The sequence below is a fragment of the Nymphalis io genome, chromosome 11 (assembly GCF_905147045.1).
Source record: "Nymphalis io chromosome 11, ilAglIoxx1.1, whole genome shotgun sequence".
NCBI lineage: Eukaryota > Metazoa > Arthropoda > Insecta > Lepidoptera > Nymphalidae > Nymphalis > Nymphalis io.
This window is the reverse complement of record NC_065898.1, coordinates 1,435,488-1,642,071: the sequence shown is the minus strand read 5'-3', so window position 1 is coordinate 1,642,071 and position 206,584 is coordinate 1,435,488. Positions and strand designations below refer to the sequence as shown.

Genomic DNA, 206,584 nt, shown 5'->3' with positions numbered 1-206,584 from the left:
TCATTCGATAGGATAAGCTTTTAATTTTCTAATCGATACGAAAACAAAACGTATAATACGAATGAATACGACCCACCACAAGAGCATTAGCGTTGCGATTGAATTATTGCCATCAGAAATGTCAATAAGCGAAAGATAACCGAAGTTCAGAAATAAATACCAATAGCTGAAAGAGTTTGTTTTGAACTCATTTGTAGTCTAAGAGCTATAATTTCATAATTCAAATCGATTTAATTAATGTACTATTTTTGATAAAGCATAACTGTTTTTATGGTATAACCATAGTGCATAGCCCATATTGTATAAAAAAAAACTCAATAAATAAGGTATTTTATTAATCTATACAAGATTATGTAAATTTTAAAAAGAGTGAAGTTAGAATTTGTTCATTCTAACTCTTTTCTGCATCGTTGGTCTAGTGGCTAGACATTTTTGTCAAAAGATTTTCAGTAGCTACCCGCGTCTTGGAAGCACGTAAGGCCGTTTCCTGCACCTGTACCGGTCGTGTCGAATTTACCGTCCCATCGGATTATTAGAGTGAAGATGTAGATAGTGCACCTATGTTCGCGCACACACTTGTGCAACGTAATATGTCCTAAACAGTTGGTTAGTTTCCCTTGAAAAGAGCCGTTGAGGCCGAAATCAGTCACCGACTTTTCGCATTTATTTCGCAGTAATTTTTGAGAAAATTATACAAATTAAGCATATGAGAATTCGTTGGTTGCCCTGATTTGAACTCGCTTGCATCGGTTAAGTCTCACGCTTTCTATTCAATCGCCATATCGGTTCTTACATAACAGCTACAAGTTATTTAGCAATCGGGTGTCGTATTCATTATTTCTCACTCTTATTAACAACAATTACGCATCGTAAAGCCGCAACTAATTGTTTCTGCAAAACAATTTAATGTTCGTGCATTCGATCGTATGTGCTATTTGTGTACTTGAAAAAAGAGCTTTAAGCTATTGAATTAAATAATCTACTTTTTTTTAAAGAAAACTCATAGAAAAAAATATATCCCATAAAAATGAATCTTTATAGGAGAAGAAAATAACACGAATTTTTCCAGTTTTAAATTAAAACTTAATTTTCACATATGTCCAGACGCAGTAGACATTAAATAGTTTATAATTTTACGACCATTATATGGAAATAGGTCTTATATACTGAGCACATATTTTTCCGCAGTTTTTCTAAAAGACTATAATAAAAAGTTTATACCATTGTATCAGCAGCCAAATCTACCGAGGAATTCGTGCTGTTATCCGGGTACCTAGGACTTGTATGCTTGATAATAATTCAATTTGTGTAAGAAAGAAAAACATCGTGAGGCAACCTGCATGTGTCAGATACAATTTCACCACATTGGTATCTACATACCACTGGAGCTGTATTTTGGTATGGTAGATAAGGCCGATACTTTATTTCTATAAAAGTATATAATAATGCAATTCGTTCCAACTTCCTAAGTACCTATAATATAGAGTTGATAAGAGATTCCTTCATCTCTACATCAGCGTTGTATAAAATACGTGCTCTAATTTCAAACCGCCATTTTGTTGGTGGACAGGACCGTAAAGTCATTTATTATTGGCGCGACTTTTGATTTGTTGAATGTGTTAAAATGTGTTATTTGGATTTTTAAGCGTAATTAGTGTGTACATTTACATAAATTTAATAAAAATTATTCTAACAATATATGTATTTAGTATTCAGATTCGATTCTGAATGTTAAATATATGTATAAATAAGTGTTGTTAGATGTTTTTTTCTCATTCATTTATTAGTGAAATTAGTATTGCGCAATTTTACCTTTGTCTGCATTTTATTACCTTCATTACCATTATAAAATAAAAAAATCTCGGGGGATAATTATCATTATTTAATTTATAAAATAATTCAATTTGTTTTATTAGCGTTAATCTAGGCTCTCATCTCCTGGCTTACATCGGCGATACAAAGCGTCCGGTCATAATCGAATGATTCTTTAATTACTCGCTTTTATCTCCGGCAACCATTAGCGGCCGATCGTCCCACGCATTCTTAATTGCTATCAATTCGATTACCATTCGCTTCTCAATATAATTCCGAACTCGGTTTTAGAATCGGTTTAATGGTTGTTTTATGTTAGGAGTTAAAACGAGTAATGTTGTGCACTAATCGAACTGTAAGAGCGTTGATAGACAAGGAGAAGAACATTCCTTTTAAATTACTAACATCTCTATTAATTGGCCTTATTAAATAAAATAAATTAAAAACATTTTAAAAATGTTCGATTATACGCGTGACTTATGAACTCTTTTAAGACATGATTCTCTTTAATTGCCGACGTTAGAATTTTCAATTATAAATAAAATAATTTAAAGCGTTCATATTAACGGTTAATAAGTTTGGAAGATTCATATTTTGGAAGGAACAACTTTGATGGGTCGGTATTCGGAACTCAAGATACACACAGTAACAGCCTGTTAATGTCCCACTGCTGGGCAAATGCCTCCTCTCCCTTTTTGAGGAGAAGGTTTGGAGCCTATTTCCTTCCACCTCGCTGCTCCAATGCTGGTTGGTGGAATGCATGTGGCAGAATTTCAGTGAAATTCGACACCTGCAGGTTTCCTCACGATGTTTTCCTTCATCGTCAAGCACGAGATGAATTATAATAACAAATTAAGCACATGAAAATTCATTGGTTTGAACTCACGATCATCGGTTAAGATTCACGCGTTCTTACCACTGGGCCATCTCGGCTTTTTAATATACAATAACGATTCGTTAAATATAGGAACAAGGCCAATAATAATGTTGTAAATATTTTGTAAAAACTTAGGTTTTTATAAAAAAATAATAATAATAATTCGTTTTCAAATTTGTGTAGCTCTCGTTCACTTGTTATTTTCTCTTTTTGCAATAATTCTACCGAATTATCTATATGTATATATATATATATATATATATATATATATATATACATAATATATATATAATACAATTATATATATATATATACATATATATATATATATATATTATTGTTTATAACTATATGTATATATATATATATTATTATTGTTAAAAGTTACGATTTATATTTATACAATTTTAATGTTCATTTGTGATTATTTGCTTTTAAATCGTCGTCTTTCGTTCGTTATTTGCGTTTAATCGTCAATCTTTCCATCGCAAATGGAAAGATTGACGCGCAAATTCGAAGCTATACTTTAACACGATTCATATAGGCGATAAACTGTAAATATTGAAGCAGCGTGGAGGAATAAACTCCTAACCTTCTCCTCTGGGAAGGCCCAACTGTGGAACATTCACAGGCTGTTACTTTTACAGATACGTTGTTGTTCAATTTCAAATATCAATTTATGTATATATATATACATAGAAGAAGAATCAGATCATATATTAGTATGTTATATTCTCATGACAGTAAGACTAAAGATAAACAATTAAAGCGTACATATACCATATGCACTACAAACAGTTCTTGCTTAATACATCTTCAATTATATTGCAGCACTATTTCACGTCATTACTAAAATTAATTTCAATTTTACTTCCAAAGTTCCGATACAATCGCCGATACGACGCCATTTTTTCTCGAATTCATAATAAATATCATAGAGTATTCAATATCTCGAATAAATATCAATTCAATGTCGAAGTTGGGTTTTTGGCTAAAATAATATTTTTATTCCTCCATGTGAAGTGATGGGAACCTCAGATGGCTATGGAGTTGTTGCGTCTGTGTGTGTTTGTGCTATTGTATTATATAAATATACACAAATACCGTTGTGATAACAACTGGAACTAAATCTATGTAGAAAAGTAACTAACTTGTATTTGCCTGAGTTGTATTCGCTCGTGAAACCAAATTTCAATTCCATGTGATTTTATTTATACTAACTAACACGATTTTACTTTGTTTTGCTTTTGATATCTTACAAAAGAACATTAAAATATTTGAATATAACCGTTATTTTATTGGCTGGTATTTATTGGCTTTTATATTACTGAGCTAATATATTATAAGGGTGCTAACATTACAGATATATAAACATAAATATAGTAACGCTTATAAGTGAAGATAAAAAAAAAAACAAAGAAACACTTCGAACACAAAGCGGCACTTCAAAGCAACTTCCCATCTGTCTATCCGAAGATTCACTTAATTAGCTTTAAGCCCCCTCCACCCAATGCCGCGTCTCGCGTGCGCGGGCGCAGCGGCGTGCGTGGCAAATTGCAGCCTTCGTGAATACCCTTAATGATAGCTTAATTGCTTGTAATTCCTTTCTACTGGTAGCTCATTTCCAGTGTTACAAAACCGATTCCACCGCTTTTTGAGCCGCCGGAAACTCGAGGAGCGGATTAATCGCGGTTCATGCAATGATGGTCAAAAATATACGTACGAGAATGCCGTCGGAGATAAACGCGCCTTCTCGATGGCTTGTTTTTATTAAATATTTAATTATAAAAGTCCCTTCGCAAATTAAGCAGGCTACGCTGAAATATGTATATGTAAGTTCATTTACTTTTTAGGGTGGGAGTTATAGCGGATCTCGGCCATTGCGTTGCAATTTGTAATTATTTTTTATATGCCGTAATTGAATGAAATTATTATAATTGTTATAATGTCGATAATACCATTCAGTGGCGTACAGCTTAATGAAGCAGACATTAATTTAAATCAACTTCTTAGATTGACACAATCGTAACAAAAAAAAAAAAAACAACAAATAATCTTACACTTTCACGTCTAAACTAATCAACCGATCACCGTACAGAGATAGGACATTCTAACTCTTAAAAGTCAAAACACGCAAGCGAAGCTGCGATCGAAAACTAGTACGCAATATAATGTTAATAAATATCTTATGTTAAATACTGACATCTTACGTTGCTACCTTATCCAAGTATGTTGAACAAGTAACGATAAAAAAAAAACGTCCGTTGATTGAGCGAATAATTGCTTGAATGTTTTACAATAAATGGTAAGTAATTGATATCTAGGAGTAGATAAGTTTCCTTATGAGCGAGTTTTCCGTATATGCGTTCAGTATCATGCTAATATTATAAAGAAGAATAAAAAAAGAAAGATAATCTCGCTTATAGAAATTACACTTCTGTACATATATTAATTCAAATTTACCACAGCATAGTAGCTACGTAGAAGTAAAAAAGAAAACAACATCTATTGGCACTCCAAATAATAATTTTTTATTATATAGATTTTTAATCATCAAAATACACAATATGTCGCAAATTCGGTACAAAATATTAATACAGCTTAATTTAAATAAACTGTTAGTATTAACATAAATTTCAATCATTATTATTTCCACAATGCTTAAATTATTTGTACTTTAAATGATTTTGTTATATTAACATTAGCATGTCGGTGACGCGCCGCCACGAGTCTGTCTCTTCAAAAATAATTACGTGCAATAAAATATTAATAAATAACGATATAATTCAACAAGTAAGCATATCTCAAAACTGATTGTCAGTAGCTAGTTACCGTGCAGCTTCTAACTGACAGCACGAGTATATGACATCTTTAAAAGGTATTTTTTTTTCGGTTTCACGGAAAACCCAATAATCCGATTGAAATGGAACTTTCATATAAGTTTATAGTTTCATGTCGGACTCAGAATATATAGTGATATATAGATATGTCTATATGTTGCACATGCTTTGTCATATGACTTAATATGCTGGCGTAGTAATAAAACTATAACCGATAAAAAATGTAGTTATACAAGAGATTTGTAAGTCGTTTTAATCATAAGTAGTTTTAATCGCGTGAAAAATACGACAGGCGTGTTGTACATTAAGGCGTACGGGCGAATATATCGGCCTAATGTTTATGTTCATTTCATTGGTTAAAAACAGCACCGAAAAGACCCTTATTTTCCCTTATCGGGTCGGGCAGCTAGATTCAATTATTAACTAAAGATGAGTGTAAAAATATATAAACCTTCTGTTCAAGGCGTGTAACCTAAAACATTATAGTGGGGTCACAAAGACGGTGTAAAATTAGTCGGTAACTTCAAACGCGCCGGTAACCCTTTGACCGCGCCGCCATTGTCTCCCACATGTTGTTTTAATACTCATAATTTTCTTTTGTCATGTTATTTTGCTACAATAATTTGAACATTATTTCTATTGTGGTTAAGGTTTAATTTGTCTCTTTTATCCGTTGGTGTTGTTCGTTACGCAATAACCGTCTTTATAATTTAAGTGTTAATGGGTAAAGTTGTATGGGATACTTTTTGTAATCAATTTTATTTATGCAACTTTTGTAGGGTTGTCAATTTATCAACCAGATGTATAAATAATATGTAATTATATATATTAAGAAATATTAAGTAAAAATATTAACTCCTTTGTGATATATACAAACTACCTATATACTGGAATTACTAATATATATTTACCCTTCCAATTAAGCGTACAGCTTGTGCTAGGTGTGGAGACGACAATAGTTCAAGGGATCAGGGTTGAACTTGCGCCTTTTACATCGCTAGGAGGACCGTTAACCATTGCGCAATTGACGCTTGACGCCATTATAAAACATTTTAATAAGTATCAATAATCCGCTCTACCGCTTTTCTCCCAATTTCACACTACTGTCTTTACTTCTCACCCCAATACATTGTTGTCGGTTCTTCTTGGTGGGAGTCCATTTTCAAAAATAATGACAACACTTGCCGGATCAGTAGTTATGTATATTTATGGTCTTTGGACAATGATCACCAACAGATGACCCATTTGCAAGGCTGACTGCCTTTTCTACTAAAAAAAACTATAGGTATACCTATCTATTGGTTAGTTTTTTTTATTCCCTCGTTGAATTAGTTACAGCATTTTCAAGATTCAGAAGGACTCAAGAATATTTTTATTCGACATAACCGAGTTGACAGCCCTTATTTAAGCTGTTCACAAATATAAGAGCTTAAAAGAGTTGTGAAATGAAATTTGAGCGATATCTTTGATGTCGGGGTTATTGCTAGCGGTAGTGTCACCCGCGTCGACGTATTCGTTACATGAACAAAAACGAACGCCGTTTCCGGTGTTATAATAAATTTTTACTTTGATGTATGCACCTATAACTATTGCGGGCACTGTAACCGACACTTCACGTTGTTTATTATATTTTATGGCTCTATATAACATACATACATAAATAATTGTATCTTTTACAATAGTTACACTTATAGGTCTGCTTAGGCTTAAATCGATTTAGCAAAAACTTTATGAAAAGTAATATTTTTATTTAAAATCCTCTTTCGACTCTACAATTATCACAAGCGCTCCATGTGAATCATGTACTTTCGGGACGTAGTCATAAGCCAGTTGCCTGAATTTGGAGTTGTAAGATTTTAGTCTTGATAAATAATAAACGCTTCGATAGATAGAGATAGTTGATCGCGGGGCCGGAAGGCAATCATAGGAATTGCGCTCTGGTGAACCGTGAACTTCAACCGACTAAGAGTTCTAGGCCTGGTCAAATTGATTCTGATGAGAAATAATTTATTAAATTAACTGTTATAAAATATGCAAGAGTTCAATGGATATTTATAAATGTATTTGTATTTGTGGTGAATTGGTTTGACAAATGAAAATATCAATTATATCAGTAATTTAACCTGTCGGCCTTATTATTATTTCTTATGGCTCGGACACGGGCTGGCTGGTAAGAAACGACATAAATGAAATAAAACAGCAAGATAATGTAGTGTGTTATTATAACACATTGAAATATTAAATAAATCCAAAAATATATATAAAATTAAACAGCAAATCATATTTCATGTATTTGAAAATATTTATTTTTGTTTTGAAGATATTGTTATATCTTTGATGGTATAATTAAATAAATATATGCATATAGTATGATAACAAAATAATTAATACTATGTATTAACATACCTATTTTATTTAATCGGTGAAAAAAACAAACCACTGAGTTTCTTGTCGGTTATTTTCAGTAGTCGGCAGATTCAGTAGAATCTACTTTCGGAACCGCTGATAGCTGCTAATCTTCAATCAATCAATCAACAGCCAATCGTTGTCCACTGCTGAACATAGGCCTCTCCCAAGGTGCGCCAAAGCTCCCTGTCCTCCGCCTTCCGCATCCAGTTGGTGCCCGCCACCTTCTTAAGGTCGTCGGTCCACCTGGCTGGAGGGCGACCTACGCTGCGCTTGCCGATTCGCGGTCTCCACTCTAGAACTCGTCTGCTCCAACGGCCATCGGTCCTACGACATACGTGACCAGCCCAATGCCACTTCAGCCTGCTAATTTTGCAAGCTATGTCGGTGACTCCGGTTTTTTTCCGGATAATCTCATTTCTGATCTTATCCTTCAAAGATACTCCGAGCATAGCTCGCTCCATAGCACGCTGAGCGACTTTGAATTTGTGGACTAGTCCCGCAGTTAGTGTCCACGTTTCGGCACCGTATGTCATGGCAGGTAAGACGCATTGGTTGAAGACTTTCGTCTTCAACCAATGCTAATCTTATAAAAAGACAATTTATAAGTTCTTTTAAGAGACGAATTAAATAAAAAATACTATGATATGAACATTATGATTTTTTTAATGTTCAAGAAAAGAATAACATAATAAAAAAAATTAAACGTATTTTATAATTCTTTAAAATAAACTGATTAAATAATTTTATCTTTAACTAGCTACGTCACGGCCTCGTACGGGTCAAATTAGAGTATAAAAAAGTTTATATATCATTTATAAGGTTTATACATAATATAAATATTGGTTTATGCAACGCACGCCAGTAAAGCTGCCAGACGTTATGATTTTTTCTGACACTTTCAACAATCATCACCATATCTCGCCGAATTTACATAAAACCTTAATGAATTATACTCCAAAATGTTTTTCATGAACCACTCCATCCATTGGTGAAACCTTATGAAAATCTATTTGGTAGTTTTTGAGTTTATCGCGTTCAAAATGTCTGATAGACGCGGCGTAGACTTTGTTTCATAATACATGATGTACTATAATTACATTAAATACATTTATAGGAGCAATTTGAAAATTAGCAGAGCTTGTATCGCGTTGCTAAAGAGCTGCAATAAACTATTATATAACTTAATATTTTTGTATCAATTATGACTTAACGTTGTAAAAGTTTGGCGAAAGGCCGTTCACCTTATATTTTATACCTTATTGTATGAAGTTTTTATCTAAGAGCAAATAGCCCAAATAGTTCTGTTTAGCGTTTCAGAAACTAGCCTGTATCATTTTTAATCGTATTCTGTTCTAAGTGACATTATTCATGAACAGGAGCCTGACAGAAGCCTCATTTGAATACACTTGGCTGTGAATCTGTGGCCCATGACACCGGTTCCATTGTTAATCGTTACGCCTTCCAATTGGATGTATCGTGTCAGCTGACTGTGGTGTCAAATATGTCTGTAATAAATAAACGTGCAACTTTATATTTTATTCCCACTTGCTCAATTTTTATTTATTCCTATGGTGTTGGTATCTATTGATTTCTTGGAAGCCTTGACATTATGGAGGCTGGAGCCCTAATTATGTGCAATTGCCTGATAATGTTACTTATTTCTTACAGGCTTGGTGGTAAGGCTTTGTTCAAACCTGCCCGTTTCTACCGCCAAACTGCAATACTTAGTATTGTTGCGTTCCGGTTTGAAGGATGAATGAGCCAGTGTAACTACAGGCATAATAGACATAATAACGTCGTTCCCAATATGCCATTGGCGATGCTAGGAATGGTTAATGCTTCTTACATCGCCAACATCTATGGGCGGTAGTGACCACTTAACGACAGCTATCCATTTGCCCGCCTGCCTACCTATAACATAAAAAAAACTGAATTCCCTAAATATCTTTTAAATGACAACGTCTCGTCAAATAACAGGAAGTGTCTCGAGTATAATAGTATCATATCACTAGTAATCTGATATGGCGGACAATAGTTGCCATATTAAGAAATCTTTTACGTGGATAAGTAAGTTTGTAACTTTATTCAATAGCAATCGAACCCCATTTTCTTAAGACATAATGGCAATCTCTTCCGATTCGTAGGGGAATAACAATAGATATCAAAACATGTCACATGAAACACGATAATATTCTAAATGGTACAGTTTCCAAAATAAATTATTTACAAAATTAGTTGTAACAAATGTATACTATATACTACACAAAGGTGCCCAAAGCCCAAGTTTAAATACAGCATACAAAAATTCTGCTTTTTTTTTTTTTATTGAATAGGAAGGCGGACGAGCATATGGGCCACCTGATGGTAAGTGGTCACCAACGCTCTTAGACATTGGCATTGTAAGAAATGTCAACCATCGCTTACATATCCAATGCGCCACCAACCTTGGGAACTAAGATTTTATGTCCCTTGTGCCTGTAATTACACTGGCTCACTCACCCTTCAAACCGGAACACAACAACATCAAGTATTGCTGTTTTGCGGTAGAATATCTGATGAGTGGGTGGTACCTACCCAGACGAGCTTGCACAAAGCCCTACCACCAGTATAGCTTCTTAGTGTTTGCGTCACTGTTTTAAACACAAGTTAAGAAATAATAGTTCCAATTCGTATAACAATTTCATTGTTAAAAGTTTTTACTTGAATCAAAAGTTTAGGAGAATAATTTATAAATGTTTTAAATTTTTTTTGGAAATAAAATTATTCATTCATTGAGAAAAAAGATCAACAGATTCACCGGCCAGTATATTTTTTTGCGTCATTGTAATTAAGCCGAAAATGTAATCTCGCAATATCATACATTCGGCATGAATATTAAAAGGCTCATGTCGACGCTGCGCATGCGCAGCGGGAGCCTGTATTAACACCTACTCGCCCACCATGACGCCTCGCGTGATGCTGACAACAAAAAAAACCGCCTGTTTTTATACGTTGTCAATAGTTTTCATAACTTTAAAAGGTTTTATATTACAAAAGGTACATTTATAGTTGTTTTTTTTATGTTTATGTATATTTTATCTCACATTTTGTATTTTGTAGGCTTTATACTAAATTAGGGCATTTATATGCATGTCAGCCCTATATATATCTTCAAGTATGTAGTATATATGTATCTATTATAGCTAAAAACAGATATCATTTGCAGTCTTATAGCTGGTCACCAGGGAATTGAATCTAAACAAAAAAATAAAATTGGATTAAGTATTATGCAAAATGTGATGACAAAGTTGTGGAGTTTTATTTTTATTTTATACGTTGATTTCCATGCGAGATAAATAATAATTTAACTTTATTTAATTAATCTATGAAACTTGATTGTCAAAAAAAGAGTAACTACTCAGTTTCTTGCCCGTTCTTCTCGGTAGAATCTACATTCCGAACCGGTGGTAGCTATGAATTTAATTTTGTAAAATGACGATTCGAACGTGCTTGATTGTGTGATTCAAAATGGTTAATACGTTAAAAAAGCCCTTTATAACAGAAATATATATATCTATATACGTATTATTCTTATAAATGACAGGAAAACAAAAAATGTTTATAGCTTTAAAAAGTTAAACGTAATAAGTATATAATAATTTGCGAGAAAAATTTTCGTTTCATTATCTTTCGAATGTTTACTAAACTCCACTTATATTCGCGACAAAAATTTCGACTTGTTTCGATGTTACAGTTTTTACTTAAACAGAGTCGGCATTCCGACCAAATTGTACTGACGATGGTAGATGACCACGGTTTCAAAATATTGTTGTTTGCTCACAAACAATTAAAAAAACTAAGTTAATAATTAAATTAAACTTACGTTACAATTCATGAAATAGACGCATAATAATATTTTTTTTTGTAAATATTAAATACATACATAATAAACACATACACATATGAATTATATACATTAAAGCTTTAAATATAAACAAAAACATTAAAAATAGCTACTACCCAAATAATTATTTTAATTATAAACAGAAAATCCCATTAATTTTATGAAATAATAATAAAAGAAATTTGTGAAATTCTATTACTTAAATGTTTTTCAATTTTAAACGAAGATTACGTTTATTATATAGTAATTACATTAATATTTGAATTTAACCTTTAATAAAAATCAGTTATGTTTTTTCAATTATAAGCATAAAATAATTTTAAGTAATAGTAATAATAACAGCCTGTGAATGTCCTACTGCTGGGCTGAGGCCTCCTTTAACTTTTTGAGAAGAAGGTTTGAGCTTATTCCACACGCTACTCCAATGCGGGTTGGTGTAATACACATGTGGCAGAATTTCAGTGAAATTAGACACATGCAGGTTTCCTCACGATATTTTCCTTCACCGTCAAGCACGAGATGAATTATATAATATTACCACAAATTAAGCACATGAAAATTCAGTGGTACTTGCCCGGGTTTGAACCTAAGATCATCAATTAAGATTCACGCGTTCTTACCACTGGGCCATCTCATGCAATTTAGTAATAGTAATAATAATTATTAAATTAGATTTTAAGTTTACGTGAAATTCTATTAGAAGCATGATTGTAAACTGCTTAGTGTATCTCCGTTTATTGTAACGTGTGGTCTCTGTATACGTCCAGAGCGTCCTTGTTTTTGCCACTCACTGGCAATTCACTTAATTGTGTCTACGACCCTGGGCTACGTCAGACGCGCCGTAATTGTGCCAATCTCGTCATCAGCTCTTTGACCAATTCCCGCTAATTCTAATACCGCCGGAATAACTTCTATGGTATGATAATAAGGGGTTTATTGCTTCTGTTTAAATTTTAAACCATTTCAAGTGCCTTAACTGTTTCGCTCTAAAACTATCTAAATTGTTCAACACCCAAAATTAACGTTGTTTGGCGTGTGTTTGGCTAATTACTGATTTCTCTTTCTGTCATCATTGATTTGAAATTCGCAAGAAAGAGACACAGCAATGTTTAATTATTTACGTAGACTCGTAACTTTTAATCACGTTTTAAAGGAATAATATCTATTGTAGACATTAATCGCCGACATTAATAGCCCGAAATTACACTCCATTCCTAAGCAGTTAGAATAAAATTTTATATTATTTTTGGCTCCTCGGCTCCTTGGCTAGCAGGGCCCTTAGGCCGGTGCCTTGTAGGCCTAGGCATAAATCTGGGACTAATTATAGGATTTTGGTACCCAACAAGAGGCTCTATTGAATATTATTTTGTTTATTGTACTGGGTATCTTTGTTTTAAATCAAAATATACTTTATTCAAGAAGCACTTACGAGCACTTTTTAATCGTCGTGTTACAAGATTAAATTGAATGTAAAGCTGGCTAAAATATCATCGTTTCATCGTAGATTTTGCTGAGGAGAACCGGCAAGAAAAATAATAGTTAGTCTTTATAATTAATCAAAACTTTGGATCTGCGAATTACGCAAGCACTTAAGTCGTTGCTCTCAGTCTTATTCATCATATTGTTATATTTATTGTGTATACGTGTATTTATTCCATTTTTATTAATTTTTTTTAAATCTAAAGATTACGTAAATATTTAAATTGAAGTCTTAAATAAATACAAATGAACATTAAAAATAGTTACTGTACAAATAAATGATAATAAAATAATCTAAAGATAATTTATCCCACACATTATCAATGTCGACTGGAAGAGATCCCTTATTGGGATAAAAGGGGTATTTCTTTGTAAACGTTTAAATCGAAATAGCATTAAGTGATTTTTTGTGTATGTTTCCATGTTTTTCTATGTACAATAAAGAGATCAAAACAACTTAAATTATTATGGTGTAATATATATTCCTTTGGATTTCAAATACGGCGTATGGCTTCTACCAGTAAAATGTTGTTGATGGAAGAGTTTAGTAAAAGTAAAAAACAGCCTCTAAACATAACATAGCTCGGGAAAGGCTTCCTATTCTTTTGATGGTTTAGAGCGTAATCCACAGAGCTGCTCCAAAGAGGGTTAATGAAAACACATGTTTTCTATCACCGCGTAGCGCAAGATGAATTAGAAATAGATTCATGTGTACCAGCCACGGGGTCTACCCGATTCGTCCTTCATCTCGCTTTAAAGAGTTTGAATATGAGTACTTAGAACAAACAGTACCAGGGGCCGAATTCTACTAATTTATAACGATTACGATACGTTCCCGATTCAATTCCGATGCAACTATGAATCATCAGTATTTATTCGAATCGGAACCGAACCAATAATATGTTAACATATACCGTTATGTCAATATCAAACGTAATTGTTAACTTTTATGGCAATAGTCGATAATTAAATTAAAGAATAGGAAAGCGGAAAAAACAGCAACGATTCATATCGATTCGATTGCGATAAAGTAACGATTTGTTAGTAGAAGTGGCCCCCAGTATAAATTGTAAGCTTAACATCAAAAATATCAAAAAGAAGGTTTGAGTATCAATAAATCGTTTTTCAAATATTCTTCAACTTTTAAATGTCCTTGCTGGACATCCCTAATTGGCACCGGACCTGTGTCCTCTGTATCCAGCGGTTTCCCGTCGTCTTCTTTATGCTGTCAGTCTACCTTGCCGTTTTTGCAACTTTGTGTGGGGACTTCACACATCACAGGACTTCAGCATGCTAACTCGTCTATCTATATCGGTTATCTTCGGTTGACTACGAATTTCAACGTTATTAAGAAATGATTACATTGTAGAACTTCGATCGAAGAAAGTTATTGAACCAAATGTCAGATATAATTTCAGCGGTATAAACTTGAACGCATGGAATATAAAGTCTAGTGAAATTTGTATGACTCAGCTGAATCAGAGTCGCGTTATAAAAACGTCGTAAATATTAATTAATTTGGCGCAAGTCGATAGCGGTCGGCGCTCGGTAGTTGTTCGGCGATCGCTTCCTGCACATTTGCATGTGCTGTCAATCGAGCCGCCGGCCGAGCCATATCTGACGTATTAATTACGATACTCGGCCGACTGTACTTTGTCGTTGGCACAAGTTTGTAACTTTAGCGTTTTATAAGAGAGCTGCTCCGCCACCGCAGGCCGAAGCGTGATAATGAATTGCCTTGGGATATCAAATGCAATTAAAAAATATTCAAAACCGACCAGCGGTTTCAGAGATAAGAGCGATTAAACAAATAAACAAACTAGTTATTGAGGCGAATGGATAGAAAAATTCTTGCTTGAAAATTCATGTTAAGAAGGAATATAACTAAAACTATTAAAGTGATAGTGTGACTGTTATCATAATAGTAAAGAATCGGGTTCTTGTAAATGCAACACATAAAATAAAATAACTAAAAATCTTCAACATGTTTTCCTTTTGCCAAAAGTCCCACTGCTCGGCATAGATTTCTTTTATATAATATACGGAACTTGTTCTACCACGCTGCTCCAATGCGCCAAATTTTTATCCGACACATGCAGGTGTCACGATGTTTTCCTTCACCGCTGAGCACGGCGAATAAAGACAAATGAAACACTGAAAAATTCAGCGATTTGAACCCACTCTTCTTACTTCTTGACTTCCATCTTCGGTTAAGATCGTATCCACTGCTATTTCGGTTTTAAATATGTTACTAACATTAATTAAATATCAATTTATTGTCTGTGAGAAATTCAAAATTAATTTATTATTTAATATCCTTTTCTAAAAATACGATTAAAGTTATAAATTAAAATGTGCGATCGAAACCAGGAAGTAATAATTATTTATGATATAATCTAAATATGTCTGATAATATCACAATATTGCTCAATTATTCACGATAACGTTGACGAATAATTCTTAGGACTTACTTGCCACTTACCAAAGCGTTACTGAATTCTTTATCAGTGAATTCTTGCGATAATTTCTGCAGACATCATTTGTCAATTATAGTAACGTAAATACTACCTAATTCCTTGGACTATAAGTTTGTATCATTACATTTTTTTCCATGATATTTATTTATTATTTATCATTTATTAATTGTTTATTTATATATCACAATTTATGTATTCTGTTTAAAACAAGAAATTTTATAAACTATAATACGGATGAGCGCTGACGTCTGGAATATAGATTTTTATTTATCTACTCCAGACACATGCCTTTAAGATTTGTTAGTACGTTTTATATTGTTATTGTTTGTCTTTTAATTGTGATATGGAAATAAATAAATATTTTTATTCGTATGAAATTTAACAAATTCAGAAGGAAGCAAAGCGCGTAATGCTTCGGGCTTGTCTGTATTTCCACAGACAATAATCTCCCCATGGAGCGTCAGTGCGGGCTGGTCCACTTTCGCCCGTAACATCACGGACCGGGACCTTTAATTATTTTTATGTTGAAATTTAGGCGTGGCCAAGAAATTATTATTAATAAATTTTACTGACATTCTCTTGGGTAATTTTGCGCTAAAAATTTTGTATCTATTAATATTAAGAACTTTATCTAAATGTCACAGCTTGTCACACATTGCTAGATTAACCTCTACTTTCTTTGGTAAGAAGGCTTGGAGCTTATTCCACCACACTGCTCCTTTAAAAATAAACGTTGTATAAAAGCTAAATAAGCTACAAACATTTCTCTCTTTCTGACGTTAGAAATTTGACTTTTGAAAGAAGAAAACAAATATATACGATAAGAAATATATACAAAATTGAAATAGCTGAAACTGTTTAATATGTATACATAGCTCGATATGTTAAATATGAATATATATAATAAGTCAAATCAGTATAACTAGTTTTGTTGTTTCAAAAACCTTTTGCAAATTAGTATACTAAAAAATTATACACAAAAATAATAATCTAAATTAACTTTTTTTTTTCATAACTCGGACCACAATCATCACCCAACAGTCCACGCATGCGTCCTTAATTAGGCATTCCGCTCTCGTCCGGGCTGCGTACGCGCTGCTCGGCGGCGCCTTTGACTCTCGATCAGGCGTCCCGCTCACACAATGCAACTATTCATACAAACAACCACTATAAAAACAACCTTCCTTGTCTTTCAACATGAAACGATGTCCCTACGATTTGCAGGTCCACTTACAGTGGTGAAGACAACGAACCGAGATATGTAGATTGTTGTGCGGTTTTTGATCTTAACAGTTTGAAATAGAGTCGGAATTGCATTATATTGTTTACATATTAAAGGTGTTATTGGAGTGATGTAATGAAGGGGCCTAATTGTGTATTCTACTTGGGATGCCTGGGAGATAAAAGAATATGCGATAAAAGCCATAGGTTGGCTCTTTTGCAGGTCTTCCGGTATTGTGATCTAGGGGTTGTGGTCAATAATCTATATACTTTTTTTAAATATACCTTCCATTCTTAATTTGTCGTTATATAAGAAAATTATATCCAGATAGCTTTGTGATGTGTAGTGTAAGTTCAACGACCTGTCTTAAGAGTAAAAAAGCTAATTATAACTGAATAAATTAATTCGATTGTTCTAATCCCCTATCGATCCGTAATAAAATTCCCAAACTTCTCAATTGTCCAACACTTTTATTGTAGCAATTTAAAAAAATATAATCCATCCCTATGGGCATATACACTTAATTTAATCTGTGCATCATTGTCTCGCTCATCTCCCTCGGTTATAGCGATGCTACAAAATTACTCCCACTGATTGCGTTGAGTTGCACGAATTAGGCACCTTTCCTTTTTTTTTACTTCGTAATGCCATGTTCATGCGTTCAAAGTTTTATCGAAACATATGTGCGTTTAGAACGCACCGGCCGCGGCCGACCGGTTCCAAGTTTGCCTCTGCCTTTGAGCCGCGCCGCGTTCGAAATTTGAATCAGTCCGCTACGAACTTCGTTTGAGGAAAGACGTGCGCTCATTTGAAAGACGTTCCGTAAACTTTATACGATAGTGTTGTGTTTTTATGACTGAATAGTTTTAATATGACTAAAAATATATACATTATATTGTATTTATTAACTGTGAAACAATGATGGGTCGGTTTTTGTGTATATTTCTCCTGGTTTGGATGGTTGCCGCTGACCAGGAGGAGGTCGAAGGTGGAAAATGCGAGAGGATTAAGCTGTCTCAGTGCCAGGACCTTGGTTATAACTGGACAGCTATGCCTAATCTTATGGGACACAGGGATCAGAAAGAAGCTGAGGAAGCGGTAAGTTAAAGCAATATTTTATTACAATTACTTTTTTTCTCATCTCTATTTACTAACAAGTAAATTATAAGTACATATAATAATAGAGTAACGTCAAAGTGTTGAATTTTGAATAGTTAGAATAAAGTTTGATACAATTGGAGGTGCTCTACATATTTAACGCGAACTCTACCTAGACTCTTATGAAACATATTACGAGTTATGCGAATCTAAGAATTAATTAGTACAAACTAATCATTACATGCAAACAGCGACCTAACACAACACAATTACCAGAGGAAAATATTAGTACGCGAAAAATAAATTATTTATTTTGACGATAATTTTAGTCTGTTTACGTTTGATACAAACATCGAAACGAGTCAAATTAATATAATGTAAACAGTAAATTATTTATAATAATACTTATTAAATATGTTATTTAAAACATGTATTTGTTTATTAGATTAAAAAAAGGAGAACTTAAAAAAATCATTCTATTATTGTCATATAATAATTAGTATAGTTAAACAAAAATATATTTAATTAAATCAGCATGCAAGCCTTTCGGTACACGCAATAAACCGTGCAAATATTTTTATCTCCAACCAAAATGTTTTTCTATTAATATCGGTTCATAAGCTTTATGGTAGGGGAGGCAATTTATTGCTTAGTAAGGGTTACGAGTGACAGATGAATAGATTTAACGACTTGTTAATATTATCTGTTACAATGCACGGTTTGAGGGGTTACTGTTTGATTTCGCTACTGTGTATGTTCAACAGGGTATTTCGAGATAAGGTCCGGTCTATTCACACGAGAATTTCATGCTAATGTTTATAATTAATTGATAAGATATTAAAAAGCGGATATATTAAGCAGAACACGTTGCATCTTTGCTTTATCTTTGACTTATTAAGTATATTAAAGTAAAAAAATTAACACCAATTAAAACTCTTTTATCTCGGTATCATTAAAAGTAATTTAAGTTCTTATATGTGCTTATTTTTTGCACCGTCTTTTTTATTATTTTGAATAAATTATAAATTTAAATTGAAGTCCGCATCAAAGCGGCCGCGTTGACTGACATTTTACTTCCAACTGAATATGAAATGTGTGTGCGTTTTAGCGTTTATAAACATTTTTCACGTAATCATGTTACACATATAAACATGCGGCATTACGATCGAACGGAACATCAAAGATTCCTTTTTGTTAGCGATATATTAGTAATGCGAAAAGTTAGTTTACACCATGAGAATTTGGTATACTAATGGTGTCGTATAAACAGAATTCAGCTTAGTAATAATACGTACCTACGTTCTCAGTATTATATATTATTACACCTAAAATAATAATGTTCGTTTAGTGTTCTCTATCTGCATTTGTAATATTTAATACTTATTTAACTTAGAAATTAAAGCGAAAATAATATAAATGTATATTATAATGACTTGTGCTATGTAAAACTTCTCTTTACCATTCAATATTAAGTATGTTAGTTATTTGTCAACGTAAGACCAAATTTCGCGCGTTATGACAATTAGGCAATTCGTTTTTTTTTAAATTATATATGAACAAGGAACCTATGATTTCATTTGTAGCTAATTAGCTTTAAAGTTGTGATATTTATTTAGTTTTTTACTATCTGTAATATTAAAATATGCAAATGTTGTGAAATAAAAAAAAACTTAGTTTTTAGCATTTAATTATGACCGCAAATTTAAATAAGACTAAGCTCTGTTTTGTAGCACGCTGTCAAATTTGTAGATAGCTAAGTCTGTTTCACAATTTAACTTTTATAAGAGACATAAAATAAAGAATTTAGTCTTAGACACAAAAAACTGTGCGATGTTTTTATATTTTTCAAAATCATATATTCTTCATCTGGATTCAGCAGTGTAAGCGACGCGGGGCCCTTGTCAATGCACACTTACCTTAAGGCTTGCGGTCTCAGTCGCATGTCTGATCGTTTTGATTGAGTCCGAGTATCCGAGTTCAAATGCGCCGCATCTCAGCTTCGAACAGGTTACTCGATCACGAATCCATTATTAAGGGCTTTTAAGAGTCGATTCAATAACGTTCTTCTATAGTAACACATTTGAGTTGTTTTAATTTCGTGAAACGATAGCGTTAATTTAAAATTATATTTTTTATGATTCGATTTAAGCAATTAAAAATGATATTTACGATCAAAGAAGATACTTAATAATATTTTATTGGACTCAAATTGGAATTGATGCGAAATCAATCACTTCTTAGAATTTTATAATTAATAAATATTTGACAGCTTTTTTTTTCGGTTAAAACTCTAGTTAATGTTGGAAGCTGTAATTTTGGAAACTGTGACGTTCAATAGCTTGAGATGAACGTCCAAATTAAACACGTTAAGACTCAGCGGTGCTTTTTTTTTAAATAGTTGTAATGGAATAGGCGTTTGTCTTCCATCTCACCTGATGGAAAGTGTAGATGAAGACGAAGGCGGTACACGCCCATCCAAAAGAAATGAATGATTGAAGGAATTTATTTATTTGTCCATATTACAAAAGCAAATCTTATCAGCTATGTACAGTAGCATATGTCTGCAGCGACTGGTGACTAAAAAAGGACCTGGTCAGGTCACCAGGCCCTCATTCATCTATTGAAAAGATTTATTTGTACGTTCATAGAAAATAAATACTGGAATTTATAATGTTAAATTGCTTAAATTAAGATATAGATAAGTGAGCTAAATGAATATAATTTTATAAATCAAATAAATATATTTACATATTGCTTAATATAAAAAAGTTGTGTGTGTGTATGTGTGCTTGTTGAATTTTAACCTCCGGTCTTAAGCCAAGATCCGCTTATTCCACTCTTAGTTGACTTCAAAAAATGCTTCAATGCTTTCAATAAAAACTAAACCATGACCGCCCCTGATGAAATCCGACCGATGATCGTGGGTTCAAACCCGGGCAAGCACCACTGAATTTTCATGTGCTTAATTTGTGTTTATAATTCATCTCGTGCTTAACGGTGAAGGAAAACATCGTGAGGAAACCTGCATGTGTCTAATTTCATTGAAATTCTGCCACATGTGTATTCTACCAACCCGCATTGGAGCAGCGTGGTGGAATAAGCTCCAAACCTTCTCCTCAAAAGGGAGAGGAGGCCTTAGCCCAGCAGTGGGACATTAACAGGCTGTTACTATATTATAGCCTATAATATATCACAGGGCATCCGCAGACATCGTAAATAATTTTACTTGAGGGTTAGTTAGGCACTAATAATTAATAATTATAATGCCAAATAAGTAAATAAATATAATCTCTATGTAATCTGTTGAAACAATAAGATCTATATGTCTAAATGAAACAGTTAACGTTCTATATTTTATAAGTCAAGAATAAACGAAACTACCGATATATCGTACACAGCCGATAGCGGTATCTTGAACACGGGCAACCATTTATTTTTATTTATATTCCTTATCAGACTTAAGTGTCGATGTGTATCGCTAATGCCAGATAACGCAGGCATCACAGGCGCCGAAAGATACAAGCATATAAAAGATAAAATTAAGGTTTGTTCAGTTTCACTAAGCTGTAGCATCAGTTGACACTGAACTGCAACTTACTTTACGTGCTTTTCGAGACACGGGAGTGTCTTCTAACTTCCAGACTCCCAAAAACCCAGTAACTATTTATCGGCCCGACCTGGGGTTCGATGTCGAGATCTGAGGCCTTATATCTAGTCACTAGACGAGCTGCATAGAAACTGCATACAGGTGGGATGTGATAAGGTAATGAGATGTTTTTTGATAATAAATAATTGTTGGTAACAAAGATGTTGATAAGATAATATGATGAGGCATCTTGGGCAAGGTATTATAGTGCATAAGCGTCTGCGCCAACTCCAGTGCACTCTATATCACTCTTATAATCCGATGGGACGGAAAACGATTGCATAGACTAACCATAACCACTGGTTTTATCCCATAACTTAAAACATGGATTAAGGTATAATTTTCTTATTCAAGTTACAAGTATTCATGATACTTGTAAAACAAAAACTAGTTTACCCGTGAGTGTAAATTCGAGTTAATTATTAAAAATATTTCATATACTCGTTAATTACTTAATATCTTACGAATATTAAATATCAAAAGCCGGTTTTATTTTAAATTATTCAATAAAGAATAATAGTATGCAAATATACGAAAGGCAAACTTAATACCGAGTCATCGCGAAAGATACATAATTATTATAGAATAGCAATGTGTAATTATAAATATTTCTTATAACTGGATTAAAATATACTTTATAATTCATCTAGAATGTAAGTAAGAAAGGTAACGTCGTCGTCGGTTTGACGAGCCGGTTGGCGTGGTTGGGAGAACACTTGCCTTTCACGCCGAAGGTTGTGGGTTCGATTCCCACCCAGGACAGACATTTGTGGTCATGAACATATCTGTTTGTCCTGAGTCTGGGTGTAATTATCTATATAAGTATGTATTTACAAAAAGAAAAGTAGTATATCAGTTGTCTGGTTTCCATAGCACAAGCTTTGTACAAGCTTAATTTGGGATCAGATGGCCGTGTGTGAAAAATGTCCCAGGATATTATTATTATTATTATAACGTCACTTTCCCGTTGAATCCTTCAATAAAGACAGTTATAAGGAGTCTAAAAACAATATACCTAGTTACCCTACTCTCAAAGACAGTATCCGTTATTTAAAATACACACGAAAATGGGATCGTATAATATTAGAAAGAGATGTGCGACATTTACTTCAATAATTATAATATTTACAGGATATCTAACAGCGTATTACTGTGAGTTTGTTTTCATCGTAATTACACGAACGAGTTGAGTATCAGATTCGTTCTAATTTTAAAGACTGCAGACTTTTCTTATGACTACATTTGAAACCGTTAATAGAAATAGTTTTTAAACTGTCAGCGAACGACTTCCTAGTATCGTGTATGAATCTACTCATATATTATCTGTAGGACGGGCATAGGCTAGCTTTTACTTAATTCGCGCCCCTCTTCCCTTATCACGGGGATGAAACCGATGAAATCACTTAAACGATTTGACTTTTTTTGTTGTGTTCGTAATTTTCTAGACAAGTTTTGTATGAGAAAATTAATTTGGAAAATCCACCGTTAACTAAATCTGGTTGGTATTTTTGTATGAAATTGCCAATAAAAAACATGTGACTTTCAGCTTGACAGTTCTGCTGTCAAGTTTTTTTTTAGGATTATAAGACCATACTAAGACCCACGAGGGCAAAGTTAAACTCGGGTGAACCACGCCAAACAGCCAGTACCTTCTATAAATTATCTCTATTGTTATGAATAACAAATTAATTATAGATCTATATAACTTTTTTAAATATAGATAAAGTAACTGATGTGACGACAACGCCCTCAATACGTTTCATTACGTTATAAATATTTATCTATTATTATATTGAAGTTGAGATATTTAAAAATTCAATGATGACATCGATTTTATTTTATATCACAGTTTATCGAACGCGTTCGATAAATTAGGTTGAAAACGCCATGTGGTTCTTTATTATCTAACGTTTTGAAGTTCATCGTTGGTGGTACTTTCGTTGCATCTATCGGATGAAAATTTGCCACATGTGTACTCGACCCCAGAGATAAGCCCAGCTGTGGGACATTTACAGACATTTGCCTATACCCTATTCCAATCGGAGTAGGAGTAAAGGTAAACAAATCGTATATTTACAAATTGCATGCGATTTTCTAATTGTCCTGCTTATCACGCACTATAAACAGTTCTTGATTAATTTATATTTATTTATAATACAACACTTAACTAGTTATAACCACGTTAATTTAACTTTCTAAGTTTCGATTACAAACTTCGCGGACATTGAAAACGCCATTTTTCGCGAATCCATAGTGAATATTAGTTGTTTATTTGAGTATACACTTCTTGTGGTTGGAATAGGCTATGCGTTTATTTATTATTTATAAAGTCAAATGTTAAAGAACAGTTAATATCTTTTTTGCGCAAAAAATTCAATTTGTTACCGTTGTTGAGATCTAGAACAACCACGTTTTGTTGCCGCAACAACAAATTTTTAAACACGACTTCATGTAGGGTTACCAGTCATGAAAATTCGAGAATTATTTAGAGATTTAAGTAAGATTCGACGAGGAAAATTATAATAAAAAATAAATAATATTTAGATATGTATATTTTATAATGTTGTTTAATCAAAAAAAAAACTAAGCTTATTGTAGTGGTTTTTTACCTGAATATTCATTTTATAAATTTGAACATGTTAATTAAACAAATTTCTAATCTCTCTCCGGTTTGATAACATTTAGGAGTCTATAATTAAAAGATGTATGCAGATAAATGTTATGGAAATCAATTAGTCCATGTTTCAACGCATAATATATTTACATATATATTTCATACTTTTAAAAGTGACGACCCTAGCGTATAGGATACACATACGTACGTCATAAGCAATTTTATTTTCATATAATTACGGCTTAAAATCGCTTGTAAGCTTGGCTAGGAAAAAAAATCATGAAATCTTCGTAGACGGTACAAAATCGACCTTTATCTCCGATCATACTAGTGGGCCGGTCCATTCACGAGTAAAAATCTGATGATGAGAGGTCATTGAACTTGAAACAAAAATGTATATATACCGAAGTTTTTACAGATTATAAAAACATAAATACAATAAAAGGACTTAAGAATTGTTGTTAATTCGTGAGTTCATAAATTCAATAGCACCTCCGGAATGAAACGATTGCTTCCTGATTCTTCTTATATCAAAATAAAAATTGTAAACAATTACAAAATTAAACAAACAAAATACCAGCTGAGTTTGTTTCGCCAGATATTCTCAGATGAGAATGACGTGTGGTAGTTTTTACTTTGACCATATATTTGATCATTAACCTTTTACTTTGAATAAATGTATTTGAATGGAAAAGGATAGGAATTGAATAGTATGAAATTGGTAATTTTTTCGGAAATTATTTTGATAAGTGAATGCTGGCAACCTGTTTGCTTCGTACTTTATGTATCGATTGCGAATATCGAGTGTTGCGTTCCTTTTCAGTTTCATTATCTTTCATAATAATGATAAGAACACACAGCTGATTCAAATTGAAAAAAAAAACATATTCAGTTTAAAAGTATTTCTATGATATCTTCAGAGAGGTTTATTCGTGCGTTTTATATATCTATTGTTTTTAGTGTGTGTGTGTGTGTGTTTTTTAACGTAAATCGTGTTTTTTTTTTGTGTGTGACTTATTTATTATTGAGCGCAGATTGTCTTCCTTGAAAGGATGTTATTGATATTTAGTTTAACATTCATTAAAGCGCTGAATAATTTCGTTTTTAAAGCTAATATTAACAAAATACAAACTCAATTTTTTAATATTTTTATAAGTAAATGTAACTTATCTATAAAACAAATATAAAATAAATATAGTACAAGGTTCAACATAATAAACAAATTATCAAGTCCACTGTAATTTTAGATATTATCGTAAACTGTTGAATTAAGGCATATAAAAACATATAATAAACAGATAATTTAAAATATGAATAACGAAATCTTTAAATGTTCACTTGGTGGTCGGAACTGGCGAATGGGCCACCTGGTGATACGTGGCCACCAGTGCCTATAGACAAGTGAGAAATATTAACCATTATTCACATCGCCAACGCGCCACCAACTATGGGCACTAAGAAGTTACACCCTTAAAAGTATTGCTGTTCAGCGATAGAGTAAGTGATAAGTAGGTGGTACCAGACGGCCTTGCACAAATATCTACCACCAGGGAAATATGGACTAACGTACGTTAAAAGATTGATTTACTTCAATGACAGTGATATGATCTGTATTAGTTATCAATCCATTAATTGATACTATGATAACGATAAAAGTAGATATCAATAACGTAGGAATCTGATAAACATACGAATTCGGGCCTTTTATTCAATCTAGATGAGATAATTGTTAATCATTATTGATCTGATAAACCGGAGGGGATAGGACTATAACTCTTTGGATTTTCGTATCGAATATACGTTTTTTTTAAATATATATAGCGTTATTTGTTTTCTTGTATCTTTCTGAAGATACGAGAAAAAAAAGAAGCTGCATTTTTTTCGGGCGTAAACAGAACAACCCACTAAATTACTACCTTTCTAATAAACAATTATATGATTATAATTATAACTGTTACAATTCTAAAATACGGAAAAAAAAACTTAAAACATTACACGTTATTGCATTAAATCTTAATAGTATTTATGTAAACCTTTTTCTTGTGCTAAAATCGGAGTCAACTGCGTTATATAACCCATTCAATAACAACACTCCCAAGGCAATAAACTAATTCAATCCTTTGACTCTGTTCCAATTGTATAACACACCTTAACTTTTGCGCAAAATCGTTTTCTTATATTGTTATTAATATTAGCTACGAACAATAGATTTTATATGCAACAATAAAACAATATAATTCGAAAACATAACACGATAACCCATTTCTCGTTGCGATGGCGGCGTCTTTGTTACGCTTAGAGGTGTTATTTTGTCTTGGAACCCTATCATTAAGACGGGTATGAGATAATAAGGAACAAAGGGCCCCATTGTGGAAGTTTTTAACATTCGAATCCTACAGGGATGTATAAAAATTACTTTGAAATTTATTCATTGAAAAGTTTTTTTTAATTTGTTAAGTTCGTTGTATATCATTGATAGTGTTTTAAATGCAGTATCAAAATATATCGTATTTTAAATCGGCATAGTCTGACAAGATTTTTATACTTATTTAATATTTAACGTAACGATCAAAAATATGTCTATAAATATATGTACATATATAAAATAAAGCTTACATCGGACTTAATATTGTTTTAAAATACAAACTACGTCTTTTAGCAAATTATTTTTAGTAAATAATATTAATAAATATTCTATTTTTATCTAATGAATATTATATTTCTATTATTTTATAGTACTGATATATAAATCCTATAACGATAATACTCGATAATTATAAATAATGTCTCGCTTCCTGCTCTCGCGCACGTAAAAGTATAATTTCAAATCCATTTCTGACGATTTCGGGCCTAGCCCGCGGCGCCTGCGCAGACGAAACGGCAAAAAGGACAAGGAAAGAGCTACAAATTGCCCGTCTAATTACAGCAGGTAGGCGGACGGACAAAGCCGATGGTTTTTTTACTTAAAAAAAGTGCTAAGTTATTTAAAAACTGGTTCCATCGACCATAAAATACACCGACATGTTCGCCGCCATGAATTAAAGGTGTTCAAATTTATATTAAGCTATTTTCATACGTAGGTGTTAGTTGATGCCTTATCGGGGTATCGTATTCCGTTTTTGTACAATAATTGCACATCCAGCTGTAACTTTTTGTATAATGTAATTATCGCCTTTCTATGTAAGTACTGAATCGTTACGTAACGGACAATAAATTCATTACAGTATTTTTTCTTTATTCAATTTACGTGACTCAAATATTGATGGTTGATTTTCCGTAAATGCTTAGTACTTAGAATTAAATTATTAGTTTTATTATAAAGTAATATAGCCAGCAAATGTCCTATTGTTGGCCACCTTTTGGAAATTGCTTCGAGATTATTCTACCATGCTGTTCTAATACGGATTAGTGGATGGCAGATTTCCATGCGACACGTGCTGGTGTTGCACTGTTTTCCTTCATCGTGGAAATAAATTGCTTGCCTTAGTTTGAACCCGCAATCGTCGATTAACATGATCTAACCGTTGAGCCGTCTCCACTATATTTGTTGTTTGTACATAATGTACATAAGTATTATAGTTAGGTACTTCGTAGAAAGAAATACCTACATTGTTAATGTTATCGTTATCGAAACTCTACTGTCATTTAAAAATAAACATCAAACGAATTAAACCATTTATAACGTGTACGTTTAATGAATACACGTATAAATACTTTATACGATAATTGCAATGATATGTTATAAAGTCTCGGTAGGAGCGAGGGGGGCCGGGCGGCGCGATCAAAGGCGGCGATACCGCCCGATGCGCGCGCGCAGTTTTTATTTTATCTGCGGTCCAACGACCCGGCGATGTAGTATGGCGATTACGTTTTTGCATTGTTGAGAATCAAGTATTTTGTTAAGTATATTATATCTAACCTTTATCGGTTTATCGATTGTATTGAAACGTGAGTTATATTTTGAAAACTTCGACGATGAAATGTTTAACATACAAATTAAAGAAATATTAATATATATATAAGAAACACATATGTTATAAGAGTAATAAGCAGTCGCATATCAACGTTGTTTAGACAAACAATGATTTATCTCTTTCTGTCGTCATTGATTTGACATTCGAAAGAAGAAGACAGCATTGTTTCTATTGATTCGAAATATCTAAACAATACTTATATTTTAATTATAGCTGTTCGTCTCTAATACGCTAAAAATCAAATACCGATTTAAATGTTATTTTGTGCATTCGATATTTTTGTGTTAAATAAAATTATTTACTCAATTTATACGGAAACACGTGTGTGATCAAAGAATGTTTTGTACGCGTTAACAACATGTAATTCTCGAGTTCCTATCGGTCGTTAAAGCAATAAATTCTAAATGAAACCTCAAAATCTTGTCTAATTGCTACCAACGTAATGCTCTCACTAATCGACCAAAAATGACTTCGCTATTAAGGCGAGGCTACACGGTCAATTAATTTTAATAATATGCTTTTTTTACATAATATTATAAAAGATAATTGGGTTTTATAATGTTATAAGTGTTTTGTAAATCGTTAATTTACTTTTTAATGTAATTTATTCACATTTCTTGCATTGAAATGTTAAATGATTTAATTTTTTTTTTTTAATTGGTAGTAATGTTTTTTTTTTAGTTGTGGCAATAAAATTGTTAATTAACATGGCTGAATGTTTTGCGTAAATTGTTGACGCTGACCGTTACTAAAAAAAAAAAATGCTTATGCTGCAAAACAATGACATTAGTCTATAATTACTCTTACATTTAACAAGCATGAAATAACACACTACAAGAAAAACAAATTGATTGTTTTAATTTATCATTTTAGTTTAACGTATAAAAACAACAAAGAAATAATAGCTAGAAATTACTATGAATTAACATTTAAGTGTGTTTACTACTGAAAATGTCAGTAAATATATGTGTACGTGTGCAAATGTCCAGACTCCGTAATATAGTTTATAATGTTATTAATTCAAATTAGTCACGTGACTTGCTTATGAAAAGTGATCAATCGATTTGTCTCTTTCTGTTATTATCGTTTTGACATTCGAAAGAAGAAGTCAGAGCATTGTTTCGTTAATCACCCGCTAAAAAACGTTAACAAGGCCGTTAGGTTCCATTGTCTTTTTTATTTTATTTAACTTTATCATATTACATTATATAACACTCATAAGATATTCTACCGCAAAACAGCAGTACTTGGTATTGTTGTGTTTCGGTTTGAAGGGTGAGTGAGCCAGTGTAATTACAGGCACAAGGGACGTTATTTCTTGGTTCCCAAGGTTGGTGGGGCATTAGTGATGTAACCGATGGTTAACATTTCTAACAATGCCAATATCTATGGGCGTTGGTGACCACTTACCATATGCTCGCCCGCCTTCCTATTCTATAAAAAAACCCTCTGAAGCGGTTAGAGTAAAATTAAACATATTGTCTAGCTAGGCCGATGGCTTGTAGGTCGACATAAATACGGGTCTGATTACAAACTGACGCATGAGAAATGATTTGTACCTCTTTCTCCGCCTTCTTATATAAATATAAAGCATAAGTTTTTATTTACTTGTATATATAATCTTAATCCGTAATCAACAAATGAAATCTGATTATTAATAAAAAAATTCTTACAAACATATTAAAAATAAGCGATAACACCAAAACGTAGCTTCGCCTTAAACATCTGTCTTACGGGCGTTCGGTTCGAGGAATGCTGACCAATTATACATTATCCCGGGTTCGATTCCCAGATCCGACACGCTCGCTGTGGGCTCACCGTGGATAATGCGATACATTGTGCCCCAGACTACAGACCACTGTCCATAAAACCTCTGTCGTAACGAAAGCGTGTTATATGCGGTTCTGAGAACTGAATAAATTTTATCTCATTGTTTATTATTACCATACTATATAAATATATATAACCGATGAACGTGGGTTCAAACCTGGGCAAGCACATGTAGCATTATCATGTGCTTAATTTCTGTTTATAATTCATCTCGTGCTTTTCGGTGAAGGAAAACATCGTGAGGAAACCTGCATGTGTCTAATTTCATCGAAATTCTGCCACATGTGTATTCCACCAACCCGCATTGGAGCAGCGTGGTGGAATAAGCTCCAAACCTTCTCCCCAAAAAGGGAGAGGAGGCCTTAGCCCAGCAGTGGGACATTAACAGGCTGTTACTGGTTACGGGTATATAAATATATGCTATACTTGAATTTATTTCATGTTCAAATTGTTGAGACGGAAACGAAAGCGCAGAGAATGCTATTTGCAAAAACTCTGTTTTAAAACTTAACCAATAATTATATCATCTAAAACTTTGTATTGCTGGTGGTGGGGCTTCGTGTAACACTATTTGAGTAGGTACCACCCACATATCACATATTTTAATACCAAATATCAATTCAAAGTATTCTTGTTGTTGTTCTGGTATGAAATGTGAATGAGTCAGTAAAAATGGGCCTGATGGTAAGTGGTATCCTTACACCGTCAATGCGCTACCGTCTTGGGAACTTCAGCGGTAGAAGTTATGAATGGTGCTACCGCCAAATGGATTAGCGCTTAAACCTGCGACCACAAAACGTATCGTATATATACGTAACCTTTTCTATCACCTAAAGAAACAAAAACGAAATTCCTATATCAAACACATACATACGTAAGGTATATAATAACAATATATATTATAAAGAAGTTTATCTCCATTGCTGTCAACATGCTCACGGCAGTCAGGCATGAATGGCCGGTCTCTTTGTCGACTCGTCTGTTGATAAATTACCTTTTTGTGTTTCGACCTTATTCAACTGTAACTTGATGCAAGTTGATGTTCGATTTTTAAACTAAAGTAAAATTTAAATGGCATTATAATTTACATTCAAGCCAGCTTTAAGAGAAGATTTAAATATTTATATACATATAATTAATATGGTGATATACATGTATCACATTTGGTGACTTAAGAGCTGGCGCTTATTTAGCCCAAAGGCTGAGTCTAGCGATGCAGAGGGCAACAGTGCCAGCGTCTTGGGTACAATGCCTTTTTTTTTAATTTTATTTATTATTAAAATTGCTGTACATAACTATGAATAATTAATAACTTCCTATATCTTGTTATTAATATAGTAGTAACTTGAAATGTAGGTTTTGTTCTTGTATTGTAAAACATTTTATCTATAATACTATTTATCAATATTAACTTGAAAAACTAGTATCGTGTTTACGGGATAGTTAAATGTAAATTGTATCGAGACAAACCCGCTAGGACTCAAAGTTTACTCTTTTTCTCGTATTAAATACATTCATTAACAATGTCCTGTATGTAAATCAATATTTTTTTAACGTCTATATATATTTGTTTTGTATAATAATAATATTTTATTTAATAAATTAATAAAACGTCGTTACGCCGTCAAAGAAGAAATGTTGATCTTCGTTTGGCTTGGATGTCGGATACATTATCTCAAGTTTTCGTAAATTATACCTAATATTAACAAAAAAGAAATAGATCAGTTGATTCAGTTCAGTCAATTTAAAAAAAAAAACTATCCTTCATGCATACCACTTATTTTCTAGTCTGTCGATATCAACGCATATATATAACTAACGCTTTTCCCGCGGGCTAAATACTAATTTCCATAGTTCTTTATTGAACGAACAATTTTAAATGAACGATTTTCATACAAACGTTCATTCTCTTTATATCTTAGGGTTTTAATTTAAAAAATCATTCCTTAGTGCTGATATATAGAATATTATATAGCATAAGGAACGCAGTACGCAAATTTTCATGGCGATCCCCGTAGGGCTATGCGTTGATATATCTGTCAGTCAGTTATAAATGTAAGAGGCTGAATTCTTTTATCAAAAGGTTCGTCGTATTTGTGACTTTCATTTTGTTATCTTTAATAAAAGTTAATGAAGATTTGGATGGAATAGAAACTCATTATCTCACGCGTGACGTCGGGACGAGATGTTATCATAGTATAACATCAACCCTCTTACAAATGCATAGCGTTTGTATTGTTACACGATGTTTTGTCTCCTTCATTTATACGTCAAATTACGAATGATAGAGAGAGGTGGAAATCGAGTTTTATTTTTACTTTTTGATTTTATCGTCGTCGTACTTTCTTTTTATATCATTTGCAAAGATCACTTCCGCATTGGAATGGTATTTCACTGAATGATTTCAAAGCCGTAATTACTTTACTTTTTATACCTTGCTAGTTGCTCAGCCCGACTTCGTACGTATGAAATAAGAATTTGAATGAAACTGTTAAATATATTTGTCCAATCGCCACATCTATTGGCACTTCAAGTAATAATTCTATCCCTTTTTATTATATAGCTTTTTGTTCATAAAATACACAGAATGTCGCAAACTCTGTACAAAATATTAATACAGCTTAATTGAAATAAATAATAGTAAAATACACTTATATTATTTGTATATATACTGTTAGTACTTACATAAATTTCAATCCTTATTATCATCATTAATTTCCACAATACTTAAATTGTTTGTATTTCATTATATTAACATTAGCATGTCGGTGAGGTGAAGCCACGAGTCTATCCCGTTCGATAAACCAGCGCAACGCTAAAAAAGTTTTCATTTCAAAAAACTTGCAAGTCGATCACAGCGCCACTTCCCGGGTCCAATTTAAGCCTCAGTATTTAAATATATATGTTTAAATAATGGGACTGAATATGATGATATACACACTGTACCTTGATAATGCTTTTATATTATATGATGTGGCCGTCTTGTAGAGTCGCGCACCTTATGTTAAGTCTGAATGTGTTTTTATTATTACAAGTGTAGTGACTGTTAATGATCCTTAATGAAATCCTGTCTAAATTCAGGATTTGACACAAATGCAGTGACATATACACGTACAGACCAATTATATATATAACACGAAACTATAACAACGTATGTATTTTATCTGTCTTGTGGCTCGGTATGCGGAATTTGGTGTCACTAATTTTGCGCAAGCGACGAAAATATCTATCATGGAGTACAGACGCACGAATATCAATTATTATTAAAACTAGCAAAACCCACGACTTCGCAAGTATGGAATTCAGTTTGTGATGAAAAACCTTCAACATCAGCTATTTTAACGTACATGCCTATTTGTTTTATATAATATATACATTATTAAGTAGCAGTGGCAGTATACAATAAAAAATAAATTGGTTGTTTCGGTTCTTGTAACTCGCAAATAGTCATATTACATAGAGCCGGAGAAAGTTTGAAAACCAATCCAATGCGGAAGTGGATACACACGCGTATTTTCATCCGACTCATCCTCACGATGTTATGTATGTAGATAATATATATATGTCATTAACCGCCAAACACGAGATGAATAATAAACTTGATGCTTGCCCGGATTTGAACTCGTAATCTTTTATTAAGATTCACGCAATGCAATGCCGAAGGAATTACTAATATGCCTAAGTGGGAAACATATCTAATTACCTTAGCGTCAAGTTTGTGTTACGACGTAAGAGTAGGGACGAAAATAGGCGACGTACATCATTGTATACCATTACTGATTGTGGCTTCCTTACTTTAATATAGTGCACATATTTGACTGCTGCGTTAATCTAGTAGCTAGATCACGAGGTTCGGGGTTCAAATCCTAGGCCAGGCCAATAAAAAAGCTTTTCTGTTGATAATTCTGAGTGGAGTTCTGGAAGTTAGAAGTGTACACTTATTCCTCGGGAAGCACGTAAAGTAGTTGCCGTTGGCGTCTCATTGAATTATGAGAGTGCGGGGATAGAGAGTTTACTTGTGTTTGCGACTAGACTTGCACACTGTAGTATCTATAGTCTATATGGCTAAACAATCTTGAGATTGGCTGCCGTGGCCGATATTTGTCTCTCTGATCATCATACTCTTGTTGCACAACGACTGTTAAACTCGTATTATTTATATAGTTCTGTTTATAGCTTATTTGTATGTTAATAAAGTCGCGGTCGGCCCGGTGCCTTTCGGAAAAAGGTGTAGGGAAATAAATGGGTTCCTAAGATGCCTTAGAAATTCTTCCACGTGAATAATTTCACGAATACTTTATTTAAATCTATAATACATTTTGTTTGTTACATTATGAGAACAAAAAAATAAATACACATAACATTAAATTTTTATATTTATTGCTAGTGTGTTTTTAGGTAATTTTTGTACTTTATATTGTATTATATTTTATAAAAAATATATACTTTAAAGCACTTTACAATACACATTTATAACTATTAAATTTTATTTTATGCAATATAATATTATGACGATATATTGAATACAAAATGAATTAATAAATATTCCTTAAATAAATAATAATAATAAACCATTAATGGTTTATGTAACTCCAAAGATCCGTTCTACAAATAATTTTAAAGCTGTTAAATGTTTCAAGTTATATTGCAGTTCAAATGTACATTCCTACACAAGTGTTGCTCTCGACAATTTCCAATATGATACTAATTACTGTGTAAACTAAAAATGACTCGCACGTAAGTCATAAACAATCCAATGTGAAATGTGTAGCAATGCTAATTTATATGTGCTCGAAGTCATGTGAAGATTTAATAGCTATGGCCTAGTAATGTGAAAGCGGGTTCGATCCTGACCACTTGGACAATAAGGATATTATATTCTTTATAAAAAACTTAACGAAGTTCTGGCTTCTCTTGATACGACGGTCATTTGCAACTGCAGCCAACGGCACGGGTATTATAGTATACAAATTTTTAACAAAGACAGATGCACTCTTTATTCTTTACTCTCTACAATCTGATGAGACGGTTTACGACTGTAGAGTTCAGGCTCAAGATTTACGTGCTCTCCGAGGCACTGGAGTGTAAATACAACTTCGGGAATACTCTGCAATCTGAGCAAATATACAATGCAAATTTAGCATTAATCATAACGTAAATTACATTGGTTTCTTGTAATGTTTATGATATTTTTTTTATAATTTATAATAATAAAGACGTAGGCTCATCTCTCTTATATTATGAAATAAGAATTCCTAAAATGCCTTCATGTTTGTTGTTCTTAATTTGTTATCATTTGATAATGACTGGCGCCGTATCCCGCCTCGCAGCCTCCGTTACTTCCTGCTCTTAAAAGCAATCTTTTTTAATTTCATGAGATCAAAATTTAATATTAAATTAATAGAAAAAGTACAGTAATTATCTTAATCAACGTTATGTTAACGTATGTGTTAAATGTCAGGATTAATTTAATTATATTTAATAAAAAAAGGTGATCGAAGTATATATTTAAATTAATTAAAAAAATATATTTGTAACTTCGTCTTGATATAATATACCACTCAATAAAAGATGGGACTTTTAAGAGAAACGACAATGAAAACAAATTAAGTACATGAAAAACTAATATTGAGGATTCAAATAATGAATGAGGTGTTTGTCTATGGTTAAAATGACGCGTCTTACATCGCAGATCTTTGTTCTATAATTATTTAAAAAAAGAAACATATGAAATTAATTGGATTTTAAATTTATCCTGACAGATTAAAAAAAAATCTCGAAGGTCAGTACAAAATTGACAGACAAACATTCGCACATATATATTAACGCGACATTTACGACGTGCTAAGTAAAATACTTGAAATTTATTGCACATTACATCAACGCTGCTCTTTTAAAATTTTTATGAACACATTAAAGCAATATTAACTCGGTTTATTTTCTGGCCCGAGGTCAGTACACAGACAGACATATGTGCTGTTGATATATACGAAACTTTAATAAAGCTTAGAATGCAGATATGATTATTTCTGGAATAGTTTAAAACTACGAATGATAATACCTATTGTTATCGAACAGTCTTAATTTTTTTACTACAATTATTCAGCCAGTTCTTCGTTTCTTAAAGTATATAAATAGTTCATAACACGAATGAAACAAAAATAAGTTTAATTAATATGGCAGTTGATATAATTTTGATTCTTCTACTTTTCCAATTAATACTAAAAATTATACTAACAATTTCGGAATTCATATTATAATATATAATATATCACACAGTGTTTTCAGAAAAAAAAGATATATCATATCAATATCATATCAACAGCCAATCATTGTCCACTGCTGAACATAGGCCTCTCCCAAGGTGTGCCAAAGCTCCCTGTCCTCCGCCTTCCGCATCCAGTTGGTTGGTGCCCGCCACCTTCTTAAGGTCATCATATATTTATACAATATCGATTCTAAAAACTCGATATTCATGCATCTCGCACTTGACTAAGCTACAAAGGATCGCCGGCGTTCAGCCTAGCGTAACTAATTCACAATCTGACGAACCTTGTGACCATCTCCGAATACATATCATACTTATCAGCCTTATACCCATAACAATAGAATTCAAATTAGCTTACGTTGACACTGTTAAGTTGTATGCAATTATGATTGTTTCTTAAATGATACCTTATAACAATTGAATAGAGTTCAGTTTTGCATAGTGTTTTACAAGCGTATCTTATAAAGATACGACGATTGCAGCCGCTGCTATAATGCGTTTTAATTCCTAATAACAGAGTATGAAATAAAAATGTTAATGATCTCAATCTTGAAGATTTGAAGCGATTACATTGGTCGGGCATAAACTTTCCTTGTAGTCGAATAATACCTTTTTATTTTTAATCTTAAATGATTTATTTCACTTAATTCATCTCGTGCTTTATGGTGAAGGAAAAAGATCGTGAGGAAACCTGCATGTGTCTAATTTCACTGAAATTCTGCCACATGTTTATTCCATCATTCCGCACTGGAGCAGCGTGGTGGAATAAGCTCGAAATCTTCTCCTTAAAAAGGGAGAGGAGGACTTTACCCAGCAGTGGGACATTCACAGGCTGTTACGGTACGGTTATTTCACTTTATCATACAATATCTAAATGTCTATACTATGTTTAATATTCTAACCCTTAGCGTAAGCATTGTTGGCGAAATATTACGAATAATATTTTACTAATATCTTTACGATATATTTCAACTTCAAACAATATAATTTTATACTGAAAAATTTTTGGAGCTCTATTTGTTAACTGACCATTATTTTTTTAATCGGTGCTCACGAATAAAATCCGATTTCGTTTTAATTTTTGTTTCCGATTTAATTTTCAAAACGAATCTAATAAGACCATCTAATTAACTTCCAAAGTTCCCAAACGTTGATTACTGAACTATAAAACGAAGTTTATGTTCAGACCGCTCTAATTAACAGAAATCTCACATTCAATGGAAACTTGTTTTTATATCAATCTCAGTTACGTTTGATCTGACTAGCTTCTGGGAATAACAACTGAATGTTATGTCGTGGTACCCTCAAGTGACATTATTTTGTTAAATTATTTCTTTGATTATAAAATGTGATAAGGTATTTTTTATAAGATACTTAGCTTCTTAAAAAATAATTACGAAACAAGAATGTTGCCATATCGCGCTAGTTTTATTTTTTATTTTTCGTATACTTTTTTTAAAGAGACCCATAATAATTTTTTGATGTTTATGCTTTTATATAATTTTAATGTATATTATCAACCTGATCTGAAATAACTAACAATATAATGATGAGAATTGACCTTATTACAAAAATAATATCTATAAGAAGCGAGAAACAACCTTAAAAGTGGTGGGGAGTGCAGATGATTACCAACTATACAAACCCCTAACCATGATATCTGTATTACCTTGTTACGGTTTGAAAGATTGAAGTGAGCCAGTGTAATAATAGGGTCAAAAGACATAAAATCTTACCCATGTTGTAGTAAAGTTACTACATATAAATCCCACCGCTGGGCTTATCGTATAAACAATGTGGAGCACAGTTTATGATATCAGTGCAGAATTTCATAGCATTTCTCTTCCGAATCGGTTCTTCGACAATATGTAAAACGTTTTTTTTATAAAAGCATTCATCGATGGGTTTAGTCCCGTACTCGGACGTAGCAGAGTTTATTGCCGACTGTTCGGAATAGATCGGGTTGAATGAATCCAGCTGGTTCAACCATAATCGGGTTTCAAACTTGGCGTTGTTCCAATTTGAACGAAACTTAACAAAAGTGCTCTTTTTTTAAACAAAACAAAAAATGTTGCAACCACGATTGTAATTTGGCATGTTTTTGTTACTTGAGTTTGGTTATAAATATATAAATATGTAATTATATAAAAGTTTATTTTCATTGCGTGCTTAACAAAATATAATATACATAAAATGAAAAATAGCTACTAAATACAATAATCGCGATTGGAATTCTCTAGACTAGAATTACTGAAATAATTATATCATATTTAAAACGATTATATAATATAATTAATATAGTTATCTCACACTGCCCTAATATTACCCTGTTCAATAATCGCTAAAATAACCGCTAACAAAACATAATAAAAAATAAAAAAAAGTTTTTCATGACAGCTACGATATGTATGCTGCCAACCCTATTGTCCATAGATCGCTAACAATAGCAAATTGACTACCAATCTAAAATATTACGTACATGAACAAAACTCTATCATTAAACTACTGTAATCCACAAATAAAAAAATATATATACATATATGTTATTGGATTTATGCGTCATACATTAATTAGTTACTTTTACTACTAAGATACTATCATTTTTATATAACGAACGATATTTTTGAAATCAGTCGATGTAGACAGCAGACGTCAAACTCGGGGTCAACGAACGATGCATCTTTTAATGAAACGTTTAATCGCCAACCCTAATTGCGAGAACATCAAAGAACCGCTGAGATAAACATTTCAGCAGACGGCCATCTTTGTAAGAATTACGATGACCGTAGGAAATGACGGCGTGGACATAGAACGATGATAATTCAGAATAGGCATTATTGTTTTTTTTTTATTTTACTATAGGCAAACAAGCGGATTTTTTATATACACATATACATTATAATTTTAAAGAAAATTACGTATCAAATAATAATTAGATAAACAAAAATTAAATTAGTATTATATTAAATTTATTTTTGAATTGAATATTGATTACGGTAACAAATACGAGTGCCTTAATCTAGTTGATACCAGATTAAACTGGTTTATACATTTTTACTCGTGTCAATCTTATATAAAATTTCTCTGAAACAGTTTATCTATAGGCTGATGAGTTTTCCATTGTATCTGCATGTTCTCTGTCCTCAGGTTTCTAATGACGCTATAGCTAACATTTATTCCGTTACTAGAAGCGCAAATGAAGACATACTTTGTCATACGCTGCAACAAAAACAGGAATAGAACGTGTTTACCTCGGTGTTGTTGATGTATTAAATGTATTCTTGAAAAATTAAGTGAGGCGACAAACATTAGAAAATCTTCTATCGTGTACTTTACTTAATTTAAATGTTTATATGTTTCTATAATAAGAAGGCAGCTGGGGGACTGTGGGACGGGCAAATGGGCCACTTGATGGTAAATGGTCACCGTCGCCCATAGTTATTGGCGCTGTAAGAAAAATTAATCGTTCCTTAGTTACCGTAGTGCTGTAGTTGCATTGGCTCATTCCACTTTAACTCTGAACACAAAAATAAAGTATTGCTGTTTTGCGATAGAATATTTGATGAGTACATGGTACCTACTCAGACGGGCTTGCTCAGAACCCTACCACAAAGAGTGTATTTATATTTGTAAAAGCGAAATTTAAGAGTACTATATATCTCATGTATACGTAAACACAACACATGCGATAAATACATAACATTCGTCGTATGCATTGTAGTAGTATAAGAAATGTACAAGTAACGTATTAAGTAAAGGCATTATTAACAACAAAAACATTTTTAAATTGCGTTATTCGTTAAACGCAATGAAGTTATAAATTATATTTATATCTTTATAGTTCGTTCGTACTTGGTTATTTCTCAGATGTACTCTATACATCGGACGTGAAACGGCGCGTAACTTCAAAGGCTGATAGGCGATCAAAGGCAACCGCCGAGTGCTCTGTAAATAATTGACATGTGGAGTAAATATTATATCGAGGCCTCCTGAAAGTACGCGTTTATAAATTGCGAAACGTAAACATTTGATTAAATTATCTGAGCTGTAAATGGTCATTGAGTTTTATGATTTTATCCTTTGCGTTATGCGTTCTTTAAAACGTAGGTGCCAATCCTTTTTAGGTCACCTGATGGTAAATGGTCACTACCGCTAATAGACAACAGCACGGTAAATATTCACCATTCCTTAAATCGCTAATGCACCAGCAACCTTCGGAACTAATCGTGAGATGATATGTTCCATATGCCTGAAGTTACACTGGCTTACTCATATTTCAACCTGGAACACAACAATACTAATTATTTCTGCTCGCATTATTTATATATTAATTATTTCTTTAATTCAATAAAAAAATAGAACTTTTTCCTTCATATGGCTAATATAAATATATTATGACTTATGTAATAGTACCGCTAGATCTTTATAAATTAATATTCTTTTCACGGATCGATAAAATATTTGACCTAAAAATATGTTAGTTAATTACTTGCTACGGCTCATTGCATCGTTGCTGGAGATTATTTTCAGTATGTTTTGAAACATCAAAGCCGCGCGGTCGCATTCAGCTATTTTCGGATTGTGTTGGTAATTAATTTTTTTGTCGTCTCCCGGCCTTTGTAACAATGCAACGTGTTTGAGTGCTTTTTAAATTAACAAATATTAAGTTTACATTGAAAGGGTATAGCTTGTTTTGTTAATTTTTGATGATTTTATTATATGTACAAATACTTTTTAATCGTAAATTAATGTTTATGCTTTTTTCATATTTCAAATTAAAAAAAAGTAATTTGATTTGAAATAAACATTTTTCTTGTCTTAATTTGAATGTTGTAATCACTAACATGTTTTTAAGTATATTTTTGTTTATCCTATATATTCACGTACATTATTAAACGTTCTGTTTGTAATGGATAGACATAACCTAAAGCCTTTGATTTCGACCAGAGTGCCTATTGCGAGTATTTTTACTTATTCGATACCGTTGTGGTTAACCGTTTGTATGGAATGAAAACAGCGCCGTCTAGTGACAATAATCGGAATTCCATACAAACCGTAGATGCTTACATAGAATTTTATCGAGAACTAATTATTAATTTCATTACATGACTTAGTTAAGTTCATATTTCAAGCGGCACAATCATGCAAAACTACTGCTCAAACGATTTTTCAAGGGTTAGTTACGTCATTATGTTATTTAGACAGAATAAAAGCAGTTCCCGCTAAAGTGGCTGACAAAAACCCGCCGCGAATGACTGACTGCTGACGAATAGGGCTATCACTACGCATTATAGTTGTATTTTATGATTAGTTTATTATTTCATTTGTAATCAATCGAATGTTTTTAATTTATTAATACAAAATGTAGTATTTCATTCAAGCCAAGTTGAGCCCGTGTTGCAAAAGTATTTACGAAAGAGGTCTATTATATGCATTTCGTAATGGGGATGGCGAATAATTTTTTTTTGTTTTTTATATAAATTGAACTTGTCTATATCAACATAATACACTAGGTGGCGCTAGTAGTCTCAACTTTAAATATATTTTTTTAATCTATATAGTATATTTATTATCTATATTAATAAGAAATTAATAACTGTATATACTGTCCAAGATTTATAAATTACTGTATAATATAAAAATGAATGTTGTTTGCCCTATATGCGTTCTTAAACCATTCTTATTGTGATGTGAAAAATTATATTTGTATGTTTGTCCTTTCTACTTAAAACGTTTATGTACGTATGATGGAATGCCACTTAATTATTTTTTTTGTAAACAATTATCGGGCTTTTCTCGCGCGCCATCTATTGCACGACAAACAACTTGAACAATTCGAAATTCAATTAAAAATCGAACGAATAGATTACGAACAAAAACAAGCATTATTCCTTATGTATAAGACACAATTATTTAATTATTAGTCTTTGAAATACGACATTTTGTCAATTGTGAGAACCCTAAATAAGACAAAGGCAAGGCCACTGGTTTTTTTTTAAAACTGGCCTCCAAATGAAAAGACCGAACATAACGTGCGTTTCAAGTTTTTAGGTAATTGAACGGTTGTTCCTTTTAGGATCGTCACAATGATTAGATGATGTGATCAAGATCGCCATAACGAGAGTATTTCTTACGCAATTTCGACAGAAGCGCTTTAAGAAGCGAATTAAATATTATTAACGAACTATTTTTGGTAACTTTATAATTGAAATCTAAAATGCATGGTCGCGTATTTAAACTGCGTACAATTTTAAATTTTTTGTTTGTTTTAGTAAAGATTTTAGAACAGTTTGTATTCAGTTGTAATTTTTAGGTTATATTTCGAGACATGAAATTAATATATGTAGATAATAAAATGGATAGATTATAAAAAGAGGTTTATTTGCAAATAATGTTTATAAAAAATAAAAAAATTCAGTGTAAAAAAAAACCGATAATCAATCTATAAATTAAAATCTTAAAAAAATATTTGTAAATCCACGAAGAGGCAAAAGATCCTTTGCCAAGTCAAGCGATATTTTTCAACGAGAATTCGTCATTCTACGTCGCAAATACGAACAACAAAAACTATTCACAGAATGATCCCTTTGGGCAATTATGTATTGTGAAAGGAGAAGATTATTCGTGCCATTCAAAAAACACATTATTTGAAACTAAAATAGAATAACCGTTTGTAGAATCTAAACTGTTGAGCGGAGGACATAGTGCCCGAAAATAAGAAATAGTCTTAATTAAAAAAAAACACATACACACACAAGATAAATATTATTATTACAATATGTTACTATTGTCATTTGAAAAATAATGATAGTAAGATAGAACATAAGTCTTCTTTGCATCATTCTTTGTCTATTATGACACATACACAGATACAAAAGTAAAAACGAATCCTTTATCATAAATGGATTGTTTTTTTTTTTAAATATATGATACATTTAAAAACACATTACCTATAAAATATTATTTTATAAAAAGATACAGGAAAATTTTAAATTAAGAACATATTATTTAGTAACTATGAAAAAAAAGTCATTGTTTTTTTTTCTAAATTTGAAATGTACACCCTACTTAAAATAACAAAAAATTACTCAGATACAGATTAAAATCCCAAACAATCCTTCCGATTCTTCCCATACAATCCTATTACAGAACGGTAGGCTGGTCACAAACTGAGGCATCATCAGTTTTTTCACCAAAACGTTTCGTTTTAAGCCAACAATTGTGAGCAAACACGGCTGTTTGCCTTCGAAAGAGGTTTAGTGTGTCGGCACCACTTAAAATATTTCTGTTAAAGGGACATGCCTATTTTATTTTACTAAAAAGTTTTCTTGGTAATTTATTTTTCTATAATTTAGTATCGAAAAAGCATTACAGACGAAATCTTGTCATTATTAAAAACAGTAGATGAATCATTCGATATGATCTAAGTTAACCTTTTGTGCTAAATCATTTAAAAATAACATAAGACTTATTATTGTTGACTTATTATTTCAATTTGTCAATTTCTCCATTATTCTGTTATACTTTAGTGCCTATGGAAGTGATACTTCGCCTTAACAAACATTTGCTCACGCGCACTTCGTTTTAGATGTCTTTGGATCACATACAAGGGTTTCTATTGATACAAATACCTCGCTGCAGCTTTTATACAAAAAAATACCTTAAGCCTTAGTAACAAAGATTCAAATGCAATTTCCTAAATTTCAAAGCACTTATAAGCTATAGCCGAGTTTGTTTACTTTAGGTAATCCATTGAGTCTCCGATTCTTGGTAGGTACTTAGCTGTATTATTTATTTACTCGAATAAACTTAAACATTTGATATTTGAGCCTTGAGTGGTATTGAAGATTTATATATAAACGTACGTAGCGATTATTTAGAAAATCGTTTCCTTGCGTGTGTACGTGTTCGATGGTCTTATTTTAAATAAATTATCGCAAGATATTTTTAATGATTTTAATGGGGTTATATTTACTTGTTTCAGATGACAGCATTCACGGGTATCCTGGCCAGTGAATGTTCCCTGCACGCACGTTTCCTTCTCTGCTCAGCGTTCGCACCGTTGTGCTCTGAGCAAGTCTCCGGTTCCGTGAGCGCGTGCCGAGCCCTCTGCGAAAAGGTCGTCGAAGACTGCAAGGAGCAAATCAAGTTATTGCCGCCCAGTATCAAGCTAGACTGTTCCGCGTTCCCACTCCGACCTGATAGACGACTATGCATGCGGCCACCTAACGCTAGTGAGTTGGAATCGGAACCGCCACCAATCCCACGTTGGCCATTCCACGATCAGGAGCTTAGAGAGCACGGCTGCCCGCCAGCTTACACGAGGGCACCGACCGGCGAATGTTGGCCTGCGTGTGGGCAACACGCTCGCTACACGCAAACCGACAAGCGAACTGCCGAAATCTGGATGATCACCCTCGCTTGGTTCTCTTTATTATCAACTTCATTTGCACTGCTAACATTTTGCGCCGAGCCATCGCGGTATCGGTATCCCGAGAGACCAGTAGTGTGGATGGCGACATGTCATGCTCTTGTTGCATTAGCGCATGTCACGCGAGGTTGGCTCGGAGCGAAGATGGTTTCCTGTAGCGGCGTCACACTGGCGGTCGACGGACTAGCGTCACCTACTTGTGTGGCTTTCTTCTCTCTTACTTATTACTTCACGCTAGCCGCAGATGCTTGGTTCGCGAACGCATGTGTAGCGTGGTACTTGACAGCGGCCAGTGAATGGTCTACCGAGGCGTTGGAGCGTGCGGCAGCGTATCTACATGCCGTGGCTTGGGGCTGGGCTGGTGCGTGGACTGCAGCGGCTTTAGCACTTCGAAGGGTGACAGCCGAAGAACTAACGGGCACGTGTGGTGTATCGGATACGGCTGCTGCAGCGCTCATAGGAGTTCCAAGAGGAGCATTACTAATAACCTCCATAGCGCTGGCGATCGGTGCCTGTCCGGGAATAATGAGAGTTCGCCGAGCACTTGACTCGAGAGGTGCAAAGCGAGTTGGAAGGTTGGCGGCACGAGCAGCGGCCGGTGGATTGCTCTATTTGCTACTAGCAGCTTTTGCAACCGGCACACGAGTCATCGAAGCCCGAAAGAGGGAAGCTCAGACTAACCTAGCACTGTTAGCCGCTTTGGAAGCCGGTAATGTTGAAAACACAGTCGGCTCGAGTGGTGTGTCCATTTGTTTGTGGTTGTCGTGTGGCATCGCGGCGGGGGCTTGGGCATGGTCAAGGAAAACCGCCGTCGTGTGGAAAAAGGCTCTCTGCCCCCCTCGCAAGGCACCATGTTGTGCCCCTCCACTTCTCAGACCTCAGCACCCTTATTATAAAAGACCTCTTCACGTGTCTAGAGTGTGATGAATGTGTGGATATTATAGACTGTGTACTGAAGTGTTGTGTGTCTCAAAGACTCAATCATAGTTTTAAGCTAAGTGCCTAAGTATATGCCTTCTGTGAAGGCGCTCTCGATATTTGTACAAATCTGTAAAAAGTGTAAATTTTACTTTATATTATACTGTTGAATTTCTATAAAAAGTTTTTTTATTTCCGTATCTACATTTTGTGAATAATTTGGCAAATAATATAAGATGATATCCTTACTTACTATTAATATCAAATAAATGCGAACGTCAAGTTTGTATGTTAAGCTTTCACGTCTGAATGACTCAACCGATCGTCTTGAAATTTTTCATACACGTTGTTAGGGATACAAAAAAGGACATAGAGTACGTAGCACCTCTTTCTGCCAGCTCATAAGCAAAGTCACGTGTGAACTAAAAAAATAGAAATTCTTAGAAACAATTATTTCGTTCGATTTAAGATGAAAGTTCCCGGGTTTTGAAAACAATAATGTATCATTAAATACGATTTTAATATCGTACTACTGAATGATCTTTATAACGTTATTTGTAATCTTAATTATTAAGAGACACAATTATGGGAAAGTAGTTCTTGTCTAGCGATCTCCTTTACTAGTTAACTAGTTTCTTTCTTAATGAGATCAAATTTTATACAAGTAATTACTGTCTAAGGTTATAAACTTTGATTTAAAAAAATATCTTTAAAAATAGAAAAATATGACCCGTTAAAGGGTTTTTTTTTGATCAAGTACTACTATGTGTTCGTAAAAGGTTTATGCTTAAATATGTTACCATACAAAATAACGATCATAGAATATAAATTGTACTATACTTATACAGATTCCTTGGTCTAACAGCATTGTTAAAAAAAAACACGCGCGCTAATTTAAAACCGCCATTTTATTGGTGGACAGAAAAGTAATTAATTCATATAAGCGCGACTTGTGATTTGTTGAATGTGTTCAAAAGTGTTTTTGGTTTTTTAAGAGTAATTGAGTGAGTTATTTACCTATTCGAGGTTTTTATAAAATCAGTTTCGCTTCTGGATGCTAAATATGTCATATTAGATAGGCATCAACTATAATATAATAGTATTGAAAATTTCCGTGATATTTATATATAACTCCTACTCCTTTTATGATCAAACATAAGAAAAAATAATCCACCCCTCTTAACCTGCTTGAAACATACAAAAAAAAAACGCTCTAATTTTGTCATATATTAATTATTCTGGTAATTTACAAAAGGGAATTGAACCTAAACTCCTACTTTCAACACCACCAACTAAGTTACGTAATCTGGGCCCATTTTGTGTGTCTTCGGTCATCCTATTTATACGTCTTCTATAGGTCAGGTCACGTCGAACACACTTATATATATTATGATAGAACTCTCAGAGGACACAAGAGTAGTTTTTTATACGAGAGCGTAAAATATCTATCGGTCAGTTCGAATATCCATAATAAGAAAATAGTTCAACGCATGTGGCGCTGTAGTCGCGCGTCTTATCTATGGGAACGTTATTCGGTTTCCTCTATTACGAATGAAGAAACTACTCAAAGGTTATTCTCAAAAAAGAAATAAAAATCTAGATAAATCTTCTATTAAATCTTATATCTTTTCGTTTCTAAAGATTGTGTTGACATAAATAAAAATAAATAATTAAAATTGTAGTATATATTCTGATAAGAAATTAATTAGATGTTTATTCCGATTAGGAGCAATCCTTAATAAAGAACAATAATTAACATAATTTAAATTTTAGGATATTTTTATTTGCTTATTGTACAGTTTTTTATGTTATAAATTAATTCTCAAAATATAGATATATATAGTTTTAATTAAAACCATTAAAATGAGCTCAAACGGGTACAGCGATATCACCTCTGCTGTTTATCCTGCTGATAGCAGACGATTTTGCAGTTTTGAAGTCAACAGCTAGTGAAGTTTTGGGTGCGTTCCGAAAGGTAACATAATATCTATTATTTTATACAGACAAATGGCGGCAAAGCCTATTTAAGGGTTAAGAAGGTACTTCTAAATAATAAGATTCTTATTTCGAGGCACGGGAGTGTACACACTTCTACCTTCCAGACTCCAGCTGCTACTGAGAATTTTATGAAAGAAAAACCCAATAACTTTTTACTGGCCCGACCTGGGAATTAAGCCCGGGGCATCCGGGTCTGCGGCCTTACATCTTACCACTAGACCAACGAGGTACTCATACAAGTTCAATGTAAAGAAAGATAAGAAAACTATAATATGTTAAACACTTTTTATTAATATACTTCTAAACATTACATTGATAATATATAACTCTCTATACAAAAACGAAATATTATAATTACACAATTTACACAACTCTAGACCCAATTTCTGTAAAACCCCGAAGAAAACATTATATTAATAAATATTATATAAATCAAATCGTGAAAATAATACTATATAAAAAAAATACAAGAAAAATTCAAAAAAGGAAAATTAACTAAAAAAAGATAAAACTAAATGGAATGTATACTGAATATCTCTATTAATGATTTATTATGAAAAAAGAAACAATAAACGTTCGATAACGTTCGCAAAATATACAATTCCTAAATCGCGCTAACGTTGCCTTCAATTAAAGAGTATATATAGAGGCATGTTACGGTTAATACTCGTCCCCCTTCAATGTGTCTCGTGCGTAAGAAAGTCTTACAATTAAAAGAAAACTTATAATTATTATAAACTTTATGTTAATAAAATAAGTTATTTTTAATATGATTAAATAATGTGACGTTGGTGTTTTTGTTTGCATGATGAATATTGGTCCTTCGAGCCGGATAAATTGATCACTGAAAGGCGATTTATACCCATCTATTAATCGCAACAATAGTGTGATTCAGAAAACATGTGATAATTAAATTTCACGAACATGGCATTTAAATGACAATTTTAAAAACTGGAGAAGAGTTTGATTCAATTACAAAAACAAAGTAACAGCAAAAGCTCAACATTTAAAATCCAATTATTAACAGTCCCTGTATATTTATTTGTTAGTATATACAGTAATATTTGATTATTCTTTTGTTACAATCAATCTCAAGAATTGCAAAACACGGATGTATCAAGTATTTCATCATTTAATAAATTTTATTTTAAGACGTATGATGAATTTGTAGCGAAGTGAAAATTTTACACTTATACCATTTTTATGGTGGTTTATACGATATAATATAAAAATTATATTATTTAGTTGTATTATGTATATTTATATGTATAAATCACTAATAGAGATATAAAAAATATAATAACAAGTATCAAAACGTAAAGACTACAGATAGTATAAAACTTCTATGTTTATTTCACATCAATTCATTAAAAAAGAACATTTAACAGTCAAGACATAATAACTATAATGCCAGACAATTATTTATATAAAAAAATACTAAAAAATTGCGTCTATATACCGCATTAATGTTTAAAATTTAACAATTTAAAAAAATGTAAAAAAATAAACATAAAAATGTTTTTGTTTCGTTCGTTCCATTCATTTAAGATAGGCAAAGGTATGTCTATTCAGCTTACGTCCTCGTTTCTTATATGTACGATTAAAGACATTTTAAAAAAAGGTATTTGTTTTTTACGAAAATAGTATCTTCGTAGGATCATTTGGTTGCACGTATACATATAGCCAAGCCCTTTAGGCTTGAGTTATCAAGTTAAAAGCAGAGTCGTGTATTAATTTTGCAGCGCTGGTGAAAACGGTACGAAACTCGTTCTGGAATCTTACTCGTACTTGCCGGTTTTTTGAACTTAGAACAGATAATGAGTTAATTATTATTGAGATACCACTTTTCTTGTAAATGTTTAAAGTGTTGTTATTGAAACAATGCTGTCTTCTTCTTTCAATGGTCAAATCAATGATGACAGAAGGGGATAAATCATTGTTCAACAAAACACCCGTGAAAAAATATTTATAAGTAAAGCCGATTGTCATTATAATTTTTTTTTAATTATACATTTTTTCTGTTTAATTTTTTTTTTACACATCATATTAAAAATATATGTCTTTGAAAATGCTTATAAAATAGTAAATGAAAATATAAATTCTATTTAAGGTTATATTTTACAAAATCATATCTACTATTAGGCCAGATTACTATTATATAGAATGTTTATATAAAAAAAATAACAATGACCTTTTAAGAAAATACTTCATAAATACATTTATTTACATGCAGAGAGAACTTTAAGTTAGATTTTTTTACAAATGAAATGGCTCTCAGAAGTTTTGCTTTATATACGTAACCGTATGTAAGATATAATCTGTTCCGAGGTCTGTTATTTTCGTGCGAGTTTAAAATCAGCTAGAAGCGCTGCACGTTCTTTTATTCAAATTTAAAACTAGTACTAGATGCGCTGATATATATAATGATATATGAAAGAACAAGGTAATCTGTTTCGAGATCAGCGCTTCAAGTGCTTGACTAAATTAAGATGACGCTTATGTTCTACCATAAAATCTAGCACTAGAAGCGCTGATATACATAATAAAAATTTTAAATAATTGCCAAAGTAAGTTGTGACTTTAAAAGCAACAATTTATTATTCTTTTGTTACAATCGTTATTTATTATTCGTTGTTGTTTTGTGAATTCCATTATATTAGACTGTGTTAAGGTGATAAAGTCGTAACACAAATTATAAGTTTTTTTCATTGGTAGGCAGAACGGAAAAGATACCATCTGATGGTAAGTGGTAACCAACTATAGACATTGGAATTGTAAGATTTACGATATATATATTATGAACTAAGATTTTATGTCCCTTGTGCCTGTATTTACTGGCTCACTCACCGTTCAAACCGAAACACAACAATACTAAGTACTGCTGATTGGCAACGCATTGTGTTAAGTTTTTTTTTTAATTCAATGAATGTTCATTCCTTGATCACTTTTATAATCTGTCCTGTAGATTGCAATAAACTTTGAAATATGTAACATATAACAAATATCAGCGCTTCAAGCTGATATTTAAAGAACGAATTTATCTTTTGGGAAAAATGTCCGCTAAAAGCGCTATAGTTTGCATTAAACTTCGAAACATGTAGCACTTGAAGCGCTTTACAAGACCCAAGTAATCTGTTCCAAGATCAGTAATTCAGCGAAGTGTTAGTGTCAATATCGCTATCGACGTCAGCCATCTCCGTTATATAGATACGAGTCAACAGGATTCGTGTTATGTTTGACGATAAACGAGACTCAAATACGGCAGAAAACCTTTGTAAACTGCCGCTGATCTCAAAAACTATCTTAGATAGAATTTTCTAGAAATATTACAGATTATGTTAAATCTTTTGCAGAATAAGAGCAGGTTTGTCATGAGTTTATTTCATTTTAGGATCTATCCTAGCGAATGGGTCACGTGATAAGATCTTATGTAAAGCTTTCGTCAATCATTCTTCAATGTCAAATGAGCAATTCTTGTACATATTTTTGTATATCTCGGAAACGGCTCTAACGAGAATTTGTATTTAGATAAGGTTTTGCTTTTCATTATATTATATTATTTCATTATATTATATTATTATATATATATATATATATATATATATATATATATATATAATATAATATATACAATATAAATAAATATATAACAAAAAGTCAATCTGGAATGAATATAATACCCATACCAAGTCCAAAACGTGATAAAATTTGACCTGAAAACAATTAACAATTGACAAATTAAATGAATAACAATCGAAAAATATTTGTCTGACAAAAAAATATATAAAAACGTAGAAAGTATTATTTAATTTATACACATTTAAAATGTATCTGAACTTGGTTTTAAATCGGATTTCGCAACTATATCTTGAAAGAATAAGGTAGCCATTGGTATAGGCTATAGAGAGTAGAAGATTTTATGTCCTTTTTGCCTGTTACACTGGCTCACTCACCTTCAAACTTGAACACAACAATACTAAGTATTACTGTTTGGCGGTAAAATATCTAATGAGTGGGTGGTACCCAGATAGGGCTTAATGCTTGCCCGCACGAAGCCCTATTTACCACCCTAGGATAAATGAGTTTAAACATGTCACGTTGCAACAGCTCTATGTTATATATTCCCTAATTTTAGGAAAAGAGTTACAAATAGTTTCATTCAAATTTAATAATTTTATTTAAATAGACTTTTACAAGTGTTTTAAAATATGTATGATATAGAAAAACGAACACTGAAAATTCATTTCCTATATAAAATGTCATATTCAATATAGCTCTATATTGAATATGCCGTATGCTATATAGCCGAATATTACAAGAATAAAGTGAATAAATGTCTATCTTATGTATGTATGTTTGATATTATATATCTAACTCATGCGTATTATATTTTATATAATATACAGTTGAGAAATCCAATAAAACCAAATCAATCTATTTTAGGTCCATTTCTGCCTACAGCCACGTCCCCCTGTAGATTTCAAAATCTAGCTATCCTTCTTGCGTCGACATTAAAGTATCAAAGACTTCGGAACCACTAACTTTCTCGTTCACTGAACCGAAGTAATTGGTGAAGTTGAAAATACTCGATTCCTGTCTCACGTTGTCCGTCGAACCGAATTGAGCCTTATTCTTAGCGTGCATTGGTGTTACATTCGCACTTAACGATTTCTGCGATAAAAGTCGTTCCGAGCTCGGTACGATTTCGTCGTTGCTTATTAGTAAGTGGCGATTTTCTTCCGGATCGTAAATTGTTGCCTCTTTGGCGGAGAGTTCTTTGATCTCTGTGTACGGGTTCGTGAGGTACTCCGCGTACAGCTCGCTCTGATGCGTTTCCTTTAGTTCAATTTTGGGTTCTATTGCTTCGGTATTGGGACTATTTTCGCTCACTGGAGGGTCATCAGCTGGCCTCGGACAGAGGATCGGTGGTCGAGACTGTATCGATATTCCGATTGGCGTCGAAATCATCTGAAGTCGGAAACATATTACAATCAATATATGGAATTTGAAAAGATCAAAGATCATTTTATTGCCATAAAAGTTAAGTCTGGTAACTTGTCAAGTCGGTGTCGAATGCTAATTCGCAAAAACTTGTTAAATAACGTACTTTCCGTTATGAGGAGAAAGACATTGTTAAACCTACCTCATTCAAAGGATGCAGGAGGACGGACGACGTCAATCCTGTCTGATCGTACAGCGGATTTCTTATGGGCACCATCCCGCTGACGGGCTGCGAGCTGAAGGTGCTCTGCGGCGGAGACTGCCCGGAGCCCACCAAAATGTTCGGAGATTGAGCGGACGATCTCTGTATCTGTATCGGAACGGAGGGGGGCGCGGCGGGCGGCGGGGGGCGGCCGCCGTCAGGAGTTGCGACGGGCATGATGGTGGGGATGAGTGGCAGGGACGGCTGCATATGGCTCGGGACGCTCTGCGCCGGCTTCGTATTATCGTTCGCTGAAATGAGAAATATAAAAAATTAATTTTTTTTGCTAAGCATCTCTATTGTACTTGAATTGTTGCGATAATTAAAGTATTTGATAATAATTACTTATATATACATGTATAAGAATGTCTATCTTTTTGTCTTTGATTAATAATAAATATTATAAATGTGAAATCGAGTTATATAATTATAAAAAAAAGTAAAACGTATTTATCATATTATTTAACCATTTTTTTGATGGTTTTGTACCCTAATTTTGTCTTTTTTTGGTGAATAAAGTTCCTTATGATTTTTATTTGTTACGCTTTCACGCCTTAACTATTTATGCGATCATGATAATTTTTTGCATACACGTTGTCAGGGGTATATAAAATAACATAGGGTACATAACACCCTCACGCGGGCGGAAACTAATTTGTAAACAAGTATAAAACGATTCATAATTCTTCTAACATGATTACATACGATTTCTTCTTTAATATATAAGTCATTTCTTAATAATTATTTACATATTGATTTTATTTTAAATATTCATCCGTAACAAAAAACATTGTGCCACCAAACATTGATTTAGGATGTTATGTCCCTTGTGCCTGTTATTACACTGGGTCACTTTAGGGTCCTTGAAATCAGAACAGAAATACATAGCTTTGATATTTAGCGGTACAATAGGAATGGCTGTACGCATTATTTATTTAAAATATTATATTATCTGCTGTTACGTCAATTCAGATAAAGATATAGAATAAAAAAGAAAAAAGTCTATATATTATTATAACTATCAAAAATGACGTTACTATTTTAAGCATTCCGTAATTCCGTAACAGCCTGTGAATGTCCCACTGCTGGGCTAAAGGCCTCCTCTCCTCTTTTTGAGGAGAAGGTTTGGAGCTTATTCCACCACGCTGCTCCAATGCGAGTTGATGGAATACACATGTGGCAGAATTTCAGTGAAATTAGACACATGCAGGTTTCCTCACGATGTTTTCCTTCACCGTAAAGCACGAGATGAATTATAAACACAAATTAAGCACATGAAAATTCAGTGGTGCTTGCCCGGGTTTGAACTCACGATCATCGGTTAAGATTCACGCGTTCTTACCACAGGGCCATCTCGGCTTCTTTATTAGCATTCTTTACAAGCATTGTATTAATTATATTAGTATGTTTATAGTAATTAAAGATCATTAAATAATTCTATACTTGTAGTATTTAAGAAATAAATAATGTAAAACGTGTTATTACTCAGACACGAATTAAAGTTAAAAAACACAATTTAAAATAATTTCTTTCTAAAATCAAAATATACTTTTAAATAATGATCCCATTACAAATACCATACACTAGCTGTTCCCCGTGAATCCGTTTGACGTATATTCACATAATTTCGATTTCAGACATTGTTCGGATTCGTGATTTATTCGTAATGAAGCAACAAACATACAAACTTACGTACAATACAAACACTCTTTATCTTACTGGTGGTAGGGCTTTGTGCAAGCTAGTCTGGGTAGGTTGCCCACCCACTCATCAGATATTCTACCGCAAAACAGCAGTACTTGGTATTGCTGTGTTCCGGTTTGAAGGGTGCGTGAGCCAGTGTAATTACAGGAACAAGGGACATAAAATCTTAGTTCCCAAGGTTGACATTTCTTACAATGCATGTCTATGGGCGTTGGTGACCACTTACCATCAGGTGGCCATATGCTTGTCCACCTTCCTATTCTATATAAAAAAACTTTAATAACCGAAGGTAGCGCTTGAAAATTCCTAAGTACTTGTAAAAGTTTATTTGAATAAAAAATATTTTGATTTGTTTTGAACAGCCTGTGAATGTCCCACAGCTGGGCTAAAGCCTCCTTTTCTTTTTTTAGGAGAAGGTTTGGAGCTTATTCCAACACGCTGCTCCAATGCGTTTTGGTGAAATACACACGTGGCAGAATTTCTGTTAAATTAGACACATGCAGGTTTCCTCAAAATGTTTTCCTTAAGCGTCAAACACGAGATGAATTATAAGCACAGTGGTACATGCCCGAATTTGAACCCACGATCATCGGTTAAGACTCACGCACGTATTCAATTTATTGTCCTCATACTTAACAATATAATAAAACAGTCTCCTAAACGAAGAAAAAAATATTAAGAAGCGTTCGCGTAGACAGATTGTGTCAGCATTATAGCAGAAATTAAGACAACGAAATGGTAATGGGGATAAAAAACCTCGTGCAGTCAACTGTGGGGGACGCGGTTAGTCAGCTCGTGGGCGCATCTATATCAAATCCGTCCAAATAATAGAAAATAGTTATGAAATGGATAACGGACACCTTTGATGCCAGGTTTGGTGGCACATTGGAAATGTCCATGGGCTATGATCACCAATTACCAGTATATCTACCTACTATTAATTTAAAAAAAATCTGATACCATAAAGTTAAAATTAAACTATTTAATAGAGGATAAACAAAAGAAAAGAAAACAGTATTTTTCTTAAAAGATAACTATATTCTATATTTATTAACAATCACACGTATCATTGTCGCGTTTGATACAAATCAATGGGTATATAAGAATTGAGTTCTACCTTCGGGAAACAGTTCATCCTTGAGGTCGGGTAGGAACTCCCTGATGATATCCCACGTTATGTACCAGAGGTCGTTGTAGCCATCGCCGTTACTGAATATCTGAAACAGGTGATGAATTTAATGTCCCACAGCTGGGATAAGACCCTTTACCATTGAGGACATAGTTTGGAGAATATTCCAAAAGCCACCTTAATAAACGTAGGTATATTTCCAGATTCAGTTATATATCAATTTAATGCTATATCCATAATATCATATTTTGATTGATAAACAACGTAAAATATATTAAGGATATATAACTTTAATTGTATTTTATTAAAAAAATGTTATTTAATTCGTGGATAGGAGTATCCAACGAGTTCCTTGTCGGGTCTTCTCCGTAGAATCTATATTCCAAACTAGTCGTGGTATTACAAGCGTTTAAATAATATCCTGGACATTATTCACACACGGACATCTGATCCCAAACAAAGCAGAGCTTGTGCTATGGAAACCAGACAACTGATATACTACATATACTACTTTGCTTTTGTAAATACATACTTATATAGATATTTACATCCGGACTCAGGACAAACAGACATGTTTGTGCACACAAATGTCTGTCCTGGGTAAGAATCGAACCCACAACCTTCGGGGTGAAAGGCAAGTATCTACCGGACTGCTGTTTGAAGCATGAGGTTTATTTTAATGATCATAAACACTATTCATTTATATTTTCTTCATCAGAATTACATAAGAGTACTTATTTGTATATATATAACTACCCCCATATAATTAATTATTTATATAAATGCCAATATATGTGTATACCCCTCGAATGTAAGTTCTCGTGACAAACATAGATACATTTTAAGCAGCGTGTCCGCTACGAAACAGCATCACGATTGTCAAATATCATATATGATGTGACATAGATTATAACAATTAAAATTAACGGCTTTATTACATATAAACGTTTTTTAGCGGGTGATTTGTTAAAAAATGCTGAGTCTTCTTCTTTCGAATGTCAAATCAATAATGAGAGAAAGAGATAAAACAGTGTTTTACTAAACAGTCGCTAAGTCACTCAACATTTTACGAGTGATACGAAGTGAGTTTTACATAAAGCACTTTACAGCGATTGATTTAAAGTCTCACAATTTAGTCACAGAGACAAGGGGCATAACATCTTAGAGAAGAGTGGTTTATTACATTTATAGGGACTATCTTGTATCAGTCACAGGGGTAGTACTGGTGGGAGGGCTTTGTGCAAGTTCGTCTGGGTAGGTTGGTACCTACTTATCAGATATTCTATTGCCAAATAACAGGTATTTGGTATTGTTGTGTTCCGGTTTGAGGGGTGAGTGAGCCACTGTAATTACAGGCGTAAGGGACATAATATCTTAGTTCCCAAGATTGGTGGCGTATTGGCAATGTAAACGATTGTTAAAATTTCTTAAAATGTCAATGTCTGTGGGCGTTGGTGACCACTTACTATCAGGTGGCCTATATGCTCGTCCAACCTATATTATAAAACAAAAAGGAAGAACCTCGGCAATGGCTGATTTTTCTGTACTAATACAGTAGAAGTAAGTAAGTTACAGTCTGTGAATGTTCTCCTTTGGAGGAGAAGGTTTAGAGCTTATTCCACCACGCTGCTTCATTGCGGATTGGTGGAATACACACGTGGCAAAATTTCAGTGAAATTAGACACGTGCAGGTTTCCTCACGATGTTTTCTTTTACCGTCGAGCACGAGATGAATTAAAAATACAAATAACAAACTAAGCACATGAAAATTCAGCGGTGCCTGCCCGGGTTCGAACCCACGACCATCGGCCGAGATTCACGCGTTCGAACCACTTGGCCATCGATTTACTAATAAGCGCCTGGAAAAACTGAGGAGCAACGAATATTTAACTCGTCACCATTATAATTCGATACAACTAATCGACTAACTACTAACAATAATATAATACCAATAATCGAATAGATACCTTGACGGAGTGCATGACGAGCAGCATGTTCTTGAGCGACTCGAGCGCGGCCTCGCGCAGCGGCTCGGCGGGCGCGCGCAGCAGGCCGCGCTGCACGCGCAGCACGCGCGCCCACAGCGCCGCGAACGCCGCGCGCGCGCCCAGCGCCGGCAGGTGCTGCAGGAACACCTGCGCGCGCGCGCATTTACGGAAATGGCTTCTCTCGCCGCTACGATCCGATGCGCGGGATAGTACAAGTTTCGGAGGATATTTTTTATCGAGCGGGACCCCAAAATCACGTAACTATAATATCGGCGTTTTTTTGGACAGTAGTAAAATAATATTAGGTCGACTCCGATGCGGCGGGCCAAACCGCCCTCGGAGAGTTTACCGATTCTCGCCCCCGTGGTTTTTTTAGGAAAGGGATCGATGAGCTACCTATGAGCCGGCAAAGGTGCATAGATAACGGCGGTGCATACTTTGATCGATTAAATATATTTTACAAAAAGAAAATTGACTTTATATTCCTCCCGCACGAAACGCTAATTTCATACGTAAGGACCTAGTATAATATTTGAAATATCTTACCTTGCACATGACGGTGTCGGCGCGGGCCGCGGCGTCGGGTCGCCTCGGGGGGTCGTGCAGCAGGGGCAGCAGCACGTGCTCGAAGCACGCCTCCCAGCCGGCGCCGCCTAGCGCCGACAGCGCTGGAGCCAGCAGCGCCCGTTGCAGATACGCTATCGCACTGTTCGCCACCTGGAATCAGAATCGAGATAATTTGTACACTAAATCAGTTATCGAGGTAGTACTGTGGACAGATGAGTATTATTTTAAACGGATATAAACAGGAAACAGTTCCACTGACGTTCATCTTAACACATTCAGCTCGAACGATATAATAAATGCCGATGCAAAGTGTTTACATTCTGAGACATAATTTATAACGTCATATTAACCAAACAAGATGTTGTTTCTCTGAAATAGTAACATCTCAAACTAACATATTTGTGTTTCCATGTTTATTTATAAATAAAATACCTGTTTCCGTCTGTCTGTGCAAAATTCTGCTATGCCTTGCAGGAGTGGTTTCCACGCGACCTCCCATAGATCATATTCTTCAGCACCTGTGGATAGTAAAAAAAGCAAAAAAAAGTAAAACAGTCTCTAAATGTCCCAATGCTAGGATAGGGTTCCTTTCTTTTTTTGAGACTCGAAGTTTTGGATATAAGCCACTAATAAAGGTCAAACTGGTATAGTAGTTGATTTAGATGAAAATATAAAGATCCCTTCTATAAAAATAATTCGGAATTTATATGAGCATACATATGTTGATTGTTGAATAATTATGGTAAATATAGAATAATAAGAAAATAAGATAGAATTTACATTCAAAACTGGAGTCGATCCTGCTAAACATAACATATTCTTCAAGGAGTATAAAAGCCCTGTGGGCGCCGGCGCCACATCCTATTTATCACATCCTGATTTGAAGATTCCTTCAAAATGGACGTCAATTGGGGCATAGGGACGACTCAAAGCGAAGTTTCCTAAGGCAAGTAGGGCAGCAATACTCAATCAGAAAAAAGGCAGCCAGTCTCGTCTCTGAACTGGCACCATGAACATTTCACTCGTGAAATGTTGACAACCGATTTATGGCGATAAACTATTTTGATCGTGTATTCTTGAAATGTTATAATTATTATTGTCTGCGGTGACTTTCGAGTTTGTTCTAACAGAAGCCCTATAGGGCTTCTAAATGCTGTAGCACATGACTCCGTCGTATAAAAGCAAAGAAACTAACACCTTGTAACTATTCTGCTGCATCAGCAAATCATTAAGATTTTAAAAATACCATATAATTATTAATTTTCTAAAGGTATTATACGAATCATATATATCTTTTAATAAACACATGAGTTGAAAACAAGTACTAATCATTGTTTATCATTACGGAATCAGGAATTGAGTTAATAAAACGATCAAGAAATATTATCAATCTTTCTTATCTTAATTTGTGTAAGCAAACGAATTTATAATAATAATAATATCCTGAGACATTATTCACACACGGCCATCTAATCCCAAACTAAGCAGAGCTTGTAAATACATATTTATATAGATAATTACACCCAGACTCGGGACAAGCAGACATGTTCATTTGACATGAAAAGTTAATGAAAAGGTGATAAATAACGTAATAATAAATTACAACAAATCTAATCGTCAACTCAGTTCTAACAGCAATAAGTAATTTGAAGAACCTTGAATAAAAATTAATTAATAAAACAAAATGAAAATTTTAAAACAAGGCCAGATTTAAGTTCCAGCGTAAGTCGATAATCTTAATTACAATATTTATCATTGTTACTATCGTATCGATGTTTTTATTAATTGATTAATAACAACAATGTCTACGAAAAACTTGGGTATTAAAGATTGATTATAATTTTGCCTCGAGTCGCTGTGTAACTGCGCGATGAATACATTAGTAGGTTTTATGTCCTTACCACCAGCCACAACTTATATAATGCGAAATTTCTTTTTTTTAGTATTGGCAGGACGCGTATATGGGCCACCTAAGTGGTCACCAACGCCCATAGACATTGGCATCTTAAGAAATGTTAACCATCGCTTACATAGTCAATGCGCCACTAACCTTGGGAACTAAGATGATATGTCCCTTGTGCCTGTAATTACACTGGCTCACTCACCCTTCAAATCGGAACAGAACAATACCAAGTACTGTTGTTTTGCGGCAGAATTTCTGATGAGTGGGTGGTACCTACCCAGACGAGCTTGCACAAAGCCCTACCACCAGTAGTAGTAGTATGACCATTATTAACATGAGTCCTAGTTTCCGTGTGAAGCGACCATAAATAGCTTGTAATTTTTTTGATGGTTATTTCCTCTTAAGTACGAGGTTTTTCAAGGTGTCCTTCTAAGCTTATTTAAGCACGCTCTATTATGGATACCAGAGCAGTATTATAGTATTTCGACGAGTCGGTTGGCGTGGTTGGTAGATACTTGACTTTCACGCCGAAGGTTGTGGGTTCGATTCCCACCCAGGACAGACATTTGTGTGCATGAACATGTCTGTTTGTCATGAGTCTATTTACAAAAGAAAAGTAGTATATGTAGTATATCAGTTGTCTGGTTTGGGATCAGAGGTGTGTGAAAAATGTCCCAGGATATGATTATTATTATTGATACATAGTGAATAAAATTTAATCGGACAGACGCAGATTTTCTCATAAGGTTTTCCTTCACACCTGGTTTTGAAACCGAGGTGAAAATTTTATTCAAATAAAAACACATTCGTGCTCATTTGAATTAAATAAGTACATTTTTATTGAATAGCTTATAATTCGAGGGTTGACCTAATAAATTATGAAGAGATAAATTCGTCTCCTGGAGTAAGAGTGGAAAACTAAGGGTAATAAAAATTAATATTTATTTACCACAATGTAATAAGCAAAAACAAAACGACTAAAAATTAACTAAGTACAACATATCGTGTATACATATTTTATAGAATAAGTAAACGAACGAGCATATTGCATTTGTTTTGACTTATGTCAAAAACGTATTGAGTTGCCTTTTATATCAAGAGTTATATTTTTTAAAATATAAAAAAAAATGTGAATATATCTGCTGGAGATTACGATGAAATATGGTACATGTAGGTGTGTATTTTTATGTGATAAAGGTTTTCCTGTTATCCACTATATTGTAATTCGCCGCTAGATGGCGCTGTAGCACATAAACCGTTCAAATAATAATCACCATGACAATTCGAATAACTCCGTACATATGTCACCGCCATACAAGAATACTTAGTATTATTGTTTTCCGGTTTGAAGGGTGAATGAGCCAGTGTATATACAGGCACAAGGGAATATTTTAGTTCCCAAGGTTGGTGAAACGTTGGCGTGGATGTTGGCGACCAAATACAATCAGGTGGCCTATTTGACTTCGTATTTTATAAAAAGAAAGCTACATAATAGCTGTCACGCGTTGCGCGAATGATATTTAAAAATAACGAGCGTTGGGTAAAACCGTGAAAATGGATTAGTGCATTTAATCTGTAAGCTACTTGTCACTATCATATTTTTTGGGGTACAGTCGTTGCGGGAATTCCGAAAACGATATTACAGAAGCTATAGTTATAAATTATAATTACAGATATGCGACTTATATTAGATAAAATTAATCGCCAAACTTCTCTAAATAAACGCGAGGTTTTTTCTAGAATTATTTATAGCGAATACTCTTATCTATATACTCTTTATTTAGAAGATAAATCTCTTTGGGAGTGCGTATGTTTGTGGGTTGGTTTCCATTACCATACTAAGGCCCTTTCGCTGCTGAAAGAGACCGCGGAGCTACCGCTCCGCCGAAGAACACCGGAGATTAGGCGTCGACGCTATGTGCACCTCCCCATATAAGACGAGGGTTCTTTACCCCGGGTTCCTTTAAATGGGTAACTCTATTACACTGAATACATATATTATTAAAAGAATGTTTAGAACGTATGACTTTATACTGAGAAGTGTTTTCGAAAGGGTTTAACCGATTAAGAATGATACGAAAACTGCTAATATATAAAATATCGTCTAGAAGAGTCCCTTATATTTATTGATCTTAATCTAAAACATTTCATATTTTGATGGAATCTATCATGGAACATGTTAAATATTGTCGCTATTGTGATGAGCACATCAAAAGTTTCAATATATTCTATGTTACTTAAATGTTTTTCAACTTTCCTATCATACCTAGACACATAATATAATAGAAAACGTAATTGTTTATACAAACAATAAATAACCATCGTAGCGAATTAATTAATTGATAAGTACCGCCTCGCGTAAAACCCCAGCGGATAATCGACTTTATCGGCCAAGATAGCGTATTGTGATTTTTTCATCGATAATATTATTATACCTAAAATAGCTAAAACAAATTTAATTACAATATAATTGGTAACGATGTCGACATCGAATTACAATACTGACAATATGACGTCACGATATTATATTAAACGTCTGAAGGGTCAAGAGCGCAATGGTTTACGGGCCTAGCGATGCAGAACTATATTTGAGCCCTTTGGCTATTGTCGTCTCCGCTCCTAATACCAGCTTTACTCTCAGTTGGTACATAAGCAATTCCTTAAATATTGCGTATTGCTATAATTCTTTTTTTAAATATTTGATTTTGACCTTTGATGATTATAATAAGAATTTGAGCATAAGTTACAATATTTTTTTTATATTCGCCGGGAGGCCAAATGACTCCACCTGATGGTAAGTGGTAGTAGAGTCCAAACGCGACGACGGCCAGTACAAACGGGAAGAATGTTCTGCACTAGCCGCCTTCGCATTAAATTAAAGATAATCTTACATTGGCTTCACGCTCATCTCACTCATCAGATATTCTACCGCAAAACAGCAATACTTGATATTGTTGTGTTCCGGTTTGAAAGGTGAGTGAGCCAGTGTAATTACAGGCACAAGGGACATAAAATCTTAGTTCCCAAGGTTGGTGGCGCATTGGCTATAAGCGATGGTTGACATTTTTTACAATGCCAATGTCTAAGGGCGTTTGGTGACCACTTACCATCAGGTGGCCCATATGCTCGTCCACCTTCCTATTCTATAATAAAAAAAAAACGCTCACCTTTATCTCGATAACTATTTTTATTACCTATTCGATCACTTCTGTTTCAGAACCAAGTCTTAACCCTCAAAGTTCACAATTGCAATACACGAACACTAATTGCCAACGTCCTAATATAACTTCAGTAGATTATACAAAGGTGTAGTTATAATCATAAATTAAAATCTCAACTTCGAAGAACATATTAATCTAATTACAGAACGAGTAGACAAATTAATATATATATTTAAAACCCTGAAAAGTATTGCAATTCAAACCAATATATTATTTCTTAGTATTTCTATTGTTAAATATGGCATAATTTACTGGGGTGGGGCTGCAAAAACATATAAACCCGCTTGAAGTCAAGCCATACTCAAAGTAGCTATGCCTTGCATATACCATACCTTCCGTCCAATCAATTTTTACAGATGTATAATAAGTATAATGCGACAATTTTTTTCTACAAAACGATTCATTTACGGCACCGCAATATCCCCAGCAAAAACTCTAACAAACGTCGAAAGCACAAAATCTGCGTAGTTCCACGAGCGCGTACTACTACTTTCAGTAAAAGGTTTTTCTGACCAGGACCATCTACTTACAATATTTAATAGTAAAAAAAAAATTAATATTCGACTTATCTTATAATAATTGCGAGATAAGTGCACATACATTCGTTAAACAAGAGTTATAACGAAACGGAATGATACCTAGCCTAAATAATTAAGCAAAGAAACACACACATAACCTAGCTAGGAGCACAGTACTACACCCACCTCATTCGAATTAAATTAGATAGTACAAGCCTTTGTTAAATCTCTATTGTGAATAAAGATTTTAATTATTTATTAAGTCTTTATTGCACACAATTTACAATTAGTGTGTAAAGAACAGGCAGATCATGAAGTATAACAAGAAATATTAATAAAGATTTCATATTATTAATATTAATTTTCATTGCGAACACAGGAACCTACCTTTATTCGTAATTTAAAATTTTTTGAATACAAGGTAACCTGTTATATGGTAGGCTGATTTTTTTATAGAATAGGAAGCGGTCGAGCATATGGGCCACCTGATGGTAAGTGGTCACCAACGCCCGTAGGCATTGTAAGAAGTGTTAACTATCGTTCTTATAGCCAATGCGCTATCAACCTTGGGAACTAAGATGTTATGTCCCTTGTGCCTGTAATTATACCAGCTCACTCACCCTTCAACCGGAACACAACAATACCAAGTACAGTTGTTTTGCGGTAGAATATCTGATGTGTGGGTGGTAGCTACCCAGACGAGCTTGCACAAAGTCCTACCACCAGTAAAGCCCTTGCTTCCATGACTATTCGGATCGAGTTTATTTAAATATAAAGCCTGAAGAATTAACATAAATATCAATTAATCAAGCTGATGGCACGTGTCCGCGTCAGTCAGTCAGCGGGTACAGAGCAAAAACGTATTCGTAAAAATCGAATTATAGCTCATTATTTTTTAAATGATTCGTCTTTCATTTATACGACAAGTATAGCAAAACTATCCCGAAACCTGTAAACCCTCCATAACTAATTAGCAGCTATTGAACACCCCAATAGATATGTAGTTGATTTTATTTTAAGTCTATATAAGCTACTACCAAAACATACAATGGTCATGGTGTTATAATAATATCCTGGGACATTATTCACACACGGCCATCTGATCCCAAACTAATCAGAGCTCGTACTATGGAAACAGACAACTGATATACTACATATACTACTTTTCTTTTGTAAATACATACTTATATAGATAATTACACCCAGACTCAGAACAAACAGTTCATACACACAAATGTCTGTCCTGGGTGGAAATCGAACCCACAACCTTCAACGTGATAGGCAAGTATCAACCACGCCAACCGGACTACCAGTCAAACGATTAATAGTTTAGAATCTCTAATCGCTAACATGTGATGACGATATTAGTTCTATAATCAATGTTGGCATTCATTTATTTATTTCAGTCTGATAATATACAAACTTTTAGACTTAAGACCGATAATATACGTCATGTACACATAACAATAATCATAATAGGATTACGAGATTTGGTGTTTGCCTGTATTAATTATAAGCTTATTAATACGATACTCGGATATTCAGGTGTTCGTGACATAAAATAAAAAAATTAAAAATGGAAATACCCAACAAGATTAGGTGGATTTTCCAATGACGAATATTTTAATTACGAATATATTTTTCGTCGTACCAATTACCTTGCAAGATAAATAATATTTTATTTATTGTGTCATAAATTCTTTGGCTCAATGAACACGGTTTGATTATGAATGATAATTTATATTTAGGCATTCTAATTGTATTCCTCTTCGCTATTATTGAACTGACTTAAAACAACTTCAAAATTTTACCTATTATCTTCAAAACACTTTCGTCATTGAGGCCTATTATTTATTTATCATATATCATACAGATTTTCGCGATTAGCAATATTATTACTTATAACTATCATATAGATATTAAATACATTTTTGAAAGAAATATAATTATAAATGTTTTCAAATGAGTATCTAATTATTTTATTGGTACAATACCACGGTATGGGTATAGGACGTTTAGCGACACTCAATGCAACGATAAGGTTTGCGAAACAAAGTTAACAAGTTAACAATATGAAAAAATAGAATCGATGAGAACCGTACTTTGAACTAAAAACATCGTATTTAAAAAAAAAACTATTAAATTAACTACTGTCACATCAATAGTCTATCTACTTATATAATAATATTATATAGTAAAACCTTCCGGAAACTTGCTGCATCTTTTGGTATAAGTTTTATGTATATTGGTTTAGTAGCTTTTTTTCATTAGGCATTGTATAAAAAGTCTCCCAATTTTTTAGTATAGATTCAAAAATAACGAATAGGAATCGTAAGCTTATTAGCTTCTACAGTACCTACACTGGTTATCGGTAATATGATGGACGGTGGTGGTAATATTTATTAGTGGGAGTAGTTTGAGTAGAATGATCCGAATTGGAATCTGTTTAAATTGAAATGTTTTTTGTTTTATACGAAATTATACGTTTAGTTTAGCTTAGAAAAACTAAACCTTTTGTTTGTTGATTTTTTTTAAATTTTAGATTGACTAAAGACTGCTTCGAAGCTTCGAAGCATTATACTCGTTATCTATGATCTACTACAAGTTCGTAAAGAGTTAACCCGGTTCTGAGAAAAGTCGGCGTAAACTCAGCTGATTTATATAAGCTTCTCACGAATGCGTTATTCGTTGGCTTAGTAAGTTTGTACTTATCGAAGCGAGTATGTTGATTGTAAAAAAATTAAAATAATTTATTAATATGAAAAGCATTACACGAAGAAAGTTCACATTGATTGTCAAAATTTAGACAGACAACTACTGCTCCGGAAAAGTAAAAATTCCGGACGTGAGAAATAACGAATAAAATATGTTAGATGATCAATATTAAAAAATAAAAATTATTTAAATATTCACCTTGTCCATGGTCTGATTCGTCTCGCCACCATTTAAATATCTGCGCGGTACGACTGTGTAGAGTGTGCATTAAATCCAGTAGCTGAAAATATTAAAAAAATATTACTCTTGTGTAAATGATCTATGATTGAATTATTTAAAATTATTTACGGTTAATGCTAAGCCGCGGCATTAATTAAGCTGTTATGACATAATATGTTGTTGTTGGTGAAACGTGGTAAAGAGCATATAATGAATGTCATACAGCATTGAGTGCATTTCTATATTATTCTTATTGTTGGGAATACATACAAGATTGAAAATTGAGATTGGCCTATGGATAGAAAACGTGAGATTGAGGGTTCGAACTCGAGCAAGTTCCACTGAGAGTTAATTTGATTCATTCGTATTTATAATTCGTATCGTGTTCAGCAGGAGTTTATCGTGAGAAAACCTGCATACCTCGGATGAAATTATGCGAGATGTGTATCGATCAACACGCATTGGAGAGCCGTGATGAAGCTCTAACACTTCTTTGTCATGTGAACGGAAAGCCTTTTCTCAGCATTGGAACATTATCTGCTATTTATTTCTTTTAGTTATATTAGTACCTTTAGTAATAGTTTAGTGTAGATGATTATTTTCTTTGTAAATAAAGTAAACTAAATTATATATAATATATAATTATTTTAGTTAGTTAAATTAATTTAGTTTACTTTATTTAAAAAGAAAATAATCATCTACACCCATAGATAAGAATCTAAAGTAATTCTTGCACCGTTAATACGCCAAACCTATGGAATTTAAGATGTTAAATCAGGTGTACCATCAAACCGGAACATAGCCGGTGTGGTACCTCATGGTACATATATAATTCTTCTATCACCGAAAAGAAAAACTTAGCGAATGTCCATAATAAAATATTTAAAGAAGATTTCGAGGTCTGGATAAGATAGAATCTTCTAGACTGTGCATAGCGTGTATGGAATTATAAGCATGATATTTACAAGGCTAAGCGATATACCTGAATGCTGACCATGTGGTAATGGTCGAGCGTGTCGAGCTCCTCGTCGCTGGAGTCGCTGCGCGCGCGCCGACGGCCACGCGTACCTTCTTCCGTTGACCATTTGGACTTACCTGTTAATTTGTAATATATTATCTATTGATTGAGAATGAAATTGAAGAATAACCCCATTTCCCTTTTATTTAAGCTTAAGCTTAATTAATTAATAGTGTGAAAAAAATAGTCCAAGTGATAAATATCGAAACTGTATCAATCACATCGCTAGGCGTTGTATACATTTTGACTGATCTTTTATTTTTTATAGTATAGGTTGGCGGACGAGCATGGGTCACCTTATGGTAAGTGGTTACTAACGCCCATAGACATTGGCATTGTAAGAAATGTTAACCATCGCTTACATCGCCGATGCGCCGCCAACTTTGGGAACTAAGATGTTATTTCCCTTGAGCCTGTAATTACACGGGCTCACTCAACCTTCAAACCGGAACAGATCAATACTAAGTACTGCTTTTTTGCGGTTGAGTAACTGATGAGTGGGTGGTGCCTACTCAGACGGGCTTGCACAAAGCCCTACCACCGGGAAAAATTTCTAAAATAATGTGAAGATTCTTAAAATAATGTACAAAACTTTTAGTAGAAATGTTATAACATTACTGTACAATTAATCTTACGATGAGTTTAATTACATTATGAAGTATTACAATTATATAATACTGCGTCATTATTAATATTTATATATAAAAATAGATATTACGATATACGCAGAACAATATCGTTATATAATAAAATACTTCGATAACGATTTGTTCCTTATGTTTTCGTTATATTCGCTTATATAACTGTTATACAATTCACTATGAATAATAAAACAATTGCATTTAATTATTATATACGTAGCTTGAGTGTCGAAAAAGAGTAACTACATTTCGAATCGATGATTCGCTTTAAGATTTAATCTTGTGAAATGACAACTCAAAAGTGCTCAGATTATAGCTAAAACTAGCACTAAATACTCGTGCAACATTATTCAATAGAATTAAGCTCAAGCAGCCTTTTATAAAAAAAACTAGCTTTCATTCATTCTCGTTCACTAGTTTTAAATTTAAAATCAAGTAAAATTGACGTTTTAAATTTGATGTTTCATTAAAAAACCTTCATCATAGAAAGAACATATTATATATAAAATAATAATGTCCTCCAGACCGATTTCGGATAATCTTAAGAAAGATTAGCCAACTACGCAGGAGATATTATAGTGCACAAGTGTGTGCGCAAACACAGGTGCACTCTCTATTCCCTAACTCTCATAATCCGATTGGACGGCAATCCGACACGACCGGAAAGAGTTCAGGCGCAGGACCAACGGCTTTACGTGCTTTCCGAGGCACGGGAGTGAACACACTTCCAATTTCCAGACTCCGGGCTGCTACTGAGAATTTTCTGACAGAAAAACCCAATAACTTTTTATTGGCCCGACCTGGGAATCGAACCCAGGACCTCCGAGTCTGCGGCCTTCCATCAAGCCACTAGACCAATGAGGCAGCCAGTATATACAGTCACATATATATCCAATATATTTAATATATTATATATATACATATATATATATATATTATATTTATTTTCTTTTTTTTTTTTTTATAAAATAGGAAGACGGACGAGCATATGGGCCACCTGATGGTAAGTGGTCACCAAACGCCCTTAGACATTGGCATTGTAAGAAATGTCAACCATCGCTTACATAGCCAATGCGCCACCAACCTTGGGAGCTAAGATTTTATGTCCCTTGTGCCTGTAATTACACTGGCTCACTCAACCTTCAAACCGGAACACAACAATAATAAGTACTGCTGTTTTGCGGTAGAATATCTGATGAGTGGGTGGTACCTACCCAGACGAGCTTGCACAAAGCTCTACCACCAGTTATGACATTTAGGAGTTTTTATAGATAGTTACCTACATCAATATCTTTTATTAACCAAATTACTCACACGCTAGAGCGACTGGAAGAAATATCTTATATAGATAAGCAGTATGTTAATTAATTTTAATAAAATGTTTTATAATAAACCTTCTCCACAAAAACAGGAGAGGAGGCCTTTAGCCCAGCAGTGGAACATTCACAGGTTGTTACGGACAAAAATGTTTTATATAACTAGTAAATAGTAGTGATATAAAATATAATAAAAAAACTCAAATCAATAAACAAAAAACTAGATATATGAATATATTCATACTAGAGTGCAGTGTAGCTCTGGCCAGCAGCCTGACGCAACGCACCGCAGCGCGGCAGTTGTGCGGCGTCACGTGCGCCACGTCCCTGATCACAAGCGCCAACGCCTCGACGCATCTCGCCAGGGCCGAGCTTCGGTGCGGTTGGAGTGTCACTTGGTCGATCTCAAGTTCGACTGTGTCTATTATCGGAGCTGATTCGTTCTTTACCTGTTAAAATATAAATTATGGGTTAATCAACTATTATTTAAGCATGTAAGTTAGTCCACGCCTGCCCGATAAAATGGGTGTATTGGGTTCATGTATTTATGTGTGTGTTTCTTTATTCTGCTAGTATATTTATAAATGCCTTTACAACATCCCGAGTGACGCTGGCTATTTTTCTATTTACTTCAAAAAACTATAAAAGAATTGGAAGATAAATTCATTTATTATTATTGAATTTATTCATTTTTATAGTTTTTTAGACTATATTAATTATTGCGTCATTCCACGAATACTTCACGAGAAAACCTGCACGTTTTGAATACAATTTACTTGGTCGTAAGGTTTTGTTGAAGCTTGTATGGGTTGGTAGCAACCACTTATCACATATTCTACCGCCACGCAAAAATACCTGGTATTCTTGTGTTCTGGTTTCTTCCAATTTCTAATGTCTTTGGGCGGTGGTGGCTTAACATTAGGTACACTTGCCAGTCTACCTCGATCAATCAATCAACAGCCAATCGTTGTCCACTGTTAAACATAGGCCTCTCCCAAGGTGCGCCAAAGCTCTCTGTCCTCCGCCTTCCGCATCCAGTTGGTGCCCGCCACCTTCTTAAGGTCGTCGGTCCACCTGGCTGGAGGGCGCCCTACGCTGCGCTTGCCGATTCCCGGTCTCCACTCTAGGACTCGTCTGCTCCAACGGCCATCGGTCCTACGACATACGTGACCAGCCCACTGCCACTTGAGCCTGCTAATTTTGCAAGCTATGTCGGTGACTCCGGTTCTTTCCCGGATAATCTCATTTCTGATCTTATCCTTCAAAGATACTCCGAGCATAGCTCGCTCCATAGCACGCTGAGCGACTTTGAATTTGTGGACTAGTCCCGCAGTTAGTGTTCACGTTTCGGCACCGTATGTCATGGCAGCGTGGCGAGTATGGGCAAACCCTCCTTAATGGCAGATGCACCCAAAAATAGGCCCCCAGTTACCGGCAAGCCCGCTAGGCCCGACCAAGGTAGCGGTCGCGGGATCGGCAGGGCAGGGGGTGCTAAGAATCACCGGTTCATAGCAGGCTACCATATAAAACGCCAGTCTACCTACTTTATACAATTATAAAGTAAGGAGGTAGGTTTCACGGTAGAATGCGCAAGTGATTCCGTGACGCTCTCCGAAGAGACAGACTGGGTACCGCTCGTTTTTAGTAAGTATACCAGCGCATTAGATGCTCTAGTCGAGACCTACATGCCCCCCACTTCATGTGGAGGAAACGTGAAATTTTCTAGCAAGATAAAGAAGTGGTAGCTTATGAAGAGAAACCCAGAAAATAATTTAATTTTCTTAAAAGAAAATTAAGGGCGTATATGAAAACTAGCCAAGTCAGACCTTAGGATATTTTAAAATGTCATAAAATATTTTATATTGTTTTAAATCAATTTCACGACTGACCATTGAACTTGGCACCCATTTACACCTCAATTCTTTTGTCGTTGAAGTCCAAGGCCAACCAAGGCATATATCATAATATTGAACTTGGCTATCATTTCATATTTTTGTTTTTGATGGAATATCATTACTTTTTGTACAGACATTATCTAGTAATTCATTTTATTAAAATTTTTCAAATAATTGATTCTATTAGAAACTTACTTATAGTGCCTGTACTGAAGAATCAGCAATGAAATTTGACGACAGCCGGACTTTATGTGGATTTTAAGATCTTCACGTAAATATAACGAGTGGAATACAACCCTTAATTTTGAAATATCATCTTTAGTACTTGTAACTACTTATAACTAAGAGTACAATCGACTTTCGTATTAATTACGTTATTAACTGGGATTTAGTATTAATTATTATTGCAATATTTAGCGCACATCAATAGTGTAAGATCATTACTTATAAATAATTATTAGTGATCAATTTTGATTGCTGATTACACTGTAAGTAAGTCTTCCTAGTATAATCAATTAATTGAAAAATTACAATAAAATGATAAAAAAATACTAGTTTCTGATTTATTCCTTTGTATTCACCCACCTACCTATCTGGAAGTCAAATTTGAACTTTCTACGTAATCTGGATTAGAATAGGATAGGTTTCTTAATATCTCAATAACCGTTTGAGGTGTGTTTATGAAATTTGGAGCACATGTGTATCTCGCGAGTCTAAACATAAGAGCCATAGTTTTGGAGTTATGAGGGGGTCAAAGTGGCTTCAAATGGTTCGTGTAATATTATACACGGTGCTGCTCGCCAGTTTTGTTAGCTTAAACTTGGCTTGACACAATACTGCGTATCTAGATATAATATTATTATATAATTAGCTGCGATTCACACTTTAAGACGCTTTAAATTTAGACTACAGGTGAAAATTGTGTCATGTTGTAGCTTATGTATAATATATTACATTTTGGCTGTTCTCATAGTACATATTATGTGTAACGGCATATTACTTTATCGGTTGCTAGATATATTTAATGTGTTTTTGAGTTTGCAGTTTTACTGGTGGTAGGGCCTTGTGCAAGCTCGTCTGGGTAGGTACCACCCACTCATCATATATTCTACCGCAAAACAGCAGTACTTAGTATTGTAGTGTTCCGGTTTGAAGGGTGAGTGAGCCAGTGTAGTTACAAGCACAAGAGATATATCATCTTAGTTCCCAAGGTTGGTGGCGTATTGACTATGTAAGCGATGGTTAACATTTATTACAATGCCAATGTCTATGGGCGTTGGTGACCACTTACTATCAGGTGGCCATATACTCGTCCTATCTATACATAAAAAAAATAAATAAAATGTATTTTTCTTTAAATCACGGCGACACAGACGCACTATGTGAAGCCGGATTTGATACCTAGTTAGATATTACAGCAATAATTTCCGATAACAATAAAACGATAATAATTTTTATCAATAATATTAATATAACACGTAATATTGATCGGATACTAATTACTTACTTATGTCAGTGTTATGTCTGATAACATTTTCCTTAATATTTTATAATTTTTACTACCAGTTATATAACAAAATTATAACGATAATAAATTTTCTATTTGTGCCAAATGATGTTCTCCCAGCCAATTTCAAACAGCCAAACATCCAATTGCGCGGGATATAATATTTATGGTTAGTGCACAAGTGTGTGCACAAACACAGGTGCACTCTCTATTCCTTCATGCTCATAATCCGATGGGACGGCAATCCGACGCAAGGTTTTAGAGCTAGTTAATGCACGCTACTTCAATGCGGGTTGGTAAATACACATGTGGCTAAATTACAGGCACTGGAGGAGCGTGGTGGAATAAGCTCCAAATCATCTCCTCAAAAAAGTAGAGGAGGCCTTAGCCCTTAAATTCACAGGCCGTATTACAGTGTGATAAGCGTTAGAATACTCACCAATATCCAACCCTGTGTCTGCGGTGAATGTGAGAGCTCGCTCTCCGATGAGAAGCTGGTTGCCTGCCTGTCGCTCTCGTCTTCTGAACCATCAGATCGATTCGAACCTGAACAAGCAGAAAAAACATTATAACAAAAGTTGTTCATTATACAGTATTTAGTTTACCCATCGTGATGTCGTATAGTCTACTAATTTTTTCAATAAATGCAATATCTAACGCATAAATTTATATTTAGAATTTTAATTAATTTAATTTTAAACATATTTCAAATACTAGTAGAATTCTTGTCATTTGTACATTAATTGTTTGCACGCACTAAGGTTAAATTGTATCAATTGAAATATTTTTACATAATGACAAATGGGCCACCTAATGGTAAGTGGTCTCTACTGCCAATATAAATTAGCAATATAAGAAATATTGACCGCTGATGATGTAAGCACAGGTTCACCAACAACCTTGGGAACTAAGATATCGTGCCGACTTTTGGTTGAAATAACACTTGCTCAATCACGGTTTAAGTCGGAACATAACAATACCAAGTATTGCTTTTTGGCTTTTATATTATATGATGGGATGGGCTTGCACAAAGCCCTGCTAAAAAGTAATATTGAAATGTTTTTCTTGATATTAAAAGTCTACACTGGAAAAATTCTTACGTAATCAATTATTAACTTAACATTTAAAATATGAAATTCGCGTAATGTTTTAATATGTCAGAAAATGAAATAATACCTTAACATTTATTAATTCATCACCATCATCGCAATCAACATCACGATGATATGATTTTTGATTAGATGTACAATATAATCGGTAAACCAAAGAAATAATAATTAAATTAGGCACTCTGCCTCATATTTCAAATTTTGTTATTCTAGTACAATATAATCAATTCACGTATTCACGTAAACGCATCGAGCTGAAAACTACTGCTACTAAGAAGCAGCAATAAATGTTACTAATTTAAAAAAAACAGCATTGATTAAAAGCCGGAATGTTTAATTTAACTAAGTCACAGGTTATCCTAGTAAAGATTTATTCAATATTTTAATTTATATCACAGTAACGGCCTGTAAGTGTCCCACTGCTGAGCTAAGGCCTCCTCTCCTTTTTTGAGGATAAGGTTTGGACCTTATTCCACCACGCTGCTCCAATGCGAGTTTATGGAATACACATGTAGCAGAATTTCAGTAAAATTTGACACATGCGGGTTTCCTCACGATGTTTTCCTTCACCGTCAAGCATGAGATGAATTATAAACGCAAAGTAAGCATTTAAAAATTCAGTGGTGCGTGCCCGGGCTTGAACCCAAGATCATCGGTTTCATAGGTAGATTTACGCGTTCTATAATAATATATATACATATAATAATATATGTATATATATACATATATATATTTATATATATATATATATATATATATATATATATATATAAAATTATTGTAGGACGTATTACGATAGCGAAATATAAAAAATAATCATGTCTAGTCATTAGGATTAAGATTATATTTAACATTTCATGATTATTCGTATTGAACATTGTCTTTAGATAAACCAAAAAAATAATCCAATAATATTTACATATCAATTTAGACAATATTTATGTTTGTTTGTGTCATATTCAAATTCCCTAAAAATCTGTAAGTACAGCATAATCCAGCTAGCTTTGCTAAAGTTATCTGAAAATAGAAAAAAAGGTCTTTTATAGGCAGGATAGCCAATATCATGTATAAAATAAACGATAATAAAACTATCACAATTATTAAGCTTTTTTTTATAACGCTGGGAAAATGCATTACGCGTTTCCAACACGGGAACAGTTTATGTGGGGGCCCCAAACATCGGAATACCCACTAAAAAACCAGCGGTACCCATTCCGTCTTAACGATGAGACGCGCTACTGGATCGCTTGCTCATGTTACCGTAAAAAATAATTATAAAGCTTATTCGAACCTTTGGCTTAGCCATATTAATAAATAAGTATATTACTACCATCAAATTAAAAAAAATACATAAAACAGTGCGTTAAAATATATTTACAATGTTGCAATTACATTGACTATATGAAGTATATATATTCTTGCTGAAAAATGCTACGGATAGCGGACTTATTTCGATGACAACGATATGCAGCTTTAAAGGCTGAAAATATCACGTTTGTGAAACTAAGAATACTCGAAATGTCTCATCTTTATCTTAAATTTAATCATCAAGACATCATGTATGTTTAACGTATTGTATATAATAAAATAAAATAAAAATAAATTTTATTTTATTCCGCACAGTCAGGGTTAGTCATTATCATTATTAATATATATGTATTTCTATACATATAGATGTATTTTGTGAGTATGGGGATTCTCTTCAAAAGATAAGATATGACAAAAGTATAAGTAATTATGACAGCCTTTTCATATCCAGTCATTTTTGACACGATGAAATTTTTACTTTTTGTCCTAGGGCTTGCCTTGGCTGTCGCAGCCGAAGAGCCAATTAGTCTCTTCTATCATGAGACGATTGGTATTCCAGAAGCCGCTCGGATCAAGCGCGCTGAAGAAGCCCTGGACTTTGACGGAAGCAGAATTATAGGTGGACAGGCTTCCTCCCTTGGAGCTTACCCTTTCTTGGTAATTTATATTCAATGCTTAACATTCACAAGCTCGAATAATATATTTTGTTAATTTATAAATAATATATTTTGTTAATTTAATTATGTTATCTTCTAATAGGGTGGTTTAATCGTAACATTGACAAGCGGTTCACAATCCGTTTGCGGTTCATCCCTGCTCACCAATAATAGACTTGTAACAGCCGCGCACTGCTGGTGGGATGGTAGAAACCAGGGTCGTCAGATAACTGTCGTTCTCGGCTCAATCCGCCTCTTCTCTGGGGGTACTCGTATTAACACCAACAATATTCAAATGCACGGAAGCTACAACACCAACAATCTTAACAACGACATCGCTATCATATCCATCAGCTGGGTTGGTTTCACGAGTGGGTATTGTTCTTTTTTTATTAAATATCCGTTAAAAAAATATCTTTCTTCATTGTAATAAATTGTAAAATCATTATCTTTCCTAAAATCTATTTCAGATAATATAAATCGCATCAACATACCCTCTGGCAGCAACAGCTACGCCGGCACATGGGCTACCGCTGTTGGATTTGGAAGAACAAGTGATTGTAAGTAATCATTCATTTAAAAATATCTCATTTCACATTGACATTTGACATTTCCTATTGAACGGTTAGAGATAAGTTGTTTAATTTTTATCGAAGTTTAAGTTAATAATAAAACATGTACATTTTTAGCGGCTGGTATTTCGCAAAGTCAAGCATTGAGGCATGTAAACCTTCAAGTTATCACGAACAACGTGTGCGCTTCGACTTACGGTACCAATGTCATCATCGGCTCCACCATTTGTACTAGCGGTGCTGGCAATATCGGCACGTGCTCTGGTGACTCGGGTGGTCCTCTTGCCATTGGCAGCGGTAACAACCGTAATCTGGTCAGTGCAATGTTATTTTTAAATTCAATTAGATTGTTAATTATGTACATATATTCAATACTGTTTTTAATCTACAGATTGGAGTAACATCATTCGTCGCTAGAGCTGGTTGCGCACGTGGTCTGCCCGCCGGTTTCGCTAGAGTCACCTCTTTCGCTTCATGGATCAATGCACGTCTATAAAAATCTTCTAATATTTCTCAAATTATGTGATTTCACAATAAAAAATTAAAGATAATACGATGGTTTTCTATTCAATATAAAAATTAAGTCAAATTCAAATATTTTAATAAATAAACACTATTCCATTATTCCATTAAAAAGACTTAATTATCACAACTTTGATTTTGGATTTGATTGTGGAATTTATTTAGGCCACAGAATTAAAGATATCCCTGCATTTTTCAAATCGCATTCGCTTGCGATTACCCTAAATATACAGGTTTTATGCAGATTTCATTTATGTGTCATATAACTTTGTAAACATATGACGATGAATATTTACTCTTTGACTTGTGTCTCGGTGAACGAAAGTTTGTTTCTCTGCTTCATTAACGTATTTGAGTTTTACTGCAACAGCCGGAATACTGTCAAAAAATTATCATTAGCACCGTCACCATTTATTATAAATACACAGCTTTTACACGAAGAATGAATAGATAAGATAACAAATGATATTTAATTTTTTTATGTAATATAATAAGTACTTTCTAGAACTGGAATGATTGTGTCAATTCGTGTCTTCATGCAAATTTTCAAGAACATCAATGCAAAAATGACATGTATAAGTCATATAAACAAACTTGACACCATCAAGTTTAACTTAAGCAATAACTTTAAAACAAATTAAATGAATTTAATTAAGTAAGCTCTTGCGAGTACTTTTGAATAATTATTTAAAAAAATATTTCATGTTTATTAAATATTAATATAATAATAATAATGTTCTCCAGACCGATTTCGGCCACGGCGGCCAATCTTAAGAGTGATTAACCAACTACACAGGAGATATTATAGGGCACAAGTGTGGGCGCAATCATAGGGACTCTCTCTATTCCCTAACTCTCATAATCCGATGGTACGGCAATCCGACCCGACCGGAAAGAGTTCAGGCGCAGGACCAACGGCTTTACGTGCTTTCCGAGGCGTGGGAGTGAACACATTTCCAACTTCCAGACTCCGGATCCTGCTACTGAGAATTTTCTGACAGAAAAATCCAGTATTTTTTTATTGGCCCGACCTGGGAATTGAACCCAGGACCTCCGGTTCTGCGGCCTTACATCAAGCCACTAGACCAACGAGGCAGTCCATATTAATATACTTAACTGTCTGCTTAATAATAATTGAGTAATATAAATACATTTTATTAAATAAAATGGTTGTCTACGTATCATAATTAATCACAACAACGCTTATTTTTTATTAAGGCATCTTTCTCGAGGGTAATACGAATACTTTTTTGGACTTTTTTTTTTATAGAATAGGAAGGCGAACGAGCATATGGGCTACCTGATGGTAAGTGGTCACCAAACGCCCTTAGACATTAGCATTGTAAGAAATGTCAACCATCGCTTACATAGCCAAAGCGCCACCAACCTTGGGAACTAAGATTTTTATGTCCCTTGTGCCTGTAATTACACTGGCTCACTCATCCTTAAAACCGGAACACAACAATAACAATTACTGCTGTTTTGCGGTAGAATATCTGATGAGTGGGTGGTACCTACGCAGACGAGCTTGCACAAAGCTCTACCACCAGTAAACAGCATTATAAATATATCAACCATTCCGCCTACTTTTGCATTTGAACTTATTCGTTTCTCTGTTTGTCATTATTATCTAAATATAATAAATAGTACAGATAATATATCTGTCATCGATCAATCAAAATTACTTTGATAACAGACACTTTACTTTCAGACAAGAAAGTTCAAGTCAATTTTAAAATACGATTCCCGAATTTTATTGATAGAATTTTTCATTATATATGCAAAAAAATGCTGATGTAAATAACACCTTATATTCGCAAATCATAAACGAAAATCCGTTGCAATTGTAATGATAAGATATTTAATTCAATATATATAGCACGAAATCGTTTAAGAAATCATGTGTTTTATTAAAATGAAGATCCTTTTCATTGTCGTCGGCCTCGTCCTAGCAGTTTCTGCTGAGGAACCCATCACTATAAACTATCACGAAGACGTCGGTATCGTCGAGGCTAGACGTATCAAGCTGGCTGAGAATGCCTTAGATTTTGATGGCTCCAGGGTCGTAGGCGGTCAAGTTTCTAGTCTTGGCCAATTTCCTCATTTGGTAAGCAACAAGTTATTGGATCCAGTTATATTTCTACATGATAGTAGATTATGTTAGTTTATATTTTACTGTGTATATAATAATAATTTCAGGCCGGTTTGGTTATTGCTTTGACTGACGGCAGACAGTCAGTCTGTGGATCTTCTCTTCTCTCCAACAGCAAATTGGTAACCGCTGCTCATTGCTGGAGAGATGTTCGCAACCAAGCTCGTACATTCACCGTCGTTCTTGGTTCAATCAGATTATTTAGTGGAGGCGTTCGCATTAACACCAATAATGTCGAGGTGCACGGAAGCTATAATCCTACGAACCTGAACAACGACCTTGCCATCATTACTATCCCTCATGTTGGTTTTAGTAGTAAGTATTCTTTTTCATACATATTAAACGGAAATTAACCGTATCTTTCATTCAAAAAATCTCAGATGTAAGTATTTTCTTAACTCTTATTTCAGATGTTATCAATCGCGTCACCCTGGTCTCTGGATCTAATGATTTCGTCGGCATAATGGCCACCGCTGCCGGATTTGGCAGAACCGGTGACGGTAGGTTTACTTTTTTTTTTAATAGGTATTATACTATTTATTATTAAATAATTATGTATTTAATTCTACACTACACTAAATACACATTTTCAAGCATCTTAGAACAATTAATACAAAGTTATGTAATGTGCTGGATTTCGTTGTGTTTGATCATAGGATTCTAATTCTATTTCAATATTAAATATTTAGCTGCGAGTGTTACACAGAACCAACAATTGAGACACATCAACGTGCAAGTGGTGACTAACGCATTCTGCGCCACCGTATACGGTAACAACGTCGTCATCAGCTCCACCTTGTGCACAGCCGGTGGTCGACAGAACATTTGCAGCGGTGACTCAGGTGGTCCTCTGACTATTGGCAGCAGTGGCAACAGTCAGCTGGTCAGTTAACGATATTTGTTTACTATCTGATAATTCATCACTAAATCCCAGAACAGACTAAAATCAATTTTCATTATTTTCAGATCGGTGTCGTGTCCTTTGGATCGCGTTCTGGTTGCCAACGTGGCCATCCTGGCGGTTATGCAAGAGTTTCTTCATTCGCGTCTTGGATCAGAGCACGCATATAAAAATATATTCTTGTGAAATTATCAACAAAATTAAACATGTCATAAGTGCAACAAATATTTTGTTTTGTTTATGTGTCTCTTTTCAATTAGTAAATATAAATAACAGTAATACGAATTTAAATATAAATAACAGAAAAAAACACTTGATATAAAACAAAATAACTGATTAAAATTTCAAGTTTTATATTCGATTTATCTATAATTAAAATGAGAAATAGAAAACCGAAAAGCACGTGAAGCCATGTTTTGAGCTTTATCACCAGATACCTATTTCAGATCGCACCAAATTGTTGTCACATCAGAATCTGAAAGTATGAGAATAGGAAGTGCAACATGTTTGCGCACATTCTTGTGCACTATTATCATACATTTTATAAAAAGATATTATTTTGGAATTTGAACATAACTCGATATTGAATTAAAATTATTTCATTCATTTGGTATTAATCAGTTTTAGCGTTTATAGATCAAGATATTTTCTTATCTATGTTTACATATAAAAATAAACATAGATTAAAAACGAATTATTCACTTAAAATAAACAAAGTATGCCTAAAAGTACTTACTTATATTTTAAAGTTTATTTTCTCCCATCTCTTATAAATTACTATTTATAAAAGTCATAACTAAAGTTCAGAAAGTTCGAAATTCTAATATTCAAGAAATATATTTGCTTATAACCTGAACAAAGTTTAGTGTTTAACTTAACACAAACATTACACTTTGGATTTAGAAAGCTATTCATGTCGATCGCTTGCTCGTTTGTTGCCTTTCAATTATATAAGCTTCGTTTGTGTACACTGAACCGAATAAAAACCCTCGCGTGCTTTGTAGTTTCGTAGCCGTACGCTACGTAAAGAAATATACTTTTTACCTTGAGCAATAAACAATAAATAAATTTAAAAAGTTTAAAGACTGCTTCGAGTTCATAGCCATCATGATGACAACTGGTTTCTTATAAAAAATATTACATATATAATATATATATATATATATATATATATATATATATATATATATATATATATATATATTATTTTTATCACGAAGTCAGTAATCTTTGTTAATTTAACTGACTAGTTGCATGGTCAAGAAGATAAGCTAAACTTTAACGGCGATTAGATATATGAAACTATAAAAACTAGTTTTTTATTTGATAATTTACATTTCGAAATCAAAATGAAATTCCTACTAGTCGCCGCTGGTCTGGTCCTTGCCATCGCAGCTGAGGAACTAATCATTAACAATTACCATGAATTGATTGGAATTCGTGAAGCCGAAAGAATACGAATCTCCGAGAAGTCCCAGGATTTCGATGGCTCTAAAATAGTAGGAGGCCAGGCTTCTGCTCTTGGTGCACATCCTCATTTGGTATGATTCGTAATATGTTTATTTTATTTACGATTATTTAATAATAATAATTAATCAAAATTTTGTATATTTTAAACTAAGTTCTGTAAATTTTTAGGGTGGACTTGTTATCATTTTGACCACCGGCAGCCAATCGGTCTGTGGATCTTCTCTTCTAACTAATACTAGACTAGTGACCGCTGCTCACTGCTGGAGGGACTCTAGTTCCCAAGCTCGTCAGTTCACCGTCGTCCTTGGTTCCATTCGCCTCTTTTCCGGTGGCGTTCGTATTGAAACTCGCAATGTCCAAGTACACGCCAGTTACAACACCCAAACTCTAAGCAACGACGTAGCCGTTATTTCCATAAACCACGTTGGCTACACAAGTAAGTAGCAATTTGTTTATTTAATGATGACCTCTGGTTATTATAATTTTCGGTAAAACTAACAATGTTATCTTCATATATAATAAAAAGATAGGTACATACTCAAATTGTTAAATTTTTTAGATGCAATACAACGTATCGCCCTAGCTACTGGTAGTAACAATTATGTAGGATCTTGGGCTACAGCTGCCGGTTTTGGAAGAACGAGCGATTGTAAGTTACTTTTAGAGTTCATCATTTTAATTTTTTTTTAATAAGCATAAAACTAATTTTTTTTCCAGCTGCTGGTATCTCTAATAGTCAAGCACAGAGGCACGTCAGTATGCAAGTTATTACCAACGCAGTATGCTCCAACACTTTTGGTCCAAGCATAATTATCGCTTCCACCTTATGTACCGCCACAAGCGGTGGTCAGAGCACCTGCGGCGGTGATTCGGGTGGTCCACTAGCTATTGGCAGCGGTTCCAGCCGCCAATTAGTCAGTGTTATTTTTATTGACTTCCGTGTATATTTTATTAATTTCGTTTCTTACTAAAAGGTAATTATAATATTATGTATTTCTGATCGCAGATTGGTATCACTTCATTCGGCTCCAGCTCAGGATGTTCACGTGGATTACCCGCCGGTTTTGCGAGAGTTACATCTTTTGCCTCGTGGATCAATTCTCGATTATAATTATTGACTAAAATAGACGTACATCCAAAATATACATACTTTACGAAATACAGTACGAAATTTGTTTAATTTTTTCCTCGAATTATATTTATTGGATTCAATTTTGTGAATAAATTTAGATTTATAGTTAAGGTACAAATTTAACAATATATCCTGAGACATTATTATATTATTAGAACATGTACCATGTATCTCAAATATAATAGTTTCGTCGAAAATCATATCACATCAATCACGTTGAATTTCAACTTACTTTTTGCTGTTATTAATCACTAGCTGCCCGTCCCGACTTCGAACATTCGCTTATCGATCTATTCGTCCATAAAGTGCGGTGTATGTGTGTATAGCTGTACTATACAAACATTATAAATAACTTATATGTCATTAAATAACTTATATGCATTAAGTATAGTACAGCAGGCCCTGCGTTTTTTTTCATACGTTCATTTAAATATCTCGTATTTTTGAATAATGACTAGTTGTAAACATAAAGCGTTTTAAATTAATATGTTATTTATTTTGATAACGATTTATACTGTTGTGACAATTAAACTAAAGTTCAGGTGTCACTGCTTTTTTCTTTTTTTTAACAATGCGGTTAACAAAATAGTTATAGAGGTTATAGATACATTACTGTGGTAATAGATAGACGTGTACACATTATGCTATTTATAGTTGTTGATGTCATCCGCATTGTACAACATCCTAGACGTATTTTAAAAATCTACAGTACAGCAGGCCCTGCGTATTTTTTCATACGTTCATTTAAGCATCTCGTATTTTTTGTGCTTGAGTATTTGAGCAGCTTCAGCGGCTGCACTGGCTTTACTGGAGATACTGCCAGCGTATCTAGGCAAGTTGCATCCCACACAAGAAAACGTCCCATCGACCATGGCACTAATGTTGCTCTATCCGGTCTCTTGCCATCATCTGTCCATAAGCCATTTGGTTCCAAAGTAGCAGGAATCAATGCCGTGTCAAAAGCCCGACGAAGTATGTCATAAAGAGATCCACGGCGATATGCACGGCCAGCGCTTTTGTGGCACCTAAGTCCATGGCGTCCGAACTGATCCACCCGGGTACCACATGGACATATGTAAGGGTTCCAAACATTTAAGCCTAAGCGAAGGCATACGGCGATGCGTTTCGTTGCCCGATCAAGTACTGTCCCTAGATTTTTAGAAGGGAGAGCCTGAAGCCAGTGGCCTGACTCTCTTTCAGATGCAGCTAGCAGTCTTGCACGGTCTGTATCTAAAGTGCACTGGGACAGGAGCAAATTGTGTGTAAGTTTAATACGGGAATAAAATTATAATTGGTATTTATAAAAGAAATAAAATTTATTTTTGTAATGAATAAATGCACTATTGTATCTGTGACAAGGATGAAGAAAGATGTACGACCGTTCGCAAAGCAATAGGTATTTTCGAATGTTAAAATATTTTTATTATAATAATTTAACACATACCCAAAAAGTTTGAATTTTAATATTTTTACTTGTTTTGTTATATTACTTTATTTAAATTTTTAATATTAGAAAGTACTATCGATGATATTTATACACATATAATCAAAGACATACTAAGAAATGTAAAAAACATTAAGTAACGATGCTTGAAATAAAAACTTAAGTAAACATGGGCTTCTATTCCATCAGAGACAACTTTATCGAGACGACGGAAACACTTACTATAAAGTGCTGCAAAATCTGTATTTTGAACAAAAATTACCGACAGTATTTTTATGTTGCAAATGTATCTACAACTTTTGCAAAAAGTGATAATTTCTGTATGGGTTATACTTACTGTTTACACTTAAATTTCACACATATTTTCCTCCGAGTTTACATTATTTTACTTAGTGGTAAGTCTTTGTGCAACCCCGTTGGGTAGATACCAGACACTCGTCAAATATCATAACGCCAAACTTAGTATCACAAAGTATTGTTGTGTTCCGGTTGAAGGGTGAGGGAGCCAGTGTAGCCGCTGTCATATTTTCGATTTAAGGAATTACTATAACATCAGACATTTGCCTGTCCACCGTACTATTGTATAAAAAAAGTCAGTAATAAGCATTTTGTTTTTAATGCAAATTATTATTGATGTCATCAATCAGTTGCACTCATCACTAATAATATCGCCGATAAATTATCTATTTTAATTCGGAAAACAAAGAAAAGATTAGATATGCTTTAGTATTTAAAAGAAAATTTTACCATACTCTGAGGTAGTACGAGTACATAGCTTTTTTAACTATGAAATTACTAATTGTCGTTGTTGGCTTGGTTTTTGCCGTCGTAGCCGAGGAGCCAATCACTCTCGACTACCATGAAAAGATTGGTATCCCCGAAGCTGCACGCATCAAACTCGCTGAGGAGGCTCAGGACTTCGACGGCTCCAGGATCGTAGGAGGACAGGCATCTTCTCTTGGCGCAAATCCCCACTTGGTAGGTTACACAATATTAGTTTAAACGTTTTGTTAACTTGATGCAATTCGTATCTTTTTAATGACTAATATATTATATTTATATTTAGGGTGGTCTAGTTATAACTTTGACAAACGGAAGACAGTCAGTTTGCGGATCTTCTCTGCTCTCCAACACCAGACTGGTGACCGCCGCTCACTGCTGGAGGGATCGCAGCAATCAAGCTCGTCAATTCACTGTTGTTCTCGGCTCAATTCGTCTTTTCTCCGGAGGGGTTCGCATCAACACCAATAATGTCGTGTTGCACGGTAGCTACAACACCCAAACTTTGAACAACGATATAGCTATTATTCGCATCAACCACGTCGGATATAACAGTAAATTAATTTTTAAATTTACGTATTTGTTGATTATGGCATTATTTTTCTATTTAAATACACTTTTAATTTCTCAGACAATATTCAGCGGATCGCAATAGCAACCGGCAATAACGACTTTGTCGGCGCTTGGGCCACAGCGGCTGGATTTGGAAAAACCGCCGACAGTGAGTTTAGTTCTACTTTGTCAATAACTTTATAAAATCCCTCTTTTTCCAGAATAGATTGTTAATTCAAGGTTAATATGATTTATATGTTTCTATAGATTCTAACATAGCCGATGCCGCTGTAAGCCGTGGTTATCATCGAACAAAATCTTTTACGTTATATTAATAATGTATTTAATTATTGCGAAATTTTCATTCTTCAGATGTTGGTATCAGTAGCAACCAGGCACAGAGACAAGTTAACATGCAAGTAATCACGAACGCTGTATGCAGAAACACTTTTGGCTCTAGCGTTATCATCGGATCTACCCTGTGTACTGCTACTACTGGAGGTCGAAGCACCTGTGGTGGTGACTCAGGAGGCCCCCTCTGGATAGGCAGCGGAGGCGGTCGTCGACTAGTCAGTATTTTATTAATCACTTTATATATTAAGCAAGTGTTGTAGAATAGCCTCACTTTTTTCTATTTCCGTCGTATATGACGTCGCTTACACGAGTCGGATGATAATCTATACGTATCCGCAAAAGGAGGAGCCCTTAATCCTGTTGTAAGACATTTACTAGACTTCTACTAGACTTAACTTTAATAATAATATATGTTTGTATAATAACGTATTGTTTGTCTACACAGATTGGTATTACTTCTTTCGGCTCGACTCGAGGCTGCGGCGTTGGCTTGCCCGCCGGATTTGCAAGGGTGACTTCATTTGCATCTTGGATAAACGCACGTCTATAAACTAGCATGAATTTATGAAATCAACGAATTAATATGTAAATCTGTCAAATAAATATATTTATTAAATTATTCCGTGTTTATCATAAACATTAAGATCAGATTTAAGAAACATATGTCTGCCATTCTATTGTCCGAGACATTTCGTATCAACACCAGCAACGTCCTGATGTACGCCTGCTACATCGATGATACCTTCACAATCGAATCACCAGCCACATTGTTTAAACCATTAAGAGAATACTTGTTACTTCCTGTTTTACATTCACTGACATCAGCGGATCACCAACGTCATTTGTCGGTATCTGATTCATAGCTGCCCGTTTTGAAAGATGTGCTCTCTGTTCGTTAAAAAGTTACCGGCAAAATTTACTTCGAGATAAAGATACTTTATTTCTCAAAGAAAATTATATAGACGGGCCGGTTGGTGTGGTTGGTAGATACTTGCATTTCACGCGGAAGGTTGTGGGTTCGATTCCCACCCAGGACAGACATTTGTGTGCATGAACAGGTCTGTTTGTCCTGAATCTGGCTGTAATTATCTACATAAGTATGTATTTACAAAAGAAAAGTAGTATATGCGGTATATCAGTTGTCTGGTTTCCATAGTACAAGCTCTGCTTAGTTTGGGATCAGATGGGCGTGTGTGAATTATGTTTCAGGATATTATTATTACAGACAATTTCTTAATTTAATACTTACAAGGCTTACTCATTAATACGTTTTATTTGTACATATAATTACCAAACTTATATATAACTAGCTTTACCGTGCCCACTTCGTTGTGCGGTAAACATTTTTACTTGTGATGAAATTATGAGCGTGGTTCGGTTGTAATTTTTGTTTGTTCCGACTTACTTTGCAAATCCGACTACCACGAAAAAGTCTTTTCAGTTTTCGGTTATTATATAGCCTATGACACAAATAATGTGGCTTTCTATCGGTAAAAGAATTTTCAAAATTGGATCAGTAGATGCAGAGATTATCCCCTACAACCTCACAAACTTTACATCTTTATAATATAAGTATAGAAGTATAGATAAAATAAAAGGAAAAATGTTAGTTCAATCAATCAACAGCCAATCGTTGTCCACTGCTGAACATAGGCCTCTCCCAAGGTGCGCCAAAGCTCCCTGTCCTCCGCCTTCCGCATCCAGTTGGTGCCCGCCACCTTCTTAAGGTCGTCGGTCCACCTGGCTGGAGGGCGCCCAACGCTGCGCTTGCCGATTCGCGGTCTCCACTCTAGGACTCGTCTGCTCCAACGGCCATCGGTCCTACGACATACGTGACCAGCCCACTGCCACTTCAGCCTGCTAATTTTGCAAGCTATGTCGGTGACTCCGGTTCTTTTCCGGATAATCTCATTTCTGATCTTATCCTTCAAAGATACTCCGAGCATAGCTCGCTCCATAGCACGCTGAGCGACTTTGAATTTGTGGACTAGTCCCGCAGTTAGTGTCCACGTTTCGGCACCGTATGTCATGCCAGGTAAGACGCATTGGTTGAAGACTTTCGTCTTCAAACATTGCGGTATAGACGACTTGAGGACTTGACGAAGGTTGCCAAATGCTGCCCATCCCAAACGAATTCTTCGATCGGCTTCCTTCTCGAAGTTGTTCCTACCGACTTGTATTATCTGTCCTAGGTAAGTATATTCACTAACAACTTCGAGAGGTTTCCCCTCGACGTATATCGGTCCCGGCACGACATGCCTATTGAACATGACCTTGGTCTTGTCCAAGTTTATATCGAGACCGACACACCGGGAAGACTCGCCTAGGCTACGCAGCATTTCGGTGAGTTGTTCCAGCGACTCTGCTATGACGACGATATCGTCGGCAAATCGAAGGTGTGAGATGTACTCGCCGTTTACATTGACTCCATACTCAGTCCAATCCAGCGTCTTGAAAACGTCTTCCAACGCGTTGGTGAACAGTTTCGGGGATATTACATCCCCCTGCCTCACCCCTCTGCGCAGTTGGATCGCTTTCGTCTTACAGTACTGGATGTGGACAGTCATTGTAGCGGCGTTGTACAGACATCTTAGTATCTCGATACATCTCCAGTCGATATGACATCTCTGCAATGAGTCGAGCACTGCCCAGGTTTCGATGGAGTCGAAGGCTTTCTCGCAATCCACAAATGCCATACACAGCGGCTGATTGTACTCTTCTGTCTTCTGTACAATCTGCCGAACAGTATGGATGTGGTCCACGGTGCTATAGCCTGATCGAAAGCCGGCTTGCTCTGGGAGCTGGAACTCGTAAAGTCGTCTGGCGAGACGGTTCGTGACGACTCTTGAGAACAGCTTATACACGTAACTCAGGTGGGAGATTGGTCTGTAGTTTTTCAAGAGGGTTTTATCACCTTTCTTGAAAAACAGTACCACCTCACTCCCGCTCCACGTTTCCGGGGTCTTGCCATGTTGGATGATGGAATTTAAGAGGCTTGCTAGCTCTTTCAGGACCGGAGTCCCGCCTGCCTTAAGCAACTCTGTTGTGATTCCGTCATCTCCCGGAGCTTTGTTGTTTTTAAGCTGTTCTAGAGCCGCCCTAATCTCTCCTTGGTCAACGACCGGGAGCTCCTCGGAGTAATGGCGCATAAGAGGGGCGCGCTGGTCATCAATACTGATTCCCACGGGTTTATCCGATCTTGAAGAGAACAACTGCCCATAAAACCTCTCTACTTCTCCGACAATTTCAGGCCTAGAGGTAACGAGGCCTAGAGGTAACCCCACCATTTTCAGTTTTAAGTTTTGTCAGACGCGGCCTCCCAAACTTGCGAGCTAACACTTTCGATCCCCGATTTTGCTCAATCGCAGCCTTGATGGCACGGGTATTGGAGCGTCGGAGATCGCGTCGCGTCAGCGTTTTTATTGTTCGGTTTAAGGCCTTATCTGACAAAAACGATGGTAGTTCTCGTCGTTTTCTCATGAGCTCGAGTGTCTCAGCAGAGAGTTTTGGTGTGTTGTCTCTTCTCTGTGGCGGAAACACTTGCGGGATGTGTTTTGCAGTATTTTGACCAGCGTGTCAGTTTTCTCATCAATGCTGCTTACGGTTTCCAACGCGGTGAATTGATTTTGAAGTTCCATTTGGAACTTTTCGGAGCCTTGAGCAGCTTAGAGCATGGTAGGTCAGAGAGTAGACCTCATCATTCTCGATCTTTCGGCTTTGAAGTCGATATTTAGAGTGCCTCGAACCAAGCGGTGATCACTTCCGGTATTAAGCCTGTTGATCACTGAAACATCTCTAAATAAGTGCCTTTTATTCGAAATGATAAAGTCTATCTTGTTCCTTGTCACGTTATCGGGGCTTCGCCAGGTCCACAATTGTTAGTTATTAAGTATAAATTTGCATACTTGAAGTATCATTCACATTGCGAGGGAAGCTATTTTACATTCGAAACTACACTCAAGACGAATATTTTTTATCATTTATATAATTTTGTGTAGTAATATGCCTTGTATATTAATGTTTTTTTTACATGAGACATAAATTTATAAATAGGCAAATTTTAAAACAACAGTAAATATCATACGTGTTAATGATATATTTATTATTGCTTTAAAATACTTTTTTTTTGTAAGATTTTATGTTAGTTATTTGTAAAAGAACAGTGCTTTCATTATTAATATTCTTTGTAAATTAAGCTGATTAGTTTTTGAGGCTTGACTCCATATCTTTATCCGGTACCCCAGGATTTTAACTGGTAGGGCTTTGTTCAAGTTCGTCTGGGTACCGTACCGTACCACCCACTCATCAGATATTTTACCCCAAAACAGCAGTACTTGGTATTGTTGTGTTCCGGTTTGACTGTGCTTAAATACTAAATTAACTGTTTTGTTCTATAAATTACTATTTTAGATGTTTTATTTCTCGAAGTAAAAGATTGCAAATAAAAGTTGGTTTAGAACTATTAGAATAATAAATAAAAAAACACGCAGAAATCTATACTAATATTATAAATGCGAAAACAGCTCTGTCTGTCTGACATGATTTATTACAAAATATAAAATATCTATTTTGTTTGACACCTAATCGATAAGTCACTGTAACAACTTTAATTATTTTCTAAACTGTATTTAAAGAAAAGGAAAAATAATGACATCTTTCATGTTTTGTTTAATTGTCACATTTTTTTTTTCTGGGACATTTTTCACACACGGCCATCTGATCCCAAATTAAGCTTGTACAAAGATTGTGCTATGGAAACCAGACAACTGATATACTACATATACTATTTTTCTTTTGTAAATACATACTTATATAGATAATTACACCCAGACTCAGGACAAACAGACATGTTCATGCACACAAATGTCCGTCCTGGGTGGGAATCGAACCCACAACCTTCGGCGTGAAAGGCAAGTATCTACCAACCAAGCAAACCGGCTCGTCAATATATAAATATAAATCCTTATCAAAATAAATGAAATATATTTTGTTTTTTATCTATTAAAAATTTTTCAAGTTTAGATTTATATCATATGCTATATAGTACGTTGCATATTTATTTTAAGTACAGCTTAATATGTCGACGCAGGCGAAGAAAAAATTGCCGGTCTAGGCTGTTATGTAGCGAACTCAACGAAATTTTATGACATATTATTTTCTGTCACAGATCGGTATCGTTTCCTTTGGCTCTGTTCCGGCTGCTCCCGAGGATTCAACGCCGGTTTCTCCAGAGTGAGCTCATTCGCCTCATGGATTAACGCCCGTCTATTCATTTATTGTTAAATAAATAATTTCTTCATGTACATTGGCTTCGCCTAATCAACTCCTGGATCAAAGCCTGCCTTTAAACCTCTACTCTTTCTAACCGCTACTTCTTTCAAAAAACATAATTCAATATTGCAAATCACTATAGGCGCACTAGCCTGGTTAATAACTGGTTAATATTCCTTATATGTAGTTCCAATGTACATAAGTGGTGAGCACTTACCATCCGAATACCTACAAGTCATTCTGCCTATAATGAATCATATATCAATTGTAAGCTTTTTTTCTTCTTTGTACGGTGCCCGAAAATAAGGGTAGCCGTATATAAATTCGATCGTATGAAGATGGTGACATAGAAAAAATTATCCCGTATGGAAAAAGGAAATTAATAATGCAATTGTGAGACAATTAAAGGAAATTAAAGTTTTGCTCCGCGAATGTATTGAAATCGCTAACCGTTACATACATATTGCTGACATACTACGATCTAGAGCTACCGGTTTTGGAAGAAGAAGCGATTGTAAGTTACTTTTAGATGAAATCAAATTTTAATTTTTTTAAATTTAAAAAGCAGAAAACTAATTTTTTTCCAGCTCCTGGTATCTCCAATAGTCAAGCACAGAGGCACGTCAGTATGCAAGTTATTACCAACGCAGTATGCTCCAACATTTTTGGTCCATTCATAATTATCGTTTCCACCATATGTACCGCCACAAGCGGTGGTCAGAGCACTTGCGGTAGTGATTCGGGCGGTCCTCTAGCTATTGGCAGCGGTTCCAGCCGTCAATTAGCCTGTGCTATTTTTATTGACTTTCGTGTATATAGTATATTGTGTTAACTTTTTTTTTATATGCCTCGGGATGGCAAATGACTCTACTCCACCTGATGGTAAGTGGTAGTAGAGTCCAATTGCAACGACGGCCAGTACAATCGGGAAGAATGTTCTGTACTAGCCGTCCCCGCCTTGCCTGCCCGCAAGATGCCTCTTCACGCCTCGTTTGAAGGAACCCGGGTTGTAAGAGGAGGGGAACACGTGAGCTGGTAAGGAATTCCATTTTTTGGTAGTGCGACAAAGAAAGGAGTTGCCAAATTTCTTTGTGCGCGATGGAATTGATGTCACAATTAGGCGGTGACATCGAGAACCAGCTCGCGTGGACTTAAGAAGGAAGGGGGAAGCAGGAATTAGAGAGAATAATTCCTCAGAGCACTCGCCGTGATACAGTCGATAGAAAGCGCTCAGTGCTGCTATCTCGCGACGCAATTGTAAAGGTTCAAGGGTGTTTGTGACCTTTACGTCGCCAATAATGCGTACTGCACGTCGCTGCAACCGGTCCAAGGCCTTCAGTAGGTACTTAGCGGAGCCATCCCAAAGGTGCGAGCAATATTCAACGCAAGACCGTACCTGTGTTTTGTATAACAGGCACAGTTGTTGTGGCGTGAAAAAACGCCGCACCTTGTTCAGAACTCCGAGTTTCCGTGAAGCTGTTTTTATAATAGCCTCGATGTAATCCCTTGGACTAAGGTCGCAGCGAACGTCCATCCCCAGCATGGCGATTTTGCTTTGTATCATCGGCGGTATGCCACAGAGGGAGGGATGAGGGTAAAATGGTGACTGATTTTTCGCTGTGAGAGCGCATACCTGTGTTTTCTTGGCATTAAACTCAACAAGATTATCAGAACCCCATTAGGCGATGAGCTCTAACGTCCTATCGAGTTCAATGATAAGATTCTCCCGCCTCTAATCATCGATAACGGAATTGTCGGCAAAGAGTTTAGCCAGGAGGTCGGCTTTCTCCTGCGGACTGTGAGCTAGCGATCCGTCCGGATTTCTGAGCGGTGGCAGCGAAGGTTGGCAGAAATTGTTTTGCACAGACTTGGTCAGACGCCAGAAGCTACGGGAGCCCCTAGGATGCGAAATAAGGTCATGACCAATCTGTACAATGCGCTGTGCATCCGCTCTCGTGTACGCCTTCCTACAGGACTTGGAATTTTTATTGTAGTTTGCTTTCAGTGAGTCAATGTTAGATGCCCCGCTAATGCAGCCGTTGATCCACGCGCGATATGCCGCCTGCTTAGATGATACAGCGTCGGCACATTCACGAGTGAACCAACGGTTACGCGTACCCCTATTGATGAGATCTGAGCTAGGAATGTAGTATTCCATTCCTAACATGATCCCATCAGCAACAGCAGCGGCACTAGCTGTCGGGTCATTCCCACTGAAGCAACGTTCCTTCCAAGGGACTGACGCATAGTAATCGCGCATACCGTCCCAATCTGCCGACTTATAGTGCCAAACGCGACGTTTGCATACCGCTGATGGTGGCAGCTTGGCCTGTGGCACTTTGGTAGATATAAGGTCGTGATCCAAAGAACTAAGTGGAGCTTGAACCACAACCTGATATTCCACCGGGTGAGAAGTCAGCAGAAAGCAGAAGCAGCAGAAAATTTCGTTTCTTACTAAAAAAGTATTTAATTATAATGTATTGTATTTCTGATCGCAGATTGGTATCACTTCATTCGGCTCCAGCTCAGGATGTTCACGTGGATTACCCGCCGGTTTTGCGAGAGTTACATCTTTTGCCCCGTGGATCAATTCTCGATTATAATTATTGACTAAAATAGACGTACATCCAAAATATACATACTTTACGAAATACAGTACGAAATTTGTTTAATTTTTTCCTCGAATTATATTTATTGGATTCAATTTTGTGATTAAATTTAGATTTATAGTTAAGGGTCAAATTTTACTAACATTTTTGTCGAAAATTATATCACATTTGAATTTCAATTTATTTTTGCTGTTATTAATCACTAGCTACCCGTCCCAACTTCGTACATTCGCTTATCGATCTATTCATCCATAAAGTGCAGTGTATGTGTGTATAGTACAGCATGGCTCTGCGTATTTATTCATAAGTTCATTTAAACATCTCGTATTTTTTTTGAAATTACTGGTTGTAAACATGAAGCGTTTAAAATTAATATGTCATTTATTTTGATAAAAATTTATAATTTTGTGACAATTAAACTAAATTACAAGTGTCACTATTTTATTCTTTTTTTTTTAACAATATAGTTAAAATGACAAGGGTAATATTACCGTAGGGATACATTACCGTGGTAATAGATATTTGTTTTTTTTCATAGAATAGGTAAGTGGTCACCAACGCCCTTAGACATTGGCATTGTAAGAAATGTCAACCATCGCTTAAATAGCCAATGCGCTACCAACCTTGGCAACTACGATGATATGTCTCTTGAGCCTGTAATTACAATGGCTCACTCACCTTTCAAACCGGAACACAACAATACCAAGTTCTGCTGTTTTGCGGTAGAATATCTGATGAGTGGGTGGTACCTACCCAGACGAGCTTGCACAAAGCCCTACCACCAGTGAAATTCATTTTCATCATAATGTATTAACATACTACATACACAGGCATACCCAATGAGTTTGAATTTTAAAATTTCTTCTTTTGTTATATTATTCTACTTAAATTTTAAATAGAATTTTTAGAAAATACTTTCGATGAGCTGTATTTATACACATATAATCAAAGATATACTACAAAATGTAAAAATATTAAGTAACGATGCCATGGGCTTCTATTCCATCAGACACAACTTTTTTCGAGATGACGAAAGTGCTGTGAAATTTGTATTTAAAACATAAATTACCGACAGTATTTTTAAATTACAAATGAATCTACAATTTTTACAAAAAGTGGTAATTTTTGTATGGGTTTTACACTTTCATTTTACACAAATTTTCCTCCAAGCTTAAATTAATTTATTTGATGGTAAGTCTTTGTGCAAACCCGTTTGGGTAGCTACCAGACGCTCATCAAATATTATAACACCAAACTTAGTATCACAAAGTATTGTTGTGTTCCGGTTGAAGGATGAGGGAGCCAGTGTAGCCCCTGGCATATTTTCGATTTAAAGAATTACTGTAACATCAGATGGCACATTTGCCTGTCCGCCGAAATATTTTATAAAAACAACTTGTGCTGAAAGTCAGTAATAAGCATTTTCATTTTAATGCAAATTATTATTGATGTCATCAATCAATTTACAGTCATCACTAATAATATCGCCGATAAATTATCTATTTGAATCCGGAAAATAAAGAAAAGATTAGATATGCTTTAGTATTTAAAACGAAATTTTACCATACTCTGAGGTAGTACGAGTACATAGCTTTTTTAACTATGAAATTACTAATTGTCGTTGTTGGCTTGGTTTTTGCCGTCGTAGCCGAGGAGCCAATCACTCTCGACTACCATGAAAAGATTGGTATCCCCGAAGCTGCACGCATCAAACTCGCTGAGGAGGCTCAGGACTTCGACGGCTCCAGGATCGTAGGAGGACAGGCATCTTCTCTTGGCGCAAATCCCCACTTGGTAGGTTACACAATATTAGTTTAAACGTTTTGTTAACTTGATGCAATTCGTATCTTTTTAATGACTAATATATTATATTTATATTTAGGGCGGTCTAGTTATAACTTTGACAAACGGAAGACAGTCAGTTTGCGGATCTTCTCTGCTCTCCAACACCAGACTGGTGACCGCCGCTCACTGCTGGAGGGATAGCAGCAATCAAGCTCGTCAATTCACTGTGGTTCTCGGCTCACTTCGTCTTTTCTCCGGAGGGGTTCGCATCAACACCAATAATGTCGTGTTGCACGGTAGCTACAACACCCAAAATGCGAACAACGATATAGCTATTATTCGCATCAACCACGTCGGATATAACAGTAAATTAAATTTTTAAATTTACGTATTTGTTGATTATGGCATTATTTTTCTATTTAAATACACTTTTAATTTCTCAGACAATATTCAGCGGATCGCAATAGCAACCGGCAATAACGACTTTGTAGGCACCTGGGCCACAGCGGCTGGATTTGGAAAAACCGCCGACAGTGAGTTTAGTTCTACTTTGTCAATAACTTTATAAAATACCTCTTTTTCCAAAATAGATTGTTAATTCAAGGTTAATATGATTTATACGTTTCTATAGATTCTAACATAGCCGATGCCGCTGTAAGCCGTGGTTATCATCGAACAAAATCTTTTACGTTATTTTAAAAATGTATTTAATTATTGCGAATTTTTCATTCTTCAGATGTTGGTATCAGCAACAACCAGGCACAGAGACAAGTTAACATGCAAGTAATCACGAACGCTGTATGCAGAAACACTTTTGGCTCTAACGTTGTCATCGGAACTACCCTGTGTACTGCTACTACTGGAGGTCGAAGCACCTGTAGTGGTGACTCAGGAGGCCCCCTCTGGATAGGCAGCGGCGGCGGTCGTCGACTAGTCAGTATTTTATTAATCACTTTATATATTAAGCAAGTGTTGTAGAATAGCCTCACTTTTTTCTATTTCCGTCGTATATGACGTCGCTTACACGAGTCGGATGATAATCTATATGTATCCGCAAAAGGAGGAGGCCTTAATCCTGTTGTAAGACATTTACTAGACTTCTACTAGACTTAACTTTAATAATAATATATGTATGTATAAAAACGTATTGTTTCTTTACACAGATTGGTGTTACTTCTTTCGGCCCGCGAAGCTGCAGCGCCGGCTTGCCCGCCGGATTTGCGAGGGTGACTTCATTTGCATCTTGGATAAACGCACTTCTATAAACTAGCATTTTTCTATGAAATCAACGAATTAACATGTAAATCTGTCAAATAAATATATTCATTAAATTATTCCGTGTTTATTATAAACATAAAGATCAGATTTAAGAACCATATCTCTGCCATTCTATTGTCCGAGACTTTTCGTATCAACACCAGCAACGTCCAGATGTACGCCTGCTACATCGATGATACCTTCACAATCGAATCACCAGCCACATTGTTTACACCATTAAGAGAATACTTGTTACTTCCTGTTTTACATTCACTGACATCAGCGGATCACCAACGTCATTTGTCGGTATCTGATTCATAGCTGCCCGTTTTGAAAGATGTGCTCTCTGTTCGTTAAAAAGTTACCGGCAAAATTTACTTTGGGTTAAAGATACTTTATTTCTTAAAAAAAAGATAATTTTTTAATTTAATACTTACAAAGCTAAATAATAATAATAAATTCAATTGAAGCGTCAGTGTCGAGCAAACACCATCTATATTGTTCCCATTGTCATGTCATCAACTGGAGTCGTACCTAAAAGCCTACAACGTAGCCTTGATATGTTACTCCTCAACACACTCATCATTTACTCCAAAAGGCAATTATCTTTAACACATGCTGCCTCACTCGCAAGTTCCTTACGACTTCGTCCATCTCATCTGCTTATACGATCACCTAGCCCCTACTCGCGCTTGGCTACGGCCCGTATGTTTAGGTTTTTGTTACCTCATAGGAGAGAAAATGTAAAATAAGAATGTAATAATAATATCCTGGAACATTATTTACACACGGCCATCTGATCCCAAACTAAATAGATCTTGTGCTATGGAAACCAGACAATTGATATATTACATATATTACTTTTCTTTTGTAAATACAATATTTATGTAGATAATTACACCCAGACTCGGGACAAACAGACGTGTTCATGCACACAAATGTCTGTCCTGGGTGGGAATTGAACCCACACACTTCAACGTGAAAGACAAGTATCTAACAACCACGCCAACCGGCCCGTCTACTATAATTTCCAAACTAATACATAATTAAATAAAAGGAAAAATAATGATTATTAGTTATAAAGTATAAATTTGCATACTTGAAGAATCATTCACATTGCGAGGGAAGCTATAGTACTTTAGAAGTCCCTCAAAATGAATATTTTTTACCATTTATATAATTTTGTGTTGAATAATATTCCTTATATGTTAAAGCTTTTTTGACATGGGACATAAATCTCATATGTGTGCATGATATATATCATTGCTTTAAAATGTATATATATACATATTTATATTATATATTATTTTAATTCATTGTAATGGAACAGTGCTTTCATAATTTATTTTCTTTGTAAATTTTGCTGGTTAGTTTTTGAGGCTTGACTCCATATCTGTAGGTACCCCAAGGTTTTTACTGATGATAAGGCATTGTGCAAGCTCGTCTGGGTAGGTACCTGGGTAGGTGAATGGGTACTCAACAGTTATTTTACCCCAAAACTACAGTACTTGATATTATTGTTCCGGTTTGACTGTGCTTAAATACTAAATTAACTATTTTGTACTGTAAATTACTGTTCTCGACGTTTTATTTCTCGAAGTAAAAGATTGCAATTAAAAGTGGGTTTAGAACTATTTGAACAATAAATCAAAAAAAACTTCCCCAACACGCGGGTGAAGCCGCGGCCGACAACTAGTATTAAATACGCAACCCAAATATCCTTCCTGACGTCCTGACTGATTTTACAAAAAGATAAAACATTTGTTCGAAATTTGATCTGTTCAGTAACCGCAACAGATTTACTATGATGAGACTTTACTTAGACAGTCGCAGCGTATCAAAATGTTATTATAAAATATAAAATATCTATTTTGTTTGACACCTAAACTGTATTTAAAGAAAAGGAAAAATAACGACATCTGTAGTTTTGTTTAACTGTCACATAAGAATAAATAAATTAAATATTTTATTCTATTAACCTTTAATTTTTATCTATTAACCATTTTTCAAGTTTAGATCTATATCATATGCTATATAGTACGTTGCATATTTATTTTAAGTACAGCTTAATATGTCGACGCAGTCGAAGAGAAAATTGCCGGTCTAGGCTGTAATGTAGCGAACGCAAAAAGTATAAAAGAGACACAAAAACTTTGTAAAAGAGATTTGTATACCTACAAGAGTCTACAAAAGAGACAATGGACATACATATATAGACAACTCACTGTAACCAAATTCATTATTTTCTAAACTGTATTTAAAGAAAAGGAAAAATAATGACACCTGTAGTTTTGTTAAATGGCCACAAAAGTATAAGTCCTTATCGAAATAAATAACATATTAATTTTAAACGCCGTCAATGATTATAAAACAGCACTAGCGCTGCAATTCGAACTAGGAATTTTACAAATATTACGAGATATTTAAATTAACATGAAAAAATACACGGGGCGTTTTGTCCTAAGTTCTATTGTTATGAATGCCCTTAGCACTGTACTGGAGGGGCGAATAGATCGATCAGCGAATCATTATATCCCATTGATTAAAAAGTGTACGGGATATAATACTCATTTTACCCGTACGAAGTCGGGACAAACAACTCATATGTATATAAGGCGCGTTTTTAAATATTACACACGAACCACAATGTGACACATTCAAATAATTCTTTAAAATATATTTAAAAAAAAATTATAGGTAAGAAGACCACTATAAGAACGTTGTCCTATCTATCATACAGATTTATTATTAATTACTAATTTGGGAAATACCAATATGACGGTCTGTTTCAAATACGTAAAAGTTTTTCACACTACTTTAAACGCTGCGATCAACGTTCGAGCGCGTCGAACAGTTCTCGACATAACGCGTACGCAGAACATACTACTATGGTAGTGAACCTTTGACAAAGCCAAATATCGTTGGTGAGGTTTTTATATAATAATCGGTTCGGATTATATAAACAACGAGGAACATTTGTTCGGATTGATCTGTTCGGAAACCGCAGCAGAACTACTATGTCGAGAACTACTTCACCTAAACTGTCGTAGCGTATCGAAATGTTATTGTGGCGATCGCCACAAAATAAAACAATTATCTATTTTGACTGACACATCATTAGCGATGTGATAAAAATTTAAAGGAAATGATAAGATATTGGATAGTATTTAAAGTAAACCTAGCTGCTGCTCATCACATAACCACTTCCAACATGAAATTCCTGCTAGTCGTCGTTGGCCTGGCCGTTGCCGTCGCAGCCGAAGAGCCAATATTTTACAACTACCATGAAGAGATCGGTATCCCCGAAGCTGCACGGATCAAGCTCGCCGAGGCGGCCCAGGACTTCGACGGCTCCAGGATCGTAGGGGGACAGGTGTCTTCTCTCGGCTCACAGCCTCACTTGGTTTGTTACTTGTTAATGTATATAAATGTATATTGTTACATACGTCGTCTCAACTTTTATTGATGTACATAAACTTTCAGGGAGGTCTGGTTATCACTTTGACCGACGGTAGACAGTCAGTCTGCGGATCTTCCCTTCTCACCAACACCAGACTGGTGACCGCCGCCCATTGCTGGAGACATCGTTCAACCCAAGCTCGCACGTTCACCGTCGTCCTAGGCTCCGTCCGGCTCTTCACCGGCGGTGTTCGTGTCAACACCAACAATGTTCAGATGCACGCCAGCTACAACCACGACACCCTTAACAACGATATCGCTATGGTTTTCACTTCACACATTACTTTCAACAGTAAGAAAAGAAAATCCATTTCTTCCTTATTTTATTCATACAGTTGGCACTTACGAATACAAAAGTATATTTATTGTATCGTGTAATCCTATATTTTTAGATAACATTCAACGCATCAACATCGCCAGTGGCAATAATAACTACGTCGGTGCCTGGGCTACAGCTGCCGGTTACGGTAGAACCGGTGAAAGTAAGTTCCGATTCCATAATCAGTGAAAATGATTACATAAAAGAAGCACTAGTTACGGCTAACATTTTACTCGGCAGATGTCGGTATCAGCACCAACCAGGTAAAGAAGCAAGTTAACCTGCAAGTGATCACCAATGCCGTGTGTGCTAACACTTTCGGAAACAGAGTCGTCGTCGCCTCCACCCTATGTACCGCCACCTCCGTCGGTCAGAGCACCTGCCAAGGGGACTCCGGCGGTCCTCTAGCCATTGGCAGTGGCGGCAGTCGCACTCTGGTCAGTAGTTCTGTCATTTACTTGTTATGTGCATCGCCGTCGTTGACCATATGTATTCAAACCTACAAGTTTTTACTCCGTTCAAAACATTTCATAACGTATTTTATTCATTCACAGATCGGTATCGTATCCTTCGGCTCCACCGCCGGCTGCGCCCGGGGCTTCCCCGCCGGTTTCGCCAGGGTGACCTCATTCAACTCCTGGATCAGAGCCCGCCTTTAAACGTCTACTCTTTTATTACAAAATACATAATTAATTACCACATATCAACTTTTTATTTTTCGACACTGTACCATCTGGGTTAAGTGTATCGTCGGCATATATTCGGTGACTATATATATATATATATATATATGCTGTCTATATACCTGTGAGTACTCAAACTGAAATAACTACAGAAAAATCCAGACAAACAGTTCAGACACGAAATTATAAGCAACCGTCCTTACGGGTTTATCGATTCACACATTAACTCAGAAACGGACGCGGTTCGCGCAGAGGCAGTTGGCGATTAACATTTAGTGCTATCGCTTCTTATTCCGATATGCACGGCGGTTACTTCGCCGGTAAAGCTTGTGAGATATAGATAAATAATTTAGAGAGTTAAACAATTTTATGTTATTTAAGTTTTCTTTTAATATTAACCAATAGAAAATTAAATAATTGTACCAAACAATGGTGCTAATTTAAGCCGTCGCAAATCGAAGGTCCCACAATGGTCACATCTCAGTCCAATTACTTTTTCTAGTAATTGATCGTTTAGGAGATTGTGAACCTTTGCAAATAGCGTCACAGCGACATGTCTACTATTTTTTAAATCACTTACTATTGTTTATACTTCAGCAAATGTTTAATATACTCAACGGTTAGGGAATTTGATAGAAAGTTTCGATAATTTTGAAAAATATATTGAAAATAATGGAATTAATCTTTCGAAATATTGGTTCTTTGAAACAGCAATAATATTTCCTTAATTTACTTCTATCTAAGGTGGAAAAAACGGATTTTGGTTTGATTTCACTAACAAAAAGATCATTAAAGCTAACGCTGAAGTTAGCGAGCGCCAGGAGCTACGTCAAGACTATGTACTAGATAATTGTAAGTCTTAAAAACCCCAACCGAAAAGTCTGCGATAGCATATGTGTATCTTCGAAGGTACAATCAATTTATCAATTACAATTTATTAATTACAATACCTATCAATCAATTTATCAATTACGAATTAATAAAATATATATATGTTGAATTGTATAGGTTATTTGTGAAGTCATTTTCAAGGAAAGTCGCGAATCGTGACAGCTTCAACATTGTGCGCTGTATGAATATGTGTTTTAGTTACACGAAAATAATGTATGGCTGAAATATTCCTCATGAAAAATTCTAAGGAAAATCCACGATAATATATAAGGCTAACTCGCGGTACAAATTTCATCTTTTAAATTTTGGTCAAAAATAATGACATATTTGCGAAGCTTCTTAAACCGATCTTAGGTATTTGATTAAGAACATATTTGTCCTTAATACAATATAATTAAAATATATAACTTAAGAATTATCGTAAAATAAAACTCTCGCGCAACAAAAACCATTAATGCGGCGGTCCGCGGTGCGATTGCGGTGAAGTCAGTGCGGGGGCTCCTTAGGTCCATATTTTCTTAGTTAGGGCCGACGCGAATATAAGAATAGATAGTAAGGTTAAATAATAACTAATGTTTCATGTTATGTCAATGTTTACTTTACCGTAACAGCCTGTGAATGTCCCACTGCTGGGCTAAAGGCCTCCGCACCTCTTTTTGGAGCTTATTCCACCACGCTGCTCCAGTGCGGGTTGGTGGAATACACATGTGGCAGAATTTCAGTGAAATTAGACACATGCAGGTTTCCTAACGATGTTTTCCTTCACCGTCAAGCACGAGATGAATTATAATCACAAATTAAGCACATGAAAATTCAGTGGTGTTTGCCCGGGTTTGAACCCACGATCATCGGTTAAGATTCACGCGTTCTTACCACTAGGCCATCTCGGCTTTACTTTACTTTAATTTCATCAAATACTAAAATTAATACAAGTGGTGTATATGAAGATACACTTTTAAGTCTGCTAAATTACTCTAATTATTTAATTTCTTTAAGTATACATACTTAGTACCAACTCATTTTGTTTGTTAATTAGGATCAAAATTTAAATTATAGTGTTATTACGCACATAATCATAATCATTTATTTACATAAAATGTAGTTTTACAGATGTTATTACAAATTAAATGATTTACTTATGCATAGCTAGCTTACGTTTAAGTGTATAATTACTAAATAATATCATAATATGCGTAATATACTGATTAAAATTCAAAATGTCAAAAAACTTTCTAACAAAAAAATATTCATTCAATACATTCTTATATTTTAAATATTCATTTATACAGTATTTTTTTTATCTATTAACCATTTTTCAAGTTTAGATCTATATCATATGCTATATAGTACGTTGCATATTTATTTTAAGTACAGCTTAATATGTCGACGCAGTCGAAGAGAAAATTGCCGGTCTAGGCTGTAATGTAGCGAACGCAAAAGGTATAAAAGAGACACAAAAACTTTGTAAAAGAGATTTGTATACCTACAAGAGTCTACAAAAGAGACAATGGACATACATATATAGACAACTCACTGTAACCAAATTCTGCATGGCCCTGCGTATTTATTCATACGTTCATTTAAACATCTCGTATTTTTTTTGAAATTACTGGTTGTAAACATGAAGCGTTTAAAATTAATATGTCATTTATTTTGATAAAAATTTCTTTTTTTTTCTTTTTTTTTTTAACAATATAGTTATAAATACAAGGATTATGGATACATTACCGTGGTAATAGATATTTGTTTTTTTTTTCATAGAATAGGTAAGTGGTCACCAACGCTCTTAGACATTGGCATTGTAAGAAATGTCAACCATCGTTTACATAGCCAATGCGCTACCAACCTTGGCTACTACGATGATATGTCTCTTGAGCCTGTAATTACAATGGCTCACTCACCTTTCAAACCGGAACAAAACAATACCAAATATCTGATAAGTGGGTGGTACCTACCCAAACGGGTTTGTACAAAGACTTACCATCAAATAAATTAATTTAAGCTTGGAGGAAAATTTGTGTAAAATGAAAGTGTAGCCCCTGGCATATTTTCGATTTAAGGAATTACTATAACATCAGATGGCACATTTGCCTGTCCGCCGAAATATTTTATAAAAAAACGTGCTGAAAGTCAGTAATAAGCATTTTCATTTTAATGCAAATTATTATTGATGTCATCAATCAATTTGCATTCATCACTAATAATATCGCCGATAAATTATCTATTTTAATCCGGAAAATAAAGAAAAGATTAGATATGCTTTAGTATTTAAAACGAAATTTTACCATACTCTGAGGTAGTACGAGTACATAGCTTTTTTAACTATGAAATTACTAATTGTCGTTGTTGGCTTGGTTTTTGCCGTCGTAGCCGAGGAGCCAATCACTCTCGACTACCATGAAAGGATTGGTATCCCCGAAGCTGCACGCATCAAACTCGCTGAGGAGGCTCAGGACTTCGACGGCTCCAGGATCGTAGGAGGACAGGCATCTTCTCTTGGCGCAAATCCCCACTTGGTAGGTTACACAATATTAGTTTAAACATTTTGTTAACTTGATGCAATTCGTAACTTTTTAATGACTAATATATTATATTTATATTTAGGGCGGTCTAGTTATAACTTTGACAAACGGAAGACAGTCAGTTTGCGGATCTTCTCTGCTCTCCAACACCAGACTGGTGACCGCCGCTCACTGCTGGAGGGATCGCAGCAATCAAGCTCGTCAATTCACTGTTGTTCTCGGCTCAATTCGTCTTTTCTCCGGAGGGGTTCGCATCAACACCAATAATGTCGTGTTGCACGGTAGCTACAACACCCAAAATGCGAACAACGATGTAGCTATTATTCGCATCAACCACGTCGGATATAACAGTAAATTTAATTTTAAATTTACGTATTTGTTAATTATGGCATTATTTTTCTACTTAAATACACTTTTAATTTCTCAGACAATATTCAGCGGATCGCAATAGCAACCGGCAATAACGACTTTGTAGGCACCTGGGCCACAGCGGCTGGATTTGGAAAAACCGCCGACAGTGAGTTTAGTTCTACTTTGTTAATAACTTTATAAAATCCATCTTTTTCCAGAATAGATTGTTAATTCAAGGGTAATATGATTTATATGTTCCTATAGATTCTAACATAGCCGATGCCGCTGTAAGCCGTGGTTATCATCGAACAAAATTTTTTACGTTATATTAACAATGTATTTAATTATTGCGAAATTTTCATTCTTCAGATGTTGGTATCAGCAGCAACCAGGCACAGAGACAAGTTAACTTGCAAGTAATCACGAACGCTGTATGCAGAAACACTTTTGGCTCTAGCGTTATCATCGGATCTACCCTGTGTACTGCTACTACTGGAGGTCGAAGCACCTGTGGTGGTGACTCAGGAGGCCCCCTCTGGATAGGCAGCGGAGGCGGTCGTCGACTAGTCAGTATTTTATTAATCACTTTATATATTAAGCAAGTGTTGTAGAATAGCCTCACTTTTTTCTATTTCCGTCGTATATGACGTCGCTTACACGAGTCGGATGATAATCTATACGTATCCGCAAAAGGAGGAGCCCTTAATCCTGTTGTAAGACATTTACTAGACTTCTACTAGACTTAACTTTAATAATAATATATGTATGTATAATATATATATCTGCATGTGTAATTTCATTGAAATTCTGCCACATGTGTATACTACCAACCCGCATTGGAGCAGCGTGGTGGAATAAGCTCCAAACCTTCTCCTCAAAAGGGAGAGGAGGCCTTAGCCCAGCAGTGGGACATTAACAGGCTGTTACTGTACTGTACTGTATGTATAATAACATATTTTTTCTCTACACAGATTGGTATTACTTCTTTCGGCTCGCCTCGAGGCTGCGGCGTTGGCTTGCCCGCCGGATTTGCGAGGGTGACTTCATTTGCATCTTGGATAAACGCACGTCTATAAACTAGCATTTTTCTATGAAATCAACGAATTAACATGTAAATCTGTCAAATAAATATATTCATTAAATTATTCCGTGTTTATTATAAACATAAAGATCAGATTTAAGAAACATATCTCTGCCATTCTATTGTCCGAGACTTTTCGTATCAACACCAGCAACGTCCAGATGTACGCCTGCTACATCGATGATACCTTCACAATCGAATCACCAGCCACATTGTTTACACCATTAAGAGAATACTTGTTACTTCCTGTTTTACATTCACTGACATCAGCGGATCACCAACGTCATTTGTCGGTATTTGAGTCATAGCTGCCCGTTTTGAAAGATGTGCTCTCTGTTCGTTAGAAAGTTACCGGCAAAATTTACTTTGGGTTAATGATACTTTATTTCTTAAAAAAAAGATAATTTCTTAATTTAATACTTACAAAGCTAAATAATAATAATAAATTCAATTGAAGCGTCAGTGGCGAGCAAACACCATCTATATTGTTCCCATTGTCATGTCATCAACTGGAGTCATACCTAAAAGCCTACAACGTAGCCTTGATATGTTACTCCTCAACACACTCATCATTTACTCCAAAAGGCAATTATCTTTAACACATGCTGCCTCACTCGCAAGTTCCTTACGACTTCGTCCATCTCATCTGCTTATACGATCACCTAGCCCCTACTCGCGCTTGGCTACGGCCCGTATGTTTAGGTTTTTGTTACCTCATAGGAGAGAAAATGTAAAATAAGAATGTAATAATAATATCCTGGAACATTATTTACACACGGCCATCTGATCCCAAAATAAATAGATCTTGTGCTATGGAAACCAGACAACTGATATATTACATATATTATTTTTCTTTTGTAAATACAATATTTATGTAGATAATTACACCCAGACTCGGGACAAACAGACGTGTTCATGCACACAAATGTCTGTCCTGGGTGGGAATTGAACCCACACACTTCAACGTGAAAGACAAGTATCTAACAACCACGCCAACCGGCCCGTCTACTATAATTTCCAAACTAATACATAATTAAATAAAAGGAAAAATAATGATTATTAGTTATAAAGTATAAATTTGCATACTTGAAGAATCATTCACATTGCGAGGGAAGCTATAGTACTTTAGAAGTCCCTCAAAATGAATATTTTTTACCATTTATATAATTTTGTGTTGAATAATATTCCTTATATATTAAAGCTTTTTTGACATGGGACATAAATCTCATATGTGTGCATGATATATATCATTGCTTTAAAATATATATATATACATATTTATATTATATATTATTTTAATTCATTGTAATGGAACAGTGCTTTCATAATTTATTTTCTTTGTAAATTTTGCTGGTTAGTTTTTGAGGCTTGACTCCATATCTGTAGGTACCCCTAGGTTTTTACTGATGATAAGGCATTGTGCAAGCTCGTCTGGGTAGGTACCTGGGTAGGTGAGTGGGTACTCAACAGTTATTTTACCCCAAAACAGCAGTACTTGTTCCGGTTTGACTGTGCTTAAATACTAAATTAACTATTTTGTTCTATAAATTACTGTTTTCGACGTTTTATTTCTCGAAGTAAAAGATTGCAATTAAAAGTGGGTTTTGAACTATTTGAACAATAAATCAAAAAAAACTTCCCCAACACGCGGGTGAAGCCGCGGCCGACAACTAGTATTAAATACGCAACCCAAATATCCTTCCTGACGTCCTGACTGATTTTACAAAAAGATAAAACATTTGTTCGAAATTTGATCTGTTCAGTAACCGCAACAGATTTACTATGATAAGACTTTACTTAGACAGTCGCAGCGTATCAAAATGTTATTATAAAATATCTATTTTGTTTGACACCTAAACTGTATTTAAAGAAAAGGAAAAATAACGACATCTGTAGTTTTGTTTAACTGTCACATAAGAATAAATAAATTAAATATTTTATTCTATTAACCTTTAATTTTTATCTATTAACCATTTTTCAAGTTTAGATCTATATCATATGCTACATAGTACGTTGCATATTTATTTTAAGTACAGCTTAATATGTCGACGCAGTCGAAGAGAAAATTGCCGGTCTAGGCTGTAATGTAGCGAACGCAAAAAGTATAAAAGAGACACAAAAACTTTGTAAAAGAGATTTGTATACGTAGGTATGTAAGAGTCTACAAAAGAGACAATGGACATACATACATAGACAACTCACTGTAACCAAATTCATTATTTTCTAAACTGTATTTAAAGAAAAGGAAAAATAATGACACCTGTAGGTTTGAATGTTTGTTGTTGAATAAATAGTTTCTTTATGCAAATTTATTTTTCACTTCATTCAACTCCTGGCCTATCAGAGCCCGCCTTTAAACCTCTGCTCTTTCTAACTACTACTTCTTTCAAAAACATAATTCAGTATTGCAAGCCTGTGTTTTACTTAAATATTATTTATATGTATTAAAGAATATCTCACTTTTTGACTGACATATCGCACGCACAGCTCAAACAACTGGCAATCAGAGCTTTTTGTTTACATTAGTCAATAAAAACACGGGTAGAATCAAAAGATGATGATATTCGTGTCATGATATTACTCCTTATACAATTAAGCTTCATAATAAAGATTGATTATGTACAAGTAAATTCCTCTTACAATTGTTCGAATCGGACCATTCGTTAAGAAGTAAGGACTGGTATAATAATTTAATTAAGAGTAAGATAAATGCCGCGGTATGAACCACAAACCACGGCTATTGGGAGCGAACAATACTATGCTTAGTCTATTATTTGCGTACACGTTTTATTTTATTGTAAACTAGAAACAGTTGAACATTAATCTTACTTTAAAACGCTCTATAAAATGCTTATGGTGGTGGTTAACGCAGCGATGGCGCACTAGCCGACGCATATAATTCTCGTGTTCCATTCATAAATACCATGTTTACTTGGTGGTAGAACCATGTGCAAGCCCGTCTGGGTTTCACCCACTTATTATATATTCCACCTCCAAATAGCAATACTTAGTATTGATGTGTTGCCGTTTGAAAGCGATTGAGTCAGTGTCACTAAAGGCGCACTAGCTATGTAAGGGATGGTTAATAATCCTTATAGTGCCGTATATAGGTGGTGAGCACTTACCATCCGAATCAGCCCGTCTGGCTATAATAAATCATATATCAATTGAAAGCTTATTTTCTTCTCTATACGATGGTATAAGCTTGGCTATATAAAATAAGATTAAAATAAGGGTGTTCTGCCTCTGTTAAATTTACATCAGAATGAGAAAGAGTCGGCTCATAACACCATCCATCAAACAATGATGCAGTGTACCAGATGCAGTGTCGCAGACATTATTTAATTATACTTTTTGTTATCTTATTTATTACATAAAAAATATCAATAAAACATTGAAAATTGCTCGTTTAAAAAAAATTTACATTTTCGTGCGACCCAGTAATCGTTTGATTCATTGGACAGTCAATCTCATTTCGTTAATTATTATTCGCATCTTAAGAGATTCATTAATTGAATCACAAGTCACATCTTCGACTTACTAGAATATTGAGTCTCCAATTAACTAAGTGACTTTGAGCGAACTATTATCTAAAAACAGCTGTTATTTTAGTGCTAAGCTTGATACATGATAAAAGTTGTATTGCTAACAGAAGAACCGGTCTTGTACGATGGACAGGAAATAATTTTTTGGCGAATTGATTAAATATTAAAAAAAAATGTTGCGAGTGCCAAGGTACTCATGAGAATTGATGTGTAAGTGTGTGAGCTCATGTACAAATCTTACGCACACATTAACGCACTTACAATAACAAATCTTACGCTGACGTCATCTGACACTGAAACTCTTAGTTATCTCCTACCGTGTAATGAGCGCTAAGATGTATTTACACACATAAATAATTATATAATGTCTACATATTTTAATGAACGTAATAACACACTACCCGTGTCGGGTGACAGGCTTGAATTAGACGTAACAATACTCCAAGGAGCATCTTCGTTATGACGTAATATCTCATATAAATTCGATCGTATGGAGATGGTGACATAGAAAAAATTACATGGAAAGAGGAAATTAATAATGCAATTGTGAGACAATTTAAAGAAAATTAAAGTTTGGCCCCGCGAACGTACTGTAATCGTTACATACATATTGCTGACATACTACGATCGATTGATGTCAGTTATACATTCACAATGTCGTTCTAATAATAAGTCGAATTGCTATTCAGCTAAGGACCTGGTTTCTGCCCGCCGGTCTGAACTAGTACCTCCCGAACTTATTTGCCGCCAGACCTTTGAAGGTCCTTCGCGGGTCGCGTGTAGCAGAAGTGATATAAGAAAAATAAGTTAGTGTAAATTTAGGATAAATATAATATAAAGTAATATTTATATTTAGTAAAATATTATTTATGTAAGAAGCCGAGATGGCCTAGTGGTAAGAACGCGTGAATCTTAACCGATGATCGTGGGTTCAAATCCGGGCAAGCACTACTGAATTTTCATGTGCTTAATTTGTGTTTATAATTCATCTCGTGCTTAACGGTGAAGGAAAACATCGTGAGGAAACCTGCATGTGTCTAATTTCATTGAAATTCTGCCACATGTCTATTCTACCAACCCGCATTGGAGCAGCGAGGTGGAATAAGCTCCAAGCCTTCTCCTCAAAAAGGGAGAGGAGGCCTTAGCCCAGCAGTGGGACATTAACAGGCTGTTACTATACTGTACTGTATTTACGTATGTATGTATTTTCTTATTTATTTTTACAGTTCTATTTATACATAAGTATATTTGTGTCAATATATTTGTATTTTTTATGATAAAATTTACTAATTACCGTCTTCACGGATTTCTGTTTAGCCTAAAGGTTGACTGGCAGAGAATGCCTTCAGGCATTAAGTTCATCTTTTGCTTCAACTACATATTGTGAGCTTTAATAAAGTTCTTAAATAAGATATATACTTTTAAATAAACATTAGTCCTATTGTAGTTGTTGTTTTTTATTTTAATAACTTCACGGAGCATGGTGACCATCTTAAATCGGCAGTTAGATTCGAGATAGCCCGCGCTCCACATTTGCGACGAATGACTAATTTCCAACATTATCTTTATTACTTTGTGGTTCATTCAGTTTGTTTTATATATGTGTGTATGTTATATTAGCGAAGCGATATTATTAACTCATCATATATTGGTGTAATTGACATGTTAAATTTGTGAATAATGGTTTGAATATCCAATGATCATGAATAATTATGATACTGGCCATTCTGTGTTCGAAAATAATAAATACATATATTTTAATAAACTAACAAATAAATAATTAATGAAATCTTTATACACGTTTACTGTGTGTTTCTGACGGACTCGATACTAGCTCGTGGATACTAGTACGCAGATCGAAGAGGGAAATCATTTTTATTTTAGATATTTACAGACCCTTTGGCTATAGATGAGATATGGTCTAATTGCACATTTACTAAAATCCCCATTTTTTATTGTTATTTTGGCTTAGATAGCTTGAAAGATGCCGATGGGCGATTTTTGGGCATTGAATGGGTAAATAATATATATTTTATATTACTTAACGTTATGATTTTACTAATCGCTGATGACAAAAAAAAATATAGTATATAATAATTGTGAATACGCTTGTATGAACATACAATACAATGGACACAAGCGGTACCTATAAAACAAGATCAAGCAAGTATTTTAAAGGTTTAATCGACACATTTCATTTAAATTTTTATTTGCATTGCTTTTAAGGTGTTAAGAAATTAAGCAAGAACAACATAGCCCTAAAGTAGCATATAAGTACGATACGAGTATGAACGTAATATTGGAACACTTAATTCACTGGCGTGTTTTTGGAGATAATAAATACAAAAAATTAAATTGTTGACAATTTAGTTTATAAAAGCGAAGCCGATCTTTATATTTTCACTCAATAATACAATTTATTTAAAACCATTTTTACGCGATGGTTGTTTTGACAAAACTATTAATAGTAAAAATTCTAGTAAGCATACCACTCTATAAGCGTTCTGATATCGTACTGATTTATCATAGCTTAGATCGATTAAGCATTTAGGGGTCAACAATACTAGAGTGAACAATTTTATTAAAGTCCGTCGCACTGCGCATAAAAACGCAGCTATAAACTTTTGAGCGTCTCGAATATTTTTTTTTTTTGTTTTTCTAGATTAAAAACGCATGCAGCACACACAGCACACCCAACACAATGCAACTACTAACAGAAAACAATATTATCGTCATTGTAAGCAAGTCGTTATTTATTTTTGTCTTTAAACCAAATGTCAGATTAACACTACATTTTAGTAAGGGAGCTTTTTTTTAAATCGTTTAATTAAGTTTAATTCTAGTTCTACAACTAAAGTTCGAAAGCGGAGTTGATACGGATCTGAAGCATTTGTATTAATATGAGATTTGACAGTCGCAGCGTATTCGCGTGTAATTGTGATCAGCGTTTTTAAGTTTTGAAGATAACTAGTTTGATCGATACCTAATTAAAAGTGTGATAAAACAAATGTTTAGAAAAAGATAAGATATTGAGTAGTATTTAAACTTAGTTTTGTCCCCGAATAACTCAGTAATATTTCCAACATGAAATTCCTACTTGTCGTCGTTGGCCTGGCCCTAGCTGTCGCAGCTGAGGAGAAAATCTTCTCCAACTACCATGAAGAGATTGGTATCCCAGAAGCTGCACGCATCAAGTTCGCTGAGGATGCTCAGGACTTCGACGGCTCCAGGATCGTAGGAGGACAGATATCCTCACTCGGCGCACACCCTCACTTGGTTTGTTATATCTTGTGATTTTTCTGTGCATCACATTACGTTTTTTTTGTTGCATATTTTAATAAAAACTTAACCTTTTAGGGAGGTCTGGTCATCACTTTGACTGACGGCAGACAGTCAGTTTGCGGATCTTCTCTTCTTACTAACACCAGAGCGGTGACTGCCGCTCATTGCTGGAGGCATGGTGCAACCCAAGCTCGTCAATTCACTGTCGTCCTAGGCTCCCTCCGTCTCTTCTCCGGCGGTGTTCGCGTCAACACCAACAATGTCCAGGTTCACGCCAGCTACAACGAACAGCGCCTTCACAATGATGTTGCCATGATATCAATGAGCCACGTCGGTTACACAAGTAAGCGAGTCTTTCTTACTTTCTCTATTCCGCCAGTGTAACCAATCGCCAGTCTTTCTTACCTTTTATTCCACATATTTAAATTGACATTATTCTGTATTTAATTATGTAACTTTATCCTGTTAGACCACATCCAACCCATCGCCATCGCCACTGGCAGTAACAACTACGCCGGTACCTGGGCCACAGCTGCTGGATTCGGTAGAACCGCTGACAGTAAGTTACAGCAGTTATCACCAACCAGAATCTTTTACATTATACTATAAATATATTTACTTATTCCTAAATTTTCATTTTTTCAGATGTCGGTATCAGCAGCAACCAGGCAAAGAAACACGTAAACATGCAAGTAATCACCAACGCCGTGTGCGCCAACACTTTTGGATCCAGTACCATTATCGCCTCCACCCTGTGTACCGCCACCACCGGTGGTCAGAGCACCTGCGGCGGTGACTCCGGTGGTCCTCTAGCCATCGGCAGCGGCAACAGTCGTACTCTGGTCAGTGTTTCATGGTTTACTTGCAATTTGCATCGTCATCATTTCACTCATGTATGATAAATACATAAGTAATAACCATTTTAAGTTTATATCCTGAATCTTTATTTTATAACGCAATCTATTTTACACAGATCGGTATCACCTCCTTCGGTTCGGCCGCCGGCTGCTCCCGTGGCTTACCCGCCGGTTTCGCCAGAGTGACCTCATTCGCCTCCTGGATCAACGCCCGCCTTTAAGCGTCTATTCGTTTATTGTTAAATAAATATATTTTTATGGGAACCAATTTTTTTGTACATAATTATACATATTAAGTTAATTATGGGATACATTCCATTATTGAATATGGTGACAGTTGTAAGTGTGGAACCTGAATAATATTCAAATGCGCGTGCACAAGCACTGTAACTCTGGTTAAACCAAAGCATTTAACCTTAGCATATTTTGTCAGAGAGATTATATAATCTTTTGACTGGCCAGTTTAATTTTACTTTTTCAGCACAATTATGACGTAAAAAAAACATATTTCAAAATGAATTACACAAGATTGATGTACGCTCAAAAGTTTACATAGATATTTAAACATTATTAACAATGCGTCGAATGGTTTTGTTGTGCTGAAGATCAACTAGAATTCCATCCTTAATAGTTTTTTTTATATTTATGGAACTTAGTTTAACTATTGCAACAGTGTGCCCGATAGGCATCATAGGTACGTCTCAAAACCCATCCGACTTTTCCCTTGTACTTGTTAAGCCTAATAAATGTACTTAGTATTGTTAATGTGCTGCTCGAGCAAGTATATTTATATCTCAGTTCCTATGATTGGTCACGCATTAGCGATGACAGGAATAGTAAATATTTCTAACAGCTCCAATGTCTATGGGCGGTAGTAATCACTTACTATCAGGCCCGTTTATCAGTCCGCTTTATTTGGTAATCCAACAGCGCATAATGTATACCTATGTAACTTCTGTAAAATTAATCAGTATATAGGAATAAAACAGGCAAACTCTTTGTCAAAAAAAGAACATAATATTATTAGAAAATTGTGACATAACGAAACAAAACGATACAAAGGATTATGAAATAAATGTTTCTTTTAGTGTGAGTGCGTATGCGTACGCTTGTGTTTGTAGGAGCATATTACACATTACCTGTAATGTATATATATATACAGTACAGTACAGTAACAGCCTGTTAATGTCCCACTGCTAGGCTAAGGCCTAGTCTCCCTTTTTTTTAGGAGAAGATTTGGAGCTTATTCCACCAAGCTACTCCAATGCGAGTTGGTAGAATACACATGTGGCAGAATTTCAATGAAATTATACACATGCAGGTTTCCTCACGCTGTTTACCTTCACCGTCAAGCACGAGATGAATTATAAACACAAATTAAGCACATAAACATTCAGTGGTGCTTGCCCGGGTTTGAACCCACGATCATCGGTTAAGATTCACGCGTTCTAACCACTATGAAATATGTATGTTTGAAATATGTTTTTTTTACTAGGCCATCTCGGCTTTTTGAAATGTATGATGTATATATATAGCTGTTCCTGCGGTTTCACTTGCGTATTACTTAAATTTTGATTACTATAAAATGAGTCAAGTTTCAAAGGTAGACATATACTATCGCTGACTTTTTTGAAACCTTTTTAGAGGAATAATAATTCCGTCCTACATAGTTGTTGCGTAACTTTAACCGTTTACGCAGTGCACGCAACTGAAGCTCTCAAACGGTGTCAAATTTCCCGTTTTTTGCGACCTTTTTAATTGATGCTCCGCTCTTATTGGTCGTAGCGTGATGTTATATATATATAGCCTGAAACCTGCTTCAATAAATGGGCTATCCAACACAAAAATAATTTTTCAATTCGAACCAGTAGTTCCTAAGATTAGCGGGATCAAACCAACCAACTCTTTACATTTTAAAACACGTTTTGAGTTAAAAAAAATTGCAAAAATCTTCGTTCCCCCGACCACAGAATTTTTTTAACATTTTTGGGCAAATGGAACAAAACTTAATCCAAATATTTTTATTGCAAGTAAATGCTATGCGACACAAAAACATTTCGTCAATATTTGGTGTTTACATATGGAATGTCAAAAAATGTATTATAACGTGTGCGATTCGAAGAAAATTTTAATGACAAAGCAATAAGTAGTTATGTTTTATATTTAAAAAAGTAAAATTAAATTTAATTCTTTGCTTTGCGCTTTGACTTAAAAAAAAGATTGTATTTTAAATTGATACAGACAATAATAATTGTTTATTTTTTTGCTTAGTTAAAACCATGTTTGTAAAGTCTTCTGTTACTTAAATAAATAAATAATTATTATTATTAAATAAAAACTATATTAACTCTTTATTTAAAAATTAAAACAACAAAAAAAGAACTGAAAAGCGAAAATTTTACACCAATCTAAGCAACGAATTTTAAGTAGGCGCCAAACGACTAGCAATCGGACTATAAAATAAAGACTGCCAAAGAGCAGGAATTTATGGCATTAAGCCGTGGCAGCGTAAAAACAGTTGAGGTTATATCTGATCTAGATCCAAATAAGTATTTAAAAAACCCTCACGACGCACGAGTTTTAGCAAAAATACCTCGAAAATCATATCTACATGGTATTTATCACAGAGGGAAGAAAAGATGAGATGAAAGATTGTCCACTCACTGAATTAATCAGCTTTTTCATTGGTTGTTTATTGGTCGTATTTACTAAACCGTAATAAAAGAGAACAAAGAGCATATCTAATATAAATAAATATATAGTGACAAGTTCGTAATTTATCAGTTTTTAAAATGTGTAATATGGTTGATGCAAGTGTACTACTGTGAATTTTAGGCAGTGTAATTACAAGCTCAGTGCCGTGCCATTGGAGAGGCCTATGTCCAGCAGTGGACGACAAAAGGATGATGATGATGCTGATGAATTACCAGCATTAGTGGTCACATCATCTTAGTTCCCGAGTTTGGTGGCGCATTGGCGATTTAAGGTTAAGGTTGAATTTTCGTGCAGCCTATTTGACTCAGATGCCAGTCCGCCGATATTTTATGAAAATAAATGTATTCAAGTTCATTTCGTACACAGATTACTTCAAGTTTTGATAAGAATTTTATACAAATTACTTATTTGTAGAATACCGCACACATGGAGATCTTCGGTCGATGAGTAGACCAGAAAATCACTACCAAATATGTTTATTCCTTCTTATTGACATGTTAAATTTGTGAATAATTGTTTGAATGTACGCCCCCACTGATCATGAATAATTATGATACTGGCCATTCTGTGTTCGAAACTTACGTGTATTAGACTAGAGTATAGTAGCAACATCTCAAACTCAAATAATAAATACCTCTCTTAAATCACATACATCTATGTCTTTCAATAAACTAACAAATAAATAATTAATGAAATCTTTATATACGTTTACTGTGTGTTTCTGACGGACTCGATACTAGCTCGTGGATACTAGTACAAATCATTCTTATTTTAGATATTTACAGACCCTTTGGCTATAGATGAGATATGGTCTAATTGCACATTTACTAAAATCCCCATTTTTTTTTAAATTGTTATAATGGCTTACATAACAAGGCTTGAAATAGAGACGTCGATGGGCGTTTTTGGGCATTGAATGGGTTAATAATATATGTTTTATATTTTTAACGTTATGATTTTACCAATCGCTAATGACATAAAATAATTTATATAATATATAACAATTGTGCATACGTTTGTATGAACATAAAATAAAATGAACACAAGCGGTACCTATAAAACAAGATCAAGCAAGTATTTTTAAAGTTTAATTGACACATTTAATTTAAATTTTTAATTGTTTAAGGTGTTAAGAAATTAAGAAAGAACATCAAAGCCCTAAACGAGCAAACAAATTTTCTACAATTTGGTTAATAAAAGCGAAGCCGTGAACGTTATAATTCCACTCAATTTTACAATCTATTTAAAACCAGTTTTCACGCGATGGTTGTTTTGACAAAATTGTAAATAATCGTAAAAATTATAGTAAGCATACCACTCTACGAGCGTACTGATGTCTTACTGATATATCATCGCTTATATCAACTGCTCATTTAGGAATCCACGATATCATAAAGGTTCGTCACACTCCGCATTGAAACGCAACGATCAACTTTTGGGGGTCTCGAATAATTCTGGGTTTCAGACTAGCTCCACTCACTCCCAACTAGCTCTACTTCTGGCTCTACTTCTGGCTTCAGTAAGCAATATCGTCGTTATTGGCAAATCGTTTTTTATTTTTGTCCTAAAACCAAACGTCTTGGCACCTCCACCTTCTTTTCAAACGTTCGATTAAACACCTTAAATTCTAGTTCTACAACTGTAGTTCGGAAACGGAGTCGTTAAGTATCTGAAACATAACCACTAATATGAGACTTAACAGTCGCAGCGTATTCACGTGTAATTGTGATAAGCGTGTCTAAATATATACTTAAGATAACTAGTTTGATCGATACCTAATTAAAAGTATGATAAAAAAAAGTTTAGGAAAAGATAAGATATTGTGTAGTATTTAAACTTTGTCTCTTCGCTCACCAATTCATTACTTCAACATGAAATTCCTACTTGTCGTCGTTGGCCTGGCCCTAGCTGTCGCAGCTGAGGAGAAAATATTCTCCAACTACCATGAAGAGATTGGTATCCCAGAAGCTGCACGCATCAAGCTCGCTGAGGATGCTCAGGACTTCGACGGCTCCAGGATCGTAGGAGGACAGGCATCCTCACTCGGCGCACACCCTCACTTGGTTTGTTAAATCTTAATAAGACGATTTTTTTATGCATCGCATTACGCGTTTTTTGTTTCATATTATAATAAACATTGATCTTTTAGGGAGGTCTGGTCATCACTTTGACTGACGGCAGACAGTCAGTTTGCGGATCTTCTCTTCTTACCAACACCAGGGCGGTGACCGCTGCTCATTGCTGGAGGCATGGTAGAACACAAGCTCGTCAATTCACCGTCGTCCTAGGCTCCATCAGACTCTTCGCCGGCGGTGTTCGAGTCAACACCAACAATGTTCAAGTTCACGCCAGCTACAACGAACAGCGCCTTCACAACGATATTGCCATGATATCGATGAGCCACGTCGGTTACACAAGTAAGCGAATCTTTCTTACTTCCTCTATTCCGCCAGGGTAACCAATCGCCAGTCTTTCTTACCTTTTATTCCACATATTTAAATTGACATTATTCTGTATTTAATTATGTAACTTTATCCTGTTAGACCACATCCAACGCATCCCCATCGCCTCTGGCAGTAACAGCTACGCCGGTACCTGGGCCACAGCTGCTGGATTCGGTAGAACCGCTGACAGTAAGTTACAGCAGTTATCACCAATCAGAATCTTTTACATTATACTATAAATATATTTACATATTCCTAAATTTTTATTCTTCAGATGTCGGTATCAGCAGCAATCAGGCAAAGAGACACGTAAACATGCAAGTAATCACCAACGCCGTGTGCGCAAACACTTTTGGATCCAGTACCGTTATCGCCTCCACCCTGTGTACCGCCACCACCGGTGGTCAGAGCACCTGCGGCGGTGACTCCGGTGGCCCTCTAGCCATCGGCAGCGGCAGCAGTCGTACTCTGGTCAGTGTTTTATGGTTTACTTGCAATTTGCATCGTCGTCAATTCACTCATGTATGATAAATACATAAGTAATAACCATTTTAAGTTTATATCCTGAATCTTTATTTTATAACGCAATCTATTTTACACAGATCGGTATCACCTCCTTCGGTTCGGCCGCCGGCTGCACCCGTGGCTTCCCCGCCGCTTTTGCCAGAGTGACCTCATTCGCCTCCTGGATCAATGCCCGCCTTTAAGCGTCTATTCATTTATTGTTAAATAAATAATTCATTTATATACATCTATTTTTTATTGAAAGATACATTTCCCTTTTTAGGTATCAGGTGACAGTTGCAAGTGTGGAACCTGAATAAAAATAAATTAAAGGTGTGTTTGGTTTGATCCGTGTGCCCAACGTGTGCACACGTAACTCTGAAAGCTCTTCCCCTCAGCATTTTTGCGTCAGATAGATCACGCATATCTTTTAACTTTATTGGCCTTTTATGTTCTATTTGCTCATCACCACAATAACATTACTTCAACACCATTTTTAATCAAGGGTCGAACCCGGTAAAAAACACAACTTAAATTGAACAAGAGCGATTAAATACGAGCGGTGTACATATATTCTAAGTTTACTAATAAACGGGCAAAATTGCCCCAAATCAATATCATAAATAATCTTGTATATACACACTTGTTCGTATATTATGTATAGTTAAGAAAGCATATCTATTCCAAAAATAGTCCCTATTCCGATCGCTGATTGATATCTGTCAATATAGTAATAATAATAATAATTAAATTGATTACATTTTCAAATTGCAGTTGCACGTACAGTTAAAAAATACGTTTAAAATTTTTATATTGCCAATGTCTATTGGTGGTGGTGACCAATTACCTAGTCACTACAATAATAGTGAATACAAAGGAATAAATCAGAAACTACTAAATTTTTAACATTCAAGTCACGTGAAAATATAACGAGTAAGAGAATACCACTCTTAATTTTTTTTATCCAAACATGTCAGTTTTAGTACTTTTTTATTTTTTAACTAATTTCACTTTTACACGAACCATATAAAATAGAAAGTGACAGTAATAAAACAGAAAGAAATAGGCATAACGCTATTACGTTATGCGACAATTTCTGCCATTTCACTCTACTGTAAAAGAACTTCGTTCCAAAAACATTGTTTCCTTGGTTGTTTTTGAGGAATTTGAATTGACGTTGAGAAAATTTTAATATATGCTATTATAATATGCCTATATATATAAATTATAATGTATATATGCAAGCAAGATGTGCATCTTCCACGACGTGAGATACGTGAATAGTTAAAAGTCACACGAAAATAATGCATGTAATATAAATAATGTGTGGACAGTTGACGTACGGTGCTATATCGTTTGTGCTATACAAAATAATCCCTAATTCCTTATAAAAGTGTTATTGGAAGTGACTTTTTATTTCATGTTGTTTAATAAGTATTAAAGTATATTTGTGCTTGTTTTTAATAATATACAAAGACACAGTATAATAAAAATATTTAAAATACTAAAACAATCACAGTAATTACATTGAAGTGCATACTATTTGAAGAGAACGCGTAAGTACGCGATATACGCGGCGCTTACGAGTTTTTGGGCGCGAGCTATTATCGAAGAGCAAGGTAAATTGAATACGCTGTGCTAACTCATTAAAGCTTACCTACATTTATTTAAAAGCGAATAGAATGGAGTGTAAACATTGCTTATGCTTATTGAAAGTTGAAGAATCTATTAAATGTACTGCTTGCTTAAATATATATCATCATGGCTGCGTGGGAATTTCGCTTGCAGATTTTAAAAAGATTCTACCAATGAATAAAGCTAAATGGAAATGTCCAAGTTGTAAACAGACCAAAAATAATAATAATATAAGTCCCATTACACCTAATGTCGCCAACGAAACCAATTTAGATCTTGCACAGCCCTATTCGACCTTGAATACTAAATCTATAATAGACCACTTTGATGAACGTTTCACTCATTTAAATTCATCTATTGAATCATTTAAAAGTTTTATAACCAATGAGTTTAAAAAAGTTACCGAAACTGTAAACGAATGGACAAAAAAAATTAAGCTCGTTGAATCGTCAATTGATATGGTCGTGGATCAAGTTAATAATTTTGACAAGGAAGTTACAAAAATACATAACATCGAATTGGAGTTAAATGAGCTAAAGAATTTTATGAAAGATTTAAAAGATAGCGATTACAAGAATGAACAATGGGTTCGACGTTCAAATATCCAAATTAGTGGAGTTCCCCAAAAGAAAGGCGAAAACCTTATACAGTTAATAAAAGTGCTCGCTGATAAGTGCAATTTCCCTTTGAACCCGGTTACTGACATAGACTTTATCACAAGAGTAGCGACTAAGAATGATTCCAATGACATCAGGCCTAAACCAATTATTTTAAAAATGCAAGCTCGTTACAAAAAAGACGATTTTTTGTCATTGCTTCGAAAATTAAAAACTATAAGAGCTTGCGATATAGGATTTTCAGGAATGCAAAATCAAATTTACGTTAATGATCACCTTTCTACTCGCAATAAAAGTTTATTCAATGAGGCAAAGCGTAAGTCAAAGGAAAAGGGTTATTTGTTTTGTTGGGTACGTAACTGCACGATTATGGTTAGACGCACAGAAAGCTCGCCTGTCCTGCACATCACTTCTGAAGATTGTTTAAAAAAAATCGTATAAGTGCGAAATTGTTTTATTTAAAACATAAGTTTCAAGTGTCTAATTTTATTTTGTTAGTATTTTTTCATAACTTTACTTTTTTAGTTAATGTCCATTTTCATGACTTTTTTAGTTATTATTTTATTGTTAGTGTTGTATGTTCTTTTATGATTTTATTCGTTTTATCTGAGCAGCGTTCATTGCGGGAATCATTTATTTATGACTTATTAGAAATAGACACTATGAAGGAATTTTTATTACAGATATGTAATATATACAATTATTATTTGTGTTTTAAGTATTCAACATGTTCTTAAATATTTTTTATCAAAACGTCCGAGGTTTACGGACTAAAACTTATCAATTTTATAAAAACGTGCTTAATTGCGATTATGACATTATTTGCCTAACAGAAACTTGGCTTTTACCTGGAATCTTTGACAGTGAATTATTTGATGCTCGATATAATGTTTATCGTAACGACCGTGATTACGAGCAGTTAGAAATGACAAAGGGAGGTGGTACTCTGATAGCGGTCCGTCGCGAAATTGATGTTGATGTGAGAAATGTTCAGTTGCCTAATTTTCCTAGTGCTGAAGTCACTTATATAAAAATTATAACTAAACGCGGTATTATTAGGAAAACTCTACATCTTTTTTGTTGTTACTTTCCACAGAATAATTCTCAAACGGATTCACAGCTTAATTTTTTTGAATTTATATCTGATTTGATTATAGAAAATTCACAAGATGATATAATTATTACAGGTGATTTTAATATACGAGATGCTGTTTGGTCATTAAATAATAATAATTCAATTTATATTTTAAATCCCTCGGAATGTCTCCTTGTACATCAAATATTTGTTTTTATGAATTTTACTGGATTACAACAATGAAATTATATTCTTAACTTAAATAACAGGCTCTTAGACTTAGTACTTTCCAATCTGAATTGTAACATATCTCGTGTGGACCCTTTATCAGAACCTGAAGATGAACATCATCCTTCCCTTTGTATTAAAGTTGATATGAATAATATTGAGCGAAATTTAAATCCAGCTATTCGTGTTGTACGTCGCTTTCACAGCGCTGATTATGATAAAATTAATTTTGAATTAGCTAAAGTTAACTGGCAACACGAATTTAAAAACAAAGATATTAGTCAGGCAGTTGATACGTTCTATCTTATCGTAAATCACATTATAGAGACATTTGTCCCGTCTAAGTGTATAAATGAGATCAATAAATATCCACGCTGGTTTACGCGACCCTTGATAAAATTAATTAATAAAAAATTAAAATTCCACAAAAAATGGAAAATTTATGGCCAACAAAACGATTATAACAAGTTCTCTGAATTACGACTACAATCAAAAAACTTAGAAGGAACGTATTATAATGAGTTTCTGGAACGAGCAGAGAATAATATTCGTTTTAGCTCAAAACAGTTTTGGTCCTATATAAAGACTAAAAAAGGTCATACATCTGTACCTAATGTAATGTATTTTAACTCTCGAGTTGGATACAATGGACACGATATAGCAAATATGTTTAATTCTTATTTTCATTCAGTTTTTGAGGATAATAGTGGAAATCAAACAATGGATCACTATTCTACTAGCGCAAATCAGACTATCATCAGCTCTATCGAGATCGTTGACAAAAAAGTAGAACGATATTTATCGAACATAGATACATCCAAGGGTTATGGTCCAGATGGAATACATCCCATTTTCTTAAAAAACTGCAGTAAAGTGTTATGTGTGCCTTTAACAATGCTTTTCAAAAAATCATTGGACAACGGATTATTACCAACTATTTGGAAAAAATCTTTAATTACGCCGATTTATAAGTCTGGAAATAAAAACGATATAAAAAACTATCGCGGTATTTCTAAATTGTCAGTTATTCCAAAACTTTTTGAAAGGATTGTCTATGATACGATATTTCCGTTATTAAGGCCTCTACTTACCTGTAACCAACATGGTTTTATTAATAAGCGATCCACTGAGTCCAATCTGTGTGAGTTCTTGCATACAGTATTGAGTGCTATGGAAGTTGGTTTCCAGGTAGATGTCGTATACACTGATTACTCGAAAGCATTTGATAAGATATCGCACAATTTGTTATTACAAAAACTTAACAACATCGGTATTTTTTTATAGAATAGAATAGGAAGGCGGACGAGCATATGGGCCACCTGATGGTAAGTGGTCACCAACGCTCTTAGACATTGGCATTGTAAGAAATGTCAACCATCGCTTACATATCCAATGCGCCACCAACCTTGGGAACTAAGATTTTATGTCCCTTGTGCCTGTAATTACACTGGCTCACTCACCCTTCAAACCGGAACACAACAATATCAAGTATTGCTGTTTTGCGGTAGAATATCTGATGAGTGGGTGGTACCTACCCAGACGAGCTTGCACAAAGCCCTACCACCAGTGGTATACATGGTGACCTTCTACGTTGGCTTACATCTTATCTCCGCGAAAGATCTCAAGCCGTTGCTATTAAAGGATATACGTCTAGTTTTATTCCTGTAACATCGGGTGTACCACAAGGTTCTCACCTTGGCCCTTTACTTTTTAACATTTTTATTAATGACGTAACTAATTTTTTCAAAAATTCTCAAGTTTTATTATACGCTGATGACACTAAAATTTTTAAGATAATAAAAAATAATCAAGACTGTTTTCATTTACAAGAGGATTTAAATAAATTAGGACAATATTGCATTGCTAATAATTTGCAGCTTAATGTTGACAAGTGCTGTGTAATTACATTTTCGAAAAAAAAAGAACAAATAATTTTTGACTATTCCATATTTAATACTAAATTAAAAAGGGTAACCGAGGTGAGAGACCTTGGGGTACAACTAGACAACAAACTTATATTCGATAAGCATATTGAGGAAATAGTGATGAAGTCGTATAAAATGCTTGGATTTATCTTTCGGCAAGGGGCAGATTTTAAAAATATTCATACCTTTGTAATTTTGTACAATGCTTTCGTTAGATCACATTTAGAGTATGCGTCAACTGTTTGGAATCCACAATATGCAAAATATGTCAACTTAATTGAAAATATACAAAACAAATTTATCAGGAGGTTGCGATACAAATTTACTTTTCCTGACTCTGTTTTTATGCTACTTGAAGAACGTAGAGCACTAAGAGACCAAATGTTTCTTTACAAAATATTTAATAATTTAATTGATTCTCCATATCTGCTCAGTGACATTTTATTTAAGTGTCCTCGTTTTAACGCTCGCTCTCAGGATACTTTTTCAATACCCATTTATAAAACTAATTATTTCAAAAATTCTTTTATTCTAAGATCTTGTAATAGTCATAATAGAAAATACAACCACATTGATCTTTTTAAAAATAGTTTAAGTAAATTTTATAATCTTGTGAAAAATACTTATTAGTAATTAACCATAACCATATTTACGTTAAAATTTTACTTTGTCATAAACAGTTATATTTTATGTAACATCAAAATTAGTCCACTTCCCTGTTAAAACAGTAGTGGAAACTTAACTGGCATAAGTGTTAAAATATGATTATTATATTAAGTTGTAATGTACGATATGCTGTATGTTTCCCTAATAAATAAATAAAATAAAAAAAATAAAGTAAGTGTAGCTCCTAAGGATAACTCACAGTATCAATTTTTATCTTTTAAATTTTGTTAAAAAAAATATAAATTATATGCGAAGTTTTTTAAACAAATGCAGTGTCATTAAAAATTAAGAGGTTCATTTTAATTTTTCCTTTCTCGTAAATGATTTGTATTAAAAAACTTGTGGAGCATATGCAAATGTCTTAGATTTCATACACGATATCTACAATCGGCATTCTCGGGTCACGTGCATTTTGAAAAGTACATAATAACTGGACTATAAGCATAATATGTCTTAATAATAATAATTGATGATAAGATATATTACATGTAATCTAACTGCGCCTTAAGCCGTGTTTCAAAAATAATCCGGACGAGAATTGCATTCGCGATACTCGTTCTCAACTGGCGATACTATCTAGCATAATAGTTAGTTTATATTGGGTACTTTTGACAGATCCCTACCCCGAGGAGTGTTCTGCCGAAGCGCAGGGTATCTGCCGGTGCACCACACAATGTTGGCTGTTTAATAACAAAATTATTCCATAACTATCCGATCTATGAATGGATTTTAAGAGGGTGTAACCCCGTTTACCCCCAAGGGCGTTGATTACCTTTGGAAGGTTCTCTGCTTAATATTCTCATAAGTGTTTATGCGTAATCATCTCAGCGTAAATTATACCACATTAGTACCTTTACTCCATTTCAATAGTATGAGGCATAATGACGAATAAACCTTAGGTTTACATATTCCACGTGAGTTGCCATAAAATAACTGTTGTGAAATTCCACTTAACTAATTATATCAACTTTAATTCTATTTACAGAGATCCAACAACAGCTTCGCCGGTATTGAAAACTTTTTTCACCAATTACTTGATACTTTGCTTAATTAATAATCGTTTTTTTAAACATTTGGACACCAAAGTACACTATTGTGGTAATTACGTAATCATTGAAAACGAAGTCCAAATATTTTTATTGCAAGTAAATGCTGTGCGACACGAAAACATTTCGTCAATATTTGGTGTTTACATATGGAATGTCAAAAAATGTATTATAACGTGTGCGATTCGAAGAAAATTTTAATGACAAAGCAATAAGTAGTTATGTTTTATATTTAAAAAAGTAAAATTAAATTTAATTCTTTGCTTTGCGCTTTGACTTAAAAAAAGATTGTATTTTAAATTGATACAGACAATAATAATTGTTTATTTTTTTGCTTAGTTAAAACCATGTTTGTAAGTCTTCTGTTACTTAAATAAATAAATAATTATTATTATCAAATAAAAACTATATTAACTCTTTTTAATTAAAAATTAAAACAACAAAAAAAGAACTGAAAAGCGAAAATTTTACACCAATCTAAGCAACGAATTTTAAGTAGGCGCCAAACGACTAGCAATCGGACCATAAAATAAAGACTGCCAAAGAGCAGGAATTTATGGCATTAAGCCGTGGCAGCGTAAAAACAGTTGAGGTTTTATCTGATCTAGATCCAAAAAGTATTTAAAAAACCCTCACGACGCACGAGTTTTAGCAAAAATACCTCGAAAATCATATCTACATGGTATTTATCACAGCGGGAAGAAAAGATGAGATGAAAGATTGTCCACTCACTGAATTAATCAGCTTTTTTATTGGTTGTTTATTAGTCGTATTTACTAAACCGTAGTAGAAGAGAACAAAGAGCATATCTAATACAAATAAATATATAGTGACACATTCGTAATTTATCAGTTTTTAAAATGTGTAATATGGTTGATGCAAGTGTACTACTGTGAATTAGGCAGTGTAATTACATTTTTATTTTAGATATTTACAGACCCTTTGGCTATAGATGAGATATGGTCTAATTGCACATTTACTAAAATCCCCATTTTTTTTAAATTGTTATAATGGCTTACATAACAAGGCTTGAAATAGAGACGCCTATGGGCGTTTTTGGGCATTGAATGGGTTAATAATATATGTTTTATATTTTTAACGTTATGATTTTACCAATCGCTAATGACATAAAATAATTTATATAATATATAACAATTGTGCATACGTTTGTATGAACATAAAATAAAATGAACACAAGCGGTACCTATAAAACAAGATCAAGCAAGTATTTTTAAAGTTTAATTGACACATTTAATTTAAATTTTTAATTGTTTAAGGTGTTAAGAAATTAAGAAAGAACATCAAAGCCCTAAACGAGCAAACAAATTTTCTACAATTTGGTTAATAAAAGCGAAGCCGTGAACGTTATAATTCCACTCAATTTTACAATCTATTTAAAACCAGTTTTCACGCGATGGTTGTTTTGACAAAATTGTAAATAATCGTAAAAAATATAGTAAGCATACCACTCTACGAGCGTACTGATGTCTTACTGATATATCATCGCTTATATCAACTGCTCATTTAGGAATCCACGATATCATAAAGGTTCGTCACACTCCGCATTGAAACGCAACGATCAACTTTTGGGGGTCTCGAATAATTCTGGGTTTCAGACTAGCTCCACTCACTCCCAACTAGCTCTACTTCTGGCTTACACTAGGCAATATCGTCGTTATTGGCAAATCGTTTTTTATTTTTGTCCTAAAACCAAACGTCTTGGCACCTCCACCTTCTTTTCAAACGTTCGATTAAACACCTTAAATTCTAGTTCTACAACTGTAGTTCGGAAACGGAGTCGTTAAGTATCTGAAACATAACCACTAATATGAGACTTAACAGTCGCACCGTATTCACGTGTAATTGTGATAAGCGTCTCTAAATATATACTTAAGATAACTAGTTTGATCGATACCTAATTAAAAGTATGATAAAAAAAAGTTTAGGAAAAGATAAGATATTGTGTAGTATTTAAACTTTGTCTCTTCGCTCACCAATTCATTACTTCAACATGAAATTCCTACTTGTCGTCGTTGGCCTGGCCCTGGCTGTCGCAGCTGAGGAGAAAATATTCTCCAACTACCATGAAGAGATTGGTATCCCAGAAGCTGCACGCATCAAGCTCGCTGAGGATGCTCAGGACTTCGACGGCTCCAGGATCGTAGGAGGACAGGCATCCTCACTCGGCGCACACCCTCACTTGGTTTGTTAAATCTTAATAAGACGATTTTTTATGCATCGCATTACGCGTTTTTTGTTTCATATTATAATAAACATTGATCTTTTAGGGAGGTCTGGTCATCACTTTGACTGACGGCAGACAGTCAGTTTGCGGATCTTCTCTTCTTACCAACACCAGGGCGGTGACCGCTGCTCATTGCTGGAGGCATGGTAGAACACAAGCTCGTCAATTCACCGTCGTCCTAGGCTCCATCCGTCTCTTCGCCGGCGGTGTTCGAGTCAACACCAACAATGTTCAAGTTCACGCCAGCTACAACGAACAGCGCCTTCACAACGATATTGCCATGATATCGATGAGCCACGTCGGTTACACAAGTAAGCGAATCTTTCTTACTTCCTCTATTCCGCCAGTGTAACCAATCGCCAGTCTTTCTTACCTTTTATTCCACATATTTAAATTGACATTATTCTGTATTTAATTATGTAACTTTATCCTGTTAGACCACATCCAACGCATCCCCATCGCCTCTGGCAGTAACAGCTACGCCGGTACCTGGGCCACAGCTGCTGGATTCGGTAGAACCGCTGACAGTAAGTTACAGCAGTTATCACCAATCAGAATCTTTTACATTATACTATAAATATATTTACATATTCCTAAATTTTTATTCTTCAGATGTCGGTATCAGCAGCAATCAGGCAAAGAGACACGTAAACATGCAAGTAATCACCAACGCCGTGTGCGCAAACACTTTTGGATCCAGTACCGTTATCGCCTCCACCCTGTGTACCGCCACCACCGGTGGTCAGAGCACCTGCGGCGGTGACTCCGGTGGCCCTCTAGCCATCGGCAGCGGCAGCAGTCGTACTCTGGTCAGTGTTTTATGGTTTACTTGCAATTTGCATCGTCGTCAATTCACTCATGTATGATAAATACATAAGTAATAACCATTTTAAGTTTATATCCTGAATCTTTATTTTATAACGCAATCTATTTTACACAGATCGGTATCACCTCCTTCGGTTCGGCCGCCGGCTGCACCCGTGGCTTCCCCGCCGCTTTTGCCAGAGTGACCTCATTCGCCTCCTGGATCAATGCCCGCCTTTAAGCGTCTATTCATTTATTGTTAAATAAATAATTCATTTATATACATCTATTTTTTATTGAAAGATACATTTCCCTTTTTAGGTATCAGGTGACAGTTGCAAGTGTGGAACCTGAATAAAAATAAATTAAAGGTGTGTTTGGTTTGATCCGTGTGCCCAACGTGTGCACACGTAACTCTGAAAGCTCTTCCCCTCAGCATTTTTGCGTCAGATAGATCACGCATATCTTTTAACTTTATTGGCCTTTTATGTTCTATTTGCTCATCACCACAATAACATTACTTCAACACCATTTTTAATCAAGGGTCGAACCCGGTAAAAAACACAACTTAAATTGAACAAGAGCGATTAAATACGAGCGGTGTACATATATTCTAAGTTTACTAATAAACGGGCAAAATTGCCCCAAATCAATATCATAAATAATCTTGTATATACACACTTGTTCGTATATTATGTATAGTTAAGAAAGCATATCTATTCCAAAAATAGTCCCTATTCCGATCGCTGATTGATATCTGTCAATATAGTAATAATAATAATAATTAAATTGATTACATTTTCAAATTGCAGTTGCACGTACAGTTAAAAAATACGTTTAAAATTTTTATATTGCCAATGTCTATTGGTGGTGGTGACCAATTACCTAGTCACTACAATAATAGTGAATACAAAGGAATAAATCAGAAACTACTAAATTTTTAACATTCAAGTCACGTGAAAATATAACGAGTAAGAGAATACCACTCTCAATTTTTTTTATCCAAACATGTCAGTTTTAGTACTTTTTTATTTTTTAACTAATTTCACTTTTACACGAACCATATAAAATAGAAAGTGACAGTAATAAAACAGAAAGAAATAGGCATAACGCTATTACGTTATGCGACAATTTCTGCCATTTCACTCTACTGTAAAAGAACTTCGTTCCAAAAACATTGTTTCCTTGGTTGTTTTTGAGGAATTTGAATTGACGTTGAGAAAATTTTAATATATCTCACAGCGCCAATCTCTATTAGCGATGGAGACCACTTTCTATCGGATGGCCCATTTGCCACTGCCGTACCCACACCGATATTATAAAAAAATTAAATAATATCACCGATTTAAATTACGTGCAAACAAAAAAAGTTGCTACTTTTGCGCCTGTAACCAACGAGCCGAGAGCCGCGCTTACCATTGCCTAGTAACGAATGATTAATATCAATCTATAAAACTCAATTCCTTTTAATTTTAATAATATTCTTTTATTTTTTATTTTATTTTAGAAGGTAGTTAAGACTACCTACACCACCACCTATATGAAAAAAAATTTGAAAGGTACTTATTACAGATTGACATACTTGCCTATATATATAAATTATAATGTATATATGCAAGCAAGATGTGCATCTTCCACGACGTGAGATACGTGAATAGTTAAAAGTCACACGAAAATAATGCACTTACAGTGTAGCTCCTAAGGATAACTCACAGTATCCATTTTTATCTTTTAAATGTTGTTAAAAAAATATAAATTATATGCGAAGTTTTTTAAACATATGTAGTGTCATTAAAAAATTAAGAATAATAATAATTGATGATAAAATATATTATATATAATCTAACTGCGCCTTAAGCCGTGTTTCAAAGATAATCCGGACGAGAATTGCATTCGCGATACTCGTTTTAAGCTGGCTACATATATCATATCTAGCATTATAGTTAGATTATATTGGGTACTTTCGAAAGCTGGCGCAGGGTATCTACCGGTGCATAACCGCACCATAACCGGTGTAATAAAATATAACCGCGGTAATAAAATTATTCTATAACTATCTGACCTATGACGGCTATCGTTGGCTTTTAAGTGGGTGTAATCCCACAGTTTGTCCCCAAGGGAGTTGAGGAAGGTTCTCTTCTTAATATTCTCATAAGTTTTTATGCGTAATCTAGTAAGTAACGGCCTGTGAATGCCCCACTGCTGGGCTAAGGTCTCCTCCTTTTTTTTTAAGAAAAAGTTTTTTGAGCTAATTCTAACTGTTTGGATCTTATGCGTAATCATCTTAGCGTAAATTTTACCACATAAGCACCTTGACTCCATTTCAAAATGAGGCATAATCACAAACAAACCTTAGTTTTATATATGATTTGCTATAATAGAACTGTTGTAAAATTCCATTTAACTAATTATATGAAGTTAAATTTTATTTACAGAGATCCAAGATTTGTCTGTGTGTCTGAAAGAAAAAACTCATAAACTACCGAACGGTTATTCATACGGCTTTCAGTGGTTTTAAATTAGTTGGAAAATAATTGTTGAAGATGTCGAAAAAAATCATGACGACTGGGAGCTTTACTTGCGTGCGCCGCGTAAAGCAATATTTATGTGATATATCACGATATGAACCTTTTTTAGACCTTTGGCCTTTATTTGACCCGTTCGAAGGGTAGGTAGCCTGTATCTAGATATACGCCAAACAATTTTCCTAATACAGAAACAAATCGAATTAATACTGAGAATATATTAGTACATATGGTATCCATTCAAACGTTCCCAATTTGGCGGAGTAATAGTCATTAAATGAATCGTTGGTATAAGTTTTATAGAAGAAAAAAAAACTTTGAAAAACCCCATTTATTGTACATATAATAAATTTACAATAATGACTTAATTGATTATAAGCACTCAATAGTAAGCCATAGGCTAATTTTAGATAATTAAATCCATATGACAAATAATGTAATAAATTATAACTTTTTATAATAATTAATATATAACTTTCATGATAACGGTTCAGATATTCATTAATAACATACATACAACTCTATGCTCGCGGTTTCTTTGCATACAGTGTACCAATTTATTTACGTTAAAAATATATATATCAAAATAGTGTCGTTTGTAAAGCGACCTTTAATAGCTCAGATAATCAGTTCAATGAATGAAGTAATAACAGAAACTATTAAAGTTAATTTAATAATAAATCAAATAAATTATACATATTATTATATAGTAAATATATTTTGAACAAGGTTTATATAAATGATTTGTTTAAAAATTTTACCACAGATCCATCGATCTCATTTGGAATTTAAGAACGTGTTTAAAGAAATAATTTTAGATTTTAGAACGTATTTCTGGTATGTTTTGTGAAAACTTATACGTATAGGTTGGTAATTAATTTATCGGACTTGCTTCTTATTTTATAGGACTTTAAGTAGGTTTTTCCTTGAACTGGTACACTCCGTGTTACGTGTACGGCACAATATTTAGAGAATTTGATGTGGTTTTAGATATAATATTACCCTCACCGTTCATAGCGTAACGTCGAAATTAGATTTATTGCCAGAAGATATTTAACATTGATTATATTTACACCAACAATAAACCGACGTGTTCCAGTAGTTAGAACACGTGAATCTTAACTTTGAATTGCAGGTTCGCATCCAGCAATTACAAATCAATCTTTATGTGCTTAATTTGTGTTTACACACGTTTTTCACCTCGCGCTCGGCGGTGAAGTAAGCATCGTGAGGAAACGTGCAAAGTTACCCCGTTAGGCAATTTCACCTTTTTTTTCATTCTTTTTTTTTAAGGGACCTTTGTAGGCAGCCTATATGTCGGCCCCGTCGTTACACGCTTAATTAAAACAAAAAACGGCTCAAAAACTAAGACTAATTCAGTATGAGAAAATTTCAATTTTCCAGGTAAGAGAAACGGTTTTACATAATATGCTCGATAAAAAATCGCCTATGCGTTTGGAAATAACTCGTCGAGACTGGCTGCAGTGGTCTATAATGCGACAGAGTTGAAATAATTTTATTAATATTACATTAGTATAGTTTTATCTTTTTAATTTACCCATATATATTATATAATATGAATTTTATTATTTCTATATATATGTCAATTAATTACTTGATAAAAAACGGCTTATAAAGTCATGACAGGATTATATGTTAGATAAGTCACAATCTATCTTATTAATATTTTAAAAATATCAAAATATTTATTTTAATACCTACACCACGTTACGAAGTGTTAAACAATTTCAAATGGAACTTAAAAAAAAATAGATACTGTTATAGAATTAAAATTAAACCATTATTGACATCATTGGTTCAATCGAAATGTATTAATTGTAAGTTAGAATATAAAATAATTTACTCATTGAGCTAAGAGAAATAAATGACATTGTTTTTTTTAAGAGAAAACTACATGATTATTTAAATATTAAACGCATTCCATAATATTAATTAATATAACAATAAAGACTTTAAATTTTATGATATTAATTCTAGACATTCAGTTTTATTGCATGACAGTAAAATCTAATTGACTTAAACATTAGGATTTATTTTAAGATTATTATTTATTTGTAGTGTTAATATTGATTTTGAAATTATGACAATTAGTTATTTTCAATTTATGCATGAAATCTTCTTTATGACATTAAAAATATATCATACCGATGGTATGGCTTTGTGCAAGCTCGTCTGGGTGGAACCACCTAGTCATCAGAAATTCTACCGCAAAGCAACAATACTTAGTATTATTGTGTTCCGGTTTGAAGGGTGAGTGAGCCAGTGTAATTACAGGCACAAGGGACATAACATCTTAGTTCCCAAGGTTGGTGGCGCATTGGCAATGTAAGCGATGCTTAACATTGCTTACAATGCCGATGTCTATGGGCATTGATGACCACTTTCCATCAGGTGGCTCATATGCTCATCCGCCTACCTATTCAATAAAAATAATGCGCTAACTCTTAACGGTGCGCGGTACCGCGAAATGTTAACAGAGTTTCAGTTGCCGGAATTTGATGTAATTGATGTGAAGGACATGTTTTTTCAACAATACCGTGTGACTTGCCACACAGCAAGTGAAACAATGTAAAACTACTGCAGAGTTTACAGGCCGTGTCCATTTCTCGATTTTGCGATTAACGTTGGCCACCAAGATTGTGCGATCTAACACCGATTTACTTTTTTCTTTGGGGCGATGTGAACGAAAAGGTGTATGCGAATAAGTCTGAAACAGTTCAACATCTTAATGAGGAAATACGGCGCGTTATTAATGAAATTCGACCACGTTTAGGCAAAACGTTATTAAAAATTTCAACAAAAGAATAACCCTGTGCCAGACGTTTCGTGGCGGCCATTTGCCTGATGTTGTATTTTACGTTTAATCGGAACTATTTTTCTTTATGTTGAAATAAAAATGATTGCATAATTCGAAAAATAAGTGTTTTTCTTTAAAAATAAATCCGACGCTCTTGTTGGGACACTATAATGTGTATCATTAAACTGAAGATATTATATGATTCAACGCTGTAATCTCAGTAATCAAACTGATAGCGATTACAATAATATAATTGTTATATGTATTAGATAATGAAGAAGCTAATATATATCTTCGTTATCTTAAATAATTAGTTTTTTTTTTATTTAATAAAAATATTTACCCGAACGGTTTGAACGACAGACATTTTTAGATGTAAACTGAATGTTTTTTTTATGAACTGTCACTAGGACAATTGTCAAACTCGGTGCTGCCAACTTCCAGATATATATATTATTAATTTTTCTACTCACCTAAACTTTTGTATTTTAAGTTTATTATATAGATTACTTTCCGTTGAAAAAATGCCATTTTTCACAAATGAAAAAAATAATTTTATGAGCCGGTCGCCGGGGTATTTACTACCTTTAAAAAGAGACCGTTATTTTTGTTAATTCACTTTTCACATAGTAACAAACGTACACAGTGCATTTTTACTTAAACGAATAAATCATGTATTCATGACAAATAATTATCAATACACGATATAGCCTTACGAGCTAGCTTAGCGACAAAACATACGAATACCTAACATTGATGCTTCTCAATAAAAATATTTAGTTTATTTTTATAGATAACTTTGGTATATTAAAAAATCATGTACATATTCACTATATAACACTGCCTGTTATAAAGCAATGTCTGTTTGTCTTAACGCGATAAGCTCAAAAGTAAAGAACGGATTTTCATGTTATACCCAATGGACGAAGTGTTTCACGAGGAAGGTTTAGATATATAATTCCTTAAGGTCTTATGTAGATTCGTTGAAATATGACGATGATTGTTGAAGATGTCGGAAAAATATCATGTCGAATTAAAGGAGTTTAACTGGCGTGCGCCGATTAAGCCGGAACTGAAATTGACTGTGCGAAGGCGAGACGGTTAACTGGTTAGTGCTATAATAATATTATCAGAGTCATTATTGCGATATATAAATACATATTTGCAAAAAACCTCATAAATAAATATATAAGAAAACATGTCTTCTCCGTATTTGTTTATTTGAGCGTCTCAGCTGTCTTTCCTAGTATTATTGTGTTGTTAAAGATAATAGTTAACATTTGATTTTACGAATTGTGGATTTTGTTATGATAATTATATGGATACTGGTATAGTTTATAAATTTCTTGATTGTAGAAATGTTAAAGATGATAATGGACGAGACAAAGACAGCGACAGAGCACCTTCGTCGTCTAACGCAGACAGTTGGCACGTGTGAACGCAATCACAAGTGTCAATGGACACAAAGCCCGCGATACGCATCGTTTGTATCAGTGTAGCAGATTATAAGGCGATAAGATAATTGTCAAACACGCGTTTGAACAACAGGAAAAGCGAAACGGATTTACGTAAATGACGCATCTTTCTATCGCGATCGCTTGGCAACTAAAAATTACGTAAAGGCTTATTTTTTTTTTAAACGCTTTAATTTCAAGTGCGACTTGAAAAATATTTTTGAGCTAGATATACGACGTAAATATTATTTTTCAGACAGTGCAAAAAACACAATCGGAAACGGAAATGATTCTCCGTAAATGACGCAAAATCGATCGACGCAAATTATGATCGAGGACGTGAATGACGAGCTATGCTCCTCCGTTCCTGAAATGACGTAAGTAAAGTAAAGGAAGGGACTCACCGGCGGTGGGCCGCGGCCAGGCGCCGGCGCCGGCGGCCGCCAGCAGCGACAGCAGCACGCTCCACTCCGCCGCGCTGTGCACGTTCTGCGCCGACGTCTTCACCAGCTCGTACAGCCCGCACGAGATCTGGACACGTCGGAGCGGTTACGACACACGCCCGACTCGTCAAATACAAGAGTGCTCATACGAGATCCGAGTCGTCTCAGAAATTATTAAAATGTAAACATTCAACGCTCGGCTTAATAGTGTTCGGTGAGGTAGTTTTTTCACAAATCAGGTCGGCAGATGCCGAGGTTTTCGATTAAAATCTCGAGGCGACCGAGAACTACTGTTTTTTTAGTTCAGATATTCTCAGTCGCCGCTCAAAGTCGGGAGGCCGGCGGGGACCACTCCGTCTCCTACTTATTATTATACTATTCGCTATCGAGAGAGCGGGACTCACGACGTCGGCCTGCTGGTAGAAGAGGCGGTAGGGCAGGCGGTAGAGCAGCGTGAGGTGCGCCAGCAGCGGCGGCGCGGCGGCCTCGCAGCGCATGAGGCGCGCGGCGCAGCGCAGCAGCGCCGTGAGCGCGCGCGACAGCGGCGCCGCCCCGCGCGCGCCCGCCCAGCGCACGGCGCGCGCCGTGTGCGGGCCCGCCGCCGCCCACACGTGCACGGCGCGGTCGCTGCGGAAACGCTGCACGCTCGGCCGGGCTGCCTCGGCCTCCGCCCGTTTTACGACCCGGGACACGGTATCCCAGTGGATAGTAAATTGGCGCGATCTATGTCGACCGGGCTGAGGTCGGTGCCCCCCCCCCCCCGGGCTAGTGCGGCGGCAGTTTTAGCCTCGTTCGAATGAAATTAAATGAGTAGTCAATTGTGGTAATCGAAAATTTTACGTTTATTTCCCGGTTTCTACTGATTCGTTTTTAAGGTAGATGCAATTAGCAATGATTGTGACTAGTATATTAAAAATTCACTACGCAGCATAAGTTACTCGCGAGCCAGTACCATTTTTTTTAAGTACTTATAACAACATTTTTAAGTACTTACTTTTATAATAGGCATGATGACAGTATTAAAGAATTAAAAAATAAATGATTTTAGAGAAGAAACTATTTTAAATGGATTCTAGAAAATGATCCAATTTTAATATACACATTGGGATCAATAAGATTTTTAGTAAAATAAAAACATAATATTCTGCAATCGGCCATTTTATTTGAAACGACAATCAGAGCGAATGACGTCACGCCTCAGCATCTATCACCGTTTCTCTTGAACAGTTGTTGTCTTTACGTGTTTCAAAATTAATTTTGAATCATTTAATTAGTTGAGTCGTTAGTTATTCGCGTTTTTTTGAAGAAAATAAAACATACAACATCTATCAATGATGGAACAAGATTTTGTTAAAGCAAATCTCTCTAATTTGCCCAGGATTTGTTGATATTAGGAGAGTTTAGTGTTTCCATCAAATAAAGACTTTTACTTATCTGAATTTCGAAATGTGAAAACTTCCTTGTAAGTACATTTTTATTTATCTTTAGTGTTATCGTAAGTTTTTTTTCTGTTAGCTATATAGTGTTACTCGCATATGAAGAGCCCTAATATTTTTACCGGTAAGAACTTTTAAGACAATATTTCATTCAGCTCCACTAGTACTGAAATTGTGAATTTCCATATTTACGAATACTTCTATAAATCTAAATATATCATAAATATATAATAAATCTTTATGAATCTCTGCCTCAATTTGCAATTTCTTCAAAATGTTCTGTAACCATACTTTATTTTAATTGCTTTTCACCTTCTTAACGAACCATCATCTTTTGTTTCTTACTTATATATATGGTCGTTCTGATACTGTAAATTGTTCATCGATCTGGTTGGCATTCGAAAGTATTTTTACACAGAGAGACCGCACACCACAAAATGAATTCCAAAATTTATACTTTAGAATTCATTTTTAACCTTAGGAAATACGCAAAACTTTCTGCCTTTCTTCGTTGAGTATAGACACAATACAACGTTTACTGAGACGTGACGTCACGTGCAGGCGCCATGACACCTGCAGGTGTTTTCGAGCGAAATTCAAAATAGGTAAATGAAAATGCAATTATTTGCGTAAACAGTTAGTTTATTACTGAAATAAAATTATTTTCAGTAATAGTAGACGTGTACCTACATTATAGAAGGTTATTTCAAAATTAGTCATCATGCCTATTAATTATATGGTTACTTAATAATAAAACTGGTCGTATTGCTGAGAACACGAAAACGGTTCTTAAGTTTATAAAATCTATTTAATAATATTTTTTAGTTTCCAGTTGATGATAATGATAATAATACCGGTTTTGTATGAGCGTCTGTCCGAGCAGCTCCAGGAAGAAAATCGTGATGTCCTCTAGTTGCGGGTTCAACTGTATGCTGTCGGAATCGGGCGGGGTGCCGATAGCCACCATTGCCTTGATTAACTCCTGGATATTGGAAATTCTTTAATCAAAATCAAATTCTTTTGATGAAAATAATAAAATATGATTTGAAAAATGTTATGGTGATAATTTATAATTTGAATAAAACCAGTAAATAAATATGGAGTAAAATATATAAAAATATAAGTTTCGTTAATCTACAATAATATTATAAACACATATAAATAAGTATCTCGACCTGTTACGCTTTCAAAACTAAATAACTGAACCAAACCTTAATAAAATTTGATACGCAGAAAGCTTGAAACGCATGGCCATCGACTACTTTTTTACCTAATACCCCCCTCCCTCTCTCCCCAAAACATGCAGGCAAAACCGCGGGCGAATAATAGCCAAATACAAAAACAAAGACGGTGTGATAAAATTATGATAGATCAGTTCATCAGGTGTTTGTTACTTACAGGAAAAACACACAAATCATTACATATTATAAAACAAAGCTTGCGCGGCTGTCTGTCTGAACGTGATAAACTCGTAAACTACCGAAAGGATTTTCATACATACATATTCATGAGGAAGGTTAAGTTGTATAATTCACTAAAATTTTGGGTAAATTGATGATGATTGTTGAAGACAATGCGAATTATATTTATTGCCATATAAGCGTTTTATGTAGAGCCTTTTTCTGCACGTGCGAAGTTAGCAAGTTATTAATCCAACCTTTTCGCTTTTATTAATAAATGGGCAATAAATATTTTTAATCCATTGCATCCGTCGCATAGAACTCAAGACTAGCCAAAGAATTATTAATTTATAATGAAATAATAGCCGTGTGATTCTAAATATTGCGTTGATTTATCAAAGTATTTTTTATTTTATATTCGCATTTTTCTTTAACTGCTTGAGTTCAAATATATACGAGGTATATTACTTATTAGGTATATTTTTAACGGAATGTGCTTTCTGATAATGTTCCCAGTAATCGAATAATAAATCGATACGCTTCAAATTAACAAGCGAATGAATGTGTTGAATTTAAATAAGCCTGAATAAATAAAATTTCGCGTGCAGACCGTACACGTAATTGAAATGAAACTCTTAAAATATACCTATATAAATATACTCTTTCTCTCTCTCAGAAGAAAGATAAGATGTATTATATCTTTCTTCTCACTCGTGTAACGAAATATGCCTAAGAGTGACTCAATTCTTGTCAACGTATCGATAATCGCCCGCCTAAGAAGTTTCACTTCAAAAACCTTTTAATATGAAATCGAACGGCCCTACATATACTGCGAAATCAATGTATTTTTATATATTTAAATACAATCTAATGACAAAAATGTTACCTGCAAACTTTCCAGCTGCAGAAACTTCGTCTCCGTGACCAGCAGCCCCGGGAAGTTGCACTTGGCGACGCAATCGGTAGCCGCGTCTATCAACACCTTTTCATGAGGAGTGGGAGCTCGGATCGCTGGAAATACATTATTTATTTTTATTTGATAACGAAATTCTCAGTAGATTCCCGAACGGCTAGTACAGCGCCTGACACGGCAAGAAACTCGGTAGATACACTTTTTCTACAATTATATTAACTAATCAACTCCATTAAATTAAATTTATATGTAAAATTAACGTTTTTATCGTTACACATGATCTTGTATTCAGAAATATTAAACTTCAATTAATGTACTTTTAGCACATGTGATTTTCTCATGGACATGAATAACCCAGCTCTGAGATAATATAATATTAAAATATAAATAGTATTATATCCAACATACCACTTTCCCCGAGCGCTATGTAGGAATATATGCTAGAGAGCAGCCCACTATCGCTGCCTCTGACTGCTTCCCGTATCAACGATACTTTGCCCTCGGGCGCCAAGTAATCTTCTGCTTCCACCAGACACTATATTCACAAACAAACATTACATCATTATAGAAATATAGACGTCGATTTAATTTATAGTATAAATATATCATTCATTAATAAACTACAATCTATAATTTTATTAACACCGTGTCGCATAAAACACCGGGCAATAATAATTTTAGTCAAGTTTTGTCGGGTCTCAAATTTGTCTCGTAGAAACATGATTATTGCAGTTGTCATTACATCCATGCTTGCACTTGTAATATGCGCAGTTGATTAGTGTTTTTGATCGGCTGAGAGTCGTTATTTTTGAGTATGCTATCAGGTTAATTAGTGTTATTATGATGTGTATGCAGTACCTGAGGCAGCAGTCGGCCGATGTAGAGCGTGTTGACAATCTCCAGCAGGTGGCGCCAGCTGTCGCGCACGCAGTCGGCGTGTCGCGCCGCCACCGCGCACGCGCGTCGCAGGGCGCACTGCGCCTTGGTCGCCTGCCCCAGCGACACGCCTGCGGGTACAAACGCTCCTCTAAATTTCGGCTCCTTTGAGTAAAAAATGAGTGCAGTGGGCGGGCCGACGTACCGATGGCGATGTAGGAGGTGTGCTGCGGCGCCAGCAGGCCGGTGAACTTGCAGAGCGTGAGCAGCAGCGTGTCGAGCGACAGCGTGTCGGCGGGCAGGCGCGCCAGCAGCGCCGCGCAGCGCTCCAGCCCGCCCAGCGCCACCAGCGCCGGGCAGTCGCGCGGGGCGCTGGCCGACACGTCCGCCGCGCTGGGCGGCGCCGCGCGCTCGAACGCCGCCGACAGCGCCGTCACCTGCGGGCCCACACCACCGTCACACTATTTTGCATTCATTAGTCAATTACTGCGCATGCAGGTGTGTGTGTGAGTGTGCGTGCGTGCCACTGACCGCGGGCGGGCAGGCGACGGGCAGCAGGCGCGCGTGCAGCGCGTGCGGGTGTGTGTGTGAGTGTGCGTGCGTGCCACTGACCGCGGGCGGGCAGGCGACGGGCAGCAGGCGCGCGTGCAGGGCGTGCGGGTGTGTGTGCGAGTGTGCGTGCGTGCCACTGACCGCGGGCGGGCAGGCGACGGGCAGCAGGCGCGCGTGCAGGGCGTGCGGGTGTGTGTGCGAGTGTGCGTGCGTGCCACTGACCGCGGGCGGGCAGGCGACAGGCAGCAGGCGCGCGTGCAGGGCGTGCGGGTGTGTGTGCGAGTGTGCGTGCGTGCCACTGACCGCGGGCGGGCAGGCGACGGGCAGCAGGCGCGCGTGCAGGGCGTGCGGGTGTGTGTGCGAGTGTGCGTGCGTGCCACTGACCGCGGGCGGGCAGGCGACAGGCAGCAGGCGCGCGTGCAGGGCGTGCGGGTGTGTGTGCGAGTGTGCGTGCGTGCCACTGACCGCGGGCGGGCAGGCGACGGGCTGCAGGCGCGCGTGCAGCGCGTGCGGGTGTGTGTGTGAGTGTGCGTGCGTGCCACTGACCGCGGGCGGGCAGGCGACGGGCAGCAGGCGCGCGTGCAGGGCGTGCGGGTGTGTGTGCGAGTGTGCGTGCGTGCCACTGACCGCGGGCGGGCAGGCGACAGGCAGCAGGCGCGCGTGCAGGGCGTGCGGGTGTGTGTGCGAGTGTGCGTGCGTGCCACTGACCGCGGGCGGGCAGGCGACAGGCAGCAGGCGCGCGTGCAGGGCGTGCGGGTGTGTGTGCGAGTGTGCGTGCGTGCCACTGACCGCGGGCGGGCAGGCGACGGGCTGCAGGCGCGCGTGCAGCGCGTGCGGGTGTGTGTGTGAGTGTGCGTGCGTGCCACTGACCGCGGGCGGGCAGGCGACGGGCAGCAGGCGCGCGTGCAGCGCGTGCGGGTGCGGCGGCGCGAGGCGGTATCGCGCGGCGGCGGTGCGGGCGCGGCGCTGCAGCACGCGCCACAGGTACGCGTCGCGCAGCGGGCCCACGCGCTCGGCCGGCATCACCATCTCCTCGTTCCTGCAATACACGAACACCAGCTTGTAAGCAGTTGTTACTTTAATTTTACACATTTATGACATAAACTAAAATTTTCAATGTTATTCTTTTTTTTTATTAAATAGGAAGGCGGTCGAGCATATGGGCCACCTAATGGTAAGTGGTCACCAACGCCCATAGACATTGGCATTGTAAGAAATGTTAACCATCGCTTGAATCACCAGTGCTCCACCAACCTTGGGAACTAACATGTTATGTCCCTTATGCCTGTAATTACACTGGCTTATTCACCCTTCAAACCGGAACACAACAATACCAAGCAATGCTGTTTTGTGGTAGAATATCTGATGAGTGGGTGCTACCTACCCAGACGAGCTTGAACAAAGCTCTACCATCAGTAAATAATATTCATTCCCAAGTCTACATCCACAGTTATGTACATAATCCAGGGATTACCTGGACTTCACTGATAGATAGTGGCAGGCGTCGTTAATTCAAGGCCATTTTTCACCTCTGCAGTTCATTGAGGTCATTTATATTATATCATAATGCTGGTTTATCGGGGTATAGAGATTACTGTACCCCGGGACATAGCGATGAAACACACAAGCGATCCTCAAATCTCATTTTGGCGTTAAAGAATTTCACTGGTTTTTAGAGCCTAAGTAAAACTTTCTTGGAGAGAGATACATAAGCAGTTCTTTCCTTCTCTGCGTTAAGAAAATGGTAATCTAGATCTAATCATATTTGGTAACGATTGAGATACAATAAAACTTTTCAAAAACCGCAAAAAACCGGTTCGACTTACTTAATCGAATGGAATATAGCTTCCAACATAGCTTGTTCGAATTCTCCATTTCCGTTGCAACCTCGAAGATTGCGCACGAAGTCCTCCACCGTCATCGGCACGTTCAATTTCTTCGCGTTATTATTGTGCTGGTCCACGTTCAACATGATCACGGCGTAGGCCAAACGGAACGCCGCATCGGTATTCGCGAAGGGTTCACCGTTTGTCGACTATAGAAAACACAATTGATCTTATGTGCATTAATTACAAACTTCTAATTTATACGTTATAAAATTAAAAAATGGAAAATAAGAAGAAATTGAGCACAGGACATCCTGTGTATTGGAGCCGAATAGAGGAATAAGCTTTAAACATCTTCTAATAATATAAGAAGGCCTATACCCAACAATGGGACATTAAAAAGCTGTTACTCTAAACTAACTCTAAAAAGTTAACTGCTTGAGCTAGTCATGTTATATTCTTGCATAAACGTCGGGTCACCAATTGTACCTTACTTGGGGTATTTAAAATAAACTTCAATTAAATTTGAAGTCCATTTAATGTCAGAGTTACAGAGCGACTGAATAATAATTTAAACACATCGATTTATTACTGCTTATAGATTCCAAATATGGAATACGCTTCCGTAGTGCGTGTGTGCACACGGCACAAAACTATAAAGTCAAGGTCGACCCTCGCGAATTAACAGTCCTACTCCCACCCCAGCCCACAAGGCCACTCACATGCCAGCGCTCGGCGAACTTCTCCATGACGAGCGAGATGAGCGGCGCCTCCCCCGGCAGGCGGAAGGTCTCGAGGTAGAGGCGGAGCGCCTGGTCGATGCGCAGCCCGGTGTAGTCGAAGCTGTCCGCGAACGCCGTCAGTATGCTCGGCCCGCCTTCTTCCTCGCGAGAGGATCGCTTGCATATATATTCACCTGTCGTGCAAAAATTATTTAGTTATACAATCGGTGAAAGAAATTAATGTCCAACTATTCGCCCGCTATGAAACGTTTATTACCAAGGCTATATATTATGAAAGCAATCATAATCAGCTTTTTTTTCTTAGTTTTTTGTTAGATTGTTAAGTAGTATTTCTACTAAATGAACCATAAAATACTAAATAATCACGAGAGAGAAGTGTTCTTGGCTTTGAAAACTGCTGATTAAAATTAAAATATTGGCTATTTTTTGCCAATTAAATTCGGGCTCACAGGTTATATTTATACGAGATTTGATATATTATAGATAAGAAGAGATAATATTGAAGTTACATAAGTTGTGAATTTCTTTTTTTTTAAAAAACCTAAGGAGCGAATATCCAAGAATATATTATATGCACTTTTATATTGAATACACCTGCCATTTAAAAATAAATCTTAACAATAGGTGACTCACCAATCATTTTCTTGTCCAAATCTGGATTCTCTCTGAGAAACAAAGCTACTTGGTGCGGATCCAGTGGGGTAGGTAACACACCATGCTCCTGAAGGAACTCTATACCCCGCTCCGGTTTCTGGTTGAACAGCTCCGTACCCTGAGTGACCCACTGAGGAAAAGTGTATGAATTTAGAATATTTCACGATTCGTTTATTTGATATACTATTTTGGTAACTAACTTATTTATCATTCTACATAACTTTTGCTATTTAATACTTCAATATTTTGAGAGTAACACAATTTACCTTTTTCATATTTCTAACATTGTCTAACTCAGCTTCAGACGGCAAATCCGTAGACGGCTTATGTCTCCCAGTTCTCCCACCGCCGAAATACTGGCTTATATCATGAGTCACGTGATCGCTGACTACAGAAGCATCATCCATCCCACCGAGCTCCAAAGTCACGTGACCCCCTCGTACGTCGAACTCCACCTCTTTCTCTTCTTCCACGTTCTCTATCTCCACTTTTTGCATCGTGCCCATTTCTATAGCATCGATGATCGTCATCAACGCCTCCAAGGACATCGTGTGGATGTTATAAGCGGTCGAAGAAACGACGTTCTTCGATAACAGTTTCGCCAGTTCTTCGAAAATATTGGTGCAATAAACGTCACAGTCAAAGTTCAAATACAGTTCCGTACAAAGGCCGGGTATCCTGAACATTTGGGCTAAATTCTCCAACGCTATGTGGTGTATTTCTTTTAATTCGTATATGGACTTCGTAGTGTCAGCGGATACTGTATCTATTATTTTCCTAAAGAATGCCTCCATTTGGTACTTGAGGTGGATTCTGAGGGCTTCGAAAAGAAGAAACCAAATTTGAAGATCCAGCGCGAATATCGATATTCTTTCCGTATCTAGCAACTGAAAATAAAGTTAATTTATATTGTATTTACTTTATTATATATTTATTTTTAGGTAGTCATGTAAAAACCTCGAACCTCTAAAAGACAATTAGGTAGCATAGCAAATCAGTTATGTTTGAGTAACTCACGCTCAACAAGTTCTGGCAAAGCGAATCCTTTACTAGGTAGAGCAGTGACGGGTACTTGGCGATCTGATCCGCTCCAACTTCCAAAGCCGTGGCCACCAGACTGAGCCCTAGGTGGACCATGGCGGACGTGTTCTGCGTGTCTAGTGGATTGCACAGAGATATCAGGAATCTGGAAAAAATATTCAGGTCGAATTTTACAAGCCATATACCAATCATGATTTGGTCAAAGTCGAATTCATCTCATGACGTACCTACGTCATTACACGTATTTACGACTTACCGAGGAGAGTAGGACCCCCAACTAAGTCAAACTAAGTCGAGATGGTCTAGTGGTTAGAACGCGTGAATCTTAACCGACGATCGTGGGTTCAAACCCGGGCAAGCACCACTGAATTTTCATGTGCTTAATTTGTGTTTATAATTGATCTCGTGCTTGACGGTGAAGGAAAACATCGTGAGGAAACCTGCTACTTCATTGAAATTATACCACATGTGTATTCTACCTACCCGCATTGGAGCAGCGCGGTGGAATAAACTCCAAACCTTCTCCTCAAAAGGGAGAGGAGGCCTTAGCCCAGCTGTGGGACATTAACAGGCTGTTACTGTGACTGTATACCCATCAGTGTATTCTTGATTGTAAAGTGCTTTATATCAAACTTGTCAGCTAATTATTTTACCGTAGCTACTTCTGAACTACTAGTGTTCTTAGTGGCTTAAGTTGGAGCCCTCGATTGTCACCTCTAGCATGGTTTGTGGTTTATACGTGATGAATTAAGCTGATATCGAAACAGCCACAATTTTAAAGTTTCATTACATTGAAACAAATTTTCAATATAAAATAATAATTGCAACTTACTCTTAAAGTCAATTTCATCACAAAATTCCAGTTAAAAAAGTACAATCAGGTACCTTACTCAATAATCGTCTACTAACTAACCTGAACAACTCCCGCACACAGATCAACCCATACGGCTGCAAGTTAAGTGACTCGTCCTGTGGCGTGAACCGAATGCCTCTATTATTTACATATTCCTCTAACTTCTCGCTGCTTTCGTTTTGAATATCTTCTTTGGCGGATTGAGGTTCCGGTTGTGTGGGATCTGAGGGAATAAAGAATATACTTTTATTTTAGTAGATGTGAGCACAGGTGCACTCTCATTGCTCGAAGAATAGTGGCGTAGCTATGCCAAAGTAACCAATGCGGTCGCATGGGGTTGATTCAAGGATGCCTCAGTGAGCCACAAACGATTCCTTTATATCAAAACTTTTCTTCGTTCATTCATATTAGAATAAACGCAAGAAAAATTCAAAGGTCTTAAATTTTCGCACACGCGATTTAAAATTTTCTTTTTTGAGGACAACGAGGAATATGTCTGTAATTATAGGTCTACTCTTTTGTTCTAAAAAAAGTAGAATGGTCCTCAAAGTTAGACGCTAGTCGGACTAGCCGACTTCTCGTCCAACGCTCGGCAGTGGACTTTCACTCAGGAGACCTTTGGCATAGAGGCAAGAAAAGGCTAGTTACGCCATTGCCGAAGGGACACCAATCTAACTGGACCAAAGGCGAGGAAATATCTCTTAATAGGATATTTTCGCTTTTATACACCTCCTTTTTGGTTTTATTTAGTTAAGTTTACTCCTCACTTATGTCCTTATTCTTTTAACCCTTCGTATGCCGCATCACACACCATGAGAAATGCTGTATCTGCCGCCGCTTTATCGAGTGAAAGAGAAAGAACATACCTAAGAAAGAGATAGTTTTTTTCTGTCTCTTTCATAGGTATGATTTGGTATAGCCAACCAAATTCATCGGTATGATGAAAATCTTTTCCATTATGCTTTTATCCGTTGTGTTTTGTACGTTGCAAAAAATATTTCAAATGTCTATACTCTTTAGTATTTGTATAAAATTTTGTAAATAAGTTTTCTTTTTACCATAAAATGTTAAAAAATGTATCTGTTCATATAAGGTTTTCTCAGATATAATCCACGGATCGTCCTTACGCCTTTTCATTATTTATATCACCGCTTCCTCCCTATAAAATCCTATGAAGATCTGGTTCGAATAAAACTGTTACGAGTGAATATTACGAGACGGTTGTAAAATAATGAGATTATTTGACATGTCTGTTACGTTGCCCTCATATCGTTTTTTTATTAATTAGGAAGCCATTATAGTAAGTAAAACATTTTCTAATTGCTTATATAAAAATAGTGTAACAAAATATATATCAATTATAGGCTAACTTAACATTCAAATAAAAAATAAAATAATTTTTTTTTTTTTCTATTATAGAAATTTTTAACTAAAACATTTATTCAATTGAATATGTTTATATTCAAGATGTTATAAATTACTAACTAATATGAATAAGATTATTATATCTACAAATTCAAGTACCTACTATCAATACTTACAATATTCGTCTCTTGGACGAATCTAGTCTGATTTTGTTGTTAATATAAAAAAAAAAAAAAACTTAAAGCCTTAGGCTTCAGATCTTTGCACGTCGACCTGATCAATGTTTTGTATGTGATTCCGGTAAAGGCAAAATATTATCCTAGATTGATCCGTTTCAATTCCATCTAAACAATAAATCTTTGTTTCGTAATTAACAACAACATTTCACCTATAAGTATGTATCTTATATTAGTATTTAAATTAAAATGTAATTAATGTGTAAATAAAAAATATGACTGTTAAGTTAAAACAACAAAATCTGTTAAAAATGTAAAGTATATTTAGATCTCGCTATAGTGTATCTATGAAAATTATTATGTATTTTATTCATTTTCTTGTATATGAAACATTGAAGTTATAAAATGAGTTCAAAAATAGTAAGAGACGAACACAACCTGAAACTGACACCTGAATCTTATTGATACAAAAATGATTTTAAAAAGATTGAAGGATACCTACGTATGAAATTAATTTAATATGATAACTGTATTTAAATAATTAAAATATAAATTATGAATATTATAATTTAATGATAATTTAAAAAAAAAAAAATATTAGTTTTATTTAGGGTAAACTAAAATTGTTGCGGAAGAAGTACAAAAAGCTATTTTATATATAGAATATAAAATACTACGCTTACCCGAGAACCTTTGTTAACATGAATTAAATCACTTTACTGTTGTTAATTATGTTCGAAAAACATTTTGCAATTAACGAAATTTTCACAAATATGGCCGCGAACATTCGAAATAATGATGTTGGCGCGCGAATTTGCGACTTGAATTTCGTCGTCGCCGATTGGTCGAAAAGATAATCTAATAAAAAAGAGAGAAGGAGACAAATATATATTAACTACTATGGATAAAAAAGAGCTAGGTATATGTTTCTATAGTGTAGTGTAAAACAAAAAAATTTGAACTGTGAGATAACGTTCGAGCGCATATCTACGCTCCGGCATACTACGGGTGCAAAATTGGGAGCGCATATACGAAGGATTAATTAAATTGATGATGAATTGAAATTGATGATTGTGTGCGTCTGTGTATTCGTCATTGTGTGTGCTTTAGTGGTTTAATTATTATTAATGTACTATGCCATATAAGAAGAAGAACAAGAAAATTAATATACCATCAACATCCGTAGCTTCGACAACTTCAACATCTTCTTCATCAGGTTTCTTCTCTCCTTCCGTTTCGTTTTCTCCGCTCTCCGTGTTGCTCACGCACTTCTCTAGCAGCTGAGTTATTGACGAGTTTTCGGTCGCTGCCAAGTCCATAGAGGAGTGACGCGCGTGTTTCTTCGACGGACTTTTGACTTGATCGACTGGTTCGATTGTTATTTCTGATTCGTTTATCAGATTCTTATCTTGACTGAAAATTATGAGATTACGTGATACATTATATGACGTCATTTCGAAAACCTTCACATTTTGAAAGTTGAATATCAGGCAATTTGCTGTTCTATCACTTAACATTTCTTTGCCCATGATATAGTCGACTAAACATCCGTCATTTTATACCACAGACACTAATTTATTTTATTTAAAACTGACCAAATAGAAGTTTTTAACTTTTTTTTTAAATATTACAATGAATTTAATAAACATTATTAGACTAACTGAATATAAAAAAAAGATTAGCGGGTGATTATTTTAACAACGCTGTCTTCTTCTTTCAAATGTCAAATCACTAATGAGAGAAAAAGATAAAACATTGAGTAACGTTTATAAGTAACGTTAATAATCAAGAACAGTTTGTAGCGCGTATTAAAGCAGAGCTATTAGCAAATCGCATATAATATTTTAATATATGTTTATATTATTTTATACTTTATTTAATATGGTAAACATAAAATATTACTTTGAATTAAACAATAACTAATAAAGTTTTCACTTGTAGATTGTACAAAGTTTTAGAGCATTGTAAAGAGAAGTTGTTTTTCACAAACATTAAAAAAAACCTCCATTGTGCAATAAAATTATCCAGTAATTTATAAATTAAAAGTATAAAATAACAGTTAACAATAACAGGAAATATTAAAAAAAAAATTGCAATATTCAACTTCGCTCCTACCATTGCAATATAATACTATATTATATAAATATACAACAGTAACAGTAACAGCCTGTTAATGTCCCACTGCTGGGCTAAGGCCTCGTCTCCCTTATGAGGAGAAGGTTTGGAGCTTATTCCACCACGCTGCTCCAATGCGGGTTGGTGGAATACACATGTGGCAGAATTTCAATGAAATTAGACACATGCAGGTTTCCTCACGATGTTTTCCTTCACCTTTAAGCACGAGATGAATTATAAACACAAATTAAGCACATGAAAATTCAGTGGTGCTTGCCCGGGTTTGAGCCCACGATCATCGGTTAAGATTCACGCGTTCTTACCACAGGGCCATCTCGGCTTCTATATATATAGTATACTGGAATATACAGTATAATTTAATACATATCAGTATTATTGGTGCAATTTGTGTGATAGCGTATTTATAATATGAAACAACAAACGCGTCATCCATACTTACTTGATTTTTTGAACACTTTGCTTAATTGAGTCCGAATCAACTTCAGAGTCAACGGCGCCGATCGGTTCCGTAATCGACGTCTTTCTCTCTAAGGAATTTGTACCTTGAATAGAAACGCTAACGTTATTATTTACTACTATTTACTATTACTATTTACTGATGGTAGGGCTTTGTGCAAGCTCGTCTGGGTAGGTACCACCCACACATCAGATATTCTACCGCAAAACAGCAATACTTGATATTGTTGTGTTCCGGTTTGAAAGGTGATTGAGCCAGTGTTATTACAGGCACAAGGGACATAACATCTTAGTTCCCAAGGTTGGTGGCGCATTGGTGATGTAAGCGATGGTTAACATTTCTTACAATGCCAATGTCTATGGGCGTTGGTGACCACTTACCATCAAGTGGCTAAAAATTATTAAATGTTACATATATAAAACATTTATCTCAAATATTATATATAGATAAAAAATACTTTATAATAATATAAACTTTTTTTATTATATTTATTGTATTTCAGTACTCAAACAGAATCTTTTAAGCGTTTTCAATTTTTTTTTTATATAAGATTAGTTTTCGCTTTGGTAGCGCTGTTTGATTGCATATTAACAGATTTAAATCCACTTAGTCTTTGGTATATATTGAATTATTCTGAAGAGGCGCCGGTACTTATGGGTAGCCAACTGCCTCCTGTATACAAAAATTACGTGTTGAGTATGTCTTGATAACCATACCCCGCACACCGCGAAGGCGTACGTACCATCAAAGCGGTAAACACCCTTTTTAATCTAAGCCTAATCGTGGTCGACACTATATATTTTGCGGCAAACAACTCGTTAGCGCGATTTAAATACGATCAGCGCCATCTAGTGAGAATATTCTGGAAACTACATTTCCCTATAACCTATTTATTTTTACCCGCTTAATACAAACTTTAGATAACGTAACATTTATATAAAAATTAACAAATTGAAATAGTTAAGTACATAATTTTATTTACAATCAACACGGTCAAAAATAATTAAATAATAAACAATATATGTATTATTGTTCCATTTTGAATGTGTTTTAACGATGCTGTTGTTAAATAATGATTTCAAGTTTCTTGAAAAACGCTTATGATAAATAATGTAATAAATTAAATTAATGAAATCAAGAACATTAATATTTCTTGAAAAAACGAAAAAAAAAAAAATCGCGAATAAGGTAAGATTTTTTTTCATTTAGAACCGAATTAGCTTCATGTGGCTTGTAAGTATTTAAATCGGTCTTTAGTAGTTATAAAAAAAAATTACATGCTACATTTACTCTTAGGTAGGGCTTTGTACTAGCTCGTCTGGATAAGTACCACCCACTCTACAGATATTCTACCGCAAAACAGCAATATTTAGTATTGTTGTGTTCCCGTTTGAAGGGTGGGTGACCCAGTGTAACCACTGACTGTACAGGATACAACAACTGTACAGGATTATATAAATGATGAAAGAACTTGGAGTAAGTCTTAGTTGATTTTCATACAGGATATATAAATTATAAGATATAAAGGATATATTGTGTATTATTATAAATTACATGTAATTTTTTGATTACTATAAAGTGTATCTACTGAGTTTCTTGTCGGTTCGTCTCAAATGTACATTCCGAATCGGTGATAGTTATCTTTATTTTAAAAAAAAATAATTTTAGTTCAGTTTTGTGCGAGCATTCCTGAATAAAGTATATTTTGACTTTCAATTTTTTGACAATACTTACTGGTAGCTGACGTTATTTTCTTCTTAGCGGACTTGTCCCTTCGCTTCAGCGATAGACCGACGGTTGTGAAATTCGTGGCCGCGTCTTCCGGGGGGAACAGGGGGAGTCTCATGAAAATCAACTGAGTCATGTCCCGGAGACATTGCTCCGCGTTGCGACGGAGGAGTTCTGTAAAAAGTGTTTTTTTTTTAAATATTACAAAAAAAGAATAACAAATGTGCTCTTAAAATCTTATGAATATCTATCTGCTTTTTTAATTATAGCACCATAGCAAGCACCTTATATAACTAAGCTCAACTCAAATATTAAATATAAAAAACTAAAATTTAAAATTTTACATTAAAAAAAATAGTAATAAACTAAACATAAAAACTATAATAAATTTTTCTGATTGTGTTTTATTTCATTCTACTACTAGCTACTGCTAGTTTAAAAAAAAAAACTTATAATTTTAATTAATGTATAAATTAAATGATTAATTCATTATATACCATAAAGTGGCAAAATATTATAATATATATATTAAATTCGTTCGTAATTGACGCGGTCACAGATTGTTATACTTATATCGAATACAAAAAAAATAAAAACTTAGTGCAGCACATGCAGACTTAGCTAAAGCTAATTAATTATGAGTTTATTTTTCTTACCTGTAAGTCTCGTCTCAAAACACGTTCGGAAACAGCTGAGCATTATCTCACAAACACTTTCATCGGTCAACATGGCACCTTCGGGACTCAGCATTAAGGTACGTAAAACCTAAAAAAAGTATTTATTAATTTTAATGTTAAACAAATTAATAAAAATAAAAATATTTTTAATTCTAATCGAAATGCGATAAATGGACGAGTTTTTTTTACCACAGATATTTTGTTAGCAAAATATAAGGGCAAAACGAGAAACATTAGGCTTGAACTTCATAAACAAAATCTACATCAGTTAGGTTGGGAGGGAACTAAGCATTAACCAATTATTCTACCCCCAAATAATGTTTGTACAGTGTAGTTATAGAAACAAATTACTAGTTTGGTGACGAATTAAAAAATACCAATGTCTATGAGCAATACAGCCTTACTATTAGCTTTATTATTAGATATTTATTTATTTTTATTAGAATTACAAATTTGCTTGTCTGGCTACTAATTATAAATAAAAAAAATATAAAAATAATTTGAAGTTAGGCTTATGGTCCCCAGCCAACTAAGTTTGTAGGTAGATTTTTTTTATGACATAGGTGAAGAAAGAAGGAATTTATTCGCTCGCAGCAATAGAAGAGTTAAAATAAAGAAACTGTTGTACAATTTGTGTTGTAATGTGATGATATGTAAAATGTATTACTTGTAAAATCTTCAAAAGCACCACACCGTCCGATGAATGGTCAGTACCAACAAAACGTGCATGGGTGACTGCATCAGCAATGTCTTCCACTGTTGCTGGTACACTTGAGTGAGTAGGGTCTGAAATATAACAACGTTTACATCATAATAATCATGGGACTACTTTTATAAAAACCAGGATATAAAGTCAAAACATATATTTACAAATTAAAGTATATATTTTAATTATAATTTTAATTTATAATATAAGAGTCGTAAAGCATGGAGAGTTTATGAACAAGGTGTACGTATTAAATAATAGTAAATGCCTGTGATACTAGGCAGTGTTTTGTTTGTGGCACAAGTATTTGTAAGATGTCATTGTCCGATGCATAAAAAATTATATCTGAAATTGAATAACCATCGAAAGGCATTCACATCACGAGCCCTTTTATTTTTAAACGGAATCAAGCACATCAGGTACCAGTAATGTAATATTTAATAAAATGATTCTATATAAATTGTATTTTTATTTACTTTATCACAAATAAACAGGCATTAGGTTGTTTTATATACAACTTAATAGAGGTGCCAGATACAAAAAAAAACTTGTTTATTTTTCATTACATTTTCTTTAATAAATTTATCTAACTTATACTGAAATTATTGGTTGTGTTTTTATTTTTAACGTAAGGTAACATTTTTTATTGATAAAGTAATTATTCTTTTGGATTAAACACTTGATATAATTTATTTATTTTAAATTAGATAACTTATTAATCTCTTTATCTTTTAACCTAATTTACAATCACATATTATTATATAAAATATCTCTATATTTAATACAGAAAATGTTTTAAAAACAAAAACAAATAGTCTCTCACCTATTAGTCCATAAGATAGAAATTTGTGTATAGCTGATAAAGCCAAACTTGTTACTGGTCCAGTGGTCTCCTTGCTCCTAATAACTTCTAAGAAAGGACTTAAATAGGTCGATGGGTCTAGTAAACGTAAATCATCTACATGATTTAATATAGTCTTCAAATCCTGAAAGGTTCTCATAAGGACGTCATATTCTTCATTAGGGAAAGAATGAGAACCCCAGCGTGTACTTCGTCGCATGGCGGTGACCAGCATAGCCATCTCGCCTTGCACCACGAAAATCCCATTACCCGGCAAAGACATATTTGCGAGTTTTTCAAGTAAATATCACCGATATCAACAATGTCTAATAAATTATTTTTTGTAGTATAATCATAAGCACACTACATATTTTTAAGAATATTAAGCTAACCGCCACTATCAGATATTATCTTATTAACTTGTTTTTTATGAAAATATGACAAAATTCCTAATAAAAATCAATAGGAATTCACAACTTGATTATCAAATTCCGTCACAATTCACAATCATATCATGTTGACGTTTCATTAATTTAGTATTACCTACTCTCCGCCAGCTGGCATTTTGCTTTTGCTATAGATTCTTAGTTATTTGCTATATCGATGCGAAATAGCCACACTTTAATCGTCTATTTTTAACAATTAAATAAAATAATGTACACTAAGCCTAAGATATTTTTTTTGAAATGGCAACATCTCAAAGATGTCTGACTATCGTGGGCTCATACTCTGACCAAATTTCAGAATTGTAAATTTTTCTATTATTTGTGACGTATTAGGTACAAAAAAAATTGACGTCGCATGTAATTGTAAGTTCGGAATCTAATGCAATTATATATTTTTTCTAAAAGTTTAAGAATATTATGAATATTCTATGTGAATGTGCGTTGTCACGCGTGCAATGGCTATCGACATAGACTTGTCAACTTGTTCTTTTTGTGTTCATGCAGTTATTCTTAAATGTGTATCTGATTACGTTGCAGGCGACTCCTAACCTAGATTAACACGACAATGGTTAAAAAAAAGAGACAAAGCGATCCTAGCGAAAATGGAGACGAGTCGACTGAATCGTGCGATGAAACTGTTAAGTCCACATGTCACCATGTAGCTAAAGCAGTAGACCTCACGCGCCTGAAGAAATCCCTCAAAAATGGGGGTTTCGAGAAGGAATGCGCGGAATGTAAGAAAAGTGCAAGTACTGAAGTAGCTGACCCAAATTATGAAGAAGATCTCTCGCTATGGATGTGTTTGCGCTGTGGGACACAACTATGCGGACGTACACGTAATAAACATGCTCTGAACCATTTCAACACGCCCCACTCTGACTGCCATGCCTTAACAGCCAATACCACAACTTGGGAGATATATTGCTATAATTGCAACAATGAAGTTACAGCTTCCAGTTCGAAAAAACTTCATGAATGTGTTGAATATTTAAAAAAGCAATCATCTAGTAATCCTAAGTTACCACCAATAGAACTGCCCTTCGATAACCAAGGATCCAAGCCCTTAGAACTTACAATGCCATTAGAAACAATGTCAAGGAATGATAAGGGAAAAGATAAGGCGATGGCATTGAACTTGCCAAGAGTGAGAGGTTTAACAAATTTAGGAAACACATGTTTTTTCAATTCCGTCATGCAATGCTTAGTTCAGACACCTTATTTGTTAAATGTTTTGCAAGAAATGGCAAATCCTGGTGAAAAATTTACTTTGCCTGGGGGTAAATTGACAATTAAGCCGGACCAAAGTGGTGAGGAGAACAAAGAAGTGGATCTTCCACCAATAACTGGACAATTAGCTGAGTGGGGAATCTTGACAAAGACCTTAGCTGAGACTTTGGCTGAATTGCAAGCAGGTATGTTTTTAAATAAATTTCTTGCATAAATTATCAATTAAAAAAAAAGTTAAATTTATGGCGTGAAATAATAAATAGCAATAAGTTTACTTCAAAATCATTTGACCTTATTTGAACTTTAATCATATGACTTTAAAGCCCTTTGTTTGTAGATAATAAATATAAGCACTATTTCTGCAATTATAAACAATAGACTAGTAACAATTGTTATTATTTCCTGCTAATATGCAGTGTTTTTAATTATAAATTCTAATTTGAATATAATTTTATGAAAATTCATATTGGATTATTATGCCAAAAAAAAACATAACTAACTGACATTACAAACTTTTTTTAAATGTAACTTAAATTCTTTAAAAAAGATGAAAATATATTGTCAAAATCTTTATTTAATATATTAGTTATCTTTTGGCATAATTATATTAATTGAGTAGCAATTTTTGATATATATGAATAAATTCACATTATTTTCTAGAAATAACTTTTTGCTCATTCTTTGTTATACGAACACAACCTGAGAGAGATATATGTAAAAAATAAATGTAAGAAAGATATATGTATCTTTTTTGAAGACCAAAGATATTTAAAAAAATTTAATATTAAAAATTAATACAACAATATATTAATTATTTTAAGTATATCCTTTAAAAAAGTATTGTAAAGTAGGATGTGGTGTTAAGTTTAAACAAGAAAAGAATTCTATATACACCATACAAAGTAACCTATATTTAAAATTAGTCCCATGACCCATTTCTTTATTGCATTGCTTAGAACATTTACACATTTTTATTTTTCATTCATCAATCATTGAACTTTTCAAGAAGTCACAAGAGAGAGAGAGTTATATTAATAATAATACAAAAATTCATACAGCAGTTCAGTAATATATAGCTCACATATTTGGAATTTTAATTGTACAATTGTATTTCGTAGAAAAGATATTTTAATAATATATTATTCACTCATTCATAAATATTTAAGTGGATTTAATTTAACATTATATAAGTACAAGAGAATTAAATACTATTATGTGTTATTAATATTCATGTTTCTTGTATAATACTCAAGTGAAGCCGTATAGTTGCAGTTATAAAATGAAAGATTTTTTATTATATAATACACTTACATTGGGAAATGAAGTGTGCTAAATAAAGACAGCAAATACAATTTGCACTTTGTTGATAATTGATGTTCTATATTACTTCACAATTGTAATTTGTAGGTAAAAATCAGTTAAAGTGTTAATTGTGACTAAATGTTAAAATAATTATTGAATTTACCTATATAATTTATTCCTCTTCTTCTTTGTGCCACTCTTGTCAGAGTGGTCATGGTCGCTATGTAGTATTTTGAATTGTTTGGTGCAGTTGTAATTCGCCTCACGAGCCTAATAATTTAATATACTTTATATGAATATTTAATTAAATGAAATATATTTATATCAATTATCTAAATTTTAAATAAATTTTATTTTATTGCATAAAATATTAACGTAATTCAATATCTCAAAAATAAACATTATAACAACAACAACAACTTTGAATTAATTAATTTGTTATCTATATATAACATAAAAAATTATGTATCTTTGTTTGTCTCATATGCTTCCCTATGCCATTCGTCTTATTAATATAAAACTTTATACAGTTGTTGTTTATATTTGAATGGAGATTTTTGGCATAGTACAGTCAAGGTTCCATGTGTTTCATATTCATAAAGTCTGTATTGTCAATTCCAATGCCAAAGAGGAGTAAAGATTAATGAACTATATTCTTGAATTTGAACATGTCATCCATGGTCATCTAAATAATCTGTAGTATTCATTAAGGATTTGTGAAATAATTTTAATACTAGTGGATATTTTTAAGTAAAATTTAATGTAATAATCAATATTATAAATAAAGATATATAAGATCCATTTGTAATGTCTATTAGGAGTGCTATTAGAAAATGTCATGGAATATGTATGTATAAGGTTTGTTTATCTTTATTCTTTCTACCATTGTCGTAGATGATAGTTGTAATAGTGTTTCTATCTTCGTCACGAAATGATAATAAAAAACATTGACTTTATATTTCAGGAGAAGGCGGAGTGTATACTCCTAGGAAGCTGCTCTCAGCGCTAGTCAACAAGCTGCCCCAGTTCGGCGGCGGTGACCAACACGATGCCCACGAACTTTTGAGACATTTGCTTGAAGCTGTCAGGTAAGATCTTTTTTTTTTAATTCTAAAATAATTTCATATATATTTTTAACCTCATTTTTAATAACAATCTTAAAATCGAAGTCATGCAAAATTTATCTTTGTAAGTATCAATATTTATTAATATCAACATTGTACTCATGTGTTATTTATTAATACAACAATTATAATTGCATTAATTGAAAACAGTGGTAATTACAAAAGATTTTAATTTTGAATAGTTATTGTTAATTGTAGAATAATAACTTGATTCTATATTTGTAAAAATAAAATATTTACTATGTGGTAGGGTTTTGTGCAAGCCCGTCCAGGTACCACCCACTCATTAGATATTCAACTGCTAAACAGCAATGCATAGTATTATTGCATCCCGGTTTTTTGATAGTGTGAGATCAAAATTATGAGAGAAAATTCAAAATTAGAATTACTTTCATCATGATCGCTCTTGTGAGCAATCAAAAATCATTGTTTTACAAAATTAATGACATGTAAAATTACTACCAGTTTAAATTGTAGATTTAATGTTGTTTTTATATTTTGTTTTTCTCAATTAGGTTACATACAAATTGGGCTTATTATTTATTAATAAGATATTTTGTAAAATTTATATTGCAGGTCTGAAGACCTACGTCGTTACCAGTCGGTGATACTAAGCAGTTTGGGTGTTAGTTCCAAGGTTGATCCAGCAAAAGTTGACGGAGAAATTAAACAGAAGATTAAGTTCTATGGACAACAGGCCTCAGACACGATGCTCAGACCAGAACAGGTATATATACATCATTTTAAAATGTTGATTTTTATCGAACAATATAATTAAGCTGAAGTCAAATAATTAATTGAATCTTAACACACATATGCAATGTTATATAAGTTTATTCAGAAGTAAAAAAACTTGCTATCCTTTTTAACTTCACATATGATTAAGAAATACCTATACTTTAAGTCTCGTTAAATTAGCTAATTTTAGATGATCATATAAAATAGAATTGTAACAATTGTTGTACATATTCCTATTCTATAAAAAAAAAAATATATAGATATTGAAATTTTAATTATTAATTTTTATATTTAAAGTTTTGTGTAATCTTTTATATTATAATCTGTGGTATGACAGTTTTTACCCTGCTTTTGACCCCCCTTGATGGAATATGAAGGTTCAAGTGTATTTGTGTAGACATTAATATTTCTTGTACAAATGTCTAGTCTTTGAGATTGTTTGCTGCAGATGAAACTCTGTGAAATAGACACGACATTCGACTATCAAAAAAAAAAACAGGAACAATTAGTAACTTACAATGTTATTTTAGATTACATTCTATGAACCATTGTGGGATCTCAATATTTAAACAAGGGACTTTTTTTAAATATTCGATTCTTTAATTATATTTTTGATTGAATAAATGCAGGTTTTCCGAGGTTTCTTAGTATCGACCCTCGAGTGCCAGGAGTGCTTCCACCAATCAGATCGTTCAGAATACTTCCTTGATCTCTCTTTGCCTGTCGCGGCTTCACGTCCTCAGCCACCTGCTCTTGTTAGAAGGAAAACACCCAATGGTAAGTACTGGAATATTTCCTATTTAGTGTGTATATGTGTCAATTATATATATATATATATATATATATGTATTTACTATTAAAATGTAAGTAGTGTAAAAAAAATATGAAAGGCTTTAAATCTTTCTATTTTTTTTTTAAAACTAAAACTATATTAATAATTTATAAATATATATATATATTGTTTGAAATATTCATTTGTCTCTAATATTACTAAAATGATCCCAATAAAATCTAACCTGAAAATACCTTATGTTATACATAATAAGGTCTAAAATTTCAGACGAAAATAATTTATACAATCCTCAAGAAGAGAATAAACCTTCAAAATATCAACTGAAGAAAGAACGAGTTGCTAGAAAGGCTGCTAGGAAAAAAGGTTTGTTGCAACCTGTATTTTAAACGTTCACCCATTTTAATTAACTAACTCTTTTGTGAATAAAACTTAAGTAAATGACTATCTGTCATTTATAACATTTGTAGGTGCAATATAATTTGTTGAAGAATGAAACGGCATAATATAATAATCTTGGAGAGGTTATTGCCTATTCTCCATAAAATATTTATTCTGAACCGATGATAGCTTGATATTGAATTTAATTTTTATTAATAGTTTTTAATTAGTTTTTAAAAAAGCTTGTAAAAGCCTCCATGAATATATATATATATGTATTTGCATAGCTGTAATTTGATACATGTAGGATTTCATAATACTTGTCAATTTTTTTCATATTTGTAGATTAAATATTTTAAAATATAGGAAAAAAATTGTAAATAAAAAAAATTTAAAAAATTCTTATATTTTTTTAATTTTCTTATAATTATCATTTCTCATTCCAGCAAATTCAATTTCCAAAGAAAAGGCCTCTCCGACGGAAGCCAACGGATCTAAGGAAGAAGGCAAATCTTCATCTGAACAATCCGATGCCGATGTTGAAGACAATCTCGAAGACCTCCCGCGGCAGACGGAGACGCACTCCGTGTCCACGGGGACGCAGGCCATCGCTCACACGGCCGCCAACTTCGCCGCCTACCACATGGAGTCGGGGTACAACTCCGAGAAGGTCATCAGCTCTGACTCCATAAGAACGAGCCCCGTCGATCTAGACAAGGAAAAGACGGACAACACACCAGAATCGGCCGATAAGGATAAAGAATACGCAGAAGTCGGTACGTCGACAACGGCTATAGCGCTCGAATATAAACCTCTCGTATCTTTAGAGAACTTCTCGAACCCAGATTCCGGAGTCGCCAGTCCCGAAGCGACCAAGCACAATTCAACAGAAACAGTCGATAACGTAGATTCTCCTTTGAACGGAAAAGAGTTGGGCAGCCATAGTTCGTTATCGAGTGAAATCAACCTGGACCTATCGAGTCCGCAACACAACAAACTGTCACCCGTCAAGAGCGACTACGAAAGACCAGTCTCGAGAATATCCTTCGCTCCGGAGTATAGCAACGAGGTCGTCTCCCGAGGTATCAGCGTGCAAGCTTGCAGGGATCTCTTCGAAAATAGCTGGGAGTTCAATAATGCCAGAATCGAAGATTCCATTTACAACGAGATGTATGATGATGAAGTCACAAGTAAGTTAGAAAAATTAAAGCTCGACATGGACGAGGTGAAGCCGAAGCCAACCCTACCGTCGCCGGTCGCGGCCGAAGCGTCGCAGGAGCCCCCGCCGACGGTTCCCCGCGCCAAAGCGAACGACGTCGACGCCGACAAGAATACGAACCGCGACTTCCTGTCCTTCTCCCGACAGAGTCCGCTGTCGCCGCGCTACGTGTGCGACGAGGACGAGTGCAGCATCCAATCTTGTCTCGGGCAGTTCACGGCGCTCGAGCTGCTCACCGGCAACAACAAGGTCAGCTGCGAGACCTGCACCGAGAAGATCAACGGCAAGGACGGCAAGACCGTGTACACGAACGCCACCAAGCGCTTCCTCGTGTCGAGCCCGCCGGCCGTGCTCATCCTGCACCTGAAGCGTTTCCAGCTCGGGCCGCGCTGCATGTTCCGCAAGATGTCGAAGCACGTGGACTTCCCGACGGTGCTGAACCTGGCGCCCTTCTGCGCGCCGAACGAGCGGCGTGCGCGCGGGGGGCTGCTGTACTCGCTGTACGGCGTGGTGGAGCACTCGGGCGGCATGCACGGCGGGCACTACGTGGCCTACGTCAAGGTGCGGCCGGGGGCCCCGCGGCGCTGCTTCCTGCCGGCGGCCGGCGCCGACTCCGAGTCGGAGCTGTCGGGCTACGAGTCGGGCGAGGGCCCGGCGGGGGCCCCGGCGCCGCGCGGCCGCTGGTTCTACGTGTCCGACAGCATGGTGTCCGAGGTGTCGGAGGACAAGGTGCTGCGCGCGCAGGCCTACCTGCTGTTCTACGAGCGCATCCTGTGAGGCGAGCGCGCTGTACATAGCCTCCTTTTCCGCGACGCTCGGGTCGGATTGTAATTTATTGTCGTGGCGATCGTGACTTCTCCGGAGTCGACTCGTTTCGTAGGTTTCATACGGTTCCTGTGTTCGTTTAGTGGACGTTTGCGTTTTGTGAACGTGAACGTGCGTGCGTCCTTTCATGTATCGTTGAATATATAACGCTATGTAATTATGTTTTCGTTTATACATATATCGGTGGTTCCGTCGATTTATAATCATAATGACAGAGATTGCATGTTTTATCTGAAGTTTTGTGTCTAAAGGTGCTCCTACACACGAAACAAACTAAACTTAAAAAAAAACGTAGAATTACTTCCATTTAGCTTTCACCTTACCATCTTATAAATTAAAATTACCTAAAATGGAATGAATCATAAAATGATTATTCTCCTTAATAACTGCCATTGCCTTAAAATCACAAGTACAAAAATACAACTCCAATTATTTCTTTTAAAGCGCTGCAGTGCTATAAATCTTAAATAAGTTGTAGTTCGTGATGTAAGCTGCACTCTTCCAGTTAATAGCTTTAGTTAAAAAAAATATATACAAGACAGTGTCGGTGCACCTTTATTTTAACATATTTATTTATAATAATAAATGTAGAATGATTTTATTAAGGCTTAAATTTATCACACGAAAGTAACGTAATTTTTTTTTATTGTATTTTACTGAACAGAACAACTTTCCTCAATGGTCTAGTCTTCCATTGAAGTGTCAACATTTTAAACGTAAAGTTAGTTTTGGCTATAAGTATACTATAACAGCATTGATATTTAACGCCCTGAAAATATTATTTATTATGTTTTGTGATGTCTCATTATGGAAGTGGTCTCACGTGACAAAATAAAGCAATTGCACTAAAGAATCTGACAGACCTACGACTTACTTGGTTGCACGTTTACTTTAAAAGTTAACTTTTTTTTAGCGCAATTATGTCCAATCCTTTCATTTTGTCGTTATGATATTTTTTTAGAATATCAGATGCGTAGTTTACTTTGTTATCACTAACTGTTGTAATAAGATTTGGTTTTGTTTTTATTGTGAGAACCACTACACTGTAGACGACGTTAATCTTAGCGAAAGTATTGTTATACAGACATACCACACTCCTGTTTTATATTACTTACTAATTAGTTGAGTGCTCAATTTAGTTAATGCAGGTCCGTGTTTGACTAATAATATTCGTTGCGTGAAGTTTACAGTGAAATAACACAAAAACTTAGCTATTACAGATGATAAATATCACGATAGCAGATTAAAAAATATAAAATATATCTATGAAATTTACATTAGTGTAATATAAGTTTTGAGCTATGTACATTATAGAAACTACTTCGATTTGACTATGGGCCTTGTTGTTTGAAATATAGATCGGTAATACACGAGAAAATTCTAGTAGCAACATTGTAATACAAAGTATATTAAAATTTCGCGGATTATATTAAAACTTATCGACATTGGCAACTCAAACTTATAAATTGCAACTAATTTTGTATACAGATTTTTTACTGCAAGCTGTCAGTAGTTGTAATTTCACTGTAAGATTCTAGAACGTTCTCTCTTGTAAGTATGGCTATTTGTGACGATAGTTAACCCGAGTTGATTATGTTATTGTATTTGATAATTTTGTAAATTGAAACCACATATTGTGTTATGAACAGGTGTATTAAATAAAATAGTTTTAAAGCACATGAGCGTTTAGTATTTAAAACGACAAATATAAAAAAAGTAAAATAAATAAAATGCTTATCAAGCCCCAAACCCCGAAAGAGAAACGCTTACTTGTCTTGTTACTTTCTGAATGTCTTTACTTTTTTATAGTTAGTATGATGACTTTAAACATTTATAAGGTTAACATTTCATAATTGTATATTATTAAAATTTATTATTTTATTTTTTTAAATTAAATTTAATAAATATATTTTTTGCAACAAAACGACGAAGATTGCTATTTATAAATATAATAATTACTAGTATCTGGTATATTGGAGTTGCCTTAATATACATGACCAAAATGTTGTTATTTTGAAAGGGCATATCTCTTTTCTGGTCATATCGAATATAAAAGAAAATCACCAAATATTCTAGTCTCACATGCACTAAAAGCAAATCGAAATTTGAACTGCTTAAAATTTTGACGTACAGTTTAAAGCCATCCAAAATCTATAGGTTATCCAAAAATAATCATATTGGTTAACTAAAAAAATTATTTTGAACCCTGAAAAGGTTTATCGAGTTATCCTAACTTAAGTACACTGTTACTTTAAAATAACTTCAAAAATGCACGGTGCAACGTCGTGTCGGTAAAACAGGTGACACTGCGCCGGCGTAGCACTGCGTTCATTAGGTGTTCAAAGAGTATAAAGTCACTACGATTTACCCCAATAAATCCTTGTAAATTTAAATAAAACACAACTCGAAATATACGTATTTTTTTAATCTTTTATATAACCACATATTTGTGGGTCAAATTTTGTAACTGGCAACACCTTCACAAAACCAAATGAGGTGAAATCTTGCACGCACTTTTGGTTTTGGCGCCAATACAATCGTTTCAGTACATGCGGACCACCGTCATTGGCGATGCAAGAAATATTTACCATTCCTTACATCGCCAACCTTGGGAACGAAGACGTTATATCCTTGTATAGTTACACTGTCTTACTCACCCTTCTAACTGAAACGTAATAATACTAAGTAGTATTATGAACGGTAGAATATCTGATGAGTGGATGGTACCTACCAGACGAGCTTGCATAAAGCCCTATCACCTAGAACAGCCATACTCAACCTTTTTTTTATTAGGTTCATAAATACGTGTTAGTCCTACAATCCTAGAAGAAACCTAGAACATACATGAATGAAATGGAATTTAAAAGTATATTTTTTTAAATAATTTAGTTAACTACTTACAACGTGAATATTGCATATACTTGTACAGTATTCTTAGAAGATAAAACTTTGATTGAAATGTACTTGTTAACTTTTTGTAGCAAATGCATATACTCTAATAAATTATTAAACAAATTTAATTAAAACTTAATATTATGTACAAAAATCTATGCGTAAATAAATCTAACGCGCGGCCTCGGCTCTTCACATAAACATTCATATACATAAATGTTGTTTTGCGTGCATAATTAAATAAATACATTGCTCTCTTTCGTCATCATTGATTTGACATTCGAAAGAACGAAGGCATTGTTTAGCTTATGCACCCATAAACATTTATAGCTAAATCCATATTTGTTTTTTAAATAGAACAATATGGGAAAATTAAAACCATAACAGATAGATCAGTCTTTTGTACCATACAGTATTTTATAAAAATATTGTCATGCTATTTATTATGTCTAGTCTTGAGTTTTCCATGAAAATTACTATATTTCATGTATTATTTCATTGGTTTTTTTTTATAATATAGGTAGGTGGACGGGCAGATGGACCACTTGATGGTAAGTGGTCACCATCGCCCATACACATTGGTACCGTAACAAATATTAACTATTACATCATCAAAACCATGCCTAAGATTTTATGTATATGTCATATAAAATATGCATATATATATAGTTCAACTACGACCATTTTATATTCTTATTTCGAATAGTTCACATATTGGTCTATGACATTTGACATTCGTTTTGTAAATATCATTAGTATTCCTTATTCCTTCCATTGAAGCACCATAGACTAAACTTTTTTTTTCTAATCACGTGCTAACAAATATTTTTATCACAGCCCACTATCTTGTAGTCTCTTTATCAAAAGGTCTGTGTGATAACTTTCAAATGGTATGAGTTGTGTGATCAAGGGGCGTTCCATTATAATGATTTCAATGATACAATATAGTACTTGAAGATTATCCTTAGCTTTTTGTAGAGCCTGAAAAATAATGTTACATTTTTTAATATTAATTTCATTTAACTTTATTAATTAAATTAATAAATTATTAATTACTATTAAGTAAAACAAAGAGTTTCCAAAGGATCATAAAAAAACATTCTTACCGAAACGGCCGCATCCTTAACCTCAGCGTTTGTCGCCATTTGCTTTTTCATCTGTATCATTTCCTGGGGCGTGAACCCGACTAATTTGGATAGGACATCGCTCGAGAAGTCAACGTCTATAGATCCCGTACCATCGACAATTGTACAGCTTAAGCTCCACCCCTCCTTACCTACTGTCAACTTCGATAAAATCTTTAAAATTTGCGCTTTCACCTTAAAAACTTTACCGATTCTTTCCATCTCATCCAATTCATTAATCTGTTTTATGTACACAAATGGTTCGGACGATGGTCTAATGGATCGACTAGGGAGTTGTGAACGATCATCTTTAGAAGTAGACGCAGACATAACATCACTCAAGTTGTTAGATTCAGATCTGGAAAGTCCATTGTTGCTGCCGTTAGAATTAAACGCCACAATTTCATTTTCCCTCTCATCAAATTTCGCCTCCAGCTCTTTAAGATACTCTTCGTCTTCGAAGATCATATCATTGTCATCTGGATAATCGTCGACATTATTCGAACTGGAGACACAGTTTCTTTTAATTCTTTTATCTGGATTCGAAATGTCGTCCTCTGAGCGCCTTTTTGTTAAGGTTCCGCTGTACTGGGCTTCGATTACATCTATTTCTTCCAGGTCGATTTCGTCTTCGACGAAATTGCTCATTGGTTCTATTTGTTCATGGGAAATGACTGGATGAGCCGTTTCGACATCAGGTGTTGGAACATTACGATTTGTTGGTTGATTTATCGCTGAAAATAAAAAATTTTGTATATATGTAGCCAGTGATATATATAACACAATTGGTTATCTGAAACGAATAGCGTTTTAAATTTTAAGGCATCAAATAAACGTCACTGCACGTGCAAGCTATCGGAATGTATGTTCTTTTATATACAGGATCATCACATTAACAGTAAAAGACGAGTCATTATGAAAGTTAGTTTCTTCCGCGAGATGCAATCAGTTTCTCGAGATATAGGGCTTTGGGTATTCGTATCTATTTGATAACAACATAGGGCGCCTTCCAGCTAGGTGGACCGATGACCTTAATAAGGTAGCGGGTACGGACTGGATACGGAAGGCGGAGAACCGGGAGCTTTGGCGCACCTTGGGAGAGGCCTATGTTCAGCATTGGACTACGATTGGCTGTTGATTGATTGATTGTTTGATAACAAGAACCACGTTGATTTGTTCACAGCAAAATTCACTTTATTACCAATTCCTCATTACAATATGTCTCCTACATTCATTCAGAATTCAAGCACAGTATAAACGGCTTAGCGTACTTTCCGAAGTAAGCACACTTCCATCTTCTAGAGAATTTTAACTAGCTCGACCCAGAGTTTGAGTCGCTGGGATTTGGTGGACCACGGAGAGTCATGTCAAGTCATTGAAAAAACATTATACACAGAATACAAAAAGTTGAGATGGCCCAGTGGTAAGAACGCGTGAATCTTATCCGATGAACGTGGGTTCAAACCCGGGCAAGCACCTCTGAATTTTCATGTGCTTAATTTCTGTTTATAATTCATCTCGTGCTTTTCGGTGAAGGAAAACATCGTGAGGAAATCTGCATGTGTCCAATTTCATCGAAATTCTGCCACATGTGTATTCCACCAACCCGCATTGGAGTAGCGTGGTAGAATAAGCTCCAAACCTTCTCCTCAAAAGTGAGAGGAGGCCTTAGCCCAGCAGTGGGACATTTACAGGCTGTTACTGACTGACTGACAGAATAAAACTTACCCTGTGGAATTGGTAAACTCAATTTAGAAGACAGAATAGCGGCTTGCGAGTTTGCGATTATCAATTCCGCGACCTCACCGCCGAGTAATTCTATACAACTTTCTGTCAACAAAAGCACTCCACGCCTACATTCCACTGGACCTAGAAATTAATTTTAAAAAATATATTTTTATTTTCTAAATTGCTACGGATTACAGATTTTTCTGTACAGAAGTCTGCGCGTCTTAATTCAAAATAAAATGTGATTGAAGTAAGACTTCTAAATATATTTTTCTTGGAATCCATCCCAAGATTGTCAACGACCCTCGCGCGTTCGGATGGACTCCACCGTAACGACTTTTCCTCATATATATATTACACTATCTCTCATGGCGATCAGTTGAATAGTATATACATTCAAGTGCTGCAGTGCCATTTAACGGCAATATATCATAAAATCGTAAATAACATCTCTACGAAAAAATACTTTATCATAAAGATTGATCGGTGGCAATAAAAGATATACTTAATAACGTCACCTTTTATAAGTACTAGTTGACTCTCGACTTTTAAAAACTAAAGTTTTTGTTCTTCCCCCCCCCCCCCCCCATCAGACGTCGGCGAAGCCGCGGCTACACACTAGTTTTATACGTAAAGATAAGATAATATATGATCAAAACACTTTTTTACCTTTTATAAGCACCTTGCTCCCTGGTATCACGTCGAGTGTGAGGTTCCTCAATGGTTTGTATTCTATGCCAACGATCTCTTGAACGCCATCTGTCATATACAATTTAATCATTCTGAAATAATATTAACAGTGTCATTAATCGAAATTTCTGTTTTGGATATCAGAACGAGACGAGACCTTAGCACTTGTTACATTAAAAAATCATTTTAGTACAATCGGTTGGGGATATAAGATAGCAGATGCGAAACTATAGAAGAATTCAGTAGTCACTATAAAAGAAAAGTCTCTCTCCTCACCAGTAACATTCCATATACTAAAACTATGTATATTTCATATATTAATTTAATATTAGGAATTGCAAAACAAAGGACATAATATCGTAGGTCCAAGGTTGGTGACATATTGGCTATGTAAGGGATGACAGTGCCAATTTCGATAGCAGATGTGACTACTTATTTTAACACCGACTCCTTAACCCTTCAAACTGTGACAATGAAGTGTTAAATCATTTTGAGTGGTACCTACCCAGAATGGCTTGTACGATCGAAGAGTGAGTGAACAGGCACATAGGCACTATGGGTGTTGGTGACCACTTAACTTCAAATGACTCATTTGCTCGTCCGCCTATCTATTCTATAAAAATAAATAAATAAAACATAATACCACCAAGTAATATGATTGACAATGAAAGGAAAGGTATGAAATATATATATTTCGTCTTTAGCCTTAATTATGGCTAAATTAGGCCATCTCGGCTCTAGGGGGGTTCACAGTACCCTGAGAACCCTCCCTAGAAAATTGAGGCATAGGCGGGCCGGCCGTCGGAGCGTCACGGTAGCATGCGAAAGCGATCCCGTGGCGCTCCTCGTTAAGACGGAAAGGGTACCGCTGGTTTTTAGTGGGTATTCCGATGTTCGGGGCGCATTCGGCGCCTTGGACACTGGCGAGCCCTACATACCCCCCACTGTTTTCGCGGGGGAAAGGCGTAACGCGTTTTTCCAGGGTTAAAAAAAGGCCATCTCGGCTGTTAGAAATAAATAAAGCAATATAAAAAATATAGAAATAAATTTACCATTTCTATTTACCTGTGACTTGATATTTTCTCATCAAATCTAGTAGTCGCCTCAATGTTTTCCGTATTTACTTTTTGTAATTTTAAATGTTGCTGATAAGCTGAAGACCCTGCAATGTTATTGTTGAAGAAATACTATATTAAACTACCGTAACAGCCTGTGAATTTTCCACTGCTGGGCTAAAGGCCTCCTCGCCTCTTTTTGAGGAGAAGGTTTGGAGCTTATTCCACCACGCTGCTCTAATGCGGGTTGGTGGAATATACATGTGGCAGAATTTCAGTGAAATTAGACACATGCAGGTTTCCTTACGATGTTTTCCTTCACCGTTAAGCACGAGATGAATTATAAACACAAATCAAGGACATGAAAATTCAGTGGTGCTTGCCCGTGTTGGAACCCACGATCATCGGTTAAGATTCACGCGTTCTTACCACTGGGCCATCTCAGCTCATATATTAAACTAATAAATGTTAAACTTAACTAACAATCTGTTTATTGAGACCTTTGACATATTAAAAAGTATCTAGAACAACACAATTATAACAGTGATTAACAAAAATAATTTCTAGCAGAAAAATAATTCAACTGCCATATTTTCTTAATGACACCTCACAGTCATGTAAAAATATTTCATCTTAATTTCTTCATATCATTGTTTACAATAGAAAACAAGTAAGGGTACAATTTAGTTCATGGTTACAGGAATTGAATATTGCATCGGACGGGTTTCCTGAATCTTACATCGATATACCTAAATAATTTTACCACTAAACATAGTATAACTGTCGGAGATATTATAACTATATAATCCTACCAACAATACTACGAGCTGCAGTGACTTACATGATTTACATAAGTTTTCAATAATGATGTGAACGGTAATAGTTGAAACCAACTTAATTTTTCACTTTTGTTCTGTGATATATAATATTACATTAAATTGATATGTAAGATTTACTACAGATAAACATTTACTACAAATACTCAATCTGCTTCTATTACTTACCAATATCCACTAAAGCATTTATTTGGAGTACATATTGACCTTTTAATTCTGTTAAGACTTCACTTTTCAAATTCGAAGGTAAGGATCCTGGACACACGTCAGTTAAATTGTTTAATAGCCATTGTTCTTTCGTTTGTAGTTTTATTTCATCTTCGTTAAAGTTGTTGTCAATTAAATGATTGACACATCTGTGATATGAAAATTTTAAAATTATTTTATATAAAATGTAATATAATTATTTTATATATAAAAAATATATTAAATTATAGCAAATAATTCTATTTACTATGGAAAATAAAATTACAGAATATAATACTTATCTATTCCAATAAAAAAAAATTTTATTCAAATCGTCTTTTATAATATATTATATATTTCTATATATTATTGAATAAATACAATGTAAGTACTTTAAAGTTACTTAAAGAAGAGATATGATAAATGAATACTAGACAAAGTTAAGTTAAAACTTTACAAAAGTATCAAAAACTTTATTATTAAATAAAAAAACAAATTTTATTATAACAGGTATTTAAGTCAATTACTTATCCTTCATTATTGATATCAAACTTTGAGATAAGTTAAGAAAAATCATACTATGATAAATATAAAAGATAATACCATGAATATTGTAACCAAAAGGGTTTGTTAAAAAATAATTTCATATTTTCTTGTGTTGAACCGCTTTTATATTTTATTATTATAACTTTAATTAAACTAAGAACTTACCCTGATAACCAATCATGATCAACAATCATATAATTCGAAGCCATATAATTTCGTACAGAGTTGAAAATATAATTATTTGACATTTTTATTTCAATACTATTGTACTTAAATGATCCATATAATCACTAAAAATAATCTTTAATTTGGTTAATCGCTCCCTACATGAAGAAATTATATTGTACTTATTATGATTCAGTCTGTACCGCGTAGGCGCGCACAAAACATAAATAACTCAATTGTGACTATTGACTATTAGGGTTATTTTTTGACACAATTCTTTTCTTTTCCTTTTCAATGTCAAGCATTCAATGTCAAGCATTATTTGACAGTAAAAATAATGGATTTGCCATATCTTATAAGACATAAACAAAAAAAAGGACAAATAAGGTTTAAAAAATAATAAGATGTAGTATTATGTAGTCGACGTCTTAAGATAAAAATTAAACTAGGATCTTTGCCCGCGTCAGCTTAGTTGATTTTGGTATTCATTGTTAATTCATCAAACAAATATTATATATAATATTTACATATTTATCTTTCTACATGTACATAATCCATACCATCAGTAAATTAAAGCCTTACTACAATATTCTTAATTATGCAATATTTATACTTAATTTATACACAAATACGTACTTTAAAGCCACTTTTTATAGATAAGCTATCCACTCAAACTCACTTCAGGCCTTTACATTTATGAATAAAGTATCATTTTACAAAAAGGTTTGTGGTAAATAGTAATAAAATAAATTTTGTTAGTGTCTAAGTGGTCTTTATAATTTTTTACCATCGATTCGATTAATTGCCACTAACTTTTATGTCGTATTTGACTACTGGTCAAATATTTTGTTATTTGTTTTGTTGGCGGTTTATATACTATTTATATATACATAAAAAAACCAAATTGGAAGAAGAAGAATTGGAGAAGTTCGAATTTTTCTCCACAAAAAAGAGAAGATGCCTTAGCCCAGCAGTAACATATTTACTTACTTAGAGCATATTAATAAGCATTTTAGCACCTTTACTTGACTACTCTATTGTTAACACTAAACCAATGTATAGTGGTTTTAATAACCAACACATATTGCTTTACTTAAACAAAATTTTATGTGCAATTTTAATGTCTAGCAACACCACTATTTTGTGAGTGAACGCAAAAAGAGCTTGCCGATAATTCATCCATCTCCCTCGTAAATTCTGGACGTAGGCCGATTGACAACAAAAAGCTCTATCCTACGGAGCATTGTTTTCCTAGATGTTTCGTTGTAAATAAGTATTGTGAACGGAGAGCCTGTATTTGTGACTAACACGGTGGAGGATAAAATATGAAGAGGCGAAATGCCGAATCAGGCAAGCGGCGCCCCATAAAGCGCAACAAAATCGGCGAAGGAATGTATGCAAAGTGAGTGGAAGCGCTTTTTTATCTTATTAAAATCTTATTAAGACCCGTAAAGATGCAGTATACCTTTAACTTTCGCAAATCCTGTTAAGAATCAAGTTTTAATGCCGGTGGTATGAGAGCGTATAGGCTAGGTCACCATCTGGTGATATTCTTCCTCAGTATTTCTACTGACGGCTCAGTTTAAAAGTGAAAAATAATGTTTCCCGCTCATGGTTTAATAAAAATAGCATGTATGTATCATGTACAAGCGATGTCGCATTTTATAACTTTATTATTATTGTTTTATTTTATAGGTATTTAAAAGCTATATTTTTTGAATTAAAATATCATCAATGCTTGTTAAATCTAGTGCAAAATTGTTGCTCTAGATTTAACAAGTTTTTCTTATACCAGCTAATATATCCATATTTAATAATTATTGTGTGCTATTAATTGGCTCAGTACTACACAAGGTATAAACAAGCAATTTTTTGTGTTCATGATTTAATCAAGCATAAATACTGACCCTTGAAGGGAAAATCGAATAAATTTTGTTGTATTTTACAAGTATTTGGTAAAAAACTAAAATTAAGGTTTATTTATAATTATTTAAAAGATAATTAGAATTTAGACAACTAAATCTGATGACATACGATTAAATACTTTTTTTTGAGGTTCTTAGTTCAACTAGAGAGGCATAAATTAATAAAATACTTATACAGATTAATAATTACATTAATGTAGGTATTTTAAGAAAGTCATACTAAAAATCTTTATGCAATATTCCCCATTAGTTAACAAACAAAGTTAAAATTGAGACCAGGAATAAATGAGAAAGAAATTCAATTATATTATTAGATAATATCAAATGGAAGTTCAAATTACTATCATATTTAAAGCAAAGTTTTATATAAAGTCGCAAGTTTATTGTATTCGGTCTTCACTTCATCCTTTCTATTATTCAGGTAATTTTTGCTATGAAATAAAAACAGAAATTACTTTTTGCTTAATAAGTTAAATAAGTCGATTAAGTTAATTTATCCCACCCTGAAGCTGGTCACGTTTCTTCATGTCACTTAACTCATATACATAACACATAATTGTATATTATTATATCTGTGATAATATTTATTTGGTGATAATATTTACTCAGTTTTTTCATAATTTCAGTTCTCTGTTGTACCTGAAATTTGTGATGTTGTGGGCTACAGTAATTATGGCAGATTACATGCTTGAATTCAGATTTGAGTTTCTGTGGCCATTCTGGATGATGCTGAAATCTGTTTATGATTCGTTTAAATATCATGGAGTCGTAAGTAATATTGTTACATTTTGTACAAAGTAAATAAACTATTAAGACATAGTATATAATAATTACTAAAAATTAGTAAGGTTTTACTAATTTTTAGTAATTATTTTGAGAATTTTAGAAGATTATGGTAGTATTTTTAATTTTTCTATATCATGTAGTTTTTTGTTCCATAATTTCCCAGTATTCATTTAATTAAAAATATTACCATAACCTTCTAAAATTCTCAAAATAATTACTAAAAATTAGTAAAACCTTACACTCGATCTTCCTGATAATGTTTATGACCCCATACACGTTTCAGGTGAGAACCTTACAGATATGTATTCGATAGTTATTGGCCTTAAAAGTTACCTACAATAAATTTAATTACCCAAATATCCAATTAATAATATATTTGCTAAAGTTTGTGTGACTTGATGAATTGATCTTTGTTACTTTTTCACATCTAAACCACTAAATGAATTTGTATGAAATTGTATGATTTGCATCGAAATAGCTTATACCTTGACTTAATACATAGGTTACCTAATACCTGCCCCCTCTCTTCATACATGGTAGAAGGCAACATTTCTAAATTGTTAAAAGATTTGACCCATAGATGCGAATAGGTGAACCTAAATAGATGTATTAAATTCAACATTAAAATGATACTTTTGTCGTAAGATGTTTCCGTTCGATATATTTACTAATAAGAATTGACATGCATATTTGAAGACATAAGTGTATGAAGGTGTTATGTCGCAATTATATACTTTTTGATTTTGTTACATAGATGAACATTTTAAGCCACCATACACATCTTGGTACCTTCAGCAATCAACTTTTAAAAATTTAAGAGCTATGAATATAATTTAATTCTAATTTCTATATATACTTTAAATCTTTTTTGTTTCATGTAACCTGCTTCTTATGTCTTCATTTATAATCATTAACAAATATATTAAAATGCATTGTTGTGATATACATATCGCATATAAGCTAATTTTCTGAATTATTTTTGACTCCATATCTTCAATTTTAATAATTAAAATTATTTCACTATCAATTTGATACATCATGGATAAGTCATTCGCAGGCATATAACTCAGCACAAGATTATGTAGATGATTAAATCGGCCACTATAGCTCACTAAAAGTTTTGTATAAATACAAAATTATGACATATAAAATATCGAGTTATCTCCTTCCAAACAATAAGATTAACCAGTTAGCTGAATAATAATATTTTTAAAAATTATAAAAAATTTTTAATAAATTTTGTTGTTTCAGGCATTCTCGGTGTTTTTCATTTGTATAGCCTTGATGTCTGACTTGTTATGTTTCTTCTTCATACCACTACAATATATATTATTCGCTGCCGGTACCTATGTGTGGGTACAATATGTGTGGTACACATGTAAGTATACACTCACTAATGCACTCTCAACAACACACACAGACAAAAACATGTAGGTTACCCTACATGTTTTCTCAATCAATCTTCCAAGAATATATTAAATACTAATCAAAGAAGGTAATCAAGACTATATAAAATTGAATATTGTTTTCAAATCAAAATATCACTTAGTACTACAATTATTTAAAATTTTAAGAAAATCCTGTTGGTATCATTTTTAAAATGGGATCGACCTATTTATTCTTCCATAGAAAGATAAGGTAATACATGTCCATTTATATTTTTAATGATAATTTATTTAAGTTTTATGTATATATTTCGGTTCATTAGTCATTGTGATTCAAATAATTCGATTGTATAAAACAATTCCATAATTAAAAAATCATTAAAAAACAATACATGATTAAAGAAAACCTCACAGATAAATGAAATGAAATATATCACAATATAATTCCAAATTATAACTACAGTCTTCAACTAAGCGTCCTAAGGTCTGACTTGAGTTTCAATATTATTCTCTCGAAGTCGACCAAGAGCTAATTCATATCAAATAAATTCTTTATGACGTCATTATTATAAATTTACAATCGTAAGTGATACACATTGATATACGGTAAAGATACTCCCTACTTCAATGAAGTGGATTTTGATCAGTTTCGGTTGTAATACAAATATAATATTATCTTAGTACTGAGTAGACTATTGTCTATTATTAAACATTCGTTGCTAATGTATGATTCCGATATCCCAATAGATTTATTTTGGTTTTAGACTGTTTACATTAGTCTGCATCATCGAAAGCTATTTACATTGAAATCGGTTTTTATATCGACGCGGAATGCTAGTAAACTTTAATTGAACTATTTTGTACCAATGTTAAGAGAATTTTGTGCACTGTACCGTCGTGTTTTGGTTTGAAGGTCGAGTCTTAGTTCTGAATCCCACGGTGCCAACCACGCACATTTAATATCGTAAGAAATGATATGAACTTACAGTGACCGCTTCTATGGGCGAACGCGTCCTAATATAATATATAATAGGCGGAGAGTACGTTAGATTAGGTTCGTTCGACATATCCATATCGACATAGCCATCCATCATCTGCGAGATGGTATCCATGAGGATATTTGTACAAAAAAAAAGATTAGGTTAGGTGCACGTCACTCGGCAAGTAAATGCCACTTTCCCATTGCACAGTCGGCGACAAGGGCATCTGCCTGCCGACAGTGGCACTGTGCTGCCTCGTGGTGTACGCCGAGGGTGCCGTGCGCGTGCGCGCCGGCTCGCTGGAGCTGTGGCGCCCGCTCGCCGCGCACTGTCTGGGCTACCCCGCGCTGTCGCTGGGCTTCGGCGTCAAGGTACGTGTCGCGCCACGTGTGGCCGCCCCGCACCGTGCTGCCTGCTGGTGTACGCCGAGGGTGCCGTGCGCGTGCGCGCCGGCTCGCTGGAGCTGTGGCGCCCGCTCGCCGCGCACTGTCTGGGCTACCCCGCGCTGTCGCTGGGCTTCGGCGTCAAGGTACGTGTCGCGCACCGTGCTGCCTCGTGGTGTACGCCGAGGGTGCCGTGCGCGTGCGCGCCGGCTCGCTGGAGCTGTGGCGCCCGCTCGCCGCGCACTGTCTGGGCTACCCCGCGCTGTCGCTGGGCTTCGGCGTCAAGGTACGTGTCGCGCACCGTGCTGCCTCGTGGTGTACGCCGAGGGTGCCGTGCGCGTGCGCGCCGGCTCGCTGGAGCTGTGGCGCCCGCTCGCCGCGCACTGTCTGGGCTACCCCGCGCTGTCGCTGGACTTCGGCGTCAAGGTACGTGTCGCGCACCGTGCTGCCTGCTGGTGTACGCCGAGGGCGCCGGCTCGCTTGGCTTCATCCTGCTGCCTAATTGTATGTCTGTTTCCTGGAGGTACATAACTATCACTAGAATCTATTAGATTCAACCAAACTCACATATACAGCAGGTGCAGTTGCATAATACCTATCCAAAAACCCATTATTCTTAATAGAGTTCAGTTCTTCATTCATTTTTACCATGTTTGCAGGCATATGTTGGGCAGCGATTAAGATTAAGGAGACAACGGCAAGTGCGTGCCGAGAATGAGTTCTACTTCCAGCTCCTGCGGGACGCCTTGCCGGAGAGTGCGCTCATTGAACAGGTACACCATGGGCTGGTTGATTTAGTAGCTGCTGTGTTCGACTACGGCCTTCAAATGTTTTTGGGTTTTTCTGTTAGTTGTCGGTGTAACACTCCTGTGCCTCATAATGTACATTGTTAAAACGTAAAAAAATAAATACATTAGAACGTTTTGTTTAAACAAACTAGCGCTAGGGCCCGCAGCTTCATCAGGTTAATCAATACAAATACATAAAATTGAAGTATCTGTCTGTGATTTCAAAATAACTGCCTCTTTTAAATGGCTATTTGCGAGATAACAAAACCAAAACAATAATTTTTTTTGTCTGCCTGTCTGTTTGTCCACGCTAAAATTAGAATCTGCTAAAAATTAATAATTTAAATAATTAAATTATTATGCAAAGTATTTCAAGGTTCCGTTTAGTTTTTATTTCATCAAAAACGGTTGATTCTATCAAAAGTTATTAAAACATATGTATTTTTGTTGTCATAATATATATTGCGGCCAATCCCGTTAAATCTCAGTGTATACTATAGTAGATCTCAAGGTATTTATAAAGTACCTTCACTGTGATGTTTTTGCAGACGAACGGACCAAACTTAATGACGTCTGAAAAGAATTGGGACTGCGGTGCTATCATGTTCATTATTGTGTATTAAGAAGTGCAAAGCTAATTAGTGCAATTAGTTTCATCTCAATTTTAAAATCAATAAATAAGGCCCCGATCACTGTGACTAAAATAAATAATTGAACAAGCAATTGAAAAAACTAATAACATTTTACAATTACTGTAATTTTTGTTTCATTTCGTTCGTATGTCGTCTTTTCAGAATATGCAGAGCAGTAAAGAGACCGAGTGTAAAAGCGGCGAATTCACGCAAACGCAAACACAGACACAGAGCGACGCGCGGCACATGAACGGCTCCGTGCGGCGGCGGTGCGCGCGCGACCACAACGGCGTGTGTGTGGCCGACCACGCCTTACACGTTAAGGTGACCACTGCTCTTGTGACCATTCGTCGCATCGGTGGTACTATTTCATTAAACACTAACATACGATGCAATATTAAAATAATATATTTTTTTGTTTACAGTTAGAAAAGTTAGAGAAGCATGTAGCACAGCAGACACGGGACAAGGCGACAGCCAACACGCAAGCGAGTACGCAAGCGAACACGCAAGCGAGCACGCAGTCGAGCACGCAGACGAGTGGTCCGGCGAGCACGCAGGCGGGCGCGCACTCGCTCAGCAACGGCGCGGCCAGCGGGCCCGGCGCGCCCGACGACGACGAGCGCCCCGACCTCGGCAAAGGTCAGCTGCGACGGTGTACCAGTCTACAGAATAAGTTCTAGGAAAAATGTTAAGCAAACATGATTAAGTAGTATTAGTAACTGAATATTGACATATCATTGGCGTTTTCATCGTCAATTTTTCATTTCATCGTCAGTTCATTTCGCGTTGGGAATAAGTCAATATCACTAGTATATTATATTATTTATTATTACTATATTATATAACAAACATTTAAGGGGCGTCATTAGAAACCCTCGTGTGCGGCTGTATCCCGCAAGACATCGAACCGGCGTGATCAATAGCATATTTGCGGGTGCACTTACCGTTCTTTAAAGAATATATAATTAAATTCCAGGAAGTGGTAAATCCACGAAGTGCGAAAAGAAAGAGGCTAGTTCTGTGAGAGAAGAGAAGAAGAAACATAAGAATAGAGAAAAGGATAAAGATAGCAGTGATAGTCATAAGAGTACAGAAAGTGAGTGCATACAATTTTACGGACTTTTATTTATTAAAAGGATATTGTTATTCACGGCTATACATCAGCGGGTGTTTCATTAAACAATGCTGTCTTTTTCTTTCGAATGTCAAATCAATAATGACAGAAAGAAAGCTATCACGTTTGATTAAAAGCGGTTTATTAGCACTAAGCAACATTTATAATAAAGGCTGTCATTATAAAATATATAAAATAAGTTAATAGAGATCTACTTTAGTTATATATTGAAATGACATTCGTTTGCCTAGTAGATAGCTCTTCATGGCTATTTTGCTACTTAGATGTAGCGCTAGTTAACACTTTCCGCCGCCAAAAATAGGAATGTATATATGTATTATATTTATTAGAATTTTTAGGAAGAATTTGTAGTATCAACTAGTCTATTCATTTATATTCCATACCTTGTAGCGCCTTGGCAATGTGCGGTATGTCTATCACCCTCAGGTGGCACATCTGCTCGTCTGCCTTCCTGCATTCATTAAAGAAAAACATATATTTATATATTTTTTATAATTTCAGCAAAAGAAATATTAGTTAAAGAAAAAGAAGTAGAAAGTACAAAAGAATATGTAAAGAGTAATAAAGATAGTAATAGTCATAAAGAGAGAGAGAAAGAAAAAGAGAGGAGAGAAGAAAGGGAGAGGGAAAATAGGGAGCGGGACAGAGAACGCGAACTGAGAGAAAAGGAATCGGTGAGTAGCTTTCTTCTTCTCTAACGGGTCAGCAGAAGGCAGACGAGTAGGAGGGCCGGCGGACCCCCACCCCCGACGTCGGCGACGGGAGGGGGCGTCCTCGGTGTTCCAGTAATATAACGATAAGACCGAGCGACGCCCTCGCTAACGAGACCGTCGAGAGTCGGTCGGACGTTTCAATACAGTGCGCTGTCCCGCAGCGTTCGTGCCGAGAGCTGGCGGAGGAGCTGCGGCGTGCGCGCGCGGAGCTGGCGGCGGCGCGCGCGGCCGAGCACGACGCGCGGCGCCGCGCGCTGCTGCAGCACAGGTGCGCGCCGCCCGCCCCGCCCCACCGCGCCCCACCGCGCCCCACCGCGCTAACCGTGTCTTGTGTCGGCAGCGAGCGCGGAGCGCTGGAGCGGCGCCTGAGCGACGAGAGGCGCGCGCGCGCCGCGGCCGAGCACCAGCTGCTGCGCGCCAGGCACACGCCGCGACCGACCACGTTAGCTGCATTCCTTTTTTGATTACTTAAGAAAACCGAGGATTCAGCCCCGGCGTTGCGCGATCTGGAGTCCGGGCCGTCCGATTAATTTTATAAAATTAAGAGGGAACAAGTATTTTATAATGAAAGCTATATAAAGATTTGTATTTAATATATAAAGAAAAATTGTGAACTCGTAAAATTCCATATTGTTATGCCCGTCGACGTGCTAGCACGGAGTGTGTGAATGTTTGTGTGCAGCGCCGAGTGCGAGAGCGAGTGGTGCCGCTCGCGCCGCACGGCGCAGGAGGCGGAGACGGGCGCGCTGCGACGCGAGCTGCAGAAGACGCGCGAGCGAGCCGCGCAGCTGCAGCGCGACCTGGCCTGCGCCTCGGAACAGGTACCCCACACCCCCCCCCGGACTGTAGTGCCCATGAAAACCGTTGAATTAAACTGAACTGGCATGTTAACATTTTATCAGTGGTGGGTTTTATGTAAGATTAAGGTAGGTACCACACATCATTTTGAGTGTCACGGTAGCATACGAAAGCGATCCTGAGGCGCTCCTCGTAAGACGGAAAGGGTACCGCTGGTTTTTTAGTGGGTATTCCAATGTTTGGGGCGCACTCGGCGCCTTGGACACCGCCGAGCCCCACATACCCCCCCACTGTTCCCGTGGGAGAAACGCGTGACGCGTTTTTCCAGCGATAAAAAAAAGGTACCACAAATCAGTGATTCTACGACCAAACAGCAATATACTGTTATGTATATTTCTATGTAGTGTGGTAGACAGACGATGGCAATAATATAATGGTACCACACATATACACAAATGGTACACAAGTCCGTCGTGGCCCGTCGTATCCACAACGAGGCTGTGCACAGGTGCGGACGCTGGAGACGCGCGCGTCTCGCGAGGAGAGTGGCGGCGGCGCGCGGCTGGCGGGCGCTTGCGCAGCGCTGCAGGAGCGCGCCGCGCACCTGGAGCGCTCGCTGTCCGCAGAGACGCGCGTCAAGCTGGACCTGCTGTCCGCTCTGGGGGACGCCAAGCGTCACATGCACATACAGGAGGGTATGTACTCTCATATATATTCAAAGCGAACTTTGCAGCTTTTATACTGTTGCCAGTGAAAAATTATTATGATCAATGATTAATATGTCACTCATTAATGTTTCAGGTCTAATATCGAGACAAGAGAAAGAGATAGAAGAACTGAAAGCTCAAATGCTGGCTGTGATGCCGACGGAGTTCGTGACGCCGGTGAGCGGCAGCGTGTCCAAGCTGCGGCTGTCCGACGGCTCGCCGCTCGACCCCAACGCATCCGTCTACACGCCCAAGCAGCTGTGCTCCGACGCCTGAGCCAGAAGCCCTGAGCGCTCAGTCCGTGAAGCTCGGCGCTGAGCGCTCAGCGCGACCGAGGTACGCCGAGCGACCCGCCTTCCGACCGTACCGATCTTTGTATGGCCGTTATTGATCTCAATATATTTTTTCGTTTTTTAATCGAAGTCGGCGTTAAGTATTCTTACTTTGTTACTTAAATAAAACTGTCCATAGAAATATCATTATGGCCATCGGATACGTTACGAGTGTTAGTTTTGTAACCGTCGTAAGTGGAATCAGAGCGTTTATTTTTTCATCATTGAAATATTTGGATTATCTTCTGTACCTTGATATGGCTGTGGTTGATAAAATTATTCAAAATTACATTCGATCCAATATTAAGTACAAACACGCATAATAATCGCTCGCCATATGACTTTGATATTTGTTACTATTATTACATAGGTTTATGTTTAAACTTTTTACTCTCAAAGTTTCATCACAAAGTTTTAATTATAATTCGATTAATGTTGTAATAATTTTATCAATCAAAGGCAGTCGTTCCACGCATGTAGCTGCTGCATACAGACGGCGTTGTTTTGAATTTATGTGATATATTGTACAAAAATGAGATTTGGTTGTCTTCTCCTTGTATAAATTTAGTATATTGACGTTTTAGTCCAATTGTCGTGTTATGCGTAGCATCCCGGTTTTAAATATAACTTCTTCATATTGCAACCCTAAATTATCTTTATTCAGTGTTGCTATATAATAAAAGTAAAGATTTGTTTAATTAGTGTTGTGAAAAAAGACCTGATAACTTGGAATTAAGAGGGAATGAATCTGTCAAAATATGATAAAAAAATAAATATATTTTTGTATTTGTGTTATATTATCTGTTTAAATTATAAAACAATCGAGCTTAGTCGCATAGGAAAATTTGGGGATGCTACGCTGATTTTTCTTGTTGAATATAAAATTAATTTAAAAAAAAATGGCGGACACGCAACTTGATTGTTGTAAAACCATGACATGATTGTTTGTTGAAATTTTGAGTGAATCCTAAAGGGCAGTGGAATGTTCTAAACAGAATGCATGCAACTTTAGTCTACTTCCACAATATGTGCGCGAAAAACATAAAAAAAATCATATGTCAAATAATACCACTTTTTGATAATATAAATGGTTATGTTAACCAAAGTTGCATGCATTTTTTTATAAAAAGATAGTGAAAATGAAAAGTAGAATAGTTTACGGATTCTTGTAAAATTATCATCAATGTCGCTGCTACCCATTTACACTTTACCGGCGGATGTGAGTAAAGATAGCAACAGTGTGCAAGCGAGAGTTCAAAAGAGGCTACACAATTTTTAATCCTATTATTCATCTGCAACTTATTTAAAGTAAACTTTTTATTATGCTTAACAGTTTTACAACAAAGCAGTCAAGTTTCAATTCGATAATATATAGGTGAAAATAAATGTTTACTATTTTCACATTCACTCATATTCTGATTAAAAAATATAATTCATTAGACAAGAATCCGTAAAATTATTTATATGAGAACCTGTTTTCCATAGTATAATTATACTAGCTCATTTATTTGCCCAAATTTATTAAATTATACTAATGAGAAATTGTCGTTAAAGTTGTTTTCATGGCAGGCCTTAGATTTTTTGTCTTTGCTTCAAATCTTGTATCAACAAGAAACAATTGATTATTTCTGTAATTAAAAATAAACTAAATTATATTGATATTTATCATAAATATCATTTTTGTTTTTAATAATGTTGATACGTTACTAAAAGCTTGTGGTTAGTTTTACATTAAAACAAATGCTTCCTTTATTCAGTAATCCCTTTGCTTCCAATTTTATAAAAACTATTGCATTTATATAGTACAATGTTTGTCTTTTTTTACATTGAAATTGTAACCGTCAAGTGAAAAGTTAATCTACGTAAGGTTATAAAAAAGTTCAAGAATATATGCCACTGTTCAGTGTTGCCTATTAACAAAATGTAAGTTTAAGTTTTAATATTTTTTTTGTCGTAAAACGTGTCATGTGATTGGTATAATTTTAAGAAAAAGTGTGTGTATGTAAAATGTTTTGAATAATACCTATTCTTATGTTCAATGCGTCGACGTGAATATCATCGTCAATTTTTATATCCTGTTATCTGACGCTTATGTTTACTAGAACAAATATAATAAGGGAAATAACGCACATTGGATATATCGGTCTGTAAATGTATTTTTCGAGATTGTGACATTACTCTAGTCTTAATTAAGCCGGATTACACCGTGGCGTGTCTATGTGCCATAAGTGATACAAATGTGTACACCGGCTTTAACGTTATTTATACCCTAAGTTTTTTTTAAGTTTAGGTTTTTTTAAATCATCAGATGCGCACTGCCCTCGAAGTCAGACTTTCGGTTTTTTTTTTTAATAGCAAAACGCTAAACCTTTTGGACTTTATGTACTTAAACAAATATATTTTGTTGTGATTTGTCCGAGATTTCCAAGTAAGTGAGAGCAGTACAGGCACCGTATAACATTTATGGACAATTCGACTTGGATACGGAGACATGGAGCTGTAACAATTGGTACAAGCAAGATCTGAATTTTCACTAGTGAAACGTAAGCGATGTTTGTTTGTATTATAAACGGATACTGTAACAGCAATAAAAAAAATCAGACATGCCGTGTTTTGTTTTTCTACCCTTGCACATGGTGACCTATTACCATCAGGTGGTTCCTTTGTCCGTCCGTCTACATATAACAAAAAAAAATTAGTAATATTGCACCGGTTTCGGATACGGTTATGGACAGTAGCGTATTTTAAGATTTTGCGCCGCTTATTAAGATTCCGCGTACTTTAAGATTTTCACAATAATTTCCGCTCTTTAATAAATTTAAAGAAAAAACATACAATACGTCTAATTAAGAAAATATAGGTTAACCAATAATTAATTAGTATTTGTGCGATATTTTATTGATGATTCCTTCAGAAAAGTAACACAAAATACTAAAATTGGGTAACAATTTTGAAAGACGCCTAGTCTTCCCGCCCCGGGCACGGTCCCTCTTGGCCCTAAGGTAAATACGCCATTGGTTACGGATATTAAATTATTTCGGATTATCCGTTTATTTTGAATAGTTTCAAATATATGTATGTTAAAAGTAACTGTCAGTTACGCTTTCACGGTTAAACCACTGAACCGATTTTGATAAAATTTTGTACGAAACATGCTTGAAACCCAAGGAATAACATAGAGTACTTTTTATATACACCAGTCGAGCAATAACTAGTATTAAATATGTGTTGCGTTGCTCTGATGGCAGTTGTGATTTTTTTATAATTTTTTTAAAAAACAGTCTTAAAACTTTAATAAATGTGACCAAATGCCATAACTTAAAACCAATAAGTAAAAAAATTGAATCGAATATTATATCTAATAGAATGACAATTTTTTTATTTCATCGTTACTACAGTTGTGTTGTGTAGCTTACTTGTAGTTAACATTCTTGTTAGGTAATACAATAACAGTTGCTAGCTTGTCGGATTGAACAAAATTTATTCAAAAATATTGCCAGTATATATATAAAACTTTAATTTGCAAAATAAAATTAATTACAATAACAATGAAAAATTAATAATATATAAATTATTATTTAACTAATTAAAAGATACATTTAAGTTAGTAATATTTTTGAAATTGATTCATAAATGAAATCATTGTTTTCCCTATCAATTACAACTCAGTATTGTTGCCATATTCTACAGCATTGGAACAGGAGAGCTATATATGCTTGCTTTCTCGCACACTTTAAATATGGAATGAAAGAATTTTATTTGCTTTACTCTGGTCCATATATACAGCAAATTTTTGCTTAAAATATTGTCAATTTATCTATGCTTATGAATTATACTGGAAGTAAAAATTCTGTAACATATTTGGTTTGGTTTTGGCAATACATTGATTTTATATGGACGCCACCCATACCCGAGTTTCTGTTTGCAAGACAAACTGATTTTAAATTAAAATTATTAATAACTTGTCCGACTAAGAGCTACAGATACTAATAAATTACTGATTAGACAAATCTGACAGCCTCGCTTTACCTATTAAACTTTGTATTTCTATTTGTAGTCTTAATGCTTTTCTTAAATCCATAGTTCGTAATTGCATTGCTATATATTTACCATAAATTTCAAACTCATCCTCCTTCACTGAATTCATGTTAGACTGTAAACTAAAGCTCATTTCATCTGAAACACCTGTGCTGAGATGGAGTTTAATTTTTTTTCTTTTAATTTTGTGAGGCCTATGTCTTTTAACAATTTGGTTAAGATGACTATCTTCAGGTTCAGATTTTAAAAATAGAGTTAAGTCATTATTGTTGCCTGGAACAAATGAATGATGGATATCATCACTTAAATTCCCAGTGTCATTTGCAATCCACAACTTCTGACTTTCATTGTCTGTGTCTCCAGGTTCCTGGAAAGAGATTGTACTTAACACAGTTTTATTATGATAAAATGTTTAACTGATATTCCTCGCGATTATAAGACTGAACGACTTATTTATATTTTGACGCCTTCGAGCAATTAACACTTTTTATGCAAAAACTAAGTAGATTCATATATCAGAAATAGGGTAATGGTCGGTTCCTATTCAAGTAAGAAACAACTAGATTATTATAATTAAATTAACATAGCATAACAGTACCTACCTCAAACGTGGAATTTGAATCTGTAGCTTTTTGCACCCAATACGGTTGAAAACGTTTATGCCAATAAGCAAACCATTTAATTGTTGGTTCGTAAGTGTAGTGTGGTCCAGACCGGCATTTAATTTTATTTAATTCTTGAGTGTACGTCGACCTCAAATTCTTTATTTTCCCTCTTATTTCACTTACAGTCAATGAAATGCCGGTTAATGTGTTAAATTCAGATACAATATTTCTGTAAGATTTTAGACGAAGTTTATTTAGTTTGTAGTGTTCGTGTTCATTGTTCCAAAGATGTTCATGACTGAAATACAGCTTTACAAATTCATAAGTTTCGCTTTCACTCCACCTCATTATTTTATTTGTTTGTTTTCAATAGATTTATTAAATTTCAAAACATTGACTTTGACAATCAAATCTGTCAAAACGTTTGGATAATCTTACTATTATTTTTAAATTTATTTCTTGGTTGGCAATTTAAAATTCTTAAATAAAGCCATCAGGCTTTATTTCATTCATACACATTCTCATACAGTCATACCTCATATTGAAATAAATCATAGTATATGTCATATTTAAATAAAATTATAAAAAAGTACGAGGAAATTATAAGGGGATACGAATATTATATGAACATATGTAACATTAATAAATATTTTATAATGTTAGTGATCAGCGTGGTGGAATAAGCTCCAAACTTTCTCCTCAAAAGGGAGAGGAGGCCTTAGCTCAGCGGTGGGACATTAACAGGCTGTTACTGTAATGTTAGAGTGCATAATAATTGCCATCGAGGGCAAAATTGCTAACAAAATTATAATTGTATTTCAATCAATCAATCAACAGCCAATCATTGTCCACTGCTGAACATAGGCCTCTCCCAAGGTGTGCCAAAGCTCCCTGTCCTCCGCCTTCCGCATCCAGTTGGTGCCCGCCACCTTCTTAAGGTCGTCGGTCCACCTGGCTGGAGGGCACCCTACGCTGCGCTTGCCGATTCGCGGTCTCCACTCTAGGACTCGTCTGCTCCAACGGCCATCGATCCTACGACATACGTGACCAGCCCACTACCACTTCAGCCTGTTTAATTATAATATAATTATATTATAATCTTTAAAACAAATATTACTAAACTAATGATGGAATGGTGCTTTTTACTTTATTATAAATAATAATAAATAAATATATTTATTATTTTTTATAATAATACTGGCTGATTAAATAAATATATATTCATAGAAAAACTTAGATAAATCAAATGTTTTTATGCTTATAACTAAATTATTTTTACTATGTAAATAAGAAAACTGTATAAATAGTTATAGGTATTTATTTTTGTATTGTGTTATATTAGTGCTGTAAATAAATATATATTTTTTATTAGTAATACAAAAAAACTTTCCAAACACACATGCACATTTAAAACTGACACTGAGAGTCTAACAATATGAAAAATTGCACAATTTCTTAGTTATGTTATAATATACTTATTTTACTAATGTTTTAACTGTTATTATATATACATTGTACATAAGGTAACTTAAAATACTTAATATAAGTAGACAAGCCTTACTGCTTGTAATACTAAATAAATAATATTTAAGAACACTAATCACTATTTATATCTGATATCCTGGCTTCGCTTACTAAGCTTTGTATTTCCAATTGAAGTCTTATAGCTTTTTGTAAATCCATTTTTCTCAACTGAGAAGCTATGTATTTTCCATAGATGTCAAATTCATCTTCTTTTGTAGTTTCAAAATTAGAATTTTTAGAATAATCAACATGGCTTCTATGTTTTAATTTTTTCTTCTTATTTTTTTTATTCATAAGTGGAGATAGTGGCTTTTCTTTTTTAATTGGACTTAATGAATCTTCAGTCTTTGCTGATTCATAATCATCCTCTGAATTTGAGATAAGTGGATCAGGATTTTCATCATTGTTATTATTTTGTAGTCCTTGTCCTACCCATATTTGGCAGGAAGTATCAACATCAGGGGCTTCTGGTGTCTGTAAGAAAAAAATGCAAGATGTAAACTTAGATATTATTAATAAAATTTAAATATTAAATAGTTACTAACTGTAAAAGAGGCCAAATGGCGATTTGCTGGGATGTGTTTCAAACATCGATCCATTTCTTGGAACCAGATTAGGGAAGGTTCATAAATGGAATCGGGACTCGATTTCTGCAGTATTTTGTGAACTTGTTGGACATAAGTGGTTCTTAAATTCTTTATTTTCATCTTAACTTCGGGAATAGTTAAAGACTTCATAGTGGAATCTTTGAATTCCGAACATATATCCGCGTATGCTTTATCTCTCTGATATTTTAGTTTGTATCCTGGATGACTAGGGTTCCATAAGCAATCATGTTTCAAATACATTTTTACAAATTCAAGTGTTATTGCTTCACTCCATCGCATGTTTGTTTGCTGAATATTACCATAAACATTAAATACTTATTTATTTCAACGATAAAAATTGATTTATTATCCTATACTGACGTCCGACACTAGACTGACGGTGACAACTGACAAGTATCATAACATTGGGAACTAGAAAGTATTGCCCACTCTTGAAGATATTCTCACCCCAAAATATCATAATATCGAGCTCACTTTTGTATGATATATTATGATACTGACTCCATTATTTCTCATATTTTATATTAATAGAGAAATGTCAAGCCATTGTTCAGACTATTATAATAAACCTATATAACATAAATGAGATAATTTTTGCTATATTATATTGTTCCAACAACATTTATAATATATTATAAAATATCAAAATCTTATTACCAATTATTTAAATTATCGGCTGCTGCCAGTGCTGCCAACTTGCAAATTATTATGCGTTTAGTGTGATATGGTGTAGAGTAAAAATATGAAGTAGCTATTTTGTTATTATTTTTAAAGTATAATGTAAATAATATCAATATGCTATAATTTCTGTTTGTAAAATGAATGTTTTTAAAAAGAAATTTTGATGTAATATTTTGGCAATATCGCTTTCTAAAAGTTTATTTATTATTGAGCTGACAAAATTATCCATAACTTATACCTATTAAAATGGTTTTTCCCGACTGACTATCAACATACTGCTAAAACTACAGTGTGTTTAGAAAGCTGAAATTTTGCACATAGGTTTAACTTATAACGGAAGCATACGCTGAAAAAAAAGCCGAGATGGCCTAGAGGTTAGAACGCGTGAATCATAATCGACGATCGTGAGTTCAAAACCGGGCAAGTACCACTGAATTTTTATGTGCTTAATTTGTGTTTATAATTCATTTCGTGCTTGACGGTGAAGGAAAACATCTTGAGCAAACCTGCATGTATCTAATTTCATTGAAATTATGCCACAAGTGTATTCTACCAACCCGCATTGGAGCAGCGTGGTGGAATAAGCTCCAAACCTTCTCCTTAAAAGGGAGAGGAGGCCATAGCCCAGCAGTGGGATATTAACAGGCTGTTACAATTACAGTTAAAGTCTTAGTTAAATTTTCATGTTTCTATCTTCGATGAAGTTAGAAATAAGAAAATTGACAGGCACTTTATAAGTAATAAAATGTACCTACAACATGCATCTTTTAATTATAAGTATTTTTAATGTGAAAAATTTGTGATGCTAATGAACCACTTACATTTATGTTAATCGGTAGGGAATCAAGTTTTTTTATATTTCTACCCAAATTACGTTACAAAATACAATTGGTTGTTTGTTTTGAAGTAGATTATCAATGTAATTTTGAAAGAGCATGGACGAATTCTGTGTTCAGTCGACGAAGTTTTATTGTGTTCGTCGAAAACCGCAACTTCCCGAGTCTGATATATTTATTATCGGGTAATTTAAATATTTTATATTTATAACTCAAATATGCAATATGTGTGTTAATAAAAAACGGCTAATTTATAAAGTATGTCACATGGTTCGTTAATGACAAGTTATTTAAAGTTAACAAATAAGTTATTATTACAACAGTATTGTTTTTTTTTTATCCGACCGCTAGCGCACCACCTCACTCCCCCAGCTACGTCACTGCTGACAGTGCCAATGTAAATGGGTAAAAAATTCCTACCACTTATCATTCAGGTCACATAAACTTATATAGTTATTAATTTAAATTAATAATTTTAAAAAAGAAAATATAAACAATTATACCTTTCACGTAATATTACGAAATGGTACAGAAATAAAGATGGCTTAGCCTCTAAGAACATTTTGCATTTTGCGGAGAATATTATTTTGATGTCTATTACAGTAATAGCCTGTGAATGTCCTACTGCTGGGCTAAGACCTCCTCTCTCTCTCTCTCTTTTTGAGGAGAAGGTTTGAAGCTTATTCCATTACGCTGCTCCAATGCGGGTTGGTGGAATACACATGTGCCAGAATTTCAGTGAAATTCGACATATGCAGGTTTCCTTACGATGTTTTGCTTCACCGTCAAGTACGAGTTTAATTATAATAACAAATTTAGCACCTGAAAATTCAGTGGTTCATTCCGGGCTTGAACACACGATCATCGGGTAAGATTCACGGGTTCTTACCATTGGACCATCTCGGCTTTTATTTAGTATGTAGGAATCTTGTTGAAGTTGAATGGTCTCATATTATAATAATAATACTGATTACAATCAATTTTATCTACTTTGATTACATTTATGAGAAAAATATCAAGAATAGTATATAATATGGATTAAGTCACTGTATCCAACGGCGATCTAGTAAAATTTCCTAAAAGACCGGTTGCCAGCCGCACATTACTTTTAACATTTTCCGGTAACATCAAACCTTAATAGTAATAAAGATGGCTTAGCCTTTAACAGGAAACATAATATTACATTCTTGAATGTTTGGTTTATGTTACGTATTTGCTGAATCAAATGCGGTCTGTATACACATCGCTAACTATCGCAAACATTACAGTGCGAGCCGATTCCATTAAATATACGAGCCAAAATTTTACGAGCACTATTTGATAATACGGTGAGTGCTTCGAGTAGATATGATAGAATTCACGTATTTAATTCAACATAATTCAATATTTTGCAATTTAATTTAATATTATTGCTAATGTTACCATAATCGACGACCAAATACCCTAATTTAAAATAAATTATATTAATAATATTTAATTCTCGATTAAATATTTTATATTGTAATTTTTGAATCACCACTTTTAACCGACGACAAACAGTGCAGGAGGTTATATAATTACAATTGTTTTTTTTTATGATTTCAGCGATTACTTGAAAATAGCTTTACTAATTGCTTGGGAACCTTTCAATCGGGAACACAACAGTTCCGTATTGTTGTGTTGTGGGTTAAAAGGTTCACAGTATTGCTATTTAGCGTTAGAATATCTGATGAGTTGGTGGTAACCAGACAGGCTTGCATAAAGTATAACCGTCAAGTAACTGTCTCCCTTTAGAATGGCCGCCGTACCAAAATCTGTCAGGAGGATCTCCCTGCTCTTTTCTCTGGGTATGTTAATTTTCTGTCCATATTATTTAGAAAGTGGTATTCAGTGGTAATACGTACCGATTACGAGATAAAGGCATTCCCTTTGCTGTTCGTACTGCACGTTTTTGAAACTCTCTTCTTAAATAGCTTAAAGTTCAATTAGTTTAAAAATATGAGAAAATGTATTCATTATTAATATTGTATATTTTACAGTTTGTAGTATATTTTGTGCTTAATCTGTGTTTATCATTCATCTCGTGCTCATCCGTGAAGAGAAATATCGTGAGAAAAAATATGTGTCGGATGTGGAAATTCTACCACGTATATATTATATCCACAAGCTCGCATTGATGAATTTAAGTGGAATAAGATCCAATCTCCCAAGAAAAAGGCAGCGTTTGCCCAGCAGTGGGACTTTTAAAGGCTACGATTGTAGTATGTAATGTTCATGTACATATATATATTTAAATTTTATTCTTTATGTCTTGGTTGTTATATTTAATCTGTATTAAACAATGTCCAATACAGAGTAAATATGTACATATGTTGTAATAAATAAGTTTTTATTTGCCATTCTATTATTAAGGAAAAATTATGTAATACTTTGATAATTCAACGCGATTTCCTGTCTGTCTCTCACACTTTCACAACTAAATCACTGAACTGATTTTATTTTAAAAAAATTTAGTACATATTAAGTACAGTACATAATAATTGTTGAGTACATATTAACGAGTATACTTATATTGATTTCTCGGGACCGACTTCGGATAAAAATTGATGATATCCAGGAGAACGCTGTAACCGTTGTAACCGATGTTCTATATGTACTCAGTGACTATTTTCAACGGAGCAAACGTGTTCTTATAGCTCTAAAGAAAAAGCGCAAACCCAAACGCTCGCAAGGTGCTCATGATCAAAAGTATAATGCGACACGATTGAAGAGAGTTCCACCAACTTCCAACCTCCGGTCTGCTACTGTAAATTTATTGACAAAAAAAATCCCATATATTTGATTAGTTCGACCCCATGTTTACCCAGGAATCCAGGACCTCGGGATCTGTAGCATCAGCGTAGAAGATGTGTTAAAAGTAATAGTGCAAGGCTGGAATGCTATTATATAGCCGGACAAATCGTTTATAACTTTTCAGGAATAGTAAAATAAATAAATGAAATCTACATGTTACATTATTGAAGAGATTATTTATGTAAATTAAAATTATAAACGTTACATATATAACACCCGAATAATAGATTATCATGTTTCTAAGTGCACAAAGTAAATCTACAACATTTTAAAGTGAAACTATTGTTAAATTCAGAATGTAGGGTAAGCGTTGACACGTCAAGTTACAGCTGTTCGCGAAATGGCGGCTCCGAGCGAGTCAAAATGTTTATATTTGAATAGAACGAGTGTGTTCCTTAACAGTTATAAACTGGCATATCACTTTACTTCTTAAAATAGAAATACGTGTAATAACAAAATCTTTTGTTACAATTCAATTTTATATTATTTATCATTTATACGAGTTCCGTTTTTTTAATTAAATCATAATATTTTGTTAAATTAAATAATTTTTAATTTAAATAAATATTTTGTTTTTCATCATAAATTATATTTATGATGAAAAACAAAATTGCTTTTATTCATTTAATTAATATTAGAAGGTCATGATAGATATTAAATCAATATATAATTCAAAAAGAAACTAAAAAAGGCAAGTCCAAAGAACATTGAAAAAGAAATAATTTTTTACAAAAAAAAAAAACAGTTATTTGGCACGAAACGTATAGATTACTCTATTGACAATATTAATTTGGTATTAATATTAAATAATACTTGCTGATTCGTGGGAATGCGTTGCAATGCCCTTTTTTGTTAGCTATACGATCCGTGCCCTATCTATTATACTCGAACGTTTATGATGTTAAGAGAGAAACCTTCACACTTAACATAATGACTGTACCAAATTTAAACTCAATAATATGAACGATGCGTGAAGTTTGAACGCATACTAACACGAAAAAAATTTATTTTATGTATATTATATATTATATGTATTTATATTAAAAACAAGTGAAGTAACAGCCCGTATATGGGTTACAGGGCATTTGGAGTCAGCGTAGTGTATTTTTTTTTATAGAATAGGAAGGCGGACGAGCATATGGACCACCTGATGGTAAGTGGTCACCAACGCCCTTAGACATTGGCATTGTAAGAAATGTCAACCATCGCTTACATAGCCAATGCGCCACCACCTTTGGGAACTAAGATTTTATGTCCCTTGTGCCTGTAATTACACTGGCTCACTCACCCTTCAAACCGGAACACAACAATACCAAGTACTGCTGTTTTGCGGTAAAATAACTGATGAGTGGGTGGTACCTACCCAGACGAGCGTGCACAAAGCCCTACCACCAGTCAGTGTCAGTCAGTCAGTATTAGCCATATCCTCAATGAATACTTACTTTATTACTTTCTCTTCTCCCTTTGAGAAGAAGGTCAGGAGCTTATTATCTAAATGAAATAATTACATCTGTAACATAATTATAACCTGCGTTCAAAATAATTTAAACTATCTGTGACAGTAGACGTCTATAAATGCCATAACAATGAACTTCCCTTAAAGTTTAAATAAAATGGGAAGTGTTTTAAAATAATTTATATCCATAATAGCAATTTAACTAAAACAACTCTATCTAAAAGACGAGTTGCAATCTCAATCAATATCTAAAGTCTAAAAAAATCAATATCTAATAGAATCTGTTGCAAATTTGTAAACCAAAAAAAAAAGTTAGCACGTTACTCACAAGCGCGAGTTTTAATGGAACCTCATTATATTCTTCTAAGTGATGTTAATTAAATATTTCTCTTTTGTAAAGTACACGAGTTATAATATACGAAGGTGGTTTTCTGTCGAGGCGTGACAATGTAATATAATATTTACACAGCCACAATGTTGACTTTATTCAAGCGCGAACCGTACTATCTCAGGGTATACAAATAAAATTTGTTTTCATGAATTTCAAATGAGGTGGCGGCAATGGAAACTCTTTGAGCTGTGGATTGAAAGCGGTTGTATTTAAATTTTGTTTTGTTGATAAACTAGCGAGTCTAGTCTTAGGAATGATTGTCAGAGAATCATACTAGATTTTATTTACTTAATTTTTAAACTATTCGGATGCCAATTGGATCACACATCGCGGGCTAAAAAATCGAGTGAACACTATTGACTATTAAGTATAATAATGTTTTTCTCATTTAAATCTTAATAACTTTTTTTGTGTTACACAACATTTTTCAACTCATCTCGTGTACGGAGTTGAAGGTAACCACGATAAAACCTGTATATCGGATGACACGCTGTCACATATATCCTAGCAGTAACGCCTGTTAATGTCCCACTGCTGGGCTAAAGCCTCCTCTCCCTTTTTAAGAAGAAGGTTTGGAGCTTATTCCACCATGCTGCTCCAATGCGCGTTGGTAGAATACATATGTGGCATAATTTCAATGAAATTAGACACATGCAGGTTTTCTCATGATGTTTTCCTTCACCGTCAAGCACGAGATGAATTATAATCACAAATTAAGCACATGAAAATTCAGTGGTGCTTGCCCGGGTTTGAACCCACGATCGTCGGTTAAGATTCACGCGTTCTAACCACTAGGCCATCTCGACTTGGGGGTTCTGGTCTCCTCGGTAAGTCGTAAAATACGTGTAAAAACGTAGGCACGACATGAGATGAACGACATGAGATGAATTCCACTTTGACCAAATCACATATATCCTACTAACCCAAAATGAAGCAGCGTGATGGCATAATCCTTTACTTAACGAGAGATGAGGTATTCACCTAACAGCAAGCAGTTTACGAATAGTATTATTTTAATATATTATATATATGCTATAAATAGGACTAGCTTGTTAATATTCTGTGTTAAAGGTAACAAATAACAAGATTTTTTAGTTGTTCTCTATATACCCGTACAATTTATTAACATAAGGCATTAAATTCGTAAACATTAATATTTTATCCTTATCTTTCTTAAAACTAAAACTGCCTATACCAAGAACCGTTTTCATGTCACCGGCGTAAAACAACGGAGCGCCAGATGCTACACCGGCTAAGTCTTGATTATCCACGAGGCAAATAAAATGGCCCCACTCACGCGGGATCCACTCATCGCAGTTAGCAAGAGGAGATTTGAAATAAGTAACTTCGAGAACATTATTTTGATTAATATGATTTTGGTCAATGTATCCAAAACCAGCGAAAACCCATTCATGTTTATTAAGAATGTAGAAATCTTGGTGAGGTAGCTTCACTGATAATGGTCTCCTATTATAATTATGTTGGTTATTATTAATTTTATCTGCTTCGATTACATTTATGAGGACAATATCATGAATAGTAGTATGAGATGAGTCATTGTACCCAACGGCGATCCAGGCCGATTTTCTAAAAGACTGGTTGCCAGCCACGCTGTCCACTTTCTTTTTACCTGAAATGTCAAACTTTCCGTGTACGGCGTGTATTATAATATCTTTCGTGTTGTTCAGATATTGGTTCAGGGGATTTGCGGATGTGATTATAGTTCTTCTTGATATGAAAACTCCAATGCCGGTGCTTATGTTTTTAACCGATATGCCAACGACGCAGTCAAATTTATCATTATTTTTTAGCCACTGGTAACCGAAGACTGTTCTAGAAGATAACAGAAGAAGGATGTAATATCTGTAAATCACGAAACATAATGTATGTTAATCTACATATGAAAATATAAGACAGTAAAAATGGCTTCAAAATTGGAAAAAAAAAAAAGATTTTAAAAGGTGGAATTGTACCCCACATAAATTTTTAACTTATCCAATCGACCCGACCAAAGAGTCACTATTTTTGACAAACCAATTACAAATCAATTGATGTTAAAGTCGTTTGGAATTAGAAAAACGTTACAGAAATCGCGTAGCGCTAGAAAACGACATTATTTTTGGTGGCAAAAGGTCATGGTTATTTATTAATGTACAGATATATCTAAACAAAAAATTAATAATAATATATATATACAAATATATATAGTTAAAGGGAGCACGGTTATAGGAATCTTATCTATGAAATAGGAAGGTTATCTTTAAATAGATTTTAGTCAAAATTGAAGCCAACTCGATCTTGGTGGGCAATAAATGGGCATTTATTACCATTCACTAGCCCTTATCCCATTAATTTCATACCAATATAAGAAATTGTATGGTTTTCTACTTCTTGCATACAGTGCATATGAAAAACATACAAATGATATTCATTATATTCATTAGTCTATTTGTAAACACCTGTATAATTATTAGTATATTCAGAAACGGTCGTAATATTTCCGAATACTTAGAACGAAGGGCACCTGATATATTGTTCGTTAAAATAGTTATTAATCTCTTAATTAATGCTTTGTGCAAGCTCGTCTGGGTGGGTACCACCCACTCATCAGATATTCTACCGCAAAACAGCAGTACTCGATATTGTGTATTACAGGCACAAGGGACATAACATTTTAGTTCCCAAGGTTGGTGGCGCATTGGTGATGTAAGCGATGGTTAACATTTCTTACGATGCCAATGTCTATGGGCGTTGGTGACCACTTACCATTGGTTATATTTTTTTATTGAATAATTATCATAGTAGTTAAATTAAGTTATTTACCTGTTGTGAATAATTAATTGAAAAATACAGTCCAACTTGTAATTCATATTTAAATAGATCCACACAATATTTTCATTTTTCTCATTTCAATATTATAATTCAATTATATTTATATGTGAAGATTTATCGTTTTATCGACCGTGATATAAGTGGCATAAAAAGTTAAAACGAAAGCGGAGATCGTACAAATTGTTCTGTTGTTTGTGTTTAACGGTTCGCGTGACTGTAATTTACGCTTGAACAGATTATGAATAACATCGTATGAATTATTTTGAAATCATATCTGTTTTGTTTTCTTAAATACTTTTAGTTCGGAAGTTGTTGCAGTTCGGTAATTTTTTTATAAATGTTTTATTGATTGTTTAGATTAAACACATGTGTATATTTGTGTCTGTGCTATGTGTTTGTTTGTTATATGTATTAAATCACATGGTTAAATTAAATTACATGGGTTGTTTATTAATTAGATTACAGATAATTGAACAGTTGATAGGAGAGTACAAGAGTATTTTCTTCGTAGTTTTTAAAGCGCAATATTCCGTAGTCGAGATTTTTTAATAATATTATTAAATTATCGTTAATATTTTATAACCCTTGACTTAGTGTACCGGCAACTGGCTCACTTACACCACTCACCAGAACACAACAATAGTTGAATTGGCGATAGAATATGTGATGTGGTACCTACCGAGTCGGGGTTACACCAAGCCCTTATACAAAGCATTCGGGTCTTAGCTTTTTTAATTATTTTGATGGTTTTTTTCGAAAGTGTGTGAAGTGCGCTTTAAAATTTTTGTTTAATAGAAGGTATCTTTTGTTTTAATTATTGTATGTAATAGACTCTAATCATCGGATAATTCGATCGTTGTGAAATATTTAATATTTACAAGGTATTATATACTGTATTTTATAAAATCTAAAGTTATATTGTGAAATTTGCTGATATGTCTCATAATTGTGAGGCTCGTAATGTTGGCTTTATTTTTTACTACTAGTTTTCGCCCGTAGCTTAGCCTGCGTTTGGGCAGGGGTGGCCTTTTCTGTACCTCTGACGTAATGTAACAAACAAATGCATTTATAATATTTCTACCTGATTCTTATTGGATTAGATCATCATTGTGTTTTAATTTTATTACACTAATCGAACAAAACCGCGATCAACAACTAGTAATATAACTTGCAAGGGTCTAATTGTTACTTCATGCCAAACCCGTGCGAACACAGTCCTAAAATAGTATTGAATAAAGTTATAAAATGACAAAAAATGAGATTATAAGATAAAGCCACTTTATCATTCCGCCCTTAGATCATGCCGTGGAAACTTTTTATGCAAGCCTACCCCGTGTTATTTATCGACGTGCCATAAACAAGTCTTCTAAAACAGACGCGAAGACAGATGCTGTTAAGGCAAATCCGATTTGTTTGCAGAAACGATAAGATTCTGTCATTTCTTTGATAGATTACAGTTCCGTTTAAATTTGACATTTTGATCTTAGACCTTGATTTAACTAATTTGTTAGTTAGTATATTTGTATTCTGTCAACATAATAAATTATATACATATAATAAATTTTATTATTCGAAGGTATTACAAACTTAATGTAATACTTGTCTGCCTCGTTGTATAAAATCCCGATTAAGAGTCCGAGTTACTGGGTTCAAATCTCTGGTCAGGGCAATAAAAAATGTGTGAAGAAATTCCCAGTAGCAGGTCGAAGTTTGGAAGTTAGCAATGTTAACACTCCCGTGTCTTGATAAGCCGTTGATCCTGATCTGATTTCTCTCAGGTCGAGTCTGGTGTGGTCTCGTCGAATTATGGAATGTTGAGTGTACTTGTGCTTGCGAACATCCTTGAGCAATATAATCTCCAGCGCAGTTCGCAGTTGCCTATTTTTTTTTGGAGGACGGCCGCTGCGACCCAAGTCGGTTATATATAAAACATAAACCCGAGTGGACTTATGTTTAACGTCGCCATATTGTTTTTCCGGTGACGTCACTTATATAAGTCATCACAAACACTTTTTAAAACTGGTTAACTGGAAACGGGAACATACTAGATAAATACATATATTTATTCATCTTAGAAGACTCGGAGGATATACATACGTATTTATATAATACATAGATTTTAACCGAAAGTTCGTGGGTTCGAATAACGCCAACCGCCAAGCTTAATGTGTTAAATTTGTGTTTATAATACATTATGTGCAATGTATATTCAACCAACCCGCATTGGATCTAGGAAGCCTTTGGTTGGGAAGTTAGACATGTATGTTTCGTTACCTTACTTTACAAACTGTTAAATTACAATTAAAATTTGTACTGTATCAATAAATATATGATGATGTTTTGACAAATATAACGTTACAATTTATATATATATTGTTTAGATTTTGATTTTTCTTTATTTGTTTTAATTTAATCATAGTTATCAAGGTGAACAAATTAAAAATGTCAGTTTATGTCAAGTGTATATAAAGAAGTTTTTAAAAATAAATCTCAAATTCTATTTATCTTAAGAGATAAATTTCAGATAACATACCTAACATGCAATTCGTATGCTCACCGACTTTTCTTGTTCCAATTTTCCTTTGCCCCTGCAGTTGGTATTGTTTTGATGTTTTTAGTTTCCGTCTGTACGAGATTAGGTATCGATTGACTTTAAATTTACCGCACTTATTGTTGAAATTGAACGGAAATCTAGTTCGGAAATCTAAGTTGGAAAATTGTGCACAGTACGGAATTAATCGGTGGTATTTCGCAAGTTTGCCTATTGTATTTTATGGCTTAAGGGTTATTATTGAATATTCGATATTTCGTTATTGAATTAGTTATTTGTTATGGCTAGATCGTATTATTCACTGTCAATCAAGTAAATATTACTTTGGGCTGAAGTTCGATGGCGTCAAAATTATTTTTAACAAGTTACCCTCGTCTCGGCTTATAAACAAAGTTTTAACTCTATTCTTTTAAGTCAGCGACCAATACTCACTAGACTAATAAATTTCTCCATTGCTCTAAAATAACTTTTATATTTTATGTAGGCTTTTCCACGATTTTCATATGTTAATAATAAATATAATGGATTTCAACAAAGAATCTGAACGCGTACAACCTCCACAAACACGTTCACTGAAACCGAGGTTGAAAATAAACGCATAGTAACAATCCACTTCAACTAGACTTACGCTACGTTGGATACAAATAATGAGGAAACACATGTATAGATAGAATGTATTCATCTCTATGGCTGTGACAATAAAGGTGAAAATTTCTCCTGTTTTTTATATTTTCGTACAAAAAAAGTAGAGTTATAAAACAGTGTGTAATATTTGCTGAAAAGACTCAGAGCTTAGTCCAACAAGTCGCTCCAATGCGGATTGATGGATACACAATAAATAATCATTATAATAAAACAGTAAATTTTAATCCGAAACATGCAGGTTACCTGACGATGTTTTCCTTCACCGCCGAATACGACTTAAACCATAAACAATAAATATAAATTAAGCAGATGAAAATTCAATGGTACTTGTACGGGCTTGATCCCTTAATCCCTTTATCGGTTAAGATTTACGAGTTGGAAGCACTAGAAATAGAAATAGTTATAGCAGCTGTATTAAAAATATTGAATATATTTTCATACAACAACTTTTCTCTCATTACAAGGCACGCTTGAGCGCCATTGATCGTCGACAACCGCTCAATATATCAGACTGCCAAAATTGCGGTTCTCGACGAACACAATAAAACTTCGTCGACCGACCACAGAACTCATCCATAGTTTTCCGAGATTACATTGATTATATACTCGAAACAACATCGTACAAATTGTATTTTGTTATTTAATTGAGTAAAGAAAAGGGATAATATAAATAAACATATTTCCCTACCTTTTAACATAAATATACGTGAATCGTGAGCATCACAAAATTTTCACATTATAAAAAGCATTGATAATGATTTAAAGACTTTATATACATTTATATTTAACGTATTAAAATCATCATTATAAATCATATTATTGAATAAACATATGTTCCGAATTAAAAAAAAAACATATGTACGTTGTCGGTTAACGTACATATAAAAAAACAAAGTTTTTTTTAAATTAAACTCCACTTTTGGTGGAAATTCTTTTCGTCGCTCCCCTATACTTTCTCGCCAAAATTCAGGATTTAGGGGAAGGAAGACGGATTTATGCTGTACGAGTATCTGGATTTGGAGATCGTGGCTCTGCTCCAACTGTTGCAAATTAACCGCCTCCGTTTCGTCAGCACCTAATTTGCATTTGCTTTCCTTAGGAATGTATTCTAAACTCTTTGCTCCCGCTGTTGGTTCCACTCAGAAGATGTGCAGGAATGGTGGCCGCTTCGAAATGTTTCTTCTGCATAACCGATATGCATGCTTAAAGGGCTATCGTTGAAACAAGTAAGGATTGTGGCAAGAATGTTAAACGTATTTCATCCCTTTTTTCACGCAGTGGAAACCTTAATAGGGTACCCGGCTCCCTAAGGTAGGAGGTCTTCGGCATGGTTCTTGTTGTACTCCGCTTGTGGCTCGGCGGAGCTTTCCTCAAGGGGCAAAGGTTATCTCAAGCACTCCTCGCTAGTGCGTACGGCACCGCGAGGCCATCCCGGCTGCTGTCCTCCTCAGGGCAAGTATTTCTTCCCTCATTCAAATTAACTCAAGCGATTTAATTAGGTACATTATATTGCTCATATATTTTAAAAACTTTCTCACTGATTTTTTTATCTAACGCAATCTCAAATCAGACTGGTTAATCCTGAGATAGGATAGCGTGTTCAAATATAGAAACAATCAAACAAAATCTTCAGTTTTTTAAATTAATATAGATTAAGAGTGCACTCTTGCTTTTTATAAGCCATTATATCTACAACGGAAAAGCGATTACTTCAGCTTTATATACATACAAATTGCATTTTTAGCCAGAAAGCGACTTTACATTCTCGTCAGGGAAAAACTAGTTAAAACTAGCAAGAAACTTTAATTTATTTGGCACATTCATGCTAAATGTTGGATTTTTTCATATTTTATATATATTTCAAACTGATTTAAACAATTATATAAATTTAATTATAATAACTTTTTGTTTATCTGATGATGATGTCCTCCTGACTTACTTTGGCCATGGCGGCCAATCACAATAAAGATTAACCAACTGAGCAGGACAAATTATAGTGCACGAGTATGTTTGCAAACATAGGTGCACTCTCAATTCCCTCACTCTTATAATTCGACAGGACGGCAATCGGACACTGGAAAGAGTTCAGTCGCATGATGAACGCTTTTACGTGCTTTCCGAGGCATGAAAGTATACACACTTCCAACTTCCAGACTGCGGGCTGCTACTGAGATTCTTCGACAGAAAAATCCAATAACTTTTTATTGGCCCGGCCTGGGTCTTGAACCGATGACTTTGGGATTTACGGCCTTATATCTAGCAACTATACCAACGAAGTAGTCAGCCTTAACCTTGTTTGTGCAATGGCTAACTTGTACGGCTTCACATCATAAGTCCCGATTTAAATTTCGCATATAGCCCTTAAACAATATTGGATTTTTCTATCAAGATATTTCAAAAAAACGAAGTCCTTAGTGAAGAAGAAAGCGGTGTTACACTCCCGTGCCTCAGAAAGCACGTTAGCTGAGAATCCTGTTCGCATATCTCTTCGTTCTTCCTAAAAATATTAAGCCATTAAAAGTCTATTCATCAATATAGGTTTTAATGATAAAAATGATTTAAAAATTACGAAAGAAAATAAGGTAAATAACTTTGAAAGTACCGTATTTCTGAGAAAAGGGGAGGAATGCAAATGATTTGTCGTTACAGGGTAAAGGAGGAACTTTTAACTTGGGTTGAATTAACCTTATGTCGGCGTTACGCCCCTATTGTTATCTGTAATAGATAAACTTTCTGATAATATTTTACAGCTGAAGATACTCCCAATTGCGATCTGATGAGGTATAAATAATTCCCATAGCACAAGCTTTGTACAAGCTTAATTTGGGATCAGATGGCCGTGAGTGAAAAATGTCCCAGGATATTATTATTATTATTATAAAAAGAAATCAGCTGGTATGTAAAAACTCAATTCACAGACAAATCAGTAACACACTCATGAAGTATTGAAAACTTACATAGGTAATATACTATTATGGTGCATGTGTGATGTGCACATGTGTGTGTGTACATTGTATAATTATTATAATATTATTGACGAAATTATTTTACAAAGTACATTTGAAGGAGTTTTTATTTACCCAAAACTCGGGTTTTGAAGTTTTATAAGTTATCTGGTAGACAAACGAAGCAGTTGATAAATATTTACTATAAATGTATAGTACAAGACTGAGATATTTTACAAGTTTCTTCCTGGGGGGTTGCCTGAACGAGATCAGAACTTAATGATAAACGCCCTTTGCGTGTTATAGTTAGGAGAGTGTTCAGTTATTTATTATTTGTGAAATGAATATATATTTATTATTATTATTTACTTCGATTATTAACACGAGCATACTTTTGCAGTTGTTTTAAACTCAGACTGTACTTCATGCCATTGTTCTAAGAATTTTAGAACAATGGCATGAAGAAAACTAATAAAATAAAAATATGCAACCTGCTGCGAATATAATGCTATTATTGTGTACCTATTTCAGTATATATAAATTAATCCCCTAAATTTCACTAGTATGGTGGTTTTTTTTAATTTACATCGGTCCGAATTGAAGGATACCCTTCTAAATAAAAAAAATATCCAAATTGTGAAGCAAATGATGGACTTGTGAAGTATGAAATAAAAAAGAAATACAACTGAATTGAGAACCTCGTCTTTTTTTAAAGTCCGTTAAAAATAAGTTATTACTAATAAATATTAAATACGATGGCCACGTTATAGGAATACACTTTTTTTATACAGAACATCTTAAGTTTTAGGTATTTAAACTCTCACAGGGGCCACACTAAAAACGGAGAGCTTGTAACTAACACAAGATTAGTTCGTCTCTCGTCGTCGTCTCTAGATGATAGACTGTACCACACTCTCGAATTTCAAAAAGTAGCAATCGTTGAAAGTTCGAAGAAATCACTTTTATGATTTCATTTAAAAAATTATTATGAAAGTAAAGTTATTCTAGATAAACAGTTTTTTAAATAATTCAAATAGGAATTTACTAAATCGTTAAAATACAAATCATAACACCGCACCAATCTCATTAAT

General features: G+C 34.8%; 17 protein-coding genes and 1 non-coding gene across 19 annotated transcripts; 13 read left to right on the top strand and 5 right to left on the bottom strand.

Annotated features, from left to right (window-relative positions):
- The first annotated feature begins 17,781 nt into the window (after positions 1-17,781).
- Positions 17,782-45,949, top strand: LOC126771610 (frizzled-10-like). The gene is made up of 2 exons (XM_050491591.1): positions 17,782-18,097; positions 44,414-45,949. Exons 1-2 carry the CDS (start codon positions 17,918-17,920, stop codon positions 45,782-45,784), a joined length of 1,551 nt encoding a protein of 516 aa, XP_050347548.1. The 5' UTR covers positions 17,782-17,917; the 3' UTR covers positions 45,785-45,949.
- A 6,282-nt stretch (positions 45,950-52,231) lies between these two features.
- Positions 52,232-156,196, bottom strand: LOC126771574 (Golgi-specific brefeldin A-resistance guanine nucleotide exchange factor 1). The gene is made up of 30 exons (XM_050491523.1): positions 155,691-156,196; positions 154,829-154,947; positions 154,141-154,249; positions 153,491-153,658; positions 151,739-151,841; positions 150,335-150,576; positions 147,683-147,845; positions 146,746-146,914; positions 145,995-146,615; positions 145,708-145,858; positions 145,054-145,247; positions 144,332-144,540; positions 143,376-143,544; positions 142,159-142,390; positions 141,936-142,084; positions 141,486-141,612; positions 141,051-141,175; positions 139,619-139,746; positions 137,733-137,955; positions 137,290-137,416; positions 73,760-73,866; positions 70,163-70,367; positions 67,926-68,038; positions 66,923-67,004; positions 58,800-58,885; positions 58,347-58,517; positions 57,780-57,947; positions 55,801-55,900; positions 52,920-53,230; positions 52,232-52,744 (listed from the first exon to the last, which is right to left on the bottom strand). Exons 1-30 carry the CDS (start codon positions 155,989-155,991, stop codon positions 52,268-52,270), a joined length of 5,649 nt encoding a protein of 1,882 aa, XP_050347480.1. The 5' UTR covers positions 155,992-156,196; the 3' UTR covers positions 52,232-52,267.
- On the top strand, positions 76,203-77,461 carry LOC126771668 (collagenase-like). Its single transcript, XM_050491677.1, has 5 exons — positions 76,203-76,394; positions 76,497-76,764; positions 76,864-76,953; positions 77,083-77,279; positions 77,357-77,461. The coding sequence occupies exons 1-5, from the start codon at positions 76,203-76,205 to the stop codon at positions 77,459-77,461; spliced, it is 852 nt and encodes a 283-aa protein (XP_050347634.1).
- On the top strand, positions 79,403-80,710 carry LOC126771671 (collagenase-like). Its single transcript, XM_050491680.1, has 5 exons — positions 79,403-79,594; positions 79,687-79,954; positions 80,050-80,139; positions 80,329-80,522; positions 80,606-80,710. The coding sequence occupies exons 1-5, from the start codon at positions 79,403-79,405 to the stop codon at positions 80,708-80,710; spliced, it is 849 nt and encodes a 282-aa protein (XP_050347637.1).
- On the top strand, positions 81,890-83,121 carry LOC126771663 (collagenase-like). Its single transcript, XM_050491671.1, has 5 exons — positions 81,890-82,081; positions 82,179-82,446; positions 82,570-82,659; positions 82,728-82,924; positions 83,017-83,121. The coding sequence occupies exons 1-5, from the start codon at positions 81,890-81,892 to the stop codon at positions 83,119-83,121; spliced, it is 852 nt and encodes a 283-aa protein (XP_050347628.1).
- Positions 85,373-94,146, top strand: LOC126771669 (collagenase-like). Its single transcript, XM_050491678.1, has 5 exons — positions 85,373-85,564; positions 85,653-85,920; positions 85,998-86,087; positions 86,291-86,487; positions 94,042-94,146. Exons 1-5 carry the CDS (start codon positions 85,373-85,375, stop codon positions 94,144-94,146), a joined length of 852 nt encoding a protein of 283 aa, XP_050347635.1.
- LOC126771670 (collagenase-like) lies at positions 95,755-97,202 on the top strand. The gene is made up of 5 exons (XM_050491679.1): positions 95,755-95,946; positions 96,035-96,302; positions 96,381-96,470; positions 96,674-96,870; positions 97,101-97,202. Exons 1-5 carry the CDS (start codon positions 95,755-95,757, stop codon positions 97,200-97,202), a joined length of 849 nt encoding a protein of 282 aa, XP_050347636.1.
- Positions 100,406-101,631, top strand: LOC126771664 (collagenase-like). Its single transcript, XM_050491672.1, has 5 exons — positions 100,406-100,597; positions 100,678-100,945; positions 101,046-101,135; positions 101,213-101,409; positions 101,527-101,631. The coding sequence occupies exons 1-5, from the start codon at positions 100,406-100,408 to the stop codon at positions 101,629-101,631; spliced, it is 852 nt and encodes a 283-aa protein (XP_050347629.1).
- On the top strand, positions 104,871-106,495 carry LOC126771667 (collagenase-like). The gene is made up of 5 exons (XM_050491675.1): positions 104,871-105,062; positions 105,151-105,418; positions 105,496-105,585; positions 105,789-105,985; positions 106,391-106,495. Exons 1-5 carry the CDS (start codon positions 104,871-104,873, stop codon positions 106,493-106,495), a joined length of 852 nt encoding a protein of 283 aa, XP_050347632.1.
- LOC126771655 (collagenase-like) lies at positions 113,110-114,405 on the top strand. The gene is made up of 5 exons (XM_050491659.1): positions 113,110-113,321; positions 113,403-113,670; positions 113,797-113,886; positions 113,973-114,169; positions 114,301-114,405. Exons 1-5 carry the CDS (start codon positions 113,130-113,132, stop codon positions 114,403-114,405), a joined length of 852 nt encoding a protein of 283 aa, XP_050347616.1. The 5' UTR covers positions 113,110-113,129.
- On the top strand, positions 118,771-120,092 carry LOC126771654 (collagenase-like). Its single transcript, XM_050491658.1, has 5 exons — positions 118,771-118,962; positions 119,049-119,316; positions 119,443-119,532; positions 119,618-119,814; positions 119,946-120,092. The coding sequence occupies exons 1-5, from the start codon at positions 118,771-118,773 to the stop codon at positions 120,048-120,050; spliced, it is 852 nt and encodes a 283-aa protein (XP_050347615.1). The 3' UTR covers positions 120,051-120,092.
- LOC126771653 (collagenase-like) lies at positions 129,051-130,371 on the top strand. Its single transcript, XM_050491657.1, has 5 exons — positions 129,051-129,242; positions 129,328-129,595; positions 129,722-129,811; positions 129,897-130,093; positions 130,225-130,371. The coding sequence occupies exons 1-5, from the start codon at positions 129,051-129,053 to the stop codon at positions 130,327-130,329; spliced, it is 852 nt and encodes a 283-aa protein (XP_050347614.1). The 3' UTR covers positions 130,330-130,371.
- Positions 152,394-152,523, bottom strand: LOC126772103 (U11 spliceosomal RNA). Its single transcript, XR_007669624.1, has one exon. It is a non-coding gene; the product is annotated as a U11 spliceosomal RNA (small nuclear RNA).
- Positions 156,197-156,404: 208 nt separating the features above from the next.
- On the top strand, positions 156,405-165,439 carry LOC126771581 (ubiquitin carboxyl-terminal hydrolase 16). The gene is made up of 7 exons (XM_050491538.1): positions 156,405-156,517; positions 156,692-157,566; positions 159,648-159,771; positions 160,384-160,534; positions 161,175-161,322; positions 161,606-161,701; positions 162,163-165,439. The coding sequence occupies exons 2-7, from the start codon at positions 156,720-156,722 to the stop codon at positions 163,710-163,712; spliced, it is 2,916 nt and encodes a 971-aa protein (XP_050347495.1). The 5' UTR covers positions 156,405-156,517; positions 156,692-156,719; the 3' UTR covers positions 163,713-165,439.
- Positions 165,440-167,137: 1,698 nt separating this feature from the next.
- LOC126771614 (recQ-mediated genome instability protein 1-like) lies at positions 167,138-173,203 on the bottom strand. Its single transcript, XM_050491597.1, has 7 exons — positions 172,983-173,203; positions 172,254-172,441; positions 171,260-171,356; positions 170,174-170,286; positions 169,505-169,645; positions 167,759-168,510; positions 167,138-167,633 (listed from the first exon to the last, which is right to left on the bottom strand). Exons 1-7 carry the CDS (start codon positions 173,063-173,065, stop codon positions 167,484-167,486), a joined length of 1,524 nt encoding a protein of 507 aa, XP_050347554.1. The 5' UTR covers positions 173,066-173,203; the 3' UTR covers positions 167,138-167,483.
- Positions 173,204-174,140: 937 nt separating this feature from the next.
- On the top strand, positions 174,141-186,156 carry LOC126771596 (macoilin-1). 2 transcript variants are annotated; one of them, XM_050491572.1, is made up of 14 exons: positions 174,141-174,384; positions 175,534-175,675; positions 176,945-177,071; positions 178,269-178,429; positions 179,101-179,214; positions 180,024-180,185; positions 180,287-180,503; positions 180,841-180,960; positions 181,501-181,673; positions 181,874-181,980; positions 182,053-182,154; positions 182,395-182,533; positions 183,019-183,205; positions 183,312-186,156. In XM_050491572.1, the coding sequence occupies exons 1-14, from the start codon at positions 174,308-174,310 to the stop codon at positions 183,491-183,493; spliced, it is 2,010 nt and encodes a 669-aa protein (XP_050347529.1). In that variant the 5' UTR covers positions 174,141-174,307; the 3' UTR covers positions 183,494-186,156. The 2 variants fall into 2 exon arrangements, with proteins under 2 accessions (XP_050347529.1, XP_050347528.1); XM_050491571.1 differs by having other exon boundaries at positions 181,874-182,154.
- An 881-nt stretch (positions 186,157-187,037) lies between these two features.
- On the bottom strand, positions 187,038-188,576 carry LOC126771672 (uncharacterized). The gene is made up of 2 exons (XM_050491681.1): positions 188,190-188,576; positions 187,038-187,954 (listed from the first exon to the last, which is right to left on the bottom strand). Exons 1-2 carry the CDS (start codon positions 188,538-188,540, stop codon positions 187,544-187,546), a joined length of 762 nt encoding a protein of 253 aa, XP_050347638.1. The 5' UTR covers positions 188,541-188,576; the 3' UTR covers positions 187,038-187,543.
- A 1,015-nt stretch (positions 188,577-189,591) lies between these two features.
- On the bottom strand, positions 189,592-190,697 carry LOC126771674 (uncharacterized). The gene is made up of 2 exons (XM_050491683.1): positions 190,262-190,697; positions 189,592-190,190 (listed from the first exon to the last, which is right to left on the bottom strand). Exons 1-2 carry the CDS (start codon positions 190,601-190,603, stop codon positions 189,789-189,791), a joined length of 744 nt encoding a protein of 247 aa, XP_050347640.1. The 5' UTR covers positions 190,604-190,697; the 3' UTR covers positions 189,592-189,788.
- Between the last annotated feature and the right edge of the window lie 15,887 nt (positions 190,698-206,584).

Excerpts from the sequence above, each read along its gene's own strand:
- LOC126771610 (XM_050491591.1), top strand. The coding sequence starts at position 17,918 with ATGATGGGTCGGTTTTTGTGTATATTTCTCCTGGTTTGGATGGTTGCC. Across the intron at positions 18,098-44,413 it reads AGAAAGAAGCTGAGGAAGCG|ATGACAGCATTCACGGGTAT; the intron begins GTAAGTTAAAGC and ends TACTTGTTTCAG.
- LOC126771655 (XM_050491659.1), top strand. The coding sequence starts at position 113,130 with ATGAAATTCCTACTTGTCGTCGTTGGCCTGGCCCTAGCTGTCGCAGCT. Across the intron at positions 113,671-113,796 it reads GAGCCACGTCGGTTACACAA|ACCACATCCAACCCATCGCC; the intron begins GTAAGCGAGTCT and ends TTATCCTGTTAG. Across the intron at positions 114,170-114,300 it reads GCGGCAACAGTCGTACTCTG|ATCGGTATCACCTCCTTCGG; the intron begins GTCAGTGTTTCA and ends TATTTTACACAG.
- LOC126771654 (XM_050491658.1), top strand. The coding sequence starts at position 118,771 with ATGAAATTCCTACTTGTCGTCGTTGGCCTGGCCCTAGCTGTCGCAGCT. Across the intron at positions 118,963-119,048 it reads TCGGCGCACACCCTCACTTG|GGAGGTCTGGTCATCACTTT; the intron begins GTTTGTTAAATC and ends TTGATCTTTTAG. Across the intron at positions 119,815-119,945 it reads GCGGCAGCAGTCGTACTCTG|ATCGGTATCACCTCCTTCGG; the intron begins GTCAGTGTTTTA and ends TATTTTACACAG.
- LOC126771664 (XM_050491672.1), top strand. The coding sequence starts at position 100,406 with ATGAAATTCCTGCTAGTCGTCGTTGGCCTGGCCGTTGCCGTCGCAGCC. Across the intron at positions 100,946-101,045 it reads TTCACACATTACTTTCAACA|ATAACATTCAACGCATCAAC; the intron begins GTAAGAAAAGAA and ends CTATATTTTTAG. Across the intron at positions 101,410-101,526 it reads GTGGCGGCAGTCGCACTCTG|ATCGGTATCGTATCCTTCGG; the intron begins GTCAGTAGTTCT and ends ATTCATTCACAG.
- LOC126771574 (XM_050491523.1), bottom strand. The coding sequence starts at position 155,991 with ATGTCTTTGCCGGGTAATGGGATTTTCGTGGTGCAAGGCGAGATGGCT. Across the intron at positions 147,846-150,334 it reads CGAAGCTACGGATGTTGATG|ATCCCACACAACCGGAACCT; the intron begins GTATATTAATTT and ends TTATTCCCTCAG. Across the intron at positions 145,859-145,994 it reads ATGTTAGAAATATGAAAAAG|TGGGTCACTCAGGGTACGGA; the intron begins GTAAATTGTGTT and ends ACTTTTCCTCAG.
- LOC126771670 (XM_050491679.1), top strand. The coding sequence starts at position 95,755 with ATGAAATTACTAATTGTCGTTGTTGGCTTGGTTTTTGCCGTCGTAGCC. Across the intron at positions 95,947-96,034 it reads TTGGCGCAAATCCCCACTTG|GGCGGTCTAGTTATAACTTT; the intron begins GTAGGTTACACA and ends ATTTATATTTAG. Across the intron at positions 96,303-96,380 it reads CAACCACGTCGGATATAACA|ACAATATTCAGCGGATCGCA; the intron begins GTAAATTAAATT and ends TTAATTTCTCAG.
- LOC126771596 (XM_050491571.1), top strand. The coding sequence starts at position 174,308 with ATGAAGAGGCGAAATGCCGAATCAGGCAAGCGGCGCCCCATAAAGCGC. Across the intron at positions 175,676-176,944 it reads CGTTTAAATATCATGGAGTC|GCATTCTCGGTGTTTTTCAT; the intron begins GTAAGTAATATT and ends TTGTTGTTTCAG. Across the intron at positions 178,430-179,100 it reads CGCTGGGCTTCGGCGTCAAG|GCATATGTTGGGCAGCGATT; the intron begins GTACGTGTCGCG and ends CCATGTTTGCAG.
- LOC126771614 (XM_050491597.1), bottom strand. The coding sequence starts at position 173,065 with ATGTCAAATAATTATATTTTCAACTCTGTACGAAATTATATGGCTTCG. Across the intron at positions 170,287-171,259 it reads GAGAAAATATCAAGTCACAG|AATGATTAAATTGTATATGA; the intron begins GTAAATAGAAAT and ends ATATTATTTCAG. Across the intron at positions 169,646-170,173 it reads GAGCAAGGTGCTTATAAAAG|GTCCAGTGGAATGTAGGCGT; the intron begins GTAAAAAAGTGT and ends ATTAATTTCTAG.
- LOC126771668 (XM_050491677.1), top strand. The coding sequence starts at position 76,203 with ATGAAATTTTTACTTTTTGTCCTAGGGCTTGCCTTGGCTGTCGCAGCC. Across the intron at positions 76,395-76,496 it reads TTGGAGCTTACCCTTTCTTG|GGTGGTTTAATCGTAACATT; the intron begins GTAATTTATATT and ends ATCTTCTAATAG. Across the intron at positions 77,280-77,356 it reads GCGGTAACAACCGTAATCTG|ATTGGAGTAACATCATTCGT; the intron begins GTCAGTGCAATG and ends TTTAATCTACAG.
- LOC126771669 (XM_050491678.1), top strand. The coding sequence starts at position 85,373 with ATGAAATTACTAATTGTCGTTGTTGGCTTGGTTTTTGCCGTCGTAGCC. Across the intron at positions 85,565-85,652 it reads TTGGCGCAAATCCCCACTTG|GGTGGTCTAGTTATAACTTT; the intron begins GTAGGTTACACA and ends ATTTATATTTAG. Across the intron at positions 85,921-85,997 it reads CAACCACGTCGGATATAACA|ACAATATTCAGCGGATCGCA; the intron begins GTAAATTAATTT and ends TTAATTTCTCAG.
- LOC126771672 (XM_050491681.1), bottom strand. The coding sequence starts at position 188,540 with ATGAGGTGGAGTGAAAGCGAAACTTATGAATTTGTAAAGCTGTATTTC. Across the intron at positions 187,955-188,189 it reads ATTCAAATTCCACGTTTGAG|GAACCTGGAGACACAGACAA; the intron begins GTAGGTACTGTT and ends ATCTCTTTCCAG.
- LOC126771674 (XM_050491683.1), bottom strand. The coding sequence starts at position 190,603 with ATGCGATGGAGTGAAGCAATAACACTTGAATTTGTAAAAATGTATTTG. Across the intron at positions 190,191-190,261 it reads GCCATTTGGCCTCTTTTACA|ACACCAGAAGCCCCTGATGT; the intron begins GTTAGTAACTAT and ends TTTTTCTTACAG.
- LOC126771667 (XM_050491675.1), top strand. The coding sequence starts at position 104,871 with ATGAAATTACTAATTGTCGTTGTTGGCTTGGTTTTTGCCGTCGTAGCC. Across the intron at positions 105,419-105,495 it reads CAACCACGTCGGATATAACA|ACAATATTCAGCGGATCGCA; the intron begins GTAAATTTAATT and ends TTAATTTCTCAG. Across the intron at positions 105,986-106,390 it reads GCGGAGGCGGTCGTCGACTA|ATTGGTATTACTTCTTTCGG; the intron begins GTCAGTATTTTA and ends TTCTCTACACAG.
- LOC126771663 (XM_050491671.1), top strand. The coding sequence starts at position 81,890 with ATGAAATTCCTACTAGTCGCCGCTGGTCTGGTCCTTGCCATCGCAGCT. Across the intron at positions 82,082-82,178 it reads TTGGTGCACATCCTCATTTG|GGTGGACTTGTTATCATTTT; the intron begins GTATGATTCGTA and ends GTAAATTTTTAG. Across the intron at positions 82,660-82,727 it reads TTTTGGAAGAACGAGCGATT|CTGCTGGTATCTCTAATAGT; the intron begins GTAAGTTACTTT and ends TTTTTTTTCCAG.
- LOC126771671 (XM_050491680.1), top strand. The coding sequence starts at position 79,403 with ATGAAGATCCTTTTCATTGTCGTCGGCCTCGTCCTAGCAGTTTCTGCT. Across the intron at positions 79,595-79,686 it reads TTGGCCAATTTCCTCATTTG|GCCGGTTTGGTTATTGCTTT; the intron begins GTAAGCAACAAG and ends TAATAATTTCAG. Across the intron at positions 79,955-80,049 it reads CCCTCATGTTGGTTTTAGTA|ATGTTATCAATCGCGTCACC; the intron begins GTAAGTATTCTT and ends CTCTTATTTCAG.
- LOC126771653 (XM_050491657.1), top strand. The coding sequence starts at position 129,051 with ATGAAATTCCTACTTGTCGTCGTTGGCCTGGCCCTGGCTGTCGCAGCT. Across the intron at positions 129,243-129,327 it reads TCGGCGCACACCCTCACTTG|GGAGGTCTGGTCATCACTTT; the intron begins GTTTGTTAAATC and ends TTGATCTTTTAG. Across the intron at positions 129,596-129,721 it reads GAGCCACGTCGGTTACACAA|ACCACATCCAACGCATCCCC; the intron begins GTAAGCGAATCT and ends TTATCCTGTTAG.
- LOC126771581 (XM_050491538.1), top strand. The coding sequence starts at position 156,720 with ATGGTTAAAAAAAAGAGACAAAGCGATCCTAGCGAAAATGGAGACGAG. Across the intron at positions 160,535-161,174 it reads CGATGCTCAGACCAGAACAG|GTTTTCCGAGGTTTCTTAGT; the intron begins GTATATATACAT and ends GAATAAATGCAG. Across the intron at positions 161,323-161,605 it reads TAGAAGGAAAACACCCAATG|ACGAAAATAATTTATACAAT; the intron begins GTAAGTACTGGA and ends CTAAAATTTCAG.